This window comes from Anomaloglossus baeobatrachus, chromosome 5 (genome assembly GCF_048569485.1).
Source record: "Anomaloglossus baeobatrachus isolate aAnoBae1 chromosome 5, aAnoBae1.hap1, whole genome shotgun sequence".
Taxonomy (NCBI): Eukaryota; Metazoa; Chordata; class Amphibia; order Anura; family Aromobatidae; genus Anomaloglossus; species Anomaloglossus baeobatrachus.
The window spans coordinates 54,510,138-54,768,954 of NC_134357.1; the positions used below are offsets into that span (position 1 = coordinate 54,510,138).

At 50.0% G+C, this 258,817-nt stretch overlaps 4 protein-coding genes across 6 annotated transcripts; 1 reads left to right on the forward strand and 3 right to left on the reverse strand.

Moving 5' to 3' along the window:
* Positions 1-85,314: 85,314 nt before the first annotated feature.
* ACADSB (acyl-CoA dehydrogenase short/branched chain) lies at positions 85,315-190,579 on the reverse strand. The gene is made up of 11 exons (XM_075348512.1): positions 190,508-190,579; positions 187,027-187,189; positions 163,520-163,620; positions 161,243-161,449; positions 159,630-159,800; positions 142,500-142,625; positions 132,916-133,008; positions 130,430-130,519; positions 116,509-116,646; positions 108,443-108,542; positions 85,315-86,982 (listed from the first exon to the last, which is right to left on the reverse strand). Exons 1-11 carry the CDS (start codon positions 190,535-190,537, stop codon positions 86,912-86,914), a joined length of 1,290 nt encoding a protein of 429 aa, XP_075204627.1. The 5' UTR covers positions 190,538-190,579; the 3' UTR covers positions 85,315-86,911.
* A 269-nt stretch (positions 190,580-190,848) lies between these two features.
* On the forward strand, positions 190,849-220,683 carry IKZF5 (IKAROS family zinc finger 5). Of its 3 annotated transcripts, none has more exons than XM_075348513.1 (4): positions 190,849-191,011; positions 206,604-206,772; positions 209,874-210,113; positions 219,089-220,683. In XM_075348513.1, the coding sequence occupies exons 2-4, from the start codon at positions 206,640-206,642 to the stop codon at positions 220,033-220,035; spliced, it is 1,320 nt and encodes a 439-aa protein (XP_075204628.1). In that variant the 5' UTR covers positions 190,849-191,011; positions 206,604-206,639; the 3' UTR covers positions 220,036-220,683. The 3 variants fall into 3 exon arrangements, with proteins under 3 accessions (XP_075204628.1, XP_075204631.1, XP_075204629.1); XM_075348516.1 differs by having other exon boundaries at positions 209,931-210,113; XM_075348514.1 differs by having other exon boundaries at positions 190,849-191,005.
* On the reverse strand, positions 201,465-203,786 carry LOC142313277 (uncharacterized). Its single transcript, XM_075352269.1, has 5 exons — positions 203,632-203,786; positions 203,321-203,556; positions 203,004-203,217; positions 202,767-202,923; positions 201,465-202,637 (listed from the first exon to the last, which is right to left on the reverse strand). The coding sequence occupies exons 3-5, from the start codon at positions 203,116-203,118 to the stop codon at positions 201,512-201,514; spliced, it is 1,398 nt and encodes a 465-aa protein (XP_075208384.1). The 5' UTR covers positions 203,119-203,217; positions 203,321-203,556; positions 203,632-203,786; the 3' UTR covers positions 201,465-201,511.
* Positions 220,684-223,845: 3,162 nt separating the features above from the next.
* On the reverse strand, positions 223,846-242,712 carry PSTK (phosphoseryl-tRNA kinase). The gene is made up of 6 exons (XM_075352270.1): positions 242,480-242,712; positions 239,941-240,226; positions 238,009-238,207; positions 230,913-230,994; positions 228,107-228,200; positions 223,846-225,111 (listed from the first exon to the last, which is right to left on the reverse strand). Exons 1-6 carry the CDS (start codon positions 242,702-242,704, stop codon positions 224,885-224,887), a joined length of 1,113 nt encoding a protein of 370 aa, XP_075208385.1. The 5' UTR covers positions 242,705-242,712; the 3' UTR covers positions 223,846-224,884.
* Positions 242,713-258,817: the final 16,105 nt, after the last annotated feature.

The following is a 258,817-nucleotide window of genomic DNA, read 5'->3' on the forward strand; positions in this document are numbered from 1 at the left end:
CATTAATAAGTGAAATATACAGTAAAGGCAATAGTTATTTGATCCCTTGCTGATCTTGTAGGTTTGCCCACTGACAAAGACATAAACAATCTTTAATTTTAAGGGTGGGTTAATTTTAACAGTGAAAGATAGAATATCCACAATAAAATCCATAAAATCACATTGTATAAATTATACAAATTTATTTGCATTTTGCAGAGATAAATAAGTATTTAATCCCTCTGGCAAACAAGACTTAATACTTGGTGGCCGTCCCCTTGTTGGCAGCACAGCAGTCAGACTTTTTTTGTAGTTGATGATGAGGTTTGCGCACATGTCATTTTGGTTCACATCTCTTTGCAGACCATCTCTAAATCATTAAGATTCTGAGGATGTTGCTTGGCAACTCGGATCTTCAGCTCCTCAATATGTTTTCTATGGGATTAAGGTCTGGAGACTGGCTAGGCCACTCCATGACCTTAATGTGCTTCTTTTTGATCTGCTTCTTTGTTTCCTTGGCTATATGTTTTGGGTCATTGTCGTGCTGTAAGACCCAGCCACGACCCATTTTTAATGTCCTGGAGGAGGGAAGGAGGTTGTCATTCAGGATTTTACGGTACATGGCTCCATCTATTGTCCCATTAATGTGGTTAAGTAGTCCTGTTCCCTTGGCAGAGAATCACCCTCAAAACATAATGTTTCCACCTCCATGCTTGTGTTGCGGGCGGAGGAGGGGACGCTGCGCTCTCCCACTGCTCGGGTCCGGCTGCCGCTGCTGCTCGGTGGTGGCTCGAGCGGTGGGCCGGATCCCGGGGACTCGAGCGGCGCTCCTCGCCCGTGAGTGAAAAGGGGATGATTGGTTGTGGGGGTTTTGATTATGGATATTGTCCGTGACGCCACCCACGGTTGTGGTGATTTTGGTAACACCACCGCTGCTCTGGACGGGGATCCTGGGAGCGGTGACTGGGAGCAGCTTGGTTGTTAGTTCTCCCCTCCGTGGGTAGGGGGTTGGTTGTCCCGGGGCCCGGTGGTGGGGTAGGGATGGATGGCAGGCAGGTTACGGAGCCTGGAGAGGTGCAGGGTTGCGGGGGCAGCGCTATGCCGCACGGCACGGTGGTACTCACTCAGCCCAATGATGAAGACACAGTTCTCGGTAAAACACACGGCTGGATGGACGGGTCCCACAGACGGCTGCGGTGTTGTTGCTCCCGGCAGGTTGGTGGCAACTGCCTTTCCCTGCACCTACGATGTTTGTACGGTTCCAATGGGTTCCCACCGGTAACCCGCTCCCCGGCTTGGATATGGGCCGGAGGAGCCCCTTTTTGCCCGCAGGCGCTGGCCCTGAGAAATGGTTGCCTTGGCGGTGGCGGTGTCTCACTCACTCGGTTGGACTGTTGCCTTCTGTCGGGACTTGACTGTTTGGAAACCCAGGAGGTCCCCTTCACTAACGGATTCGGCAAATTCACGGCGACTCCTAGCCTTGCCGGGGTCCGAAAAGCCCCTGCCAGATGGTGCTGGCTTCTCTTTGTGTACCGGTCCGGTACCGCCGGGCCACCGCCCGTCCACGGTCCTCACGGTAGACTCCAATCGGCCACTCCTGCAGACGGTCACCACCGTCTGCCAACCTTGCTGATCTGTCTGGGCCACACACCTGGACCAACTTCAGGCTGCTTAGCTGTCACTTTTCTCCTCTCTCAACACTTTTCCTCCTTCCACTTTTGCTGTCAAAACTAGACTGCCTGGTTTTCCCGCCTCCAGGACTGTGAACTCCTCGGTGGGCGGAACCAACCGCCTGGCCCACCCCCTGGTGTGAACATCAGCCCCTGGAGGAAGGCAACAAGGGTTTTATGTACTGGCTATGGTGTGCCTGCTGGGAGTGTGGGGTGTGTGGGTGTTGTGCTCTGTGGCCCCTGGCTTGTCCAGGGCGCCACATTCCCCCTTAGTTAAATGCAGACCGTCCGCGGGCTGCCCGTCCATCACCGGTTTTATTTTCACCAACTGAAAAAGATAGAAAAATGGTAACATACATACAATTATAATAACTTCTTCCCACATCGGGAGGTACTCTTACTTAAATGTTACAGTTGCAAACGGTTACGGCTTCCGCTCTCTCCCACCCAAGCAACCTGGCCCTGATGCTGCCCTTAAGCAAACAGGCAGCACCCCTTGACCCCAGTCCAGCACAAATTGCCCGAGCGGGTTCTCTCCTTTTCAGGGGACCCACGTCCATGGGTAACCCCTGAAACCCCCAGAGGATCGCCACCAGTTCCGGTGGTGGCTGGGCCCCAGCCTACTCCACTGCGGGCCCTTCCTCCAATCTGCCTCTCCGGAGGTGGTAACAGTGGAAGCCACAACAAACATTTTTATTTACATGCCACTAAGTTTGTGGTTGCCCTGCAAGTTCTCGGGCCTGTTCATAAAGAGTTCTTTATGCAACTTTTTGAACGGTCCCCACGGGGACAACGGTGCCGGCAACAACCGGTTTCAATCAGCAGTAAATCAGATGGCAATCAGGTGCAAATCAGATGACTTCATCGGTAGATTATTCACTTATCATTCATTTTCAAACTTTTCAAACTGCATTTTTAACACACACACTGGTGGTCCCAACGGGGACAATTTGCAGCGGTGGACCGCTGCCTTTTGCGGCTCAACAGTCCATTCTCACTCGTGGGGCTCTAGTGCCACCTTCACATGGTGCACCGCTCTGGACCCGATGGTAGCTCGCTGCAGGCGATCTTCCTCCATATACATGCGGGCATGCACATCCGCTCTACACCCCTCTCGGGCATCGATCTCTCTGCGCAGCTGCCGTTGCCGCCGCTCCCAGTCAGGAGCACTTTCTGTTTGCTCCGGTTCAGCGTGTGCGGGGGACGGACCCAGCCAGAGTCCCTCCGTGTCGGCTACGACCGGCACCTTCAGTAATGAGGGACCCCGCTGTGACATGGCCTGCTCTGCCTCCTGGCAGCTGTATCCCCGCCGTGCCTCCGGTGCATCTTTGCTGACGGGCTCAGCCTTCGGCTTCTTCCATGGAAGCGGATCAGGGCGGTCACGAGCTTCTGCTGCAGGTCGGTCCGCCGGGGCGGATTGGCAGGGTACCGCTACCGGTGGTGGTGGTAGCGGGCCTAGTGGCGGGGCAGCAGCAGCCAACACGGGTAGCGGGGGAGGTAGCAGGGCGAGCGGGTATGGACCGGGTCCCTCAGCCGCGATGACCGACCCACTAGGGGTACAGGGGCGTGGGTCACTTACCCTCCCTTCCAAGACTCCCTCCACCTCGCGTCTCCGTATGGCCGCCACCACTTCCGCCATGTCGGCCTCCCACTCCTCCAGGAGGAGCTGCATGCGGACCTGCAGACGGCTGCTTAGCTGGACGGTCCGGACTTCCATCCATGCTGCGGTGCCAGGCGCGGGGACCACGGTGTTGTCGGTCGGACTCAGCATCCTTAGCAGCGGCCTATTCCAGGAACCAGTAAATGGCCGCAGGGTCCTGGCGTCCCTGCTTCCATAGCCGCGCTCACATGCGACCGGCCGCCATTTCGTCCCCCTTAGTTTCTTTCTGGCTCCTCCTCTATCGGGGCGGAGTTTAGGCCTTCGCGCCTCCACTACTCGAGGAGACGCTCGAGCGGGAACTCTTCGCGCCCAAAATGGCGGCTTTTCAAATTTCCGGCCGGACACCTCCGGCGGTCACACAAGGCGCACTTCCACCAGTCGGTAGAACGGTAGGATCCTGTTCGTGACGCTAAGTTGTCACGGGCGGAGGAGGGGACGCTGCGCTCTCCCACTGCTCGGGTCCGGCTGCCGCTGCTGCTGCAGATGCTGCTGCTGCTCGGTGGTGGCTCGAGCGGTGGGCCGGATCCCGGGGACTCGAGCGGCGCTCCTCGCCCGTGAGTGAAAAGGGGATGATTGGTTGTGGGGGTTTTGATTATGGATATGTGACGCCCTGGGCAAGCCAGGGGTCACAGGTCACAACATCACATGCACCCCACATTCCCTGCAGGTACACCAAGCTAACCTAAAATCCTTGTTGCCTTCCTCCAGGGGCTGATGTCCACACCAGGGAATGGGCCAGGCGGTTGGCTCCGCCCACCGAGGAGTACACAGCCCTGGAGGCGGGAGAACCAGGCAGAACAGCTAGGGTAGTTAAGGAGTAAACAGTGAAGTGGAAAAGGAGGACAGTAAGAGTGGTGAAAGAAAAGAAACAGTTAAGAAAGCCTGAAGTTGGTCCGGGAGTGTGCCCCGGACTGAGACAGCAAGATCAGCAGACGGCGGTGATAGTCTGCAGGGGGACTGTTTGGAGGTTGCTGGAAGGACCGCGGACGGGTGGTGACCCGGCGGTACTGGAGCAGTATACGAAGAACAGTCAGCATCAGGGCAGGGGCCTTTCGGATCTCCGCAAGGCTAGGAGTCGCCATAATTTGCCAAATCCGTCAGTGAAGGGGACCTCTGTCTCCTAACAACCAAGTCCCGATTGAAGGCAACAGTCCGACTGTGAAGGGGAGACACCGCCACCGCCAGGGCACCAGTTTCCCAGGGCCAGCGCCTGCGGGCAAAGTAGGGCTCCTTCGGCCCAGATTGAAGCCGAGGAGTGGGTAACCGGTGGGGACCCATCGCTACCAAGAGACTTTACATAGGTGCAGGGAAGAGACCGTCACCGCTAACTGCAGGGAACCGCAGCACCGTAACCGTCCGAGGGACCCGTCCAACCAGCCGTTTGTTTACCGAGAACTGTGTCGTGTTTACTGGCTGAGTGAGTACCTCCGTGCCGTGCGGCACAGCGCTGCCCCTGCGCCCCTGCACCTCCACAGGCCCCATACCCGCCTGTCCACCATACCAACCCCATCACTGGGCCCCGGGAGCACCAAAACCCCTACCCACGGAGGGGCAAATCAACAACTGGCTGCTCCATACCATCACTCCCGGGCTCCCCAGACAGAGCAGCGGTGGTGTCCACTTAATCACCACAACCGTGGGTGGCGTCACGGACAATAAACTATCCCAAATCCCAATCCCCTTTCACTCACGGGCGAGGAGCGCCGCTCGAGTCCCCGGGATCCGGCCCATCGCTCGAGCCACCGAGCAGCGGCAGCAGCAGGCTGCAGCAGCCGCAGCGGCAGCCGGACCCGAGCAGTGGGAGAGCGCGGCATCCCCTCCTCCGCCCATGACAGATATTGTCCGTGACGCCACCCATGGTTGTGGTGATTTTGGTAACACCACCGCTGCTCTGGACGGGGATCCCGGGAGCGGTGACTGGGAGCAGCTTGGTTGTTAGTTCTCCCCTCCGTGGGTAGGGGGTTGGTTGTCCCGGGGCCCGGTGATGGGGTAGGGATGGATGGCAGGCAGGTTATGGGGCCTGGAGAGGTGCAGGGTTGCGGGGGCAGCGCTGTGCCGCACGGCACAGTGGTACTCACTCAGCCCAATGATGAAGACACAGTTCTCGGTAAAACACACGGCTGGATGGACAGGTCCCACAGACGGCTGCGGTGTTGTTGCTCCCGGCAGGTTGGTGGCAACTGCCTTTCCCTGCACCTACGATGTTTGTACGGTTCCAATGGGTTCCCACCGGTAACCCGCTCCCCGTCTTGGATATGGGCCGGAGGAGCCCCTTTTTGCCCGCAGGCGCTGGCCCTGAGAAACGGTTGCCTTGGCGGTGGCGGTGTCTCTCTCACTCGGTTGGACTGTTGCCTTCTGTCGGGACTTGACTGTTTGGAAACCCAGGAGGTCCCCTTCACTAACGGATTCGGCAAATTCACGGCGACTCCTAGCCTTGCCGGGGTCCGAAAAGCCCCTGCCAGATGGTGCTGGCTTCTCTTTGTGTACCGGTCCGGTACCGCCGGGCCACCGCCCGTCCACGGTCCTCATGGTAGACTCCAATCGGCCACTCCTGCAGACGGTCACCACCGTCTGCCAACCTTGCTGATCTGTCCGGGCCACACACCCGGACCAACTTCAGGCTGCTTAGCTGTCACTTTTCTCCTCTCTCAACACTTTTCCTCCTTCCACTTTTGCTGTCAAAACTAGACTGCCTGGTTTTCCCGCCTCCAGGACTGTGAACTCCTCGGTGGGCGGGACCAACCGCCTGGCCCACCCCCTGGTGTGAACATCAGCCCCTGGAGGAAGGCAACAAGGGTTTTATGTACTGGCTTTGGTGTGCCTGCTGGGCGTGTGGGGTGTGTGGGTGTTGTGCTCTGTGGCCCCTGGCTTGTCCAGGGCGCCACACTTGACAGTGGGGACGGTATTATTTGGGTCATAGGTAGCATTTCTCTTCCTCCAAACATGGCGAGTTGAGTTAAGGCCAAAGAGCTCAATTTTTGTCTCCTCTGGCCACAGCACCTTCTCCCAATCACTCTCAGAATCATCCAGGTGCTCATTGGCAAACTTCAGACGGGCCAGCTGCACATGGGCCTTCCTGAGCAGTGGAATATTGCGGGCACTGCAGGATTTTAAGCCATTACAGCATAATGTGTTACCAATGATTTTCTTGGTGACAGTGGTTCCAGCTGCCTTGACATCATTAACAAGTTCCCCCCGTGTAGTTTTAGGCTGATCTCTCACCTTTCTCATGATTCTGGATAGCCCACGAGGTGAGATTTTCCATGCTGCCCCAGATTAATGTCGATTGACACTCATTTTGCATTTCTTCCGTTTTTTTTCTATTGCACCCACAGTTGTCTTCTCTTCACCCAGCGTCTTACTAATGGTTTTGTAGCCCATTCCAGCCTTGTGCAGGTCTATGACTCTTGTCCCTGACATCCTTAGAAGGCTCTTTGGGCTTGCCCATGTTGTAGAGTTTAGAGTCTGACTGATTAATGGACAGGAGTCTTTTATACAGGGAACAATGTAAGATAGCTGTCTGTAATGCAGGTAATGAGTTGATTAAGAGCGTCTAAGTGTCTGTAGGAGCCAGAACTCTTAATGGTTAGTAGGGGATCCAATACTTATTTCTCTCTTCAAAATACAAAAAAATATATAACTTATACAATGTGATTTTCTGGATTTTATTTTGGATATTCTATCTCTCACCGTTAAAATTAACCTACCCTTAAAATTACAGACTGTTCATGTCTTTATCAGTGGGCAAACTTACAAAATCAGCAAGGGATCAAATACTTATTTCCTTCACTGTAAAAGTTATGATTACTTCGGTTAATGCATGACTCTTTCTCCCAATGAAACAATACACATAGTGATGTAAATGAAAGAATAATTAACTCAATATAATTACAGCATAGGAATGGTGTGAACATTGATGTCACAGTACAGAAAAAATAAACAACACAGTGACGTCACAGAACAAGAACAATAAACACAGTGATGTCACAAGAAAGGGATAATACACTAAATGATGTCACAGTACAGGGATAATAAACACAGTGATGTCACAGGACAGGGATAATACACACAGTGATGTCACAGTACAGGGATAATACACACAGTGATGTCACAGGACAGGGATAATACACAGTGATGTCACAGTACAGGGATAATAAACACAGTGATGTCACAGTACAGGGATAATACACACAGTGATGTCACAGTACAGGGATAATACACACAGTGATGTCACAGTACAGGGATAATACACACAGTGATGTCACAGTACAGGGATAATACACACAGTGATGTCACAGGACAGGGATAATACACAGTGATGTCACAGTACAGGGATAATAAACACAGTGATGTCACAGTACAGGGATAATACACACAGTGATGTCACAGTACAGGGATAATACACACAGTGATGTCACAGTACAGAGATAATACACACAGTGATGTCACAGTACATGGATAATACACACAGTGATGTCACAGTACAAGGATAATACACACAGTGATGTCACAGTACAGGGATAATACACACAGTGATGTCACAGTACAAGGATAATACACACAGTGATGTCACAGTACAGGGATAATACACACAGTAATGTCACAGTACAGGGATAATACACACAGTGATGTCACAGTACAGGGATAATACACACAGTGATGTCACAGGACAGGGATAATACACACAGTGATGTCACAGTATAGGGATAATACACACAGTGATGTCACAGGACAGGGATAATACACACAGTGATGTCACAGGACAGGGATAATACACACAGTGATGTCACAGGACAGGGATAATACACACAGTGATGTCACAGTACAGGGATAATACACACAGTGATGTCACAGTACAGGGATAATACACACAGTGATGTCACAGTACAGGGATAATACACACAGTGATGTCACAGTACAGGGATAATAAACATAGTGATGCCACAGTACAGGGATAATACACACAGTGATGTCACAGTACAGGGATAATACACACAGTGATGTCACAGTACAGGGATAATAAACATAGTGATGCCACAGTACAGGGATAATAAACTCAGTGACATCACAGTTCATAGAAAAAAACAGTGATGTCATAGAACTGAAATAATACTGTAAGCACAGCAATATCACAGTACATGTATAATATACACAGTGATGTCACAGTACCAGGATAATAATTACAGCAATGTTACAGAAAGCACAGATGACCAGGAGATCAGAGCTACATGTTATTACATCTCACTCACTAAGAATCCTGCTCTAAGCTATTGTAGGGGCGTATTCTTCTTTACCCTGTTTGTTGCTGCCCGTGTCGCGGGCGGAGGAGGGGACGCCGCGCTCTCCCACTGCTACTCGGGTCCGGCTGCTGCGGCCTGCCGCTGCTCGGTGGCTCGAGCGATGGGCCGGATCCCGGGGACTCGAGCGGCGCTCCTCGCCCGTGAGTGAAAGGGGGTTTTTGGGTGTGGGAATTGTTTATTGTCCGTGACGCCACCCACGGTTGTGGTGATTTGTTGACACCACCGCTGCTCGGTATGGGGATCCCGGGAGGGATGGTATGGAGCAGCCAGTTGTTGTGTTGCCCCTCCGTGGGTAGGGGTTGGTGATCCCGGGGCCCAGTGATGATGTGGGAGATGCAGGGCTTGGTGGGCGCAGGGACGCGGGGGCAGCGCTGTGCCTTGCGGCACTGTGGTACTCACTCAGCCTGAGACGATGACACAGTTCTCGGTAAAACACACGGCTGGAAAGACGGTTCCCACGGACGGCTGCACTTGCTTTCCCCAGTAGGTGACGGTCCCTCTGTCCTGCACCTAAGTTGATAATGGTTGCGATGGGTTCCCACCGGTAACCCGCTCCCCGGCTTGGATATGGGCCGGAGGAGCACTACTTTGCCCGCAGGCGCTGGCCCTGAGAAACTGGTGCCCTGGCGGTGGCGGTGTCTCTCTGTTACGGTTGGACGGTTGCCTTCAATCGGGACTTGGTTGTTAGGAGACAGACGTCCCCTTCACTGACAGATTTGGCAAATTATGGCGACTGCTAGCCTTGCCAGGATCCGAAAGGCCCCTGCCCTGGTGCTGACTGTTCTTCGTATACTGCTCCAGACCGCCGGGCCACTACCCGTCCGCGGTCCTTCCAGCAACCTCCGAGCAGTCCCCCTGCAGACTATCACCGCCGTCTGCTGACCTTGCTGTCACTGTCCGGGGCACACACCCGGACCAAATTCAGGCTCTCTTACTGTCACTTTTACTCTTTTTCTCAAGCTCCTCTACCACTTCCTTCTACTTCCTCCTCCTAAACTCACTCCTCCTCAGACTCTAGTCTGGCTTCAACTGCCTGGTTCTCCCGCCTCCAGGGCTGTGTACTCCTCGGTGGGCGGAGCCAACCGCCTGGCCCACCCCCTGGTGTGAACATCAGCCCCTGGAGGAAGGCAACAAGGATTTTGGTAGCCTTGGTGTTCCTAACTGGGGTGTAGGGTGTGGTGGTGTGATGACCTGTGACCTCTGGCTTGCCCAGGGTGTCACATTCCCCCTTAGCAAAATGCAGACCGTCCGCGGGCTGCCCGTCCAACACTGGTTTTATTTTCTGAAAAATATGTAAAAAGGTAAACGGTAACATTACAACTCATGACAACATCCCACATCAGGAGGCACATTTCTTAAACGTTGCTAACGGTTTACGGTTACGGTCTCCGCTCTCTCCCACCCAAGCAACCTGGCCCTGATGCTGCCCCTAAAACCCAGGCAGCACCCCTTGACCCCAGTCCAGCACAAGTTACCCGAGCGGGATCTGTCCTTCCCCTCCAGAGGGTAGCCACCGGTTCTTGTGGTGGCTGGGCCCCAGCCTGCTCTGCTGAGGGCCCTCCCTCCAACCTGCCTCTACGGAGGCGGCAACTGCGGAAACGGTAACGGTAAAACAACTTATTTACATGCCACTAATGTTTGTGGTTGCCCTGCAAGTTCACGGGCTTGTCCATGGAAAGTTCTCCATGCCAAACTTTTTAAACGGTCCCCACGGGGACAACGGTGCCGGCAACGGCCGGTTTTCTCAATCACGGTTAATCAGATGAAACTTCGGTAATCATTTTTGCTTATCATCTTTAAAACTTTCAAACACAACTCAACGGTGGTCCCAACGGGGACTGCTGCAGCGGGCATCCGCTGCCCTTACTCCGAGTCCTCAACATCACCTGAGGGAGGGGGCGCGGCGCTCACTCGGGACTCCTGGCTGCCCCTTAGCTTAGTGTCCAGCGCAAACCACCCCCTCTCCCCACAGTGCCGGGTGTATTGCACAATGTCGCCCGGCATTAGGTTACGGCCGGGATGCTCCTCAGGCAGGTGGGCATTCACATCCCGCCGGGCTACAAACACTTCGGCCTCCAGGCCCGGTTCGTATATAAACCCATAGCCCCGGCGGACATCAAACCGCCTCACCTGCCCTTCGTACAGCGGGCCCCGGACCCGGAATGTTGCTTGACGGAGGCTCTCTTTCTCTCTAATTGCTCGGGCCACCAGCTCTGCCTTCTTCCTCTCTCTCTCACCGATCTCCAGGCCCAGTGGTACCGGCTCCCTGTCCCAATACGGCGCTGCTGCGAGCTCCGGCGCACGGGTCGGGCCCCGCGGGACATTCTGAACGTTGCCCACTGTCAGGGATCTGGGCGGCAAGTCCCGTGGTGTCTTGGCCTTGGGCGCCACCTTGCAGCGACAACCCGGCGCTACCTCAGCCGAGGTGTGGGGGAGGGGCACAGGGGCTTTCCGCAGCTGGGCCTCCGGCTCGGAACGGTTCATCAGCTCCGGCTCGGGGACTTTCTCTGGAGACGCCTCCGGTGCGGTTTTCGGAGCCTTCCAGGGCAACACCTCCGGTCGACTACGGGCTCCGGCTACAGGTCGGCCCGCCTGGGCGGGGATGCTGGGTATTGCTACCGGTTGCGGTGGTAGCGGGCCTAGTGGCGGGGTCACGGCTTCCGAGACGGGTGGCGAGGGAGGCAGCGGGGGGAGAGGGCTTGGACCGGGTCCCACAGCCGCGATGACCGGCCCTTCAAGGGCATCGGGGCGTGGGTCACTCACCCTCCCTTTCTCCGCCTCCTCCTCGCGTCTCCGCACGGCTGCTATAACGTCTGCCATGTCGGTCTCCCACTCCTCCATGAGGAGCTGCATCCTGACCTGCAGCCGTTGGTAGAGCTGCGCGGTCCGGATCTCCACCCACGCCGCGGTTCCAGGCGCGGGGGCTACGGTGTCGCGGGACGGCATCCACATGCTGCTGGCGGCTTTTCCCAGGAACAAGATGTCTGCAGAGTCCTGGCGTCCCTGCTTTTATAGCTGCGCTCACATGCAGCCAGCCGCCATCGCGTCCCCCTTAGCTTCTTTTCGGCCCCTCCTCTCTTGGGGCGGAGTTTTGGCCTTCGCGCCTCTCCTACTCGAGAAGACGCTCGAGTGGGAACTTTTCGCGCCAAAGATGGCGACTTCTGGAATTTTTCAGCCGGATACCTCCGGCGGTCACAAGGCGCACCTCTACCCAACGGCAGAGCGGTAAGATCCTGTTCGTGACGCCAAGTTGTCGCGGGCGGAGGAGGGGACGCCGCGCTCTCCCACTGCTACTCGGGTCCGGCTGCCGCGGCTGCTGCGGCCTGCCGCTGCTCGGTGGCTCGAGCGATGGGCCGGATCCCGGGGACTCGAGCGGCGCTCCTCGCCCGTGAGTGAAAGGGGGTTTTTGGGTGTGGGAATTGTTTATTGTCCGTGACGCCACCCACGGTTGTGGTGATTTGTTGACACCACCGCTGCTCGGTATGGGGATCCCGGGAGGGATGGTATGGAGCAGCCAGTTGTTGTGTTGCCCCTCCGTGGGTAGGGGTTGGTGATCCCGGGGCCCAGTGATGAGGTGGGAGATGCAGGGCTTGGTGGGCGCAGGGACCACCAGGGGCAGCGCTGTGCCTTGCGGCACTGTGGTACTCACTCAGCCTGAGACGATGACACAGTTCTCGGTAAAACACACGGCTGGAAAGACGGTTCCCACGGACGGCTGCACTTGCTTTCCCCAGTAGGTGACGGTGACGGTCCCTCTGTCCTGCACCTAAGTTGATAATGGTTGCGATGGGTTCCCACCGGTAACCCGCTCCCTGGCTTGGATATGGGCCAGAGGAGCACTACTTTGCCCGCAGGCGCTGGCCCTGAGAAACTGGTGCCCTGGCGGTGGCGGTGTCTCTCTGTTACGGTTGGACGGTTGCCTTCAATCGGGACTTGGTTGTTAGGAGACAGACGTCCCCTTCACTGACGGATTTGGCAAATTATGGCGACTCCTAGCCTTGCCGGGATCCGAAAGGCCCCTGCCCTGGTGCTGACTGTTCTTCGTATACTGCTCCAGACCGCCGGGCCACTACCCGTCCGCGGTCCTTCCAGCAACCTCCGAGCAGTCCCCCTGCAGACTATCACCGCTGTCTGCTGACCTTGCTGTCACTGTCCGGACACACACCCGGACCAAATTCAGGCTCTCTTACTGTCACTTTTACTCCTTTTCTCAAGCTCCTCTACCACTTCCTTCTACTTCCTCCTCCTAAACTCACTCCTCCTCAGACTCTAGTCTGGCTTCAACTGCCTGGTTCTCCCGCCTCCAGGGCTGTGTACTCCTCGGTGGGCGGAGCCAACCGCCTGGCCCACCCCCTGGTGTGAACATCAGCCCCTGGAGGAAGGCAACAAGGATTTTGGTAGCCTTGGTGTTCCTAACTGGGGTGTAGGGTGTGGTGTTGTGATGACCTGTGACCCCTGGCTTGCCCAGGGCGTCACACCCGCTTATGATTGGTCAACATCATATAAGAGACAGAAGTACTAAGAAGTACTAAGACAGAACAGGTGACCACAGGAGGTGGTGAGCTCTTCCTCAATGGAAGTGTAAACTGGAAAAACATATAGCTGGGATGATTTAGGAAAACCTGCACTCGCAGGGGGTTGGACCCGATGGCCCTTGAGGTCTCTTCCAACTCTACCATTCTATGATTTTATGATTCTATGAAGTACACACCCCCAGTGAAAACTATCTGATAACACCCACTTGGACTTAACAAAAATTAACCCATGAGGGGCCAAATACTTTAATTCCTAATATCTCTACAAATGAGAGGCAAAATAAAAACCCCCCAAAACATTTTGTTCTCATTTATATCCCATTTTATTGATGTTTACATTTGGAAGGCATCATCTCGACCCATGTGACTGTCGCGGGCGGAGGGGACGCGCTCGCCACGCTCAGGTCCGGGGCTTCTGCTGCTACTCGGTGGCTCGAGCGGTAGGCCGGACCCGGGGACTCGAGCAGCGCTCCTCGTCCACGAGTGAAAAGGGGGTGGTTTGTTTAGGGAGATAGTTCGTGATGCCACCCACGGGTCGTGGTGATAATGGGCACCACCGCTGCTGGTGACGGGAATCCCGGAAGAGATGGTAGGGAGCAGCTAGGATGTTGTCCCCTCCGTGGGTAGGGGTTGGTGATCCCAGGGCCCGGTGGTGTAACAGGGAGGCTGGATGGCTGGGGTGCAGGGTTGCAGGGGCAGCGCGGCGCGGTGCCAGATGGCACTGGTGTACTCACTCAGGCAGTCAATGACAGAGTCTCTGGTAAACCAAATGGCTGGATAGATGGGACCCGCAGCCGGCTGCTGTGTTTGTGCTCTCCCCGGACAGTGTGATGGTGGCTCTTTCCCTGCACCGTCTTGTACGCTCCTCCTGTGCTCCGGTTTCCAGCTGGCTCCCCGGTTCGGTACTGGACGGGCCACCACCCTGTCCCGGCTACCTACGGTTCCACCAAGACTGTCTTCCCGGCTCCTGCAGATGGCCACTACCATCTGCCAACCTTGCTGTCAGTGCCTGGGCTCCAACCCAGACACCCAAGTGTTTACTCCTCTCACTTTGACCTCCAACACTAAACTGTCACTTTTTCCCGCCTCCAGGCCTGTGAACTCCTCGGTGGGTGGGGCCAACCGCCTGACCCCGCCCCCACCTGGTGTGGACATCAGACACTGGAGGGAGGCAACAAGGGTTTTGTGTTTGACTAATGTTACCGTCCTAGGGGTGGGGGTGTTTGTGTGTTATCTGTGACGACCTGGCTAGTCCAGGGCGCCACATGATCCTTACAGGATTAGCGGTATGGCTTCATTGTGAAAAATATTAGTTTTTAAAGAGGTTCGGAAGTATGAAGATAGAAACAGGGATAATCTAAGCAGTGAGGTACAGGGAAGGAATATTCTGGTGATGCCTCAGTACGATATTATACACAGAGACAGTGTTATCACAGTAATCAATTCTGTGATAATAAACCGCAGGAATATTGCAGTGAAGTCATAATACAGAGGTAGCCGCCATCCATAGCCATTGGTAACTGAATTTAGTGGCTGTGTGGAGATGGGCCCCCATAGTTGTTGGGTCCATGGCCCATGCTATACCTACTAACCTGGTAGTTACGCTCAGACTTCCATACAAGGTCTACGTGAGCAGCTCCATTCACCAAAACTCACATACACCATTTTCCTCCTTAGCTCATAGATCCCTCTTAGCCTAAACAAGGAGAAATGATTGCTACGTCAATTAATCAAGTATGATTCTCCAGCCGAAATATTCACTTATCAGTATACATGTTGAGGTTCTGGTATTTTGGTAGATGTTCTCCAGGCTCTCTTCTTACTCCATCTCTCAGTCACCCTCAGAAGGGTTATTGATGAGGATGACATTGGGGCTTTCAATTTCTCCTCAGCTGACCGGTCTACAGAGCGCAGCTGAGTCCCAGGGCTCCAATCAATAGAGGTCATGGATCAGTCACCGTTCCTCACTATCAATCCCTACATAGAGCCAAAGCGTCAGCACAGCTCATCGTAGACTGTTACTGTACAGACACTAGCGTTTGCACTGTATGGCAAGTATCTTTATGTACTTGTAGCATGAGCACATCATGGATCAGCAGCATGTATATGCAATATGTGTCTATTAGTAGTATTTGTCATGTAGGCTTTATTTTCATAAATACAGCCATGTGGTATTTTTTTTTACACCGGTCTGGTCCTAAAGAGAGGTTCCACCAGCCAAATTAATACACAGAAATACTGTTAAAATTTCCTCTGTAGCCTATATAGATTTACTTATGTCAAAGGAATAGGTTACATCGAAGAACCTGAACTTTTCACCCAATGGACCAAAACATCACAGTCCAGCCATTATAGATCCAGCGGAGGTCATGTTGCAGTGAATATCTGGAAAAAAAAAGAGATTTCTGTTTGTTAGGGGCCCGGCATGAATTTTTGGAGTCTACCAACCAGAACATGAAGCCATAGCAAATGCAGAGACAGCAAGCAAATGTCGAGTTGGATGTGAAAATAAACTGTGCCGAATTATTAGGCAATCGTAATTTTTAATGATTCATTTTATTCACTGGTGGACACAGACAGAAAAGGCCCCTGTGCAAGAACAGTATATGGGCCTGTCACAAACCGGGCCAGAGGGGTCACTCAAACGTCCCTCTGCTCCTTGCGGACCCGCCCTGACATCAGTAATATGCCAGGGCCACACGATATGACCTCGTCACTTCTGCCAACACTCAACGTTCCACGCCTACAAGGGGTATGTAATGTCTGCTTGGCGTAATGTAACACTGACACCTCCTGTTCCCGTGGGCACAGGGAGGCATGGGGAGGGAGACAGAGCAGGCCGTGCGCACTCCAGCACAGTACCCAGCTTTCTCACAACCCCAATCAGCCACCAGAACCTTTTCACTAGCCCCCAGGGAGCCAGGATTCTGCCGGTCCAGTACAGTAGACTGCCATCAGCTCCTCCTTACATATATAGTTGGTCCATTAGCAGGACTATATCGGGCCAGAAACCAGCCCAGGTAGCATGTAATGTTAAACCGAGTTTACGGACATAGGGTTCGGGGATCGAGATAAAAGCAACAGGCTAAGATTAAATTATATATTTAATCGCCTTAAGTGTGCACTAGATAATATACTATATACAAGATGGGATTTACAGATATTATGCAGAAGTGCAATTACAGATAAGTTATGGTTGCAAACAGATACACAGATAGATCAGTTACCTTGTTCCTTTATGATTAGACCTGGTGTTGGGTTGCACAGGAGAGGTTCTGTGTAGCCATGAGTTTTCCTGGGACTCCTCACACGTGTACCACACATGACCTCTCAGAGGAAAACACCCACAAAATGTCCGCTACGATTTTTATGAACCTATGTACCCCCAGGTCCCACCCCACCTTGTGAATTAAGACTGGGCTGGACATGGGTTGTGCTTTTAGTTTCCAGAAAGTTATGGATTGTCAGTCTTCCCCATATCTCTGCCACTGAGTGTCCCACGCGGAAGATATGACCATCATATTTCTATTTATGATTTGATCTTTCCATAGATATGAAACATGAAAGGTCTGTGGGCTTCACTTGGAGAGTTATTAATTTTGAGCTAATTCACACATTGCACAATTAATAAAAAATATGTGTGATGTGTGTCTGATAGTCTATCTTCAACCTAAAAAGGTTGAACTAGCTCATTTTTAATATTAGCATCCCATAGCAGTACCCACCTCCCCTTTGCTGGTGTTTGAGTTAAAGTGGAGGTCTGTGCCCGTTATTGATCAACCTCGGGGCCATCTATCTGCTTCGTCAAGGGTCATGCTCATTTCATCAGTCCATAAAATGTCTTAAAAATTAGTCTTCAGATATTTCTTGGCCCAGTCTAGTCTCTTCTGTGTATTTTTCAGTGGTGCTCAGGTTTCAGCCTTCCTACCTTGAGTTGTGTCTCTGAGCACTGAACTCTTTGTGTGATGCCCTGGACTAGCCAGGTAGTCACAGGTAGGCCCTTGCATAACACCTGTCCTCTAAAAAGGTGTCATCAGCCACCCTTAAAACCCTAGTCACCTCCCTCAGGGTTTGATGTACACACCAGAGGGCGTGCCCAGGTGGTTAGTCACGCCCACCGAGGAGTTCACAGGCCCTGAGGCAGAAAAAAACAGTTAGATTAAGTTGGAGTGTAAAGGAGTGAAGTTCAAGTGCAGAGGCAGACCTGTACCCAGGTCTGCCATAGTCTAACGTCAGGTGTCTGGGTCGGAGCCCAGTCACCTCTGGCTAGGAGGCAGACAGTAGCCTCAGCCTGCAGGAGCCGGGAAGACGGCTTGGTGGAACCATAAGGGACCGGGGCAGGGTAGTGGCCCTCTGGTACCGAACCGGGGAACCGACTAGAAACCGGAGCACAAAAGGGGGGTACTCAGACCATGAAATTCGGTCCAGAAACCAGTGGACCCAGTTAATTAACCGATTGAGGTCTGGACTTTAGGTCCTTTTCCACCCAAGTCCCGACTGAAGACAACAGCCCACCGAGGGGGATAAAAAGCCACCGCTCAGGCAAAGAGATCCCACGGGCCAGCGTCTGCGGGCAAATGGGCTCTCCCAACACACACAACGCCGGGGAGCGGGCTCCCGTTGCTGAAGCACGGGCTGTCCACAGCTACAAAGAAGGTGCAGGAGAAAGGCGGAGACCACCAACCCGAGTGGGGGACCTGAAGCAGCCGGCTGCGGGCACCGACCACCATCATCTTGGTTTACCAGAGACTCTTGAGCATCTGTAATAGTGAGTACAACTGTGCTCTCGGGCCACGCATTGCCCTGCACCGCCATATCACATCTATCGGGTCCCGGGGCCATCACACCCTGCCCACGGAGGGGTTAACACCTTTGCTGTGCAACATCTCCCCTGGGTACCTAGTAAACAGCAGCGGTGGTGTCCACATTCACCACAACCTGTGGGTCATCATGCAGCTTTTGTCCCCACGGAATCACCACTGCAATTGCATACTCAGATCCTCACAGGGGGGCTGTAGATACAGGACTTACAGGATTACTGACGGTGTATTTCCACCGGACCACCACTGCATCTGACCTACCCAGATACTCAAAGAGATATTCCCCAAAGGATCTTTAAAAGTATACCAAGGATTAAATTTCAACACACACAGTGGAACTTGGTCCCATAGTACAGCAGCAACATGAGCATGAGCCCCTTGAGAGGTTAAATGACTGTAATTAAGCGTTATAGCGGACCATATACCACAGCTTGCTAGTGAACATTTGAGTCTCCAAGAGACATGTCACATAGATAATAGCAGAGGTTGATCACTAAGGTACCACTGGCCAACATATGTGAACTTAGTTTCACCAGTCTAACCTCATATACGTTTCTTGTGTACATTTATTTGATAAAGGCCAAAATTGTATGGCCGAAACGTCATATTAATAGCACAAACCTTTGCATGAATAAAAATTGGCATTAATAAGCATCAATACTCTCGTTTTTTCAATTCTTTGAGTGCCCGAGCTGACTTTTTGCATCGTGAACCTGTGGGTGGCGTCACGAACTGAAACAAAAACCATGGCCTCGGTCGTAACCCTAACCCCCCCTCAAAGCGCCAGCCCCTTTCAGAGCAAAGTGACCCCCGGTCCGGAGACGCTCGAGCCACCTACAAACGAGCCCGGATCCGAGCGGCTCGGCTGCAGCCGAGCGCGGGGCGGTACATTTGCACTTCTGGACCCTCCAGGAAGGTCGTAGTTTTGTAATATGACAGCACTGGAGGAAAATGGCTTTGTGGTCACTTCATGTATGATTCTTGTGAAATCTTTGGCAGTTAATGTACGCATTTTTTAACATTTGTTTTGTGACCCTGTTGATTATTTGTGTCATGACTGTAGCTTGGCTCTGACATGGTTAAGTCAGGTGGGAGGGGTCTGTTCTGTTCTGCCTAATTCCAGGACTGACACCACTTTATTATGGTGTGGAGAGCTCGGGAACACCACCAGTAATAGTTCCTGCTCTGCAGCGTGTGCTACTAGTTCTTGTGAGTTAGCCCTGATCTGTCCCGCTACCCAGCTTACCTCTTCCTGATCTCCATTTGCCTTGTACTGTTTGTCTACCCTGTCTCCCAGACCGCAGTCCCATTCTGTGTCTCAGTCCCCTCCCCCTCCTTTGTACTTACTTGCTCTTCCGGCCTCTGACCTCGGTAACGTTTCCTGACCAAGACACAGAACGGGAGTCTGGTAGACTGGTAGACAGAGCGGACAAAAAGTACAAGGGAAAAGGAGGTCAGGGACAGGTAAGCTGGGTAGCGGGACGGATCAGGGTTAACTCACAAGAACCAGTAGCAGACAGTGCAGCGCAGGAGCTATTGCTGGCGGCATTCCGGAGGTCTCCACACCATAATAAAGTGGCGTGAGTCCCGTAACGAGGCACAGCAGATCAGACCCCTCCCACCTGACTTAACCCCATCAGAGCCAAGCTACAGTCAGGACAATTTACAAGAAAACTTTTGGTATTTCTGTGGTCGCACCCCAATTTCTCAGTAATCTCAAGAGTGCTGCATCCCTCTGTAAGACTTGTAACAATTTTTTTTTTTACTTTTCAGTCAATTAGATTTTTTTTTTTTGGCCCATTTTGTCTGAGAAAAATAAGCTGCCTAATAATTCTGCACACCCTGATAAAGGGTGTTGTACCCTAAGGTCACCCCCTCCCTCATTACACAAATACGTAATCTGATTTGCATCATCCAATAAGCATTAAAGGTTCGACAGCTTGGAGGTGGAAAATTTGCATAAAAGTGACATGGTCAAAATACTCAGTAATTTATATTATAAAACAACCTGCAGCGGCACAGTTTAGGAAGAGCCTCAGCAGTGTGTGCTCTTAAGGCCGCTTTACACACTGCGATATCGGTCCCGATATCGCTAGAGTGGGTACCCGCCCCCATCTGTTGTGCAACACGGGAAAATCGCTGCCCGTGCCGCACAACATCGCCCAGACCCGTCACACTACTTACCTGCCCGGCGACGTCGCTGTGACCGGCGAACCGCCCAATAGAAGCGGAGGGGCGGAGATGAAGGGGACGTAACATCCCGCCCACCTCCTTCCTTCCGCATAGCGGCCGGGAGGCAGGTAAGGAGATGTTCCTCGTTCCTGCGGTGTCACATGGAGCAATGTGTGCTGCCGCAGGAACGAGGAACAACCTCGTTACTGCTGCAGTAACGATTTTTGAGAATGGACCCCCATGTCACCGATGAGCGATTTTGCACGTTTTTGCAACGATGCAAAATCGCTCATAGGTGTTGTGGCGCCCCTGACCTGGTCAGGCACCACTGAGTACTGCACCCATGCTGGGGACAGTACAACACAGGTAATCCAGAAGGCTGACCGAGGTGTGACTACACAGGCGCATAGTGATCAGGTCTCACACATGTACCTTTGAGAGGACCCCTGGGGATCCCAGGAGGGGGCAAAGCCTTCACCTCCACTTGAGGAGTGGAGGGGGCGAAGCCTCCATCTCCACTCAAGGGGTGTGGTAGAGAGCCTGGTTGCTAGGTGGCGTAGGCAGGCACAAGGGGAAGAGAGAAGGAGGAGAAAGGAGTCTGAAGCAGAGTGTGGAGGAGTGAGGAGCATGGAAGTGGAGCTCAGACAGGAGCAGCAGTGCAGGTCCCACGAGTGAGCCAGTTTAGTGTGCAGTCCAGGAAGAGCAGAAGCAGACCCTGGAGCTGTTACAGTCTAACAGCGTCCGCGCAGTGACTACCGACGGGGGAGAACGGTCACCTGGTAGTGCTGCCCGAACACCACACACAGCTGGAGAGAGAGCAGTGTAGTGGAAAGTACGGAGACTGTCAGGGAGTACCAGGCCCAAACGGGCGGCAGATCCCGATGCGGGGATAGATCCACCTTTCCTTGCTAAACCTGCCGGTGTGGGGCCCTTAAAGCCCACGCCACAACACCACAAAAGCCGCAGCCACGTAGCCACAGTTAGGGCCCATAGTTCACAGGAGGCAAGCAGCTGGAGTGATCTGGTCCAGGCGACAAGCAAACGGCAAACAAACGAGGGGAGCAGCTACTTCCCTGGGTGACCCCCATAGGGACTAAAAGTCGGGGTTACCACAAACCACAGAAGGGCTAAGGAAGGCGAGTCGGTAGCCACCCTCATCAGTCAGCCTGAAGGATACCTGGTTCCAGCCTGGTTCATCCCAGCTACGCCCGGGTTACTCACTCTGCCACCTTCTGTGAGTAAAACCCCTGAAAGACATTCTGCTTGTGTGGAGTTATTCTGCGCCTTGTGGTTCTACACACCTACACAGGGCCCTGGGGCTTGCCTCACTCTCAGGAGGCTATTACAACTGGCTGCACCCACCATCAGCCCCAGGCATCCCTTAACCTGCAGTGGCGGTCCCCACTGACCGCAATTCTGAGAGTGGCGTCACGACAATCCTAAAAGAAGATCTCCTACCTGTGACAAGATCCAGCTACGTGGAGTCCCTGAAGGTAATGCACCGACACAGCACTTGCGGGGCTTCACATCTGGCGTCACGAACAGGATAAGGACTAGACCTGTTCAGACAGGTGACCATGTGCCTGGGCGGTCCGCTTGAAAAATTGGAAGCGCCGCCATATTGCCACCATGAAAAGAGCGCTGAAAAACAACAGCAGCCCGCGCTGGGAGAAGTTACCGCCCACGAAGAGGTGTGGCTACCCAGAGATCCCCTGCAGAGTTCTGACCTCGCAAGTGAAGAGAGCGGAGGCGTTCAGAGACGTCGGGACAGAAAGGGAGCCAGAAGCCTGCTGCTGGAAGAGGCAGAGCAGAAACTGAAGAGCCTGCAACTGGAGGCAGCGACGAGTCCACTGCTGGGGAATCGTGCAGAAGAAGGCGCAGAGAAAATGGCGTCTGAACGCAGAAACCCAGAACCAGCCTCCGCTGCCTGGTGGTATCGGGAGCTTGCCCAGTTCTGCGACCGACTGGAGACCCGGGTCGTGGAGCAGATCAGAGAGGAACGCATGGAGCTTCTGGAGATGGCTGCCGCGGTGAAGGCCTATGAGGAAAAAGCTGCGCGACGAGTGCCAGACCGAGCGGCGACGACTCCGACCCCGATGATGCTACTGATGGGTGAGTCCGGTGTTGCCCCTGCCAGCGCGAGTGCCCCGACCCCTGCTGCCACGCCCGCGGTCCCTGAAGAGGCGCCCGGCGCGGCGACGCTGAACCAGGCCGCAGAAGCGCCCGGCGCGGCCCGCCAAGCCCAGGCCGCCGCAGCGATGCCCTGCCCGGCCCGCAAAGATCCGGCTGCCGCCGCGACCCTCATCCATGCCGCAGGTGTGACGCTGACCCAGGCCGCCGCCATGCTAGGCCCGGCCCGCCAAGACCCCACCGCAGCAGCGACGCCCGTCCGCGCCGCAAGTGAGGTGCTGGACCAGGCCGCAGCCACGCCAGGTGCGGCCCGCCAAGCTCCGATCGCTGCAGCGACGCCCAGCCCAGCCTGCATAGATCCCATCGCAGCTGCGACGCCAATCCAGGCCGCCGCAGCGATGCCCTGCCCGGCCCGCCAAGAACCGGCCACAGTAGCGATGCCCGCTAAGACTGCAACAGCAACGCTGATCCAGGCCGCCGCCATGTCAGGCGCGGCCCGCCAAGACCAGGCCGCCGCCATGTCAGGCGCGGCCCGCCAAGACCAGGCCGCCGCCATGCAGGGCGCGGCCCGCCAAGACCAGGCCGCCGCCATGTCAGGCGCGGCCCGCCAAGACAAGAATGTACCTCTGTTTACCCCGGCCTGCAAGGCCAGAGCAGACACCGCTCCCCAGTCTAAGGAAGTCCCTGCTAGGAAGTCCCTGATAGGAGAGGACCCCGGATACTGGAAGCTGAAGGCTAACCTAGAGGCCCAGTTCCCACAGGAGATGGTGGACCGGTATCTGCTCCCTCCGCACACCCCCAGGAGGATTCCGGCAATATCCACGCCAAAGAGTCCCCCGCCCGGGCCAGCTGATGAACACCCATCCCCAGCGCTGCCACAACAGGAGTGCTCAGAAGAACTAAGGGGGAGAGGAGGCCAGGAAGCTGAGAAGCTGACCCCGGAGCCATCAGCAGTGGATCCATGCCCCGCGCCAGAGATGCTGCCGTATTCCCGCTGGGATGAAGAGGAAGATTTGTCCAGAAACCTCACCTGGGAGCCTGCAGGCAGTGAAGTAACAACCCAGCAGAACCCAGCCCGTAGGACACGGCGCCGTAGCAGAACCAAGCTTTCCCCTGCACCGCAGTCTCCAGAGCAGAAAGACGAAGTCATGGCCAGAGACTTGGAAGAGAAACGGTTCCTGAGAAGGGCCAAATCCCAGGTTAGAGGTCCACTTTGTCGTGGTGTAGTAGAGGATTTCAGTTTGAAGAGTGGATATGGTTTCATAGTAGCTCCTGGTATAAAAGAAGGCATATTTGTGAATAGAAGAGACGTAAGAGCCCATTTGCCCAGAGGACATCCAGGAAGGAACCTACGAACAGGAGATTCAGTGGAATTCACCATGCACCAAGGAGAAAGAGGATGGTATGCACTTGACGTTACGCCATGTACCAGAGATTCCTATAGCAACCCAGTTGTCTTCATACCACAAGAAAAAGAAACAGATACAGAAGAAGAAAGGAAAGATAAAGGACCCACTGATGAGACTACCTCCGATGATGAGAGAAATGAAGAAAACAACAGGTGCCGCAGCCCTACAGGCCCAAGCCCTGGTAAGGAGGAATCTATGTAAAGTAAAGAAAGAAGTACAGCAAGTTACAGTTTTGACCAGTTTGCAACGTTTATAAGTTTAAGCATGTGCCCACATGAACTAATGTGAGAAACCCATGAACCTTAAGGCTATGAACTGGCTATAGCCACAAACTCTCGCAGTGTAAATAGTTACCCCAGAGGTACCACCACCAGAGCCAGCCTGTTTAGGGGCTTGGCTCGCCTGCAACCAGGGAGCACGTCCGTTTATGGGGCCTTGGCTCGCCTGCAACCAGGGAGCACGCCTGTTTATGGGGCCTGGCTCTCCACCACAAAGAGGGTACCTGGTCAGCACCAACTGTGGAGGCCGCCTCTACATCCTGCCAGAAGAGGCTGAAGGCGCGGCTCCACCAGGCCAGGTATACCCTGAAACCACCAGCCCATGAAAGCCGCCTCTACATCCTGCCAGAAGTGGCTGAAGGCGCGGCCAACGTGAGAGGATTTTGGGTGGGTTAACGGACTTGTGGGTGGAGGGTGGTGATGTATGGTACCTGGTGGTTTTAAAAGTTTTACCATGTTTTACTGTTTTATGCATTTTAAAATGTTGTCTTGCAGCCCGAGGACGTGCTGGTGATAACTAAGGGGGAATGTGGCGCCCCTGACCTGGTCAGGCACCACTGAGTACTGCACCCATGCTGGGGACAGTACAACACAGGTAATCCAGAAGGCTGACCGAGGTGTGACTACACAGGCGCATAGTGATCAGGTCTCACACATGTACCTTTGAGAGGACCCCTGGGGATCCCAGGAGGGGGCAAAGCCTTCACCTCCACTTGAGGAGTGGAGGGGGCGAAGCCTCCATCTCCACTCAAGGGGTGTGGTAGAGAGCCTGGTTGCTAGGTGGCGTAGGCAGGCACAAGGGGAAGAGAGAAGGAGGAGAAAGGAGTCAGAAGCAGAGTGTGGAGGAGTGAGGAGCATGGAAGTGGAGCTCAGACAGGAGCAGCAGTGCAGGTCCCACGAGTGAGCCAGTTTAGTGTGCAGTCCAGGAAGAGCAGAAGCAGACCCTGGAGCTGTTACAGTCTAACAGCGTCCGCGCAGTGACTACCGACGGGGGAGAATAGTCACCTGGTAGTGCTGCCCGAACACCACACACAGCTGGAGAGAGAGCAGTGTAGTGGAAAGTACGGAGACTGTCAGGGAGTACCAGGCCCAAACGGGCGGCAGATCCCGATGCGGGGATAGATCCACCTTTCCTTGCTAAACCTGCCGGTGTGGGGCCCTTAAAGCCCACGCCACAACACCACAAAAGCCGCAGCCACGTAGCCACAGTTAGGGCCCATAGTTCACAGGAGGCAAGCAGCTGGAGTGATCTGGTCCAGGCGACAAGCAAACGGCAAACAAACGAGGGGAGCAGCTACTTCCCTGGGTGACCCCCATAGGGACTAAAAGTCGGGGTTACCACAAACCACAGAAGGGCTAAGGAAGGCGAGTCGGTAGCCACCCTCATCAGTCAGCCTGAAGGATACCTGGTTCCAGCCTGGTTCATCCCAGCTACGCCCGGGTTACTCACTCTGCCACCTTCTGTGAGTAAAACCCCTGAAAGACATTCTGCTTGTGTGGAGTTATTCTGCGCCTTGTGGTTCTACACACCTACACAGGGCCCTGGGGCTTGCCTCACTCTCAGGAGGCTATTACAACTGGCTGCACCCACCATCAGCCCCAGGCATCCCTTAACCTGCAGTGGCGGTCCCCACTGACCGCAATTCTGAGAGTGGCGTCACGACAATCCTAAAAGAAGATCTGCTACCTGTGACAAGATCCAGCTACGTGGAGTCCCTGAAGGTAATGCACCGACACAGCACTTGCGGGGCTTCACATCGTCACACGCAACGGCATCGCTAATGCGGCCGGATGTGCGTCACAAATTCCGTGACCCCAACGACTCAGCATTAGTGATATCGTAGCGTGTAAAGCCCCCTTTAGAGCCAAATTCTATGGGGCGAAACACTTTACTCCTCTTGAGTCGCTTCCTCTCTTGCTTCTTTGAGTGGTGCAGGTGTGCAGTATATGTACACCCTGTGAACTAAATGAGACAAGAGGCTAGGTGTAAGGGTATGTGCGCATGTTGCTTTTTACCTGCTTTTTTGCTGTTTTTTCTTCTGCGCTGTTTAATGCCAAAATGGATGTGTTCTTCTATTCAAGCAAAGTCTATGGGAATTTGGGTTTCTTGTTCACACTATGTTGTTCAAAATGCTGCCTTTTTGTGGCAGAACTTTGGTCAAAAACTCAGCTTTGCAGTGCAAAACCCAAATGGCAAAAACAATTGACATGTTGCTTCTTTGAAAAGCTGAGTTTTTGACCAAAGTTCTGCCACAAAAAGGCAGCATTTTGAACAACATAGTGTGAACAAGAAACCCAAATTCCCATAGACTTTGCTTGAATAGAAGAACACATCCATTTTGGCATTAAACAGCGCAGAAGAAAAAGCAGCAAAAAAGCAGGTAAAAAGCAACGTGCGCACATACCCTTACTCTGATGGTAAGTGCCGCAGGTGCCTATGCAGAGCACAGCAGATTGTCTTCAGCTTCTGCGCTCTACATAGGCAAAATACGGTTTGCCATGTTGCTCACTGCCTATGCAGAGTACAGCGGTCGATGACATACTCATCTTAGGCTACTTTCACACTTGCGTTCAGCGCAGTCCGTCACTATGGAGAATAGCGTAGTCCGTTAACGCACTGCGCTATTCTCCCTAGACTTATATGGACGACGCACTGTAACGCAAGTGTCTGTGTTGCATCCGCTGGACGACGCAGCGTCGTTATTTTGACGCTGCGTCGGGCGGATGAAACGCTGCATGTAGCGTTTTTCTGCGCTTGGCGGAGTGTAAAAAAAAACACAACCTGCAGGAATCCGTTTGGCGTCCGTTGTTTTTATAATGGACGCCTATGGTGGCGGATTCCGTTAGAATGCGTCATTTGACGGATTCCGTTAACGCATCCGTCTTTACACAACTGCGCATGCCCAGATGTGTAAAGTCAAGGAAAAAAACCTATAATGGATTGCGTTATTTTGTACGATCCGTAGCATCCGTTGTGCCACTATATGCAACGCATCCGTTGCATGCGTCACACAACGCAATGCTACGGAAGCCGTTCAACGCAAGTGTGAAACTAGCCTTAGCTACTGTGCATAGGCAGTGACTGAGATGACAAAGGCTGCACTGTGCTCTCCCACCTCTCACTTGTATGGCTAAGACCGCACTTTGCGTTCTTCTACTTGCAGTTCTAAACGCACGTTTTGGGCTTAATTGATTTGACCAAAGTTGCCTTTTTCAGAACTTTAGCGCTGAAAACGCATGCGTATTTACCGCGTTTAAGATGCGTTTTCAGCGCTGTCTACATGCTTTTTTACCTGCGTTTAGACAGATGCGTTTTGAACATCAAGACACTGCTAAGTAAAGATTAAATAGTCAAACATCATGAAAAAAGAGGAAAAAAAAAGAAAACATATTTTTGGAATCAATAAAGAAACTATTTACGGTATATTTCATGAAATTATAGTGATTTTATAATATTTAATGTTAAAATAGCAATAGAATCAAAATTTTCTTTAAATTCATTGTCGGACTATGTGTGTGTGTAAAGGGACATATTATTCCATTATTTTAATGTCAGAAAAGTACGCGTTTTTGAAGTAAAAAACGCATGTTTTCAGCACCTAAAAAGCAGGTAAAACGCAGGAACTTTGACGTTTCTTGGTTTTTGCTATTTCTCATTGACTTCAATGTTAGCAAAACGCACCCAAAATGGCAAAAACAATTGACACGCTGCTTCTTTGAACGCATGTTTTTTGCCACAAAATATGCAAATTAAACGCAGCGTTTCAAAACGCAAAGTGCAGTCTAGAAATCCCCATTTTCCATAGACTTTGCTGTAAAATCAAAACGCATGCCTTTTGGCATGAAAAAGGGGCATCTCAAAACGGACCTAAAAAGCACTTGAAACACTGGTGGAAACGCAAAGTGCGGTCTTAGCCTAATTGTGCAAGAGGGGAGACTTTCGATACGGCTAAATAAAGCATTGCATTGCGGATGCGTATAATTCAGTGGTGGATGTGTACCGCCCCACGGGCTCGGCTGCGACCGCCGAGCTGCTCGGATCCGTGCTCGTACGGTGGGTGGTGGCTCGAGCCTCTCACGGACACGGGGGTCACTTCGTTCTGCAAGGGAGTTGGCGCTACATGCAGGGACTTGATGGGGAGTTCCACAGCCGGGGCCGCGGTGGTTTGATTTGGGGTATAAGTTCGTGACGCCACCCACGGGTTGTGGTGAATGGATGGACACCACCGCTGCCGTTAACTAGGCCTCCCAGGGACGGTGTTGCGCAGCTTGGTGTTGACCCCTCCGTGGGTAGGGGAGCGATGGTCCCGGGGGCCCGAGGGAGGTGCTGAGGCGTGGGAGTGGGTGCGTGCTGGGTGCTGATGCTGTGCGGCTCGGTGTGCGGCCCGAAGGCACTGGTGTACTCACTATGACACAGCACACTGGAGTCTCCGGTAAACCAAACGGGGTGATGAACGGGACCCGCAGCCGGCTGCAGCTTCTCCCAGAATAGGTTGGTGGTTTCCGCCTTTCTCCTGCACCTCTTTGTATGAATGTTTGACTCCTATGCCTAAGCAACGGTAGTCTGCTCCCCGACTTGTATATGCCGTAGGATCCCGTTTGCCCGCAGACGCTGGGCCTTTGGGTCTCTATGCCTTGGCGGTGGCTTTACCCTGTATGGCTGGGCTGTTGTCTTCTAACGGGTCTTGTCTGGGATAGGTCCTAAAGTCCAGTCCGCAATCAGTTGATTTGACTCGGCCCTGTCGGTTCAGGGCTTTGTACTGGGTCTGAGTACCCCTCCTAGTGCTCCGGTTTCCAATTGGTTCCCCGGTTTGGTACCAGCGGGCCACCGCCCGACCCCGGTCCCTACGGTTCCACCGGCTGTAATCCCAGCTCCTGCAGACGGCCACCACTGTCTGCCTCCTTGCCAAAGGTGACTGGGCACCAACCCAGCCACCGGAGTAGTCTGCTGGCAGGCCTGGACACAGGTCTGCCCTTCAACTTGACTTCTCTCTACTCTGCAGTACAACTTGTGTTTCTGTTTTCCCGCATCCAGGCCTGTGAACTCCTCGGTGGGCGGAGCCAACCACCTGGCTCTGCCCCCTATGGTGTGGACATCAAACCTGGAGGGTGGTGACAAGGGTTTCTAGGTTGGCTGCTGTCACCTGGTCGGGGAGGGGGGTGATGTGTGTGTGACTACCTGGGACAGCCTGACTAGTCCAGGGCGTCACATTCCCCCTTGGTTTAATGCAGACCATCCGCGGGCTGCCCGTCCATCACCAGTTTATTTTGTTTCTGAAAAATAGAAAAACGGGAACACAGTACAAGTAAACTAACGGTTGTACAAACTTTAAAATTTTTAGCTTTTCAGATCTTCCCTTATGGGAGGCACATACTTGAACGTTGCAAAATGGTAAAACATTTTTATTGTTACGGGAAACGGGTCCGGGTCCTTCACTCACCCACCCAAACAACCTGTACCTTGATGCTGCCCCTAAGAAGTGGGCAGCACCCCTTTTCCCCAGTCCAGGAACGGGCCCAGGTGTTTGCCAACGGGACGGGTGCAGGTTTCACAATTGCCTGTCTTTTCAGAGGCCCCATGTCCAAAGGGACCCCTGACTCGGAGGATGGCCACCGGATGTAGTGGTAGCGGGCCTCGGCCATCTATTTCCCGCAGGCCCATCCTCCAGTCTGCCTCTCCAGAGGCTCTGAAACCGGAAGGCCGGTTAAGGGAAGGTATTATTTACAAGCCCAAAAGTTTTTGGGTGGCCTGCAAGTTCTCAGCCTTGTCTCTAGGGAAACGGGGGCAAAACAAAGTCCCAACGGGGACGGGCAGTAGGGTCCCAACGGGGACTGTGTCACTTTGGCAGTCGGGTTCCGCTCTCTTTAACTTTGGTCTTCATTCTCCTTGTACTCAGTCTCAATGGTCACTCCAAGGCTGTACGGCGGGTGAGGGGCCTGGGGCCGCTCCGGGGCACTGCGGCCCTCTCTCAGGTGGACATCCAGGGCAAACCAGCCCCTCTCCCCACAATGCCGGGTATACTGGACCAAGTCACCGGGTAGCAGATCACGATCCGGGTGACCATAGGGTAAGTGCGGGTTTACATCTCTGCGGGAGAAGAACACTTCGGCCTCCAGGCCGGGCTCATAAATGAACCCCCATCCGCGGTCACGGTCGAACCTCCGGACCTGGCCCTGGTACTTTTGGCCTCGTACCCGGTAGGTGGCACTCCTCAAATTGTCCTTTTCCCGGATCGTGCGGGTGAGGATCTCCGCTTTTCTCCTCTCACAGGCCTCGATCTCCCGGCCCGTCTGGTTTGGCCGCCGCTCCCAATACGGGGCGTCTGCGTGCCCGGGGTCTGTGCGGGTGGGGTCTGGCCCAGCTGGAGTTCCCCGGTGGTGGCCACGACTGTCACCCTCTGGGGGGAACCCCGCTGTGTCACGGCCGACCCTGCTGCCTTGCAGCGGCCTCCCCTCGGGATAGCAGCCGAGGCCCTAGACCCGGGAACGGCCGGCCTCACCTTCGGGGCCTTCTTTCGGGTAACGCTCTCCCCCTCGGCCGGGCGGACTGCCGGGGCTGGTGCCTCTCTGGGTGGCGCCTTCACCGGGACTGGTGGGATCACGTCCGGGACGGGCACCTTCCATGGTAACGGGGTTGGTGCGGACCGGGTATACGGCCGTCCGCGAGCCGCGTCCACAGGTGGGTCCTCATGGGCAGTTAGGACGGGTTCCACCGCCGGTGTCGGGGGCGGCGGACCAAGCGGGAGGGCAGCCGCAGCCAGAACGGGCTGTGGAGGCGACAGGGGAAGCGGGGGCAGACCGGGTCCCTCAGCCTTAGCGACCGGTCCCTCCAGGACATAAGGGCGTGGGTCGCCCACCCGCTCCTCCAAATTCGTCTCCATCTCACGTGCCCGCACAGCCGAAGCTAGCTGTCCCATCTCAGTAGCCCACTGCTCCATTAAGTACCTCACCTGTACTTGTAGGTGGCAGCACATAAGAGTCGTCCGGGCTTCCATCCACGCCGCTGTTCCAGGCGCAGCCTCCGGGAATTCGGGCTTCTCAGACGGGGCGGACATGTTGCACTTTCGGGATCCAGGAACAAAACGGGTGGCAGAGTCATGGCGTCCCTGCCTTTTATCTCCTCAGTCACATAAGGCTGAATCTTCACCCGCCCCCCCTTGGTCTTTTCCGAGCACTCTCCTTGCTCTCAGCACCACTCTGCTCTCGGGGGGCGGGGTTTTGCTTTTCGCGCCCTTTCTGTTCAGGGAAGACGGCTCGGGCGGGAACTTTTCCCGCCCAAGATGGCGGATTCTGCAATTTTTCAGCGGGACGCCGCTAACAACAATTTCAAGGCGCACTTCCACAGGTAAGTGGATGGTTCTATCCTGTTCGTGCCGCCAGAAGAGTCGATGTGTACCGCCCCGCGAGCTCGGCTGCGACCGCCGAGCCGCTCGGATCCGTGCTCGTACGGTGGGTGGTGGCTCGAGCCTCTCACAGACACGGGGGTCACGTCACTCTGCAAGGGAGTTGGCGCTACACGCAGGGACTTGACGGGGAGTTCCACGGCCGGGGCCGCGATGGTTTGATTTGGGGTATAAGTTCGTGACGCCACCCACGGGTTGTGGTGAATGGATGGACACCACCGCTGCCGTTAACTAGGCCTCCCGGAAGACGGTGTTTTGCAGCTTGGTGTTGACCCCTCCGTGGGTAGGGGAGCGATGGTCCCGGGGGCCCGAGGGAGGTGCTGAGGCGTGGGAGCGGGTGCGTGCTGGGTGCTGATGCTGTGCGGCTCGGTGCGCGGCCCGAAGGCACTGGTGTACTCACTATGACACAGCACACTGGAGTCTCCGGTAAACCAAACGGGGTGATGAACGGGACCCGCAGCCGGCTGCAGCTTCTCCCAGAATAGGTTGGTGGTTTCCGTCTTTCTCCTGCACCTCTTTGTATGAATGTTTGACTCCTATGCCTAAGCAACGGTAGTCCGCTCCCCGACTTGTATATGCCATAGGATCCCGTTTGCCCGCAGACGCTGGGCCTTTGGGTCTCTATGCCTTGGCGGTGGCTTTACCCTGTATGGCTGGGCTGTTGTCTTCTAACGGGTCTTGTCTGGGATAGGTCCTAAAGTCCAGTCCGCAATCAGTTGATTTGACTCGGCCCTGTCGGTTCAGGGCTTTGTACTGGGTCTGAGTACCCCTCCTGGTGCTCCGGTTTCCAATTGGTTCCCCGGTTTGGTACCAGCGGGCCACCGCCCGACCCCGGTCCCTACGGTTCCACCGGCTGTAATCCCAGCTCCTGCAGACGGCCACCACTGTCTGCCTCCTTGCCAAAGGTGACTGGGCACCAACCCAGCCACCAGAGTAGTCTGCTGGCAGGCCTGGACACAGGTCTGCCCTTCAACTTGACTTCTCTCTACTCTGCAGTACAACTTGTGTTTCTGTTTTCCCGCCTCAAGGCCTGTGAACTCCTAAGTGGGCGGAGCCAACCACCTGGCTCCGCCCCCTATGGTGTGGACATCAAACCTGGAGGAAACTGTGTCATGTTGGTGGGTTTTCCCCCCATGAACTGCTCACTTCACGTCTTTCCATAATATTTCTGTAGGATTAAGGTCAGGACTTTGAATTGATTTTTACAAATGTTTAACTTTGGAGTGGTGCGGGATGGTAGTCGGGGCGAGGTCTGTGCCTTCTGAACCCCGACACACTGCAGGGACACCCACGTCATGCTGACTTGTTGACAAACTAGACCTTAGGTCTGCACTAGTCACATGCTGGGCCCTATCTGATGTTCCACGGAAAATCGTCACTAACTATTCTGTTGTAGAATTAATTTTATACTTTAGGTAATTGACTTGCTTGCATAACCCACATTCTCATAAGATTCTACTCATGGACCATGTCATCACTAGTGATGGGCGAGCACTAAAATGTTTAAGTGCTCACTTCTCAAATCGAGCAGGTCGGATGCTCGGCTGGGCTTGGTTCAAGTAACGAGTGTGGAGACACGGAGGTCAGTGGGTGCTCTCGTCCACTGGCCCAGCCGTGTTTAGAAAAACCGCGTGGACCAGGGCTCATGCCAAATGAAAGACAGAAGTCCATACCCGTGAGCAGAATACTACTCAGACAACACAGGGTGTGGAAACCACGATAATTAGACTATTGGATTCCCAACGGTGAAAGGCATATAACACAAAACCGTGCAAACCACACGATGTAACAGGCAACAGAGTCTCACCCTTCCGCTGGCTCACCAGGGAGTAGACTATTTGTGATTTCGGAGCTTCCAGGGCCACATACCCCAAATCAGCAGCACCCTGCTTTTGGCAGGCACCCACCGAGAATAGGACAGTGAAAAGCGTAGCAAGCTTCATGAGCACAGCAAAGTCTGTAGCCAGGTAACTGAATCGTCCCCAACCTGGCTTTCTTCCAGATGAATCCTAGAATCCGTGGCGGTGCTCCTGCACAAGGTAATCCAAGATTCAGATTCCCTAGCTGGCGCCGAAGACTGGGTAATGGACTTCCAACCGGGATCAGATCCCCTAGATTGCAGCCATGTAGCAAAAGAACAAATTGGTAACTCCAACAGTCCCATTTTATATCTCCTAGGGACTCATTCTGGGGAATGTGGTCTCACCGGATTGGTGGAATAAGGCTGTGCTCTGATTGGGTGGCATTACAATCCGCATAGGTAATTCTCATCTCAGTTAGGTAGACAGAGAGGCTAGGGGAAGTTACATTAATTTAGCGATCCACATTCTCAGACAGTGGGAGGCTCCAATAGTCCTGGGGAAAATAATGACTCAACACACCACAGGGATTCATTTCTGCCCAATTAAGAACATTAACCCCTTACAGACATTTTACAGGGCTGTGTCTTCATAACAAGTATAATCAAAGTCAATGGGAAACTGGAGTATTTTTTCCAGAAGAGCCTAACAGGAGGGAAAAGGGAGCAGGAAAATCAATGAAATGGATGGAAACAGCACTCAAATGGAATGGGAACAGCATGGGGAAGATGCCTAGATGCATCTCTAACTTCCAGGTTGCAGCTGGGAATAATGTAGTCAGAGCATTAGGCTGTGTGCACATGCTGCATTTTTATCGTGTTTTTTGTAATGCCTTTTTGAGTGCAGATTTGGCACAAAACCTGATGTCAGCAAATTCAATGAGAACACGTTGCTTATTTTTGACTTGTAGATTTGCAGAAAATAATTTGCAGCATGTCAATTCTTTCAGTGGTTTTTCAGCATATTTTCAACCATTGTTTTCAATACAGTCAGTCAAAAAGGCTATAAAAAAGCAGATGAAACAAGCATGAAAAACCGCATCGAAAACTAAGTAAAAACACACCTTTTTGCCTCTGCTTTTTTCCTGCCAAGCGATGCAGAAATGGTGCAGAAATTTCTGCAATGAAATACCCAACATGTGCACATAACCTTACAGTCCTTTTATTGGTATACTGGTGCTGTAACTAAAAACAAAAGTCGTTTTCAGGGCTATATATTTTCTTTTCCCTATTAATAACATTAATAAAGTTTGCAAGCATATATTACGGTATATTACTTATTTAAAATGCGTGAGTTAAAGGATGGCAAAGTGGGCGTGCTGCTGATGGTGCACGCAGAGGCTGAAGCCATGGGCCAGGTGAAACTGTGCCTGCTGCAGGAGCACAACATGCTCATCCACGAGACCTAGCTTACTGTGCTACTTTGCAAGGGGGCGCAGGACACCAGTTTTGAAGCCTAACAGTGCGAAGAGGTGGTCGGTTGGCTGGCAGATAATGCTTCCAGTACGTTTCTCAGCACCACCCTGCCTTCCACATGGTCCAGTCTCACTTAGGCCTTAACAATCAAACTAAGGATCCGGCATGTCCAATTTTGGACTGCCGTTCCGTGTGTTCCCGGTGAGATAAGCCAAGACCAAAGTTGTTGGAAGCGGCTTTCTCATATAAAACACCGGACAGTTCAATTGAGCAAGTTATCCTGTGTGTGGGAGAGTCTGGGGAGATGACTGGCAGCTGTCATTCTGCCAACAACTACCCTGTTTCCCTGAAAATAAGACCTACCCCAAAAATAAGCCAGGCGCCCCAGCAGACGGATGTGCTGCCAGGTGTCAGAGCAGAGGGGTGCACTGTCAGGCACCGCAGTAGAGGCGTGAGGGGCAAGCCGCCAGGCGCAGTAACAGATGGGCAAGGGGGACTCTGCCTGGTGCAGTTATAAAGAGGCGTGCTGCCAAGCGCAAATAGCAAGAGGGGAAAGGCCAGGCACAATGCCAGGCGCAGTGGCAGAGGGGCAAGAGGCAGAATGCCAGGCACAGTAGCAGAGGGGCAAGTGGAATAATGCCAGGTGCAGTTGCAGAGGGGTGAGGGGCACAATGCCAGGCATTGTTGCAGACGGGCAAAAGACACATTGCCAGGCACAGTTGCTGAGGGGCGCTCTGCCAGGTGTAAGTAGCAGAGGGATGAGGGACACACTGTCAGGCGCAGTAGCAGAGGAGCGGCCTGCTAGTTGTCGCGGGCGGAGGGGCCGCGCTCGCCACGCTCGGGTACGGGGCTTCTGCTGCTGCTGCTCGGTGGCTCGAGCAGTGGGCCGGACCCGGGGACTCGAGCAGCGCTCCTCACCCGTGAGTGAAAAGGGATGGTTTGTTTGGGGAGATTGTTCGTGACGCCACCCATGGGACGTGGTGATGATGGCACCACCGCTGCTGGTAATGGGGATCCCGGGAGAGATGGTAAGGTGCAGTTAGGATGTTGTCCCCTCCGGGGCCCGGTGGTGTGACGGGGAGGCTGGATGGCTGGGGTGCAGGGACTGCGCGGCGCGGTGCCGGACGGTACTGGTGTACTCACTCAGACAATCACTGACAGAGTCGCTGGTAAACCAAAAACGGCCGGATGGATGGGTCCCGCAGCCGGCTGCAGTGTTGTTGTTGTGCTCTCCCCGGACGGCTGATGGTGGCTGTCTTTCCCTGCACCTGTTAGAAAGTTCTGACTCCTGTGGTTGCCCACCGGTAGTCCGCTCCCCGGCGTATAGGTGCCGTAGGAGCCCGTTTTGCCCACAGGCGCGGGCCCTTGGATCTCTAGCCTGTGGCGGTGGCTGTATATCCTCACTGGGTGGACTGTTGCCTTCTGTCGGGACTTGGTTGTTGGGAAACCCCTGGGGTTCCTGTCACATTCGGATTTGACTATTGACGGCGGCTCTAAGCCTGGTCGGGGTCCGATGGCCCTGCCTGTGTGCTTAGCTTCACTCCGCTCCCCGATTCGGTACCGGCGGGCCGACGCCCGACCCCGGTCCTTATGCCTTTGCAGAGTTCCACCAACTCCTGCAGACGGCCACCACTATCTGCCAACCTTGCTGTCAGTGCCTGGGCTCCGACCCAGACACTTGCAGTCTCACTGCTGTCACTTCTCAACTCCCAACTCAATCTGACTGCTTTTCCCGCCTCCAGACCTGTGAACTTCTCGGTGGGTGGGGCCAACTGCCTGGCTCCGCCCCACCTGGTGTGGACATCAGACCCTGGAGGGAGGCAACAAGGGTTTTTGGTTGGCTGCTGTAACTGTCTAGGATGGGGGGTGTGTGTGTTGGTATGTATGTGACTACCTGCCTACTCCAGGGCGTCACATTAGACGTAAGTAGCAGAGGAGTGCGCTGTCAGGCGAAAGAAGCAAAGGGGCACAAGGCCAAATGCAGTTGCAGAGAGCGATGGGCACAATGCCAGGCGCAGTAGCATAGGGCCACATTGCCAAGCACAGTTGCAGAGGGATGAGGGGACACATTGCCAGAGACAGTTGCAGGCGGGAGAGGCACCGCCGGCCGCAGCAGCGGGGGGTGGGGGGTGAGGAGTTTGCTGACCAGGAGGTGTCCCAGGCAGTCACTATACCAAGTGTCCACTTCTATGTTTCCTATGGGCACAGGTAGACTTATCAAACTTTGGAACTACAACTTCCAGACTGCTGTGATTTCATCGCTACGCATCCTATCCGGTCCACCAATGTGCTGTCTGCACTGGGAACAGCTTCTGACTGATCAGAACTCTGTGGTATAAGCCACTCACCTGCTTATTGGGTCCAGAGGCCACTCTGTGTTTATCAGCAGATCACAGAGAAGGTTTTCTTCACTTTTCCGATTGTCATGTCCATATGCTCCGCTACCTTCACTACTGGAAAGTGAACTAACAGCGCAGGAGCTCGGTCATGGCTACAACGATGATGATGTTGCAGGAGGGGGCGAAGCCTCCTGTATCACAGCACCGGGGTCAACTGCTCTGAAGAGGAACTGATAGTGGCACTGTCCTGCACAAGGGGGAGGATTAGGCAGGGGAGCCATGTACTAGAGGAGGAGGCTGTATATAGATGAGAGGAGCCATGTACTAGAGGAGGAGGCTGTATATAGATGAGAGGAGCCATGTACTAGAGGAGGAGGCTGTATATAGATGAGAGGAGCCATGTACTAGAGAAGGAATCTGTATATAGATGAGAGGAGCCATGTACTAGAGGAGGGGACTGTATATAGATGAGAGGAGCCATGTACTAGAGGAGGAGGCTGTATATAGATGAGAGGAGCCATGTACTAGAGGAGGAGGCTGTATATAGATGAGAGGAGCCATGTACTAGAGGAGGGGGCTGTATATAGATGAGAGGAGCCATGTACTGCAGGATGGGGCTGAGAGGAGTGATGTACTGTAGTAAGTGGCTGTATATAACAGATATGAGAGGAGATGACTGTGCAAAGCATGACCGCAGAACCAAAATCACCAAAAGGAGCCTTGTTGTGAGACACTGCACCTATAATATAGTTTATTGGAGCGTACCATTTATATATTTTATGTTTTTCGTACAAGGCTGTATAACACGAGGCCCCCATTACATCTCCAGGGGTCTCTCCCGGATTTCTAAAAATTCTGAGTTTTTATTTACTTTAACATCTGTCACTCAACTTTCCCAGAATCCTTAGTGTCTGATCCCCCGGCTCTAGAGCTGTGAATTCAGGGAACCATTGATCGCACATTTGCCTTTTATAGCACTAAGTCCTCTGCTTTGTAACTAGACAAGAAAACTGAACCCCGACATCTGCGCCGCAGTCATGAATGGTTCAGATGATGATGAAGGCCGGGCCCCGGATGGAATGTTCATGTCTGTCCTCATTGTGGTGACATCAGAGGTTTATGGCATCATGAAATATGCAAATTCCATCCAACTTCATAGAATATGCAAATTGTATCTGACCACAGCCGATGACTAATAAAGATGCCCCGCCCACTTGCCTATTCCATCAGTTTGTGATGTCACAATGATCAAAGGCTCTAAACAAACCGCTCCTGGGAGCTTTACAGCCATTTGCCACTTTTTACTATAGAGGCGGCAGGACGATAGAGCCGAACTATGGCAGCCAGAAAGACGTAAGTGGGGCTCTGGGAATATAAACCTGGAGCCCTGCAACAATGTTTCTTTCTTATATAGGACAAAGGACAAGAACGAGCCTTTGGATTATAAACCGTGGAGAGCTGAACCCTTATTGCCATTTTGGAGAGAAACAGAATAAGAATGAAAAAAGAGCCGATGGAGGACGACCCAGCACCATGATGTGAACCTGGTGACGTATACCCCTCCCCTGCTCTGTATCTGATAATGTCATGTGACCCTTTGGTGGCGTTTAATCAAGGCTGGTGTTTTGCACCAAATTCATTTCCTCTTAATGAATTTGACTCATCTTTTAAAGGGAATCTGTCAGGAGGTTTTTGCCACCTATTCTGTATAATGTACGGGCAGAGATCCTGATTCCAGTGATGTGTCACGTACTGGGCTGCTTAGTGCAGTTTTGATAAAATCACTCTGTAATCAGCAGTAGATTATCATTACAGGACTACTTGGCGTGCTGCCAGTTAGTCCAGCATATTAATGAGCGCTGTATAACTGCTAGATCTGCAGCAGATTAAACATTGATTTTATCAAAATGACAGCAAACAGCTCAGTAAGTGACACATCGCTGGAATCAGGGTCTCTTGTGACTTCTCCCTGTATCTTCAGCTCCTTGTGAGACTCATGCACAGGGTGAAGTGTAAAATATGTAAAACAATTAGCAATTTTTTTTATGAGCTTTCTGGTTATAAGACTTGTGAAAAATCTATGGGTAAATATTTTTTTTTTCAGAATTTTAATTCGGGTTTCTTAAAAGGGTTTTCCAGGCTTGAGGTAACAGTCTGCAGTTACTTTCGGTGTCTGCACCTGAACATATGCAAGTCACATACTTGTGGTCACGGCTGCCCGCTACCGGCACAGGCGAATCCTCACAGCGCACAGTGCAGCTCCTGTCTGTCGTTATCATCAAGTCTGGACATCCCCTTTAAGACAAAAATTACATTTTATTATATAATAAATATTAAAATGATTGTCCAGGACGGGAAATCCCTTTTAAAGTAAATAATTCCCGTTGTAAAATTTCTGGTGCAAACTGCTTGAGGAGTGAACTCTAAAGGGTGCTTTACACGCTTTGTGCGCGATAGCAACCACCCACGTCGCTGTTTCGTCATGGGGGTGATCGCTGCCGTAGCGAACAATATCGCTACGGCAGCGTCACACGCACATACCTGCTTAGCGACGTCGCTGGAGACACCGAACAATCTCTCCTTTAAGTCGGAGGTTCGTTCGGCGTCACAGCGGCGTCACTAAGCGGCCGCCCAATAGCAGAGGAGGGGCGGAGATGAGCGGCCAAACATGCTGCCCACCTCCTTCCTTCCTCATTGCTGGTGGACGCAGGTAAGGAGATGTTCGTCATTCCTGCGGTGTCACACACAGCGATGTGTGATGCCGCAGGAACGACGAACAACCAGCGACATGCACCACCAACGACATTATGATAAGGAGCGACGTGTCAACGATCAACGATTTTTGACGTTTTTGCGATCGTTGATTGTCGCTCCTTTTAGTCACACACAACGATATCGCTAACGGCACCGGATGAGTGTCACGAACACCGTGACCCCGACGATATATCGTTAGCGATATCGTTGTGTGTAAAGTACCCTTTAGGCTGCGTGCCCATGATCAGGGTTAGCGGCATTTTGGATGCAGCATGCTTCAGCTCCGTCCAAAACGCAGCGATGTACAGTACAAGCACAGTGGAAGGGATTTTTAGAGATCCCGTGCCCACTGTGTGTGTATGGCCCACAGTAAAAACTTACCTGCAGTGCGGCTTTCCTGAGCCGCAGCATGTCAACTGTTTGCTGCGGAGTCACAAGTGTCCTTTGTAGGGAGAACACAAGCGAGGGACCGCAGCGCCCTGAACCCTGATTGTGGCCACAGGCCGCTGCGGTCTCCTGCGTTCTCCTACAGAGGAGACTCTCTGTCCCGCAGGTCAGGACACGCTGAGTCCAGGACACAGCGGGTCCTGATCGAGGGCACGTACCCTTATGTTATTACAGTTCAACAGGTGTATATATTATATAACCTGCAGACTAATAATGGGTGATGTCACCTATGTAAACCAAGTAAGCACCTGAATACCTGATTTTAAGAACGGGAACGTCTCTGGATATAAAGAGGCGGTGTCGTTGGACTTTATCTCAGCACTTCAGGTCTAGGGCTATGTGCCCACGCTGCGGATTTACCGCGGATTTTGCCGCGGATTTGCCGCGGATTTACCGCGGATTTGCCGAAAATCTGCAGCAGCAGCACTTCCAAGCCATTTCAATGGCATTTTGGAAATGCTGTGCCCATGCTGCGGATTTTTCCGCGGCGGATTTGCCGCGGATTTTGATGCGGAAAAATCTGCAGCATGTCAATTATTGTTGCGGATTTTGGTGCGGATTTTTCCCATGCAAGTCAATGCAAGGTGTAAAATCCGCAAGAAATCCGCAGGTCTGTTCCCACAGGCTCTTTTTCCTGCGGATTTGGTGCGGATCTCGCAAACAAATCCGCAGGAAGTGATGTAGGATAGTTCAGGAAGAGGAAGTTTCACCATTTTGTAGTGTAGAGTAGTGGCAGTGTAGTCGTGTTGTGTCCGGACTCTGGATTGCCAGCTAAAAGCAGCTAGTTACAGGCTGCTTGCTTTTAGCTGGCAAAACAGGATCCCAGCTCTTTTTTCACAATTCTTTTTAAAAAAAAAAAAAAAAATGTGCTCCGCTGTATTTTCACTGTCCAGCCCGATGCAAGCAAGCAACTGGGGGCTGTGCTTCTCAGCGGGATAAGGCTGAAGCATTCTCTGCCCCTCCCGCTGAGAAAAACAGTCCTCAGCTGCCCCTGAAAATGGCGGCTTCATTGTGAAGCGCCATTCTCAGGTGCTGTACCGAGGCTCATCCAGCCGCCCTGATGCATTTGGCTGACTGGGTAATCTGAAGGGGTTAATGCCAGTTTTCTGCAAACTGGCACTAAGCCCGAGGTTCATAATGTCATGCCTGTGTAGACACGGCCATTATGAACCTCCGTTTGGTAATAAAGAAAAGAAAACACTTTTTGAAAAATTTTATTTGAAATAAAAACACACAAACATCCCTGATTCCCATCTTTATTACTCCCTGAATCCCCCGACGATAATCCATGACAGCTCCGATGTGCACCCGGCTGACCCGGGCACTGGCGTCAGCCGGTCACAGCAGCTGTCAGTGTACGAGATGCTGCACAGCTCTCTTCTGTCTGCTGGGACCGGCTGACGTCCGTGCCCGGGTCACATGAGTGCACATCGGAGCCCGGCACATCAGCTGGTCGGTGTGCAGTCAGCTGACCCGCCCGCGCTCGCGAATTAAGTCAGCTGACGATGTGCAGTCATGTGACCCGGGCACGGACGTCAGCCGGTCCCAGCAGCCGTCAGTGTACGAGATGCTGCAAAGCTCTCTTCCATCTGCTGGGACCGGTTGACGTCCGTGCCTGGGTCAGATGAGTGCACATCGGCCGACTATTCAGCTGTCGATGTGCACTCAGCTGACCCGCCCGCGCTCGCGAATTAAGTCAGCTGACCGGCTGACTTCTGTGCCCGGGTCAGCTGATGCTCTGAAGTCAGCTGACCCGAGCTCAGCTATGAACTGAGCTGACCCGGCCAGTGAGTTCTGCCGCTCCCAGCAGCCGGCAGAGAGCTTTCCTGTGATATTGTCCTGGATTAACCTCTGAGGCTTGGGAGTAATAAAGATGGGAATCAGGGATGTGTGTGTGTTTTTATTTCAAATAAAATTTTTCAAAAAGTGTTTTCTTTTCTTTATTACCAAATGGAGGTTCATAATGGCCGTGTCTACACAGGCATGACATTATGAACCTCGGGCTTAGTGCCAGTTTGCAGAAAACTGGCATTAACCCCTTCAGATTACCCAGCCAGCCAAATGCATCAGGGCGGCTGGATGAGCCTCGGTACAGCACCTGAGAATGGCGCTTCACAATGAAGCCGCCATTTTCGGGGGCAGCTGAGGACTGTTTTTCTCAGCGGGAGGGGCAGAGAATGCTTCAGCCTTATCCCGCTGAGAAGCACAGCCCCCAGTTGCTTGCTTGCATCGGGCTGGACAGTGAAAATACAGCGGAGCACATTTTTTTTTTTTTTTTTTTTTTTTTTTTTAAATAACAGTGAAAGGGAACATGGGACCACATTTTTTGGCTATAAGCTGCGGCCACCACCACTGGGTTATTATATACAGCCTGTTAGAATGTAAGAGCCCAGTGGTGTTGGCCGCAGCTTTTCTGTATAAGCACACTGTGAGACTGCTAACAAAATGGATAATGGAGAAGAAAGGAGGGTTGGGACAGGAAATGACACAAAGAGACTTTTTTTTGCCTTCAAAACAGTCAAAGCTTTATTCAGAAACACATTAGAGTACAATGGACAAAATCCGCATCAAAATCCGCAACGAAATCCGCGTCAAATCCGCGTCAAATCCGCGTCAAATCCGCAGCTATGCTAAGGTGCGGATTCTGGGGGAAAGCTGCGGATTTTGAGACACAAAAATCCGCAGCAACATTCTCTCGTGGACACATAGCCTAGGAGTGCGAGGGAACTTTATCTCATCTTGTCTTGTACATTCTCCTTGTCTGTTGCTGGAGACATTGTCTTAAGTACTGAAGTAAATTACCCTTGAGTGTTATTATCAACAGATATGTTATATCTTATACTAAACTGCAAGGTACCGGATTAAAATATTTCATAAGTTCTAATATTATATTGGCTAAGTGTCTACATGTCAGTTATAATATATTGCATTATGATTGGAGATGAGCGAACCCGAACTGTAAAGTTTGGGGTTCATACCAGACACTGGGTGTTCAAGGCTCGAAATCCAACACAAACTTTAAAAAAAGTCTGTGTCCGAGTTTGAATGCTGATTATTTGCTAATAAAGTTTGTTGAAAGGCTGCAGTGCAACCAATTAACAATTTGGCCCTTCGCAGCCTAAATATAGCCGCTCCCAGCCACTTCAAAAGTGGCACATGCATTAGATGCACCAATTCTGGTGCTTTGCCCAGCTTTTCCTGATTGCCCTTGTGTGGTGGCAATCGGATTAATACTTTTGATGCTGATGTCTGCTGTGAATTGATAGCTGTCATCAACCCCGGGGGTTATCAATGGACAGGTGTCTATCAGACACCTCTATTACTAACCCGGCTGAAAGAAAAAAGTTCATGGATGGCATATGTGCCTTTTGTGAATAATAGAACATTGCAGCTTATTGTTACTAGATTTTGTTATGGGACATTGATCCAGGGAACTAGTCTGATTGCCATATGTGGAGTCGGGAAGGAATTTTTCCCCTAATATGGGGCAATTAGCTTCTGCCTCATGGGGTTTTTGTCTTCCTCTGGATCAGCACATTAGCTTTTAGAATGAACTTGAAGGACTTAGGTCTTTCAACCTTAAAGCTATGAAACTGTCTTTGTATTGAAGCTCAAGGGTGTAGGCTGGGGTTTCTTTGGGACCAGCATTAATGGAGTGTTTTGCTCCAAGTCTATCCCAGGAAGCCTTTTTGAGCTGATGTCCTTAGACAGATCCCAATATTTAGGGGAGAAAAAAATCTTTAGTTAGTTAAAGGGGTTTTCCCATGACCAAACTTAATTTTAAGATAAATTTTAATCCATAGATCTTGGAATATTAATAATTTCCAGAATTGGATGTAATTAAAAAAAATGTTCCTGTGGTGAGATAATCTTATATGTGTGCCCCTGCTATGTACTGTGTAATGGCTGTATCTGACCGTACAGGGACATGGTCTGATCATACTCCTAGGCAGGGGAGGACTTAAAGTATGCAGACATTACAGCACAGGATCGCAAATTATTCTTTCTTTGAGGAAAAAGATTTTTTAAAAGCAAATAGGGAAATGTTTTACCTCACAAAAAGAATGAGCTGTGATCCTGTTGAATTGATTAAGTTTAACTTTATTCATGGGGAATCCCCTTTAAGGGTGAATTAAAAGAAAAACCACAGAAAGATTTAGGGTTTTTTTCTTGCTATATTGAACTTTCGAGGAATTTTTATTCCTTTTTCTGTGGCTTTGCCTTTAATTTTAGGAGGGACTCGCAAGATAATGAGGACCCTTGACGTGGGTTGCGAGCTTGTATATTTTGGCCAAAATATTGACTCATGCCACATAAATTTATTATATATTTTTGCACGTTATATCTCTTTTTATGCAGGATGCAGCCAAGCCCATCTATGTTGGCCTTGTAAACTAGGGTGTCTGTGATTGTGGGGTGCACTGATAGAGTGCCTGGCAGCCCGCCTAATCTAATACTATGGGCGTCACTAATAGGCTGTAAGCCAGGCACTGTGCACTTCATGTGTGACCAGCCCCTATTCAGGCCTTCTCTGTGAGCAATGTTAATACTGAGCAATCACCCCTCCATGATTTGGCAGGTTGTGAGTGGTTGTCTCATCAGTGTTTTGCACCTTTGTTACCTCCATAGTTATCAAGGAGGGCTGTGCCATCCAGTAACTGCATTACATTCTGTGTCCTGGGCAGGTAAATATTGGTGCCCATTTTTTGCTATATTGAACTTATGAAATTTTGGTAAAATTATTTTTTTTGTGGCTTTGCTTATAATTTTAGTATAGGGACTCACAAAACAATGAGGACCCTTGACGTTGGGTTGTGAGCTTGCGAATTTTGGCCAAAATATTAACCAATACCTCATTTATTTATATTTTTATGTACACGATTCTCGATTACAGCCAATCCCATCTATGTTGGTCTTGTAAACTAGGGTGTCTGTCCCATTGGAGTGCAATGATAGAGTGCTGGGTAGGGTGTCTGTCCCGGTGGAGTGCAATGATAGAGTGCTGGGTAGGGTGTCTGTCCCGGATGACTGCAATGATAGAGTGCTGGGTAGGGTGTCTGTCCCGGATGACTGCAATGATAGAGTGCTGGGTAGTCCATTTGATCTTATAGTAGGGGCTTCAGTAATAGGCTGTAAGCCAGGCGCACTGTGCACTAAATTACCCGCCCCGTATACAAGCATAATGCCTGTGCAATTTTAATACTGAGCAATCACCCCCTCCATGAATTGGTAGGTTGTGAGAGGTTGTCTCATCAGTATTTTGCCCAGCAGCTACTCTGTAGATGCAACCCTTTGCCTGTGGTAAGTCTCTATCTATGTACAGGGGTGTAAAAGTGAAGGCCAGGGTTCCTTTGGAACCTGTAGGATAGAGTAACTAGTGTCAAGTCTGTCCTAGGAAGCCTTTTGGAGCCGACGGACTCTAACAGTTCCTAACAAGAGAGTCGCAGTAGAGTTTTTTTCATTTAGGCTTGATTCAGCCTCTCTAGCCTCAATCTCGCTCCTCCGGCCAGCAGCTACTCTGTAGATGCAGCCCTGGGTCTGTGGTACGTCGCAGTAGCAGAGGGGTGTGGGCTGCAGTGTCAGGCTCAAGCAGCAGAGGGAAAGGGGACCATTGCTAGGCGCAAGTAGCAAAAAGGGTTCGAGAAGCAACACAGCAGAGGGGCACACTGACAGTTACTACGAGACAGAGGCATGCTGCCAGGTGCAGTAGGAGAGGGGTAAAGGGCATGCTACCAGGCGCATGCAAAGGGGAGGTGGAAGCGCTGTCAGGTGTACCGCCCCGCGGGCTCGGCTGCGACCGTCGAGCCGCTCGGATCCGTGCTCGTACAGCAGGTGGTGGCTCGAGCCTCTCACGGACCCGGGGGTCACGTCGCTCTGCTAGGGAGTTGGCGCTACACGCAGGGACTTGACGGGGAAGTTCCACGGCTGGAGCCGCGGTGGTTTGGTTTGGGATGTAAGTTCGTGACGCCACCCACGGGTTGTGGTGAGTGGATGGACACCACCGCTGCCATTAACTAGGCCTCCCGGGACACGGTGTTGCGCAGCTTGGTGTTGAGACCAGGGGAAAGGGACACAATGCAATGCGTAGTAGCAAAGGGGTAAGGGGTACAATGCCAGGCACAGTAGCAGAGGGGCAAGGGTCACAATACCAGGCGCAGCAGCAGGGGCACAAGGAGCACAATGCCAGTGACAGTATCAGAGGAGCAAGGGGCACAATGTCAGGCACAGTAGCAAAGGGGTGATAATGACAGGAGTTGTAATCAGGGCCGGACTGGCCATCTAGCAACTCTGGCAAATGCCAGATGCAGGGCCGGCTGCAGGTTTTGTGGGTCCTGGGGGAAAGATTCCCAGTGGGCCCCTTTAACAGATACCCCGAATCATGATAAGAATATAGAGGTAGCTAGGGGTTCAGCTCAGGGGGGGGGTGACACATCAGAGTGGGCCCCTAACCAGGTAACTATGATTACTACAGTAGCACAGCCTAATCGTGGGTATAGTGGAACCTCAGCAGATGACACTGATATTACCGCTATATGGTGACTAAATAGTGGTAGATAGCGGTGCTGCAGCACATACAAGAGATCACAGTGCAGTAATAGATGGTGACTTACAGCTGATGTTCTTTTGGATAGAATTGTTCACTTTTCCCATCTTTTCCATCTGGTCCAGACCGACATGACAACTTCTTCCAGGAACAACTCATCTACAGAGATTACAAAAAAAGACACATTTGACCTCACATTTCCGACCCCGTCCCATTTATTCCCAACCTGCACAAACTCCTCATCCTCCTGATACCCCAATACTGAGCCGCTGCTGCCGTATGTGCCCTAATTACTGCACCAGGTGTGTGGCACAAAACCGTACTCCTATCAGTGCCCCACATACCGTGTTTCCCCGAAACCAAAACACTGTCTTATATTTTTTTTTGCTTCAAAAAAAGCACTAGGTCTTATTTTCGGGGAGACATTGTTTGAGGTAAGTTTACCCCCCAGGAAATGCAGATCCCCCTTCCCAGTTATACAATGTAATGGGCACTTATTCAGTGTAGGGGACACTTACACAGGATGGGAGCTAATGTGGGGGGCTGTCATATACTGTGGGGACTACTTTGGGGGTTCTCATACAGTGTGGGGACTACTGTAGAAGCCATTATACAATGTCATGACTACTGTTGGGACAATCATTGTGTCAGGTAGCTACTGTGGTGGCCATTATACAGTGTGTGGACTATTGTTTTGGGGGGCGCTGTGGACCCATCATACTGTGTATAGGGGAGGTGTAGTTGCATCATACTGTGTATAGGGGAGGTGTAGTTGCATCATACTGTCTATAGGGGAGGTGTAGTTGCATCATACTGTCTATAGGGGAGGTGTAGTTGCATCATACTGTGTATAGGGGAGGTGTAGTTGCATCATACTGTGTATAGGGGAGGTGTAGTTGCATCATACTGTGTATAGGGAAGGTGTAGTTGCATCATACTGTCTATAGGGGAGGTGTAGTTGCATCATACTGTGTATAGGGAAGGTGTAGTTGCATCATACTGTGTATAGGGAAGGTGTAGTTGCATCATACTGTGTATAGGGGAGATGTAGTTGCATCATACTGTGTATAGGGGAGGTGTAGTTGCATCATACTGTGTATAGGGGAGGTGTACATGGGGAGACTTAGGAGACATTATTAAATGTAAAGAAGGCACTTAAGAACCATTACTGTTATAGGGCACTCAGGTTATTGTAACCATCAAAGGAGCATATGGGGCATTATTATTACTTTCCTAGGAGCAAAATGTGGACACTTTTCTTGGACACTTGCTCAGGCCATTAATATTTTCTACCATTAATATTTTTTACCATCTAGAGGGCACAAAGGAGGTATTTTACCATGTAAGGGGCAAAGTGATGGTATTACCGTGTTTCCCTGAACATAAGACTTCCCCCGTAAATAAGACCTTGTAGGAGTTTTTAGCAAGGCCTAAATATAAGACATACACTGAAAATAAGCCCTAGTCGCGGTTCAATAATGAAGTGTCCAGGCAGCTAAAAAAGAGTTAAAGATACCGCAGGACACTTCATTATAGAAAGCGGACATCCTCAAACAAGAGAAGAAAGAAGACAGAAGACCCCGCAATCATACTCACCAGACACCGACTGGGAGCAGTGGAACGCATCAAGTACCTGCGGTGGAACACACAAATCAGATCACACACACACCACATCCAGCGATATTGATTGCTTCTGGGCGGCTTAAGGACCTGTGATGCTGTGCAATGTGCAGTGGAGCTTCCACGACCTGCGGGTGGAACGCATCATGTGACCCTGTGCACTGTGCAGTGGAGCTTCTAGGACCTGCTGGCCGAAAGCAAGTGGTTTCACTGGATGTGGTGAGTGCACTGGAGCGATTGTATGAGCGATATGTGTTGTGTGTGATCTGATGTGTGAGTGTATGCAATCTGATGTGTCACTAGCCCACTCATCCTGGTATATAGCCCCCCACCGCGTTGCACACAGTAAAAAAAAAAGATTGTACTATGTGTTCACTTTCATAATGAGGCATATGGAATTTTGTATAGAAAGATAGGATGGATGTATAGACAGATAGATAGATATACAGACAGTCAGATAGGATGAATAGATAGGATAGATAGAATTTACACAGACAGACAGTATACACAGACAGACAGTATACAGAGACAAAAAAAAAGAAGAAATTCAGCTCACCCAAATATGTATTCGCTCAGTTCAGGTGGGATGCAGGCAGTCCACCAGACAGGCAGGTCTGTGAGGCAATGGGAAGGAGTAAGAAGGGACTCAGCACCAGTTCCACGGTAGAAAAGTATATATTGACGCGTTTTGGACAGTTGAAAAGTAAGTAAAGTCCTTAATCGTGATTAAGGACTTTACTTACATTTCAACTGTCCAAAATGCGTCAAGCCATAATACCTTCATGGAATCGATGATGTTTTTTCTGGATTTTTAACTTTTGAATAAAGTTTCTACATTTTATATATTTTTTTCGTTGGATATATACTTTTCTACCGTGGAACTGGTGCTGAGTCCCTTCTTACTCCTTCCCAGTATACACAGACAGACAGACAGACAGCTACATATTTCACACTATACAGGACACACATATCTTATACATAACACATACAGACAGCACATAACAAGATTAACATTATACTTATCTCCTTCTTGGCCTCCTGGAGTTCAGAGGGTCTTTAGAAGCAGATTCTCCGGCCACAGCAGTGCAGGTGCCCCTCCCCCCGCCCTGGATGGTGAAGACGGGAGCAGACAGGACACAGAGGAGAGGAGGGTGCCCTGTACTGGAGCCTGTTCACTGCAGGAGCAGCAAAAGACAGTAAACTGCTGCTCTCTGTGGCGCCCTATCTGCTGTCTGCCAGAAGGGGCTCTGTGCGACTGGTGGCCATGGGACTCACCTGCCCTGCACTCCCCCGGCGTCCTCCTGTTATGTCGGCATGCCGGCACTGACCGGCGTGTGTCAGTGTCATGCGCAGCCTCCGACACACATCTATCTGGATCAGTGGCGACCTCTACAACCGCGGTCGTTATGCCCCTGGGTGGGTGTAGTTTTATTTTCCCTTCTTATATGTTATCTACTGTAATCACAGGTGAAGGGGAAAAATGCTAAGAGATGGCCCAGCTATTAAGGAGTGTAGGAGGCTTTTTTCCCTTATTTTTATTTTTTTGCTTATATATAAGTCATTATAGAGGAAAGAATTGTTTCCTAACATTTTTTCCTGTAAATTCCATTTAATGTTCGGTTTTGTATGTTTCATTATCAGTCCATAAAAAGAGGAGTAAGACAATAAACCCTGCCTATATGCCTGCTCTATTCCTCTTCCAGCACCTATTTCTACAGTGAATGGACAGGTAACAGCACTTTTAGGCTACTTTCACATCAACGTTTTTTTGCCTTTGCATGTGACCGGATCCTGTGGATTGAATGTGCAGCGTATGCAACCGCAATTGTTATTTTGCCAGATCCTTTTGCAGCGGGACACAGAATTTAACAGTCGGCACTGGAGTCAGCTGATCCCCTGATCTTATAGCCCACTCACGCTGCGATAGATGCAGGTTAACAGCAGTCACTGGCTGCTGCCGATCATGTGTGGGCTGTGTGGTCAGGAGTCAGCTGAGTTCAGATCAGCTGACTCCAGTGTCGGTCGATTACTTGTTCTGTGTCCCCCTGCATCCATCGCAGCGTGTGCGGGCTGTGAGGTCAGCTGAGTTCAGATCAGCGGACTCCTGTGCCGGCCGAACTCAGCTGACCTTACAACCCGCACACGCTGTGATGGATGCAGGTGACACAGAACAAGTAATCGGCCGACACTGGAGTCAGCTGATCTGATTACTTATTCTCCTGCTGTGTGGTCAGGAGTAGGGATGAGTGAGCAGTAAAATGCTCGGGTGCTCGATGGGCGAAGCCCATGTGGGTTTTTTTTTTTTTTAAATTCATTAAAAAATAAAAAAAAATTCCAATCAAAAACCGCAAACATATAACCCTAACCCTAGGGTTTGGGGTAAAAAAAAAAATATGCATGGGCTCCTGCTGCATTTTCTATTGTTAAGGGTAACTCAAGCAGCTACTGGCTGCTAACCTCCACTGCTTGGTGTTACCTTCACTTGCAATGGAAAATCCAGGGAAGCCCCTTTTTTTTGTTTTTTTGCCCAAAAACAAAAAAAAAATCTGACGTGGGCTTTGCCCAATTTTTGTGTCCAGCCAGGTACAACTAGGCAGCTGGGGATTGGAATCCGCAGCGCAGGGTGGTCCAACCTTTCTGGGCTCCCCCGTTGAGAATTGCAGTCTGCAGCCACCCCAGAAAATGGCGCTTTCATAGAAGCGCCATCTTCTGGCGCTGCATCCAACTCTCCAGCGGCCCTGGTGCCAGGTGGCATGCTGGGTAATAAGGGGTTAATACCAGCTTTGTTTTACCAGCTGGTAAAAGCCCGAGATTCTTAATGTCAGGCCAAGTTTAACCCGGCCATTAAGAATCTCCTCCAATAAAGAGTTAAAAAAAGACACCACACAAGAAAAAATACTTTATTAGAAATAAATACACAGACACACTTAGGAACTCCATCTTTATTACTCCTTCTCATCCCTCCATGATCCAGGTCTTCTGTCTGAGAGAGAAAGATTTCTATACTGACCATGCCAGGCTTCTTTCTGGGCATGCTCAATACAAAAAACAGGATCCTGTCTATTAGAATGCGGTGACTTCTGGTAGAGCACGATCCGGCTCATTGAAATACATTGCAGGTACCACTGCAATGTAACGGATCCATTGACATGCAGTATTTTACCTGAAGACAAAAACGTTGCAAGTAGCGTTTTTGAAAAAAGGTAAAATACTGCAAAGCAATGGATCCAGTGTGAGCCACAAGCAACCGCATGTGATCGCATATTGCCGCGATTCCATTGCAAATGTATTGAAATGACAACCAAGCCAAGTGTAAGGCTCTGTGCGCACTGGGAAATGGAATTTTCTTGAGAAAATTCCGCATGCCCTCAAAGATTACCGCACCCGCGGTAAAAAACCGCGGGAAACCGCACCCGAAAACCGCATGCGGTTTGCTGCGGTTTTACCGCGGTATTATTCGCGGTATTGCCGCGGTTTTGCCGCGTGCGGGTTGGGATGTGCTTTATTGCATTCAATGCAATAAAGCACATTGAAGAAAAAAAAAAAAATACATTTAATTCTGATAGTAGATAGACAGAAGAATAGATAGAGGGATAGATAGACAGACAGACAGATAGATAGAGGGATAGATAGAGGACAGATCGCTGCATTTCCCACGGTCGGCAGTGAGTTCACATTACCGGCCGTGGGAAATGACCGGTAATTACCTCTGCTGTCTGCTGCATTCAGCCTGTGTCTGTGACAGTCGCGGCTGGATGTCAGCAGCGCAGGACGCAGGAGCCGGAGCTGTGGATGTCGGAGCGGTGGATTACGCCGGAGTTTTGTTTGGGGGGGTTAATAAAATGGTGAACGAGGCTTGTTGGTTTTATTTAAAATAAAGGATTTTTCGGTGTGTGTGTTTTATTCACTTTACTTACGGGTTGATCATGTCAGCTGTCACATAGACGCTGCCATGATCAAGCCTGGGGTTAATGGCGGTGGTCCCCCATCACCATTAACCCCTTGTATTACCTTGTCACCACTGCTACACGGTGGCAAGAAGAGCCGAGGACACTCCCGGTGCTGCCGCATAATGTATGCGACAGTGCCGGGGCAGCTGCGGCTGATATTCTCGGCTGCCGGAGGGGGAGTGAGGCGGGGGACATTAACCCTGCCCCTCGCCCTCCCCAGCCTGAGAATACCGGGCTGCCGCTGTGTGCTTACCTCGGCTGGATGGTAAATATGCAGCGGAGCCCACGTTCTTTTTTTCCTATATTTCCGTTTTCTTTCTATGTGTGTTCTATGTGTCTGTGTCTATGTGTTCTATGTCTGTGATGTGTGTGTGTCTGTGATGTGTTTGTTTACTCTCTGCACGGCTTCCTCTTCCTGTAATGACATCACTTCCCTGCAAAACCGCAAGCAAGTGATGCACATTACCGGAGGTAAACCGCAAAATACCGCAGGGAATAACGTAGGAAAACGCAGTGAACCGCACAGAATTTGCTGCCTGCGTTATTCCCTGCGGGATTTCATGATTAACATTGAGTCAATGGAGTGAAATCCCGCAGCGATGTGCGGAAAAGAAGTGACATGCACTTGTTTTTGCTGCGGGATTCCCGCAGCAAAACATGCAGCTGTCAAATTCCGCCCAGTGCGCACAGGATTTTTTTTCTCCATAGGATTTGCTGGTGATTCACTGCAGAGATGTTATGAACATTTTCTGCAGCGAAACATGCAGCAAATCCGCGGAAAATCCGCGGCAAAATCCGGTAAGTGCGCACATAGCCTAAAGGAGGAAAAAGTGAGATTTTATCATAAGAAGAATCAGTGCCAGATCCTTCCTTTCTTTTCCTCTGCCTCTTTTGAAATGACAACGGATTTGTAAAGGATCCGGCTTTGTGGCAAAAAATCCATTTGTGACGCAGTTAAAAAACGCTGATGTTAAAGTAGCCTTACTCCAAGAAAGAACAGTAATTACCGCTGAAAAATACTTTTGGTTTTAGATTGCAGCATCATAGCAAAACTGTAAGGCAATAAACCCTGCCTATAAGCCGGCTCTAATCCAAAACTATCCCTTCTCCAGCAGCTATCCCTACACTCCATGCAGGTAACAGTGATTTTACTGGAATTATAGGTAGCAATTAGCCCTGAAAAGGACGTTTACTTTTAGGTAGTATAAGTATAAAAGGACTGTAAGGCAATAAACCCTGCCTTTATGACTGCTATAATATAAGCTCTCCCACCTAGATCAATTCTCCCTGAACTGCAGATTGAGGAGCATCACACCTCCTGGTCTTATGTAAGACCTGATGTGGCCACTGTGATACCCCACCCGTCGCCGGGCCAGTGGTTTGCAGAGGTCGTGGCCTGACCCGGTTCCGTGGCCCCATAGTGCACAGTAAAAGGGGCAAGCAAGGATTGTTCCTGGAGAGGTTGTCACCGGTTACAGTGGTGAATGGAGTCCCGGCCTCCTCCGCTGCGGACCCTTCCTCCGACCTTCCATCCTCCAGGAGTGGAACAGATGATGTCGACTATGCCACCTGTGATGTCGACTACGCCACCTGCCAGGGATAAGGCCGCCGCTACAGGTTACCTCGCCGGGGAACATGTTGGGGTGCAGCCGGGATGATATCGCTCCCCACAGGTGGAGCGACCCCTGGGAGGGAGAACGAGGAACTGTGAATCGCCGCTTCACAAGGCGATGACAAACAGAGTCAGAGGCACTGGGTTGCGAGTTTTAAATTTGTTTGCACACAGGTCTTTATGTCGCACCCAGGATTCTGGTCTTTACTGCGATGACTCCGGTCGTTCCCAGGGAGGGCAGAGGTCAAAGTCTGGTAGGGCAGCCTGTGGGCTTTCTCCTTTTTGTGCGCTTGTGTGGTGGTCCCCTTCTGGTTTCTGAAGCTCTTGGGACCTGCTACGCTGCCACCCGAAGCTGCGCTGGTTCCAAGGGGCAATGAAATCCTCCCCTCTGTAACCCTCTTCTTCTCCATGCCGCATGACTACTGGTCCCAGGCTCTCAATTCCTTCCCGGATGGCCACCTCACCCATTCCAAGTCTCTGCCGGCTAATGGACTGGGAACCTCCTAACTGGCGGCATCCGCTCTCTCAGCTTAGGGCCCTCAGCCATCCACCTACCCGGTCCTAGGTAAGGAAAGGGTGTATGAACCGGTCTGGACCTGGCTGTTCCTCTGCTCTGCCTCTCTGAGAGAGCTCCCTCAGGGAGCTGGTCACTGTGTGTCCAATATGTCTGGTCTCTCAAGCCGTTTTCAGGTAAAATGAAACTAAACTGTCTGTTTTGTAACTCCCTCCTGCACTTGCCCCCACCTGAGGAATTCCCTCTGTCTCTGTGTGAGGCACCTGCTGTCTGTGTTTGCAAGACTGTGTGATGCAGAAAACGAAACTTACCAGACCTTAACCTCTTCCTGCCCAGGATGGACGGACATTATAAAATACATAAAATACAATAACCTGTAGCAACCAGTCTCAGGAGCGCTACAGCCACCAATGACAGTAATGCCAATAGCCAACAAGCAATTCCCGCATATGAAAAGTTGGAGTACCAACTTTTCCAGCCTGATGAATATCAACAACTCTTCTTCTGAGGTTGTCAGAAATAGGTGTTGCCATGATAATATTCTACTGATTGAAAACACAAGACACTAATTTCACCTTCACATTATCTGCTAAACCACATACGTCAAATTGGACCAAAGGCCAAATCTGGCCGCAGGCTGATTTTTATTTGGCCTGCTCAGCTCAGCTCCGACACCATTCCCCCACACCCGGAATCGCACTTTTAACTGTATGGGCATCCTGATGGAAGAGGGAATCTGTCTGCTCTATTCCACATCATTGTGCATCTGGCGTCTCAGCACAGTGGGTGCGATGTTTTCACTATTTTGTGCCCAATGTGCTAAGCAGTGAAGAACTTCAGAATGCTTGCTGCTGAGACCAAGCCTGTAATACTATATGGAGCACATTATTCTGTATGGAGGGCTATGTGGGACACATTATTCTGTATGGAGGGCTATGTGGGGCACATTATTCTGTATGAAGGGCTATGTGGGGCACAATATTCTGTATGGAGAGATATGTTGGGCCAATTATTCTGTATGGAGAACTATATGGGGCCCATTATTCTGTATAGAGGACTTTGTGGGGCCTGTGACTAGGTTGGCCCGTGATTTTGTCCAAGTTTTTAATTTTGGCCCTTTGTATTTTTGAGTTTGACATCTTTGTGCTAAACCTAAAGTTTGACATACTTTTGCCACTCACACACGTTAAACACCTTTGCTTGCCTCACCACTATCCACTGAATCTGTGTTATACTCCGCAGGTAGCCTGGTGTGCTCTCATGTGATCTTCTGCCTTGATTTATATGACCTACCAAGACCCATACCTGGATCTTGGTATTAAGACTTTTAGTGTTCTTGTGTTCTGCCCGCCTGTGGCTTCTAGTGCTTCCACTACCTGCTTAACGGTCTCCTGTCTGCTTGCAGCTTCCAGTACTTCTACTACCTGCTTCCCAGTCTCCTGTCTGACTGCAACCTCCAGTGCTTCTACTATTCCCAGTCACCTGTCTGCCTGCAGTGCAGCCTCCAGTGCTTGCACTACCTGCTTCCCAGTCTCCTGTCTGCCTGCAGCCTCCAGTGCTTGTACTACCTGCTTCCCAGTCTCCTGTCTGCCTGCAGCCTCCAGTGCTTGTACTACCTGCTTCCCAGTCTCCTGTCTGCCTGCAGCCTCCAGTGCTTGTACTACCTGCTTCCCGGGCTCCTGTCTGCCTGCAGCCACCAGTGCTTGTACTACCTGCTTCCTGGGCTCCTGTCTGCCTGAAGACTCCAGTACTTCTGCTACTTGTTTCCTGCATGCTTCACATACCTGCTGTTCTGATGCATCTGGCTCGTTTGCTTACCTGAACCTTGGGCTTGGAGAATCCACCTCCCCAGGTGATCGAAACAACAGACTTGTGATATTAGATCATTTTTTTCCATGACAGCCTAATATTTTTGACTTTTGGTTCTCTTTATCTACTTTAAGGACTTGTGAAAATCTGATGTAGTTTTGGGTAAAATTTATTCGGAAATATGGAAAATTCTGAAGCGTTTACAAACTTTCAAACCCCACAGCACAATCCAGTCGTGCAGGTGTATCAGACTTTTTTTTATGGGAAAGATACACAAGGATTCATCACACAAGACTCAGTAAATGAAGAGTTTGGGCCCGGATTGATACATTTGATACAATGTGGCTAGGAGTGATGTACTCAAGCGCGCGGCCTCTCAGAGCATCACTCACATGCTCTCTCCGCTGTGAGCGCTGACAGCTACGAGAAATACTCCCACTTTTCAAACTGTACAAATGGCACTTGGACACAGTAAGTCAATGCCGGACACCTCATTCAGAGTTTAAAGCGAGCTCGACACTCACAGGCGGCTCCTTAATCTTCTTTATTTGTGGAGCTGGCTTTTGTTCTTCTACAGAATCAAATAAATACTAGCGTAATGGTTGGAAGGTGCCATTCCCATGGAAAATACGGCTAAACTCAGCGATAAGTCTTTCTTTTTCCAACCGGGTGAATTTACGAGCTGGGCAGAGAGCGTGTCTCAGACGGTAACAGGATGTTTTACAGATTCTTGCATTTGTCCTTAATTTGGCCGTCTTCTTTATTTCCATGAAAGCAGTCAATACATTCAGGGAGAAAGGTCACAGCGAGCTCACAAGGACGAGGGATCAGGAACATGACGAGGATCATGTACTAGTACAATGATGGCACAATATGGAAACATAGCAAGGATCTGACTCCATCCGGGGGTAAGGGGTGATCATACACATGAGCTAGAGGCATGTGCTGCATTTTTGGCTTAAAATTAACGAGAGCCAACTTTTTCCCTATAACAGTATCTACAGTGCCTTATGAAAGTATTCGGCCCCCTTGAGTTTTTCAACCTTTTCCCACATTCCAGGCTTCAAACATAAAGATAAAAAAAATTAATGTTTTGGTGAAGAATCAACAAGTGGGACACAATTTTGAAGTTGAAAGAAATTTATTGCTTTTTTTTAAACTTTTTAAAAAAATAAATAGCTGAATAGTGGGGTGTGCAATATTATTCATCCTCTTTAAGTTAATACTTATGTGTCTATCAGTTTTGCACATGGAGAGACTGAAATTCTTGCCCATTCTTCCTTTGCAAACAGCTGGAGCTGAGTGAGGTTGGATGGAGGTGTTTGTGAACAGCAGTTTTCAGCTCTTTCCACAGATTCTCGATTGGGTTCAGGTCTGGACTGTGACTTGGCCATTCTAACACCTGGATATGTTTATTTGTGAACCATTTCATTGTAGATTTTGCTTTATGTTTTGGATCATTGTCTTGTTGGAAGACAAATCTCTGTCCCAGTCTCAGGTCTTTTGCAGACTCCAACAGGTTTTCTTCAAGAATGGTCTGTATTTGGCTCCATCCATCTTCCCATCAATTTTAACCATCTTCCCTGTCCTTGCTGAAGAAAAGCAACCCCAAACCATGATTCTGCCACCACCATGTTTGACAGTGGGGATGGTGTGTTCAGGGTGATAAGCTGTGTTACTTTTACACCAAACATATCTTTTGGCATTGTGCCCAAATAGTTTGATTTTAGTTTCATCTGACCAGAGCACCTTCCTCCACATGTTTGGTGTGTCTCCCAGGTGGCTTGTGGTAAACTTTAAACAACACTTTTTATGGATATCTTTGAGAAATGGCTTTCTTCTTGCCACTCTTGCATAAAGGCCAGATTTGTGCAGTGTACAACTGATTGTTGTCCTATGGACAGACTCTCCCACCTCAGCTGTAGATCTCTGCAGTTCATCCAGAGTGATCATGGACCACTTGGCTGCATCTCTGATCAGTTTTCTCCTTATTTGAGATGAAAGTTAGGATGGACGGCCAGGTCTTAGTAGATTTGCAGTGGTATGATACTCCTTCCATTTCAATATGATCACTTGCACAGTGCTCCTTGGGATGTTTAAAGTTTTGGAAGTCTTTTTGTAACCAAATCGGACTTTAAAGTTCTCCACAACAGTATCACGGACCTGCCTGTTGTGTTCCTTGGTCTTCATGATGCTATCTGCACTTTATACAGAACCCTGAGACTATCACAGAGCAGGTGCATTTATACGGAGACTTGATTACACACAGGGGGCTTATATTTAACATCATCAGTCATTTAGGACAACATTGGATCATTCAGAGATCCTCAATGAACTTTTGGAGTGATTTTGCTGCACTGAAAGTAAAGGGGACGAATAATATTGCACGCCCCAATTTTCAGTTATTTATTTTTTAAAAAGTTTAAAATAAGCAGTACATTTCGTTCAACTTCACAATTGTGTCCCACTTGATGTTAATTCTTCACCAGAACATTAAAATTTTTATCTTTATGTTTTAAGCATGAAATGTGGAAAAAGGTTGAAAAATTCAAGGGGGCCGAATACTTTCGCAAGGCACTGTATATACAGAGGTTGACAATTGGCAAGCAAGCATCCGTAAGAACACGCACTCCGGATCATGAGACGTGGAATCCATATTGACACAAATGAGCAAAAACTTTATCAGTTGACTGGATTGTCTATGCTGGCATAAAATAATTGCGTGAAGCGTTGTTCGGTCCCCATATAGTTTTGTCAGTCCACATTTAAAAGCCATTAAGTGAGCACCATTACCTGGTGTTGGGTGCAGGGGCAAAATGTTCTTCAACTATACAGTAAAGCATGTCAGACTCGACGGTAGTGCTTTTCTATTCAGAGCGCCATCACAAAAAGACAGGTTGTTTTTTTAACAGTAGGACCTTATGGGCAATGTATTCCTAAGTAAGCCTACACATAGGCATAGCTTGATCTAATAGTAGGGGCATCATCAATAGGCTGTAACACAGACACTGCATCATCCATGTGCATTTATAATACTAGGCAACCACCCCAACCATGAATTGGTAGGTTGTGATTGGTTGTTTCATCAGTATTTTGCACCTATGCAGCCCCCACCTTTACAATGGTGGTCTTCTGCATCCTGTAATGCTTTGGTATTGTGAACTGGTGTTGGTAAAGAAGGCTGCTGCTTTTTAAAAAACACTTTTTGTCCTTTTCTGTGAATTGTTTTTAAATTTAGTGTAGGGCCTCGTAAAACAATGAGGAACCCTGACGTGGGTTGTGAGCATGCATATTGTGGCCAAAACATTGACCAATACCTCATGTATTTTATATATCTTTTCATCTTTTTATATCACGTACGGACGGTAGTGACCAAAAATGTTGCATTTGTTTTACGTGCGATTACTTCAGGCTGGTTGTCGTGATGCCATTTTCCTTGAAGTTATCATCATATAAGACCTTCATTTTAACCAAATTGCTTTTGAATATCGGTGTGGTCATTTAATTAAAGAAAACTGATTGGCAAAAGTTTTGCATCTACTATTTATTGATCACGACATAGAGAGTCATTCATTCTTTACAATGCTATATCTTAGTATTTTGTAGTATAACCTCTTGCCTTAACCCCTTCATGACCGGCCGATGTTTCGCTTTCCGTTTTTTTTTTTGCCACTCTTCTTCCGAGAGATGTAATATTTTTTTATTTTTCAGTCAATATGGTCATGTGAGGGCTCATTTTTTGCGTAACGAGCTGTAATTTTAAATGGAACCATAAGTTTTACCATATAGTGTACTAGAAAACGACAAAAAAAATCCAAATGCAGAAAAATTGCAAAAAAAGTGAGATAGCACTATTGTTTTTGAGATATTTTATTCACTGTGTTCACTATATGGTAAAACTGATGTGTGGGTGTGATGCCTGAGGTCAGTGCGAGTTTGTAGACACCAAACATGTATAGGTTTACTTTTATATAAGGGGTTAAAAAAAAAATCGGAAATTTGTCCAACAAGAGGCGCACGTTTTATGCCATATTTTGTGACCTGTAGCGTTCTCATTTTTCGGGATCTATGGCTCAGTGATGGCTTATTTTTTGCGTCTCAAGCTGACGTTTTTAACGGTACCATTTTTATGCAGATGCTACGTATTGATCACCTGTTATTGCATTTTGCGCAAAATTTGTGGCAACCAAAAAATGTAATTTTGGCGTTTGGAATTTTTTTGCTGCTACGCCATTTACTGACCAGATTAATTGATTTTATATTTTCATAGATCGGGCGTTTCTGAACGCAGCGATACCAAATAAGTGTATATTTTTTTTAACCCTTTAATTTTCAATGGGGCAAAAGGGGGGTGATTTGAACTTTTAGGGTTTTTTTTCTTTTTCATTTTTTAAAACGTTTTTTTATTTTATTTTACTAGTCCCCCTAGGGGGCTACATGGATAAACTCCGGGCCGGGTGAAACCGAAAGCAAATCATGTGAGCTACATGAGTCAACACATGACCCTGTGCTACCATGACAACCACCGGAAGTCACGTTATCACGTCACGTGACTTCCGGTATCGGCCGTTAATTAAATATTTACCGCCGATGCCGTTATAATGGCGCTGTCAAATATTGACAGCACCATTTAAGGGGTTAAATGGCACAAGCAGATAACGATTCTGCTCGTGCCTAGCAGGCACACATCTCAGCTGTAAAAATCAGCTGAGATGTGCGCCCATCGCGGAATGCTGCCGGCGGCAGACCGCGGGCAATAACACTATGACCGCTAGGACGTAATATTACTGCCCGCAGTCGTTAAGGGGTTAAATACTGCACCGCACCGACGGGGCATTGAAGCCACTCGGGTATTCAAGACATCTTGAGGGATCTTGCTCCATTCCAAATCTGCAAACAATTCATCTTTATTGTTCTGGGTAACTGAGTAATCTCAAAGGTGCTTTATAGGGTGTAAATCAGGTGATTTTTCTTGGCCACTGCAACCGGCGAACATTTTTCTTTGCTAACCAATTTTTCACTAACTTGGACGTGTGCTTAGGATCATTGTCTTGCTGGAATTTCCAGCCCCAACCTACTGCGGCGTTACCATGTGGCAGCATTACATTCTCCAGTGTATCCTTGTACATGGTAGCATTCAAATTTCCATCAATTCTCTAGGGAAGGTCAATGGCAGATGCAGAAAAGCAGCCCCAAACCATGACATTGCCACCACTGTTTCACTATAGGTGTTTGGTATCTTATTGGGCGGTATATATAGTGCTGCCATCATTTCCAAACAAACTGAACTTGGATTCATCGAACTACAACACCTTAGACCAATCTGTCTCTTTCCATTGCTGTGTTCTTTGCCAAACTCAAGTCTGACCTTCAGGTTCTTTGCGGAGATGAAAGGTTTCTTGACTGGAACTCGCGAATCAGGCCTGCTGCTCTTAGCCATCGATCCACAGTTTGGCGACTCACTTTGACCCCATATACTTCATTCATTTTGTGTGAAATCTGTACAGCATTTTTATGGACATCAGATACAGACTTTTTTCCTAATAATGTGATGAACTTTGGAGGAGGCTTTTGGTGGTCGTCCATTTTTAGGTTTGTCAGTTGTTCCATAACCTTCTTTTTCAGGTCACCACATGACAGCACCACAGGAGTTGTCCTTTGACCTCTAAAGGGACAAGAAAAACGCTCAAGAGGTTAAAAGCCTCTCCCACCCTAACCTCCTCAGTGTTTTTCCTGTCTCTGTACAAGACAGACACAAGAGTATCTTACCGTCAGGATGAAGGGGGTCCAGGTGGATTGGGGGGGCCTTGCTCTCTCCTTCCGGTCTGTCAAGCAGCCCCTGGCTGACACCTCTCAGCCAGGACATGGGCTACAACTGTCACATTCCTTGTGTCAAGCTACTCATGACCAATAGACAACACCAGAAGCGGCTTACCTGGGCCAAGGAGAAAAAGAACTGGCTGTTGCTCAGTGGCCAAAGTGTTATTTTCATATGAAAGTAAATTTTGCATTCCATTTAGAAATCGCGGTCCCAGAGTCTGCAGGAAGAGTGGAGAGGCCACAATCCAAGCTGCTGAGGTCTAGTGTGAAGTGTCCACAATCAGTGATGGTTTGGGGAGCCATGCCATCTGCTGGTGTAGCTCCACTGTGTTTTATCAAGACCAAAGTTAACGCAGCCGTCTACCAGGAAATTTTAGAGCACTTCATGCTTCCCTCTGCCGCCAAGCATTTTGGAGATGGAAATGTCATTTTCCAGCAGAACTTGGCACCTGTCCACACTGACAAAAGTACCAATACCTGGTTTACTAACCACAGTATCACTGTATTTGATTGGCCAGCAAACTCGACTGACCTAAACCCCATAGAGAATCTATGGAATATTGTCAAGATGAAGAAGAAAGACACCAGACCCAACAATGCAGACAAGCTGAAGTCTGCTATCAAAGTAACATGGGCTTCCATAACACCTCAGCAGTGCCACAGGCTGATCGGCTCCATGCCACACCGCATTGATGAAGTAATTCATGCAAAAGCCATCCACAACCTGTCTCCTCCCTACATCTGTGACCTAGTCTCCCAGTACTTACCTGCACGCATCCTCAGATCCTCACAAGATCTCCTTCTCTACTCCTTTCTTATCTCCTCTTCCCACAATCGCGTACAAGATTTCTCCCGTGCTTCCCCCATACTCTGGAAGGCTCTACCTCAGCACATCAGACTCTCCCCTACCGTGGAAAGCTTCAAGAGGAACCTCAAGACCCACCTCTTCCAACAAGCCTACAACCTACTATAGCCCTCAGTCCAGTACACCATTGCACAACTAGCTCTGTCCTCACCTATTGTACCCTCACCCATTCCCTGTAGACTGTGAGTCCTTGCGGGCAGAGTCCTCTCTCCTCCTATACCAGTCTGTTTTGTATTGTTAACGATTATTGTACGTATACCCTCTTTCACTTGTAAAGCGCCATGGAATAAATGGCGCTATAATAATAAAATAAAAAGGAGCCCCGACCAAGTATTGAGGCATTTACTATACAGACTTTTCAGTAGGCGCCAACATTTCTGAGCTTAAAATAATTTTTTCAGTTTGTCTTATATAATATTCTAATTTTCTGAGATAATGACTTTTGGGTTTTCATTGGCTGTAAGCCATAATCATCAACATTAACAGAAATAAACATGTGAAATAGATCCCTCTGTGTATATTGACTCTATATAATATATAGGAATAGATTTCTCTGTGTGTAATGACTCTATATAATATATAGAAATAGATCCCCCTGTGTGTAATGACTCTACATAATATATAGGAATAGACCCCTCTGTGTGTAATGACTCTATATAATATATAGCAATAGATCACTTTGTGTGTAATGATTCTATATAATATATAGAAATAGATCCCTCTGTGTGTAATGACTCTATATAATATATAGAAATAGATCCCTCTGTGTGTAATGACTCTATATAATATATAAAAATAGATCCTTCTGTGTGTAATGACTCTATATAATATATAGAAATAGATCCCTCTGTGTGTAATGACTTTATATAATAAAGAGAAATAGATCCCTCTGTGTATAATGACTCTATATAACATATAGGAATAGATCACTCTGTGTGTAATGACTCTATGTAATATATAGAAATAGATCCCTCTGTGTGTAATGACTCTATATAATATATGGGAATAGATCACTCTGTGTGTAATGACTCTATGTAATATATAGAAATAGATCCCTCTGTGTGTAATGACTATGTAATATATAGGAATAGATCACTCTGTGTGTAATGACTCTCTACTGTATAATATATAGGAATAGATCCCCCTGTGTGTAATGACTCTATACTGTATAATATATAGAAATAGATCACTCTGTGTGTAATGATTCTATATAATATATAGAAATAGATTCCTTTGTGTGTAATGACTCTATATAATATATAGAAATAGATCCCTCTGTGTGTAATGACTCTATATAATATATAAAAATAGATCCTTCTGTGTGTAATGACTCTATATAATATATAGAAATAGATCCCTCTGTGTGTAATGACTCTATATAATATATAGAAATAGATCCCTCTGTGTGTAATGACTTTATATAATAAACAGAAATAGATCCCTCTGTGTATAATGACTCTATATAACATATAGGAATAGATCACTCTGTGTGTAATGACTCTATGTAATATATAGAAATAGATCCCTCTGTGTGTAATGACTCTATATAATATATGGGAATAGATCACTCTGTGTGTAATGACTCTATGTAATATATAGAAATAGATCCCTCTGTGTGTAATGACTATGTAATATATAGGAATAGATCACTCTGTGTGTAATGACTCTCTACTGTATAATATATAGGAATAGATCACTCTGTGTGTAATGACTCTATACTGTATAATATATAGGAATAGATCACTCTGTGTATAATGACTCTATATAATATATAGGAATAGATCCCTTTGTGTGTAATGACTCTATATAATATATAGGAATAGATCACTCTGTGTATAATGACTCTATATAATATATAGGAATAGATCACTCTGTGTGTAACGACTCTATATAATATATGCGTTTCCCTTTTTGTATTGAACTACTGAAATAAAATAACTTGAGAAAATTCCAATTTATTGAGATGCACTTGTACTTATCTTCTGACATACATACGTGATCTTGATGGATGTGGGTCTATGAGCTTGGGTTGGCATCACCTTATTGCTCTTTTAATGTCTAAAGCAACTGAATGGCTTAAAAGATTTGTTGACAACAAACACTTTATGAAATGTGTTTTTATGTCTTAAAGAGAACCTGTCCTCAGGATCATGTATGATAAACTAAAGGCATGGCCATAAAGGGCTCTTCTACTGATTTAATAGAATGTTCACAGTAGAAGTCCCTCAGCCTGGTTATTTTTTAATCACCATCAGTTTTGCCGCAATGAGCTGTTCTCGTATTGTGGTGGGACTGCGAGTAGGGTTTTCATCTCTGCCATGGCCCCTCAGCTGCCTTTGGTGTAATTTTTGCATTTCCCATGGCTCATTAATGGTTTCTTTTGAAGTTAAGGAGGCTTTACACGCAGCGACATCGCTAGCGATCGCACCCGCCCTGTCGTTTGTGCGTCTCGGGCAAATCGCTGCCCGTGGCGAACAATATCGCTGGTACGCGCCACACGAACTTACCTTCCTAACGATGTCGCTGTGGCTGGCGAAGAACCTCTTTTTTTAAGGGGCCGGTTCCGACGGCGTCACACAGCAGCCGTCCAATAGAAGCGGAGGGGCGGAGAGCAGCCGCAGAAAGTCACACCCACCTCGTTGCCGTAGGACGCAGCAATGCTGTTGTTCGTTGTTCCCGGGGTGTCACACGTAGCGATGTGTGCTGCCTCAGGAATGACCAACAACCTGCGTCTAGAACGAGCAACGATATTTTGAAAATGAACGACGTGTCAACAATCAACGATTTTGTGAGTATTTGGGATACTTAGCGGTCGCTCGTAAGTGTCACATGCAACGACGTCGCTAACGAGGCCGGATGTGCGTCACAAATTCCGTGACCCCAGCGATATCTCGTTAGCGATGTCGCTGTGTGTAAAGCGGCTTTATGGACAAATCCATTAACTAGAATATGCACTCCCCATTAAAAACTAACTACTGGATGTAACTGGAAAAAGCTAGGGACCATTTGAAAACTCTTAAAAGACACAACACAGGCTGGTGGGAAGGTGTCATGGCCAAAAGTCAAAATGAGTCTGCTACCTCTATCATAAGGGTATACACCCAAAAACTATTTCTTTTTTATGCAATTCTTGAAGATGGATTTTTTCAGCTCAAAAAATCCATATCTAATAACCACACTTTGAATATTTTTTTTTTCCATCTATGAGGCATTTTTCCTGCATTCATTAATTTTGTGTTTTTTTTCATCAATGGGAAAAAGCAACAAGTCAATTTTTTTTATCTGCAAGAATTGACTTACTTCTTTTTCCCATCCCTGAAAAAAACCCACATGGAAATATTACTATATCCTCTATAGCCTTTATTGAAATTAATAGAAAGTTTTCTCCAACTATATCTGAAGCTTTTTTTTTAGGTGAATTTTGGGGCAGTATCAGCTCCATAAAATTCAGCATGAACATACCCTTATTGGTGCACCTGTCGGATAAGTCTTGGTGTCGGGGCCCCTTGGGACATCAATGTGGTGGGAACTGATGAGCAGATACGGCCATTAGGCATTGGGTTAACCTGCAATACCAGACACAGCCTGAGGCTATGTGCGCACTAGAAAATGGACTTTTCTTAAGAAAAATCCGCACCCTCTGGCAGAATACCACACCCGCGTTTTTGCCATGATTTGACACGTTTTTGCTGCGATTTTTTTCACGGGTTGGTCCCTGCGTTTTTTTTTACCATTATCTATAGAAAAAATCGCAGGTACGTTCAGAAAAGAAGTGACATGCTCATTAATTCCGCGGGTAAATCTGCAGGTATAAAAAAACGCAGTGTGGGCACAGCATTTTTTCATACCCATAGGTTTTGCTAGGGATTGACTGCAGAAATGTTAGACACATTTTCTGCAGCAAATTCGTGGCAAATCCGCGGTAAATCCGCAGCGTGCGAACGTGGCCTAAAGCTGGATTCACCCGATGGTATGGCATCTGGTGCTAGTGCATTGGATGCAATATACTAATCATCCTTGGCACCTGCTGTGCTGCGAGCGTGAGCCAAGTGTCATGCAGCTGTGATCCAATCCTGCGATCGGATCACAGCTGCAGAGGAGGTGGGAGTTGCGGAGGAGAGGGAAGGATTAATCTCCCGCTCTCCGCCGTCAGATAATGCGATTATTGTACTGCACTTGGATGTCATCCAAGTGCAGTCCGATGTTTCACTCGCATCCATAGACTTGTATGGGTGCGAGTGACACGGCTGTCGCTGATAATCGCTGCATGCTGCGTATTTTCTCTTATCCAGAATCTGGATGAGAAAAAAGCTGACCATCTGCTCTCCCTCATCAACCAACATTGGTCCGAGAGCAAATCGAGATTTTCTCGCATTGCACTCATCCAAGTTATACGCTTGTGTGAGCGCGTCCTTAATGCTGGGACCACACGGGGATTACTGCGATCCTCTCGCATGACACTCTGCTCACGCTGGCAGTACAGCAGAGCTGAGTGTCATGCGAGTATCCCTGCGACTGAGGTCCGATCATGCAAGCAGACCTCAGTTGCAGGGGGCGGGCCAGCTTTGAGGAGGGGAGGGCCGGCGCTGCGGAGGGACGGGCCAGCTCTGAGGAGGGGCGGGAGGGATTTATCTCCCTCTCTCCTCCGTAGCCGGCCATTGCCATTCTCGCCCTGCACTCACGGAACCAGTGTACTGCGAGTGCAGTGCGATTTTTCTCTTGCCCCATAGACTTGAATGGGTGCGAGAGAAACAATGATTGCATTCCAGCCGCAGCATGCTGCGATTGTTTTCTCGGTCCGATTAGGGCTGAGAAAATAATCGCTCATGAGTGCTGACACATAGATTAATATTGGTCCGAGTGGAATGCGATTTTTTTTTATCGCATTCCACTTGCAGCGATTTTCATGCAGTGTGACTTAGGCCTTAAGACAAGGGTGGCACTACTTCTGGAAGAAAAGCAAACATAATTTTTCCGTCTCATAAGTACCACTTAATCCTATTGAGATAAATGAAAATTCAGCTCACCGAGTTGCTGTGATCCGCTGTATGTCTGGATCCGCGCACGGAAGGCTAGGCTTCCAGTCACATGGATAAAGAAGAAAAATCCAGCGCAGTCCTCAAGTGGAATTAAAAAAGTTTTCCATTTATTTAATGAATCCGTTAAAAATGAAAAGTGTACAGAGCGGTCAGCTGGGAAAGTATAGGGGACACAGAGAAGGGACCCCACAGAACTACGCGTTTCGACACATAGTCTTAATCATGTTCTCAGAGAACATGATTAAAGCGGGCTTTACAAACTGCGATATCGGTCCCGATATCGCTAGCGTGGGTACCCGCCCCCATCTGTTGCGCGACACGGGCAAATCGCTGCCTGTGCCGCACAACATCGCCCAGACCCGTCACACATACTTACCTGCCCGGCGACGTTGCTGTGACCGGCGAACCGCCTCCTTTCTAAGGGGGCGGTCCGTGCGGCGTCACAGCGATGTCACTGAGCGGCCACCCAATAGCAACGGAGGGGCGGAGCTGAGCGGGACGTAACATCCCGCCCACCTCCTTCCTTCCACATAGCGACTGGGATGCAGGTAAGGAGAGCTTCCTCGTTCCTGTGGTGTCACACGGAGCGATGTGTGCTGCCGCAGGAACAAGGAACAACCTCGTTACTGCTGCAGTAACGATTTTTGAGAATGGACCCCCATGTCACCGATGAGCGATTTTGCACGTTTTTGCAACGATGCAAAATCGCTCATCGGTGTCACACGCAACGGCATCGCTAATGCGGCCGGATGTGCGTCACCAATTCCGTGACCCCAACGAGTTCGCATTAGCGATGTCGTAGCGTGTAAAGCCCCCTTTAGACTATGTGTCGAAACGCGTAGTTCTGTGGGGTCCCTTCTCTGTGTCCCCTATACTTTCCCAGCTGACCGCTCTGTACACTTTTCATTTTTAACGGATTCATTAAATAAATGGAAAACTTTATTAATTGCACTTGAGGACTGCGCTGGATTTTTCTTCTTTATCCACTTAATCCTATTGTTTTCGCACTTTGCACATTCTGAATTTCCAACGATCATTCTCAGGGTGGTATATGCATTATGGACGCCGAATGCCGTGGTGGAATTGGTCTTTAATAGCCATCCTGTAGTACAAGAACCCCTCCATCCACCAAACCAAAAATTAAAGGCAGCTTCTAACAAGTCATCTAAGATCTATCCAAAGACGCGATTACTAGGAAAACTGGAGGAAGTGCGGCATTATCTCCGACAGTCGCTGATCGTGGACCGAGGGAGCAGTGGAGACTTTTTTTTTTCTCCCCCCCCTTCATCTTTTGAAGATAGCAAATTGTTTGAGTTTTCAGCAGGAAATTAATGTGTAATCTGTGCATTGTTCCCTGCTTGCCTGCACTCTCATTCCTCGCTCCTCCTGACACGCTGCTCCATTGTACGGGGGCCACTTGATAGGGGAATAATTAGAGGCGAGAGGCTCGGTGTTTAAAGAGAAAAACGCTTTGCCACTGTAACGTGTGATCAGGATAATAGTATTTTCATGAAAGACGGCAATTACATTTATTAACTGGGACAGGCCTGGCAGTGAGGAAATTAAGTAAAGGGGGAGTTTATAAAAGACACAAAAAAGAGCCCCCTTCCATATACACACGGCTCCCACTGCGCTCCTTTCATCTGCCTCTTACAAGCTGCAAGGCTCCTGCCGAGACGTAACTGGAACATAAATATCTGCAGCTTACCAATAAAGCCATCTTAACCTTTGGAGATGAATGATTTGGATACAGGGTCCATTGTGCTCAAGTAACTGGAGTTCACTTTTTATGCAAAAAAATAAAAAAAATCTCTTTTCTAATGCATTCACCTGAATATTGCTTTCTCCTCGCTGGATTCCTAATTGGCTGTTTAGTGAATTGTCTCATTGGGATTATCACATCTCCCCTCTAAGTAAATTTCAAGGAGGTTTTCAGTATTCAAGTGGATTTAAGATTATTCGCTTCAATAGATCATCAGGAAATTGAGAGAATAAAACCATTTATACTAATTTTTAATTAAAATTTGTTTTTCATTGAGAGCAATACGATGTGGAAAACAATTAAAAGATAGAAAAAACCCTTGGACCACAAAGCACAAATTTAAGAACCCGGCCTAAGTCTGGACCTTGATCTATAGACCAGACCCAAACTCGACCGCCCCATAGAATGTCTGAATCCAGCCTAACCTTCAAAAAGAACAGGTTTTGGATCTAGAAGTTCTCTTTTCCTCTGTCCTGTACCCACTTTGCATTATATCTAGTGATGAGTGAGCACTACCATGCTCGGTTGCTTGTAACTAGTGATGAGTGAGCACTACCATGCTCAGGTGCTCAGTATTTGTAACTAGTGATGATCGGGCACTGCCATGCACAGGTGCTCAGTACTCGTAACTAGTGATGAGCGGGCACTACCATGCTCAGGTGCTCGGTACTCGTAACTAGTGATGAGCGGGCACTGCCATGCACAGGTGCTCAGTACTCGTAACTAGTGATGAGCGGGCACTACCATGCTCAGGTGCTCAGTACTCGTAACTAGTGATGAGCGAGCACTACCATGCTCGGGTGCTCGGTACTCGTAACTAGTGATGAGCGGGCACTGCCATGCACAGGTGCTCAGTACTCGTAACTAGTGATGAGCGGGCACTACCATGCTCAGGTGCTCGGTACTCGTAACTAGTGATGAGCAGGCACTACCATGCTCGGTTGCTTGTAACTAGTAATGAGTGAGCACTACCATGCTCGGTTGCTCGTAACTAGTGATGAGTGGGCACTACCATGCTCGGTACTCGTAATTAATGATGAGTGAGCAGTACCATGCTCGGGTGCTCGGTACTCGTAACTAGTGATGAGCAGGCACTACCATGCTCGGGTACTAAGTACTCGTAACTAGTGATGAGTGGGCACTACCATGCTCAGGTGCTCGGTACTCATAACTAGTGATGAGCAGGCACTACCATGCTCGGGTGCTCTGTACTCGTAACTAGTGATGAGCGGGCACTACCATGCTCGGGTGCTCAGTACTCGTAACTAGTGATGAGCAGGCACTACCATGCTCGGGTACTAAGTTCTCGTAACTAGTGATGAGCAGGCACTACCATGCTCGGGTGCTCAGTACTCGTAACTAGTGATGAGCGGGCACTACCATGCTCGGGTACTAAGTTCTCGTAACTAGTGATGAGCAGGCACTACCATGCTCGGGTACTAAGTTCTCGTAACTAGTGATGAGCGGGCACTACCATGCTCGGGTACTAAGTTCTCGTAACTAGTGATGAGCAGGCACTACCATGCTCGGGTACTAAGTACTCGTAACTAGTGATGAGTGAGCACTACCATGCTCAGGTGCTCGGTACTCGTAACTAGTGATGAGCGGGCACTGCCATGCACAGGTGCTCAGTACTCGTAACTAGTGATGAGCGGGCACTACCATGCTCAGGTGCTCGGTACTCGTAACTAGTGATGAGCAGGCACTACCATGCTCGGTTGCTTGTAACTAGTGATGAGTGAGCACTACCATGCTCGGTTGCTCGTAACTAGTGATGAGTGGGCACTACCATGCTCGGTACTCGTAATTAATGATGAGTGAGCAGTACCATGCTCGGGTGCTCGGTACTCGTAACTAGTGATGAGCAGGCACTACCATGCTCGGGTACTAAGTACTCGTAACTAGTGATGAGTGGGCACTACCATGCTCAGGTGCTCGGTACTCATAACTAGTGATGAGCAGGCACTACCATGCTCGGGTGCTCTGTACTCGTAACTAGTGATGAGCAGGCACTACCATGCTCGGGTACTAAGTACTCGTAACTAGTGATGAGTGGGCACTACCATGCTCAGGTGCTCGGTACTCATAACTAGTGATGAGCAGGCACTACCATGCTCGGGTGCTCAGTACTCGTAACTAGTGATGAGCAGGCACTACCATGCTCGGGTACTAAGTTCTCGTAACTAGTGATGAGCAGGCACTACCATGCTCGGGTGCTCAGTACTTGTAACTAGTGATGAGCGGGCACTACCATGCTCGGGTGCTCAGTACTCGTAACTAGTGATGAGCGGGCACTACCATGCTCGGGTACTAAGTTCTCGTAACTAGTGATGAGCAGGCACTACCATGCTCGGGTACTAAGTTCTCGTAACTAGTGATGAGCGGGCACTACCATGCTCGGGTACTAAGTTCTCGTAACTAGTGATGAGCAGGCACTACCATGCTCGGGTACTAAGTACTCGTAACTAGTGATGAGTGAGCACTACCATGCTCAGGTGCTCGGTACTCGTAACAAGTGATGAGCGAGCACTACCATGCTCGGGTGCTCAGTACTCGTAACGAGCAGATGGATGCTCGGACGATATGACCTAAATACCTGAGTATAATGGAAGTGAATGGGGGACTTTAGCAAAATGTTCAAGTTCCCCATTGACTTCCATTATACTTGGTACTTGAGTTGCGCCCATCCGAGCATCCAATTGCTCGTTAAGAGTATCAAGCATAGTAGTGCCCGCTCATCACTAGTTACGAGTACTGAGCACCCGAGCATGGTAGTGCTCGCTCATCACTAGTTACGAGTACTGAGCACCCGAGCATGGTAGTGCTCGCTCATCACTAGTTACCAGTACTGAGCACCCGAGCACGGTAGTGCTCACTCATCACTAGTTATAACCCCCAACATACACTATATGCAAAAAAGTATTGTGCCCCCTCCGTGTTATACAGAATCTTTTCTGAGCTTCCATTCTATATCCGACATTAATATGGAGTCGGCTCCTTTTGCAGGTATAACAGCTTCTGATCTTCTGGGAAGGTTGTCTACAAGATTTTGGATGTTTGTGTGTGGATTTTTTGCCCTCTCATCCAGAAGAGCATTAGTGAGAGCAGACAGTGATGTTGGAGGAGAGGCCGGCTCACAATCTCCGCTCTAGTTCAGCCAAAGGGTTGTTGGGTGGGGTTTAGGTCAGGCATCTGTGCAGCCGGTCACGTTCTTCCACACGAAACCCAACTATGCCTTAAAGTGTGGAAACTACATTTGTCCAAAATGTGTTGCAGAAGCATTACGATTTCACTTTAGTGGAACTAAGGGACCTGGGATGAACCTTGAAAAACAAGCCAACAGCATTAGTCTTTCACATCCTAACTTTAAAGTGGGCGCAACGCAGTCAGGCGGGAAACATCCTCCTGACACTCACCAAACCCAGACTCGTCCATCAGACAGCAGAGAGAGAAGTGTGATCTGTCACTGCAGAGTCCAGTGTTGGCGGCTTTACAGAACTTAATCCAATGCTTGGCATTGTGCTTGGTGATGTAAGGCTGCATACAGGTGCTTCGCCCATGTAAATCCATGCTATGAAGCCCTTGGCAGGGACATACCTTTTGTGCTGATAGTAAAGGGAATATGTCTCATTCCAGTGAAGGCTTGGTGCAGTTTTGATAGTATCCCAGTTTTGTCTGATGTAGATGTAGCAGAGCTACGTCTTCTGTGCTATGTATAGCCCCACCCAAACCCTGACTCGCAGCTTCTTGTGAAAACTGTGCATTATCAGCAAGCTGCCAATCAGTGGTAGGGGCGGGGTTACACAAATTATCTGGACTGCCTGGCACGCAACATCTAGTCCTGCAGTGATAATCTCCTGCTGATGTAAACTACAACATACATCATAATAAGTGACACATCCCTGGAAAAAGGGTCTCAACACCTACATTATGTTGCTGTCACATTAAGTAGCAAAACCTGCTGACAGATACCCTTTAATTCTAGAGGAGGTTTGGATTCTGCAATTATGGAGTCAGCATAGCGTTAGAGACTTACGCAGTGTGCGTCTCATCACTCAGCGACCCCGCTGTATAACTTTGGTGGCTAGTGTTCCTAACAAGATGCAAAGTGGATGAATAGAAGAGAAATATAAATCCCAATCAATATTTGGGGTGACCGCCCTTTACCTTCTAAGCAGCATCAAGTGTTCTTATAGGTACACTTGCAAAATGTCATGGATTTTGTAGGATTATAGTCCAGGTATATGATTATAATATTCATATATTTAGCGTGTTATACAGTCATTAAAATGAATCTTTCAGTAGGATCAGCCCTCCTAAGCCATCTATATGGGTATGCAGGTCATAGGAAGTTGAATAAAATTATACCTTGATATCTGCGATCTGATGTCTTATTTTAGAGAAATTCAAGTTTTTCTTAATATGTAAATGAGTTGTTAAGATCTATAGGCCAGACCTAGATATCTCGAGAATTGGCTTTCAGATCTTATTTCACATGAAGGGGGCATTACAAGGATGAGATATATAAATCACCGACACTTCGCTCTCGTGCTTTCACTGCAGAGCTGTACCCTGCAACTAAGACCGTGCAGCACAGCTGAGCTTTGTCTCATTACAAACACCTCATTGCAAACACATACAAGTGTCCGCTCACAGTGCTTCAGCTTCGAACTCACAGGCAACCAGTGTGGGGGAAGGGCAGTACAGCAGAGCTGAACTTTGTCTCATTACAAACAGATGCAAGTGTCCGCTCACAGTGCTTCAGCTTACATCTCACAGGCAACCAGTCTGGAGGAAGGGCAGTACAGCAGAGCTGAGCTTTGTCTCATTACAAACAGATGCAAGTGTCCACTCACAGTGCTTCAGCTTCCAACTCACAGGCAGCCAGCATGGGGAGCAAGGGCAGTACAGCAGAGCTGACAGCACTATGAGAAGACAACTGCAAACGTGCTTGTAATGAAACAGTCAGTTGTCATCGCACACAGCTCCACAGTGAGATCAAGAGAGCAACGTGTCAGCCATCACATATCTCACTGGTAACTCCTCCTTTCATTTAAAATAAGCCTTGTGTTACGTCACTGCCGGAGTCTGCTCCAGCGACTTCTGCTCCGATCGCCAGGCGACGCCCTGTTCCTGCCGTGGATGGTGCTGGTAATGGGAGAGTCGATGCCAGCAGCACCGGTGGGCGCAGGCTCCGATCATCCACTGGGATCTTGGGATCTGCAGTACCGCTGGCTGACTGTAGGTGGCGGGTGTCTCCCAGCTGAAGTACCATCATTCAGCTACAGCCAATGGGAAGACACCACACCCTTCTTATTCCCCCTCCTGTCTGCTGGCCTCTGCCAGAGATAGTTCTGATTCTGGCTCATGTGCTGTTTGTTTTGTGATTCCTGTGCGCTGACTTGCTTGTTGTTGACTACCCTTCTGCCTGCTATTTTGTACCTCGCTGCCCGACCCGGATCTGACCACTGCTACGTTTTCTGTTTACGCCTTTGCCTGCCGATTCTGTCCCTGTTCTGCTATTCCTGGTTTGACCCTGCCTGACGACTACTCTCATCGGACTGCAGCCTTCCACGGGTAGAGATCTCCAGGGCCTTGTGTAATTCCAAATCCCTGTATAGGGGTTAAAGGGTTTCAGGGTTCTGGGGGTCCTGCTTGGTGAGGGGCTTCCCTTTAGTCTGTCCATTACATCCTACCTGAGTCTGTTTATCCAGGCAGGTGTTACACCTTGGAGACAGATTCTCAGTAAGATATGTGTTCGGCCCATAGATCTTAACAGCTTATTTCCATACTAACAAAAACGTGGATTTCTCAGGAATAAGACATTGCATTGCAGATCTCAAGGTATTACTATTAAAATATCATTGACCTGCATGCCCATGTAGATGGCTGGTTGATCCTACTAACGGATTCCTTTTAACTAAAACATAAACAGTTGTGTAGGAGGCTTAGTAGTCAAACTCTGCTAAAAGGGTGAGGTTCTGGAAGACAGTCATGTCATGGGACAAACATAGTGTCTAGGCTGAGCACAGCAGCAAGACGCCATTTACAGTACGATGTACGGTGAGAGCCATTGTAAAAGCTTCATCTTGCACCTTTTCAGGTCGTCTATTGTGGATTTTGACGTGTGTTTAGGATCATTATCCATTTGTAGAAGCCATCCTCTTTTCAACTCCACATTTTTTTTTTTTTACAGATGGTGTTATGTTTGCATCAAGAATTTGTTAAAATTTAATTGAATCCATTCTTCTTTGTACCATGAAATGTTCCTAATACCATTGGCTGTAACACATGGAAGCTCCATAGACACAAAAATTCTAATCCCTGGCGGGCCAGCAGAAGGTGAGACTGTCACTTGTACCATCTTGTGTTCTTGCTGGGAATTTACAATATATTTTTTCCTGTTGGTGAACCGATAAGGTCTTACCAGAGTGTGGTTCCATCACCTTTTGTTGTCTGAGTAGTGTTCTGCCCATGAGGAAGGTGTGGAGGCGTTCAGTGGGATGAGTCCTAATCCGTGCGGTCTTTCTATAGACAGCCAGGCTAGCAGACGAGGGCACTGACTGAGAGTACTCACTTCCTCGATCAGGAAGAGGTTGGAGTGAGGCTCACAGACGGCCTCCCCACACCTGTTATTTTGGGGAATGAGCAGCACCCTGATGCGGGTCCTTCTGCTACCTCTTCCGTGGATAACCCACATCACCCGCCTCCATCATCCTCCTTAATACTGTCAACAATACTGCATTCACCTAACCAGACTGTGGCCATTCACTGGGGCGACATAGATTGTAAGGAGTTAAGGGAAGCCCAACGCACTTGCCTGCAGTACGGCTGCCCAACCTGGGGGAGTAAATCAGAGGGACGTGTATAGATGGGAGCCTCTTTTGCTGACCTCACCACTAAAAGGGCAAAAATCATGGAAATGCAGGTGGCCTATCCTGACAAGAGGACAGGGATGATCGGCGGCCTGTCACACCTGGCAGCCCTGTCAACAGCGACCGTTGCCAGGATCCAGCAATTTTCCAGAGCCAATTAAAAAGGAGGATTAATGTGACGACTCACTTGTATGGGGGGGGCAAACTTCCTAATTAGGCCAGACATATCGTTCCTTTGTTTGGTAAAGAGAAGTTAGCCATAGCTTCATGTCAGACTGACCGGAGCCCTGTTGTCTGTTAAATGTGGATTGTCTCAGCCTTTTTGGCTACATAATTCAGAGAAAAAGTATGCAGTATGATTGAATTAGTGGCCAATGAGAGAACAGCTATCTGCTACCAATCCAGTAAGACACAATACCCTGAAATTAAAACTGGGGGGTGTAAAAAGGGGCCTTGCTCCTGTCACCCGATTCATTCATTCTACAGGACTTCAGCATAAGTTTCACGGTTCTAGCTGGAGGATCACAGAACTGCTTCACTGCTCAACACTGAGCCCACAACTTTGCTTGGAGAACTCAGGTTAGGACAATTTGGTCGACTGGCTACATATCTTGCTTTCCTTGGTCAGCTTCAAGTTTCCTGCTATCTTATCTCAGTGGGTGCCTGTTAAAAGTGGGATTCTGCTGACTGGCATAGTTGGCCCTGGAAATCCTGAAGAATCTAATCACTGGTGAGCCAGTGGAAGGGTGAGACTCTGTCATTTGTACCATCTTGTGTTCTTGCTGGGAATGTACAATATGTTTTTGCCTGTTAGTGAACCAATAAATTATTACCCATGCCTGGTTCCCTCATCCGGTGTTGTCTGAGTAGTGTTCTGCCCACGGGGAAGCAGGGCGAGCGTTCAGTGGAATGAGCCCTGGTCCATGTGGTCTTTCTGAAGACAGCCAAGCCAGCAGACTAGAGCACCCACTGACTCATGTCTCCACAACAACCCAAAAGCACAATTGAACCATCGCCATGTTTAATAGTTGGCAAGATGTTCTTTTCCTGAAATTGTCCCCTTTTTTCACACATACCCTTGATCATTGTGTACAGAGTTCTATTTTAAAGGGAACCTGTCATCACTTTTTTACCCTATAAGCTGTGGCCACCACTACTGGGCTCTTATATATAGAATTCTAATATGCTGTATATAAGAGCTCAGGCCGCTGTGTAGAACATAAAAAACACTTTATAATACTTACCTAAACCGGTCGCTGCGCTGAATGTGGCTCAGATGGGCGTATTCGTCATCCGGTGCCTGCGCCGCCTCTTTCGGCCATCTTCATCCTCCTTCTGAAGCCGTGTGCGCGGTGCATGACGCGTCTACGTCATACACACTCGCCGGTCCCGTGCATGCGTACTACAATACTTTGATCTGCCCTGCTCAGGGCAGATCAAAGTGCGCCTGCTCAGGACCTGAATGCTGGCGAGTGTGTATAACGTTGGACGCGTCATGCACCCCGGCTTCAGAAGACAGAGGCGGCAACAAGGATGGCTGAAAGAGGCATCGCCGGCACCGAAGGACGAAGACGCACATCTGAGCCACATCCACCACAGCGACCGGTTTATGTGAGTATTATAAAGTGTTTTTTATGTTGTACACAGCAGCCTGGGCTCTTATATACAGCATGTTAGAATGCTGTATATAAGAGCCCAGTGGTGCTGGCCGCAGCTTATAGGGCAAACAAGTGATGACAGGTTTCCTTTAACCTCATCGGCCCACAGGAATTGGTTGCAAACTGCATCGGGCTTGTTTAGATGATATTGTACATACTTCTGATGTGGAGGACACAATAGGTTTTTTTGATGACTCTTCCGTGAAGGCCATATTTGTGCAGGTGTCTCTGAACAGTAAAACAATGTACCACAACTCCAGAGTCTGCCAAATCTTCCTGAAGGTCTTTTGTAGTCAAGCAGGGGTTCCGATTTGCCGCTCTAGCAATCCTACAAGCAGCTTTCACAGAAATTTTGCTTTGTCTTCCAGACCTTATCTTGACCTCCACTGTTCCTGATAACTGCTATTTCTTAATTACATTTCAAAGTGAGGAAAGGGCAACTTAAAAACGCTTTGCTAACTTCTTATAGCCTTTTCCTGCTTTGTAGGCCTCCACCACTCCTTTTCAGAGTGCTAGGCAGCTGCTTAGAACAAACCATGGCTGCTGTTATTTGGCACAAGATTAGAGGCGGCTAGGTTTTTACAAGCTGTGAAATCTGCATCACTTCGCCTTTCCTAATGATGATGGTAAACAAGTGATAACTGTAAAAGGCTAATTAAGGTTTGATTCCTTGGTCAAAATTATCTGAGCATACAAATCTCCAAGGGTAAGCTAACTTATGCATTGGCCTATTTTCCTTTTTGAATTTTTTCAAATGTAAAAGATGAAAATATATATATTTTTGCCTAAAATATAAAGGAAATGTGTCATCTTTAACTTTATGCCTTATAGAGATAATTTCATATTCAACATTTTTAAAGGGAACCAACCAGCAGAATTTTGCTACATAAAGTAAAGCCAGTGCCACACTGACTGTAGGAAGCTGAATTCAACGATGCCTTTAGTTCACAGATTGCATGCTTGATTGCTGAAAAATCTTTAATCCAAGTTACAGAAATGCACCGCTTGTTTGATTGGTGTGTGCATCGGGCGGGACCATGTGGGTCAGGTCTTGCGTTATTTATCCGCCCCTGTATGCTAACCTGGACTTTATCCCCCCGTCACCCCCTTCTCCCTTAAAGGGAACCTGTCATCAGAAATTTACCTGTAAACCTAAAAGTTTCCCCCTCTGCAGCACCTGGGCTGCATTCTAGCAAGCTTCCTATAGTTTTTGTGGCCCCTTTTATACCAAAATAAATACTTTATAAACTTGTACCTTTTCGTATGTAAATTTTGTAAATCGTCCATGGGGGCGGGCTCTCTGGGATCCGTTGCTGTTCCTCCAGCAGATTTACGCCGCCCCCGAACGCTGAATTTCAAACCTCAGGATGCCGCCCCTGGGCGCCCGTGGTCCCGCGCATGCGCTGTGCGACTGTAGCGGTGCCGAGCACTGTGTGCACGTGCGACCGCTGGTGACTCTTTGCGCAGGCACGAGGTTATGGGTGGCGCTGTGAGTGTCATCAGCAAGTGCCGCCCATAACCTCGTGACCGCACTTTCCCCTTTGCCTCCTGCGTTCTGCGCAAGCGTCCCCTCGTAACCTGTGGTGGCCTGATCCGCTCCTCCCATCTATTTCCTGCTGCAGGGCAAGATGGGAAAGGTGACGTCGGATCATTTGGCCAGCGCTTGCGCAGAACGCAGGAGGCAAAGGGGAGAGCGCGGCCACGGTATTATGGGCGGGCACTTGCAATGCAATCACAGCGCCGCCCATAATATCGTGCCTGCGACCACGTCACCAGCAGTCCTCGCGTGCACGGGACCTCGGGCGCTGTGGGCGGCGTCCTGATCTATGAAATGAAGCAATGGGGGACGGCGTAAACCAGAAGGAGGGACAGTAACCGACACCACACGGCCCGCCCACATGGAGAATTTACAAGAATTGCAGGCAAAAAGGTACAACTTTATAAAGTGTTTTATTTGGTTTAAAAGGGGGCACAAAAAGTACAGGAAGCTTGCTAGAATGCAGCCCAGGAGCTGCAGAGGGGTAATCTTTTAGATTTAAAGCTCAATTTCTGATGACAGGTTTCCTTTAAGTCCGACATGTGCACAGTAGCATTGGGAAGTATTTACACTGTGTTCCAAATTATTATGCAAAAAAAGTTTAGGAGTGATAAGGTCAGAAATGTTTTGTCATTTAAACTCATTGCTGGTGATGGTGTCAGGGCTCTTTATATCACTGAAAGCAATTGCAGACACCTGTGCACATTAGTTTGGCAGTTGTGTCCAAATAAAGGCAAGACTACATAAGAAGGCTGTTCCACATTATTAAGCAGCCTACATTTTTTGCCAAAATGGGAAAGAAAAAGGATGTGTCGGCTGCTGAGAAGCAACAAATTGTGGAGTTTTTAGGTCAAGGCATGACCACAATCAACATTGCCAAGACACTTCATCGTGATCATCGCACAATCCAGAAGTATGTAGCTGATTCACAGCACACGCGTGTGCGTGCTGATAAGGAGAAATTGAGGACTCTTTCCAACAGGCAATTGCGTCAGGTTAAAAGAGCAGCTTCTAAAATGCCTTGTCATACCAGCAGACAAGTTTTTGAAGCTGAAATAAATTTTAAGTGAGATTTTTTTTATCATAAAAAATCCTCAACAAACCAGCGCTGATAAGGTGTTTTTTTTTGTTTATATTTTATTTTATTGCTATCCTTGTTTTAGACACAGATTTATTCAACAATATTATTCACACAATAAGACCGAAAAAACACAAAATAAGAATACACCACATAAAATTAAAATAAAAATAAAATTGATTTATAGTGCAGCAATCAAATACCAGATGTCTGGTTGCAATGCCCCAACCGGTGGCAGAAAACTATTGAGTCTAGTATAATATATTAGATGATGCTTCAAGGCATATGATGTTTATTGCCAATTGATACTATCACTGCAACACGATTTTTCAGATACCTGGAGAGTTTTTTTCCCCCAATCCGTAAGCAAAAAAGTTTGTGATAGGGGCTTAGAATATAAGCAGCAATTTCAGCATTCCAAGTGCCTTTAAATAAATTTGAAAATACTGCACTCCAGGATTATAGCGATAATGAGGTAGAGCCCCAGCTCATCAAAGTGTTCCAATAGGAGTTTACCTGCGATCAAGTTCAGGCATCAAACTTCCATATACTGGGTAACTGTATGATACTTTCTCCTCCTGGAGATATAAAGTCGTTTCCGTGCAGGGGTCTCCTATTTGCGCTCCTAGACCAAGCGGAGCAGAGCCGACAAAGCACTATTTTTGTGCTGGTTCTCAGGGCGGTAGAAACAAGCACGCAGCTTCTCCTGCTCCTTCAGTGACAGCCCGGGCGTTCACCACGTACAAGGCTGGATAATTTCACAAGGGGAAGAGGCTACTAGGTTACACTTCACCTCACAAGGTGAGCTGAGCAAAAGTCCAGATCCGACGCGCGTTTCGGGGGCGTTACCAGTCCCCTTCCTCAAGGATAGCTCAGCTGTTAATTTTGATGCTACTTATACACAGATTTAATAAGATTTAATTGCACAAATGATCACCTTCACTAATTACAAAACACTAGCCTACTTCGGTATAAAGAACCGCATATAATATGGACTAGTGCAAAGGTTTTTTATTATATACGTTCCCCAAACGCACTACATAGTGGTAATGATACATTTAGGGGATCCATAAATATATTATTTATACCTTAATATATATAAAAAAATGTTTAAAAAGTATATATAAATATGCATGAAAAACCGTTATATATAACCATAAGAACAAATTTTAAAATTTACTATAGAGGCAGAAGAATTTTTTGAAATAGTAGTAATTTCTAAAGGAGTTCATTTATCGGTTAATTTATCTTATACATAGAGTCCAATATTTTATATATACTTTTTATGTTTTTGTATATGTATATTTTCATAATTTACATTATTATTTACTCTATTTTTATTTATATTTAATCCTCAGTATATATAATGCCCATATTTTAGTGTTTTAATACATAATTATTTATCTAACTATATTACAAGACAACTGCCTTATAGCTTTTATTTAATTTAATATGACCCATAATCTATATATACAGGGCCATAAATTTTTAATCATTATAAACTTTATAGGATACCATATAAATATAAAAATATATAAAAAATAAAAAATTTATTAAAACATTACCACTAGAAATGTTTATTAAGATCCATAATTTAAATAAAAACCTCTTATCAGCCCTGGTTTGTTGAGGATTTTTTATGATAAAAAAACTCACTTAAAATTTATTTCTGATTCCAGGCAAATTAAAGGGGATATTTTGCCTAAAACCTAGCTGCAGATTTAATGGTTATTGGGGTCAAGCGCTAACAATTGTCTATAGACAACTTGGTATAAAGTTTTTGAAGCTGCTGGTGCCTCCAACGTCCCCCGAACAACAAGATGCAGGGTCCTTCAGAGGTTTGCAGCTGTGCATAAGCCATCCTGTCGCCACCTCTATCCACTGCACACAAGCAGAAACGGCTCTAGTGGCCAAACCATACATGAAGACTGACTTCCAAACTGTTTTGTTCACCGATGAGTGCCGTGCAACGCTCGATGGTCCAGATGGATGGAGTGGAGGATGCCTGGTTGATGGACACCCCATGAAAACACGGCTAAGGCGCCAACAAGGAGGAGGTGGAGTAATGTTTTGGGCTAGAATCATGGGGAGAGAGATTGTCAGCCCCTTTAGGATCCCTGTAGGGGTAAAGATGAACTCCTTAATCTATGTGGAGTTTCTTAAACAGCACTTTCTGCCATGGTTCAGGAGGAAGAACCGTGCATTTCGCAGCAAGATCATTTTCATGCATGATAATGCACCGTCTCATGCTGCAAATAACACATCTGCATCTCTGGCTGCTATGGGCATAAAAGAGGACAAACTTATGGTGTGGCCACCATCTTCCCCTGACCTCAACCCCATTGAGAACCTCTGGAGCATCATCAAAAGGAGTGTCTATGATGGCGGGAGGCCGTTCACATCTAAGCAACAGCTCTGGGAGGGTATTCTGTCCACATGCAAAACAATTGAAGCACAAACCATCCAAAAACTGACAAATTCAATGGATGAGAGAGTTCAGAAGCTTCTTTCAAACAAGGGGTCCTATGTGCAAATGTAACATCACCTAGAATTAAGTTTTGACTTGAAAACTGTTTGATTTCATTTTGTAATAAGCTGATAATGCTTAGAATTTCACAATTCACCATTTTGTTTTTCAAAATAAAAATAAAAAGGTTGAAAACTCTGCTGCGCATAATAATTTGGAACATGCATTTTGAGTGCATTTTGAGTGTTTATTATTTTTAAAAATATACTGTTTTCATAGGCAGTTTGATCAAAAACATTTAATTTATACTCGATTAGTAGATGACTGGAAAATAACAATGACTGCAATTCATATAGTTAATTTAGGAAAATATGAGAAAATATTTTTTGCATAATAATTTGGAACACAGTGTAATCAACTCTTCACTAATATAGCGTCAGAGTCAAAGCCTGCGCATAGCGCTATCTCTGGCGCCATCTTATTGAAGGCAGTCTCCTCCTGCTTCCTAGTCTGTTGCCCATGGTGGCGCATACTCCCTCACATCCTTTTCCCTCTTCAAGACCACAGGAGTGCGCGCGGTCACAATTAGAAGAGGAGTCCGCCTAACAGCAGAAGCTCACCGCGTGCGAAGCAGACGAGATGCTTGGAATCAAACCTCCCTCGGCAACAGCATTGGACACATAGGAAGCAGGAGGAGACAATCTTCAATAAGATGGTGCCGGAGATAGCATTATGCGCAGACGCAGCCTCCGAAGCCATCTTAGTGAAGAGTTGCTGAAATACTTCCCAATGTTACTGCGCATGTGCCGGATATAAAGTAAAGTCATCAATATTGCATTGGTGAGAGTCTGACTATGGACGTCTTCTCCAATCATCTGTATGAAGTGGCTGCAAAGATCTGAATTCAGGGTGCCGACAGTCCGACCACCACAATATAATATTGATGGCTTCTCCTACTGTATGCAAATTCTTACAGATTAAGTTGTATCACCTGTCTCCTCCAGATCAATGAGTGTAAAGGCCACTTCACACAACGAGATCGCTAACGACATCGTTGCTGTGACGAAACAACGACTTCACCAATGATCTTGTTACACGTACCAACGATCCGCCTCCTGCTGTGATATCGTTGGTTGTTGCTGAATGTCCTGGGCCATTTTTAGCTCGTTGGAGTCCTGCTAGGCAGGATGGAGCTGTATGTTTGACATCTACCAACGATCTCGTTAACGACCTAGATGAATGAAAACTTAAAGTGTGACACGTAGGTGTGTAGTTGCGTCACCTTTTCCGCGTCCCCTCTGCACCGATTGGTTTGCGCTGAGAACAGTACTGCGTTCTGATTGGGTACCGCTTCATGCTTTGTTCCTTTTTGAGACTTGCTTTGAGGATAGAACCTGCGACGACACCCGGATTCATTCGTACTTTGTTCCCGGTTGCTTGCTTGCTTTTTGGATCGAAGCTGCATCTGCACCCGGATTCATTCGTACTTTGTTCCCGGTTGCTTGCTTGCTTTTTGGATCAAAGTTGCCTTCTAGGCCGGCCGCCTAATCAGAACGCAGTATTGGCCACCAATCGGAGCGGAGGGGTGTGGAAAAGGCGACGCATATGCACGCCTACGTGGCTTACAGCGTCAAACACTACGCCCCTATTCGAGGTCGGAATCGTTACATAGCTGCTGTGTGACAGGGTCCTAACGACCAATGAGATCGTTATACAGGTCGCTGCATCGTTACTAAAGTCGTTGGGAAAAGGACTGTGTGACATCTCACCAACGATATAACAACGATCTGGAAACTGTGACGTAGTAACGATCTCGTTATGTGTGACTGGACCATAACAGTACAATGTGTGGGGATCCCTGGAATGTTCAAATCTACAAAGAATTATTTACTTTAACTTTGCTCACGTTTGCAAATAATTAATTTAACATGATTTTTTTTGTTATTTTTTTTAAAAGTTTCAACTATAAATCAAAAGAAATCTTAAATCAGACATTTATAAGATTCACCACAATAATTTATTTACAGATACAGACCTCACAGCCGCCATTATTAAACAGTAATTTGATCTGGTTTGAAGGGATATTACAATTCAACAAACACTTGTAACTTCGAGTCCAATTCCTGCTCTTCATTCATTCGTATGCGTGAGGAGGAGGTGTGGCTTATATTACTCCACCCCTCCGCACAGACCGGGTGGTCTAAACCACACCCCAACATTTGGTCCTCAGAAAATAGAAGGGACCCAGAGAATAACAACTTTAGTTTTGATCTGTGGATTTTAGCAAACTTGGCGGAATCTGTGCACACTGACAAACATAGAGACATTTTTTTTTCATTATTATTTGTTAGTGTCCGTATACAAGGGTTCATGAAGACAACCGTGTTGTAAATGGATGCCATCATTCATGACCAAAGGGATCAGCTTTCAGCTCTGGTTCATGTAAGGATAGCATGAGTGGAGGATCCCTCTCCTCTATGTGTCCATGTCCATGGATGTCCATGTGCCCTATTTGGGACTTCATTATTGGGAACCTGTCAGGTGCAATATGCACCCAGAACCATGAGCAGTTCTGGGTGCATATCTCTAATCCCTGCCTAACCGTCCCTGTATCTAGTAGCATAGATAAAGATCTTAAGAAAAAGTATTTCTAAAGATCTTTTATGATATGCAAATAAGCGCAGGGACTAGTCACAAGGGCGTTAGTTGCTGCACTTATTCCGCCCTCTTAGCATGTTCGCACAACCACAGGGCGCCCATTGCCCAGTGTCGACGGGCATACCTGTGCCCGTTGTTACATCAGACGCCGGGTTCAGGTTCAGTGTGCATGATCACAATGCCCCACATTTCTTATCATGAGCACTGACCCTAAACTCTGCATCTGAAGCGGTGACAACGGACACTGTATGCCCGTCACCACTGATGATTATGCACAGCAATGGGTATTGAATAGCATGTTAGCACACTCCTGTGGGAGGGCTGACATGATAAGAGGGCGGAATGAGCCCAGGATGTAACACCCTTGTGACTAGTCCCTGCACTCATTAGCATATCATAAAGGATCTTTAGAAATACTTTTTCTAAAGATCTAGGCTACTAGATACAGAGACAGTTAGGCAGGGATTAGCAATATGCAACCAGAACTGCTGGTGGCTCTGGGTGCATATTGCACCTGACAGGTTCACTTTAAGGTATGGACATTAAAAAGAAAAATCCCATAAGTTCCTTTGTTCCAAAGGCTCGCTGACCAGGAAAATAAAATAAAGAATAATAGTAAAAGAGTGCAAGTCATACCTTAAATTTAAAAAAATCCTCAAACTTCACCCAAATCTTCTATATGGGGTAAAATGTAGATATCCTTGCATGAGATGCACAGCAGTAACTTGATTGTACTTACTATGAGACCTACCTACCATTAACTCATAGAGCAGAATACAGGGTAAATTGCTGAGGTTGTGGCAATGATCGGGGTATTGGTTCAATTAATGAGGATTCTGCATTGATACAGATGTGGACAATCATGGTTGAGAACCCAGTATCTCCTCTTAGGTGATAGACCCGAGGGCAGACATGATGCTGGAACGCGGCTCTTCAGTATTCCTGATCGATGAATTTGGCTATTGTGCTCAGCTGGATGTTGGAGGTTCCCTCGTATATTGTACCTGGACGACACAATTCACAAATATTATAGTTAAGAAAGATATACAAAATGTTTCCAAGTACATAAAAATCAAAGGTATGAAGCAAAGTGTTCGCCTCTGTTCACATGACGTTAGGAGCATTCATTTAGCGCAAACACTATGTGTAGATGCAAAAGACATCTATCATATACAAGTAAAAAAAGAAGGGAATTTTGTTTACTTACCGTAAATTCCTTTTCTTCTAGCTCCAATTGGGAGACCCAGACAATTGGGTGTATAGCTATGCCTCCGGAGGCCACACAAAGTATTACACTAAAAGTGTAAAGCCCCTCCCCTTCAGCCTATACACCCCCCGTGCTGCCACGGGCTCCTCAGTTTTGGTGCAAAAGCAAGAAGGAGGAAAAAATTATAAACTGGTTTAAAGTAAATTCAATCCGAAGGAATATCGGAGAACTGAAACCATTCAACGTGAACAACATGTGTACACAAAAACAGGGGCGGGTGCTGGGTCTCCCAATTGGAGCTAGAAGAAAAGGAATTTACGGTAAGTAAACAAAATTCCCTTCTTCTTTGGCGCTCCATTGGGAGACCCAGACAATTGGGACGTCCAAAAGCAGTCCCTGGGTGGGTAAATAATACCTCAGAATAGAGCCGTAACGGCTCCGTCCTACAGGTGGGCAACCGCCGCCTGAAGGACTTGCCTACCTAGGCTGGCATCTGCCGAAGCATAGGTATGCACCTGATAGTGTTTCGTGAAAGTGTGCAGGCTCGACCAGGTAGCTGCCTGACACACCTGCTGAGCCGTAGCCTGGTGTCGCAAGGCCCAGGACGCTCCCACGGCCCTGGTAGAATGGGCCTTCAGCCCTGAGGGAACCGGAAGCCCCGAGGAACGATAAGCTTCGAGAATTGGTTCCTTGATCCACCGAGCCAGGGTTGATTTGGAAGCTTGTGTCCCTTTACGCTGGCCAGCGACAAGGACAAAGAGTGCATCCGAGCGGCACAGGGGCGCCGTACGAGAAATGTAGACTCTGAGTGCTGTCACCAGATCTAACAAGTGCAAATCATTTTCACACTGGTGAACTGGATGAGGGCAAAAAGAAGGTAAGGAGATATCCTGATTGAGATGAAAGGGGGATACCACCTTAGGGAGGAATTCCGGAACCGGACGCAGAACCACCTTGTCCTGGTGAAACACCAGGAAAGGAGCTTTGCATGACAACGCTGCTAGCTCAGACACTCTCCGAAGTGAAGTGACTGCTACTAGAAAAACCACTTTCTGCGAAAGGCGTGCGAGCGAAATATCCCTCATTGGCTCGAACGGTGGTTTCTGAAGAACCATCAGCACCCTGTTCAGATCCCAGGGTTCTAACGGACGCTTGTAAGGAGGGACGATGTGACAAACCCCTTGCAGGAACGTGCGTACCTGTGGGAGTCTGGCCAGGCGCTTCTGAAAAAACACAGAGAGCGCAGAGACTTGTCCCTTAAGGGAGCCTAGCGACAAACCCTTTTCCAATCCGGATTGAAGAAAGGACAGAAAAGTGGGCAAGGCAAATGGCCAGGGAGAGAAACCCTGAGCAGAGCACCACGACAGGAATATTTTCCACGTCCTGTGGTAGATCTTGGCGGACGTTGGTTTCCTAGCCTGTCTCATGGTGGCAATGACCTCTTGAGATAATCCTGAAGACGCTAAGATCCAGGACTCAATGGCCACACAGTCAGGTTGAGGGCCGCAGAATTCAGATGGAAAAACGGCCCTTGAGACAGCAAGTCTGGTCGGTCTGGCAGTGCCCACGGTTGGCCGACCGTGAGATGCCACAGATCCGGGTACCACGACCTCCTCGGCCAGTCTGGAGCGACGAGGATGGCGCGGCGGCAGTCGGCCCTGATCTTGCGTAACACTCTGGGCAACAGTGCCAGAGGGGGAAACACATAAGGAAGCTGAAACTGCGACCAATCCTGAACTAAGGCGTCTGCCGCCAGAGCTCTGTGATCTTGAGATCGAGCCATGAATGTTGGGACCTTGTTGTTGTGCCGTGACGCCATTAGGTCGACGTCCGGCATCTTCCAGCGGCAACAGATCTCCTGAAACACGTCCGGGTGAAGGGACCATTCCCCTGCGTCCATGCCCTGGCGACTGAGAAAGTCTGCTTCCCAGTTTTCTACGCCCGGGATGTGAACTGCGGAGATGGTGGAGGCCGTGGCTTCCACCCACATCAAAATCCGCCGGACTTCTTGGAAGGCTTGCCGACTGCGTGTTCCACCTTGGTGGTTGATGTAAGCCACCGCTGTGGAGTTGTCCGACTGAATTCGGATCTGCTTGCCTTCCAGCCACTGCTGGAACGCTTTTAGGGCAAGATACACTGCCCTGATCTCCAGAACATTGATCTGAAGTGAGGACTCTTGCTGAGTCCACGTACCCTGAGCCCTGTGGTGGAGAAAAACTGCTCCCCACCCTGACAGACTCGCGTCCGTCGTGACCACCGCCCAGGATGGGGGTAGGAAGGATTTCCCCTTCGATAATGAGGTGGGAAGAAGCCACCACCGAAGGGAAGCTTTGGTTGCCTGAGAGAGGGAGACGTTCCTGTCTAGGGACGTCGGCATCCTGTCCCATTTGCGTAGGATGTCCCATTGAAGAGGACGCAGGTGAAACTGCGCGAAAGGAACTGCCTCCATTGCTGCCACCATCTTCCCCAGGAAGTGCATGAGGCGCCTCAAGGGGTGTGACCGACCTTGAAGGAGAGATTGCACCCCTGTCTGTAGTGAACGCTGTTTGTCCAGCGGAAGCTTCACTATCGCTGGAAGAGTATGAAACTCCATGCCAAGATATGTCAGCGATTGGACCGGTGTCAGATTTGACTTTGGAAAATTGATGATCCACCCGAAACTCTGGAGAGTCTCCAGAGTAACGTTGAGGCTGTGTTGGCATGCCTCTTGAGAGGGTGCCTTGACCAGCAGATCGTCTAAGTAAGGTATCACCGAGTGACCCTGAGAGTGGAGGACCGCAACTACTGTAGCCATGACCTTGGTGAAAACCCTTGGGGCTGTCGCCAGGCCGAACGGCAGTGCCGCGAACTGAAGGTGTTCGTCTCCTATGGCGAAGCGCAGGAAGCGCTGATGCTCTGGAGCAATCGGTACGTGGAGATAAGCATCTTTGATATCGATCGATGCTAGGAAGAAGGGAATTTTGTTACTTACCGTAAATTCCTTTTCTTCTAGCTCTTATTGGGAGACCCAGACGATTGGGTGTATAGCACTGCCTCCGGAGGCCACACAAAGCAATTACACTAAAAAGTGTAAGGCCCCTCCCCTTCTGGCTATACACCCCCAGTGGGATCACTGGCTCACCAGTTTTAGTGCAAAAGCAAGAAGGAGGAAAGCCAATAACTGGTTTAAACAAATTCTCTCCGAGTAACATCGGAGAACTGAAAACCGTTCAACATGAACAACATGTGTACCCGCAAACAAACCAATAATCCCGAAGGACAACAGGGCGGGTGCTGGGTCTCCCAATAAGAGCTAGAAGAAAAGGAATTTACGGTAAGTAACAAAATTCCCTTCTTCTTCAGCGCTCTATTGGGAGACCCAGACGATTGGGACGTCCAAAAGCTGTCCCTGGGTGGGTAAAGAAATACCTCATGTTAGAGCTGCAAGACAGCCCTCCCCTACGGGGAGGCAACTGCCGCCTGCAGGACTCTTCTACCTAGGCTGGCGTCCGCCGAAGCATAGGTATGCACCTGATAATGTTTGGTGAAAGTGTGCAGACTCGACCAGGTAGCTGCCTGGCACACCTGTTGAGCCGTAGCCTGGTGTCGTAATGCCCAGGATGCACCCACGGCTCTGGTAGAATGGGCCTTCAGCCCTGATGGAACCGGAAGCCCAGCAGAACGGTAGGCTTCAAGAATTGGTTCTTTGATCCATCGAGCCAGGGTGGCCTTAGAAGCCTGCGACCCTTTGCGCTTACCAGCGACAAGGACAAAGAGTGCATCCGAACGGCGCAAGGGCGCCGTGCGGGAAATGTAGATTCTGAGTGCTCTCACCAGATCTAACAAATGTAAATCTTTCTCATACCGATGAACTGCATGAGGACAAAACGAAGGCAAAGAGATATCCTGATTAAGATGAAAAGAGGATACCACCTTCGGGAGAAACTCCTGAATGGGGCGCAGCACAACCTTGTCCTGGTGGAAGACCAGGAAGGGAGCCTTGGATGATAGTGCTGCCAGCTCAGACACTCTCCGAAGAGATGTGATCGCTACCAGAAAAGCCACTTTCTGTGATAGTCTAGAAAGTGAAACCTCCCTCAGAGGCTCGAAGGGCGGCTTCTGGAGGGCAACTAGTACCCTGTTCAGATCCCATGGATCTAACGGCCGCTTGTACGGGGGTACGATATGGCAAACCCCCTGTAGGAACGTGCGCACCTTAGGAAGGCGTGCCAAACGCCTCTGAAAAAAGACGGATAGCGCCGAGACCTGACCTTTAAGGGAGCCGAGCGACAAACCTTTTTCTAACCCAGATTGCAGGAAAGAAAGAAAGGTAGGCAATGCAAATGGCCAGGGAGACACTCCCTGAGCAGAAGACCAGGATAAGAATATCCTCCACGTTCTGTGGTAGATCTTAGCGGACGTGGGCTTCCTAGCCTGTCTCATGGTGGCAACGACCCCTTGGGACAATCCTGAAGACGCTAGGATCCAGGACTCAATGGCCACACAGTCAGGTTCAGGGCCGCAGAATTCCGATGGAAAAACGGCCCTTGGGACAGTAAGTCTGGTCGGTCTGGGAGTGCCCACGGTTGGCCGACCGTGAGCTGCCACAGGTCCGGATACCACGCCCTCCTCGGCCAGTCTGGGGCGACAAGTATGACGCGGCTGCAATCGGATCTGATCTTGCGTAGCACTCTGGGCAAGAGTGCCAGAGGTGGAAACACATAAGGGAGCCGGAACTGCGACCAATCTTGCACTAGGGCATCTGCCGCCAGCGCTCTTTGATCGCGAGACCGTGCCATGAAGGTTGGGACCTTGTTGTTGTGCCGTGACGCCATTAGGTCGACGTCCGGCACCCCCCAGCGGCGACAGATTTCCTGAAACACGTCTGGGTGAAGGGACCATTCCCCTGCGTCCATGCCCTGGCGACTGAGGAAGTCTGCTTCCCAGTTTTCTACGCCGGGGATGTGAACTGCGGATATGGTGGAGGCTGTGGCTTCCATCCACATCAGAATCCGCCGGACTTCCTGGAAGGCTTGCCGACTGCGTGTCCCCCCTTGGTGGTTGATGTATGCCACCGCTGTGGAGTTGTCCGACTGAATTCGGATCTGCCTTCCTTCCAGCCACTGCTGGAAGGCTAGTAGGGCAAGATACACTGCTCTGATTTCCAGAACATTGATCTGAAGGGTGGACTCCTGCCGAGTCCACGTACCCTGAGCCCTGTGGTGGAGAAAGACTGCTCCCCACCCTGACAGACTCGCGTCTGTCGTGACCACCGCCCAAGACGGTGGTAGGAAGGATCTTCCCTGTGATAATGAGGTGGGAAGAAGCCACCACTGCAGAGAGTCCTTGGCCGTCTGGGAAAGGGAGACTTTCCTGTCCAGGGATGTTGACTTCCCGTCCCATTGGCGGAGAATGTCCCATTGAAGTGGACGCAGATGAAACTGCGCAAACGGAACCGCCTCTATTGCCGCCACCATCTTCCCGAGGAAGTGCATGAGGCGTCTTAAGGAGTGCGACTGACTTTGAAGGAGAGCCTGCACCCCAGTCTGTAGAGACCGCTGCTTGTCCAGCGGAAGCTTCACTATCGCTGAGAGAGTATGAAACTCCATGCCAAGATACGTTAGTGATTGGGTCGGTGACAGATTTGACTTTGGGAAGTTGATGATCCACCCGAACGCCTGGAGAGTCTCCAGTGCAACATTCAGGCTGAGTTGGCATGCCTCTTGAGAGGGTGCCTTGACCAGTAGATCGTCCAAGTAAGGGATCACAGAGTGTCCGTGAGAGTGCAAGACTGCTACCACTGCCGCCATGATCTTGGTGAACACCCGAGGGGCTGTCGCCAGACCAAATGGCAGAGCTACGAACTGAAGATGGTCGTCTCCTATCACGAAGCGTAGAAAGCGTTGGTGCTCTGTAGCAATCGGCACGTGGAGATAAGCATCTTTGATGTCTATTGATGCTAGGAAATCTCCTTGAGACATTGAGGCAATGACTGAGCGGAGGGATTCCATCCGGAACCGCCTGGCGTTCACATGCTTGTTGAGCAGTTTTAGGTCCAGAACAGGACGGAAGGAGCCGTCCTTTTTTGGAACCACAAAGAGATTGGAGTAAAATCCTCGCCCCCGTTCCTGAGGGGGGACAGGGATCACGACTCCTTCTGCTCTTAGAGAGTCCACCGCCTGCCGCATGGCATCTGCTCGGTTGGTGTGGGGAGGTTCTGAAGAACCGAAGTGGAGGCCGAGAACTGAACTCGATTCTGTACCCGCGAGACAAAATGTCTGTTACCCACCGGTCTTTGACCTGTGACAGCCAAATGTCGCAAAAGCGGGAGAGCCTGCCACCGACCGAGGATGCGGAGGGAGGAGGCCGAAAGTCATGAGGTAGCCGCTTTGGAAGCGGTTCCTCCATTTGCTTTCCTGGGGCGTGAGTGAGCCCGCCAGGAATCTGAGCTCCCTTGTTCTTTCTGAGTCCTTTTGGACGAGGAGAATTGGGCCTTGCCCGAGCCTCGAAAGGACCGAAACCTCGACTGCCACTTTTTCTGTTGAGGTTTACTTGCTCTGGGCTGTGGTAAGGAAGAGTCCTTACCCTTGGACTGTTTTATGATTTCAGCCAATGGCTCACCAAACAGTCTGTCTCTAGATAATGGCAAGCTGGTTAAGCATTTTTTGGAACCAGCATCTGCTTTCCAGTCCTTTAACCACAAGGCTCTGCGCAAAACCACAGAATTGGCGGACGCCATAGCGGTACGGCTCGTAGATTCTAGGACAGCATTGATAGCATAGGTCGCAAACGCAGACATTTGCGAAGTTAGGGACGCCATTTGCGGCACTGCTGGATGTATGATAGCATCCACCTGTGCTAAACCAGCTGAAATAGCTTGGAGTGCCCACACGGCCGCGAATGCTGGAGCAAACGACGCGCCGATAGCTTCATAGACAGATTTCAACCAAAGGTCCATCTGTCTGTCGTTGGCATCTTTAAGTGAAGCGCCATCCTCTACTGCGACTATGGATCTAGCCGCAAGCTTGGAAATTGGGGGATCCACCTTTGGACACTGGGTCCAGCGTTTGGCCACCTCAGAGGGAAAAGGATAACGGGTATCCTTAGAACGTTTAGAGAAACGCTTGTCTGCATGAGCGTCGTGTTTCTGGATCGATTCTCTGAAGTCAGAGTGGTCCAAAAAAGCACTTAATTTACGCTTGGGATACAGGAAATGGAACTTCTCCTGCTGTGCAGCTGCCTCCTCTGCAGAAGGGGCTGGGGGAGAAATATCCAACAGTCTATTAATTGCCGATATAAGGTCATTAACCATGGCGTCACCATCAGGGGCATCCAGATTGAGAGGGGCCTCAGGATTAGAATCCTGATCACCGTCCTCAGTCTCATCACAGAGAGACTCTTCTCGCTGAGACCCTGAGCAGTGTGATGACGTGGAGGGTCTTTCCCAGCGAGCTCGCTTAGGCTGCCTGGGACTGTCATCTGAGTCAGAGACTTCAGCCTGTGATGCTTGAGACCCCCTTGAAGTACGGATTAGTTCCAACTGAGGGGGACCGGAGAGCATAGACACAGCAGTGTCCATGGTCTGAGTAACTGGCCTGGACTGCAAGGTCTCCAGGATTTTTGACATAGTCACAGACATTTTATCAGCAAAAACTGCAAAGTCTGTCCCCGTCACCGGGGCAGGGTTCACAGGCGTCTCTGCCTGGGCCACTACCACCATAGGCTCTGGCTGACGGAGTGCCACTGGGACTGAACATTGCATACAATGTGAGTCTTTGGAGCCTGCCGGTAGATCAGCCCCACATGCAGTACAAACAGTGTACACAGCCTGTGCCTTGGCACCCTTGCGTTTTGCGGATGACATGTTGCTGCCTCCTCAGAGCAGTACAGGGTGTCCAGCCAAGAAGCGACCTTACAGTGCAACTATATATATATATATGGTACTAAGAAAAAAGTACACTAATATAACACTGAGGCACCAGTGGGGCCAGCACTAAAGTGCAGCTTACCGCCCGCTTAGGAGCGGGTGTGTGGTCGCCGAAATCCCTTTAGTCTGGGTCTCCCAGAGCCTGCTGCCTTTCCCCAGCCAGACCGCATGTGTAATGGCTGCCGGCGTCCTTGTGGAGAGGGGGGGCGGGCCCTGGGCGTATACAGACGAAGAGCGGGAAGCCTGCTTCCCACTGTGCCTAGTGAGAGGGCTGGAGCATGTAAATAGAGCTCCAGCCCTCGGCGCTGCCAATTGAGCAGCGTCTCTCCCCTACCCTGATTGACAGGGTGGGGGCGGGAACGAAGCGGCGCTAGGCCGCAGAAGCCGGGGGCTAAAGTTAGAAGCGCCGCCGCCGTAAAAGCGCGGTCGGCGCAAAGTCCCCGGCGCACCACAAGTCGCAGCTGCGCCGCCGCTCCAGTAGCGGTCGGCGCAGTAGTTCCCAACATGTAACGTCACTCAGCAAAGCTGCAGTGACCTAACCCCAGCGCACAGCGCTACTGTCCCCGGCGCACTATAACGCTCAGCAAGCCTTGAGAGTGTCCGTGCCTGCCGGGGACACAGAGTACCTGAAAGTTGCAGGGCCTTGTCCCTGAACGGCACTCCCGCTCCAAATCCAGAAGGTTCTCTGGGTCTGTGGATGGAGCCCGGCCTCAGGGCTTGGGGGCCGGCAAGATCCCACTTCCACAGAGCCCACCAGGGGATGTGGAAGGAAAACAGCATGTGGGCTCCAGCCTCTGTACCAGCAATAGGTACCTCAACCTTACAAGCACCACCGCGGGTGAGAAGGGAGCATGCTGGGGGCCCCATATGGGCCCTCTTTTCTTCCATCCGATATAGCCAGCAGCTACTGCTGACTACAAACAGTGGAGCTATGCGTGGATGTCTGACCTCCTTCGCACAAAGCAGAAAACTGGTGAGCCAGTGATCCCACTGGGGGTGTATAGCCAGAAGGGGAGGGGCCTTACACTTTTTAGTGTAATTGCTTTGTGTGGCCTCCGGAGGCAGTGCTATACACCCAATCGTCTGGGTCTCCCAATAGAGCGCTGAAGAAATCTCCTTGGGACATTGAGGCGATGACGGAGCGGAGGGATTCCATCCGGAACCGCCTGGTCATTACGTGTTTGTTGAGCAGTTTTAGATCCAAAACAGGACGGAAAGACCCGTCCTTCTTTGGAACCACAAACAGGTTGGAGTAGAAACCGTGACCCTGTTGCTGAAGAGGAACCGGGACCACCACTCCTTCTGCCTTCAGAATGCCCACCGCCTGCAGAAGAGCCTCGGCTCGCTCGGGAGGCGGAGATGTTCTGAAGAATCGAGTCGGAGGACGAGAGCTGAACTCTATCCTGTAACCGTGAGACAAAATGTCTCTCACCCAACGGTCTTTTACTTGTGGCAGCCAGGTGTCGCAAAAGCAGGAGAGCCTGCCACCGACCGAGGATGCGGTGTGAGGAGGCCGTAAGTCATGAGGAAGCCGCCTTGGTAGCGGCACCTCCGGCGGTCTTTTTAGGGCGTGATTTGGACCGCCATGCGTCGGAGTTCCTCTGATCCTTCTGAGGCCTTTTGGACGAGGAGAATTGGGACCTGCCCGCCCCCCGAAAGGACCGAAACCTCGACTGTCCCCTCCTCTGTTGGGGTGTTTTTGGTTTGGCCTGGGGTAAGGATGTTTCCTTTCCCTTGGATTGTTTGATGATTTCATCCAATCTCTCACCAAACAAGCGGTCGCCAGAAAATGGCAAACCAGTTAAGCACTTTTTGGAAGCCGAATCTGCCTTCCATTCCCGTAGCCACAAGGCCCTGCGTATTGCCACCGAATTGTCGGCTGCAACCGCCGTACGGCTCGCAGAGTCCAGGACAGCATTAATAGCGTAGGACGCAAATGCCGACGTTTGAGAGGTTATGGACACCACCTGCGGCGCAGACGTACGTGTGAGTGCGTCAATTTGCGCCCGACCAGCTGAGATAGCTTGGAGTGCCCATACGGCTGCGAATGCTGGAGCAAAAGACGCGCCGATAGCTTCATAGATGGATTTCAACCAGAGCTCCATCTGTCTGTCAGTGGCATCCTTGAGTGAAGCTCCATCTTCCACTGCAACTATGGATCTAGCCGCCAGTCTGGAGATTGGAGGATCCACCTTGGGACACTGAGTCCAGCCCTTGACCACGTCAGGGGGGAAGGGGTAACGTGTATCCTTAAGGCGCTTGGAAAAACGCTTATCTGGACAAGCTCGGTGTTTCTGGACTGCCTCTCTGAAGTCAGAGTGGTCCAGAAACATACTCATTGTACGCTTAGGAAACCTGAAACGGAATTTCTCCTGCTGAGAAGCTGACTCCTCCACTGGAGGAGCTGAGGGAGAAATATCCAACATTTGATTGATGGACGCAATAAGATCATTCACTATGGCGTCCCCATCAGGAGTATCAAGGTTGAGAGCGGCTTCAGGATCAGAATCCTGATCAGCTAGCTCCGCTTCATCATACAGAGAATCCTCTCGCTGAGACCCTGAACAATGTGATGATGTCGAGGGGATTTCATAGCGAGCTCGCTTAGTCGGTCTGGGACTGCGTTCCATGTCAGAGACCTCACCCTGGGATCTATGAGACACCCCGGGAGAACATTGTTGTTCCAACTGAGGGGAACCAGGGGGCAATGATTCCACAGTGCCCATGGCTTGAGATGCCGGCCTGGACTGCAAGGCTTCTAATATCATAGCCATAGTCTCAGAAAGTCTTTCAGTAAAAACTGCAAACTCCGTCCCTGTCACCTGGACAGTGTTAACAGGTGGTTCTCCCTCGGCCACCCTTAGCAGAGGCTCCGGCTGAGTAAGTGCCACAGGGGCCGAGCATTGCACACAATGAGGGTCAGTGGAACCTGCCGGCAGTATAGCCGTACATGCTGCACAGGCAGCATAGTAAGTCTGTGCTTTGGCACCCTTGCTATTTGTGGACGACATGCTGTTGTCTCCTCTGAGCAATACAGGAGGGTATATAGCCAAAAACAACCGTGCACCATACAGTGTAATGTGGTCACCAGAATTCCTGCCTGGGTCTCCCTGAGCTTGTCTCCCTTCTCCAGCGTTAGCAGAGCTGACAGGAATGGCTGCCGGCGTCCTGAGGAGAGGAGGGGGCCGTGGGCGTGCCCTAGAAAGTGCGGGAATCTGGTGCCCCACTGTGCACAGTGAGGGGGGTGGAGTATGCAAAGCATGCTCCAGCCTCAGTTGCTGACGTCCTTTACAGCGTCCCGCCCTTCCCCTGACTGGCAGGCCTGGGGGCGGGAAAAGAATGAGACTAGGCCGCAAAAGCCGGGGACTAAAGTTATAAGCGCGGCCGCCGTATAAGCGCGGTCGGCGCGAAAGTCCCCGGCGCACTAACAGTCCCAGCCGCGCCGCAGTGATAACAATGGCAGCGGCGGTCAGCGCGGCAGTCCCCATACACTAACACACTCAGCGACGCTGCAGTGTGTCAAGGCACAAACGCAGTCAGCGCCGCGGTCCCCGGTGCACTAGCACACCCAGCAATGCTGGAGTGTTGCTGTGCGCGGTCCCCACGGGGACACAGAGTACCTCAAAGTAGCAGGGCCATGTCCCTGAACGATACTCGGCTCCTATCCAGCAGAGTCCTCAGGAGCTGTGGATGGAGCACGGTCTCATGTGCCTGGAGACCGATAGGATCCCACTTCACCCAGAGCCCTAAGGGGGATGGGGAAGGAAAACAGCATGTGGGCTCCAGCCTCCGTACCCGCAATGGATACCTCAACCTTAACAACACCGCCGACAAGAGTGGGGTGAGAAGGGAGCATGCTGGGGGCCCTGTTATGGGCCCTCTTTTCTTCCATCCGACATAGTCAGCAGCTGCTGCTGACTAAGCTGTGGAGCTATGCGTGGATGTCTGCCTCCTTCGCACAAAGCATAAAAACTGAGGAGCCCGTGGCAGCACGGGGGGTGTATAGGCTGAAGGGGAGGGGCTTTACACTTTTAGTGTAATACTTTGTGTGGCCTCCGGAGGCATAGCTATACACCCAATTGTCTGGGTCTCCCAATGGAGCTCCAAAGTAATGTAATTTTGGCATAAGCTCGTTCACATTAAAGGGAACCTGTCACCAGATTTGGGGCCTATAAGCTGCGGCCACCACCAGTGGGCTCTTATACAGTATACAGCGTTCTAACATGCTGTATATAAGAGCCCAGGCCGCTGTGTAGAACATAAAAATCACTTTATAATACTTACCTAGAAGGTCGCTGCAGTGCAGACTGATCAGATGGGTGTCTCCGTTCTCCACTCCGATACCGGCGCCTCCCCTTTCGGCCATCTTGCTCTTCCTTATTGTGAAGCCGCGGTGCATGACATGTCTACGTCATACACATGCGCCGGCATTGAGGTCCTGCGCAGGCGCACTTTGATCTGCCCTGCTTAGGGCAGATCTAAGTATTGTAGTGCTCCTACGCAGGACCTCAATGCCGGCTAGTGTGTATGACGTAGACATGTCATGCACCGCGGCTTCACAATAAGGAAGAACAAGATGGCCGAAAGGGGAGGTGCCGGTATCGGAGAACGGAGACGCCCATCTGATCAGTCTGCACTGGAGCGACCTTCTAGGAGAGTATTATAAAGTGATTTTTACGTTCTACAAAGCAGCCTGGGCTCTTATATACAGCATGTTAGAATGCTGTATATAAGAGCCCACTGGTGGTGGCCGCAGCTGATAGGGCAAAAAAAATGGTGACAGGTTCCCTTTAATTTACCTTTCTTGTCTAGAAAGGCATAGATAACTAAGCTTAGACAACCATAGCAGTCAAAAGAAGGGAATTTTGTTACTTACCGTAAATTCCTTTTCTTCTAGCTCTTATTGGGAGACCCAGACGATTGGGTGTATAGCACTGCCTCCGGAGGCCACACAAAGCAATTACACTAAAAAGTGTAAGGCCCCTCCCCTTCTGGCTATACACCCCCAGTGGGATCACTGGCTCACCAGTTTTAGTGCAAAAGCAAGAAGGAGGAAAGCCAATAACTGGTTTAAACAAATCCTCTCCGAGTAACCTCGGAGAACTGAAAACCGTTCAACATGAACAACATGTGTACCCGCAAACAAACCAAAAATCCCGAAGGACAACAGGGCGGGTGCTGGGTCTCCCAATAAGAGCTAGAAGAAAAGGAATTTACGGTAAGTAACAAAATTCCCTTCTTCTTCAGCGCTCTATTGGGAGACCCAGACGATTGGGACGTCCAAAAGCTGTCCCTGGGTGGGTAAAGAAATACCTCATGTTAGAGCTGCAAGACAGCCCTCCCCTATGGGGAGGTAACTGCCGCCTGCAGGACTCTTCTACCTAGGCTGGCGTCCGCCGAAGCATAGGTATGCACCTGATAATGTTTGGTGAAAGTGTGCAAACTCGACCAGGTAGCTGCCTGGCACACCTGTTGAGCCGTAGCCTGGTGTCGTAATGCCCAGGATGCACCCACGGCTCTGGTAGAATGGGCCTTCAGCCCTGATGGAACCGGAAGCCCAGCAGAACGGTAGGCTTCAAGAATTGGTTCTTTGATCCATCGAGCCAGGGTGGCCTTAGAAGCCTGCGACCCTTTGCGCTGACCAGCGACAAGGACAAAGAGTGCATCCGAACGGCGCAAGGGCGCCGTGCGGGAGATGTAGATTCTGAGTGCTCTCACCAGATCTAACAAATGTAAATCTTTCTCATACCGATGAACTGCATGAGGACAAAACGAAGGCAAAGAGATATCCTGATTAAGATGAAAAGAGGATACCACCTTCGGGAGAAACTCCTGAATGGGGCGCAGCACAACCTTGTCCTGGTGGAAGACCAGGAAGGGAGCCTTGGATGATAGTGCTGCCAGCTCAGACACTCTCCGAAGAGATGTGATCGCTACCAGAAAAGCCACTTTCTGTGATAGTCTAGAAAGTGAAACCTCCCTCAGAGGCTCGAAGGGCGGCTTCTGGAGGGCAACTAGTACCCTGTTCAGATCCCATGGATCTAACGGCCGCTTGTACGGGGGTACGATATGGCAAACCCCCTGTAGGAACGTGCGCACCTTAGGAAGGCGTGCCAAACGCCTCTGAAAAAAGACGGATAGCGCCGAGACCTGACCTTTAAGGGAGCTGAGCGACAAACCTTTTTCTAACCCAGATTGCAGGAAAGAAAGAAAGGTAGGCAATGCAAATGGCCAGGGAGACACTCCCTGAGCAGAGGACCAGGATAAGAATATCCTCCACGTTCTGTGGTAGATCTTAGCGGACGTGGGCTTCCTAGCCTGTCTCATGGTGGCAACGACCCCTTGGGACAATCCTGAAGACGCTAGGATCCAGGACTCAATGGCCACACAGTCAGGTTCAGGGCCGCAGAATTCCGATGGAAAAACGGCCCTTGGGACAGTAAGTCTGGTCGGTCTGGGAGTGCCCACGGTTGGCCGACCGTGAGCTGCCACAGATCCGGATACCACGCCCTCCTCGGCCAGTCTGGGGCGACAAGTATGACGCGGCTGCAATCGGATCTGATCTTGCGTAGCACTCTGGGCAAGAGTGCCAGAGGTGGAAACACATAAGGGAGCCGGAACTGCGACCAATCTTGCACTAGGGCGTCTGCCGCCAGTGCTCTTTGATCGCGAGACCGTGCCATGAAGGTTGGGACCTTGTTGTTGTGCCGTGACGCCATTAGGTCGACGTCCGGCACCCCCCAGCGGCGACAGATTTCCTGAAACACGTCTGGGTCCATGCCCTGGCGACTGAGGAAGTCTGCTTCCCAGTTTTCTACGCCGGGGATGTGAACTGCGGATATGGTGGAGGCTGTGGCTTCCACCCACATCAGAATCCGCCGGACTTCCTGGAAGGCTTGCCGACTGCGTGTCCCCCCTTGGTGGTTGATCCCATTGAAGTGGACGCAGATGAAACTGCGCAAACGGAACCGCCTCTATTGCCGCCACCATCTTCCCGAGGAAGTGCATGAGGCGTCTTAAGGAGTGCGACTGACTTTGAAGGAGAGCCTGCACCCCAGTCTGTAGAGACCGCTGCTTGGCCAGCGGAAGCTTCACTATCGCTGAGAGAGTATGAAACTCCATGCCAAGATACGTTAGTGATTGGGTCGGTGACAGATTTGACTTTGGGAAGTTGATGATCCACCCGAACGCCTGGAGAGTCTCCAGTGCAACATTCAGGCTGAGTTGGCATGCCTCTTGAGAGGGTGCCTTGACCAGTAGATCGTCCAAGTAAGGGATCACAGAGTGTCCATGAGAGTGCAAGACTGCTACCACTGCCGCCATGATCTTGGTGAACACCCGAGGGGCTGTCGCCAGACCAAATGGCAGAGCTACGAACTGAAGATGGTCGTCTCCTATCACGAAGCGTAGAAAGCGTTGGTGCTCTGTAGCAATCGGCACGTGGAGATAAGCATCTTTGATGTCTATTGATGCTATGAAATCTCCTTGAGACATTGAGGCAATGACTGAGCGGAGGGATTCCATCCGGAACCGCCTGGCGTTCACATGCTTGTTGAGCAGTTTTAGGTCCAGAACAGGACGGAAGGAGCCGTCCTTTTTTGGAACCACAAAGAGATTGGAGTAAAATCCTCGCCCCCGTTCCTGAGGGGGGACAGGGATCACGACTCCTTCTGCTCTTAGAGAGTCCACCGCCTGCAGCAGGGCATCTGCTCGGTTGGGGTGTGGGGAGGTTCTGAAGAACCGAAGTGGAGGTCGAGAACTGAACTCGATTCTGTACCCGCGAGACAAAATGTCTGTTACCCACCGGTCCTTGACCTGTGACAGCCAAATGTCGCAAAAGCGGGAGAGCCTGCCACCGACCGAGGATGCAGAGGGAGGAGGCCGAAAGTCATGAGGTAGCCGCTTTGGAAGCGGTTCCTCCATTTGCTTTCCTGGGGCGTGAGTGAGCCCGCCAGGAATCTGAGCTCCCTTGTTCTTTCTGAGTCCTTTTGGACGAGGAGAATTGGGCCTTGCCCGAGCCTCGAAAGGACCGAAACCTCGACTGCCACCTTTTCTGTTGAGGTTTACTTGCTCTGGGCTGTGGTAAGGAAGAGTCCTTACCCTTGGACTGTTTTATGATTTCAGCCAATGGCTCACCAAACAGTCTGTCTCTAGATAATGGCAAGCTGGTTAAGCATTTTTTGGAACCAGCATCTGCTTTCCAGTCCTTTAACCACAAGGCTCTGCGCAAAACCACAGAATTGGCGGACGCCATAGCGGTACGGCTCGTAGATTCTAGGACAGCATTGATAGCATAGGTCGCAAACGCAGACATTTGCGAAGTTAGGGACGCCACCTGCGGCACCGCTGGATGTATGATAGCATCCACCTGTGCTAAACCAGCTGAAATAGCTTGGAGTGCCCACACGGCCGCGAATGCTGGAGCAAACGACGCGCCGATAGCTTCATAGACAGATTTCAACCAAAGGTCCATCTGTCTGTCGTTGGCATCCTTAAGTGAAGCTCCATCCTCTACTGCGACTATGGATCTAGCCGCAAGCTTGGAAATTGGGGGATCCACCTTTGGACACTGGGTCCAGCGTTTGGCCACCTCAGAGGGAAAAGGATAACGGGTATCCTTAGAACGTTTAGAGAAACGCTTGTCTGGATGAGCGTCGTGTTTCTGGATCGATTCTCTGAAGTCAGAGTGGTCCAAAAAAGCACTTAATTTACGCTTGGGATACAGGAAATGGAACTTCTCCTGCTGTGCAGCTGCCTCCTCTGCAGAAGGGGCTGGGGGAGAAATATCCAACAGTCTATTAATTGCCGATATAAGGTCATTAACCATGGCGTCACCATCAGGGGCATCCAGATTGAAAGGAGCCTCAGGATTAGAATCCTGATCACCGTCCTCAGTCTCATCACAGAGAGACTCTTCTCGCTGAGACCCTGAGCAGTGTGATGACGTTGAGGGTCTTTCCCAGCGAGCTCGCTTAGGCTGCCTGGGACTGTCATCTGAGTCAGAGACTTCAGCCTGTGATGCTTGAGACCCCCTTGAAGTACGGATTAGTTCCAACTGAGGGGGACCGGAGAGCAGAGACACAGCAGTGTCCATGGTCTGAGTAACTGGCCTGGACTGCAAGGTCTCCAGGATTTTTGACATAGTCACAGACATTTTATCAGCAAAAACTGCAAAGTCTGTCCCCGTCACCGGGGCAGGGTTCACAGGCGTCTCTGCCTGGGCTACCACCACATTAGGCTCTGGCTGACGAAGTGCCACTGGGACTGAACATTGCATACAATGTGAGTCTTTGGAGCCTGCCGGTAGATCAGCCCCACATGCAGTACAAACAGTGTACACAGCCTGTGCCTTGGCACCCTTGCGTTTTGCGGATGACATGTTGCTGCCTCCTCAGAGCAGTACAGGGTGTCCAGCCAAGAAGCGACCTTACAGTGCAACTATATATATATATATGGTACTAAGAAAAAAGTACACTAATATAACACTGAGGCACTAGTGGGGCCAGCACTAAAGTGCAGCTTACCGCCCACCTAGGAGCGGGTGTGTGGTCGCCGAATTCCCTTTAGTCTGGGTCTCCCAGAGCCTGCTGCCTCTCCCCAGCCAGACCGCATGTGTAATGGCTGCCGGCGTCCTTGTGGAGAGGGGGGGCGGGCCCTGGGCGTATACAGACGAAGAGCGGGAAGCCTGCTTCCCACTGTGCCTAGTGAGAGGGCTGGAGCATGTAAATAAGCTCCAGCCCTCGGCGCTGCCAATTGAGCAGCGTCTCTCCCCTACCCTGATTGACAGGGTAGGGGCGGGAACGAAGCGGCGCTAGGCCGCAGAAGCCGGGGGCTAAAGTTAGAAGCGCCGCCGCCGTAAAAGCGCGGTCGGCGCAAAGTCCCCGGCGCACCACAAGTCGCAGCTGCGCCGCCGCTCCAGTAGCGGTCGGCGCAGTAGTTCCCAACATGTAACGTCACTCAGCAAAGCTGCAGTGACCTAACCCCAGCGCACAGCGCTACTGTCCCCGACGCACTATAACGCTCAGCAAGCCTTGAGAGTGTCCGTGCCTGCCGGGGACACAGAGTACCTGAAAGTTGCAGGGCCTTGTCCCTGAACGGCACTCCCGCTCCAAATCCAGCAGGTTCTCTGGGTCTGTGGATGGAGCCCGGCCTCAGGGCTTGGAGGCCGGTAAGATCCCACTTCCACAGAGCCCTCCAGGGGATGTGGAAGGAAAACAGCATGTGGGCTCCAGCCTCCGTACCAGCAATAGGTACCTCAACCTTACAAGCACCACCACGGGTGAGAAGGGAGCATGCTGGGGGCCCCATATGGGCCCTCTTTTCTTCCATCCGATATAGCCAGCAGCTACTGCTGACTACAAACAGTGGAGCTATGCGTGGATGTCTGACCTCCTTCGCACAAAGCAGAAAACTGGTGAGCCAGTGATCCCACTGGGGGTGTATAGCCAGAAGGGGAGGGGCCTTACACTTTTTAGTGTAATTGCTTTGTGTGGCCTCCGGAGGCAGTGCTATACACCCAATCGTCTGGGTCTCCCAATAGAGCGCTGAAGAAAAACCTATATTGCACGGGGATCTACCTGATATGATGAAAATATGGAGATCCATGATAAGGAACACCCATCAGGTGTTCAGAAAATTGCAGCATGCAAAGTATACAGTACCCCAAATAATACCATATATCATAAAACCCTGCAGAGAGTATCATGGAGGGAGGTCGTCAGAAGACCCCACCCATTGCGCATGCGCAGGGTCGCGATTACCGCCATGGTTATTAGGATAAAGACTGATTATTACTGAATTTAGCATATTGCCATTCTATAACCCAGATTTTGTCACCTTATCCTTATTAGCATTGTTGGATCCATGGATTGGTGTATCAAATCTGAGTCAATATTGTGTGGGTATATGTATATAGGTGACGCCATCATATGCTGTTTATTCCACAAGTTTTTTGTCGTTTTATTAACATCTTGTGGGCTATGATAATTAAAGGGAACCAAACATCATGATTTTGGTATATAAGGTGCAGCCAGTGCAGTACTGGCACTATCAGGCACAGGCTGTACATACCATTAGTGGGCAGCTCGGATGTTTAGGCTGTGAAATCCATGTTTATGAAGTTTGAAAATTCATCCACTTTTTGATTGACGTGTGCACCTCTGCTGATAATATCCGGGCGGGTTATGCACATGATTCCCGCCCACCCCTGCTGCCTGTTCCTCCCTCTCTCTGGCTAGATGTAAATTTCTCTCTTCAAAAATACGGCGTCGGAGTTAGCGCCTGCGCATAGCGCTCATCTCCGGCGCCATGATTTTGAAGCCCGCATACAATGTTTGGTGTCTGAGAGGGCGGCGCTTGCGCACTCGCTTCTTCATATCTTGCTGTGACCGCGCGTGGTGTCACAACAGGACTGGAGAACAGCTGATCTTACCGATTAGCTGCAGCAGACGTCTGCTACGATATCATCTGCTGCAGCTAATCGGGGTAAGATCAGCTGTTCTCCAGTCCTTTTGTGATACCGTGTGCACTTCCGCTGTCACGAGATATGAAGAAGCGAGGGCGCATGCGCCGCCATCTCAGACACGAAACACTGCATGCAGGCTTCAAACTCATGGCGCCGGAGATGAGCGCTATGCGCAGGCGCAAACTCCGATGCCGTGTACCTGAAGATTAGAAATTTGCATACAGCCAGAGAGAGGAAGGAACAGGCGGGTGGGTGGGGGGGGGGCGGTAATCATGTGCATAACCCGCCCGGATATTATCTGGAGAGGTGCACACGTCAGTCGAAAGGTGGATGAATTTTCAAACTTCATAAACTTGGATCTCACAGCCTAAACATCCGAGCTGCCCACTAATGGTATGTACAGCCTGTGCCTGATAGTGCCAGTACTGCACTGGCTGCACCTTATATTCCAAAATCCTGATGTTTGGTTCCCTTTAAGTGATACAGCTGGATGCTAGCCCCACTATTGGGCTAAATAATTATTAATTATCGTAGTTCTGCATCTATTACCCAGTATTTGGCATTTCAACAGTGTGATTTTGACTTGTTTGTATATTGCCTCCTACACTCATTAGTGTTCTAACCCCATACAGCCCTGTATTTTATCATCGATTATACAACGTTGTCATCTATTCTATTATATATGCATTATACATAAGAGTATACATATTCTATCTTGTGGAGGTCGTCATTATGATGTATCGTGGTTTTAAATGATTTTATGGTGTGTTTTTTGGTGTCAATGGATTTAAATAAAATTGTATTTGTAATTGTATATTTCTGCTGTGCGCATCTACTATGTGTGAGCTGTCTTCTTCACACATGATGCTGCACTGGGACTAACTTATTCACTTATTATTTGTGGCTGTGCACCCCTCCCTGTATATCTCTAAATATAAGTTGTGCCCAAAGTGTGCAGATCACTCCCTAATCCGACTTTCTAGCAAAAGTTGGCACGAAGTTCCAAAACCCTCCATGGGCTCCTCTCAAAGTCAAAGTAGAAGATCTTGCTCTTTGCACTAACCCAGTGCTCCCGAATCGTTCACCAATCAGTTACCGAACTGTAAGGACTCTAATAATGTTACCATTTGGACACTGCTTAAAGGGGTTGTTCACTACTAGGACAACCCCTTCTGATTCCATGTTTCCCCCAGATAAAATGCTAAGGCCCATACTCATCTCTTGTACCGACGACATTCTAGCGGTGTCCAGGCTCATGTAGGCTTATTACGCCACAGGAGCCCCGCATCCAATCAGCGCCGGCTTCCTTATCCCCGCCTTCGGACCAAACAAGCAGTCAACAGGAAGTGACCACAGCCGCTGCTCCACTCACTTCCTGTTGATTAACTCGTTTGGTCCAAAGGCGGGGATAAGGAAGCCGGTGTTGATTGGACACTGGCTCATGTGATGTCACAGCCCCATGTGAGCCCTGGCACCGCTGGAAGGGCATCAGTACGGGAAGTGAGTATAGGCTTTATTATTTTACCTGGGGGAAACATGTGGAATCAGAAGGGGTTGTCCTAGTGGTGCACAACGCCATTAAAAAATAATACGGTAGAGCTTGGCTAGTGCAAAGAGTGAGATCTCGCAATTTTGTACTTTCTCAGCGAGAGGACCTTTGGAGGGTTGTGGGATCCTGCCATGCATCCTGCGATCCAACAAGTCACATGTCGTTGAACAAGTCAGGCCCTTTCCGGAGGCATTAGAGAGTGTTCTGTGCACTATGGACAATAAACTGTTGATAGGTGCTCTTTAAAGGTTTTGTGAGGTCTGGGGAAGAAAAAGAGGAAAGACATACTGCGATCCCAAATACATCCCAGTGTATATACAAATTGCAAGACATCTTACCTATCTTTGCATCCCTGTAATATTTTTCAATAGGATAATCCTTGGTAAATCCGACACCTCCCATCCACTCCACACATTTACTAGTTGTCAATCCAGCCAACTTAGGAAAAAAAATATGGAAAATTATTTTTCTAGTTTATAAGTTGTTTGTGTAGAGAAAAATATAAAAAGTTATAGTATAAAATAAGTCAAAGATTTAAAGGGACTTATAGTAAGGTACGTGGAAACTGTCAGCAAGCAGGCTCGTGGATTAAAGGGAACCTGTCACCAGGATTTTGCCTTATGAGCTGTGGCCACTACCAGCGAGCCCTTATATATATATACAGTATTCTGGAATACTGTATAAGAGCCCAGGCCGCTTTATATAACGTAGAAGAAGGGAATTTTGTTTACTTACCGTAAATTCCTTTTCTTCTAGCTCCAATTGGGAGACCCAGACAATTGGGGTGTATAGCTTATGCCTCCGGAGGTCACACAAAGCATTACACTTAAAAGTGTAAACCCCTCCCCTCTGCCTATACACCCTCCCGTGCATCACGGGCTCCTCAGTTTTGGTGCAAAAGCAGGAAGGAGGAAACTTATAAATTGGTCTAAGGTAAATTCAATCCGAAGGATGTTCGGAGAACTTAAACCATGAACCAAGAACAATTCAACATGAACAACATGTGTACACAAAAGAACAACAGCCCGAAGGGAACAGGGGCGGGTGCTGGGTCTCCCAATTGGAGCTAGAAGAAAAGGAATTTACGGTAAGTAAACAAAATTCCCTTCTTCTTTGTCGCTCCATTGGGAGACCCAGACAATTGGGACGTCCAAAAGCAGTCCCTGGGTGGGTAAAGAATACCCCGGTAATAGAGCCGAAAGACGGCCCCTTCTTACAGGTGGGCAACCGCCGCCTGGAGGACTCGCCTACCTAAGCTGGCATCTGCCGAAGCGTAGGTATGCACCTGATAGTGCTTCGTGAAAGTGTGCAGACTCGACCAGGTAGCCGCCTGACACACCTGCTGAGCCGTAGCCTGGTGCCGCAATGCCCAGGACGCACCCACGGCTCTGGTAGAATGGGCTTTCAGTCCTGAAGGAACCGGAAGGCCAGAAGAACGGTAGGCTTCAAGAATTGGTTCCTTGATCCACCGAGCCAAGGTTGACTTGGAAGCCTGCGACCCTTTACGCTGGCCAGCGACAAGGACAAAGAGCGCATCCGAGCGGCGCAGGGGTGCCGTACGAGAAATGTAGAGCCGGAGTGCTCTCACAAGATCTAACAAGTGCAAATCCTTTTCACATTGGTGAACTGGATGAGGACAAAAAGAAGGTAAGGAGATATCCTGATTGAGATGAAAAGGGGATACCACCTTCGGGAGAAATTCCGGAACCGGACGCAGAACCACCTTGTCCTGGTGAAACACCAGGAAGGGAGCTTTGCATGACAGTGCAGCTAGCTCAGACACTCTGCGAAGTGATGTGACTGCCACTAGGAAGACCACCTTCTGCGAGAGGCGAGAAAGAGAAATATCTCTCATTGGCTCGAAAGGTGGTTTCTGAAGAGCCATTAGCACCCTGTTCAGATCCCAGGGTTCTAGCGGGCGCTTGTAAGGGGGCACTATGTGGCAAACCCCCTGCAGGAACGTGCGTACTTGCGGAAGCCTTGCTAGACGCTTTTGAAAAAATACAGAGAGCGCCGAGACCTGTCCCTTAAGAGAGCCGAGAGACAGCCCCTTTTCCATTCCGGATTGAAGGAAAGACAGAAAAGTGGGCAAGGCAAATGGCCATGGAATAAAACCCTGATCAGAGCACCAGGATAAGAAGATCCTCCACGTCCTGTGGTAGATCTTGGCTGACGTTGGTTTCCTGGCCTGTCTCATAGTGGCAATGACCTCTTGAGATAACCCTGAAGACGCTAGGATCCAGGACTCAATGGCCACACAGTCAGGTTGAGGGCCGCAGAATTCAGATGGAAAAATGGCCCTTGAGACAGCAAGTCTGGTCGGTCTGGTAGTGCCCACGGTTGACCCACCGTGAGATGCCACAGATCCGGGTACCACGACCTCCTTGGCCAGTCTGGGGCGACGAGGAGGGCGCGGCGGCAGTCGGACCTGATCTTGCGTAACACTCTGGGCAGCAGTGCCAGAGGAGGAAAGACATAAGGCAGTTGAAACTGCGACCAATCCTGAACTAAGGCGTCTGCCGCCAGAGCTCTGTGATCTTGAGACCGTGCCATGAATGCCGGGACCTTGTTGTTGTGCCGGGACGCCATTAGGTCGACGTCCGGCTTCCCCCAGCGGCAACAGATCTCTTGAAACACGTCCGGGTGAAGAGACCATTCCCCTGCGTCCATGCCCTGGCGACTGAGAAAGTCCGCTTCCCAGTTTTCCACGCCCGGGATGTGTACTGCGGAGATGGTGGAGGCTGTGGCTTCCACCCACAGCAGAATCCGCCGAACTTCCTGGAAGGCTTGCCGACTGCGCGTGCCGCCTTGGTGGTTGATGTATGCCACCGCCGTGGCGTTGTCCGACTGAATTCGGATCTGCCTGCCTTCCAGCCACGGCTGGAACGCCTTCAGGGCTAGATACACTGCCCTTATCTCCAGAACATTGATCTGAAGGGAGGACTCTGGCTGAGTCCAGGTACCCTGAGCCCTGTGGTGGAGGAAGACCGCTCCCCACCCTGACAGACTCGCGTCCGTCGTGACCACAGCCCAGGATGGGGGCAGGAAGGATTTCCCCTTCGACAAAGAAGTGGGAAGAAGCCACCACTGAAGGGATGCCTTGGCTGCCCGAGAAAGGGAGACGTTCCTGTCGAGGGACGTCGATTTCCTGTCCCATTTGCGGAGAATGTCCCATTGAAGAGAACGCAGATGAAACTGTGCAAATGGAACTGCCTCCATTGCTGCCACCATCTTCCCTAGGAAGTGCATGAGGCGTCTCAAGGGGTGCGACTGGGCTCGGAGGAGAGATCGCACCCCTGTCTGTAGTGATCGTTGTTTGTCCAGCGGAAGTTTCACTATCGCTGGGAGAGTGTGAAACTCCATCCCGAGATATGTCAGCGATTGTGTCGGTGTCAGTTTTGACTTTGGGAAATTGATGATCCACCCGAACCTCTGGAGTGTCTCCAGAGCAATGTTCAGGCTGTGTTGGCATGCCACCCGAGAGGGGGCCTTGACAAGAAGATCGTCCAAGTAAGGGATCACGGAGTGTCCCTGAGAGTGAAGGACTGCAACCACTGTTGCCATGACCTTGGTGAAGACCCGTGGGGCTGTTGCCAGGCCGAAAGGCAATGCCACGAACTGAAGGTGTTCGTCCCCGATGGCGAAACGCAGGAAGCGCTGATGCTCTGGTGCAATCGGCACGTGGAGATAAGCATCCCTGATGTCTATTGATGCCAGGAAGTCTCCTTGGGACATCGAGGCGATGACGGAGCGGAGAGATTCCATCCGGAATCGTCTGGTTTTCACGTGTTTGTTGAGCAGTTTGAGGTCCAGGACGGGACGGAAAGATCCGTCCTTTTTTGGTACGACAAACAAGTTGGAGTAAAAACCGTGACCCCATTGCTGAAGGGGAACGGGGATAACTACTCCTTCTGCCTTCAGAGAGTTCACCGCCTGCAGAAGAGCATCGGCTCGCTCGGGGGGCGGAGATGTTCTGAAGAAACGAATCGGAGGACGAGAATTGAACTCTATCCTGTAACCGTGAGACAGAATGTCTCTCACCCATCGGTCTTGGACATGTGGGAACCAGGCGTCGCAAAAGCGGGAGAGCCTGCCACCGACCGAGGATGCGGTTTGGGGAGTCCGCAAGTCATGAGGAGGCCGCTTTGGGAGCGGTTCCTCCGGCGGTCTTTTTAGGACGTGCTTTAGACCGCCATGAATCAGAGTTCCTCTGATCCTTTTGAGGCCTGTTGGACGAGGAGAATTGAGACCTGCCTGAGGGCCGAAAGGACCGAAACCTCGATTGTACCTTCCGTTGTTGAGGTCTGTTAGGTTTGGGGTAAGGACGAGTCCTTACCCTTGGATTGTTTAATGATTTCATCCAATTGCTCGCCAAACAGGCGGTCGCCAGAAAACGGCAAACCGGTTAAAAATTTCTTGGAAGCAGAGTCTGCCTTCCATTCACGTAGCCACATGGCCCTGCGGACTGCCACTGAATTGGCGGATGCTACCGCTGTACGGCTCGCAGAGTCTAGTACCGCATTCATGGCGTAGGACGCAAACGCCGACGCCTGAGAGGTTAATGACACAACCTGCGGAGTCGCGGCTCGTGTGAGTGCATTAATCTCAGACTGACAAGCTGAGATAGCTTGTAGTGCCCATACGGCAGCAAATGCCGGAGCAAAGGACGCGCCGATAGCCTCATAGATGGATTTCATCAGGAGCTCTATCTGCCTGTCAGTGGCATCCTTTAGTGATGCACCATCTGCCACTGCAACTATGGATCTGGCCGCCAGTCTAGAGACTGGAGGATCCACCTTGGGACACTGGGCCCAACCCTTGACTACGTCAGGGGGGAAGGGATAACGTGTGTCATGAAGTCGCTTAGTAAAGCGCTTATCCGGAAAAGCTCGGTGCTTCTGGACTGCGTCTTTGAAGTCGGAGTGATCAAGAAACGCACTCCGTGTACGTTTGGGAAACCTAAAATGAAATTTCTCCTGCTGAGAAGCTGACTCCTCAATCGGAAGGGGTGGAGGAGAAAGATCTAACACCTGATTGATTGACGCTATAAGGTCGTTTACTATGGCGTCCCCTTCAGGCGTATCAAGGTTGAGCGCGGCGTCAGGATCAGAGTCCTGATCTGCCGCATCTGCTTCATCCTCCAGAGAGTCCTCATGCTGAGACCCTGAACAGTGTGATGAAGTCGAGGGACGCTCCCAGCGAGCCCGCTTCGTCGGTCTGGGACTGCGGTCCGTGTCGGAGTCCTCCCCTTGGGACCTATGAGTTGACCCAGGAGCTCTTTGCTGCTCCGACCGAGGGGGGCATGGGGGCAATGAATCAACAGTGCCCGGGGCCTGTGTTACAGGTCTGGACTGCAAAGCTTCCAGTATCTTAGCAGACCATCTATCCATAGACTCAGAAAGTTTGTCAGCAAATACTGCAAACTCTGTCCCTGTCACCTGGACAGTGGGGGCCGGAGGTTCCACCTGGGCCGGGGGTCCCACCAGTGACTGAGACTCCGGCTGAGTGAGTGTCACAGGGGCCGAGCATTGCACACAATGAGGGTAGGTGGAACCTGCAGGAAGCATAGCCACACATGAGGTACAGGTTGCAAAGTAAGCCTGTGCTTTGGTACCCTTGCTTTTTGCAGATGACATGCTGTTTCTCCTCTTAGAATAATTAGTGAGGGTATATAGCCAAACGCTAACAGTGAGGCCGTACAGAGTAAATGTATACACTATAAGCATATAAATATACAATTCGGCACCCAGGGGGACCAGCACCTAGTAACAGGTGCGGCTTACCGACCGCTCCCAGCGGTTGTGTGACCACCAGATCCCTGCCTGGGCCTCCCAGAGCTGTGGAGCTCAGTTGTCTCCCCTCTGAAGTTCTCCAGCGTCTTGTAGCAATGGCTGCCGGCGTTCAGAGAGGAGGAGGGGGCCGTGGGCGTGCCTGTAAAAGTGCGGGAATCTGGTGCCCCACGGTGCTCAGTGAGGGGGGAGGAGGATACAAAGTATGCTCCTGCCCTCAGCGCTGACGTCCAGTGCAGCGTCCCGCCCTTACCCCTGACTGGCAGGCCCGGGGGCGGGAATATGCGCACTAGGCCGCAAAAGCCGGGGACTAAAGTTATAAGCGCGGCCGGCAAACAAGCGCGGCCAGCGCGGTAGTCCCGGCGCACTAACACACCCAGCAGCTGCTGCAGTGTCCATTACCCAGGCGCACTATGCGCCGTCCCCAAGGGGACACAGAGTACCTCAGAGTCGCAGGGCCTTGTCCCTGATGATACCCGGCTCCTGTCCAGCAGATTCCCCCAGGGGCTGCGGAGGGAGCGCGGTCCCAGCGCCTGGTGACCGGTCAGGATCCCACTTCACCCAGAGCCCCTAAGGGATGGGGAAGGAAAACAGCATGTGGCTCCTGCCTATGTACCCACAATGGGTACCTCAACCTTAACAGCACCGCCGATCCGAGTGGGGTGAGAAGGGAGCATGCTGGGGGCCCTGTATGGGCCCACTTTTCTTCCATCCGATATAGTCAGCAGCTGCTGCTGACTAAAATGTGGAGCTTGCGTGGATGTGTGCCTCCTTCCACAAAGCAATAAAACTGAGGAGCCCGTGATGCACGGGAGGGTGTATAGGCAGAGGGGAGGGGTTTACACTTTTAAGTGTAATGCTTTGTGTGACCTCCGGAGGCATAAGCTATACACCCCAATTGTCTGGGTCTCCCAATGGAGCGACAAAGAAAACACCTTTATTATACTCACCTAGGGGCGGTGCGGTCCGATGGGTGTCGCTGCCATCAGTCCGGCGCCTTCTCTTTTCTTGCAATCGCTGTCCTCCTGCCCAGCCCCGTGTGCATGATGCGTCCTGTGTCATTCACAGAGAGGCCTCCATTGTGCTCCACCGCACTTTGATCTGCCCGGCTGAAGGCGGCGCAAAGTAATGTAATGTGCAGGTATGAGGAAAGGTCAAAGACCGTCTGCGCATGCGCACTATAATACTTTGATTTGCCTTCAGCAGAACAGATCAAAGGGCGCATGCGAAGGACGCGTCATGCATACAGAGCTGGGCAGGAGGCCGGCTATCACAGAAGATGGAGGAGGCACCGGACCAGAGAGCAGTGACACCCATCGGACTGGACCAACCCTAGGTGAGTATTATAAAATGTTTTTACGTTATACAGCGCGGTCTGGGCTCTTATATACAGTATTCTGGAATGCTGTATATAAGAGCTTAGTGGTGGTGGCCGCAGCTCATAAGGGAACAATCTGGTAACAGGTTCCCTTTAATATTGATCCTTCTTCTCTATTTAGTACATGAGTGTAAAATGCTGTGCAGATGTGAACGGCCAGGGGTCTCATAATACCATATTCCATAAACACACATATTATTATTATTCTTATTAAGATAATAAGAATAATAATAATATTTATTCATTTATATAGCGCTATTAATTCCACAGCGCTTTACATCCATCAGCATCACTGTCCCCATTGGGGCTCACAATCTAAATTCCCTATCAGTATGTGTTTGGAGTGTGGGAGATATCCGGAGAACCCGAAGGAAACTCATGCAAACACGGGGAGAACATACAAGCTCCTTGCAGATGGTATCCTTGGTGGGAATTGAACCTAGGACCCCAGCACTAACCACTGAGCCACAGTGCCACCATGGTGGTAATAGGCCTAATGCATGTGGCTCACAGGCCATATAGCACAAGTGCTGTGCCATCAGGTGCCGTATGTGTAGTGCCATCCTCAGTCACAATACTTCTAGGTGAGAATGTATCCGCAATGTGGCATTTTATGGAGCGGAGGGGTCCATTAATAGCTCCACGCAGCTCTATGAGTGCCTTGCTCATACCAAGCAGATCTGTAATCCGGTCATGTGCATAAAGCCTACAGCAATGATGAATTAGCCCATGTGGATATGTATACGTAAATTAGCCAAACGACCTATTCAGGATTTTTTAATAACGTTATATAAAATTGTTTATTATATCCATTTTCCAGCATAATTTTGGGCGGGAGAAAGTAAGATCGAGTACAACGTAATATTCCACTTCCATCCCTGTAGCGCCACCTGGTGGTGACCAAATATAATACAGTCAAAGAGTTAGAGCGTTCTTTTTAATATTTCTAAAAGGAATAATCTGGGCGAGACCGATGCACCCTGTGTAATGCCCCCTGCAGGGCCCGAGGGGATGGTGCATGACCCCGAGGTACAAGACATGACCCAATTAGGCCTGACCGTATCGTAGCGTAGTTGGGTAATTTGCTCCGAAGTTTCCAGAATTCATATAAACTAAGGATATTTCTCCATCTTCGACTAGTAAAACAAAATACTAGGAATAATTCCTAATCTGCTCTGCTCTGTGCGCAAAGTCAGACAGAAAAGGAAAGTATTTGGCAACTGAATGATGTTATTACCTCCGATGCAAAGTATTTTGCCATGCAGGCCTCCTTCTTGAACGGTCTTCCAGCTTCCTTCAGCCTGGCTGCGTTATAAGTTAGTAGTCGAGCTGCTTCCAGCTGAGTGGCCACATGTGAGATCTGGTGCTGCATCCCCTGCGCAGACAAGATCAGGGTCATATTACTATATGGCGGGGTTATATGCTTCAACTGACTTAGGAGAACATCTGAATGAGGTCAGCGCATTCTCCTCTAAAAGCTTCAAACCTTTAAGGCCTCATTCAGATGACCGTTTTGTCACACAAGTATTGAATCTGGAAATTTCACCGATAGAACATTGCTTGGCAGCACTCAATGTCAGGCAGCAGCTGCAACAGCAAACAATATTTTAGGGTGTATAAAAAGAGAGATTAGATCCTGTGATCCCAATGTATTGTAAGGCCACATCTAGGATATGGGATCCAGTTTTGGGCTCCACATTTTAAAAAGGACATGAAGAAGTTAAGGCCGCTTTACACGCAACGACGTATCTAACAATATGTCGTCGGGGTCACGGAATTCGTGATGCACATCCGGCGTCGTTAGCAACATTGTTGCGTGTGATACTTACGAACGACCGCTAACGATCAGAAATACTCACCTAATCGATGATTGTTGACACGTCGTTCATTTTCAAAATATCGTTGCCGGTGCTGGATGCAGGTTGTTCGTCGTTCCTGAGGCAGCTCACATCGCTACGTGTGACACCCCGGGAACGACGAACAACAGCGTTCCTGCGTCCTCCGGCAATGAGGTGGGCGTGTCGTTAATGCGGCTGGTCTCCACCCCTCCGCTTCTATTGGTTGGCCGCTGTGTGACATCACTGTGACGCCGCACGAACCTCCCCCTTAAAAAAGAGGTTGTTCGCCGGCCACAGCGACGTCGCTAGGAAGGTAAGTACGTGTGATGTGTACTACCGATATTGTTCGCCACAGGCAGCGATTTGCCCGTGATGCACAAACGACGGGGGCGGGTGCGAACACTAGCGATGTCGCAGTGTATAAAGCAGCCTTTAGAGTCAGTTCAAGGGTGGGTAACTAGACTACTACAAGGAATGGAGGCGCCCGTATGATGAGTAATGGAGGCCGCCCGTATGATGAGTAATGGAGGCCGCCCGTATGATGAGTAATGGAGGCCGCCCGTATGATGAGAGGTTGAAAAAGTTAGATATGTTTAGCTTAGAAAAAAGACGTCTCAGAGGAGATCTCATTTATATGTATAAATACATGTGTGGTCAATATAAAGGACTGGCACATGACTTATTCCTTCCAAAGACAATACTAAGGACCAGGGGGCACTCACTGCGAGTGGAAGAAAAGCGATTCCGGCAGCTAAATAGGAAAGGGTTCTTTACAGTTAGAGCAGTCAGACTGTGGAATGCCGACCACAAGAGGTAGTAATGGCAGATACTAGAACAGCTTTTATATCAGGGCTGGATGGTTTCCTCAGTGCACAACACTGTCTGCTATAAATGATTTAATGACAAAATGTATAATTGGTGGAGGAAGGTGGAACTAGGTGGACCGAGGGCTTTTTACAACCTAAGTAACATGTGCCCATCATAATCTATGGGGCTGTTCACATGTCCGTGATCTTATAGAAAAGCGGATAATCCAGCATCCAGGGAGCTTTTCATAAAAATATCAGACTTTATTCAACCCATTATAAAATCCATTACAAGCCCGTGTGTGCATGGCTTCGAGACTCTACAAAGGGGCTCCACATAGATTATATTATGATTTGAATGAAGCCGGATGTTTTTATGAAGAGCTCCCTGGATGCCGGATTATCCGCTTTTCAGTTTGCTGTCGCCCTGTGTGGGGGCTTCAGTGTAATGGAGGGACTCTACTATCAAGAGTGGTATGGTATTGGTATTTAAAGGGAACCTGTCAGGTCCAATATGCACCCAGAACCACGGGCAGTTCTGGGTGCATATTGCTAATCCCTGCCTAACTGTCCCTGTATCTGGTAGCATAGAAAAGAAGGGAATTTTGTTTACTTACCGTAAATTCCTTTTCTTCTAGCTCCTATTGGGAGACCCAGACAATTGGGTGTATAGCTTCTGCCTCCGGAGGCCACACAAAGTATTACACTTTAAAAAGTGTAACCCCTCCCCTCTGCCTATACACCCTCCCGTGGATCACGGGCTCCTCAGTTTTGGTGCAAAAGCAGGAAGGAGAAAACTTATAAATTGGTCTAGGGTAAATTCAATCCGAAGGATGTTCGGAGAACTGAAAACCAGGAACCAAAAGAACAATTCAACATGAACAACATGTGTACACAAAAGAACAACCAGCCCGAAGGGAACAGGGGCGGGTGCTGGGTCTCCCAATAGGAGCTAGAAGAAAAGGAATTTACGGTAAGTAAACAAAATTCCCTTCTTCTTTGTCGCTCCATTGGGAGACCCAGACAATTGGGACGTCCAAAAGCAGTTCCTGGGTGGGTAAAAGAATACCTCAATAAAAAGAGCTGAAACGGCCCCCTCTTACAGGTGGGCCACCGCCGCCTGAAGGACTCGCCTACCTAGACTGGCGTCTGCCGAAGCATAGGTATGCATTTGATAGTGCTTCGTGAAAGTGTGCAGACTAGACCACGTAGCTGCCTGACACACCTGCTGAGCCGTAGCCCGGTGCCGCAATGCCCAGGACGCACCCACGGCTCTGGTAGAATGGGCTTTCAGCCCTGAAGGAAGCGGAAGCCCAGAAGAACGGTAGGCTTCGAGAATCGGTTCCTTGATCCACCGAGCCAAGGTTGACTTGGAAGCCTGCGAACCCTTATGCTGGCCAGCGACAAGGACAAAGAGCGCATCTGAACGACGCAGGGGCGCCGTACGAGACACGTAGAGTCGGAGTGCTCTCACCAGATCCAAAGAGTGCAAATCCTTTTCACATTGGTGAATTGGATTAAGGCAAAATGAAGGCAAGGAGATATCCTGATTGAGATGAAAAGGAGATACCACCTTAGGGAGAAAATCCGGGACCGGACGCAGAACCACCTTATCCTGGTGAAACACCAGGAAGGGGGCTTTGCATGACAGCGCTGCAAGCTCAGACACTCTCCGGAGTGATGTAACTGCCACTAGAAAGGCCACCTTCTGCGAAAGACGTGATAAAGAGACATCCCGCAGCGGCTCGAAAGGTGGTTTCTGAAGAGCCGTTAGTACCCTGTTAAGATCCCAGGGTTCCAGCGGACGCTTGTAAGGTGGGACTATGTGGCAAACTCCCTGCAGGAACGTGCGGACCTGCGGAAGCCTGGCTAGGCGCTTTTGAAAAAATACGGAGAGCGCCGATACTTGGCCCTTGAGAGAGCCGAGTGACAAACCCTTGTCCATTCCGGATTGAAGGAATGAAAGAAAAGTGGGTAAGGCAAACGGCCATGGAAGAAAACCGTTATCAGAGCACCAGGATAAGAAGATTTGCCAAGACCTGTAATAGATCTTGGCGGACGTTGGCTTCCTGGCCTGTCTCATGGTGGCTATGACATCCTGAGATAACCCTGAAGATGCTAGGAGCCAGGACTCAATGGCCACACAGTCAGGTTGAGGGCCACGGAATTCAGATGGAAAAACGGGCCTTGTGACAGCAAGTCTGGGCGGTCTGGAAGCGCCCACGGTTGACCCACCGTGAGATGCCACAGATCCGGGTACCACGACCGCCTCGGCCAGTCTGGAGCGACGAGAATGGCGCGACGGCAGTCGGACCTGATCTTGCGTAACACTCTGGGCAGCATCGCCAGAGGAGGAAACACATAAGGCAGTCGAAACTGCGACCAATCCTGAACTAACGCGTCCGCCGCCAGAGCTCTGTGATCCTGAGACCGTGCCATGAATGCCGGGACTTTGTTGTTGTGCCGTGACGCCATGAGATCGACGTCCGGCGTTCCCCAGCGGCGACAGATCTCTCGAAACACTTCTGGGTGCAGAGACCATTCCCCCGCATCCATGCCCTGACGACTGAGAAAATCTGCTTCCCAGTTTTCTACGCCCGGGATGTGAACTGCGGAGATGGTGGAGGCTGTGGCTTCCACCCACAGCAGAATCCGCCGGACTTCCTGGAAGGCTTGACAACTGCGAGTGCTGCCTTGGTGGTTGATGTATGCGACGGCAGTGGCGTTGTCCGACTGGATACGGATCTGCCTGCCCTCCAGCCACTGATGGAAAGCCAATAGGGCTAGATACACTGCCCTTATCTCCAGAACATTGATCTGAAGTGAAGACTCTATCGGAGTCCAGGTTCCCTGAGCCCTGTGGTGGAGAAAAACCGCTCCCCACCCTGACAGGCTCGCGTCCGTGGTGACCACAGCCCAGGTTGGGGGTAGGAAGGATTTTCCCTGCGATAGAGAATTGGGAAGGAGCCACCACTGAAGTGACGTCTTGGTTGCAAGGGAAAGAGAGACGTTCCTGTCGAGGGAAGCCGACCTCCTGTCCCATTTGCGGAGAATGTCCCATTGGAGTGGCCGCAGATGGAATTGCGCGAACGGCACTGCCTCCATTTCTGCCACCATCTTCCCCAGGAAGTGCATGAGGCGCCTTAAGGGGTGTGACTGACCCCGAAGAAGTGATTGCACCCCTGCCTGCAGAGAAAGCTGTTTGTCCCGCGGTAGCTTGACTACCGCTGACTGTGTATGAAACTCCATCCCGAGGTAAGTCAGTGATTGGGTCGGTGTCAACTTGGATTTCGGGAAGTTGATGATCCACCCGAACTGCTGGAGAGTCGCCAGAGCGACTGTAAGGCTGTGTTGACACGCCACCCGAGAAGGGGCCCTGACTAGGAGATCGTCTAAGTAGGGAATCACCGAGTGGCCCTGAGAGTGTAGGACCGCCACAACGGATGCCATGACTTTGGTGAAAACCCGTGGGGCTGTCGCCAGGCCGAAACGCAATGCCACGAACTGAAGGTGTTCGTCCCCGATGGCGAAACGCAAGAAGCGTTGATGTTCGGGTGCGATCGGCACGTGGAGATAAGCATCCTTGATGTCGATCGATGCTAGGAAGTCTCCTTGTGACATCGAGGCGATGACCGATCGGAGAGATTCCATCCGAAACCGTCTGGTTCCCACATGTCTGTTGAGTAGCTTGAGGTCCAGAACGGGACGGAATGATCCGTCCTTTTTTGGCACCACGAACAAGTTGGAGTAAAAGCCGTGACCACGTTCCTGAAGGGGAATGGGGATCACAACTTCTTCTGTCTTCAGAGCGTCCACTGCCTGAAAAAGTGCGTCGGCCTGAGCGGGGGGCGGAGAGGTTCTGAAGAAACGAGCCGCAGGACGAGAGCTGAACTCTATCCTGTAACCGTGAGACAGAATGTCTCTCACCCATCGGTCTTGAACATGTGGCCACCAGGCGTCTCCAAAGCGGGAGAGCCTGCCACCGACCGAGGATGCGGCTAGGGGATGCCGAGAGTCAGGAGGAGGCCGCCTTGGAGGCAGTGCCTCCTGCGGCCTTTTGGGGGCGTGACTTGGACCGCCACGCATAGGAGTTCCTATGGCCTTTCTCCGGCCTGCTGTACGAAGAGGATTGGGCCTTGGCGGAGGGACGAAAGGACCGAAACCTCGATTGTATTTTCCGTTGCTGAGGTCTCTTAGGTTTGGACTGGGGTAAGGAGGAGTCCTTTCCCTTGGATTCCTTAATAATCTCATCCAATCGTTCGCCAAACAAGCGGTCGCCAGAAAACGGCAAACCGGTTAAGAACCTCTTGGAGGCCGAGTCTGCCTTCCATTCGCGCAGCCACATGGCCCTGCGGACTGCCACAGAGTTAGCGGATGCCACAGCTGTACGGCTAGCAGAGTCTAGGACTGCGTTCATAGGGCCCAACCTGGGAGCGTGCTGCGGCGCGGACCGAGAGGGGCCTGGGGGCGACGATCCAACAGGGGCCGGGGCCTGTGTAAGGACCGGTCTGGACTGCAAAGCTTCTAGCAGCTTGGCAGACCATTTGTCCATAGACTGAGCCATGGATTGTGAAAGTGACTCAGAGAGTTTCTCAGCAAAAGAGGCGAACTCTGTCCCTGCCGCCTGGACAGGGGGAGCAGGGGGGTCTACATGAGCCGAGGGGCCCACTAGTGACCGAGGCTCCGGCTGAGCAAGCGAAACAGGGGTCGAGCATTGCTCACAGTGAGGGTAGGTGGAACCCGCAGGTAACATAACCCCACAAGAGGTACAGGCCGCAAAAAAACCCTGTGCCTTAACAGCTTTGCTCCTTGTGGACGACATGCTGTTGTCTCCTAGGAGAATGATCACTGAGGGTATATGGACAAAAAAGGGTATACAGCCCGACCGAACAGAAATATATATATAAATACGCATCTATTCCGGCAACCTAGGGGGACCAGCACCGGGTGACCGGTGTGGCTTACCGACCGCCAACAAGCGGAGTGTGTGTCCTCCAGATTCCCTGCCTCAGGTCCCCCGGAGCTGCAGAGCTCTTCACTGAGAATCCTCCACCGGCAGAATGCCAAAAAATGGCTGCCGGAGCTCTCAGGGGAGGAGTGGAGCCGTGGGCGGCGCCAGGAAAGTGCGGGAATCTGGGGTCCCCACAGTGATCAGTGAGGGAGGAGGAAACATGCAGGATGCTCCAGCTCTCACATCCGACGTCAGGTCGGCAGTCCCGCCCTAACCCCTGACAGGCAGGCCCGGGGGCGGGATTTTTGCGACTAGGCCGCGATGAAGCCGGGGACTAAATTTGAGACCGCGCCCGACAAGCAGGCACGGTCGGCGCGGAAGTCCGCCGGCCTTCTCAATTCAGCAGCTGCCGCAGCGTCCGGGAAGAAGGTGCGCTCCCTGCACAGTCCCCAATGGGGACACAGAGTACCTTTGAGATGCAGGGCCCGGTCCCTGAGGTTGAATAGACTCCGGTCCGGCAGATTCCCACAGGGGCTGCGGAGGGAGCACGGTCCCAGTAAATGGATGACCGCTCAGGATCCCACTTCTCCCAGAGCCGCTAAGGGATGGTGAAGGAGACGGCATGAGGCTCCGGCCTTTGAACCCGCAATGGGTACCTCAACCTTAACAACACCGCCGACGTAGTGGGGTGAGAAGGGAACATGCCGGGGGCCCCGTGGGGGCCCTCTTTTCTTCCAACCGACATAACTAATATGAGAATGCATGAGTGGATGTGTGCCTCCTTCCACACAAAGCATAAAACTGAGGAGCCCGTGATCCACGGGAGGGTGTATAGGCAGAGGGGAGGGGTTACACTTTTTAAAGTGTAATACTTTGTGTGGCCTCCGGAGGCAGAAGCTATACACCCAATTGTCTGGGTCTCCCAATGGAGCGACAAAGAAAGAGATCTTTAGAAAAAAGAGAATTTTGTTTACTTACCGTAAATTCTTTTTCTTATAGTTCCGACATGGGAGACCCAGACCATGGGTGTATAGCTTCTGCCTCCGGAGGACACACAAAGTACTACACTCAAACGTGTAGCTCCTCCCTCCGGGCTATATACACCCCCTGGATGACAATCTAACCAGTTCAGTGCAAAAGCTGAAGGAGGACATCCACCCATAAGTAGAGATAGAGTAAAACTCGGAAAAACCGGAACTCTGTCTACAACAACAGCCGGTGAAAACACACGGAACAACAACTGCCAACAGGCAACAGGGAGGGTGCTGGGTCTCCCATGTCAGAACTATAAGAAAAAGAATTTACGGTAAGTAAACAAAATTCTCTTTTTCTTCATCGTTCCTTATGGGAGACCCAGACCATGGGACGTCTCAAAGCAGTCCATGGGTGGGAAATAAACTAAACTGAGAAGTAGGCAAAACCTAACTTCACAAATGGGCGACAGCCGCCTGAAGGATGCGTCTGCCCAAGCTCACATCTGCCGAAGCATGAGCATGCACTTGGTAGTGCTTCGAAAAAGTGTGCAGACTGGACCAAGTGGCAGCCTGACAAACCTGCTGAGCCGTAGCCTGGTGCCTGAAAGCCCAGGAGGCACCGACAGCTCTGGTCGAGTGCGCCTTAATCCCTGGCGGTGGGGGCACCTGAGAACACTGGTAGGCATCGGCGATAGCCGACCTAATATAACGAGCTAGGGTCGGTTTAGAAGCAGAGAGACCCTTGCGCTGACCCGTGGTTAGCACAAAAAGTGAGGTGCACTGCCTAAAAAAAAACAGCGGTGCGTGACACATAGATCCGGAGCGTCCGCACCAAATCTAAAGCATGCAACGCTTTCTCAAAGCAATGCACAGGGGCCGAACAAAGGGAAGACAATGAAATGTCCTGGTTAAGGTGGAACGGAGACACCACCTTAGGGAGAAGGCCCGGAGTTGGATGGAGAACCACCTTGTCTTGGTGAAAAAAACCAAAAAGGGTGACTCCGAAGAGAGCACAGTCAAATAAGAGACTCTCCTGAGAGAAATTATGGCCACCAGAAAAACCACTTTCTGTGAAAGACTAAACAACGAAACCTCCCTAAGAGGCTCAAAGGGGGGTTTCTGTAAGGCCGTGAGGACCAGATTAAGGTCCCAGGGATCCAAGGGCCGCCGGTAAGGCGGAATGATGTGAGATGCGCCCTGCATGAAGGTGCGCACCTGAGCCAGTCGGGCGATACGCCGCTGGAATAATACCGACAGAGCCGACACCTGTCCCTTGAGGGAATTGAGGGACAGTCCTAGCTGTAGACCGGACTGTAGAAAAGACAGGATGGTCGGCAAGGAGAACGGCCAAGGAGCATGGTCGGAAGAGCGACACCAGGACAGGAAAATCCTCCAAGTCCTGTGGTAAATCTTGGCCGAAGAAGACTTCCGAGCCTGAGTCATAGTGGAGATGACCTCAGAGGGAATGCCTGAAGCCGTCAGGATCCAGGACTCAAGAGCCACGCCGTCAATCTGAGAGCCGCAGAATTCTGGCGGAAAAACGGACCTTGAGAGAGAAGGTCTGGGCGGTCCGGGAGATGCCACGGCACCTCTACGAACAGACGGAGCAGGTCTGGGTACCAAGCTCGCCTGGGCCAGTCCGGAGCAATGATTATGACTCGACGGCCCTCCATTCTGATCTTGCGCAGAACTCTGGGCAAGAGAGCTAGAGGGGGAAACACATAGGCCAGACGGAACTGGGACCAATTCTGAACCAGCGCGTCCGCTGCGAAGGCCTGAGGATCGTGGGAGCGAGCCACGTAAACCGGAACCTTGTTGTTGTGCCGGGATGCCATTAGATCCACTTCCGGAGTGCCCCACTTGCGGCAGATTGACCTGAACACTGCCGGATGCAGGGCCCACTCGCCGCTGTCCACGGTTTGACGGCTGAGATAATCGGCCTCACAGTTTTCTACGCCTGGGATGTGGACTGCTGATATGGTGGACTTGGAGTCCTCCGTCCACTGGAGGATTCGTTGAACTTCCAACATCGCCAGGCGGCTGCGAGTCCCGCCCTGGTGATTGATGTAGGCAACCGCTGTCGCGTTGTCCGACTGGACTCGAATGTGCCTGCCCGCCAACAGGTGGTGAAAGGCTAGGAGAGCTAGAAACACAGCTCTGATTTCCAGCACATTGATCGAGAGGGCTGATTCGGACGGAGTCCAAGTGCCCTGTGCTCGGTGATGGAGAAATACTGCTCCCCAACCGGAGAGGCTGGCATCCGTGGTGAGAATCACCCAGGACGGAGTCAGGAAGGAGCGTCCCTGTGACAGAGAGAGGGGCCGAAGCCACCACTGAAGAGAGCTCCTGGTCTGTGGCGACAGAGCCACCAGCCTGTGCAAGGAAGAGGTCCGCTTGTCCCAACAGCGGAGAATGTCCAGCTGCAGGGGACGCAGATGGAACTGGGCAAAGGGAACCGCTTCCATTGACGCCACCATCTGACCCAACACCTGCATAAGGTGCCTGATGGAATGACGGCGGTGCCTCAGCAGAGCGCGCACCGCCAGATGAAGGGACTGCTGTTTGACCAAGAGCAACTTCACAAGTGCCGGCAGAGTCTCGAATTGCATCCCTAGGTACAGAAGTCCCTGGGTCGGGGTCAGAGTGGACTTGGGCAGGTTGACAAGCCACCCGAACTGAACGAGCGTGGCGAGAGTGAGCGAGACACTCCGCTGGCAGTCTGCACTGGATGAGGCCTTGACTAGAAGGTCGTCCAGGTAGGGGATCACTGCCAACCCCTGGAGGTGCAAGACCGCAACCACTGCTGCCATGACCTTGGTGAAAACACGAGGGGCCGTGGCTAACCCGAAGGGGAGAGCCACGAATTGGAAATGTTCCTCTCCGACTGCAAAGCGTAGCCAACGCTGGTGTGAAACCGCAATAGGCACATGCAGATAGGCATCTCTGATGTCTATGGATGCTAGAAAATCTCCTTGGGTCATTGAGGCAATGACCGATCTCAGAGATTCCATGCGAAAGCGCCGCACCTGAACATGCTTGTTGAGAAGCTTGAGATCCAGGATGGGCCGGAAGGAACCGTCCTTCTTGGGGACTAGAAAGAGGTTTGAGTAGAAACCTCTGAACCGTTCCCGGGCGGGAACCGGAACAATTACACCGTTGGCCTGCAGGGATGCCACGGCCTGAGAGAAGGCGGCGGCTTTGGAGCAGGGGGGGGTGGACAGAAAAAATCTGTTTGGCGGGCTGGAAGAAAATTCTATCCTGTAGCCGTGGGAGATGATATCCCGCACCCACTGATCGGAGACGTGTTGAAACCACACGTCGCCAAAGTGGGAGAGCCTGCCACCGACCAAGGACGTTGCTGGCGCAGCCAGATTGTCAAGAGGGGGCTGCCTTAGTGGCAGCGGCTCCTCCGGGCTTCTGAGGACGCGGCCTCGCGCGCCAGTTGGGTTTACGATCCTTGGCTGCGGTAGTGAACGAGGCTGAGGGCTTAGAGGATGACCAGTTAGAGGAACGAAAGGAACGAAACCTCGATTGGTTCCTGCCCTGAACAGGTTTCCTGGTTTTAGTTTGTGGCAAGGAAGTACTCTTCCCGCCAGTAGCTTCTTTAATTATTTCATCCAGTTGTTCACCAAACAGCCGGGTCCCTGAAAAAGGGAGCCCCGCAAGGTACTTCTTAGAAGAAGCGTCTGCTTTCCACTCTCGAAGCCACAAGATCCTGCGGATCGCGAGAGAGTTAGCGGAGGCCACCGCGGTGCGGTGAGAAGCCTCCAGAATGGCAGACATGGCGTAGGATGAAAAAGCCGAAGCTTGGGAAGTTAAGGCATCCATCTCAGGTATAGAGTCCCTGGCGAGGGAATGTATCTCCGCCAGAGAGGCAGAGACTGCCTTAAGAGCCCACACTGCCGCAAAAGACGGGGAGAACGAGGCTCCTGCCGCCTCATATACAGACTTGGCCAGAAGGTCAACCTGGCGGTCAGTGGGATCCTTAAGAGAGGTGCCATCGGCCACAGCTACGACAGTCCGGGCTGAGATTCTAGACACCGGAGGGTCTACCTTTGGGGACTGAGCCCAGTCCTTAACCACCTCTGGTGGAAAGGGAAAACGGTCATCAGAACTACGCTTCGGAAAGCGTTTGTCAGGACAGGCCCTGGGCTTGGTGACAGTGGCCTGAAAACTGGAGTGGTTAAAAAACGTACTCCTAGCTTTCTTAGGTGAGGCAAACTGGTGTATTTCTACCAGAGAGGCTTGTTCCTCTGACACTGGTGGATTGAGGTTTAGTACGGAGTTAATGGACGCAATCAAGTCACTAACATCCGCATCACCCTCAGACAAGTCAATGGGGTACATAGAGGTAGCGTCTGAGCCCACAGTAAAAGCATCCTCCTCGCCCTGCACCTCGGCTCGTGAATCAGAGCCGTGGGACGAGGAAGGAGAAGGGTCCCTGCGTCTCCGTTTAGGAGGACGGGGTCCTAGAACATGCTCTGAGAGCTCTGCAGAGCTCGGAGCAACAGAGGCGCCCTGAGAAGGGGGCTGATGCATGGTCAGCAAAGTCCGGGACAGCTGTCCCATGGAGTCGGCAAAAGACTGGGAAATAGCTCTGGAAAAAGATGCTACCCAAGCCGGGGGATCAGCCACCTGGGCTGGAGCGGCCGGAGGAGCCCCTGAGGAGGCTCCAGGCTGAGACACAACCATATTAGAGCAGGCATCACAATGTGGGTATGTGCTTGGCTCTGGCAGAATGAGCTTACATGCAGTGCATATAGCGTACAGCTTTGCAGCCTTGCTCCTAGTGAGAGACATGCTGCTGAGGTGGAAGCTCTGCAGTAAGAATACACTCCTATAGAATGTCCCCTGAGAGTGTATAATAAAGCCCACAACCAGAGGTTGTGGCTTACCAGACCGCTCTCTGTGTGCCCTCCGGATTCCACAGCTCGGACCCCCAGTGAAGCGTCAGCCTTCCTAGAATGCAGCAGCTGCAGCAGCCAGCGCCGATCAGTGAGAACGCTGAGAAAATGGCGCTGGAAGGAGGAGGGGGGGCGGGGACTAGCCCAAGAGCGGGAAACCGGAGGGCCAAGGAGAGATACAGGGGAGGGAAACATCTCCTCAGAGAGGAGTGTCCTCCCCACTGCTGGACGGCCGGTGGGCGGCGCCACACTGTTCCCCTGTGTGAATGACATGCAGGGGAAGCTGAAACCGAAACTAGGCCCAAACTGAAGCCGGGGCCTAGATTTTAACATGCGGCCGACGAGCAGGCACCCTCGGCGCGGTTCTCAGGAAAAACCCCGAGAACCGGCCGGAATTTACAGTAAAGTCAAAAGACACACTCCCCTCTTAATAAAAGTACCCGGGACCCCTGAGAAACGTCTCAATACTTAGCTTTTGAGACGCAGGGCCAGTCCCTGAGGTGAGGGTTAAACGCTCCGTCCAGCAGGAACCTGACAGGGCTGCGGATGGAGACCGGTCTCCTGCAAGCAGAGAGGACCGTGACGGCTCCCACTTCAAACCAGAGCCTCTCAGAGGATGTTGAAGGAGCGCGGCATGTGAAGGCTCCAGCCTTATAAAGTCAACCTTAACAGTACCGCCGACACAGTGGGGTGAGAAGGGACATGCCGGGAGTCCAGACTGGACCCGCTTTTCTTCCATATCTTTAAAATCAAAATCTTAAAAATGAAAAAATCAGAGAATGCATGTGTGTGTGTGACCTCCTGAAACACAAAGCATTGAACTGGTTAGATTGTCATCCAGGGGGTGTATATAGCCCGGAGGGAGGAGCTACACGTTTGAGTGTAGTACTTTGTGTGTCCTCCGGAGGCAGAAGCTATACACCCATGGTCTGGGTCTCCCATAAGGAACGATGAAGAAAGGTATTTCTAAAGATCTTTTATTGTATGCTAATGAGCATGGGGACTAGTCCCAAGGGCATTACTCTTCTTGCTTCCCTTGTAAGTATGCTCCTGTGGGCGTGCTAACATGCTAATGAATGTGCAGCGTCAGAGGTTGGTCGCTCTCATCTCTCTGCTGCCATCGCCGCCAGACGCTGGATTTCAGCTCAGTGCGCATGACCCTGGAGTTTCGGTCATGCGCATTATGAAGCCGGGGCACGTACTGAACTAGTGAACTGAAGTAGTGCGCATGAGCGAAAGTGGTGGTCGAGCAGGGTTACAGGAGGCAGGGGTGGTGGTGGAATAGGGCGATGCTGCGGGCATCCGAGATGCTCACTGTGGGCGCTGTGACGCAGGCAACATGCACAAACTGTCGGCGGTGCGGGCCTCAAAGAAATGGCCTCAAAGAAATGGCACTCGGGAGTGGCGCGTGCGCAGATAAGAGCTCCATGTGCGCATGCGCTGACTCCAGGCACCATTATTTGTAGCTCGCACTGCCAACATTTTCAGGATGGCCCTTGCCGCAGCCCTCAGCACAGCAGCGTCCCCAGCATTGTCCCTGCCTCCTGTGACCCCTCTCCACCACCTCCCGGTACGCTACATTTGGATTTTAAGACGCACCCCTCATTTTCCTCCCAAATTTTTGGGATGAAAAGTGTGTCTTATAATCCGAAAAATACGGTAAGTTAATAAAGACCGACACAAACCTGAAAGTCGAATATTCTCTTTCCAAACTGGATCCTTTGCTTTGTGTATGGGATTGTGTTATCAAAGCAGCCCTGAGCCAGGCCCAGCATCTACAAATCAGTGAGAAGGAGGAGATATTACTATCAAATAATATTCATAACAATAAAAAAAATCTTTTATTGCAGGGAGAAGCAGCCTGGCCTCTCAAAGGAGTCATTTGATCATATGATATTGATGACCTATGCTTTGGATAGATCATCAACATCAGATTGTGGGGGTCCGACATCTGACACTCCAGTGACCGGCTGTTAGCTCTTGCACTGGCTGTAAATACTGAACAGAACTGAAATTCTTAGCTTACTTCAATGGCTGCTGACAATCACTGCAGATTGCCTCCTAAACAACAGAATAAGAGCTGATCTGAAGTTACTAATGTTCACATCAGAATATCTAAGAACAACTAATTGGGGGGTGCTGAGTGTCGGACCCTCATCATTCTGATATTGTTGACTAAAGGGTGATTTACACACTACGACATCGCTATCGATCTCATTAGCGATGTGAAATTCTAGATCGCAAGTGCGATCTTTTGAGATCGCACATAGGTCATTTTACGCATGTGCGATCTCGAAAGATCGCACTTGTGATCTAGAATTTTACATCGCTAACAAGATCGATAGCGATGTCGCAGTGTGTAAAGTACCCTTTATTCTAAGCATAGCTCATCAAATCTTGCTGTCAGTGTATATTTGGTTTAGTTTTTCTTTACAGAATTCACACAAATCTGCAAAACACATATAGAAGACATTTTCATAGTTTAAGGGAGCCTGTCACTAAGTTTTTCCCATATAAAGTAGGGCCGGGGGGGGGTTCTTTGGCCTCTCCCAGCGCATGCGCGTTACAGTGTCAAGGGAGAAATTTATTCAGGGTACCAGAGGCATGGGGCCAAATTAGGTATCTGCGCAGATATAATGAGACTCAATAATGAACACAGGACATGTTCTCTGATTGAGCTCAGGCTTGTGTCTGAACTCGTGTATTCTAAAGCTCAGATTTTAGTATTATGTTTCAACTTTCAGACATGTACAAAAGTATCAAAATCTGTCTTTTCTCATACATCGAAACAGTACAGGGAGGTGCGTAGGGACGTAGAAACCCACATTTCATCCCACAGATGACATATTCCTCCTTTGTGTGAAACTACTGATAAGCATAAATACTTTCTTTATTCATTGTTTGTACATCTGTTCACTCATCCTTGGTTTAACCCTTTTTTGACTATACAGCTTAAGCTGGGTTCACACTAAACGACAGCGACAACGACGTCGCTGTTACGTCACCATTTTCGGTGACGTAACAGCGACCTTGTAAGTCGCTGTTATGATCGCTGCTTAGCTGTCAAACACAGCAGAAGCAGCGATCATAACGTCGCTGTGTTACATGTTCAGAGAGCAGGGAGCCGCGCTTAGCGCTGTCTCCTTGCTCTCCTAGGTACAGTACACATCGGGTTAATTAACCCGATGTGTGCTGCAGCTACATGTCAGTGCAGAGAGCAGGGAGCCGCGCGCACTGCTTAGCGCTGGCTCCTTGCTCTCTTTGCTACAGTATACATCGGGTTAATTACCCGATGCATACTGCAGCCACATGTCACAGTGCAGGAGCCGGCACTGGCAGCAAGAGCGGAGGCTGGTAACCAGCGTAAACATCGGGTAACCAGGGAAAGGACTTCCCTTGGTTACCCGATGTTTACGCTGGTTACAGCTTACCGCAGCTGCCAGTGCCGGCTCCTGCTCGCTTCATTTCGTCGCTCTCTCGCTGTCACACACAGCGATGTGTGTGTCACAGCGGGAGAGTGACGACGAAAAAATGAAGCTGGACATTCAGCAACGACCGGCGACCTCACAGCAGGGGCCAGGTCGTTGCTGGATGTCACACACAGCGACAGCGACGGGACGTCGCTGCAACGTCACAGAAAATGGTGACGTAGCAGCGACGTCGTTGTCGTTGTCGCTGTGTGTGACACCAGCTTTAGAATCGTATTATGGCGTCTGTGCGATTGTCATATAGACACACAGATAATTATGCAACTACATCTACATTTTGATTATTTACATACACAGATAATCTAATTACATTTGAACAAACAATTTATAGCCCAGGCTACCTCCACAACAATACTTTGCTCTGTCCTCAGCAGGGCGGAGATCGTTGTGCGTGAGCAGGAGCGCGATGGTGGACGTTGTATGGATGACGTAGGACGGGTCATCACATGAAGCAATAAGAGAGAAGGTGGCGGACAAGACCAGTGGCGCCCATTGGACTGGATTGCCCCATAGTTGAGTACAATAAAAGGTCTGTGTTTGCTTTCTAGAGCGGATTGGAGACATGTATATAGCATTCTAGCATGCTTTGATAGAAGGCTTAAAGGGGGTGGCCTTACTTAATATGGTAAAAACCTAGTGACAGGTTCCCTTTAATACAGGCGCGTGTATCCCGGCCCCATCACCTGGGCTGCAATTCCAATCCGGCCTTCATTCAGCATTCCTATGGCGTATTTATACCCATGTCCTAGTTTGCCGAGCACATTGCTTTCAGGAACCTGCAAATACAAATTAAAAATGAGATCAATCAAGAGCGTTTACATTTTACTTTGTGTTTTTCTGCAGATACCAAAGACTGTAAGGCTATGTTCACACTGGGCGTTTTTGCTGCATTTTTTAGCTGCAGATTTGCCTTGGTTTTATCCAAATCCATGCTAAAAAAAACACTTTTTTTTTTATAGTCCCAGCAAAGTCTATGAGTTTTCTGAAATCTCATGCACACATGCAAACATGTCAGGATTTTTTCCTGACAGTTTTGTGAACCACCTCTGGTTTTGCTGCGTTCTGAAAAGAATGAGCATTGTGACAACATGGACTCTGTCAGTGCCTAGCATGGGTTAAGTTTCTTAAAATTCAGCCAGACATGATGATAGTTTGTTTATAAACGGGGGATAAGCCCCTCATTGTTTCTACAAGACTCTTAAGGCCCAGTCACACACAACGACTTACCAGCGATCCCAAAGAAGGGAATTTTGTTTACTTACCGTAAATTCCTTTTCTTCTAGCTCCAATTGGGAGACCCAGACAATTGGGTGTATAGCTATTGCCTCTGGAGGCCACACAAAGTATTACACTTAAAAGTGTAAGGCCCCTCCCCTTCTGGCTATACACCCCCAGTGGGATCACTGGCTCACCAGTTTTAGTGCCAAAGCAAGAAGGAGGAAAGCCAATAACTGGTTTAAAGACCAATTCAATCCGAGGAAACATCGGAGAACTGAACCATACCACATGAACAACATGTGTACCCGAAAAAACAGAAAAACCCCGAGAAAACAGGGCGGGTGCTGGGTCTCCCAATTGGAGCTAGAAGAAAAGGAATTTACGGTAAGTAAACAAAATTCCCTTCTTCTTTTTCGCTCCTAATTGGGAGACCCAGACAATTGGGACGTCCAAAAGCAGTCCCTGGGTGGGTAAAAGAATACCTCGTGATAGGGCCGTCAAACAGCCCTTTCCTACAGGTGGGCAATCGCCGCCTGAAGGACTTATCTACCTAGGCTGGCGTCTGCCGAAGCGTAGGTATGCACCTGAAAATGCTTGGTAAAAGTATGCAGACTCAATCAGGTAGGTGCCTGACACACCTGCTGAGCCGTAGCCTGGTGCCGTAATGCCCAGGATGCACCCACGGCTCTGGTAGAATGGGCCTTCAGCCTTGAGAGAACCAGAAGCCCAGTAGAACTGTAGGTTTCAAGAATTGGTTCCTCGATCCCCCGAGCCAGGGTGGATTCAGAAGCTTGCGACTGTTTACGCCGACCAGCGACAAGGACAAAGAGTGCATCCGGGTGGCGCAGGAGCGCCATGCGGGAAGTAGAACCTGAGTGCTCTCACCAGAACCAACAGATGCAAATCCTTCTGAAATTGATGGACTGGACGAGGACACAAAGAAGGTGAGGTGATATCCTGATTGATATGAAAGTGGGATACCACCTTAGGGAGAAATTCCGGAATCGGACGCAGAACTACCCTGTCCTGGTGAAGGACCAGGAAGGGAGATTTGTATGAGAGCGTTGCTAGCTCGGAAACTCTCCTAAGAGACGAGACCGTTACTAGAAGGCCACTTCCCGAGAAAAGCGGGAAGGGAGACCTCCTTCAAAGGCTCGAAAGGCGGCATCCGGAGCGCAATTAGAACCTTGTTCAGATCCCAGGGCTCTAACGGCCGCTTGTACGGAGTGCTGAGACGACAAACTCCCCGTAGGAACGTGCGTACCTGAGGAAGTCGTTTCTGAAAAAATACAGATAGCGCTGAGACTTGTCCCTAAAGGGAACTGAGCGACAACCCTTTTTCCAACCTAGATTGCAGGAAGGAAGGAACCATAGACGATGCAACCGGCCAGGGAGAAACACCCTGCGCCGAGCACCGAGATAAGAATATCTTCCACGTCCTGTGGTCAATCTTGGCGGACGTTGGTATGCTAGCCTGTCTCATGGTGGCAACCACGTCCTGAGGTAATCCTGACGACACTAGGTTCCAGGACTCAATGCCACACCATCAGGTTGAGGGCCGTAGAATTCAAATGGAAGAATGGCCCTTGAGACAGCCAGTCTAATTGGTCTGGTAGTGCCCCCGGTTAGCCTACCGTGAGGCACCACAGAACCGGGAACCACAACATCCTCGGCCAATCTGTAGCGACGAGGATGGCGCGGCCGCAGTCGGTCCTGATCTAGCGCAGCACTCTGGGCAACAATGCCAGAGGTGGCACATAAGGTAGCTGGAACTGCGACCAATGCTGAACTAAGGCGTCTGCCGCCAGAGCTCGATGATTGTGAAACCGTGCCATGAAGCTGGCACATTGTTGTTGTGCCGTGACGCCATTAGATCGACGTCCGGCCTCTGTCAGCGGCGCCAGATCTCCTGAAACCCGTCCGGGTGAAGAGACCATACCCTTTCGGCCACACCCCGGCGACTTAGGAAGTCAGCTTCCTAGTTTTCCACGCCTGGGATGTGAACTGTGGATATGGTGGATGCCGTGTCTTCCACCCACATCAGAACCTGCCGGACTTCCTGGAAGGCTTGCCGGTTGCGCGTTCTTCCTTGGTGGTTGATGTATGCCACCGCTGTGGAGTTGTCCGACTGAAGTCGGATTTGCTTGCTGTCCAGCTGCTGTTGGAAGGTTTGTAGGGCAAGATACACTGCTCTGTGTTCAAGAACATTGATCTGAAGGGTGGACTCTTGCTGAGTCCACGTACCCTGAGCGCTGTGGTGGAGAAAAACTGCTCCCCACCCTGATAGATTCGCGTCTGTCGTAACTATCGCCCAGGATGGGGATAGGAAGGACCTTCTCTTTGACCATGAGGTGGGAAGAAGCCACCACCGTAGAGATTCCTTGGCCGCCTGAGAAAGAAAGACGACTCTGTTGAGGGAGGTCGACTCCCCGTCCCATTGGCGGAGAATGTCACATTGTAGTGGACGCAGATGAAACTGCGCGAAAAGAACTGCCTCCATTGCTACCATCTTACGTAGGAAGTGCATGAGGCGTCTCAATGTGTGCGACTGGTTCTTAAAGAAGAGATTGCAGCCTGTAGTGAATGCTGTTTGTCTAGCGGAAGCTTCACTATCGCTGAGAGAGTATGAAACTCCATGCCTAGATATGTTAGCGATAGGGTCGGGGTCGGATCTGACTTCAAAAAGTTGATGATCCACCCAAAACTCTAGAGAGTCTCCAGCGCAACGTTCGGGCAGTGTCGGCATGTTTCCTAAGAGAGTGCCTTGACAAGTAGATCGTCTAAATATGGGATCACAGAGTGACCCTGAGAGTGCAGGACTGTGACTACTGCTGCCCTGACCTTGGCGAAGACCAGTGGGACTGTCGCTAGCCGGAAGGTAGAGCTACGAACAGAAGGTGTTCGTCTCCTATAACGAAGCGTAGAAACGCTAGTGCTCTGGATCAATCGGCACGTGTGGATAAGCATCCTTGATGCCTAATGATGCTAGGAAATCTCCTTGGGACATTGAGGCGATGACATGGCGGAGGGATTCCATCCGGAACCGCCTGGTGTCCACGAGCTTGCTGAGCAGTTTTAGATCCAGAACGGGACGGAACGGCCCGTTCTTATAGGCACCGCAAATAATTTGGGGTAAAAACCGTGACCTTGTTCCTGAAGAGGAACGGGGGTCATCACTCTTTCTGCCTATAGAGTGCACCCTGTTTGCAGAAGAGCAGCGGCTCGGCCGGGAGGTGGAGAAGTTCTGAAGAATCGAGTTGGAGGACGAGAAGTGAGCTCTATCCTGTACCCGTGAGACAGAATGTCTCACACCCAACGGTCATTGACCTATGGCAGCTAAATATCGCCAAGGCGGGTGAGTCTGCTACCGACCGAGGATGCGGAGAGAGGAGGCCGCAAGTCATGAGGAAGCCGCCTTGGAAGCGGGTTTTCAGACTGTCTCTTTTTTGGGCGTGACTGAGCCCGCCAAGAATCTGAGCTCCTCTGATCCTTTTGAGTCCACATTGGACGAGGAAAAATGGGACCTGCCCGAGCCTCGAAAAGACCGAAACCACGACTGCCTCCTGCTCTGTTGGGGTTTGTTGTGTCCGGGCTGAGGAAAGGATGAATCGTTACCCCTGGACTGTTTAATGGTTACATCCAAACGCTCACCAAACAGTCGGTCAGCAGAAAAAGGCAACTGGTTAAGCACCCTTTTTTGGAAGCAGAATCTGCCTTCCATTCACTTAACGAGCAGACCAGGCTCTGCTTAAAAACACGGAGCAGCGGAGGCTACTGCCGTACGGTTCGCAGAGTCTAGGGCAACCTGAATCGCGTAAGAAACAAATGCAGACATTTGAGAGGTTAAGGATGCCACCTGCGGCACAGATGTACGTGTAACCGTGTCAATCTGTGTAAGACAAGCTGAAATAGCTTGGAGTGCCCCAAGGGTGAGAATGCTGGAGCCAACGGTGCGCCGACAGTCTCATAGATGGATTTAGACCAGAGATCCATCTGTCTGTCAGTGGCATCTTTAAGTGCAGCTCCATCTCCCACTGTAACTATGGATCTAGCTACAAGCCTGGAGATTGGAGGATGCCGCTTGGGACACTGGGTCCAGTCCTTGACCACGTCAGGGGGCAGGGATAACGTGTATCCTAAGCCGTTTGGAGAAGCGCATATCTGGATAAGTGTGGTGTTCCTGGACTGCCTCTCTGAAGGCAGAGTGGTCCAGAAAAATACGTGAAGCTGACTCCTCCACTGGAGGAGCTGGGTGAGAAATAACCAACATTCTATTGATGGACGCTATAAGATTATTCACTATGGCGTCACCATTAGGTGTATCCAGATTGAGAGCGGTCTCAGGATCAGAATCCTGAGCCGCTACTTCCGCCTCATTACACAGAGAGTCCTTCTGCTAGGACCCTGATGAAACCGAGGGCCGCTCATAGTGAGCCCGCTTAGGCTGTCTGGGACTGACGTCTGTGCAGAGCCGTGACTCTGGGATGCGTGTGACATTCCCGGAGCTGTTAGTTGTTCACACTGAGGGGGGCCATGGATCAATGATTCAACAGTGCCCATGTTGTGAGAGACATGTCCGGACTGCTAGGCTTCTAGTATCATAGCCATAGTCTCAGAAAATCTGTCAGTAAATACTGCAGACACCGTCCTCATCCTCTGGCCATTAGCAGAGACTCCGGCTGAGTTGGATATAATGGGGGTCTATGTAACCTGCCGGCCGTATAGCCGTACATGCTGTACCGGCTGCATAGAAAAACATGTGGTTCTGCACCTTTGTTTTACACAGAGAATATGCTGATAACTCCTCCGCACAATCCAGGAGGGTATATACAACGTGCGACCAAACAGTGCAATGTATATAGTACAAGCATATCTATAAGTGCACTTCTGCACTAGTGGGGTTAGCACCACAGGTGCTGCTTAACGCCTGTTGCAGCGATTGTGTGACTATCAGAATGCCAGGGTCTTCCACACTTGTCTTTGTATCGTACAGAAACTGACACTAATGGCTGCCGGCGTCCTGTGCAGAGAAGGAAGCCGTGGGCGTGCTTGAGAAAGTGCGGGAATCCGGTTTCACAGTGCACACAGTGAGAGGGGTGGAGTATGCAAAACATACTCCAGCTCTCAGCGCTGCTGTGCTATGCAGCGTCACGCCCCTACCCTGACTGTCAGGCCTGTGGGCGGTAACGAAGGGAGACTAGGCCCAGAAGCCGGGGACTCGAGTTAATAAGCGCGGCCGGCATATCAGTGCTGGCCGGCGCGGAAGTCCCCGGCGCACCACAAATCCCAGCGGCGCCTTAAATAAAAATGGCAGCGGCGGTTAGCGCAGTAGTCACCCAATACACTAACACACCCAGCAACGCTGTGGTGTGCGATGGCACAAGTGCGGACAGCGCCGCTGTCCCTGGCGCACTAACACACCCAGCAGTGCTGCCGTGTGTCTGCGCGGTCCCCACAGGGACACAGAGTACCTCCATGTAGCAGGGCCATGTCCCTGAAGATACTCCGCTCCATGTCCAGCAGATACCAGGGGCTGTGGATGGAGCACGGTCTCAGTGCCTGGAGACCGATAGAATCCCACTTCACCCAGAGCCCTGTAAAAAGGGATGGGGAAGGAAGCAGCATGTGGGCTCCAGCCTCCGTACCCGCAATGGGTACCTCAACCTTAACAAACACCTCCGACATGAAGTGGGGTGAGAAGGGAGCATGCTGGGAGCCCTGTATGGGCCCTCTTTTCTTCCATCCGACATAGTCAGCAGCTGCTGCTGACTAAACAGTGGAGCTATGCGTGGATGTGTTGCCTCCTTCGCACAAAGCACAAAACTGGTGAGCCAGTGATCCCACTGGGGGTGTATAGCCAGAAGGGGAGGGGCCTTACACTTTTAAGTGTAATACTTTGTGTGGCCTCCAGAGGCAATAGCTATACACCCAATTGTCTGGGTCTCCCAATTAGGAGCGAAAAAGAAAACGATGCAACCTGATAGGGATCGCAGGTAAGTCGCTGGTGAATTGTCACACAGTCAGACCTTACCAGCGATGCAGGAATGATACAGGTCGCAGTAGCGACCTGTATAACGATCTCCGCAGTCACTGTGACCCTGTCACACAGTGTCAAACACAGCAATGTATCCTGCCCAGCAGGACATCGCCTTTGAAGAAAATGGCCTGGACCATTCTGCAACGACTAGAGATCTCACAGCAGGGGCCTGATCGCTGGTAGGTGTCACACATAACAAGATCGCTAACGGGATCGCTACTGCGTCACGGAAACCGTGACTCAGCTGCAATCTCGCTAGCGATCTCGTTATGTGTGACGGTACCTTTAGGAGTCTAGCGTTAAAGTTCTTGTTGACTCAGGTAATTGCCTTGGCCAGTGAAGGTCAGATACCCAGACAAATCAATTATGTGAACCTCCCATTGTATTACTATGTGTATTGCTAGATGCGAAGTAACTTAGCTGTCTCACCCTCATCTCTGTCAGAGACCATTACTACTAGAGATATTTTGTATATGGCTTGAAATCTAGCCAATGAGAGCTCAGTCTTATCCACCAATCGTGAAGACCCCAATGGTCTGAATGGAGAGCTCAGGGGTATAAAAAGGAGGACTGTCCATTGCCCGGCTAGACTCTTGCTACATGATACCAATCTAGGATCTGTGGATCTGTTTGGAAAGCCATAACCGAACCTGGATTATAATACGATATGGACTTCAGCATCGAATGCAAGGATTCGGCTGAGATATCAAGGACTACCTAAGGAAGGAATCCAGTTTGGGACAATCCAGTCACCTGACTACAGGCTTTGCGGTCCTCAGACAGCTTCCTAAATCTGGCTTTATTCCATTCTCGGTGGGTGCCCGCCGAAAGCGGGGTGCTGCTGGTTTGAAGTAAGAAGCCCTGGAAGCTCTGAGGCACGGACATTCTAATCCCTGGTGAGCCAGCGGAAGGGTGAGAAACTGTTACTGGTTACATTCTGTGGTTTTGCTGGTTATGTGCTATGTGCTGTTAATTATTTGGGGATCCAATAAAGTCATAATATTGTGATTCCCTCACCCTGTGTTGTCTGAGTAGTGTTTCGCCCACGGTTAAGGAGGTCAAGCTTTCAGTTGCGATGAGCCCTGGGCCATGCTGTCTTTCTAAAGGCAGCCGGGTCAGCGGACGAGAGCACCCACGGACCCCCGTGTCTCCACAAGCATGTCCATTCTTTTCAGCGCTTTTGCTTCGGTTTTTTACCCTAGTGACAGGTGGACTCGCAGATACCCTGGATCGGCGGGTCTAACCGGGTTAATAAAAAACCCAGTTAGGCCTGGAATTGATCCATGGTATCTGGTCGGCACTTAAATGGTGGTGGGGATAGAGGGCATTGGAGCAGGCGCGGTATATTTACCGAATCACCAGCGCGGCTGTACACTCAGCTTATCTCCGTCTACAAACATTAAACTAAGGCTGGGTTCACACATAGCGACAGCGATAACGATGTCGCTGTTACGTCACCATTTTCTGTGACGTAACAGCGACCTAGCTGTTATGATCGCTGCTTAGCTGTCAAACACAGCGACGCAGCAGTGATCATAACATCGCTACATGTGCAGAGAGCAGGGAGCTACGCACACTGCTTAGCGCTGGCTCCCTGCTCTCCTAGCTACAGTACACATCGGGTTAATTACCCGATGTGTACTGCAGCTACATGTGCAGAGAGCAGGGAGCCGCGCACACCGCTTAGCGCTGGCTACCTACTCTCCTACCTATAGTACACATCGGGTTAATTAACCCGATGTGTACTGCAGCTACATGTGCAGAGAGCAGCGCACACTGCTTAGCGCTGGCTCCCTGCACTCCTAGCTACAGTACACATCGGGTTAATTAACACGATGTGTACTGCAGCTACATGTGCAGAGAGCAGGAGCCGGCACTGGCAGCGTGTGACCGGCGGAGGCTGATAACTGGTAACGAAGGTAAATAGCGGGTAACCACCTTGGTTACCTGATGTTTACCCTGGTTACAGCTTACCGCAGCTGCCAGATGACGGCTCCTGCTCTCTGCTCGCTTCATTTTGTCGCTCTCTCGCTGTCACACACAGCGATCTGTGCGTCACAGCGGGAAAGCGACAATAAAAAAACGAACCAGGGCTGTGTGTAACGAGCAGCGATCTCACAGCAGGGGCCAGATCGCTGCTCAGTGTCACACACAGCGAGATTGCTAATGAGGTCACTGTTGCGTCACCAAAACCGTGACGTAGCAGCAATTTCGGTAGCGATCCCGCTATGTGTGAAGCACCCCTAATAGGGATTGTGCAAGGTTATCTGATTATGTAATGTCTGTAGTGACCACACATCGCTGGACTGCAGCTGCCAATCACTAGAAGAATTCCTATGAACAAAACATCCCAGTGCTCGGCCTTCATGGTCACAGTATGTTTTAACCCTTAAAAGTGCTTTACACGCTGCGACATTGCTAATGATATATTGTCGGGGTCACGGTGTTAGTGATGCACATCCGGCGCCGTTAGCGACATCGCAGCGTGTGACAGCTAGGAGCGACGATCAACGTTCTCAAAAACGGCAAAAATCGTTCATCGTTGACACGTCGCTCCTTTTCATAATGTCGTTTGTGGAGCATGCCACTGGTTGTTCGTCGTCCCTGCGGCACCACACATCGCTGTGTGTGACACCGCAGGAACGACGAACATCATCCTACCTGCGTCCACCGGAAAAGAGGAAGGAAGGAGGTGTGAGGCATGTTCCGGCAGCTCATCTCCGCCCCTCCTCTGCTATTGGATGGCCGTTTAGTGACGCCGCTGTGACGCCGCACGCACCTCCCCCTTGAAGGAGGGATTGTTTGGTGGCCACAGCGACGTCGCTGCACAGGTATGTGCGTTTGACGCTGCCATAGCGATATTGTTCGCTACGGCAGCGATCACCACATGTCGCACGAACGACGGGGGCGGGTGCTATCGCTCGCGACATCGCAGCGTGTAAAGCACCCTTATCACCCGTATTAAATAAACCATTTCTCCATTCTCCCGGGTCACATTTGCACACTCAATACCTTAACATTGTCAAAAGTCAGCGCACAAGTTGAAGACGCTCGGAGTCCTAGTTTATCCTCCTTTTTTCCTATGTGGAATCCTTCGGTTTCCTTTGGAACAATGAAGCAGGTGATTCCTCGGTATCCCTGACAAATGTAATAAAAAAGTCATCAATCCAGAGGGGAATCCATATCCGGGCACTGCAAACAGCTGATCATGATGCGCCATGTGCCGGACCCCACTGGTCCGATACTGATAAATTTTCATCACTGTAGTGGGAAATCCCTGTAATGATTGAACCACCATTGACGTCTTTAACAATTATTGTACAATGATAACATTGACTGTCCAGTCATTATGACATCTCATGTCAGTATGCGACAAAAAACTGATCAGCAGCTCTAAACAAAAAAAAAAAGCAAGTATGAACAGGTGCACGCTGCTATGACTGCATCCTTCTTGCCCTTTACATTTGTAGCTTTTAGTCTAGGAGAGGCATGTTTCATAAATATTAGGTTTAGGGTCCCAACCTTATTGTGGTTGCTGGGCTCTTATTAATAGGCCAATTTGTGAGCTATGTACCTTCCTTTTCTAAGTAGTAATGTTGTCTAAATGTCATATACTCAATGTTTGGAAATTTTAGCGCTCATAGTTACATAGGTTGAAAAGAAGGGAATTTTGTTTACTTACCGTAAATTCCTTTTCTTCTAGCTCCTATTGGGAGACCCAGACAATTGGGTGTATAGCTTCTGCCTCCGGAGGCCACACAAAGTATTACACTTTAAAAAGTGTAACCCCTCCCCTCTGCCTATACACCCTCCCGTGGACCACGGGCTCCTCAGTTTTGGTGCAAAAGCAGGAAGGAGAAAACTTATAAATTGGTCTAAGGTAAATTCAATTCGAAGGATGTTCGGAGAACTGAAGACCAAGAACCACAAGAACAATTCAACAACATGTGTACACAAAAGAACAACCAGCCCGAAGGGCACAGGGACGGGTGCTGGGTCTCCCAATAGGAGCTAGAAGAAGAAGGGAATTTTGTTTACTTACCGTAAATTCCTTTTCTTCTAGCTCCTATTGGGAGACCCAGACAATTGGGTGTATAGCTTCTGCCTCCGGAGGCCACACAAAGTATTACACTTTAAAAAGTGTAACCCCTCCCCTCTGCCTATACACCCTCCCGTGCATCACGGGCTCCTCAGTTTTGGTGCAAAAGCAGGAAGGAGAAAACTTATAAATTGGTCTAAGGTAAATTCAATCCGAAGGATGTTCGGAGAACTGAAACCATGAACCAAAAGAACAATTCAACATGAACAACATGTGTACACAAAAGAACAACAGCCCGAAGGGAACAGGGGCGGGTGCTGGGTCTCCCAATAGGAGCTAGAAGAAAAGGCATTTACGGTAAGTAAACAAAATTCCCTTCTTCTTTGTCGCTCCATTGGGAGACCCAGACAATTGGGATGTCCAAAAGCAATCCCTGGGTGGGTAACAGAATACCTCGATAAAAAGAGCCGAAAAACGGCCCCCTCTTACAGGTGGGCAACTGCCGCCTGAAGGACTCGCCTACCTAGGCTGGCATCTGCCGAATCATCGGCATGCACCTGATAGTGTTTCGTGAAAGTGTGCAGACTCGACCAGGTAGCCGCCTGACACACCTGCCGAGCCGTAGCCTGGTGTCGCAATGCTCAGGACACCAACGGCTCTGGTAGAATGGGCCTTCAGCCCTGCAGGAATCGGAAGCCCAAAAGAACGGTATGCTTCAAGAATCGGTTTCTTGATTCACCGAGCCAAGGTTGACTTGAAAACCTGAAATCCCTTACTCTGGTCCGCGATAAGAACAAGAGTGCATCAGACCGGCGCAGAGGCGCCGTGCGAGAAATGTAGAGCCGGAGTGCTCTCACCAGATCTAATAAATGCAAATCCTTTTCACATTGGTGAACTGGATGCGGACCCAAAGAGGGTAAGACGAAACGGGGATACCTTAGGGAGAAAAGCCGGGACCGGACGTAGAACCACCCTATCCTGGTGAAACACCAGGAAGGGGGCTTTGCATGACAGCGCTGCCAGCTGAGATACTCTTCTGAGTGATGTGACTGCCACTAGGAAGGCCACCCTTTGCGAAAGAAAGTGGGCAAGGCAAACGGCCAGGGAGTAAAACCCTGATCAGAGCACCAGGATAAGAAGATCCTCCAAGTCCTGTGATAGATCTTGGCGGACGTTGGTTTCCTGGTCTGTCTCATGGTGGCAATGACATCTGGAGATATCCCTGATGACGCTAGGAGCCACCACACAGTGAGGATTAGAGCCGTAGAATTCCGAAGGAATTATGGCCCTTGAGGCAGCAAGTCTGGTCGGTCTGGGAGTGCCCACGGTTGACCCACCGTGAGGTGCCACAGATCCGGGTACCACGATCACCTTGGCCAGTCTGGAGCAACGAGGATGGTGCGGCGACAGTCTGACCTGATCTTGCGTAACACTCTGGGCAGTAGTGCCAGAGGAGGAAATACATAAGGCAGTCGAAACTGCGACCAGTCGTGAACTAGCGCGTCTGCCGCCAGAGCTGTGTGATCCCTGGACCGAGCCATGAATGCCGGGACTTTGTTGTAGTGCTGAGACGCCATTAGATCGACGTCCGGCGTTCCCCAACGGCAACAGATCTCTAGAAACACGTGCGGGTGAAGACCATTCCCCTGCGTCCCTGCCCTGGCAACTGAGAAAAATCTGCTTCCCAGTTTTCTACGCCCGGGATGTGAACTGTGGAGATGTTGGAGGCTGTGGCTTCCGCCCACAGCCGAATCCGCCGAACTGCTCGGAAGGCTTGACGACTGCGTGTGCCACCCTGGTGGTTGATGTACGCAACTGCCTTGGCGTTGTCCGACTGAATTCGGATCTGCCTGCCGTCCAGCTACCGCTGGAACACCTTTAGGGCTAGATCCACTGCCCTTATCTCCAGAACATTGAACCGAGGGGAGGACTCTGTCGGAGTCCAGGTTCCCTGAGCCGAGTGGTGAAGGAAGACCGCTCCCCACCCTGACAGACTCGCGTCCGTCGTGACCCCAGCCCCGGCTGGGGGCCGGAAGGATTTTTCCTTCGCCCAGGAAGTGGAAAGGAGACACCACTGAAGAGAGGTTTTGCTGCAAGGGAAAGAGAGACGTTCTTGTCTAGGGACGTCGACCTCCTGTCCCATTTGCGGTGTCCGATAGAATCGGACGCAGACGAAACTGCGCAAGGGAACTGGCTCCCTTGCTGTCACCATCTTCCTGGGACAGTGCATGAGGCGCCTCAAGGGGTGACTGGGCCCGAAAGAGAGATTGCGCCCCTGTCTGTAGTGAACGCTGACTATGCAGCGGAAGCTTCACTATCGCTGAGAGAGTATAAAACTCCATCCCGAGATAAGTCAGTGATTGGGTCGGTGTCAGTTTTGACCTTGGAATTTTGATGATCCACCCGAACCCCTGGAGAGTCTCCAGAGCAATGGTCAGGTTGTGTTGACATGCCACCCAGGAGGGTGTCTTGACTAGAGGATCGTCTAGGTAAGTGATCACCTAGTGGCCCTGTAGGACCGCCACCACTGCTGCCATGACCTTGGTGAAGACCCGTGGGGCTGTCGCCCGGCCGAATGGCAGTGCCACGAACTGAAGGTGTTCATCCCTGATGGCGAAACGCAGAAAGCGTTGAAGCTCGGGTGTGATCGGCACATGGAGATAAGCATCCTTGATGTCAATTGATGCTAGGAAGTCTCCTTGTGACATCGAGACTTCAGAGTGTTCATCTGAAAAAGTGCATCGGCTCGCTCGGGGAGCGGAGATGTTCTGAAGAAACGAGTCGGAGGACGAGAGCAGAGCTGTATCCTGTAACCGTGAGACAGGATGTCTCTCACCCATCGGTCTTGGACTGCGGCAAGGACGAGACTGTCTAGTAACTTCATCCAATTGCTCGCCAAACAAACGGTCGCCATAAAATGGCAAACCGGTTAAGAACTTCTTGGAAGCAGAGCCTGCCTTCCATTCACGTAGCCACATGGCCCTGCAGACTGCCACTGAATTGGTGGATGCTACCGCTGTACGGCTCGCAGAGTCCAGGAACGGCGTTCATGGCGTAGAACGAAAAAACCTACGCCTGAGAAGTGAAGGACACAACCTGCGTGGCAGAGTTATGTGCAACCGCAATAATCTCAGCCGGAGAAGCTGAGATAGCTTGGAGTGCCCTCACGGCTGCGAAGGCTGGAGCAAAAGATGCGACTATGGCTTCATAGATGGATTTCATCATAAGCGTTATTTGCCTGTCAGTGGCATTCGTGAGAGATGGACATCTGCCCCTACTACGGATCTAGCCGCCAGCCTAGAGACTGGAGGATCCACTCTGTGACACTGAGCCCAACCGTTAAGCACGTCAGGGGGGAAAAGGGTAACGCGTGTCAATAAGGCGCTTAGTAAGCGCTTGTCCGTCAAGTTCTGTGCTACTGGACGGCCCCTCTGGAGTTAGAGTGATCGAAACACGCACTCCTGATGAAGTCGGGGAAGGTTCCCAGCGGGCCCGCTTAGCCTATCATAGGCCGCGGTCCGTGACGGAGTTCTCACCGTGGGATCTGGGTGTTACCCCAGGATGTTGTACCGACTCAGAGGGACCCGGGAGCGATGAACTCACAGCTCCCTGGCCCTGTGGTATCGGTCTGGACTGCAAAGCTTCCAGTATCTTAGCGGACCCCCTGTCCATAGACAGAGTCCTGTGATGTGAAAGCTATTCAGAGATTTGCTGATTTCATCATGCAAACTCTGTCGCTGTCATCTGTGCAGTGCCCGTAATATAGCCGCACAAGAGGTACCGGTTGTAAAATAAGCCAGTGCCTTGGCACCCTTACTCTTTAAGAGCAGACAACAGCATGTCGTCCGCAGAGTAATCAGTGAGGGTATACAGCCAAAAACAAATAATGCTGCCGAACAGTGAGATCATATACCATATAAATAAACATATAGATATATATACACTGCGGCACCAAGGGGGGGACAGCACCTGAAAAACTGGTGCCCCCCAGTGCTCAGTGAGGGGGAAGGAGGATACCAACGTATGCTCCAGCCCTCCCTGCCGACGTCCAGTCGGCCGTCCCGTCGTTACCCCTGACTGGCAGGCCCGAGAACGGGAGTATATGGCACTAGGCCGTAAGAGCCAGGGACTAAATTTAAAAACGCGGCCGGCAGACATGGCGCGGTCGGCGCGGTAGTCCCAGTCTCACAAACCAGTCAGCAACCGCTGCGGCGTTTGTAACACAGATGCTGCATGCACCGTCCCTCAGGGGACACAGAGTACGTTATGATGCAGGGCTCTGTCCCTGTAGTCACAAAAGTGCGGGAACTGGTGGCCTATAGTGATCAGTGAGGGGGGGCGGAGGACAGCGAGGTGTGCTCCAGCCCTCACTGTCGGCATCATACCGACCGTCCCGCCCTTCTCCCTGACTGGCAGGCTCAGGGGCGGGAGTTTAACACACTAGGCCGCAAAAGCCGGGGACTAAAGTAAAAACCGCGGCCGGCAAACAGGCACGGTCGGCGCGGTAGTCCCGGACAAAAAATCCACACCGCAGTCGCAGCTGCGTCTGAGCCAAGGTGCTTCATGCACCATCCCAACGGGGACACAGAGTACCTGTAGATGCAGGGCCATGTCCCTGACGATACTCCGTCTCCTGTCCGGCAGATTCCCCCAGGGGCTGCGGATGTGGCTTGTGGCCACCAGATTCTCTGCCCCGGGTCTCCCTCAGCTGCAGCCAGAAGTTGCTGAAAAACATGGCTGACGGCGTTCTCTGAGGAGGAGGGAGGCGTGGGCGTAGTCACAAAAACGTGCGGGAATCTGGTGCCCCAGCGTGGGTAGTGAGGGGGGCGGAGGGCAGCTCAGTGTACTCCAGCCCTCACTGTCGGCGTCATACCGACCGTCCCGCCCTTTTCCCTGACTGGCAGGCCTGGGGGCGGGAGAATCCCATACTAGGCCGCAAAAGCCGGGGACTAAAGTTAAAATCGCGGCCGGCCGGCAGTGCACGGTCGGCGCGGTATTCCCGGACCCATACGCATGCCGCAGTCGCTGCAGCGTCTGGGTCCAAGGTGCTTTATGCGCCGTCCCAACGGGGACACAGAGCACATTGCCCTTGCAGCGTCCCTCCCTTCCCCTGACTGGCAGGCCCGGGGGTGGGAATATGCGGTACTAGGCCGCAGAAGCCGGGGACTAGAGTTATAAGCGCGGCCGGCAAACAAGCGCGGTCAGCGCGGTAGTCCCGGCGCACTAACACGCCCAGCAGTGCTGCAGCGTGTTATGACACAAGCGCTCCATGCGCCGTCCACAAGGGGACACAGAGTACCTCACAGTAGCAGGGCCATGTCCCTGACGATACCCAGCTCCTGTCCAGCAGATTCCCCAGGGGCTGCGGAGGGAGCACGGTCCCAGTGTCTGGAGACCGATTATGGATCCCACTTCACCCAGAGCCCTGCAGGGATGAAGAAGGAAAACAGCATGTTGGCTCCTGCCTATGTACCCGCAATGGGTACCTCAACCTTAACAGCACCGCCGACCAGAGTGGGGTGAGAAGGGAGCATGCCGGGGGCCCTATATGGGCCCACTTTTCTTCCATCCGATATAGTCAGCAGCTGCTGCTGACTAAATTGTGGAGCTATGCGTGCATGTGTGCCTCCTTCGCACAAAGCATAAAAACTGAGGAGCCCGTGATGCACGGGAGGGTGTATAGCAGAGGGGAGGGGTTACACTTTTTAAAGTGTAATACTTTGTGTGGCCTCCGGAGGCAGAAGCTATACACCCAATTGTCTGGGTCTCCCAATGGAGCGACAAAGAAAAGGAATTTACGGTAAGTAAACAAAATTCCCTTCTTCTTTGTCGCTCCATTGGGAGACCCAGACAATTGGGACGTCCAAAAGCAGTCCCTGGGTGGGTAAAAGAATACCTCGATAAAAAGAGCCGAAAACGACCCCCTCTTACAGGTGGGCAACCGCCGCCTGAAGGACTCGCCTACCTAGACTGGCATCTGCCGAAGCATAGGTATGCACCTGATAGTGTTTCGTGAAAGTGTGCAGACTAGACCACGTAGCTGCCTGACACACCTGCTGAGCCGTAGCCCGGTGCCGCAATGCCCAGGACACACCCACGGCTCTGGTAGAATGGGCTTTCAGCCCCAAAGGAAGCGGAAGCCCAGAAGAACGGTAGGCTTCAAGAATCGGTTCCTTGATCCACCGAGCCAAGGTTGACTTGGAAGCCTGCGAACCCTTACGCTGGCCAGCGACAAGGACAAAGAGCGCATCTGAACGGCGCAGGGGCGCCGTGCGAGACACGTAGAGCCGGAGTGCTCTCACCAGATCTAATGAGTGCAAATCCTTTTCACATTGGTGAATTGGATTAGGGCAAAATGAAGGTAAGGAGATATCCTGATTGAGATGAAAAGGAGATACCACCTTAGGGAGAAATTCCGGAACAGGACGCAGAACCACCTTATCCTGGTGAAAAACCAGGAAGGGGGCTTTGCATGACAGCGCTGCCAGCTCAGACACTCTACGGAGTGATGTAACTGCCACTAAAAATGCCACCTTCTGCGAAAGACGTGATAAGGAGACATCCCGCAGCGGCTCGAAAGGTGGTTTCTGAAGAGCCGTTAGCACCCTGTTAAGGTCCCAGGGTTCCAGCGGACGCTTGTAAGGTGGCACTATGTGGCAAACTCCCTGCAGGAACGTGCGGACCTGCGGAAGCCTGGCTAGACGCTTTTGAAAAAATACGGATAGCGCCGATACTTGTCCCTTGAGAGAGCCGAGAGACAACCCCTTGTCCATTCCGGATTGAAGGAATGAAAGAAAAGTGGGTAAGGCAAAAGGCCAGGGAGTAAAACCCTTATCAGAGCACCAGGATAAGAAAATCCTCCAAGACCTGTGATAGATCTTGGCGGACGTTGGTTTCCTGGCCTGTCTCATGGTGGCAATGACATCTTGAGATAACCCTGAGGACGCTAGGAGCCAGGACTCAATGGCCACACAGTCAGGTTGAGGGCCACAGAGTTCAGATGGAAAAATGGCCCTTGTGACAGCAAGTCTGGGCGGTCTGGGAGCGCCCACGGTTGACCCACCGTGAGATGCCACAGATCCGGGTACCACGACCGCCTCGGCCAATCTGGAGCGACGAGAATGGCGCGACGACAGTCGGACCTGATTTTGCGCAGCACTCTGGGCAGCATCGCCAGAGGAGGAAATACATAAGGCAGTCGAAACTGCGACCAATCCTGAACTAATGCGTCCGCCGCCAGAGCTCTGTGATCTTGAGACCGGGCCATGAATGCCGGGACTTTGTTGTTGTGCCGTGACGCCATGAGATCGACGTCCGGCGTTCCCCAGCGGCGACAGATCTCTCGAAACACGTCTGGGTGAAGAGACCATTCCCCCGCGTCCATGCCCTGACGACTGAGAAAATCTGCTTCCCAGTTTTCTACGCCCGGGATGTGAACTGCGGAGATGGTGGAAGCTGTGGCTTCCACCCACTGCAGAATCCGTCGGACTTCCTGGAAGGCTTGACGACTGCGAGTGCCGCCTTGGTGGTTGATGTATGCGACGGCAGTGGCGTTGTCCGACTGGATACGGATCTGCCTGCCCTCCAGCCACCGATGAAAGGCCAATAGGGCTAGATACACTGCCCTTATCTCCAGAATATTGATCTGAAGGGATGACTCTATCGGAGTCCAGGTTCCCTGAGCCCTGTGGTGGAGAAAAACCGCCCCCCACCCTGACAGGCTCGCGTCCGTGGTGACCACAGCCCAGGTTGGGGGTAGGAAGGATTTTCCCTGCGACAGAGAGTTGGGAAAGAGCCACCACTGAAGTGACGTCTTGGTTGCAAGGGAAAGAGAGACGTTCCTGTCGAGGGAAGTCGACCTCCTGTCCCATTTGCGGAGAATGTCCCACTGGAGTGGCCGCAGATGGAATTGCGCGAAGGGCACTGCCTCCATCGCTGCCACCATCTTCCCCAGGAAGTGCATGAGGCGCCTCAAGGGGTGTGACTGACCCCGAAGAAGAGATTGCACCCCTGCCTGCAGCGAAAGCTGTTTCTCCAGCGGTAGCATGACTACCGCTGACTGAGTATGAAACTCCATCCCAAGGTACGTCAGTGATTGGGTCGGTGTCAACTTGGATTTTGGGAAGTTGATGATCCACCCGAACTGCTGGAGAGTCGCCAGAGCGACGGAAAGGCTGTTTTGACACGCCATCTGAGAGGGTGCCCTGACCAGAAGATCGTCTAAGTAGGGAATCACCGAGAGAGTGTAGGACCGCCACAACAGATGCCATGACCTTGGTGAACACCCGTGGGGCTGTCACCAGGCCGAAAGGCAATGCCACGAACTGAAGGTGTTCGTCCCCGATGGCGAAACGCAAAAAGCGTTGATGTTCGGGTGCGATCGGCACATGGAGATAAGCATCCTTGATGTCGATCGATGCTAGGAACTCTCCTTGTGACATCGATGCGATGACCGAGCGGAGAGATTCCATCCGAAACCGTCTGGTGCTCACATGTCTGTTGAGTAGTTTGAGGTCCAGAACGGGCCAGAACGAGCCGTCCTTCTTTGGCACCACGAACAAGTTGGAGTAAAAGCCGCGACCATGTTCCTGGGGGGGAACAGGGATCACAACTCCTTCTGTCTTCAGAGCGTCCACCGCCTGAAAAAGTGCATCGGCCCGCACGGGGGGCGGAGAGGTTCTGAAGAAACGAGTCGGGGGACGAGAGCTGAACTCTATCCTGTAACCGTGAGACAGAATGTCTCTCACCCATCGGTCTTGAACATGTGGCCACCAGGCGTCGCAAAAGCGGGAGAGCCTGCCACCGACCGAGGATGCGGTTCGGGGATGCCGAGAGTCATGAAGAGGCCGCCTTGGAGGCATTGCCTCCGGCGGGTTTTTGGGGACGTAGCTTAGCCCGCCACGCATAGGAGTTCCTCTGGCCTTTCTCCGGCCTGCTGGACGAAGAGGATTGGGGCTTGGCGGAGGGACGAAAGGACCGAAACCTTGATTGTATTTTCCGTTGCTGAGGTCTCTTCGGTTTGGACTGGGGTAAGGAGGAGTCCTTTCCCTTGGATTCCTTAATAATCTCATCCAATCGTTCGCCAAACAATCGGTCGCCAGAAAACGGCAAACCGGTTAAGAACCTCTTGGAAGCCGAATCTGCCTTCCATTCGCGCAGCCACATGGCCCTGCGGACTGCCACAGAATTAGCGGATGCCACCGCTGTACGGCTAGCAGAGTCAAGAACTGCGTTCATGGCGTAGGAAGAAAAAGCTGACGCCTGAGAAGTCAAAGACGCAACCTGCGGAGCAGAATTACGTGTGACCGCATTAATCTCAGCCAGACAAGCTGAGATAGCTTCGAGTGCCCACACGGCTGCAAAAGCCGGGGCAAAAGACGCGCCCGTGGCTTCATAGATGGATTTCACCAGGAGCTCTATCTGCCTGTCAGTGGCATCCTTTAGCGATGAGCCATCTGCAACCGATACCACAGATCTAGCCGCCAATCTAGAGACTGGGGGATCCACCTTGGGACATTGAGCCCAACCCTTAACTACGTCAGAGGGGAAGGGGTAACGTGTGTCAGTAAGGCGCTTAGTAAAGCGCTTGTCCGGAACCACTCTGGGCTTCTGGACAGCATCTCTGAAGTTAGAGTGATCGAAAAACGCACTCCGTGTACGTTTAGGGAACCGAAACTGGTGTTTCTCCTGCTGAGAAGTCGACTCCTCTACAGGTGGCGGCGGGGGAGATATATCTAACACCTGGTTGATGGACGAGATAAGGTCATTTACTATGGCGTCCCCTTCAGGTGTATCAAGATTGAGAGCAACGTCAGGGTCAGAGCCCTGAGCTGCGACGTCCGCCTCGTCCTCCAGAGAGTCCTCAAGCTGGGAACCCGAGCAGCGTGAAGAAGTCGGGGAAGATTCCCAGCGGACCCGCTTAGCCGGTCTGGGACTGTGGTCCGGGCAGGAGTCCTCCACGTGAGACCTAGGGCCCCCCCTGGGAACGCGCTGCGGCGCGGACAGAGAGGGGCCTGGAGGCGACGAACCAACAGGGCCCGGGGCCTGTGTAAGGACCGGTCTGGACTGCAAAGGTTCAAGCAGCTTGGCAGACCATTTGTCCATAGACTGAGCCATGGATTGTGAGAGTGACTCAGAGAGTTTTTCAGCAAAAACGGCAAACTCTGTCCCTGCCGCCTGGACAGGGGGAGCAGGGGGGTCTACCTGAGCCGAGGGGCCCACTAGTGACCGAGGCTCCGGCTGAGCAAGCAAAACAGGGGTTGAGCATTGCTCACAGTGAGGGTAGGTGGAACCCGCAGGTAACATAGCCGCACAAGAGGTACAGGTCGCAAAATAACCCTGTGCCTTGGCACCCTTGCTCCTTGTGGACGACATGCTGTTGTCTCCTAGGAGAGTGATCACTGAGGGTATATGGGAAAGGGTATACAGCCCGACCGAACAGAAATATATAAATATATAGCATCTATTCCGGCACCCTAAGGGGACCAGCACCGGGTGACCGGTGTGGCTTACCGACCGCTAAAAAGCGGAGCGTGTGTCCTCCAGATTCCCTGCCTTAGGTCTCCCAGCGTTGCAGAGCTCTTTCCTGGAAATCCTTCACCGGCAGAATGCCAAAAAAATGGCTGCCGGAGCTCTCTGGGGAGGAGTGGGGCCGTGGGCAGCGCTAGAAAAGTGCGGGAATCTGGAGTCCCCACAGTGATCAGTGAGGGGGGAGGAAACATACAGGATGCTCCGGCTCTCACATCCGACGTCAGGTCGGCAGTCCCGCCCTTACCCCTGACAGACAGGCCCGGGGGCGGGAGTTTTGCTACTAGGCCGCAATTGAAGCCAGGGACTAAATTTAAGACCGCGGCCGACAAGCAGGCGCGGTCGGCGCGGAAGTCCGCCGGCCTTCACAAATAAGCAGCTGCTGCAGCGTCCGGGATGAAGGCGCTCCATGCACAGCCCCCATGGGGACACAGAGTACCTTAGTGATGCAGGGCCCGGTCCCTGAGGATAAATAGACTCCTGTCCGACAGATTCCCACAGGGGCTGCGGAGGGAGCACGGTCCCAGTGAATGGATGACCGCTCAGGATCCCACTTCTCCCAGAGCCGCTAAGGGATGGTGAAGGAGACGGCATGAGGCTCCGGCCTTTGTACCCGCAATGGGTACCTCAACCTTAACAGCACCGCCGACGTAGTGGGGTGAGAAGGGAACATGCCGGGGGCCCCGTGGGGGCCCACTTTTCTTCCAACCGATTTAACTAAAATGAGAATGCATGAGTGGATGTGTGCCTCCTTCCACACAAAGCATAAAACTGAGGAGCCCGTGATGCACGGGAGGGTGTATAGGCAGAGGGGAGGGGTTACACTTTTTAAAGTGTAATACTTTGTGTGGCCTCCGGAGGCAGAAGCTATACACCCAATTGTCTGGGTCTCCCAATGGAGCGACAAAGAAAAGGAATTTACGGTAAGTAAACAAAATTCCCTTCTTCTTTGTCGCTCCATTGGGAGACCCAGACAATTGGGACTTCCAAGAGCAGTCCCTGGGTGGGTAAAAGAATACCTCGATAAAAAGAGCCGAAAACGGCCCCCTCTTACAGGTGGGCAACCGCCGCCTGGAGGACTCGCCTACCTAGACTGGCGTCTGCCGAAGCATAGGCATGCACTTGATAGTGCTTCGTGAAAGTGTGCAGACTAGACCACGTAGCTGCCTGACACACCTGCTGAGCCGTCGCCCGGTGCCGCAATGCCCAGGACGCACCTACGGCTCTGGGAGAATGGGCTTTCAGCCCTGAAAGGAGCGGAACCCCAGAAGAACGGTAGGCCTCAAGAATCGGTTCCTTGATCCACCGAGCCAAGGTTGACCTGGAGGCCTGAGAGCCCTTACGCTGGCCAGCGACAAGGACAAAGAGCGCATCTGAACGGCGCAGGGGCGCCGTGCGAGACACGTAGATCCGGAGTGCTCTCACTAGATCCAAAGTGTGCAAATCCTTTTCACACTGGTGAATTGGATTAGGGCAAAAGGAAGGCAAGGAGATATCCTGATTTAGATGAAAAGAGGATACCACCTTAGGGAGAAATTCCGGGACAGGACGCAGAACCACCTTATCCTGGTGAAAAACCAGGAAGGGGGCTTTGCATGACAGCGCTGCAAGCTCAGACACTCTCCGAAGTGATGTGACTGCCACCAGGAAGGCCACCTTCTGCGAAAGACGGGAGAGAGAGACATCCCACAGCGGCTCAAAAGGCGGCTTTTGAAGAGCCGTCAGGACCTTGTTAAGATCCCAAGGTTCCAACGGACGTTTGTAAGGTGGGACCATGTGACAGACCCCCTGCAGGAACGTGCGGACCTGTGGAAGCCTGGCTAGACGCTTTTGAAAAAATACGGAGAGTGCCGATACTTGGCCCTTGAGAGAGCCGAGGGACAAACCCTTGTCCATTCCAGATTGTAGGAATGAAAGGAATGTGGGTAAGGCAAACGGCCATGGAGGAAAACCGTTATCAGCGCACCAGGATAGGAAGATTTGCCAAGACCTGTAATAGATCTTGGCGGACGTTGGCTTCCTGGCTTGTCTCATGGTGGCAATGACATCCTGAGATAACCCTGAAGACGCTAGGAGCCAGGACTCAATGGCCACACAGTCAGGTTGAGGGCCACAGAATTCAGATGGAAAAACGGGCCTTGTGACAGCAAGTCTGGGCGGGCTGGAAGTGCCCACGGTTGACCCACCGGGAGATGCCACAGATCCGAATACCACGACCGCCTCGGCCAGTCTGGAGCGACGAGAATGGCGCGACGGCAGTCGGACCTGATCTTGCGTAGTACCCTGGGCAGCATCACCAGAGGGGGAAACACATAAGGCAGTCGAAACTGCGACCAATCCTGGACTAAATCGTCCGCTGCCAGAGCTCTATGATCCCGAGACCGTGCCATGAAGGCCGGGACCTTGTTGTTGTGTCGTGACGCCATGAGATCGACGTCCGGTGTTCCCCAGTGGCGACAGATCTCTCGAAACACGTCTGGGTGCAGAGACCATTCCCCCGCGTCCATGCCCTGACGACTGAGAAAATCTGCTTCCCAGTTTTCTACGCCCGGGATGTGAACTGCGGAGATGGTGGAGGCTGTGGCTTCCACCCACTGCAGAATTCGCTGGACTTCCTGGAAGGCTTGACGACTGCGAGTGCCGCCTTGGTGGTTGATGTAGGCGACGGCAGTGGCGTTGTCCGACTGGATTCGGATCTGCCTGCCCTCCAGCCACCGATGGAAAGCCAATAGGGCTAGATATACTGCCCTTATCTCCAGGATATTGATCTGAAGGGAAATTCTATCGGAGTCCAGGTTCCTTGAGCCCTGTGGAGGAGAAAAACCGCTCCCCAACCTGACAGGCTCGCGTCTGTGGTGACCACGGCCCAGGTTGGAGGTAGGAAGGATTTTCCCCGAGACAGAGATGTGGGTAGGAGCCACCACTGAAGTGATGTTTTGGTTGCAAGGGAAAGAGAGATGTTCTTGTCGAGGGAAGCCGCACTCTTGTCCCATTTGCGAAGAATGTCCCATTGGAGTGGCCGTAGATGGAATTGCGCGAACGGCACTGCCTCTATAGCTGCCACCATCTTCCCCAGGAAGTGCATGAGGCGCCTTAAGGGGTGTGACTGACTCCGAAGAAGTGATTGCACCCCTGCCTGCAGAGAAAGCAGTTTGTCCCGCGGCAGCTTGACTAACGCTTGCTGGGTATGAAACTGCATCCCGAGATAAGTCATGGATGTGTGCCTCCTTCCACACAAAGCATAAAACTGAGGAGCCCGTGGTCCACGGGAGGGTGTATAGGCAGAGGGGAGGGGTTACACTTTTTAAAGTGTAATACTTTGTGTGGCCTCCAGAGGCAGAAGCTATACACCCAATTGTCTGGGTCTCCCAATGGAGCGACAAAGAAAAGCGCTCGGTCCATCTAGTTCCCCCTTCCTCCACCAGTTCTACATTTGGTCACTAAGTCACTTATAACCAACAATGTTGTGTAGTGAGGAAATCATCCAGCCCTGATATAAAAGCTGTTATAGTATCTGCCATTACTACCTCTTGTGGTCGGCATTCCACAGTCTGACTGCTCTAACTGTAAAGAACCCTTTCCTATTTAGCTGTTGGAATCGCTTTTCTTCCACTCGCAGTGAGTGCCCCCTGGTCCTTAGTATTGTCTTTGGAAGGAATAAGTCATGTGCCAGTCCTTTATATGGACCACACATGTATTTATACATATAAATGAGATCTCCTCTGAGACGTCTTTTTTCTAAGCTAAACAAATCTAACTTTTTTAACCTCTCATCATACGGGCGGCCTCCATTACTCATCATACGGGCGGCCTCCATTACTCATCATACCGGCGGTCTCCATTCCTTGTAGTAATCTAGTTACCGCCTTTGAACTGACTCTAACTTCTGAATGTCCCTTTTAAAATGTGGAGCCCAAAATTGGATCCCATATTCCAGATGTGACCTTACAAGTGATTTATAGAGGGGTAACAATACGTTGGGATCACGGGATCTAATCTTTTTATAGAGCCCAAAATGTTGTTTGCTTTAGCAGCTGCTGCCTGACATGGAGTGCTGCTGCTCAGCTTATTTGTAACCAGAATCCCCCGGTCCTTCTCCTGTTCTGTAGTCCCGAGTTTACTTCCATTTAATGTATATGCAGCTATAGGATTACTCCGTTCTAGGTGCATTACTTTACATTACTTCATAGAGTCTGCTGTATGATTTTTTTGCATAAGCCCAATTGAGGCATAATGGTGTCATCAAGCTCCAATCCTTGGGGTGACCCTTTAGTCTCCAGATCAGAGATTCTGGCCGGGCTCATACATTTATAACATGGACGGCCTTTTATTTGAAAGACCAACAGTTGATGGCCAAAAGCAGATCTGCAGCAATCACCTGATCTCCAGTTCAATATTAACAGTGTTGTCATAATGAGACAACCCCATATGAATACACTGATTGAAGTCTAGGACAACTGCAGAGGTCACAGTCTGGACCTCCTGTGCATTCATTGTCTATGGGACTGATGGAAACTGCCAGCACAACGCTCTGCTATCTCCAGCAGTACCTTAGACAATGAATGGAACAGAAGTGCAGATGCTCGATGTCGCCCGCACTACGGACTGCAGCAGCTCCCCAATGAATAGTAGATTCTTCACTATCTCACATTAAACTTTCATTCTTGAGAAAACTCCTTTAAAGGGAACCTGTCAGCTAGAATATGCACCCAGAACCACAAGCAGTTCTGGGTGTATATTGCTAATCCTGCCTAACCGTCCCAGGCTACAGTAGCATAGATAAAGAGATCTTTAGAAAAAGAATTTCTAAAGATCCTTTATGATATGCTAATGAGGCCAGGGACTAGCCCCAAGGACGTTAGCTCCCCCAACTAGTCTGCTTTATTAGCATGTTAGCACAGTCAGAGGGACATGCTAACACACTATTCAATGCTCAGCGTCATCAGCGGTGACGTGTATACCTGTGTCCTTTGTCACCGCTTCAGATTGCCAGGTTTAGGGTCAGTGCTCATGTTCAGAAGTCCCAGCAGTTCCGATCATGCGCACTAGACCTCTCTGAAGCCACGACGCATACACCCAGCCTCATAGTGCGCATGACCGGAAATGCTAGGACTTCTGATCATGTGCACTGACCCTAAACCTGCCATCTGACGAGGTGACAACAGACACAGGTGCGCACATCACCACTGATGACGCTGGGTAATGGGCATTGAGTAGCATATTAGCACGCACCTGTGGGTGCGCTAACATGCTAAGAGGGCGGACTAGTCGAGGGAACTGACTAGTCCCTGCGCTCATTTGCATATCAAAGGATCTTTAGAAATACTTTTTCTAAAGAGGTTTTTACGTATGTTACTAGATACAGGGACAGTTAGGCAGGGATCAGTAATACACACCCAGAACTGCTCGTGGTCCTGGGTGCATATTGCACCTGACAGGTTCCCTTTACAGAATGCTATTGACAAGTAATTAAAGAGAAACTGTCACAAAAGTAGATAAGTAATCGTGATATCGATAATCAGAAACAAACCAACAGAAATGAAGAAGATGTCTCAGCACAGAGGAGGGGAACCTACAGCTGACACGTCTGCGTTTGCCATCACAAGGAAGACCCCCGCCTGTTCGGAGTTACTGATCCACATCTTGGAGCCGTTGATCACGTAATAGTCCTTGTGCTTCTGGGCTGTGGTTTTCAGGGAGAAGGCATCGCTGCCGGCACCGGCCTCCGAAAGACAGAAGCTGCCCACCTGCACAGAGGGAAGAAACGTCAGCTCCGCAGTCACAGGTGTGCAGATATCGTGTACCCGCTATTACAGCTCAGCCCCCCATGGAATAAGGTGATGGGGCTTCTAGCCTAGAACCATGAAGGACGGATCTGCAAAGTGGCTTTATTTATTACCATTTTTCCTGGTGCAATGCAAACTGGTACCAATGCTGGACACAATTCTAGGTGCAGTTATATATTGGCATGTGTATTTTTGGAAAAGCAGATTTGCAGCTGATTAAAATTGAGGACCACGAATCTCACTGTGCATGGTCATGTGACACTCCTGGCCTATCAGGTCGTCACAGGGTACTGCACAAACTGCCCTCCCGTGCAGTATCCACCTCCCTCTTGGTTCTGGGTCCCTATCTTAATGGTGCTGCCTCCAACAGCAAATCAAATCCTAGATACACCCTGCACCACACCCACCAGTGGACGGCTTGAGTGGAATAGAGTCGCCCACCTGGGGGGGTCAGGGAGGGGAGGTGAGGAGTGTAGAGAGGGTGAGTGGAAGTCGGGAGCGGTGGCTCCTGGAGAAGCTGTCTAGGTGGCAGATGGTTGTCTGGACCTAGAGGAGTCAGACCCCCGGTCGCAGGGGATTGTGGCCAGGGGCTTGGACCTGTTGAGGAGGACAGCCGCCAGAGCCTAGCACTGTCACCGGTTCGAGAATGAAGGCACGACAGGGTACACGGACCCTAGGTCGGGGAGTAGCTTCAGGCAAAACGACAATTCACCTGAGGAGAACAGAGCCTTTATGAATCCGTTTCCACCTGCTACAGAATTGGAGCATTAGCGCAACGAGGGGGATAGGACTTTCCAAATCCAAAACGGTCCAGACAATCCCAAGCGTGAGCCCTGAGAGCAAGCTCCCACACTTAGCCGTAGTGGGGAGCGGTGCCCAACAAGTTCCATACTACTGGGCCACCAAGTTGAAATTAAACTTAGTGCCAGGAGGCAGATCACCAGGCAAAACTATAGGGGTTGGGACCCGGACGAGCTCCCCTCTGCGGCAGCTGTACCCAGAGAATTGGTTTACCCGGTTGTCAGCGTCTGCTTATGAACTGAGTGAGTACGAGAGTGACACCTGCATCCCACGGCACCCCTGCACTGAGTCCCGGGGCATCCCCCTACCAGTGGAGGGCTACGACACCTTGCTGCCCCACTTCAACACCCCGGGTACTCCCAATGGCAGTGGCGGTACTCCCAAATTACTATACACCACGAACTATACATCAACTCTCCTGTAAATACCCCCTTTTCTTTGAGTTGCCGCACGACCCCGGGTCCGGAGACCCTCGAGCAACAGTGAACCCGGATCCGAGCAGCTCGGCTGCTTCCACGGGGGCAGCACAGTCACATATGCTTACAAGTCGTTATCGGTATTATTGGACCTCCAACCTATTCCGACAAGTGTCTATTCCTCACCGTGTCTTTGCACAGCCTGGTTAGGTACGTCTCCTTCTGTTCTTCTGTACCTAATCCCTGGAACAAGGCGGTGATGAGGGTATTCTGGATGTCACAGAGCACGGACACCGACGCGTCCACCTTGGCTAACTCTTCGATCACAAGAATCGAGGAGAAAAATGAGGCTCCAGTGCCACCGTACTTGGGGTCCACCTCTACACCCATCAGCTGAATAAGAGAGGGGAGAAAGGTAAAGACAAACTCCAAAACACAGATTATTACAGAGGTAACAGCTGGCCAGCAAAAGTGATCATCTGAAAAGTATGAGGGACGGTGGAAAGGTACCTTAATTTTAACTGCAGGAGACCCACGCACCCTCAAAGGATGAAGTTGCGAAAGTTGAGTTTCAATGTAAAATAGATGTGTTGCTCACGGAGGTGTCCGACAGCGGTGGCTAACCCCCCTCCCCCTGCTCACAACACATACACGCTTATATGTCCAAAAGGGCTATCCGCTAGATAAAGAGGGATTGCAGAATAAGCCCCCATGTATCGCAGTGTATCACAGCTTCATCAGGGGTTTTTGTATATGGGGTGATAGTGACCCTTATTCTGAATATACATCTATATGGTACTGCTTTGATTGTTTTTAATGCTATGGTCTTGTCTTTTATCTAATATTCCCAGGAATATGACAATAAAGGGATCATAAGTAAAGAAATATTATATCACAGGCCAATACTGGAAGCATTGCTATAAAAAGCTTGCAATTGTAGTTCCCAATTCCCCAGATGGATGACTATTATATAGGGATACTTTAGACATCTAGCACACCACATACTGGACTTTGATTATGCCTCCACATATTGTCTTTATGGGATTTTACCTATAAAGCTTTGTACCAGTCTGAATTTCTGCTACAGAAAAGCTTGCTGACCACTGCAATAATGGAATTGTAGATGTTTTAGCAGATTCACGGTGATGCACAAAATAAAGTAACAAAGGAAATTAAAAAAATATGCGATGTTCAGCTCTGCACACGCCTGCTTCCAGGCTTCTGGATTGTTCGGCCTGAGCCGGGTGTCGGCTGGTTCAGGATCACTTGTCTGCAGCTCTGCAGGACCTAAATGTTCAGGTTGCTACTTGCCTCGTGCAGCTGTCTCCTCCCTATTTAAGGCCTCCTCCACACGTCCGTTTCCTCACGTTCCGGAGACACGGGCACACATAGACCCATTAAAATCAATGGGTCTGCGCACACGTGCATGTTTTGCCATGGACCGTGTGTACGTGTGGAGCATACGTGTGCCCGTGTGCTCCACAAGTAGACATGTCCATTTTTCTCCAGCATCACGGGTGTCACACGGACCGCACACAGACCGCACGGATGTGATCCGTGTGACACGCACCGGAGAAAACACACGTGTCTGTGAAATAAAAAGAATTTCTATACTCACCTTCTACAGCCCTGCTGTCTCTGCCGCTGCTGTCACTTGCTTCCGACCCCCGCTCATTATGCTCATTGCATATTCACTCCACTGCGGCCTGAAGCAGCAGCAGCAGCAGCGAGGAGTTGACTGAAGATCAGCACCACGAACAGCAACGGCAGGGACAGGTGAGCAGAAAGTTCCCGTTCTCCGTGCATTATAACGGATAACACACGGAGAACACACGTGTTCCATAAACACGGCTCACGGAGGGCAATATGCACCTCTGACACGTCCAAGAAAAACGTACGTGATTTTCACATACATGTGAAGGAGGCCTAAGGCACGGCTTCCTCCCTGTATGTGCCGATGATAGCTTCAGTTTTAGCTCCAGTGATTCCGGTCTTGGTAATTTTCCTGTGTATGGTGATCCCTGCTGCACTTCTGAGTAGAGTGAGCGTTCCACTGTTGTGCGTTACGTCTCCCCCTTTTTCGTTGTTTCCCAGTACACATATTGTCTATCCTGTGTGTTTTGAGTGCTGCGTTAACAAGTTTCCATTTTCCCTTGCCTGTGTCGTTTTGTGGGTTTTTAGCCTTTGTGTATTATGGCCCGCCCCAAGGGTGTGGGAGAGGGGGAGTAAGATCAGGGCTCGGACAGGAGTTAAGGTCACGCTGGGAGCTCGGACCTGGCTACCAACAAAACTACCTCCGAGATAAAGAACAGAACAGGTACTCAAGTCTGAAGAACAGCGTAGAGGAGACTGTCCTGCCATTTTACACCTCATAACACCTGTGACATTGCCTAAAAACACACTTATTTTCTTTCAGCCCTTGCTGTAGAGGGCAAATTTTAAGATTACAGTAAAAATACCAACCCCGAGCTCAAACATTCCTTGAATGACTGAATTGTCCATTTTTGACTCAGCGTCCATGGTTTTCACAAGTGGGCCGATCCGCTCCTGGGCAAATTTTCGTACTGAGTAGAAGTAATAAAAAAAGAAGAAGATGTCAGAAAAGACAATGAAGCATTAACAGCGATAAGATACCAGTATCTCTGTGGGGCCGGGGTCACACGAGAGCATAAGAAAATTGGATTGACGTTCATCCAGAAGAGTTGGATGAGTGAAATTCATTTGGTATTCCGTATGTCATGCGAGTGCGCAGTTTTTTTCTCACCTAGTATCTGTATGACATCCATATGCCATGCGTTTTTTTTTTCTCAGCAGATATTATTCTACAATCATTTACAGGTCCATTTACAGTGTTCTCTGCTACAGAGTGGTAATGTACGCTAAAAACTGGACGATATATACGGATGGTTCATGTGCTGTCCGTTTTTTCTCGCACCCACAGAGTCTCATCTGATTTACGCGACCATACACAGCATGCTATGAGATTTTTCTCATCCCGAATAAAAAAAAAAAATAAAAAATCACAGATCTGCTCTGCCTCTTTGAATAACATCGGTACGAGTCCAATGTGGTTTTTTTTCTCACATTGCACTGGTCTGATTTATACGCTCATGTTATTGAGCCCTTAAAGTGTTGCCACACGGTGCAGCTGTCACTAAGGTGGAAACTCTGCCCCCATGTCGAGCTAATGGCCGCTGCAGGGTCTTAAGCGGGCTTTACATGCTACGATATCGTTAATGTTTTGTCGTCGGGGTCACGTTGTTAGTGACGCACATCCGGCGTCATTAACGATATCGCAGCGTGTGACACTGACCAGCGACCTTAAGAGACCTCAAAAATGGTGAAAATCGTTCACCATGGAGAGGTCGTCCCAAAACCAAAAATCGGTAATGGTTGATTATTGATGTTGTTCGTCGCTCCTGCGGCAGCACACAATACCTGCCGCCGGCCACAATAAGGAAGGAAGGAGGTGGGTGGGATGTTACGTCCCGCTCCTCTCCGCCCCTCCGCTTTGATTGGCCGGCCGCTTAGTGACTTGCGGTGACGTCGCTGTGATGCCGAACACACCTCCCTCTCCAAGGAGGGATTGTTCGGCGGTCACAGCGATGTCGCCGACCACGTAAGTGCGTGTGACGCTTGCGTAGCGATAATGTTCGCTACGGCAGCGAACACACGATATCGCACACACAACGGGGGCGGGTACTTACACGCTCGATATCGCTAGCAATATCGTAGCTTGTAAAGTCCGCTTTAGATTCAGACGTGCACCAGCCGCACCGTGTGCAGCTCCCTTAGGTACATCTGATAGAGGAGGCACAGAGAGTTTATTAGCTTGGCAAATAATTGTACACTCTTAGCCGTTCTCCAAATCCTTCTGCCAATCCCTGTACAGCCAATTTCATGTTTTCCTCCCCGTTTCCAAGAGATATAACTTTTTTGTTTATCTGTCAACATGGCGGTATGATGGCTTCACTTTTTGCAGAACAAGTTAGGGTTTTGCGTATCATCATTTACTAAAAATAGTAAGAGATTCTTTGTGGAAAAGAATGGAGCAAGAAAAATTGCATATGCTCGAGTTCAGTTTTTACCTTCTTCGCTGTGCTTTAAAATATCGACTTTGTTATGCAGATAAGTAAAATTATGGTGATAGAAAAGAAGGGAATTTTGTTTACTTACCGTAAATTCCTTTTCTTCTAGCTCCTATTGGGAGACCCAGACAATTGGGTGTATAACTTCTGCCTCCGGAGGCCACACAAAGTATTACACTTTAAAAAGTGTAACCCCTCCCCTCTGCCTATACACCCTCACGTGGATCACGGGCTCCTCAGTTTTGGTGCAAAAGCAGGAAGGAGAAAACTTATAAATTGGTCTAGGGTAAATTCAATCCGAAGGATGTTCGGAGAACTGAAAACCATAAACCAAAAAAACAATTCAACATGAACAACATGTGTACACAAAAGAACAACCAGCCCGAAGGGAACAGGGGCGGGTGCTGGGTCTCCCAATAGGAGCTAGAAGAAAAGGAATTTACGGTAAGTAAACAAAATTCCCTTCTTCTTTGTCGCTCCATTGGGAGACCCAGACAATTGGGACGTCCAAAAGCAGTTCCTGGGTGGGTAAAAGAATACCTCAATAAAAAGAGCCGAAACGGCCCCCTCTTACAGGTGGGCAACCGCCGCCTGAAGGACTCGCCTACCTAGACTGGCGTCTGCCGAAGCATAGGTATGCACTTGATAGTGTTTCGTGAAAGTGTGCAGACTAGACCACGTAGCTGCCTGACACACCTGCTGAGCCGTAGCCCGGTGCCGCAATGCCCAGGACGCACCCACGGCTCTGGTAGAATGGGCTTTCAGCTCTGAAGGAAGCGGAAGCCCAGAAGAACGGTAGGCTTCGAGAATCGGTTCCTTGATCCACCGAGCCAAGGTTGACTTGGAAGCCTGCGAACCCTTACGCTGGCCAGCGACAAGGACAAAGAGCGCATCTGAACAACGCAGGGGCGCCGTGCGAGACACGTAGAGCCGGAGTGCTCTCACTAGATCCAAGGAGTCCAAATCCTTTTCACATTGGTGAATTGGATTAGGAAAAGACCAAAAGAAAACTTATATGTAGGGGAGGGATCAAGTGTATAGACCAAAGGACCAAAAAACCCCTTTAAAAATACTTTATATTTTATTTAATGCTTGTTAAAACATACCCCAAACAAACACAAAACACATGTAGACGGGACATAAATTCCAATAACCGCCAGGACAGTAAAGGACCCCTTCATTCAGGAGGTCACGCTGGCTAGCACCAGAAAGAAGGGAATTTTGTTTACTTACCGTAAATTCCTTTTCTTCTAGCTCCAATTGGGAGACCCAGACAGTGGGTGTATAGCTACTGCCCTCTGGAGGCCGCACAAAGAACTACACTTAAAAGTGTAAGGCCCCTCCCCTTCTGGCTATACACCCTCCCGTAGGAGTACAGATTCCTCAGTTTTAGTACCAAAGCAAGAAGGAGGAAAGCCAATAACAGTTTCAAAAACAAATTCAATCCGATAACATGATCGGAGAACTTAAGAAACAACATGAACAACATGTGCACCCGAAAAACGAAACCCTAAGAACAAATAGGGCGGGTGCTGGGTCTCCCAATTGGAGCTAGAAGAAAAGGAATTTACGGTAAGTAAACAAAATTCCCTTCTTCTTTTTCGCTCCTAATTGGGAGACCCAGACAGTGGGACGTCCAAAAGCAGTCCCTGGGTGGGTAAAAAGATACCACATGAACGGGCTGTCAGACAGCCTCTTCCTACAGGTGGGCCACCGCCGCCTGAAGGACCTGTCTACCTAGGCTGGCATCTGCCGAAGCGTAGGTATGCACTTGATAGTGTTTGGTAAACGTGTGCAGACTCGACCAGGTAGCCGCCTGGCACACTTGCTGAGCCGTAGCCTGATGCCGCAATGCCCAGGACGCACCCACGGCTCTGGTAGAATGGGCCTTCAGTCCAGATGGAATCGGAAGCCCAGCAGAACGGTATGTGTGAAGAATTGGTTCCTTGATCCACCGCGCCAGGGTGGATTTGGAAGCTTGCGATCCCTTATGCTGACCAGCGACTAGGACAAAGAGCGCATCAGAACGGCGTAGAGCCGCCGTGCGAGAAATGTAAATCCTGAGTGCTCTCACCAGGTCCAACAGATGTAAACCCTTTTCAAATTGGTGAACTGGATGCGGACACAAAGATGGTAAAGTGATATCCTGATTGAGATGAAAGGAAGAAACCACCTTGGGAGAAAACTCTGGAATTGGACGCAGTACTACCTTGTCTTGGTGAAACACCAGGAAGGGAGATTTGCAAGATAACGCCGCTAGCTCGGACACTCTTCGAAGAGACGTGACCGCCACAAGAAAAACTACCTTTTGTGAAAGCCGAGAAAGGGGAACCTCTTTCAAAGGCTCGAAAGGCGGCTTCTGGAGAGCAATGAGAACCTTGTTCAGATCCCAGGGTTCCAATGGCCGTCTGTAAGGAGGAACGATATGACAAACTCCTTGGAGAAAAGTGCGTACTTTAGAAAGCTGTGCCAAGCGCTTCTGAAAGAATACGGATAGCGCGGAGACTTGACCCTTAAGAGAGCTAAGCGACAAGCCTTTTTCCAACCCAGACTGCAGGAAGGAAAGAAAAGTTGGCAATGCAAATGGCCAGGGAGAAAACCCTTGAGCCACGCACCACGCTAAGAATATCTTCCACGTTCTGTGATAGATCTTAGCTGAGGATGGTTTTCTAGCCTGTCTCATTGTGGCAACAACTTCATGAGATAAACCTGAGGCCGCTAGGATCCAGGACTCAATGGCCACACAGTCAGGTTCAGGGCCGCAGAATTCAGATGGAAAAACGGCCCTTGAGACAGCAAATCTGGACGGTCTGGTAGTGTCCACGGTTGGCCTACCGTGAGATGCCACAGATCCGGGTACCACGACCTTCTTGGCCAATCTGGAGCGACGAGTATGGCTCGATGGCAGTCGGACCTGATTTTCCGGAGAACTCTGGGTAACAATGCTAGAGGTGGGAACACATAGGGGAGTCGGAATTGCGACCAATCCTGAACCAAGGCGTCTGCCGCCAGTGCTCGGTGATCGTGAGACCGTGCCATGAAAACTGGGACCTTGTTGTTGTGTCGTGACGCCATCAGATCGACGTCCGGCGTCCCCCAGCGGCAACAGATCTGCTGAAACACGTCCGGGTGAAGAGACCATTCTCCTGCGTCCATGCCCTGGCGACTGAGAAAGTCTGCTTCCCAGTTTTCCACGCCTGGGATGTGAACTGCGGATATGGTGGACGCTCTGCTTTCCACCCACGTCAAAATCCGTTGGACTTCTTGAAAGGCTTGGCGACTGCGTGTTCCCCCTTGGTGGTTGATGTACGCCACCGCCGTGGAATTGTCCGACTGAATCCGAATCTGTTTGCCTTCCAGCCATTGTTGGAAGGCTCGCAGGGCAAGATAGATTGCTCTGATTTCCAGAACATTGATCTGCAGGGTGGACTCTTCCAGAGTCCACATCCCCTGAGCCCTGTGGTGGAGATACACCGCTCCCCACCCTGATAGGCTCGCATCCGTCGTGACCACTGCCCAGGACGGGGGAAGGAACGACTTTCCCTGTGACAATGAGGCGGGGAGAAGCCACCAACGCAGAGAGTCCTTGGCAGTCTGAGAGAGGGAGACAGTCCTGTCGAGGGACGTCGATTTCCCGTCCCATTGGCGTAGAATGTCCCATTGTAGAGGGCGCAGATGAAACTGCGCGAACGGGACTGCCTCCATTGCTGCTACCATCTTTCCTAGGAAATGCATGAGGCGCCTCAGTGAGTGCGACTGGCTCTGAAGGAGAGATTGCACTCCAGTCCGCAGCGAGCACTGCTTGTCCAGTGGAAGCTTCACTATCGCTGAGAGAGTATGAAACTCCATGCCAAGATAAGTCAGAGATTGGGTCGGGGTTAGATGAGACTTTGGAAAGTTGATAATCCACCCGAAACTCTGGAGAGTGTCTAGTGCCACTTTCAGACTGTGTTGGCATGCCTCTTGAGAGGGTGCCTTTATAAGCAGGTCGTCTAGATACGGGATGACCGAGTGACCCTGCGAGTGCAGAACAGCTACTACTGCTGCCATGACCTTGGTGAAGACCCGGGGGGCTGTTGCCAGACCGAAAGGTAACGCTACGAACTGCAGGTGTTCGTCGTGTATGACGAAGCGTAGGAAACGCTGATGCTCTGGTGCGATCGGCACGTGGAGATACGCATCTTTGATATCTATTGATGCTAGAAAATCTCCTTGAGACATTGAGGCTATGACGGAGCGTAGGGATTCCATCCGGAACCTCCTGACTTTTACGTGTCTGTTGAGCAACTTTAGATCCAGGACGGGCCGATACGATCCGTCCTTTTTTGGGACCACAAACAGATTGGAGTAAAAACCGTGACCTTGTTCCTGAAGAGGGACAGAGGTCACCACTCCTTCCGCTTTTAGAGCGGCCACCGCCTGCAACAGAGCATCGGCTCGGTCTGGTGGGGGAGAAGTTCTGAAGAAACGAGTTGGCGGACGAGAACTGAACTCTATCCTGTACCCGTGAGACAGAATATCCCTCACCCAACGGTCTTTGACGTGTGACAGCCAGATGTCGCCAAAGTGGGAAAGCCTCCCACCGACCGCGGGTGTGGGAATCGGAGACCTCAAGTCAGGAGGACGCCGTTTTGGCAACGGTTCCTCCGGCTGCCCTTTTTGGGCGTGACTGAGACCTCCAAGAATCTGAGCGTCTCTGGTCCTTTTGAGTCTTTTTTGACGATGCGAATTGGGACCTGCCCGGTCCTCGAAAGGACCGATAACCAGACTGACCCTTCCTCTGTTGGGGTCTGTTTTGTCTGTGTTGCGGTAAGGATGAGTCCTTACCCTTGGAGTGTTTGATGATTTCATCCAAACGCTCTCCAAACAATCGGTCACGAGAAAAAGGCAAATTGGTTAAGCACTTCTTGGAATGAGAATCTGCTTTCCAATGTCTCAACCACAGGGCCCTACGCAAAACAACGGAGTTGGCTGACGCCACTGCCGTGCGGCTTGTAGCGTCAAGAACAGCATTAATCGCGTACGACGCGAATGCCGCCATTTGCGAGGTCAATGGTGCTACCTGCGGGGCAAATGCACGTGTGACGGAGTCAACTCGCGCAAGCCCGGCTGAGATAGCCTGGAGTGCCCATACGGCTGCAAAAGAAGGCGCTAATGACGCTCCAATCGCTTCATAGATGGATTTCAGCCAGAGCTCCATCTGCCTGTCAGTGGCATCTTTAAGTGCCGCTCCATCTTCAACTGCAACCAAGGATCTAGCTGCAAGCCTGGAAATTGGAGGATCCACTTTTGGACACTGGGTCCAACCTTTGACCACCTCAGGGGGAAAAGGATAGCGTGTATCTTTAAGCCGTTTAGGAAAACGCCTTTCAGGATAAGCGTGGGGTTTCTGGATTGCGTCTCTAAAGTCAGCGTGGTCCAGAAAAGTGCTTAAAGTACGCTTAGGGTATCTGAAATGGATTCTCTCGTGCTGCGAAGCTGACTCCTCCACAAGAGGAGCTGGTGGGGAAATATTTAACATCTTATTGATGTTAAATATAAGATCATTAACTATGGCGTCACCATCTGGTGTATCTAGATTGAGAGCGGTTCCAGGATCAGAATCCTGATCAGTTACGTCCGCCTCATCACCCATAGATTCATCTCGCTGGGATCCTGACCATTGGGATGAATGTGAAGGCCCGTCATAGCGAGCCCGCTTAGGCTGCCCGGGGCCATCGTCCGAGTCAGAGTCTTCACCCTGAGGTGTATATGCCCGCCCCGGAGCTTGGAGCTGAGGGGGACCAGGGGGCAATGATTGCACAGTGTCCGTGGCCTGAAGTACAGGCCTAGCTCGCAATGTGTCAAGAATTTGTGACATAGTGAGAGACATTCTGTCAGCAAAAGCTGCAAACTCAGTGCCTGTCACCTGGACAGCATTCACAGGTGGTACACCCTGGGTCACGTCCAGCAGAGGCCCCGGCTGTGCAAGCGCCGCAGGGGCCGAGCACTGCACACAATGGGGGTCTGTGGAGCCTGCCGGTAGAAAAGTCCCACATGCGGTGCAGGAAGCATATAATGTCTGTGCTTTGGCACCCTTGCGTTTTGCGGACGACATGCTGCTGGCTCTCTGAATGTGAGAGAGTCTATAGCCAAAGGGCGACCAGCGCTATGTAATACCAAGTATTTGTAGCAACAAAATACTAAGGATACTACTGGCACAAGAGGGGTGAGCCCTGAGGGCTGCTTACCGCCCGCTGAATAGCGGGTAAGAGGCTGCAGAAATCCTTGTCTGGGTCTCCCCGGCTTCCCTCTGCAGCTCAGCGTGTCAGCAGGAATGGCTGCCGGCGTCTGTGGAGAGGGGCGGTCCGTGGGAGTTCCCAAACAAAAGTGCGGGAAACAGTGTCCCCTCTGTGCCGATTGTGAGGGCTGGAGTATGTAAAAACGACTCCAGCCCTCAGCGCTGATGCACTGGCCAGCGTCCCGCCCCTCTCCTGACTGGCAGGTCTGGGGGCGGGAACGAACGGGAGCAGGCCGCAAAAGCCGGGGACTCGAGTTATCAGCGCGGCCGCCGTAAAAGCGCGGGCCGCGCTGAAGTCCCCGGCGCACCACAAGTGCCAGCCGCGCCGCAGTCCCAGCGGCCGGCATGACCGATCTCTAGATGTGGCCAGCGTCCCGCCCCTCTCCTGACTGGCAGGTCCGGGGGCGGGAACGAACGGAAGCAGGCCGCAAAAGCCGGGGACTCGAGTTATCAGCGCGGCCGCCGTAAAAGCGCGGGCCGCGCTGGAGTCCCCGGCGCACCACAAGTGCCAGCCGCGCCGCAGTCCCAGCGGCCGGCGCGACCGATTCCTGGAAGTGTGCCTGCTTCAGCTAAGCTGAATGAGGCCATGGCACAAGCGCCGTAGCGCTGATGTCCCCCGGCGCACTACAACACCCAGCATGCTGCGGTGTGAGCGCCTGCACGGGGACACAGAGTACCTTGAGGATGCAGGGCCATGTCCCTGATGTACTCCGCTCCATCCAGCATCTTGTCCAGGGGCTGTAGATGGAGCCCGGTCTCAGTGCCTGGAGACCAGCAAATCCCACTTCACCCAGAGCCCTGTAAAAAGGGATGGGGAAGGAATCAGCATGTGGGCTCCTGCCGCCGTACCCGCAATGGGTACCTCAACCTTACAAACACCTCCGACATACAGTGGGGTGAGAAGGGAGCATGCTGGGGACACTATATGTGTCCTCTTTTCTTCCATCCGACATAGTCAGCAGCTGCTGCTGACTAAAAACAATGGAGCTATGCGTGCGTGTCTGACCTCCTTGCGCACAAAGCTAAAACTGAGGAATCTGTACTCCTACGGGAGGGTGTATAGCCAGAAGGGGAGGGGCCTTACACTTTTAAGTGTAGTTCTTTGTGCGGCCTCCAGAGGGCAGTAGCTATACACCCACTGTCTGGGTCTCCCAATTAGGAGCGAAAAAGAAAAGGGAAAATGCACGTCCCTAGTACATAACAATTAATACTGCCTATTGTAACAGTCAGATTGTATATAAATATCCAATCTAGATTGGTTTGAAACAGTCAAATAGTGTATGAATAACCAATCCGGATTTAGAAGGTGCAACCAGGGTATGGCCAAACGAACCCTATGAAGGCCCTGCCTTGCCGCGGAGGTTGGCACCCTAAACCTAAGCGCTGTGGCGCCCCCACTCAACGAAGACTCACCCTGCTTTCCCTTCGCTGGTCTTATTGTGCAGCTAGTCTGGGAAGGAGGAAGTGAGGGACGGTTGCACTTTGCAGAAAATACTCAGGGGAGCTCTCATACAATCATAACAATAGAACAGTCTTAAATTAAATAGTATAGAGTGTTACAAGTGGACCATACCTACAGTATTTATAAAGCTTCAAAAATTGGCACACCAATAGTTACTGTGGTGCCTACATATACCACTCACGTATCTCTACACATGCACAAGACAAAGGTGGTAAGTCAAATGTGCCTACAATATAAAGAACCCTTGGAAAGACCTCCTAGGTTCCATAAACTACTCAAATGAGCACCCTCAATTCCAGAAAAAAGGAGATAGTCACAATTTCGCATGACAAGACAAAGGCAATGCCTAAAATGTCCTAAATAGAATCTCCTAATGATCCATTGATCACGTACCAAAAGCTCCCTCCACAAAAAGTTTTTTGGGAGACAACAGTCCGTATAGTTAAATAGACATAGGGTGCACACTTCACAGAAGGCAAATAAGATATTGTAGACACTTTCATAGAAGGCAAAATGAACTTCACAGAAGATGATACATGCAGTGGATTATAAGCTAGTTACTAAGGTCCACATAACCATAACAGACATTGTAAGATGTAAGCATAGTACTTAGCTTAATCATAGAAGTCCTATGACGGATGTAAATACATCAGGGTCCAAATTGACACCACCAAAGCACTGCCCAACGCGTTTCCCCCCGATCGCAAGTCACATCGGGGTTCATCAGGGGCTCCCTATTAGGGTAGAAAATCTGGCTGCAGTTTGCCACGTGTAGGACTTGTAATCCGGCGTCTCATGCTATACTGGCAGCGCCTTCTATGAAAGTGTCTACAATATCTTATCATTTGAGTAGTTTATGGAACCTAGGAGGTCTTTCCAAGGGTTCTTTATATTGTAGGCACATTTGACTTACCACCTTTGTCTTGTGCATGTGTAGAGATACGTGAGTGGTATATGTAGGCACCACAGTAACTATTGGTGTGCCAATTTTTGAAGCTTTATAAATACTGTTGGTATGGTCCACTTGTAACACTCTATACTATTTAATTTAAGACTGTTCTATTGTTATGATTGTATGAGAGCTCCCCTGAGTATTTTCTGCAAAGTGCAACCGTCCCTCACTTCCTCCTTCCCAGACTAGCTGCACAATAAGACCAGCGAAGGGAAAGCAGGGTGAGTCTTCGTTGAGTGGGGGCGCCACAGCGCTTAGGTTTAGGGTGCCAACCTCCGCGGCAAGGCAGGGCCTTCATAGGGTTCGTTTGGCCATACCCTGGTTGCACCTTCTAAATCCGGATTGGTTATTCATACACTATTTGACTGTTTCAAACCAATCTAGATTGGATATTTATATACAATCTGACTGTTACAATAGGCAGTATTAATTGTTATGTACTAGGGACGTGCATTTTCCCTTTTTCTGGTGCTAGCCAGCGTGACCTCCTGAATGAAGGGGTCCTTTACTGTCCTGGCGGTTATTGGAATTTATGTCCCGTCTACATGTGTTTTGTGTTTGTTTGGGGTATGTTTTAACAAGCATTAAATAAAATATAAAGTATTTTTAAAGGGGTTTTTTGATGAATTGGATTAGGGCAAAATGAAGGCAAGGAGATATCCTGATTGATATGAAAAGGAGATACCACCTTAGGGAGAAATTCCGGGACAGGACGCAGAACCACCTTATCCTGGTGAAACACCAGGAAGGGGGCTTTGCATGACAGCGCTGCAAGCTCAGACACTCTCCGGAGTGATGTGACTGCCACTAGAAAGGCCACCTTCTGCGAAAGACGTGATAGAGAGACATCCCGCAGCGGCTCGAAAGGTGGTTTCTGAAGAGCCGTTAGCACCCTGTTAAGATCCCAGGGTTCCAGCGGACGCTTGTAAGGTGGGACTATGTGGCAAACTCCCTGCAGGAACGTGCGGACCTGCGGAAGCCTGGCTAGGCGCTTTTAAAAAAATACGGAGAGCGCCGATACTTGGCCCTTGAGAGAGACGAGTGACAAACCCTTGTCCATTCCGGATTGAAAGAATGAAAGAAAAGTGGGTAATGCAAACGGCCATGGAGGAAAACCATTATCAGAGCACCAGGATAAGAAGATTTGCCAAGACCTGTAATAGATCTTGGCGGACGTTGGTTTCCTGGCCATTCTCATGGTGGCAATGACATCCTGAGATAACCCTGAAGACGCTAGGAGCCAGGACTCAATGGCCACACAGTCAGGTTGAGGGCCACAGAATTCAGATGGAAAAACGGGCCTTGTGACAGCAAGTCTGGGCGGTCTGGAAGCGCCCACGGTTGACCCACCGTGAGATGCCACAGATCCGGGTACCACGACCGCCTCGGCCAGTCTGGAGCGACGAGAATGGCGCGACGGCAGTCGGACCTGATCTTGCGTAACACTCTGGGCAGCATCGCCAGAGGAGGAAACACATAAGGCAGTCGAAACTGCGACCAATCCTGAACTAACGCGTCCGCCGCCAGAGCTCTGTGATCCTGAGACCGAGCCATGAATGCCGGGACTTTGTTGTTGTGCCGTGACGCCATGAGATCGACGTCCGGCGTTCCCCAGCGGCGACAGATCTCTCGAAACACTTCTGGGTGTAGAGACCATTCCCCCGCATCCATGCCCTGACGACTGAGAAAATCTGCTTCCCAGTTTTCTACGCCCGGGATGTGAACTGCGGAGATGGTGGAGGCTGTGGCTTCCACCCACTGCAGAATCCGCCGGACTTCCTGGAAGGCTTGACGACTGCGAGTGCCGCCTTGGTGGTTGATGTATGCGACGGCAGTGGCGTTGTCCGACTGGCTACGGATCTGCCTGCCCTCCAGCCACCGATGGAAAGCCAATAGGGCTAGATACACTGCCCTTATCTCCAGAACATTGATCTGAAGTGAAGACTCTATCGGAGTCCAGGTTCCCTGAGCCCTGTGGTGGAGAAAAACCGCCCCCCACCCTGACAGGCTCGCGTCCGTGGTGACCACAGCCCAGGTTGGGGGTAGGAAGGATTTTCCCTGCGATAGAGAATTGGGAAGGAGCCACCACTGAAGTGACGTCTTGGTTGCAAGGGAAAGAGAGACGTTCCTGTCGAGGGAAGCCGACCTCCTGTCCCATTTGCGGAGAATGTCCCATTGGAGTGGCCGCAGATGGAATTGCGCGAACGGCACTGCCTCCATCGCTGCCACCATCTTCCCCAGGAAGTGCATGAGGCGCCTTAAGGGGTGTGACTGACCCCGAAGAAGTGATTGCACCCCTGCCTGCAGAGAAAGCTGTTTGTCCCGCGGTAGCTTGACTACCTCTGACTGTGTATGAAACTCCATCCCGAGGTAAGTCAGTGATTGGGTCGGTGTCAACTTGGATTTCGGGAAGTTGATGATCCACCCAAACTGCTGGAGAGTCGCCAGAGCGACGGTAAGGCTGTGTTGACACGCCACCCGAGAAGGTGCCCTGACTAGGAGATCGTCTAAGTAGGGAATCACCGAGTGGCCCTGAGAGTGTAGGACCGCCACAACGGATGCCATGACTTTGGTGAAAACCCGTGGGGCTGTTGCCAGGCCGAAAGGCAATGCCACGAACTGAAGGTGTTCGTCCCCGATGGCGAAACGCAAGAAGCGTTGATGTTCGGGTGCGATCGGCACGTGGAGATAAGCATCCTTGATGTCGATCGATGCTAGGAAGTCTCCTTGTGACATCGAGGCGATGACCGAGCGGAGAGATTCCATCCGAAACCGTCTGGTTCTCACATGTCTGTTGAGTAGTTTGAGGTCCAGAACGGGACGGAATGATCCGTCCTTTTTTGGCACCACGAACAAGTTGGAGTAAAAGCCGCGACCACGTTCCTGAAGGGGAACGGGGATCACAACTCCTTCTGTCTTCAGAGCATCCACTGCCTGAAAAAGTGCGTCGGCCTGAGCGGGGGGCGGAGAGGTTCTGAAGAAACGAGCCGGAGGACGAGAGCTGAACTCTATTCTGTAACCGTGAGACAGAATGTCTCTCACCCATCGGTCTTGAACATGTGGCCACCAGGCGTCGCCAAAGCGGGAGAGCCTGCCACCGACCGAGGATGCGGCTCGGGGATGCCGAGAGTCATGAGGAGGCCGCCTTGGAGGCAGTGCCTCCTGTGGCCTTTTGGGGGCGTGACTTGGACCGCCACGCATAGGAGTTCCTCTGGCCTTTCTCCGGCCTGCTGGACGAAGAGGATTGGGGCTTGGTGGAGGGACGAAAGGACCGAAACCTCGATAGTATTTTCCGTTGCTGCGGTCTCTTAGGTTTGGACTGGGGTAAGGAGGAGTCCTTTCCCTTGGATTCCTTAATAATCTCATCCAATCGTTCGCCAAACAAGCGGTCTCCAGAAAACGGCAAACCGGTTAAGAACCTCTTGGAGGCCGAGTCTGCCTTCCATTCGCGCAGCCACATGGCCCTGCGGACTGCCACAGAGTTAGCGGATGCCACCGCTGTACGGCTAGCAGAGTCTAGGACTGCGTTCATGGCGTAGGAAGAAAAAGCTGACGCTTGAGAAGTCAAAGACGCAACTTGCGGAGCAGAATTACGTGTGACAGCATTAATCTCAGCCAGACAAGCTGAGATAGCTTGGAGTGCCCACACGGCTGCAAAGGCCGGGGCAAAAGACGCGCCCGTGGCTTCATAGATGGACTTCACCAGGAGCTCTATCTGCCTGTCAGTGGCATCCTTTAGCGATGAGCCATCTGCAACCGATACCACAGATCTAGCCGCCAATCTAGAGACTGGAGGATCCACCTTGGGACATTGAGCCCAACCCTTAACGACTTCAGAGGGGAAGGGATAACGCGTGTCAGTGAGGCGCTTAGTAAAGCGCTTGTCCGGAACCGCTCTGGGCTTCTGGACAGCATCTCTGAAGTTAGAGTGATCGAAAAACGCACTACGTGTACGTTTGGGGAACCGAAACTGGTGTTTCTCCTGCTGAGACGCCGACTCCTCTACAGTAGGAGGCGGGGGAGAGAGATCCAACACCTGGTTGATGGACGAGATAAGATCATTCACTAAGGCGTCCCCTTCAGGTGTATCAAGGTTGAGGGCGACGTCAGGGTCAGAGCCCTGAGCTGCGACGTCCGCCTCGTCCTCCAGCGAGTCCTCAAGCTGGGAACCCGAGCAGCGTGAAGAAGTCGGGGAAGATTCCCAGCGAGCCCGCTTAGCCTGTCTAGGACTGTGGTCCGGGCAGGAGTCCTCCACGTGAGACCTAGGGCCCAACCTGGGAGTGCGCTGCGGCGCGGACCGAGAGGGGCCTGGAGGCGACGATCCAACAGGGGCCGGGGCCTGTGTAAGGACCGGTCTGGACTGCAAAGCTTCTAGCAGCTTGGCAGACCATTTGTCCATAGACTGAGCCATGGATTGTGAAAGTGACTCAGAGAGTTTCTCAGCAAAAGAGGCGAACTCTGTCCCTGCCGCCTGGACAGGGGGAGCAGGGGGGTCTACATGAGCCGAGGGGCCCACTAGTGACCGAGGCTCCGGCTGAGCAAGCGAAACAGGGGTCGAGCATTGCTCACAGTGAGGGTAGGTGGAACCCGCAGGTAACATAGCCCCACAAGAGGTACAGGCCGCAAAAAAACCCTGTGCCTTAACAGATTTGCTCCTTGTGGACGACATGCTGTTGTCTCCTAGGAGAATGATCACTGAGGGTATATGGGCAAAAAAGGGTATACAGCCCGACCGAACAGAAATATATATATAAATACGTATCTATTCCGGCACCCTAGGGTGACCGGTGTGGCTTACCGACCGCTAAAAAGCGGAGTGTGTGTCCTCCAGATTCCCTGCCTTAGGTCCCCCGGAGCTGCAGAGCTCTTCACTGAGAATCCTCCACCGGCAGAATGCCAAAAAATGGCTGCCGGAGCTCTCAGGGGAGGAGTGGAGCCGTGGGCGGCGCCAGGAAAGTGCGGGAATCTGGGGTCCCCACAGTGATCAGTAAGGGGGGAGGAAACATACAGGATGCTCCGGCCCTCACATCCGACGTCAGGTCGGCAGTCCCGCCCTTACCCCTGACAGGCAGGCCCGGGGGCGGGATTTTTGCGACTAGGTCGCGATGAAGCCGGGGACTAAATTTGAGACCGCGCCCGACAAGTAGGCACGGTCGGCGCGGAAGTCCGCCGGCCTTCTCAATTCAGCAGTTGCCGCAGCGTCCGGGAAGAAGGTGCGCTCCCTGCACAGTCCCCAATGGGGACACAGAGTACCTTAGAGTTGCAGGGCCCGGTCCCTGAGGTTGAATAGACTCCGGTCCGGCAGATTCCCACAGGGGCTGCGGAGGTAGCACGGTCCCAGTAAATGGATGACCGCTCAGGATCTCACTTCTCCCAGAGCCGCTAAGGGATGGTGAAGGAGACGGCATGAGGCTCCGGCCTTTGTACCCGCAATGGGTACCTCAACCTTAACACCGCCGACGTAGTGGGGTGAGAAGGGAACATGCCGGGGGCCCCGTGGGGGCCCTCTTTTCTTCCAACCGATATAACTAATATGAGAATGCATGAGTGGATGTGTGCCTCCTTCCACACAAAGCATAAAAACTGAGGAGCCCGTGATCCACGGGAGGGTATATAGGCAGAGGGGAGGGGTTACACTTTTTAAAGTGTAATACTTTGTGTGGCCTCCGGAGGCAGAAGCTATACACCCAATTGTCTGGGTCTCCCAATGGAGCGACAAAGAAATGTAAAAAAAAAAAATCTAAATTTTACAGCTTTTAAAAAAATAAACTTTTTTGTGGGTGTTTGTTTCACCTTATTTTAAATAACCTAACGGAGTGGACTAAGCTCATGAAGCAGCTCCATTCACTCCCACGCAACATGTAAATCAAGGGGTTAAAAATTACAGCCAACATTGCACCGTAGGCACATACAAATGGCAGACATGGAGGACTAGGCTAGCTCGAGTAGCAGGGACTCCAACAACAGGATGAGAGGAAACTCTCCCTTTGTCCAACTCCTTAGGAGCCGCACCGGCTACTGACTGCTGCATTTAAAGGTCCCCTGTATATTACATAAGTGTCAGAAAACAACTCTCTCCCCCGACTCCCCCAGACACATGAACGCTCGGGGCGGCCAAATGCTCAGTGTGAGAGGGGAGTAAAGGCCGCTTTACACGCTGCGATATCGTGACCGATATCACCAGTGTGGGTACCCGCCCCCATCGGTTGTGTGACATGGGCAAATCGCTGCCCGTGCCGCACAACATCGCCCAGACCCGTCACACTACTTACCTGCCTAGCGACGTCGCTGTGACCGGCGAACCGCCTCCTTTCTATGGGGTCGGTTCGTTATGCGTCACAGCTGCGTCACTGAACCGCCGCCCAATAGAAGCGGAGGGGCGGAAATGAGCGGGACGTAACATCCCGCCCACCTTCTTCCTTCCGCATTGCGGCCGGGAGGCAGGTAAGGAGAGGTTCCTCGTTCCTGCGGTGTCACACGGAGCGATGTGTGCTGCCGCAGGAACGAGGAACAACATCGTTACTGCTGCAGCAACGATATTCGAGAATGGACCCCCATGTCACCGATGAGCAACTTTGCACGTTTTTGCAACGATGCAAAATCGCTCAAAGGTGTCACACGCAACGACACCGCTAATGCGACCGAATGTGCGTCACAAATTCTGTGACCCCCCAACGAAATCGCTTGAGCGATGTTGCAGCGTGTAAAGCGGCCTTTAGTCAAGGTAAGACTTATCTGGTGGCATCTCATCTGTCTGAAGTGTCTCTTACTACATGGTGACCAGATCTTACCAAAATCTGCAGCTTTGGATGACTTCTCTCACTTGTATGGGGACCTTTAAGGGGAACCTGTCACCAGATTTTTGCCCTATAAGCTGCGGCCACCACCAGTGGGCTCTTATATACAGGATTCTAACATACTGTATATAAGAGCCCAGGCCGCTGTGTAGAACGTAAAAAACACTTTTAATACTCACCTAAAAGGTTGCTGCGGTGGAGTTGGGTCATATGGGTGTCTCCTTTCTCCGGTACCAGCGCCTCCACTTTCGGCCATCTTCATCCTCCTTCTTAAGCCGGGGTGCATGACGCATCCTACATCATCCATGCTCGCCGGCATAGAGGTCCTGCGCAGGTGCGCTTTGATCTTCCCTGAGCAGGGCAGATCAAAGTATTAAAAAATTGCGCAAACCAACATTGAAGCAAATATATACATTTTATTAACAAAAATTCATTAGTACATATATGGTTGCAAGATAACAGCTAGAGAGTGGGAACAGAGGGCGACTGCTGCACAAGGAGTAAAAAAGTTTTTTTCCACCAAAAAACCAATGAAGTGGAGAAATGGGACCATATAATAAGAGGAATCACGCAACATACAAAGTGGATACAAAGAGTAAAGGCCGGGGCTCCTCCTAAGCGGAATCAACAGACATGGAGGATATACATATTAACCCCATCATGGCAAAAATAAGCCACAATTGACCACTTAAGGTTACACGAACGGACCCATGAAAAAGTTGTTATACCAACATTAAGTGGATTGTGGAAATGATATTACCTAGGCAGAAGAACACCCAGTCTGGAAACCTCCTACGTACGTTTCGACCGGTAGTCTTTTTCCAGGGAGAGAAGTAATGTGAACCTGTTGGTTCGCCGCTCTTAAATATTATGCACTGTTTGCTGATAGGACCTGCGATCATGTGATCACAACTCCGACGTCACTTAAAGGATTGCTTGGTAAAAAGTTATTATACACCCAATAACCAGAAGCTCATTGCCATTAGCAATACTCCACAAATATGGGGTTGCAAGAAGTGTGGTACGTGTGTGGCCTGTCCTAATATTGAAAATTCTAAAACCTTTTTGTCATCTCAAGGGAGGGAATTTATGATTACACAGACCATCACGTGTACAACCAAATTGGTTATTTACCATGCCACTTGTCCCTGTTTAAAGATTTATGTGGGATTAACTACGCGAGCCCTCAAAATTAGAGCCAGAGAACACGTTCGCAACATCATGGCAGCTGTGAATGAAGATAATGTCGACTTGTTGAAAACTCTCCCAAAACATTTTAAGTTATACCACTCCTGTGATCCAACTGGTCTCCGCATCAAAGGGATTGATTATATACATACGGATCTTCGGGGGGGGTAACTTGAGTCAAGCACTGGCACAAAGGGAAGCGAAATGGATCTGGACTTTGGGAACCCTGCAACCTGCTGGATTGAATGAAAATTTGAGTTTCTCATCCTTTCTCTGATCATTATTTTGGTTTTTAAATTCTTGGTTTTAATGTGCTTTTATTGTTGTGGTTAATTTTTTTCTCTTTATTTATTTTTTTAGTTTTATATCAATATGTACATTAAGCCAGGATGGACTGTTGTTGGTGTGTGCACCGTTTTTTCGTACACGTCCCTGCTGATGGATCATCATTGGTGCAAGGAATAAAATACAAGTCAAGATGGAACATTTTGTGGAGATTCAGTCCACTTTATGAATGCATTATTGTTTATTATTTATTTATGGACATGGATATTTAATAAATTGGATATTAATATTTAATTTTATTGTGGGTATATACATAATCTTGCTATAAAGTTTTAATATGGGTATGATTTATATGGGTTGGTGTTTTTTCACTAATGTTTTCTTTCCTCACATTTTTTCACAGTTTTACTCATTTTTATATATGTCCGGTTGTGGACTAGTACTTATATCGCATCTTTGCACATTTTTTACAATCTTTATATATATTTTATGATACACGGTACATCATGTTTCTGCATGACCTGTTTTTTAACCGTGTCGCACATTTATCACTGCATTATATATGTCAACAATACACTTGCACATTCATCACTGCATTATATATGTTAATAACACATGTGCATTTGGGGTTTTCATTCAATTTCTATTTATTGAGCACTATTGCACTTTATGGCATGGTATTATATATATTTTTATATTTTTATATTGTTAGTGTTGTTGTTATTTATATATGTATCCGTTGTACCTCATGTCTATATATTTAATATTCATATGCACCCTGAACTTTGTTCTGAATCATGGCATTCCATCTGTTATTTAAACGCATGCTAATGTTTTACTTCTATATGGTATTGTTGACGCCACTCGTGCGCATGCGCGCTGCGGCTCCCCTCGTCTCCGCGGCAACAGGCGTCTTTACTGGGTTGGTGACGTACCTGGGTGGGCGTCACTGCTTCCTGGTGACGCCTGTTCCTGTGATGACGACGGCAGCATCAGCGTTGCTATGCGCCGCCAGGAAGTGACGTCGGAGTTGTGATCACATGATCGCAGGTCCTATCAGCAAACAGTGCATAATATTTAAGAGCGGCGAACCAACAGGTTCACATTACTTCTCTCCCTGGAAAAAGACTACCGGTCGAAACGTACGTAGGAGGTTTCCAGACTGGGTGTTCTTCTGCCTAGGTAATATCATTTCCACAATCCACTTAATGTTGGTATAACAACTTTTTCATGGGTCCGTTCGTGTAACCTTAAGTGGTCAATTGTGGCTTATTTTTGCCATGATGGGGTTAATATTTATATCCTCCATGTCTGTTGATTCCGCTTAGGAGGAGCCCCGGCCTTTACTCTTTGTATCCACTTTGTATGTTGCGTGATTCCTCTTATTATATGGTCCCATTTCTCCACGTCATTGGTTTTTTGGTGGAAAAAAAACTTTTTTACTCCTTGTGCAGCAGTCGCCCTCTGTTCCCACTCTCTAGCTGTTATCTTGCAACCATATATGTACTAATGAATTTTTGTTAATAAAATGTATATATTTGCTTCAATGTTGGTTTGCGCAATTTTTTTATATGATTTATGATATTTTGCGCTGACAGATAGGTCTGAAGGTTGTTTGCACCTGTTTCTGACCTATGCTTCTAGCTAATTTGCTGATCAGATCAAAGTATTGTAGTGCGCCTGCGCGGGACCGGCGAGTGTGTATGACGTAGGACACATCATGCACCCCGGCTTCAGAAGGAGGACAAAGATGGCCGAAAGAGGAGGCACCGGAGAACGGAGACGCCCATCTGGCCAGTCTGCATCGCAGCGACAGTTTTAGGTGACTATTATAAAGTGATTTTTACATTCTACATGTTAGAATGCTGTATATAAGATATTTGATAGTGCCTTCTTCCTGTGTGATGCCTGATTGATGTTATTACAGCATAGTCTGTGACCAGGGATTATCTGCTCTCCCTGCTGGTGCACACTATGGGATTCTGCATCTGGACACTCAGTGTTCACTTTTGTCTATTTTGGGCCTCCTGAAGAACCGTATAACGGGGAAACGCATCGAGGCGGGCATTTATTGGCTATAATCCCATAAAGAGGACTTCATCCATACAGCAAGTGGACTACCAATAGTGGAGATATCCACAGAGACATTGAATATTGGATTGCAGCGGTTTGCCTAGTGTATAGACGATATATGTAAAGGATTTTCTATAACATATGAAGCTAAGTATTGCTTAAGGCCGCTTTACACGCTACGATTTATCGTGCGATCCCACCCGCCCCCATCGTTTGTGCGTCACGGGCAATTTGTTGCCCGTGGCGCACAAAGTCGTTTACCCCTGTCACACGTACTTACCTCCCGAACGACCTCGCTGTGGGCGGTGAACATCCTCTTCCTGAAGGGAGAGGGACGTTTGGCATCACAGCGACGTCACACAGCGGCCGCCCAATAGAAGCGGAGGGGCGGAGATGAGCGGGACGTAACATCCCGCCCACCTCCTTCCTCATTGCCGACGGGACGCAGGTAAGCTGTGATCGTCGTTCCTGGGGTGTCACACGGAGCGATGTGTGCTGCCTCAGGAACAATGAACAACCTGTATCCAGGAATTTGACCGATATTTTGAAACTGAGCGACGTGTCAACGAGTAACGATAAGGTATTTTTGCTCATTCACAGTCGCTCGTAGCTGTCATACGCTACGATATCACTAATGATGCCGGATGTGCGTCACTAACGACGTGACCCCGACGACATATCTTTAGATATATCGTAGCGTGTAACGCCGCCTTTATGGAGGATCTCCTTATTAATAATGTATACACTTTTATGTCCTTTTGTGAACATTGCCGATATGGTGTAAATCCGGTTTTCTGTTCAACCCTGCCTTCTGTAATATATCTGGGACCACTGGATAACCAGTATATATACAGTTAGGTCCAGAAATATTTGGACAGTGACACAATTTTCGCGAGTTGGGCTCTGCATGCCACCACATTGGATTTGAAATGAAATCTCTACAACAGAATTCAAGTGCAGATTGTAACGTTTAATTTGAAGGTTTGAACAAAAATATCTGATAGAAATTGTAGGAATTGTACACATTTCTTTACAAACACTCCACATTTTAGGAGGTCAAAAGTAATTGGACAAATAAACCAAACCCAAACAAAATATTTTTATTTTCAATATTTTGTTGCAAATCCTTTGGAGGCAATCACTGCCTTAAGTCTGGAACCCATGGACATCACCAAACGCTGGGTTTCCTCCTTCTTAATGCTTTGCCAGGCCTTTACAGCCGCAGCCTTCAGGTCTTGCTTGTTTGTGGGTCTTTCCGTCTTAAGTCTGGATTTGAGCAAGTGAAATGCATGCTCAATTGGGTTAAGATCTGGTGATTGACTTGGCCATTGCAGAATGTTCCACTTTTTTGCACTCATGAACTCCTGGGTAGCTTTGGCTGTATGCTTGGGGTCATTGTCCATCTGTACTATGAAGCGCCGTCCGATCAACTTTGCGGCATTTGTCTGAATCTGGGCTGAAAGAATATCCCGGTACACTTCAGAATTCATCCGGCTACTCGTCTGCTGTTATGTCATCAATAAACACAAGTGACCCAGTGCCATTGAAAGCCATGCTTGCCCATTCCATCACGTTGCCTCCACCATGTTTTACAGAGGATGTGGTGTGCCTTGGATCATGTGCCGTTCCCTTTCTTCTCCAAACTTTTTTCTTCCCATCATTCTGGTACAGGTTGATCTTTGTCTCATCTGTCCATAGAATACTTTTCCAGAACTGAGCTGGCTTCATGAGGTGTTTTTCAGCAAATTTAACTCTGGCCTGTCTATTTTTGGAATTGATGAATGGTTTGCATCTAGATGTGAACCCTTTGTATTTACTTTCATGGAGTCTTCTCTTTACTGTTGACTTAGAGACAGATACACCTACTTCACTGAGAGTGTTCTGGACTTCAGTTGATGTTGTGAACAGGTTCTTCTTCACCAAAGAAAGTATGCGGCGATCATCCACCACTGTTGTCATCCGTGGACGCCCAGGCCTTTTTGAGTTCCCAAGCTCACCAGTCAATTCCTTTTTTCTCAGAATGTACCCGACTGTTGATTTTGCTACTCCAAGCATGTCTGCTATCTCTCTGATGGATTTTTTTCTTTTTTTTCAGCCTAAGGATGTTCTGCTTCACCTCAATTGAGAGTTCCTTAGACCGCATGTTGTCTGGTCACAGCAACAGCTTCCAAATGCAAAACCACACACCTGTAATCAACCCCAGACCTTTTAACTACTTCATTGATTACAGGTTAACGAGGGAGACGCCTTCAGAGTTAATTGCAGCCCTTAGAGTCCCTTGTTGAAAATAAAAATATTTTGTTTGGGTTTGGTTTATTTGTCCAATTACTTTTGACCTCCTAAAATGTGGAGTGTTTGTAAAGAAATGTGTACAATTCCTACAATTTCTATCAGATATTTTTGTTCAAACCTTCAAATTAAACGTTACAATCTGCACTTGAATTCTGTTGTCGAGATTTCATTTCAAATCCAATGTGGTGGCATGCAGAGCCCAACTCGCGAAAATTGTGTCGCTGTCCAAAGATTTCTGGACCTAACTGTATTATAAGCTTATAACTGTTTCTCTATACATGTTTTAGTGTGTTTTTTAATGATTTTTGATATAATAAAATTTTGTATGGGAAACTTTGTGAATTTATGCTGTATATAAGACACCGCTGGTGGTGGCCGCAGCTTATAGGTCCCAAATCTGGTGACAGGTTCCCTTTAAAACATCCTGTGAATAATCCATATATATCTGATTTAAGGTACCCTCTTTAAAGAATCTGCTAAATATAGAGAATAAATCTTGCAGCTCTGTAAATATAAATTGGTAATTAGAGGGGAGCATTTCTCCTAAATGTACCCATGTCTCGCAGCATGCTTTCCTCTTCTGTGAACGTCTCCAGCGGGGCAAACATGGCCCCTTCCTTGGGATCTGCAGCCAAAACATCGGCTTGAGAACATTTTAAGCGACAGTGCAGATTATGGGATGTAACCAAAGAGGAACGCAATCCTCTGCCCAGTACCTGAAACAGAAGAGCAACAATATCAGGAGGAAAGCAGGACCAATATAAAAGAGCAACAAAGCGCATAGGTTATCAATAAGTAACGTAGACCCCCTTCACCACGGACAGATCTATCGGCTCACCGGAACCCCCTGTTACTGAGAGACGCTTTCCGCCGTTATATTGAGAATTGCAGCGATTTCCCCCCAAAATTCTATAAAATGCAGCAATCGAGTACCGTAGTTGCAATATTTGCTAGATGCCAACTTTAAGGTTATATGGGCCCTTGGGGGTCGTCCTCACCTTCCATTTTTCCTCCGAGCCCTCTAAGAGGTAACACTTTTACTTTTTGGTTGATAAAGTTGTATCAGGGCTGGGTCTTTTTTTTTTTTTTGGGGGGGGGGGGGGGGGGGGACAGTACGAGCTGTCGTTTTTAGCATTACCATTTTGGGGTACATGCAGTGTTCTCATCTCCGTCTTTAAGAGAAGTGACCATAAAATAAAGCCATTTTTGTGTGTGTGTTTTTCAATATTCACCTTATGGGTTAAATATATTTTATTAGTTTATTAGGCGGTAATGGCAAATATTTTTCCTCTTATTCTGTTGATTTTATTTACATATTTTTTTTTTAACTTTAATTTACATTTTTTTTTTTTATTTACATTGTGAGTATAAAGGAGCGATTTTTAATTTTTTTTATTTCACATTTTCTTTATTATTCTCCCCTTTTGTTATGATGGCCGGCTATTGACGGAGCTGTACAGACACGTCACCAGCACCCAGAAATTAAGTTGAGCGGTGGGAGGGGGCGTGAGAGGCGGAAGGCAATTCCCCAATTCCATTCTATTAAATGCGTCTCAGGCTACGTTCCCACAATTGATTTTCGGTGAGTTTCTGACGCTGTGTATTCTTACAGTTCCAGTACAGTGGATGGGATTTATAGAAATCTCCGGCCACTGGGTTTCTTATTTATTCCACATAATCTGACCTGCGGTGCGAGTTTCAAATCTGCAGCATGGCAATGTCTCTTGTGGGTACGCTGAGGTTTATGTGCTGATATTTCCCATAGAAATGCCATTTGTGTGTGTGTCCGAGGGGAAAACACATAAAATAACGCACGTAATTCGCACATAAGTATATCAATAAAGTTTTGTCAAAGCCAAATACCAGGAACATTTCAGGAAAAAAGGTTACTTTGAAGATTCGTTTGGAGTTCAGATTAGTCAATTAATTTTCCAGAGGGTCCACATGAGAGACCGCGACTGGTGTGGAGGCCGAACCGATAGGCTGATATTTACGGTATTCTGCTCAATATTAATTAGAATTATTTATTAATATTAATTGTATTACTTAATATTGAGCAGAATTAATTATGTTGATATCCTCCTATTTGCAGTATATGCCCCCACACAGCCCCTCTATACAGTGTGAGCCTTATATACAGTATGAGCCCCCATATAACTCTATATTCAGTGAGCCCCCACATAGCCTCTTATATATAGTGTGAGCCTGAACATAGCCTCCTATATACACTGTGAGCCCCCACATAGCCTCCTATATACAGTGTCAGGCTCCACATAGCCTCCTATATAGTGTTAGCCTCCTACATACAGTGTGAGCCTCTACATAGCCCTATATAGTGTGAGCCTCCACAAAGCACCCTATATTCAGTGTGAGCCTCCACATAGCCCCCTATATACACTGTGAGCCCCCACATAGCCTCCTATATACAGTGTCAGCCTCCACATAGCCTCCTATATAGTGTTAGCCTCCTACATACAGTGTGAGCCTCTACATAGCCCTATATAGTGTGAGCCTCCACATAGCCCCCTATATACAGTGTGAGCCTCCACATAGCCCCCTATATACACTGTGAGCCCCCACATAGCCTCCTATTCAGTGTGATTCTTCACATAGCCCCCCTATATACAGTGTGAGCCGCCACAGTCTCCTATATACAGTGTGAGCCTCCACATAGCCTCCTTTACAGTGTGAACCTCCTATATACAGTGAGCGTCCACATAGCCACCTATATAGTGTGAGCCTCCACAAAGCCCCCTATATTCAGTGTGAGCCCCCATATAACCTCCTATATACAGTATGAGCCTCCACATAGCCCCTCTATATACAGTGTGAGCCCCCACATAGCCTCCTATATACAATGTGAGCCTCCACATAGCCTCCTATATACAGTGTGAGCCTCCACGTAGCCCCTCTATATACAGTGTGAGCCTCCACATAACCCCTCTATATACAGTGTTAGCCCCCACATAGCCTCCTATATACAATGTGAGCCTCCACATAGTCCCTCTATATACAGTGTGAGCCCCCACATAACCTCCTATACAGTGTGAGCCTCTATATAGCCTCCTATATAGTGTGAGCCTCCATATAGCCTCCTATATACAATGTGAGCCTCCACATAGCCTCCTATACAGTGTGAGCCCCCACATAGCCTCCTATACAGTGTGAGCCTCCATATAGCCTCCTATATACAGTGTGAGCCCCCACATAGCCTCCAATACAGTGTGAGCCTCCATATAGCCTCCTATATACAGTGTGAGCCCCCACATAGCCTCCAATACAGTGTGAGCCCCCACATAGCCTCCTATACAGTGTGAGCCTCCATATAGCCTCCTATATACAGTGTGAGCCCCCACATAGCCTCCTATACAGTGTGAGCCTCCATATAGCCTCCTATATACAGTGTGAGCCCCCACATAGCCTCCAATACAGTGTGAGCCTCCATATAGCCTCCTATATACAGTGTGAGCCCTCACATAGCCCCTCTATATAAAGTAATCTTGGCTTCCCGACCCCCAATACAATCTCGGCATTTCGGCCCCATCTTGGCGTCCTGGCCCCCGCTTCAATGCTGGTGTCCCGGCCACACACATTGCTGTGGTTCGGGTGTACAGATGCCATCACACACGCACACAATTTCCAATGCAACTTTTCCGCAAACCATTCACAAATTCACCATCAAAATCAGCTACAAAATCAGCTTTTGTTGGGAGCAGATTTGTGGCAAATTTCAGAGCAGATTTGATGGTAAAATATTTCTCGGGTGAATTTCCTCCAGATTTTATGTAGATATTTTCCAATGCAAAAACTAGACTATAATTAAAAAAAAAAAAAAGCTGAGGCTGGAGATTTACTAAAACTGGTGCAAAAAAAAAAAAAGGAGCTGTCACCCATAGCAACCGGATTGCTGTAATTAGGTTGCTATGGCAGCTGCTCCACTTTTTGCCCCCCCTCGATACACCTTGGTGACATACTGTTATGTGCAGTCAGTGGTGTCGGCGCTGACAGATGGAGACAGTCCTTGTCCTTCTCACCTGGGCGCTACGACACAGAACTCCAGCCATTTGTCCCTTCAAAAACACAGTTCGACTCTCGCGAGAACTGAACCGAACGCACAGCCAATAGCGCGGCAGATCTCGCGAGAAGTAATCGCGGAAGTAATGATGTGTTTTTGCGTTTCAAGCCTCACTCTGCATTACATATTTCTGCACACGTTTTATTTTAAAGAAATGAGAAATAACCATGAACGACATCTCGGTCTGTTACTGAGATCGTTATATCCGGACGTGTTATCTATTACGAGAAATTAAATGGTAATGAGAGGACCGGAAACTACAACTACCGGCATGCAACAGGGCAAACCGCGTCATGACAGGCGCACACGTGACCATGGAGGTGGACTCCGGTGTGCGCTTGCGTACATTGTCCTGCCTGGGCCCGGACAACAGAATTGGTCTGTAGGAAGGGGCAGTGATCCGCACCGGCAACCGAGTGTACGCTGGAGGCGGAATGTGGTGCCCGGTTGTAAGGAGGTAACGGTAAGAGGGTGTGTGCTACCTGCAGAGGGGGCGGGGCCGGGAGGTGTGACGTCAGAGCAGACGGTCCACAACAATAATACTGTGTTCTGTCTGCTCTGTGTAGTGTGTGATTACAACACTGTGTCTGTGCGTACTAATATGTGTGATCACAGCGGGGCTTATGTGGGAAGACATCACTACATAGTATTCTGTACAGAGTGATGACATCACTACATAGTATCCTGTAGAGTGATGACATCACTACATAGTATTCTGTACAGAGTGATGACATCACTACATAGTATCCTGTAGAGTGCTGACATCACTACATAGTATCCTGTAGAGTGCTGACATCACTACATAGTATCCTGTAGAGTGATGACATCACTACATAGTATTCTGTACACAGTGATGACATCACTACATAATATTCTGTACACAGTGATGACATCACTACCTAATACTCTGAACAGAGTGATGACATCACTACCTAATACTCTGTACAGAGTGATGACATCACTACCTAATACTCTGTACAGAGTGATGACATCACTACCTAATACTCTGTACAGAGTGATGACATCACTACCTAATACTCTGTACAGAGTGATGACATCACTACCTAATATTCTGTACAGAGTGATGACATCACTACCTAATATTCTGTACAGAGTGATGACATCACTACCTAATATTCTGTACAGAGTGATGACATCACTACCTAATACTCTGTACAGAGAGATGACATCACTACCTAATACTCTGTACAGAGCGATGACATCACTACCTAATACTCTGTACAGAGCGATGACATCACTACCTAATACTCTGTACAGAGCGATGACATCACTACCTAATACTCTGTACAGAGTGATGACATCACTACCTAATACTCTGTACAGAGTGATGACATCACTACCTAATACTCTGTACAGAGAGATGACATCACTACCTAATACTCTGTACAGAGCGATGACATCACTACCTAATACTCTGTACAGAGCGATGACATCACTACCTAATACTCTGTACAGAGCGATGACATCACTACCTAATACTCTGTACAGAGTGATGACATCACTACCTAATACTCTGTACAGAGTGATGACATCACTACCTAATACTCTGTACAGAGTGATGACATCACTACCTAATACTCTGTACAGAGTGATGACATCACTACCTAATACTCTGTACAGAGTGATGACATCACTACCTAATACTCTGTACAGAGTGATGACATCACTACCTAATACTCTGTACAGAGTGATGACATCACTACCTAATACTCTGTACAGAGTGATGACATCACTACATAATATTCTGTACAGAGTGATGACATCACTACCTAATACTCTGTACAGAGCGATGACATCACTGTATATTATTTTGTACAGTGTAATTACATCACTATACAATATTCTGTGCACTTGTGTGATGACATGTAATATTCTGTACATGGGTATGATGACATCCCCATACAATATCCTGTATAGATGTGTGATGTGATGACTTCAGTGTATAATGTTCTGGAGCACTGAGTGCTGCTTATAGGGCACCATGATATATGAAGGCAGAGCTATGACTGTTGTACAGTGACTCTGGGGTTTATCATGTATCAGCCGCTGGTTTTGCTGTAATGGCCCCACAGTTGTTAGCACAGACCCCGGCCGCTGGATCTGAGCTCGCTGAGCACACTGCGCCCTGTGTCCGTGCCCGTGGGTGGTACAGCAGGCACACTGCAGGCCTTGTGTAAGGAGGCATAAAGGAGCAGTGTCCTGCCGGCCCCACTGAGCATCTCCTCTTCCCCAGTTCCGTCTGTGCCTGTCCGGCTGATGCTTTGGGTTTCATCATGGGCTGGGCCTGATGCTGTGTGCGACATGTGATGATTCCTGTCACTTGTAGCCGAATTCTGACACTTCTGGCCTCCACGGAGGTCGCCTTCAAAACCTCTCAGCCTTGTTTGTACAATCACTTAGTCCCCGATTCATCACTTGCGGTTTTTTAATTTTTTTATTAAGTTTTCTGTCCTGTCTGTCACCAAATTCATCAAAGTTCTGTATGGTGGTTGATGCGTTTGGGCGCAGTTTTAATTCCAGTGTCCAAAATGTATTTAATTTTTTTAATATTTTTTTTTGTAATACATTTTGGACACTGGAATAAAAACGTAGTGACATTTTCTAAAAGTATCAAATGACTTTTAGCCAAAAACTTACTATTGAGAAAACCCTTAAATGAAAAAGATGGATAAAAACCGAACGTATAACATCACAAAAGCCACAAAAAATAAAAAAATATCGAGTTTTTTAAGCAATCCTTACGCCACCAAAGTCAATGAGAATCCTGAAGTGCTGTGCACATGTTGCTTTTTTCCCCCTTGCACATTTGGTGCAGACAATAATCTTAGGCCCCTTTAACAACCTGTCGAATTGTTAAAAAAACGGATATAGCGCCGGATCCGTTTTTTCCTCATTGACTTGTATTAGCAATGGATTGCGATGAATGGCCTCACGTTTCATCCGACGGATCCGTCGAAAAATGTGTATCCGTCGAAAGGAGACGACGTCCATAGTAATGTTTTTTGTGTGTGTCGAAAAAAGACAGTGACGGATCTGTCCCCGTCGGTCGTTTGGTGGAATGGAAGCCTATGAGCACAGGATCCGACAAATGACGGAATGCGGCAACGGATGCGTTTTTTTAACCGAGGAGGCTCAGATGGGGTGTAAATTCACTGCTGGTCACAAAACAAATTCTCTTTCTCTCTACAGGGGTCTAATCTGCAGCATGCCAATTCTTTCTGTGTTTTTGCATAATTTCTCAACCCCAGAATGCATAGAAAACGCATCCAAAAATCGTTGCAAACACACGCTTTTTTTTTCTATGAAAAGATGCAGAATTGGTGAAGAATTTCTGCACCAAATACTCCGTGTGCTCACAAAGCCTAAGGCTATGTGCCCACGTGACAACGTACCCACGGATATTTCCACAGGTTTCCCACAGCTGTTGCCCGGAATCCGTAGCTATCCATTGATGCGGGTTCCTAGCATCTTTGTTGCGGTAAACCTGCGGGACAAGAGCGGAAATACCTGCAGAATTCCCGCCCTTTATCTCCATAGTGGAGGAGCGGGAATTCCGCAGATATTTCCGCATGAATAATTGACATGCAGTTACGTGCGGCTGCGGGACATCCGCAGCATATTCCGCAGCTGCACATACCACACCTTTGATATAGCACTCCCCAAATCCCATAGGATAACATGGGGAGTGTCTGTACTTGCTTAAACCTGCGGATATATCTGGAAAATCCAGATAAATCTGCAAGTTTTCTGTGGCAAAATCCGCGGGTACAGAGTCCCGTGGGCACATGGCCTTAGGGTGTGCGCACTCAGGAGGGGTTTTGGAGCAGGTCTGGTAAAGAGTTAAAAAAAAAAAGTTGGCTGACAAATCACTAATACAAAGCTTAAAAGATTTTTTTCTTTTTCATTTCCGTTGTGAAACCTCTGTGCTGTTCATAAATTCAATATTTAGAGCATTTTCTTTTCTGTATCAGGTTTTGGTTGGGGAAAAAAAAGTCAATGATATTTGTTTGAAGTGGCGCCTAATGGAAAACGGGACAAACTAGGCCGTGTCCAATCTAAGGCCGGTGTCACACTTGTGAGTGACTCTCATCACATCACTCGGCGCGGCCACGCGCTCTCCGGACAGGAGTGTCTCCGCTGCAATACATGCAACCGACCGCTCCTGTCCGGAGAGTGTGCGCCGTGCCAGGTGATGCGATGCGAGTCACACGTGTGTCACTTGCAAGTGTGACTCCGGCCTAAAGGCTAAAATAAAAATTAAAAAAAAAAAAAAAAATCAGGAAAAAAAAAACCTGATTACAACTAATTCAGGAAACGAGAAACTCCTCCAAAACCGTTACACAAAGGAGCGTTTTCTGAAGCCGCTTACCCTAAAAAAACTTGTTTTTTTACCACGTCTGTGTGCACAGTGCCGTGCTGCAAAAAAGAAATACTGCGAAATAAAGCGATGAATCAGGGCTGTGTAGTATTTCAGGAGCGTTAGTCACAGACACCGGATGGAACTTGCAATAATTCAATTTAAATCTATTAGTAAATAAATATCCGAAACATTCTGCCCGTATCCTGCGTGTATGAGATGTATATAACATTCTGCCCGTATCCTGCGTGTATGAGATGTATATAACATTCTGCCCGTATCCTGCGTGTATGAGATGTATATAACATTCTGCTCGTATCCTGCGTGTATGAGATGTATATAACATTCTGCTCGTATCCTGCGTGTATGAGATGTATATAGCATTCTGTCCGTATCCTGCGTGTATGAGATGTATATAACATTCTGCCCGTATCCTGCGTGTATGAGATGTATATAACATTCTGCCCGTATCCTGCGTGTATGAGATGTATATAACATTCTGCCCGTATCCTGCGTGTATGAGATGTATATAACATTCTGCCCGTATCCTGCGTGTATGAGATGTATATAGCATTCTGCCCGTATCCTGCGTGTATGAGATGTATATAGCATTCTGCCCGTATCCTGCGTGTATGAGATGTATATAGCATTCTGCCCGTATCCTGCGTGTATGAGATGTATATAGCATTCTGCCCGTATCCTGCGTGTATGAGATGTATATAACATTCTGCCCGTATCCTGCGTGTATGAGATGTATATAGCATTCTGCCCGTATCCTGCGTGTATGAGATGTATATAGCATTCTGCCCGTATCCTGCATGTATGAGATGTATATAGCATTCTGCCCGTATCCTGCGTGTATGAGATGTATATAGCATTCTGCCCGTATCCTGCATGTATGAGATGTATATAACATTCTGCCTGTATCCTGCGTGTATGAGATGTATATAACATTCTGCCCGTATCCTGCGTGTATGAGATGTATATAACATTCTGCCCGTATCCTGCGTGTATGAGATGTATATAACATTCTGCCCGTATCCTGCGTGTATGAGATGTATATAACATTCTGCTCGTATCCTGCGTGTATGAGATGTATATAACATTCTGCCCGTATCCTGCGTGTATGAGATGTATATAACATTCTGCCCGTATCCTGCGTGTATGAGATGTATATAACATTCTGCCCGTATCCTGCGTGTATGAGATGTATATAGCATTCTGCCCGTATCCTGCGTGTATGAGATGTATATAACATTCTGCCCGTATCCTGCGTGTATGAGATGTATATAGCATTCTGCCCGTATCCTGCGTGTATGAGATGTATATAACATTCTGCCCGTATCCTGCGTGTATGAGATGTATATAGCATTCTGCCCGTATCCTGCGTGTATGAGATGTATATAACATTCTGCCCGTATCCTGCGTGTATGAGATGTATATAACATTCTGCCCGTATCCTGCGTGTATGAGATGTATATAACATTCTGCCCGTATCCTGCGTGTATGAGATGTATATAACATTCTGCCCGTATCCTGCGTGTATGAGATGTATATAGCATTCTGCCCGTATCCTGCGTGTATGAGATGTATATAACATTCTGCCCGTATCCTGCGTGTATGAGATGTATATAGCATTCTGCCCGTATCCTGCGTGTATGAGATGTATATGACATTCTGCCCGTATCCTGCGTGTATGAGATGTATATAGCATTCTGCCCGTATCCTGCGTGTATGAGATGTATATAGCATTCTGCCCGTATCCTGCGTGTATGAGATGTATATAGCATTCTGCCCGTATCCTGCGTGTATGAGATGTATATAACATTCTGCCCGTATCCTGCGTGTATGAGATGTATATGACATTCTGCCCGTATCCTGCGTGTATGAGATGTATATAACATTCTGCCCGTATCCTGCGTGTATGAGATGTATATAGCATTCTGCCCGTATCCTGCGTGTATGAGATGTATATAGCATTCTGCCCGTATCCTGCGTGTATGAGATGTATATGACATTCTGCCCGTATCCTGCGTGTATGAGATGTATATCACATTCTGCCCGTATCCTGCGTGTATGAGATGTATATAATACACACCACACACAGTGACAGTGTCTGTGCTCAGTCTCTTCTCAGCAGAGGGCTTGTTCCATAAATATATACAGGAGACGCCTAGCGGCCACATTTATAATGCAGTGTATACATTAGCTTCATCCGCAGCGGCGATCACCCGTCCATTTACTCTCCTTTATTGGATTATCGGCACATACAGATCATAGACGTCCGACAAACGATGCAATGGGCATTTTGCTTCATTTGACACTTGTTCGGGCCTCACACTGCTTCCATATGGATAAATTGATGATCCGCAGAGATGACCCAGACCAGGTTAAGGCTACTTTCACACATCCGGTTTTTGCTCTGCGGCACAGAACGGCGCTCTGCAGAAAAAACGCAACCGTTTTTTTTTGCTGCCGGTTGCGGTTTTTTTTTGCATAGACTTACATTAGTGCCGTATTGTGCCGCATGGGCTTACGTTCGGTCCGTTTTTTTGCCGCATACGGCAGATTTAGCCGATGCCGCGGCCGGATGGAACTTTGCCTGCAAGGCTTTTTGCTCCGGCAAAAAAAAAAAACCGCATCCGGCCGCTGCGGCGCATTTTTCAATGTGGTTTATTCCACTGCGCATGCTCAGTAGCCTGCCGCAACCGGAAAAAAACGGACGGGCCACATGTAAAAACTTATGCAAAGGATGCGGTGTTTTCGCCGTATCCGTTGCATAGGTTTCACAGCCGGATTGAGCCGCACTGCAAAAACTGGATGTGTGAAAGTAGCCTAATCCGGTTTGAGCACTGCGGCTCAATCCGGCTGTGAAAACTATGCAACGGATGCGGCGAAAACACCGCATCCTTTGCATAAGTTTTTACATGCGGCCCGTCCGTTTTTTTCCGGTTGCGGCATGCTACTGAGCATGCGCAGTGGAAAAAACCGCATGCGGCGACCTGATGCGTTTTTTTCCGCATCGCGCCGCATCCGGCCTCCATAGGTATGCATTGAAAAATGCGCCGCAGCGGCACGATGCAGTGTTTTTTGCCGGAGCAAAAAACGTTGCAGGGAACGTTCGATCCGGCCGCGGCATCGGCTAAATCTGCCGCATGCGGCAAAAACCGGACCGAACGCAAGCCCCTGCGGCACAATACGGCACTAATGTAAGTCTATGCAAAAAAACCCGCAACCGGCGTTACAAAAGCCGGTTGCGGTTTTTCTGCAGAACGCCGTATTGTGCCGCAGAGCAAAAATCCGGATGTGTGAAAGTAGCCTAAGGCTAAGTTCACATTTCCGTTGATTTGTATCAGTCACATGCGTCGCTTGACGCATGTGACTGATGCGCTGTTCAACGCTGTACAACGGATGACAAAGAACAGAATTCTTTGTCGGATTCCGTTGTGTGCGGGGGGCGGAGTTCGGGGGGGAGGGGAGGAGCCGAGCGGGGCCGTGGCACTGAGGACGTCAGTGCCGCAGTGACTGCAGGACAGGTGAGTGTGTGTGTGTGTGTGAGTGTGTGAGTGTGTGTGTGTATACACATGCTGAATGCGGGAGGGGGCGGAGCCGAGCGGGGGGCGGGGCCAGGCGCTGAGGATGTCAGTGGAAGTGCTGCGGTCTGCATGGCTGGGGACAGGTGAGTGTATCTGTGAGTGAGTGAGTGTGTGTATGTGCATGTATGTATGTATGTGTGTGCACATGCAAAGTGCGGGAGGGGGCGGAGCCGAGCGGGGGGCGGGGCCAGGCGCTGAGGATGTCAGTGGAAGTGCTGCGGTCTGCATGGCTGGGGACAGGTGAGTGTATCTGTGAGTGAGTGAGTGTGTGTATGTGCATGTATGTATGTATGTGTGTGCACATGCAAAGTGCGGGAGGGGGCGGAGCCGAGCGGGGGGCGGGGCCAGGCGCTGAGGATGTCAGTGGAAGTGCTGCGGTCTGCATGGCTGGGGACAGGTGAGTGTATGTGTGAGTGAGTGTGTGTATGTGCATGTATGTATGTATGTATGTGCATGTATGTATGTATGTGTGTGCACATGCAAAGTGCGGGAGGGGGCGGAGCCGAGCAGGGGGCGGGGCCAGACGAGGGTGTCAGTGGCAGTGCTTGTCTGCATGGCTGGGGACAGGTGTGTGTGTGTGTGTACATACATGTGCGGAGTGCGGGAGGGGGCGGGGCCGAGCGGGAAGTGTCGGCCTCCCTGCACACGTAACCAGCCTAAATATCGGGTAACAGCAAAGCACCCGATGTTTACCTTGGTTACCCGATATTTACCTTGGTTACGGGCCTACACCGCTTAGCGCTGGCTCCTTGCACCGTAACCAGGGTAAATATCGGGTAACCAACCAAAGCTGGTGACGTGTGCAGGGAGCCAGAGAGCATGCGCAGCGAAATCCGACGGATCTCGCTGCTCAAAAAACGTTACATGCTGCGTTCCTCCCGCCCGGCGGTCAGTCGTTCCACGACTGATCAGTCGGGCGGAGGGTGCAACGCAGCATCATCAGTCACAATCCGCTGCTCATACAAGTCTATGGGAGCAGCGGAATCCGCTAAACGGATTCCGCTGTTTACAAGAGCAGCGGATTGTGACTGATACATTTTAGCGGAAATGTGAACTTAGCCTTAGGCTACTTTCACACATCAGTTTTCTGTATTCAGGCACAGTCCTTTTTTTTGCCGTATCCAACGTTTCCGTTTTTGTTGTGCAAACCGGAGCCAACCGGACCCACCGGATCCGTTTTTTTGCGGATCCGTTTAAGACGGATCCGTTAAAAAACGGATCCGGTGGGTCCGGTTTGCATCCGTTTTGCATCCGTTATGTCCGTTTTTTGACGGATCCGTTTTTTAAACACTAAACAAACAATTAACGAGTTCCGTATTCTGATTGGCTATTGGGAACATATAGTATATATACAGTATTTTGAAGCATATATGACAGAATGAAGACAGAGACAAGCAGAAACCATGGATGCTATTCTTGCAAATTACACAAAGATCACTGCAGATTTTATATTTGAGGCAAATCGCTTGGCTATCATCGTCAGAGAAAAGGAGCGACAGCGACTGAGGCGTCAGCGACATCGACGCTTTTGGATCCATCCCCTGACTGCCCAGAGACTGACACGTGGGGTGTTTTCAACCCTATACCTGGAGCTCCGTGGAAACCATGAAAAATTCACAAGCTATGTCCGGATGGCAGTGAATAATTTTGACGTCCTCCTTGGCCTTGTTGCGGACAACATCCGTAAAACGGACACCTACAGCCGGTTCTCTATAACACCCGAGGAGCGTTTGCTGGTTACGCTTAGGTAAGTTTTTTTTTTTTTAAATTGTATCCTCCTGTAAATTGACTTTTAACTGTAATGTGTTTGCTATTATTTTTTTATAATTATTGTCTTTCCTTTACAGATTCCTTGCAACTGGAGAGTCGCTTTCATCCCTCCACTACCAGTTTCGACTAGGAATTTCCACCATCTCGGGAATCATTAGAGACACTTGCCAAGCCTTGTGGGATTGCCTCCATGAGGATTTCATCCCCCAGCCCACCAGGGAAAGATGGCTTGCAATTGCTGAACAATACTATAACATTTGTCAGTTTCCAAATTGCCTTGGCTCAGTGGACGGCAAACATATCAGAATTGTGAAACCAGCTGCTTCGGGGTCAGAATACTACAATTATAAAAAGTATTTTTCAATTGTCCTAATGGCAATAACGGATGCGGAATACAAATTCATCTCAGTGGACATTGGCGCATATGGGAGATCCAATGACTCTCAGGTCTTTAAAATGTCCCCAATGGGGCGGCGAATCTATGGGAATACTTTTGATTTCCCTCCTGCAAGACCTCTTCCTGGCACATGTGAGCCCCCAATGCCCTTTGTTTTTGTGGCCGACGAAGCCTTTCAACTATCCCAACATCTATTGAAGCCATATGCAAGCCGTGGATTGACGCAAACACAAAAAATATATAATTACAGATTATCCAGAGCCAGAAGAATGGTGGAATGCTCCTTTGGGATACTAACCAGCAAATGGCGAGTCTTGTTAACAGCCATTAATTTAAACATTGAAACTGTTGATGAAATAGTGAAAGCATGTGTGGTACTGCACAATTTTGTTTTAACAAAGGAACCTTTGTCGTTGGATGACCAGAGTTTGGAATCCACCTCTTTGTCAGACTACACCAGTCCTGGATTTAGGAGTAGTGTTGCCTGTTCAACAATCCGTGACATATATGCTAACTATTTTGTGTCCCCAGAAGGTAGAGTAGATTGGCAAGATCAAATGGTGTAAGATTTTTCTTCAGTTTTATAACAAATAAAAATAATTATAAATAAATTAAATAATATCTTGTTAACCTTGTTAATTTTAATCTTTCACTCGCTTTAAAAATTTGTAATTTTTACCCCGTCAAATTACAACATGTTATGTTTTTGTATTACCTTATTATTAACTTAACTTGCTAAATAATATTCACACCAAAAAAAACAAGAACAAATAAATACTTTTCAACCAAAAACGTTTATTTTTTATTACATAGATAAATAAATTATAAATTTGTAAATCTTGGGCTTGGGGTGGAGATAGTACTGGAGGGGCTGACAGGTGGGAACACACGCACAGTTGGAGTATTGAGGGTGGAAAGTGGTGTTGGTGGTGGTGGTGGGGAAGTAACAGAAGATGAAGGTGTGGTAGAGAAACCAAGAGGGAAACCAGGAGATGGGATGGGATTTGGTAAGGATTGAGGGGTGGAGTGGAGGGATTGGGAGACAGAAGAGGTGGCGGGTGAATTAGTGGTTTGAGTTGGGGTCATGATGGTTGTGGAAGGCGAGATGTGGTAGTGGGTAGGAAGTGTAGGGGCAGATGTGGTTGGGAGCTGGTACTGGCCCGCAGGCTGGTACTGGCCCGCAGGCTGGTACTGGGCCGCAGGCTGGTACTGGGCCGCAGGCTGGTACTGGGCATCAGGCTGGTACTGGGCAGCAGGCTGGTACTGGGCAGCAGGCTGGTACTGGGCTGCAGGCTGGTACTGGGCAGCAGGCTGGTAATGGGCAGCAGGGGGAGTAGGGACAATGGCTGGAGGGGGGGCAGGTGGTCTTGTAGGGGTGGGTGGAGGTGGTTGGGAGTCAACCTGCCCCAGAGCCTTCCGTGTGGCTTGCATTACATGCATCTGATGGTCAAGAGATAGCTTTTCCATGCGCTCTAGTACGGCTTGAAAAAAACAATGATTGGGAGATTTACTTGCATCTAAATGCAGCCTGTCCAGACGCGTGCACAATTCGTGTGTATTTTTTTCCATATTTGCATTTAGGAAGCTAAAAGATGCACGATTTTGTTCTGATAATAATTGAATGGCGTTCTGGAAGGCTGCATTTAGATGCAAGAACTCTGGCGCATAGCTCTTTTCCTGACCCCTATGACGCTGACGCCCAGAACCCAAAGGTGTTCTACTGAGGGCAGCAGTGTCAGAGGGGTGGGGTAGGGGAAAAGCTATCTCATCACCAGCAGCTTCAGGTAATGAAGTCTCACGGGAAGCTCCAGCGCAGGTGGATGGGACAGATGTAGATGGAAGGGAAGGTTCAGATGGGTGGGGTCTGTGCGTGTGTTCACCAGTGGCGGACTGTTCAGGGATCGCTCCTGTCGGGTTCGATGCAGGCTCCTGAGTGCTGCAGACGGTGCTGTTAAAAAGAGGAAAAACAAAACAATAATTAATTTAATTGCTATACATTGGCCCTGACTAAAAAAAAAAAGCAAAAAAAAACAGACATAAAATATTATACTTTGTACATATTGTGTGGAATATTTACCTTCTGCACACCATAGTTGTCCGGAGGAACGACAACGCTCTAAAGTAACGGTACTTCGATCTGCGTCCTCCGGATCCACTCGGGGCCTGCATCTCTTGATTTAACTCCTTTTTGAAGCGATCCCTGATAGACCGCCACCGCTTCTGAAGTTTGTCACCTGAAAGTGGAAAGCAGAAAGTGGTTATTATACAACACATTACATCAGGCAGCATAACCTACTGAACTGTGAATACTTACGCTGTTTCTTCTGGCCACGAGAATTGAGCTCCCCCCAACCTTCTACCGCTGCGTGGCATACCTCGTCCCAGAGTCGACGGGTTACGATCGAATCAGCGTGGCGGCGGTCAGCCATGTTCCACAGCGGCTCCCTCTCTCTAACTTCATCGATGAGGAGGTCGATGTTGATAAATCCGGCCTCCTCACCGTCAGAATCGGGAGCACGCTGGGATGCCTGTTCAAAGAAAGAAAAAAGAAATTAAAAAAAAAAATAGACAAAAATTCACACTGACATGAAAAAAAAAAAAAAAAAAAAAAAAAAAAAAAAAAAACCTTACACTATGACCACCGCCACCTCGACGACGACCCTGGGACGGTCTTGGGGGAGCTCTATCATGAGCCCTAGAAGTTGAAGCCTTTAGTGAAGAAAACAAAAAAAAATTATTTACTTATATGTTTGGTGTGCTGTGGTAAACAATTCCTGTATGAAACTTACACTATGACCGCCCGCTCCGTGTCTTTCTCCACCCCTTCCGTCCTCTTCTGGCAGCATCTCCTGTGATGTTTCGGCCACCTGTGTAAATGTCGTTGATTTAAAAAAATGTTTTTTTTTGTATTTTTTAAAAAAAAACCAAAAAAAAAAAAATACCTCAGTTTGTGAACCGAAGGGCGGGCTACCAGAAGACGACATTTTTTTGATTACAGGCCACGCACAACAGGACCTCAACCTCAGGAACACTCTTGCACTGCCACGGAAGATAAAAGGACCCAGCAACAGGCTGCCCAGAAATGTACCGCAACACTGCACCTGCAAAAAAAGAAAAAAAAATGTCTAAGTACATGTACGCAGCTCACAGCAGTGATCTGTGGACAGTACTGTGGACATTACCTCAGGAACACTCTTGCACTGCCACGGAAGCTAAAAGGACCCAGCAACAGGATGCCCAGAAATGTACCGCAACACTGCACCTGCAAAAAAAGAAAAAAAAATGTCTAAGTACATGTACGCAGCTCACAGCAGTGATCTGTGGACAGTACTGTGGACATACCTCTTCCCTGGAGCACTGGACTGGAGGACAGCAGAAGTTGAAGTCAGGAGCCGGCAGGAAGTGTGTAGAATGTGCTGGATCCTTTTATAAGTTTTGTGATGAGGAAAAAAAAAAATTTGCGCATGCTCTGTTTAACAAACCGGATGCGGTCACCGCATCCGGTTTAAACCGCATTGCGCCGGATCCGGCATGCATAGACACCCATTGTATACAATGCCGTATTGCGCCGGATCCGGCAGAATGCGGTTTTTTTAAGGGGACAAAAAACGTTACATGATACGTTCTATCCGGCCGCCGCATTCAATTATTTTGCCGCATCCGGAAAAAAACGGATGCAACGCAAAGCCATCAGGTACAATCCGGCAACAATGCAAGTCTATGGGGGATAAACGGATGCGGTACCGGATCCGTTTTACCCGTTTTTTTCCGGATTGAACCTGATGGCAAAAAACTGATGTGTGAAAGTAGCCTAAGTGACACGTTCTTTTGGCCTTTGGTAATCGGGGGCCGGTGTAAATGTAACGTGTGCACTGGGAGCTTAGATATTTGGATGAGTGCAGACAGTGTGTGCACAGTTTGTTTTTTTTTTTGTTTGTTTTTAGCAGAAACTTTGCAAATTTTGAGTTTCTGCCCCTAAACCTATGGGCGCACCCTGCGTTTATGGTTGCAGAAATTTCTGGATCAAATCTGCATCTCTTGGCTGGAAAAACATTGCATTTTTGTCGTGCGCTTGTAAGGGGCGTTATTTGCAAGTGTTTAGCAATGCTTTTCATGCATTTGGGGAGTAAAAACGCTGAAAGAATTAGTATGCTGCAGTTTATATTCTGCTGCAAATCTGCAAAGGGGGAAAAAAAAGCAACATGTGCACAAAGCTTCAGAATTGACTTTGCTGGCATCAGGGTTTGCATGTAGTGCTGTGACAAATGTGCACCCAAAAACATCAGAAAACGTGATAAAAAGGCACTATGTGCACACAGCCTAAAATACAGCGAAAAAAAACTGTGTGTGCCTAAGGCTGCTTTCACACATCCGATTTTTGCCGTGCGGCACAATCCGGTAAAAAACGGAAAGAACGGATCCAGCAAGTGTTGCCGCCGGCTCCGTTCTTTCCCCCATAGACTTGTATTATCGCCAGATTGTGCCACATGGCCTTGCGTTGCTTTCGGCTTTCGACGGATCTGGCATAAATAGCTGATCCAGCGGCCGGATGGAACACTGCTTGCAGCGTCTTTTGTCTCCGGCGAAAAAACATATGGTGCCGGATCCGGCGGCATGAGTTACAATGAAAGCCTATGGGCGCCGGATCAGTCATCATCCGGCATATGACGGAATCCAACGATGAATCCGTTTTTTTGAACTGCGCATACTCAGTAGCACAACGGATCTGTCAAAAAACGGAAGGAACGCATGGAAAAAAAACTGATGCAACGGATTCGTTTTTTCGCTGGATCCGTTGCATCAGTTTTTTTTTGCCGGATTGTGCGTGACGGCAAAAAAACGGATGTGTGAAAGCAGCCTAAAACTCGCATTGGGATAGGAATTGGTGTTCTAATGAGGCCACAGATATACATAGATTGAATAGATTTCTAATTAAACAACGCCACACTGTCATTTCAAGGCAGGGTAATACTTAAAAGGGATGTCCAGTCTAAATCCACAAGTCTGCAGTCTCTCTATGTGGCTGCACACTTGTGAATCCTTACATTGTGCACACTGCACACTGTGAGGATTCTCCAGTTTCAGAGCCGGGAACGGCGGTCACATGGTTGCCAGTATGTGATGTGCAGACTCCTGGCTAGATTCGGACTAGATGGCCGCAGCCTCCCTCAATACACTTGTGACCACATGCCCGCTCTGACATTGGAGAATCCTCACAGCGCACAGTGTATGTAATGTGAAGATTCAGAAGGCTGCAGCCACCTAGAGGGACACACAGAGGGAACTGCAGACTTGTGGATTTAGACCTCTTGAACTGTGTTTTTTAGAAATCCAACCTTTTTAAATGTGGCTCCACTCACATTCCACGTCAGCTGTCCTATGTATGTGGCAGATCTCAGCATTTTAGTGCTTGCCATTTGGTCAAAGAAAAATGTGGTCACTGAGCCCATTTCTTTATCGTGTGGTGCCACATTGGGATTATATATATCAAGATCAGTGTAAAAAGAAAATTGAAGTGGCAATGAGAAGTCGCAGGTTGGAGCCGCTCTCCCTCTTGACATCTTACAGGCCTGATACTCCATTGGTGAGACGCCACTCTAGCTAGGAGGGGGCTGGTTGGCTTTTTGGCACTGGTATTACCTACTTTTACTGTAGGACACCATATTGCAGTCAAAGTAGTAGTAAATAGAGGAACATTATAAGAGTAACAACATCATTACCTAACATCGGAGTGAATGGGGCGTGGTTGCAGTTCCTACTCTGTGCACTGGGTTACTAGTGGTGCGGTTTCAGAGTAAAAGCCAAAATGTTGGTTGCACCACCAGCCCCTTCATTGTAGGCATTGGTCACTCGGACCCTGGAGTGGCGCCATCAGTGGTTACTTCTGCTCAGTGAATATTTTCTCTCCTTTCAGGCAGGAGGCCACCGCAGGCACACACCAAAACTGAATATGGGTGAGAAAAAGCCGGAGGCGCTGGACTTTGTCAAAGATTTCCAGGAATACCTCACCCAGCAAACGCACCACGTCAATATGATCTCTGGCTCTGTGAGTGGAGATAAGGAGGCAGACACTTTACAAGGAGGTATGTACCTGCCCGCCATCAAAGACCCCCTTGCCGTGGGGGGGTGCACAGATCATTATTCCAGAATAATCAATGTTTTTTTAAATGTAAATGAGCTGTTAAGATTTCTGGGCCGGACACATCTCATTTCAGAATTTCTTTTACCAGTGAGACATGTAATGACTGACAGTCTGCTCTCCGGATCTACATGTCTCATACTGGTAACACCTCCCTTCATTTACAGTAGACTCTGGAGGCAGATTCTCAGGGAGACTTCTGTCCGGCACACAGATCCTAGCAGCTCATTTACATTTAAGAACAACATGGATGTCTCTGGAATAAGAAATCGGATCATAGATATCAAGGTATTATTCTATTCGGCTTCCTATGACCTACACCCATATAGATGGCTTGGGAGGGTTTCCCCTCTACTGGCAGGTGCCTTTAACATTAGTAGCATTAGCTGGAAGTTTTCTACAGTTGTATACAACCTAGGTAGCTAGATCCTGGGGTGATACACGGTCAGTGGTGGTATCATGGTATGAGAGAGGTCTACTGCTGATATATTAAAGGGAACCTGCCATCGGAGTCATTCTGTCCAGACCTCGGGCAGTGTGAATGGCAGCCTGGGTGCATGATGGTGGCCAGGTGTGTCTTTCTCTGAAATACTTCAGCGTTTCAGAAATAAATATACTTTGAAGATCCATCCGAAGCTAAGGCTCATCCAGCGCCATTCCCGGCCAGCTTTCCCCCCACGTCACTCTAATTCAAGGGTGGGAAATTAATTTTCCTGAGGGGCCACATGAGAGACCGTGACTGGTGTGGAGGCCGAGCTAATAGGCTGAAGTTAATTCTGCTCAATATTAATATGAACTATAATTGTTTTCTATTAATTGTATCACTTAATTCTCCTCAAAAGTGAGTATGCTGATATCCCCTATATACAGCATGATCCTTCACATAGCCTCCTATATACAGCATGATCCCTCCCATAGCCCCCTATATACAGTATGAGCCCTCACAGCTCCCTATATACAGCATGACCCTCACATAGCCCCCTATATACAGCATGATCCCTCCCATAGCCCCCTATATACAGTATGAGCCCTCACAGCTCCCTATATACAGCATGACCCTCACATAGCCCCCTATATACAGCATGAGCCCTCACATAGCTTTCTATATACAGCATGATCCCTCCCATAGCCCCCTATATACAGTATGAGCCCTCACAGCTCCCTATATACAGCATGATTCTTCACATTGCCCCCTATATACAGCATGATCCCTCACATAGCTTCCTATATACAACATGACCCTCACATAGCCCCTTATATACAGTATGAGCCCGCATATAGCCTCCTATATACAGTATGAGCCTGCATATAGCCTCCTATATACCATATAGGCCCACACTAAGCCCTCCCTATATACAGCATGAACCCTCACATAGCCCCTTATATACAGTATGAGCCCGCATATAGCCTCCTATATACAGTATGAGCCTGCATATAGCCTCCTATATACCATATAGGCCCACACTAAGCCCTCCCTATATACAGTATGAGCATTTCACATAGCCTTTCTATATACAGTACGAGTCCCCACATAGCCTCCTATTTACATTAAGAGCCCTACATAGCCTCCAATATACAGTATGAACCCCAATATACAGTTTGAGCCCCCACATAACCTCCAATATACAGTAACCGCAAAATAGCCTCATACACAGTGAGCCCTCACGTAGCCCCCTATATACAGTATGAGCCCCCACATAGCCTCCTATAAACAGTATAAGCCACCCCACACAGCCCACCTATCTATAGTATGAGCCCCCACATAGCCCCTCCTTATACAGGCAAACATTTCATACACATGAAAAACACACCAAATATTCCCCTTATTCCGGTTCCCCTGTGCTCTAGTCAGGTCTCGGTGCACGGATGCTCCGCACAGCACACGCAATGATGTGATCTCATAGTATCTGCTGAGCCAAATGCTGAATAGTGGAAGATGGAGACAGCGGCACCATCATTCACCAATGTATTCACCGCTGTCTGCATCCTGAGGATGCAGATAGCAGGGATATTGGGAAGCGGGTAATGGCAGATGGGCAGCGAAGGGAAGGCACAGTGCAGCCCGTGGTCCACTATTTTCAGACCTTCGGCTGTCTTGGTCCATGGGCCGGACTGTAACAGCCAGAGGCCCGGATGTGGCCGGTGGGCCGCACTTCGCCCTGTCCTGCTCTAGTTGATTGACAGGTCTCTTGCTCTGAGAAAGGCTCCAGTGTTTTAGAAAATAATATACCCGGGCGGCACAGTGACTCAGTGGTTAGCATTGCAAGGTGGCTCAGTGGTTAGCACTGCAGTCTTGCGGTGCTGGGGTCCTGGGTTCAAATCCCACTAAGGACACCATCTGTCGGGGTCTCATGCATGTGGTCTGTGGTTTGGCCATTATGACTCAAGTGATATAGTCCCTTTAAAGGGATTGTCTAGGATATTATTTTTTTTTCTTTTCAAAGGGTTTTAGATGTTAAAAATAACAATCTCTACTTTACTTGCCTTTTTGCATCTTACACTGCCTTTTTCCCGCTAACCCAATCTTTTTTGACAAGCTGCAATAGTGACATGACCGCTGCAGCCAATCACTGGTCTCATTGGTTTTGCTGATGTGGATAGGACGAGTAGCTGAGCCCAGTGATTGGCTGCAGTGGTCATGACCTTACCACTGCAGCTGGTCAAGAAAGCACAGCATTGTTAAAGCAGAGTATAGCGGCGTGCAACAGCAGAAAGGAGTGTAACCCTAGGAAAGGAAAAAAAAAAATATCCCTGAAAACCCCTTTTATGCTCATAGATGGGGTACATAGGATTAGGGCTTTAAGGGTTTCAGCCATGAGGAAGATTGTTTTCATTCAGGCAAGGTAAGCAGAGATCTTGAGAATGATGCTGTATTGAAATGTTATGTTAGACAATTAAAGGGAGTGTGTCATGTACTTAAACGCTGTGCCATGTATGTTACGTCATTCGCCCGGTCACTGTGCATCCTCTATCTGTGCTGCTGACCCTTTCCCCATGACAGATGGCGGCGTGGTGCTATTCATTGACTCACTTTCTATGAATCAGGGCCACGAAACCACGACGTGTTCACCGCTAACTCTCCGTGCCTTGCTCTACCGGCAGCTGGGACTGACAGCGATCAGAACGGGCTGGACCACCCGTCTGTGGAGGTGTCTCTGGATGACAGCGCGGGGATGCTGGTGGATGGCTTTGAGCGGACATATGATGGGAAACTAAAGTGTCGCTACTGTAACTACGCCAGCAAAGGCACCGCTCGCCTCATAGAGCACATCCGCATACACACAGGTAGGACCCAGACTATATGCATGGGGGTGGCACCATGCACGTTTATATATAACTGGGTACTTATTGGAGCCACAAACATTAAAGCTGCTGAAGTTTTGCAAACTATTTCTTTTTCCATGGAACCACAAATGACTTAGGGTCTCAGGGTCAACTCCAACATGGAAGTCTATGGGCAACATATGCAACTGTATGGTACCAGGTTGATCCTTGTGTTTAAAGGGGAACTTGTCATGTCGTATTTTTTTTTTTTTGTATTTAAACCGCCCCCCCCCCACCCAATTAGTTTTAAATGATGTAATGTGCATCGCTAACATGGGTTAAAAAAAAAAAAAATTAGATCCATGTATTTTTCTTCAAATGACTTGATATGGTTGGGTGAATGCAGTAAATACCTTGGCTTTCAGTCATAGGGGCGGAGCTTTTGCTGGGATCAGTCACTGTCACTCAAGTTCAGGCATGATTGTTTTAATAGTGTCACGCCCCCAGCATTGTAACTGATTACACCACAGGTCCTTCACCAGCACTTCTCTGCTCAGCTCCGCCCATTACAATCACATGATCATGACATCAGCACAGGTCCTGCAGAACCGCTTCTCTTTTGCTGATTACCACAAGTTCTTCAACATCACTTCTCTGCTCATCTCCGCCCATCAGCAAAGGTCCTGCAGAGCCACTTCTCTTCCGCTGATGACCACAGGTCCTTCAGCATCACTCATCTGCTGAGCTCCGCCCATTAGTCACATGATCATGACATTAGCACAGGTCCTGCAGAACCATTTCTCTTCCGCTGATTACCACAGGTCCTTCAGCATCACTCATCTGCTCAGCTCCGCCCATTACGATCACATGAGCATGACATAAGCACAGGTCCTGTACCACTACTTCTCCAATATTACGCTCCAGAACTCAGCATTAGAAAAGTGGTGGTGACGGACCTGTGCTAATGTCACAATCATGTGACCGTAATGGGCGGAGCTCAGCAGAGAAGTGATGTTGAAGGACTTGTGGTGTAGTCAATTACAATACTGGAGGATTGACGAAGTTATAAAGTGACTAATCCCAGCAAAAGCTGCACCTGAAACAAAAAGATTGATACCTAAAAGGTAAATACCTAAAGTATTTACTATATTTACCTGAGCATATACATGGAATTTTTCTTTGTCGCTCCATTGGGAGACCCAGACAATTGGGTGTATAGCTTCTGCCTCCGGAGGCCACACAAAGTTATTACACTTTAAAAAGTGTAACCCCTCCCCTGTGCTATACACCCTCCCGTGCATCACGGGCCCATCAGTTTTATGCTTTGTGTTGAAGGAGGCACACATTCACGCAAGCTCCACATTTTAGTCAGCAGCAGCTGCTGACTTTATCGGATGGAAGAAAAGAGGGCTCCTCACAGGGCCCCCGGCATGCTCCCTTCTCACCCCACTTTGGTCGGCGGTGCTGTTAAGGTTGAGGTACCCATTGCGGGTACAAAGGCTGGAGCCACATGCCGTTTTCCTTCCCCATCCCTTAGGGGCTCTGGGAGAAGTGGGATCCTAGCCGGTCACCAGGCACTGGGACCGGGCTCCCTCCGCAGCCCCTGTGGGAACCTGACGGACAGGAGACTGGATGTCATCAGGGACAGGCCCTGCTTCTTTGAGGTACTCTGTGTCCCCTTGGGGACGGCGCATAGAGCGCCTGTGGATCGGACACTGCAGCAGCTGCGCTGTGTTTGGGGCCGCCGGGACTACCGCGCCGACCGTGCCTGTTTGCCGGCCGCGCTTATAACTCGAGTCCCCGGCTTTTGCGGCCTAGTACCGCATATTCCCGCCCCCGGGCCTGCCAGTCAGGGGCAAGGGCGGGACGCTAGACTGAATGTCAGCGGTGAGGGCTGGAGCATACTTAGTATCCTCCTCCCCCCTCACTGAGCACCGTGGGGCACCAGATTCCCGCACTTTAAGGCACGCCCACGGCTCCCTCCTCCTCACAGAACGCTGGCAGCCATTATTATCATCGCTGCTGCCGGAGGAGAACTTCAGATAGAGCTCCATAACTCTGGGAGGCCCAGGCAGGGAATCTGGTGGACACACAACCGCTGAGCGCGGTCGGTAAGCCGCACCTGTTACAGGTGCTGGCCCCCCTGGGTGCCGCAGTGTATATATATATATATATATATATCCATATTGGGTATACATTTGCTCTGCTCGGCTGCAGTATTTGCTTAGCTATATACCCTCACTGTTTGCTAAGAGGAGATAACAGCATGTCGTCTGCAAAAAGCAAGGGTGCCAAGGCACAGGCTTATTTTGCAACTTGTACCTCTTGTGCGGCTATGTTACCTGCAGGTTCCACCTACCCTCATTGTGTGCAATGCTCGGCCTCTGTGACACTCACTCAGCCGGAGCCTCAGGCACTGGTGGGACCCTCGGCTCAGGTAGAACCACCGGCTGTTACTGTCCAGGTGGCAGGGACAGAGTTTGCAGTGTTGGCTGAGAAACTTTCTGACTCCCTTTCACAATCCATGGCTCAGTCTATGGATAAATGGTCTGCTAAGATACTTGAAGCTTTGCAGTCCAGACCGGTAACACAGGCCCCGGGCACTGTTGAATCATTGACCCCAGGCCCCCCTCGGTTAGAGCAGCAAACTGCTCCTGAGGTGACACATAGGTCCCACGGGGAGGACTCCGACTCGGACTGTAGTCACAGACCGTCTAAGCGGGCTCGCTGGGGACCTTCATCCACTTCATCACGCTGCTCAGGGTCTCAGCATGAGGACTCTCTGGAGGATGAGGCGGACGTTGCAGCTCAGGGCTCTGATCCGGACGGTGCTCTCAATCTTGATACACCTGAAGGAGACGCCATTGTAAATGACCTTATAGCGTCCATTAACCAGGTGCTAGAACTTCCTCCTCCAACTCCACCTGTTGAGGAGTCAGCTTCACAACAGGAGAAACACCAGTTTAGGTTTCCCAAACGTACAAGGAGTGCTTTTTTCGATCACTCTAACTTCAGGGATGCTGTCCGGAAGCACAGAGCATATCCGGACAAGCGCTTTACTAAGCGCCTTAATGACACACGTTACCCCTTCCCACCTGATGTAGTTAAGGGTTGGGCTCAGTGTCCCAAGGTGGATCCCTCCAGTCTCTAGGCTGGCGGCTAGATCCGTGGTATCAGTGGCAGATGGCTCATCGCTCAAAGATGCCACTGACAGGCAAATAGAGCTCCTGAAGAAATTCATCTATGAAGCCATAGGTGCGTCTTTTGCTCCAGCATTTGCAGCCGTGTGGGCGCTCCAAGCTATCTCAGCTTGTTTGTCTGAGATTAAGGCGGTCACACGCACCGCTACTCCGCAGGTCGTGTCTTTGACTTCTCAGGCGTCGGCTTTTTCGTCCTACGCCATGAACGCGGTCCTCGACTCGGTGAGCCGTACAGCGGTAGCATCCGCCAATTCGGTGGCAGTCCGCAGGGCCATGTGGCTACGCGAATGGAAGGCAGACTCTGCTTCCAAGAAGTTCTTAACCGGTTTGCCATTTTCCGGCGACCGCTTCTTTGGCGAGCAATTGGACGAAATTATCAAGCAATCCAAGGGAAAGGACTCGTCCTTACCCCAGTCTAAACCGAACAGACCTCAGCAGCGAAAGATTCAATCGAGGTTTCGGTCCTTTCGGCCCTCAGCCAGGTCCCAATCCTCCACGTCCAACAGGTCACAGAAGGGCCAGAGCAACTCTTCGGCATGGCGGTCTAAGTCACGTCCTAAAAAGACCGCCGGAGGAGCCGCCCCCAAGGCGGCCTCCTCATGACTTTCGGTCTCCACAAACCGCATCCTCGGTCGGTGGCAGGCTCTTCCGCTTTTGCGACGCCTGGTGGCCACATGTCCAAGACCGATGGGTGAGAGACATTCTGTCTCACGGTTACAGGATAGAGCTCAGTTCTCGTCCTCCGACTCGTTTCTTCAGAACATCTCCGCCCCCCGAGCGAGCCGATGCACTTTTTCAGGCGGTAAACACTCTGAAGGCAGAAGGAGTGGTGATTCCCGTTCCACCTCAGGAACATGGTCACGGATTCTACTCCAACTTGTTCGTGGTGCCAAAAAAGGACGGATCATTCCGTCCCGTTCTAGACCTCAAGCTGCTCAACAAGCATGTGAGCACCAGAAGGTTTCGGATGGAATCTCTCCGCTCTGTCATCGCCTCGATGTCACAAGAAGACTTCCTAGCATCAGTCGACATCAAAGATGCTTATCTCCATGTGCCAATCGCTCCCGAGCATCACCGCTTCCTGCGTTTCGCCATCGAGGACGAACACCTTCAGTTCGTGGCACTGCCTTTCGGCCTGGCGACAGCCCCACGGGTCTTCACCAAGGTCATGGCAGCAGTGGTGGCGGTCTTACACTCTCAGGGCCACTCGGTGATCCCTTACTTAGACGATCTTCTAGTCAAGGCACCCTCCAGGGTGGCATGCCAACACAGCCTGACCGTCACTCTGGAGACTCTCCAGAGGTTCGGGTGGATCATCAATTTCCCAAAGTCAAATTTGACACCGACCCAATCGCTGACTTACCTCGGGATGGTTTTTCATACCCTTTCAGCGATAGTGAAGCTCCCGCTGGACAAACAGCGTTCACTACAGACAGGGGTACAATCTCTTCTTCGGGGTCAGTCACACCCCTTGAGGCGCCTCATGCACTTCCTAGGGAAGATGGTGGCAGTTCCCTTTGCGCAGTTTCATCTGCGTCCACTTCAATGGGATATCCTCCGCAAATGGGACAAGAAGCCGACGTCCCTAGACAGGAACGTTTCGCTGTCACGGACAGCCAAGACCTCTCTTCAGTGGTGGCTTCTTCCCACTTCCTTGTCAAAAGGAAAATCCTTCCTGCCCCCATCCTGGGCTGTGGTCACGACGGACGCGAGTCTGTCAGGGTGGGGAGCGGTCTTCCTCCACCACAGGGCTCAGGGAACCTGGACTCCGACAGAGTCCTCCCTTCAGATCAACGTTCTGGAGATAAGGGCAGTGTATCTGGCCCTAAAGGCGTTCCAGCGGTGGCTGGAGGGACGGCAGATCCGAATACAGTCGGACAACGCCACGGCGGTTGCGTACATCAACCACCAGGGCGGCACTCGCAGTCTTCAAGCCTTCCGAGAAGTTCAGCGGATTCTGCTGTGGGCGGAAGCCACAGCCTCCACCATCTCCGCAGTTCACATCCCGGGCGTAGAAAACTGGGAAGCAGATTTTCTCAGTCGCCAGGGCATGGATGCAGGGGAATGGTCTCTTCACCCGGACGTGTTTCGGGAGATCTGTTGCCGCTGGGGTACGCCGGACGTCGATCTAATGGCGTCTCGGCACAACAACAAAGTCCCGGCATTCATGGCTCGGTCCAAGGATCACAGAGCTCTGGCGGCAGACGCGTTAGTTCAGGACTGGTCGCAGTTTCAACTGCCTTATGTATTTCCTCCTCTGGCACTGCTGCGCAGAGTATTACGCAAGATCAGGTCCGACTGCAGTCGCGCCATCCTCGTCGCTCCAGACTGGCCGAGGAGATCGTGGTACCCGGATCTGTGGCACCTCACGGTGGGTCAACCGTGGGCACTCCCAGACCGACCAGACTTGCTGTCTCAAGGGCCATTTTTCCATCTGAATTCCGCGGCCCTCAACCTGACTGTGTGGCCATTGAGTCCTGGCTCCTAGCGTCATCAGGGTTATCTCAAGATGTCATTGCCACCATGAGACAGGCCAGGAAACCAACGTCCGCCAAGATCTACCACAGGACTTGGAGGATCTTCTTATCCTGGTGCTCTGATCAGGGTTTCACTCCCTGGCCGTTTGCCTTGCCCACTTTTCTTTCTTTCCTTCAATCCGGATTGGACAAGGGCTTGTCTCTCGACTCTCTCAAGGGACAAGTCTCGGCGCTTTCCGTGTTTTTTCAAAAGCGTCTAGCCAGGCTTCCGCAGGTCCGTACGTTCCTGCAGGGAGTTTGCCACATAGTCCCACCTTACAAGCGTCCGCTAGAACCCTGGGATCTTAACAGAGTGCTGACGGCTCTCCAGAAGCCACCTTTCGAGCCGATGCGGGATGTCTCTCTATCTCGCCTTTCGCAGAAGGTGGCCTTCCTAGTGGCAGTCACATCACTTCGGAGAGTGTCTGAGCTAGCAGCGCTGTCATGCAAAGCCCCCTTCCTGGTGTTTCACCAGGATAAGGTGGTTCTGCGTCCGGTCCCGGAATTTCTCCCTAAGGTGGTATCCCCGTTTCATCTCAATCAGGATATCGCCTTACCTTCTTTTTGCCCTCATCCAGTTCACCAATGTGAAAAGGATTTGCACTTGTTAGATCTTGTGAGAGCACTCAGGCTCTACATTTCACGCACGGCGCCTTTGCGCCGTTCTGATGCGCTCTTTGTCCTTGTCGCTGGACAGCGTAAGGGGTCGCAAGCTTCCAAGTCAACCTTGGCTAGGTGGATCAAGGAACCGATTCTTGAAGCCTACCGTTCGTCTGGGCTTCCGATTCCTTCAGGGCTGAAAGCCCATTCTACCAGAGCTGTAGGTGCGTCCTGGGCATTGCGGCACCAGGCTACGGCTCAGCAGGTGTGTCAGGCGGCTACCTGGTCGAGTCTGCACACTTTTACAAAACACTATCAGGTGCATGCCTATGCTTCGGCAGACGCCAGCCTAGGTAGGCAAGTCCTTCAGGCGGCAGTGGCCCACCTGTAAGAAGGGACCGTTGTTTCGGCTCTTTTTTATCGAGGTATTCTTTTACCCACCCAGGGATTGCTTTTGGACATCCCAATTGTCTGGGTCTCCCAATGGAGCGACAAAGAAGAAGGGAATTTTGTTTACTTACCGTAAATTCCTTTTCTTCTAGCTCCTATTGGGAGACCCAGCTCCCGCCCCTGTTCCCTTCGGGCTGTTGTTCTTTTGTGTACACATGTTGTTCATGTTCAATTGTTCTTTGGTTCATGGTTTCAGTTCTCCGAATATTCTTCGGATTGAATTTACCTTAGACCAATTTATAAGTTTCCTCCTTCCTGCTTTGGCACCAAAACTGATGGGCCCGTGATGCACGGGAGGGTGTATAGCAGAGGGGAGGGGTTACACTTTTTAAAGTGTAATAACTTTGTGTGGCCTCCGGAGGCAGAAGCTATACACCCAATTGGCTGGGTCTCCCAATAGGAGCTAGAAGAAAAGGAATTTACGGTAAGTAAACAAAATTCCCTTCTTTTTATTTATTTTTTAAACCATGGTAGTGATTCATATTGCATCATTTAAAACACATTGGGGGTGGTTTAATATAAAAACAGATATGACAGGTATCCTTTGATGCACACGATGAATATGGAGATATTGACTGCACAGTATTACAAACAGAAAAAAAACCCCATCCATGTTGCCCATACACTCTGTTCATTTCGTAGGCCACTTTCACATTGTGTTGTGATCTCCATTCAGTGGTCCCGTCAAGGCTTCCATCTGAACTCCCCTACAAAACAGGTTTTGGACGCATGCGCCTACGGGGCCATTGAGTATAACGGTGCAGATTGAGTCACCGTGTGCTCTGTCGTGCACCATTTTTTGTACACTTTCTGGAGGCGGACACCCAGACGTAGTAGACTGCATCTGAGTGTCCGCTTCCAATAGGAGCATACTCCCAAAAATGGTTCACGACAGAGCACATGGTCACTCCGCCTGCACCATTATAGTCAATGGCCCTGTTGGCGCATGCGTCCGAACCCAATTTTACAGGGGAGGTTCAGAAGGAAGCCCCGACGGGACCACTGAATGGAGATCAGAACGTAGTGAAAGGGGCCTTACAGGGGTTGTAAAAAAACAAAAACATGAAAAACCTCAATTTATCTATTTAAAAAAAAAACATTCTGAAATTATTTTTTTTTTTTTTTACATACACACTTAAATATTATTTTTTGTTTTTTTTTTTTAAATTTATAAACTCAAAATTAGTTAAAAGCAATATTTATATAAAATCATTTAGATTGTATCTATAAAATCACATATTCCTTTTTGTTTTAAACTTATTAACTTATTTAGATATATAAATCTCAATTAAACTACCTACAGGACGGCTTCTTCAATCATATATAAATATCAGTTGATTCTATATAACATATCAATAATAAAATGCTAAGTGCAAAATTATATGTAGTTATATATAATATTAGATGAAAGGTATAAAAAATATAGCCTAATAATATAAAGTGCTTGTGAAGTGCAAATTTGATTAGGAATTTTGTACGGTGGCTCAGTGGTTAGCACTGCAGTCTTGCAGCGCTGGGGTCCTGGGTTCTAGACCCACTAAGGACAACATCTGCAAGGAGTTTGTATATTCTCCCCGTGTTTGCGTGGGTTTCCTCCGGGTTCTCCGGTTTCCTCCCACACTCCAAAAACATACTGATTGGGGCTCACAATCTAGAGTCCCTATGGGGACAGTGTTGCCAATGTATATAAAGCGCTATGGAATTAATAGTGCTATATAAATGAATATTTATTATTTTTATTATTATTATACCTTTGAATTGGTCCTGTGTGCCGCTATGCCCCAACGCGCGTTTCAAGCGTTCTTTTCCCCGTTTTGGTTTTTATTTTAAAGGTTTTTTGATATTTATGACTATTTAATGGTGGTTTTATACGGAATATTTTGATTATTTATGTGCACACATTGCAGAAAAAAGCATGTTTTTATGCTTCTTTTCATGCTTTTTTTTTCCATCTATCTATGGAGATATGGAAAACGCAGGTAAAAAAAAAAAAAAAGCAGAATTAACAAGCTACTTCTTTTTTCTGCAACAAAATCTGTAAGGAAGAAAGAAGCAGCGTCAGGATTCTCAGACTTTACTGGAGTGCTTTTTTCTTTGTAGTATTGATTAAAATCCGCAAGGAAAAAAAAGCAACATGTGCACAGAGCCTTATGGCTAATTGCAGAGCATTAGTCTGCTTCAGCAGAAAGCAAAATTAAACTGTATATGATTTCCTTTTCTCTCCCCACAGGTGAGAAGCCGCACCGCTGTCACCTGTGTCCCTTTGCTTCAGCCTATGAGCGCCACCTGGAGGCTCACATGCGCTCTCACACCGGGGAGAAGCCGTACAAGTGTGAGCTGTGTTCCTTCCGATGCAGTGACCGCAGTAACCTTTCCCACCATCGGCGCCGCAAGCACAAGATGCTGCCCATAAAGGGCACACGTCCTACACTCGGCAACAAGAAAATGTGGGGCGTGCTTCAGAAAAAAGTCAGCAGCTTGGGGTACAGCCGGCGAACGCTTATTAACCTCAGCCCGCCATCCATGGTGGTGCACAAGTCGGACTACCTGACTGACTTCTCTCATGAGATCCCCAACATCCAGAGCGAGGCCTATGAGAACCTAGCCAAGGCCACACATGGGTCCGTTGGAATGTCTCGGGATCCACAGGAGCTCATGGTTGACAACCCCTTAAACCAGCTATCCACTCTGGCTGGGCAGCTCTCCAGCCTTCCTCCAGATACCCAAAACCCTGCGTCCCCAGACACAGGGCCTTGTCCTGACGAGAAACCATTCATGATCCAGCAGCCTCCAGCACCAGCCTGCGCCCCAACTGTCTCCACCAGTGTTCCTCAGAGCTCGTCCCCGGCCAGCCCCGAGGTCCGTCAAGGACACCATCACAGGAACTGTAGCCCCATGGCCGGCCCCAGCAGCGAGCGTAGCGGGCGAACCAGCACCCCCAGCATTAGCAATAGCCAACCAAGTACACCAGCCCCCACCCTGCCGGTGCAGGACCCCCAACTTCTGCACCACTGCCAGCACTGTGACATGTACTTTGCAGATAACATACTCTATACGATCCACATGGGATGTCATGGATTCGAAAACCCCTTCCAATGCAACATCTGCGGTTGCAAATGCAAAAACAAGTATGACTTTGCTTGCCACTTTGCTCGAGGTCAACATAGCCAACACTGACTTCTAGTAGCCTTTTTTTTTTCATTTTATCTCACTCTGCTCCTCGGGAGACAGTCGGTCTATACAGTGCCTGTCATTTGAGGATTATGTATAGGATGTACGTATATATTTGTGTCTCTCATTTGGTCCTATGGTCTGACGGGTAAGACGGCCACGACGTGTCAAAGGGCTGATGCCCATAGAAATGAATATTTATGAACTGGAGGCACCTAATGTTTAGTTGTCTTCCAAGATATCTGTTGCCCCCCCCGAGAAGAGTATTTGGGGGGTCTCGTCTGCGTTGTGGGAACCTCACAGTTATCGCACTTACGAATGGTAACGAGACAGATTGTCGGGATCTCCATGAATGTCGTAAACTCTGTCTGTACTTTTATTGTCCATTGTCTGGATACTACATATTACTTTACTAGCGGCCTCGTGCCCTGTGTGGGAAGGGCTGGAATGAGGAAGGCTTTTTAAGTTTAATTATCATGGTTTCCAATTGATAAAGGAAAAAAAAAATATCTTTTTTTTATAAATTAGTTAATTTATCTTCACAAGCTGTTAAATATGTTTGTACAGATCTATTCACGGTGCGTTTAGTGTTACTCCAAAGAGTCAAACTTCTTTGTAAACCACGCTGTGTAATAAATGTATGATGTCTGTCCACTTCTCTCGCGTCCTCCGACTGTTACCTCCAATTTCGGCAGCTCTGGTAGACCAGGGAATGGTAACAATCCGGGCAGGAGAGGTACAGATAGGCCAGAGTCACACTTGCGAGTGCCACGCGTCTAACTCACGCGAGTGTCACATCGCATCACCCGGCACGGCTTAACACTCTCCGGACAGGAGCGTCTCAGCGGCATAGAGATACATGCAACCGACCTGCTCCTGTCAGGAGAGTGTGTGGCCGTGCCGGGTGATGTAACGTGAGACTCGCACGAGTTATATGCGAGGCACTCGCAAGTGTGACTCTGGCCATACAATAATACTGAGACCGAAAAAAGCTTGATGTAGCGCCAGTGTGCTATTTCCAGGAAATGCCTCTCAGACTGTGGCTGACAAGCACCGTGTATTTAAGGCACCTTCCCATTACGAGAGGTGCCTGCGCATCACAGATAGGCCCGTTTCACACGTCAGTGAAAAACACAGATGTTCTTCACTGACGTGTAAAACACGCACATGTCCCTCCGTGTGCCGTGATTCACGGCAAATGTGAGTTGTCTATGTGCAATCCGGGCTCCGTTCTCCGTAGTCCGTGATTGCACATAGAGATCAACTCACCTGTGCCCGCTCCCGCGGTGCAGCATCCTGCCGGCGCTGACCCCCACAGCAGCTGCTTCCGGGTCGGCTGTGTCGTGCATTCATGAATATGCACGACAGTAATGCGCCGGTTCAGAAGCAGCAGACAGCAGAGGCTGCACAGAGCGCCGCTGGAGCTGGGCGAGTAAAAATGATTTTTATTTTATATGCACGTTTTTTTTCTGGTATGTATTTCACGGATCACACCATAGTGTGGTCCATGGGACATCAGTGATGCCAGAAAAAAAACGGACATGTCTCCATGCGGAAATCGCAGACACGCGTGTACACCGCATGGAGACAAGGTCAGTGAAAAATCACTGATGTGTGAGCAGACCCATTGATTATAATGGGTCTGCATATGTCAGTGATTCTGGTACGTATAAAAAAAAAAAAAAAAAAAAAAAGCACAAACGTAACAGAATCACTGACGTGTGAAACAGGCCTTAGTCAGTATACCAGTCTGCTAGCTAGTTGTCAGGTCCCATTACCTCTGTGTCAGTCTCCAGTACCTGACTACCCCTGCCGTGTCCACCATCTGTACTCGCCTGTCCATCCTGCCTCAATCATCCTATCTGTACTAGTCTATACCCAAGTCCGTCATCTGTCCTTGGGGTCAGCTGTCACAGTCCCGGTCACTGCCCTGATAATGGTATCTAGCGTCCACCTCGTGGTGGACGCTTAGTTAAGCCCCTCCCTCTAAGAGGTAAGCCCGGGTCCCCCTGTGGTCCAGTGTCCAGGTCCAATACTCCCGCCCAGCTGCGAGTATTACACTTTACGGTAAAAATTCCTAAATTCACTTATCCTTATCCCAGCTGTTCACTGGTTGCTTCCTTCTCTGGCTCCAGCGCTGCTCCGGGCCTTCTCTGGATCACTTGACCTCAGAGCAGACTACCTGGATCACGCAGGGGTTGATGTGTGAACCGGAAGTCACTTTCTCACTGTGAGCCTGTGGAGTCTTGGTGTGACAGATTAGAAAAGCAGCTACCGGCTGGCACCGTAGACCCTGAGTGATCCAGCAATGCCGAGGAGCAGTGACGTGGGCCAGAGCAGAACCAGACACTGCACCATAGACCCTGTGTGAGCCGGCAATGCTGAGGAGCGGTCACGTGGGCCAGAGCAGGATCAGAGATGGCACTTTAAACCCTGTGTGATCCAGCAATGCTGAGGAGCGGTCACATGGGCCAGAGCAGGACTAGAGAGAGCACCGCAGACCCTGTGTGATCCAGCAATGCTGAGGAGTGGTCACGTGGGCCAGAGCAGGATCAGAGATGGCACTGTAAACCCTGTGTGAGCCGGCAATGCTGAGGAGCGGTCATGTGGGCCAGAGCAGGATCAGAGATGGCACTGTAAACCCTGTGTGAGCCGGCAATGCTGAGGAGCGGTCATGTGGGCCAGAGCAGGACTAGAGATAGCACCGCAGACCCTGTGTGATCCAGCAATGCTGAGGAGCGGTCACATGGGCCAGTGGAGGACTAGAGATAGCACCGCAGACCCTGTGTGATCCAGCAATGCTGAGGAGCGGTCACATGGGCCAGTGGAGGACTAGCGATGGCACCGCAGACCCTGTGTGATCCAGCAATGCTGAGGAGCCGTCGCGTAGGCAAGAGACGGCACAAATCGGTAAGTATTTTAATACACTTACCTTCCAAACATGATTGTAATGTACAAGGAAATAAAAAAAATGTGGTTGGGAGATTTACTTTAAACTTTGTTGTTGTTTTTTTTTTTTTTTAAATAAATATGAAAATAAGTTATTTTAATTACTTAAAGAGGACAAATCAGCAGGATTTTGCTATATGAGGTGCAGGCAGTGCCATACAGGCAGTAAGATGCTGATTGCAGACATACCTGTTGTAGAAAGATCGGATGCTTGGTCGATGAAATATCTTTAATCAAAGTTACAGAAATTCACTGCACTTTGATGTGTACAACATGGGCAGGCCTTTGTGAGTCGGGTCTTCGGTGTTTATTCCTCCTCCGGCGTCCTCCTGACTTGCCCCCTTTTCTTTATTTGAATATCGCGCCGCCATTGCTGTTGTTGGGGGCACGTGTGCTTTGCCACAGTTATTATGCCTTCATTAAAATGGTGCCAGAGCGTGAACCACAATCTCTGGCGCCATTTTATTGACGACACTGTGGTGAATACTATGAAAGGCGCGTGCTCAGATTTTTATTTTTACTTTTGCTCACACTCCCCCGCAGGGTCTTTAATAAAATGGAGTCGGGGATCACAGTTTGCGCATGCGCAGACTCCTGCGCAATTTTCATAGACAGAGTTACTGTGTCAATGTGCATGCGCCGCCAACAGCAATGGTGGTGCAATATTCAAATAAAGAAAAGGGGTCACATCATAGAGGACGCAGGAGCAGGAATTTACAGCGAGGACCCAACCCACAAAGGCCTGTTCCCATTGCACCTGTCAAAGTGCAGTGCATTTTTCTGAACTTTGAGTAAAGATATTTCTGCAACCAAGCATCGGAACTTTCTATGACCGGTATGCCTGGATTCAGCATTTTACTGCCTGCATGGCACTGCCTTTACATTGTATAGCACAATCCTGGTGGTTAGTCCTCTTTAAGAGACTTGAGGCTTCAATCATTTGATCACTTGCACTACATACTGCCACATTTTAATACTACAGTGTAGATAGTGAAATAAATATTCTCCAGTGAAGCCCAGCCTTATGTTTCGCTGGGTGAGCTTGATATACCACTTAATAGTTTTGGCAAATAGTGCAACTTGCTGGATCCTACCCGTATGTGTAATGAACACACTGTTGGGATTCGGCTGGACTTGTCAGTACCAGAGCTCATTACATGACCGCAGATATGTGATTTGCTTAGCTGTGTCACTTGCCAAACAGTCTCGGACGCTTCTTTCAGTAGTTGCGATAATGTGCCAACTAGAAGCAGTTCTTTTAAATGCATACATACAGTCCTGTAGCAACCACTGGAACCAACATGCAAAGCCGAATCCTAACTGTGTGTACATTACACACTACTAGGATTCGACAAGCTGCAGAGCTTGTTGAAAATTTTCTTGGGGTTGAACAACTTTAAAAGGGAACCTATCGCCTTGGAAAACGCTACTTTGTTACTGAAAGTGCAGCTACTGGGAGGAAATTAACTTACTTCCTCTCAGGACCCGCTGACTTTCAGTCATGCATGGAGTGACTACTATCACTGCTCAATACACAGTGAGCAGCGACTGTAAGCATACCCCAGGAATATGACTTGCAGTTAAATATGCAGCGCACTTGTGCAGAGAGGTACGCTTACGGCCATTCCCAGTGTAGTGAGTGGCGATTGCAGCCGATCCACGCATGCATATGGCCATGACTGAAATGTGGCGGCTCCTGGGAGGAAATAAGTTTTCTCCCAGTAGCCACATTTTCGGTAAGGCGGGCAGGCAGCATTGTAATGCTTGTAATCTGTAGATTAACCCTTTATCTGCAGATGAACACAGAGCAAAAGGCAATTTTTCCATAACTGCAGACCATAAGAAGAGTGCGGGTGGCTCGTCATAGTGGATTATTTAGAGGACCCAGTCTATAGCTAATTCATAGCTATGTACAATCAGATGGAGGACAATCAGCCTGTACTTTGTGCAAGTATCTTTGCAAAATACAGTCTACTTCTTCTCTAAAGGAGGATTGTACACCGGAGGTACTCTCAGAGCTGGGAGTGAGAACGCTCTGTCCCGTTATACTTTGCCTTAGCCGATCCAGGGCTTTAGACTTCGCCTGCTGCACTTCTTGTGCAATCTGCTTGATATCCTTTGCGGAGACCAATCCTAATGAGGGAAAAAAAGGCAAAAACTATATATATTCTGCTGATATTACATAAAAAGCATCTAAAGCTCATGTGACATCAAATCTTACTGATAAAAAGCTAAACCCGGCGGGCCCAGGGATGAGGAAAGTCACTTGTTGTTATCTAATTCTCAGGATGTTGCCTTAGGGTATGTGCGCACGTTGCTTTTTACCTGCTTTTTACCTGCTTTTTTGCTGCTTTTTCTTCTGCGCTGTTTAATGCCAAAATGGATGTGTTCTTCTATTCAAGCAAAGTCTATGGGAATTTGGGTTTCTTGTTCACACTATGTTGTTCAAAATGCTGCCTTTTTGAGGCAGAACTTTGGTCAAAAACTCAGCTTTTCAAAGAAGCAACATGTCAATTGTTTTTGCCATTTGGGTTTTGCACTGCAAAGCTGAGTTTTTGACCAAAGTTCTGCCTCAAAAAGGCAGCATTTTGAACAACATAGTGTGAACAAGAAACCCAAATTCCCATAGACTTTGCTTGAATAGAAGAACACATCCATTTTGGCATTAAACAGCGCAGAAGAAAAAGCAGCAAAAAAGCAGGTAAAAAGCAGGTAAAAAGCAATGTGCGCACATACCCTCAGGCCGGATTTAAGGGCTTTAAAGACTTTTTATTTTTCTCGTTTGATTACTCGAATATGTTTTGGCCTCTTTTTCTGATACATTTTATATCTTACTATATTTGCATTTTTTTGCAGATGTCAGGGAAAAATGTAAAAAAAGGAAATACCGTATTTTTTGGATGATAAGACGCACTTTTCCTTCCAAAAATTTGGGAGGAAAATGAGGGGTGCGTCTTAAAATCCAAATATAGCTTACCGGGGGGAGAAGGGGGGAGGCAGGTGGTGAGGGGTCACTGGGGGCAGGACAATATTGTGCTGCTCTGTGCGGCACCCGGCGCGGCTTTGTGCAGTGGCTAACACCGCTCTGTGCAGCGGCCGGTGATGCCCGGCGAGGTTCTGTGCGGTGACTGGCGCTGCCTGGCAAACCTCTGAGCAGCCGCTGGGTGCTGCCTGTAAAGGCTATGTGCGTCGGCCTGCGCTGCTGTGTGCTGGTGCTCCAGATATCAGCAGTAAATTCTTCAAATAATGGCGCCCAGAGTCGGCGCATGCGCAGATTGAGCTCTTGGCTCAAGCTCCCATCTGCGCAAGCGCCGACTGCGGCCGCCATTTCTTTGAAGCCCGCACCACCGACATCTTCAGAATGGCCAGTGCCCGCAGCGAGCACTAGCACACAGCAGCGCCGGCTGCCCCAGCACACAGCAGCGCACCGCACACAGCAGCACCGGCTGCCCCAGCACAGCTCCGCAATGAGCATCTGGGCCCCCCCTCCTACACTGCCCGTAGCATGGACCTGCTCCACCACCGCCGCCGCTGCCTCCTGTGACCCCCGCCCCACCACTGCTGCCGCCCCCCCCACCGGTAAGACACTACTGGATTATAAAACGGACCCCAGATTTTTAATTTTTTTTTTTTTTTTATAGCTCTAAATTTGTAGTGCGTCTTATAAAAACGAAAAACACAGTAGGTGTTTGTTTTTCACACTATTTTTCCTTTTATTTTTTGTTTTAAAGGCTATAAAGTGTCACTATAAGGTTTAGACTGTTCCACCTTCTGTTACAATTATTTTTATATATTGGAATATACGGTTTGTTTGTAATTTTGTCAGCTAAGCTGTTCGGATGGCCGGTGACTTTCTTCTCTTTTGCTGTAAAGTTGTTTTATATTTTTTTTTAGTTGCTTTGTTTTTATTTATTTGTGTTACTTTCACACACTGAGGTCATTATGACCTTTCAACATTAAAGTCATGCTCACTCAGGGCTATGTATACAGCGATCAGGAAGGCAAGGCTGGCAATTAACCACTTCTGTCTCCCATTCTCCTCGCTCCTGCAGCTGCTGACTCTTTCTATAACGGTCCTTTGAAAATGATCCGTAAAGTAATCAACAATTAACGACACTGTCCTATTACAAGCGCTTAAAGGGGTGGTTCACTACTCTGCAATAGTGGCCACATCCCTGTAAAACTGATGGGGAAGACTTTTTCCAAATAACTTATTCAGCCTCTGAGCGGCGCTATTGCGATCTGCTCATCCCCATGAAGTAACCTCTGAGATCTGTACTATTGTGATCCGCTCATCCCCATGAAGTGACACCCCACCTCCCCCCCGGGATCCGTGACCTCTGAGATTCGATGATGTCACATCAACTTCCTGTTGACCCGACATCATCGTGGCCGGCCCCAGTCTTCCTGAGTGACTGAGCTGTGGGCGGCGTTTCACCGCTCGTCATAGCCCAGCATTGCTCCTGCTTGCGATGCTCTGCAGTGAAGGAGAGAGCGCGCGCCATGCTGGACTGTGACGCTAGACTACAATGAGCGGCAAAACACCACCCACGGCCCAGTCACTCTGGGAGACTGGGTCTCACTGCGGTGATGTTGGGTCAACTGGAAGTTGATGTGACGTCACCGGATCCCCGAGGTCACAAAGCCCGGGGGTCACTTCATGGACCGCAATAGCACCAGTCAGTCAGAATTGGCTGAACAAAGTATTTGATAAAAGCCTTCACTATCAGTTTTACAGAGATGTGGTCACTATTGCAGAGTAGTGAACTACCCCTTTAATGAGCAGTATATGTGTTGTGCAGGAAACAAAGCAAGTGCCACTTTTAGTCCCTGCACCGATCACTATGAACAGTACCCGGCTGCCGTCAAGGAGCAGCTCTCCCTCCTCTGCCGCAGAATCATCTGTAAGCACTATTGCTGCTTAGGTTTGAGGGTACCGTCATGGGCCTCCATTGGAGGGACGGAAGCCGCCCCCATTATTGTTCCAACCTTGCCTATGTTTATTTGATAAAGGAATATGTTGGTGACAGGTGTTTTGCAAAAAAGTCAAGACGCTGCTGTCAGAAGTTGCCAGAAATCACATTTTTATATGGCGCCCAGTTGTTATATAACTACTAACGTCACTCACCCTTCACTGTCTGCATGGTCTCAGATATGACCCGTCGGAGATTTTGATCTTCTTGATGGATGACATTGGTTGCACAGATATCACGATCCCTCTCCTGCGAACACACATGGTGGGAAATTACAATGGCAAATTGTCAGGAATGGGAATGGATGAGAACCATCTATGGGGCTCCTAAAATGAAAACACAATCCTTTATCTCCTAATACAAGTTTCTCAGTTGCTTCATTGGGGACTCGGGAGATCATGTGTGAGCTCTGCTGCCACCATGAGGCTGACATTAGGAAATACAACCACCTACTGATAACCAAGCTTTCCAGTTTAGCTTAGTGTCACTAGGAAGCAGACTTTGGAGCTACAGACCAGTTTCTGGCAAAATCCTGTATTTTTTAACTTTCTAATTTTATTGCGGCCAATGTGAACAGTGGTCACAATCTGGATTGGTGCCTGCATATCTGTGCACTGTAAGGGCCCATTGCAAGAACATATGTTGCATCAATGCATATGTGGACAATGGTTGACCGGCACCAGTCCAAGAGACAAGTATAGATGTTTTTGTAAGTTTCCAAAGCACTCTGGGGCCAGTAATGGATCCACCTTAAAGTGTAACTGGAAAGGCTACGTATACTTTCAGCTAAATGCAGAAACGGGCTTATCTTTAAAGGGATTGTCCACTACTTTGACAACCCCTACTCATTCCCCTTGAAACCCCCATAAAAATAAACCTATACTCACCTCCGGTGCCGTCGCAGTTCCAGCGATGTCTGAAGCCGCGTTCCCAGGGCCCCACGTGACTTTAAGACATGCGGGCCCTGCAACCAAGCAGCACCTGGCATCTGACTCTTGGCCTTCGGACATTTGAGCAGGATGTGACCGCAGCGCTTACTTCCTGCTTAAAGAGAACCAATCACCAGGATTTTTGTATATAACCTAAAGCCAGTGCTATACTGGCACTATCAGGCTGATTCTATACATACTTGTAGTGGTCAGCTTGGATGTTTAGGTTTTGAAATCCAAGACCGTAAAGTTTATAAAATTAGCAGCTTCTTGAGTGACAGCAGCTGAGGATCAGATAATAGCTGGGGGGGTATTCATAATTAGCATAACTATAACAGGGGGAGGGGATAAGTATTATACAATCGACCCAGCAGGACCTGTGTGAGGTCATACCCATGTGACCAGAAGGGGCGGGGCCTCAGCCAACAAAGCTGATACCAGCTGGTCACATGGGTATGACCTCACAGGTCCTGCAAGTAAACGGAAATTGATGGTACAGTATCATACTTATGCTAATTCTAACAGGGGGAGGGGATAACTATGAATACCCCCAGATATTATCTTCTCCTCAGCTGCTGTCACTCAAGAATCTGATGATTTTATAAACTTTACTTTCTTGGATTTCAAAATCTAAACATCCGAGCTGACAGGTATGTATAGAATCAGCCCGATAGCGCCAGTATAGCACTGTATTTAGGTTATATAGGAAAATCTTGGTCATTGGTTCCCTTTAACTGTCTGAAGGCAGGGAGACAGAGGCCGGGCGCCGATTAGACTTTGGGCTTGCATGTCATAATATCATGTGGACCCCAGGAATGTGGCTTCAGACGTCGCTGGAACTGCGCCTACACCGAAGGGGAGTATAGGCTTTGTTTTTTTTTGGGGGGGTGAACAAGGGGAATGAGAGGGGGTTGTCCAAGTAGTGGACAATCCCTTTAAATGTATTGGGCATCCTTGCAGTATAAAAATAACAGACTCCTCCTGCATTGGCGCTGTTTAAATGATGCCAATTCTGCCAGGGTTCACGTGGTAGTGTTAGGCCACAAAATTCCTGCAGCCAACCAATAGGGCTGGTGGCTTCAACGTCTGCATTTGTGTAAGGGATACATGATTTTTTTTCTTCACAAGGAGACTATTTCATTTTTAAAAGGGCTGTCCTGCCAGTGGAATAAAGGAAAGGGGTGGACTTTTGTCTATTAAAAGAACTTCTCTCCCTCTGTGAAGGCTGTAGGACATCTGAGGACCCTGCACTCTGATGAAATGCTTGACATCAGAAGCTTTAGATTGCTAGAATCTGGGGGATTGATACATTTGAGAGCTATTCATGTGAATGGGGCTGTACTTCTTTTATGAAAACTCCATTCAAATAAATGAGAAAGTCTCAGAAATTTCTGCAACAAATCTGAGCGTGTGAATTGACCCCAATCTTTGCTGACCCTGTTCTTATAGAGGCGACAGTTTATCTCTAAGGGTTCCACCTTGTGATAGGCTGATTTTACAAACATACATTTTCCTAAACAGAGAACCACTTCAACTGCAGAAGATCATCGGCTGAACGTTCCTGCAGAATGATTAGGGTGGGAGTCACGAGGCCAGGACTCCACCAAAACCACGGTCGCGCAACAAGAAGATGGCAGACCTGCATCGAAGCATTGCGATGTGGCGATTATCGCTCCTGGTCTCACACAATAATATGGGTGCTTACATGTTACTGCTGGCTTCAGTGATGTGTTGAGGTAATTGATTACAACGACCTAGGTTATTATGTCATGACATGGCTGAGGACAAGGGCAAAAAAAGACGGTAGGGGGACTACGGAATCATCAGTCTGGGAGCAAAAATTGATCAGCAAGGTCCAGTATTACTCTTTCCTTCTTATAATTTTACACCATGGTAAACAATAAAAACATGCATTTAGAAAACCATTTTAAAGCCAAGATCCATTGGCCAGAACCAAGACCGGGTGCCTGCACAGTGCTTGGTCCATAGCAGCTCTATATATCTCCTGTACGGTGCATATATTGCCTCCTACCTTCTCCTCACTGTCATCCTCCATCGGCAGGACAGGATTCTCCAAGGCTTGCTTCATTAAATTTGTGATTCTTACACTGAATCTGTCAAAAAAAAAAAAAAAGTGATGGCAGGCAGAGGCATCGGGACGACTACCCTCGCGGGCTGAGGCATCGGGACAGCTATCCCCACGGGCCGAGGCATCGGGACAACTATCCCCGCGGGCCGAGGCATCGGGACAGCTATCCCCGCGGGCCGAGGCATCGGGACAGCTATCCCCGCGGGCCGAGGCATCGGGACAGCTATCCCCGCGGGCCGAGGCATCGGGACAGCTATCCCCGCGGGCCGAGGCATCGGGACAGCTATCCCCGCGGGCCGAGGCATCGGGACGACAATCCCCGCGGGCAGAGGCATCGGGACGACAATCCCCGCGGGCAGAGGCATCGGGACGACAATCCCCGCGGGCAGAGGCATCGGGACAGCTATCCCCGCGGGCAGAGGCATCGGGACGACTATCCCCGCGGGCAGAGGCATCGGGACAGCTATCCCCGCGGGCAGAGGCATCGGGACGACTATCCCCGCGGGCAGAGGCATCGGGACGACAATCCCCGAGGGCAGAGGCATCGGGACGACTATCCCCGCGGGCAGAGGCATCGGGACGACTATCCCCGCGGGCAGAGGCATCGGGACGACAATCCCCGAGGGCAGAGGCATCGGGATGACAATCCCCGAGGGCACAGATATTAATTCATCAATTCCAAAATGTTTCTGGAGAAAATATAATTTCTTCGGCGCTCCATTGGGAGACCCAGACGATTGGTATATAGCTACTGCCTCCGGAGGCCACACAAAGCATTACACTAAAAAGTGTAAGGCCCCTCCCCTTCTGGCTATACACCCCCCGTGGGATCACGGCTGCTCAGTTTTCAAGCTTTGTGCGAAGGAGGTCAGACATCCACGCATAGCTCCACTGTTTAGTCAGCAGTAGCTGCTGACTATATCGGATGGAAGAAAAGAGGGCCCATACTAAAGGGCCCCCAGCATGCTCCCTTCTCACCCCACTTTTGTCGGGTGTTTGTTAAGGTTGAGGTACCCATTGCGGGTACGGAGGCTGGAGCCCACATGCTGTTTTCCTTCCCCATCCCCCTGAAGGGCTCTGGGGAAGTGGGATCTTACCGGCCTCCAGACTCTGAGGCCGGGCTCCATCCACAGACCCGGAGATCCTGCTGGATATGGAGCTGGGTACCATCAGGGACAAGGCCCTGCAACATTCAGGTACTCTGTGTCCCCGTGCAGACAGGCACAGACACACTCCAGCGTTGCTGGGTGTTCTAGTGCGCCGGGGACAGTAGCGCTGTGCGCCTGGGTTATACTCACTGCAGCTTAGCTGAGTGAGTTTATATGGGGAACTACCGCGCCGGCCGCCATGGAGGCAGCGGCGCGGCTGAGACTTGTGGTGCGCCGGGGACTTCGCGCCGACCGTGCTTTTACGACGGCAGCGCTGATTAATCTAGTCCCCGGCTTCTGCGGCCTAGTTACGTTCGTTCCCGCCCCCAGCCCTGTCAGTCAGGGCAGGGGAGAGACGCTGTACAGTAGTCAGCGCCGAGGGCTGGAGTCTTATTTACATACTCCAGCCCTCTCACTTGGCACAGTGGGACGCCAGTTCCCGCTCTTTGTCTGCAGTACGCCCACGGCCCGCCCCTCTTCACAGGACGCCGGCAGCCATTCCTGCACGCAGTCTGAGCTGGAGAACGGACATAGCCCTGGGAGACCCAGACAGGGGGATTCTGGCGACCACACAACCGCTAATAAGCGGGTGGTAAGCAGCACCTAGGTGCTGACCCCACTAGTGCCACAGTGTTGTTTTGTGTACTTTTGTTTGTACACATATATATATATATATATATATATTGCACTGTACGGTCGCTTCTTGGCTTATACCCCTATATTGCTCTGAGGAGACAACAGCATGTCATCCGCAAAAAGCAAGGGTGCCAAGGCACGGGCTTTGTATACTGCCTGTACCGCATGTGGGGCTGATCTACCGGCAGGTTCCACCGACCCCCATTGTGTGCAATGTTCGGTCCCTGTGCCACTTCGTCAGCCGGAGTCTATGCTAGTAGTGGCCCAGGCAGAGACGCCTGTGAACCCTGCCCCGGTGACGGGGACAGAGTTTGCAGTTTTTGCTGATAAGATGTCTGTGACTATGACAAAAATTCTAGAAACCTTGCAGTCCAGGCCGGTCACTCAGACCATGGGCACTGCTGATTCCAGGTTTCCCGGTCCCCCTCAGTTGGAACTAATACGTGCTCCAAGGGGGTCCCAGGCATCACAGGCTGAAGGCTCTGACTCGGACGACAGTCCCAGGCAGCCTAAGCGAGCTCGCTGGGAGAGACACTCGGTGTCATCACGCTGGTCAGGGTCTCAGCGAGAGGATTCTCTGTATGATGAGACAGAGTTAGGTGATCAGGAGTCTAATCCTGAGACTGCTCTCAACCTGGATACCCCTGATGGTGACGCCATGGTGAATGATCTTATAGCGGCCATCAATAGACTGCTGGATATTTCTCCTCCAGCGGAGGAGGCAGCAGCACAGCAGGAGAAATTCCATTTTAGGTATCCCAAACGTAAATTGAGCTCTTTTCTGGACCACGCGGACTTCAGAGAAGCAGTCCAGAAACACCATGCTTCTCCAGATAAGCGTTTCTCCAAACGTCTTAAGGATACACGTTATCCCTTTCCCCCTGACGTGGTCAAACGCTGGACCCAGTGTCCAAAGGTGGACCCCCCAATCTCCAGGCTTGCGGCTAGATCCATAGTTGCAGTGGAAGATGGGGCTTCTCTTAAAGATGCCAATGACAGACAGATGGACCTTTGGTTGAAATCTGTCTATGAAGCTATCGGTGCGTCGTTTGCTCCAGCATTCGCAGCCGTGTGGGCACTCCAAGCTATTTCAGCTGGTCTAGCGCAGGTGGACTCGATCATACGTCCATCAGTGCCGCAAGTGGCGTCCTTGACCTCGCAAATGTCTGCGTTTGCGACTTACGCTATCAATGCGGTCTTGGACTCTACCAGCCGTACGTCAATGGCGTCCGCCAACTCGGTGGTTTTACGCAGAGCCTTATGGTTAAAAGAATGGAAAGCAGATTCTGCTTCCAAAAAATGCTTAACCAGTTTGCCATTATCTCAAGACAGGCTGTTTGGTGAGCAATTGGCGGAAATCATTAAACAGTCCAAGGGTAAGGACTCTTCCTTACCCCAGCCCAGATCAAACAAACCTCAGCAGTGGAAGGGACAGTCGAGGTTTCGGTCCTTTCGAGGTTCGGGCAGGACCCAATTCTCCTCATCCAAAAGGACTCAGAAGGAGCAGAGGAGCTCAGATTCCTGGCGGACTCACTCACGTCCAAAGAAAGCAGCCGGAGGAACCGCTCCCAAGCCGGCTGCCTCATGACTTTCGGCCTCCTCTCTCCGCATCCTCGGTCGGTGGCAGGCTCTCCCGCTTTTGCGGCATTTGGCTGCCACAGGTCAAAGACCGGTGGGTAACAGACATTTTGTCTCACGGGTACCGGATAGAGTTCAGTTCTCGTCCTCCGCCTCGATTCTTCAGAACTTCCCCACATCCCGACCGAGCCGATGCTCTTCTGCAAGCGGTGTGCTCTCTAAGGGCAGAGGGAGTGGTAATCCCTGTTCCTCTTCTAGAAAGAGGTCAGGGTTTTTACTCCAATCTATTTGTAGTGCCAAAAAAGGATGGCTCTTTCCGTCCTGTTCTGGACCTAAAACTGCTCAACAAGCACGTGAAAACCAGGCGGTTCCGGATGGAATCCCTCCGCTCCGTCATTGCCTCGATGTCTCAAGGAGATTTCCTAGCATCAATAGACATCAAAGATGCTTATCTCCACGTGCCGATTGCCCCAGAGCACCAGCGTTTTCTACGCTTCGTTATAGGAGACGAACACTTTCAGTTCATAGCCCTGCCGTTTGGTCTGGCGACAGCCCCACGGGTTTTCACCAAGGTCATGGCAGCAGTGGTAGCAGTCTTGCACGCTCAGGGACACTCGGTGATCCCTTACTTGGACGATCTACTTGTCAAGGCACCCTCTCAAGAGGCATGCCAACACAGCCTGAACGTTGCGCTGGAGACTCTCCAGACTTTCGGGTGGATCATCAACTTTTCCAAGTCAAATCTGTCACCGACCCAATCACTAACATATCTTGGCATGGAGTTTCATACTCTCTCAGCGATAGTGAAGCTTCCGCTGGACAAACAGCGTTCACTACAGACAGGGGTGCACTCTCTCCTTCAGGGCCAGTCGCATCCCTTAAGACGCCTCATGCACTTCCTGGGGAAGATGGTGGCAGCAATGGAGGCAGTTCCGTTTGCGCAGTTTCATCTGCGCCCACTTCAATGGGACATTCTCCGCCAATGGGACGGAAAGTCGACGTCCTTGGACAGGAAAGTCTCCCTTTCCCAGACGGCCAAGGACTCTCTTCAATGGTGGCTTCTTCCCACCTCATTATCACAGGGACGGTCCTTCCTACCCCCATCCTGGGCGATGGTCACAACAGACGCGAGTCTGTCAGGGTGGGGAGCAGTTTTTCTCCACCACAGGGCTCAGGGTACGTGGACTCAGCAGGAGTCCACCCTTCAGATCAATGTTCTGGAAATCAGAGCAGTGTATCTTGCCCTACAAGCCTTTCAGCAGTGGCTGGAAGGAAAGCAGATCCGAATTCAGTCGGACAACTCCACAGCGGTGGCATACATCAACCACCAAGGCGGGACACGCAGTCGGCAAGCCTTCCAGGAAGTCCGGCGGATTCTGATGTGGGTGGAAGCCACGGCCTCCACCATATCCGCAGTTCACATTCCCGGCGTAGAAAACTGGGAAGCGGACTTCCTCAGTCGCCAGGGTATGGACGCAGGGGAATGGTCCCTTCACCCGGACGTGTTTCAGGAAATCTGTCGCCGCTGGGGAAGGCCGGACGTCGATCTAATGGCGTCCCGGCACAACAACAAGGTCCCAACTTTCATGGCACGGTCTCGCGATCACAGAGCTCTGGCGGCAGACGCCTTAGTGCAAGATTGGTCGCAGTTCCAACTGCCCTATGTGTTTCCCCCTCTGGCACTCTTGCCCAGAGTGCTACGCAAGATCAGGTCCGATTGCCGCCGCGCCCTGCTCGTCGCCCCAGACTGGCCGAGAAGGTCGTGGTATCCGGATCTGTGGCATCTCACGGTCGGCCAACCGTGGGCGCTACCAGACCGGCCAGACTTACTGTCACAAGGGCCGTTTTTCCATCTGAATTCTGCGGCCCTGAACCTGACTGTGTGGCCATTGAGTCCTGGATACTAGCATCTTCAGGATTATCTCAAGGGGTCGTGGCCACCATGAGACAGGCTAGGAAGCCCACGTCTGCTAAGATCTACCACAGAACGTGGAAGATTTTCTTATCCTGGTGCTCGGCACAGGGAGTGTCCCCCTGGCCATTTGCATTGCCTACTTTTCTTTCCTTCCTGCAATCTGGTTTGGAAAAAGGCTTATCGCTCGGCTCCCTTAAAGGGCAAGTCTCAGCGCTATCGGTATTTTTTCAAAAGCGTCTAGCACGACTTCCTCAGGTGCGCACGTTCCTGCAGGGGGTTTGTCACATCGTCCCTCCGTACAAACGGCCGTTAGATCCATGGGATCTGAACAGGGTACTAGTTACTCTCCAGAAGCCGCCCTTCGAGCCTCTGAAAGATGTTTCACTTTCCCGGCTCTCACAGAAAGTGGCCTTTCTGGTAGCGGTCACGTCTCTTCGGAGGGTATCCGAGCTGGCAGCGCTGTCATCCAAAGCTCCCTTCCTGGTTTTTCACCAGGACAAGGTAGTGCTGCGCCCGATTCAGGAGTTTCTCCCTAAGGTGGTATCCTCTTTTCATCTCAATCAGGATATCTCCTTGCCTTCCTTTTGCCCTCATCCAGTTCATAGGTATGAAAAGGATTTGCATTTGTTGGATCTCGTGAGAGAACTCAGAATCTACATTTCCCGCACGGCGCCCCTGCGCCGCTCGGATGCACTCTTTGTCCTTGTCGCTGGTAAGCGCAAAGGATCGCAGGCTTCCAAATCCACCCTGGCTCGATGGATCAAGGAACCAATTCTTGAAGCCTACCGTTCTGCCGGGCTTCCGGTTCCATCAGGGCTGAAGGCCCATTCTACCAGAGCCGTGGGTGCGTCCTGGGCATTACGACACCAGGCTACGGCTCAACAGGTGTGCCAGGCAGCTACCTGGTCGAGTCTGCACACTTTCACCAAACATTATCAGGTGCATACCTACGCTTCGGCGGACGCCAGCCTAGGTAGAAGAGTCCTGCAGGCGGCGGTTGCCTCCTCGTAGGAGAGGGCTGTTTTGCAGCTCTCACTTGAGGTATTACTTTACCCACCCAGGGACTGCTTTTGGACGTCCCAATCGTCTGGGTCTCCCAATGGAGCGCCGAAGAAGAAGGGAATTTTGTTACTTACCGTAAATTCCTTTTCTTCTAGCTCCAATTGGGAGACCCAGCACCCGCCCTGTTTCCTTCGGGATTTTTGGTTTTTTCGGGTACACATGTTGTTCATGTTGAACGGTTTCAGTTCTCCGATGTTACTTCGGGTTGAATTTGTTTAAACCAGTTATTGGCTTTCCTCCTTCTTGCTTTAGCACTAAAACTGAGCAGCCGAGATCCCACGGGGGGTGTATAGCCAGAAGGGGAGGGGCCTTACACTTTTTAGTGTAATGCTTTGTGTGGCCTCCGGAGGCAGTAGCTATACACCAATCGTCTGGGTCTCCCAATAGGAGCTAGAAGAAAAGGAATTTACGGTAAGTAACAAAATTCCCTTCTTCCTTCTCTTATCCGCTTACTTGGTCAAAGCCTGGAATAAATGTATGGGAGAAGGAATACACGGCCTTACAATCCAGGGCTGTGTCCACTCTGCAGTAGTGATAGCCCTTAACCCCGTGTTAATGGATCTTTATAGGGGCAAATGAAAATCTATTATGCAAAATGCTGCCATCCTAATTTTTCCAAAGAACAGAAAATGTGGGGTGGGGGTTGGTGGATTGGGAGACAAGGTGGATTCTTCTATATTACGATTCATCCATTTCTTACTTGTCCATATCGATGCCCGCGGAGCCGTCCAGGAATAAGCTGCTTTTTTCCCATGTGTTTTTCTCCGGATTTGGCTTCTCTGTTTTGGAGTCCATCAGGATTATTGTTCTGTCCGTCACCCGATCTGTCCTCCTGTTGTTCCGTAGTAAACAGCAGTCCACGGAACAATGCAAATATATCTGGCAGAATCCTAGAGAATCTGGAAAATAAAACGATGATGATATTCATATTTTTGCTTTCCAGGGCATCGGTTGTTATTTCCATGGGAAGATTTGCTCGGTCCTACATTTTTATGGAGTTATATGGTATTACAGTCAGGTGTTTGATAACTGTTTCACCTTCACGCACGTGTCTGTTTCATGTTTCACCTCCACGCACGTGTCTGTTTCGTGTTTCACCTCCACGCACGTGTCTGTTTCGTGTTTCACCTCCACGCACGTGTCTGTTTCGTGTTTCTATTGTAGCGGGGAGAGCAGCAGATGGTGCTTTCCTATACAGTGGGTGGCCACAAAATAATGTATAGAAATCTGTATTTTTAGACTGTGGTCAGTGTGTTGTTGTGTGGCTGCATAGAAGTCTGTGTAAGCTACCTCCGACGTAAGGTTTAGAAGAGATTATTGGGACCTAAAGCTGGTATAGTGTGTTATGTCTAGTGTAGGGATGTGACTAATGCATTCATGGGGAGAAAAAAAAAAAAGGAGTCAAGCACAGTCCTCTAGGACCTCACACCGGGCATAACACTATCAGCTCTAGCCATCTCCCTTATGCTGCGCTTGATCTACTGATCAACCACCTGTCAATCATTTACAAATGTCATCCTATTATTCTGTTATGCATGTGATGGTGTAATTTAAAAGGTTGCGCTCATGATTAATCTGCAATGGCGCACCGCTCCTCTGCCTTCCAGCTGCCAAAACGCCAGGGAGTGGTGTGCTCCAGAAGACTGGCAGCTCAATCATGGTTGCACCGCTGGCTCGAGCTGTATGCTTTACTACACTAGCAGAGGAAGATTTCTCTCTGCAGCATCAGGGAAGCACAGGAGGACTGAAGCTTCAAGTAATCCAGACAAATGAGAGCAAGCAAGAGCTCCTTGCCTAAGAAACCGACCACCTCTGATTGACTGCATAGGTGGCCGGTAGCCTAAGCAATAAGCAGTAGACCATAGAATTAAAAATCCCTCCATTCTTGAGAATGGAATGGACTTACAATCTAATATATGAAGCTGAGTGTATGTAGGTATGTGTGTACGTCCGCTAAAGGAATCCGCACCGTCGTATTTACAATCCCAAAATGTTGCACAAACACCTCATTTGACTCAGGAAACATCATAGACTATGTTTTGAGGGGAAAATTTAACCCCGCGTTTTACAGTTATTCACCAAAAAACCTGCTTACATGAAAGTCAATGGAGCTGGGAGCTACAGGTCATTAATAGGAGTTGTGATTGATTGCTATAGGCAACAAAGGACATTCATAGTATAAGAAGCTTATGTGTGAGGTAATATGAGTTCACTGGAGAGACAGAGAGATAAAGAGACAGACAGGGACAGGCACGGAGAGACAGACAGACAGAGAGAAACAGAGAGATAGAGCGGCAGATGGGGAGTAAGAGACAGAGAGAGAAACAGAGAGAGGCAGACAAAGAGACAGATAAAGAGGCAGACAGGGAGGTAGACACAGAGATGGACAGACAGAGAGAGAGGCAGACGGGGATATATAGAGAGACAGAAAGCGAGACAGAGCGAGAACAAGAGAGAGACAGTCAGGGAGAGAGAGAGAGGTAGGCATAGAAAAAGACAGAGAGAGACAGAGACTGACAGAGAAACAGAGAGAGAGACAGAGCGACACTTAGTTACTATCCCGTGCAACGCCGGGTACTACAGCTAGTAAGAGACAACCCGGTATAGTATGGACAGTACAGGAGACACTCACACTTCCGGGCGAGCTGGAATACGGCGTGGCGCATGCTCTGATAGTAGAAGTTGTCATCCAGGATAATACAGACAGGACGGGACTTCACGGCTGGAGACAAATGGACACACTCTGAGTCTTCTCCAGCAGAGATGAGGCCTTGACTTTCCAAGCATTGGACAAATCGCTTCCAGATTCCTTCATTCTTACCACTTGGGGGACTCAAAGCCGAATGACCGAGTAGAGATCTAATAAATCGCTCCAGACAGTGCAGGAGCCGCTGCCGGTGAAGCTTCCACAGGGACGTCTGCAGACGGGGAAAGAGGAGACGATGAGAAGAGGTCGGATAATGCAGCAGTCTGCAGATCGGGGGTCTCCTCCCCAAACCTACAATCCGGCCATTCATCATAAAAGATCAGTGACATTGAATCCTGACTGGTGAGCAGGAGTCTGCGGCCCACAACCAGCAGCGATGGCGTCAGTCAGTGTTCGGCTGCAGTGGTGGAAACAAAAACTGCCAGGGGACCAGAGAACTGTTAGGCTATGTTCACACGTGGCATTTCTGCAGCATTTGTTTCCCCACGTTTTTTGTACAGAAAAAACCTCGCTATGTTTTATAGTACCAGAAAAGTAAGAGATTTTTTTTTGTAAAAATGTCATTCACACAATCCTTGCGTTTTTTGAGCTGCTGGGCGTTTTATGAAATTTGCAGTGTATAATAATAATAATAATAATAATTTTATTAATTTATATAGCGCTATTAATTCCACAGCGCTTTACATACATTGGTAACACTGTCCCCATTGGGGCTCACAATCTAGAGTCCCTATCTGTATGTGTTTGGAGTGTGGGAGGAAACCGGAGAACTCGGAGGAAACACACGCAAACACGGGGAGAACATACAAACTCCTTGTATCAATTCTTTCACTATTGTTTGCCCATTTGAATCAATAAGAAAATAAACGCTGCAAAAACGGACATAAAATGGACGTACTGTACAGCGTTTTTCCTGCCAACACTCATGCACACCTCCCATTACTAATCTAGGGCTTAGTGGCAGTTGTGAGCTGCCATTAACCCCTTATTACCCCTAATGCCACCGCATCAGTGCAATCAGGATGAGCTGTGTAATATGCCGGGGTTGTCAGATCTAATGGATACGACAATCCTGGGCAGCTGCAGGCTGCTATTTTTAGGTTGGGGGCCCAATAAGCATGGGTTTCCTCCCCAGCCTGGGTATACTAGCCTCCAGCTGTCAGGTATTTATTTTGGCTAGGTATCAGAATTGGGGGGGACCGCATGCCGGTTTTTAAAGTTATTTTTTTAAATAATAAGAAAAAAAAAAGCCGCATGCGTTTCCTCTTATTTTGATACACAGCCAAGATAAGCACACAGCTGGGGGCTGCAGCCTGTAGCCATGGGCTTTATCTGTGCTGGTATCATAATATGGGGGGACATTACGCCAATTTATTTTTTTTTATTTATTTTTACTAATATAGACCCGCCCACCGGCATCTGTGATTGGAAACAGTCAGACACGCTGTCACTCAGTGTGCGGGCATGTCAGACTGCAACCAATGACAGATGCCGGTGGGCGGGGAAAGCAGTGAATATGCATGGATGATAATGAGCTATCCCGGAAGTAGAGTGAGCGGCCAGGAAGCAGTTACAGCCACGCCTGAGACTTTGATAAGTATAACATCACTTACACAAGTACCTTTGAACTTGCGCAGGTCCGGACTTTTACAGTCCGGGTCCGCTCATCACTATTTTACATTATGTGGTCATCATAATTGTGAGAAACTGTGTGCGAACCTTCTAATTAAAAAAAAAAAAATAGTATAAAAATAACATTTGGGATTGGAATGCCGTATGAAAATATAATGTTTTTAACCCTTACATTAAATACCAAAAAGAAAAACTTGAAACACCAGAATTGCCGTTTTCGCTGTCACCGCACGTCTCATAAAAAAACATAAAAAAAAAAAAAAAAGAAAATTTATTGAAATGATGTATGAAACAATGAAAAGTAAAGCTCCTTCTATGAAAAAAAACAGCGACAAAAAAACATTTATTGTTAAACATTTTGATTTTTTTCGTACCATTAACCATGAACGCCAAAAAAACGGCACCCAAAAAATAATAGTGGAATTGCAATTTATTTATTTATTTTTTTTTTTACTGCACTTGGATTTTTTTTTTTTTCAGTTGTCCAGTACATTGTATGGGAAAATGAATGGTGTCATTCAAAAGTACAACTGCATCCAGCAAAAAAAAAAAAATAAATAAAATAAATGCCCTCATATGACTATGTAGATGAAAGAAAAAAAAAAAGTGAGCAAGGCAGGAAAAAAACAAAAAAGTGAAAAAAAAAACAAACATTGCTGACATGAAGGGGTTAAACACATAAAAACCACTGCTTCCTAGATCCATTATACCATAACAAAGATGGCTGCCAAGGACTGTCAGGAAAGAAAGAATACCATGTATCACAGGATGTGATTGGCTAACCTAAACAGCATTAATCTAAGAATGCCTCTGATTGGTTAGCTCAACTTACTCCTTTTCCGCCCTCATTCTCGGACTTGCACGAATCATCGCGATACTCGTGCACTGCATCTTCTTTAAAGGAGCCGTCTCCCATCACGTCATCGTAGGATATCACAACACATAGAAGGTCGCTGTGCCTATTTTGCAGCTGCCGAGCTAAGGTGGATTTCCCCGCTCCGGGAAGGCCGCACAGGAGGCACAGTCCGATATGACAGTTTTTGCCAGCCTCTTCCATAATATCGCTCGTGATGTGCGCATGCGTGGTGAATGATTGACAGTCCTCTGCTCCAATTAAAACTTCGAGGCCGCAGGATAAAAAGTTGTTCACTACTGAGGGATTGTGGGAGTTGTAGTTTTTAGCTGCAAATGGCATATTTTCTAATAATGACATTATTGTGAGTGTGCGCGGCTTCATTACTAGTTATAAGGTCCTTTATTATAGGGTCTCCCCGAGTGACGGACAACAGAAAGTAATGGGGTCCTCACTGCTCCCAATATCACTACTTTATGGCCAAATCCTGCAGCCTATAGCTGGGAACATGGCCTGCACAGCACCTGCTCAACTTGTGCCTGGGGAAAGCTTTCCTTTTAACTCCTTAAGGACCAGGCAATTTTTAGTTTTTGATTTTCTTCCCCTTCTTCCAAGAAACATAACTTTTTTTACTTTTCCATCCATATAGCCATATGAGGACATGTTTTTTGCGGGACGAGTTATACTTTAGAACAACACCATTAATTTTACCATATAGTGTACTGGAAAACAGGAAAAAAAATCCAACTGCAGTGAAATTACAAAAAAAAGTGCAAATGCACGATTGTTTTTGTTTTCTTTATTTACCATGTTCAGTATTTTGGGAAAACTGACCTAACATTATGATTCTCCAGGTCGGTACGAGTTCGTAGATACCAAACATGTATAGTTTTACATTATATGTGGTGAAAAAAAATTCAGAAGTTTGTTAAAAAAAAAAAAAAAAGAATTGTGCTTTTGTCGCTATTTTCCGAGGCCTGTAGCGTTCTTATTTTTCAGGATCTATGGCTCAGTGACTGCTTATTTTTTGCATCTTGTGTATTTTTCAGATTATAAGACACACTTTTCCTCCCAAAAATTTAGGAGGTAAATAGGGGGTGTGAGGTAAATCCGGAGATATGACGATAAATCATGACATTCAAGTCATGTCAGGAAGCCCTCTCCTGGTGTCACTACCCCCTTCCCTTCACACAACTGGTTTAGCAACAAATCCATGGCCATGTCCTGTGATATGGAAATTAGGTGGCTTTAGGACAATGGACACAGGATGACTCCCTGCCGTCACCCTGTAGTAGGAGCTGCTAGCTAGTTAGCAAGGCTATGGAAATAGCCAGACAGAACGACTCCAGTAAAAAATGGTTCATATCTCGCAAGCCATATTTCCGATAAATATGGCAACCATAAAAATGGTGTCTCCGCATGTGGACGATGCCGGCACCCCCTTTTTATGGGAACAGGACATTGGGAAATGCCCCAGGCGTGATATCAGCCAATGGGGAACTGGCAGACAGGTCATGAGTCCCCTCGTTCTGTAGCTAAATTCATAACTGTCACAATGAGAGCATTGGCGTCTGCCTACGACGCTCCCAGGCAAAGTTATAGCCAAAATCCCCTTTGCTGGATAATTCTGATCCATGCAGGGGGAGTGGCAGTGCTTCCCTGTGAGGTCACTAAGGTAGGAGGGGACCTGGATCTGCCCAGGTTGATAACCCTCCTTCGGCCATTTTCCAGCGTTCTTCTGCTCGGGGGCCTGGTTGGGACAGACCTGTGAGAGAGTTCCTGGAAACCTGGTCTACAGCGCCCCCCTGTGGCCAGACGCACAAGGTAACTGATTGAACTGTGTATGCCTGTTTGTAACCCATGCTTTGATTGTAACTGTACTCTGACATATGTATATTCTGTAGATTCCCTATTGTATATATTGTAGTTTCTAGTGTGCTTTAGGCGATTAAATTATATAATTAATCTTGGGCTGTTCTGTTATCTCGATCTTGAATCCCACGTCTGTGTGTTCGGCTAATAGTTACCGTAAATCGGTTGGTGGCAGCGAGTTGTGCCAAGGATTATTGTGGGGAGGCCAGTGAGATCCGGGAAGATATTATATATTCCGCCCGCGGAGGTCGGGGGAATATATACCCTACTCTCACCGGGGACCCTTCAATAATCGGCATAAGTAGTATAGCGGCCTCCTTGCTTATTGTCGGGCAATTCCATAATTGGCCTGACTATAAGAGGGGCGCTAGAGAGCGCGTCACGTGCTCTGTCTGTCGGTCGGGAGGTATAAAGGAGGGTTGACTCCTGCTTGTTACCCCCCGATTGTGACGTACTGGTAGCCAGCGCGGGGGATTTCTGAGTGACCCCCCCGGTGGTTTGTGACATATTGGTGGCAAGCGGTGGGATCGAGATAGTAGTGTGTGTGAGTGTGAGACCCATACTCCCAGACACTAAAGACTGCCTGCAGCAGCTGTGGCTGCTGGGGTCTTCAGACTAGCTCAACACTAGAGTGTCAGAGTGCAGATACTGTAAGGTGTGTGGAGGCATCAGGTGTCAGTTCTGTGTCAGTGACCAAAGTCTGCAACAATGGCTGATAGCACCAGGAGCAAAGCCAAAGGAATGGCCGATGCTCAGGCCAGAGACGATGAGGAGGTTGTCCACGAGTCCTCCAGGAGCTCGACGCCAGAAAACAGCTCTGCAGAGGACATTGCACAACCGGGCACTGCTGGACAAGATGAGGAGCAGCTCGCCCAAGGGTCCTCAACGAGCCAGACGCCAGCCCTCCGCTCTGCAATGGACAGTGAAGCACCAGGCTCCGCAGCGGGCCGCAGATCACCACGTGCCATTCCACCGAGCCTGGGAGGCTCGGATAGCCTTCTTCAAATGGCTATGGCCCTACGCCAGGCTGGAGACCGGGAGGGCTACAAGGAACTCATGGCCGAGCGTGAGCGGCAAGCAGCGCGTGAAGAGCGCCAGGCAGAGCGTAACTACCAGCTGCAGCTAGCTCAGCTCCGGCCCTCATCAGCCACACGTGACCTTCAAGACACCAAACTTCCAAAGGTCCGTGTTGAGGACTTCCCAGTGCTGGAGAAGGATGGAGACTTGGACTCTTTCTTGACTGCTTTTGAACGGACTTGCTTGCAGCATCATCTGAACAAGGACCAGTGGGCCAAATACCTGACCCCCCGTTTAAGGGGTAAGGCCCTGGATATCCTTGGGGACTTGCCTGCTGAGGCGGATCAGGGCTACGACACCATCAAGCGGGCCCTGATCCAACAGTACAACCTCACCCCGGAGTCCTACCGCAAGAAGTTCCGGACGCTGCAGAAGGGACCAAAGGACTCCTGGGCTGACCACCGGCGGGCACTTGCCCGAGCTGCCGACCACTGGACCCAAGGCCTGCAGCTTTCCACCGGACCGGAGATCCTGGACTTGTTCATCACGGAGCAACTCTTGTGGAACTGCCCTGAGGATCTCCGCCAGTTCATCCGAGACCAGAAGCCAAAGGGATCCACGGCTACAGCTGCCCTGGCAGATGACTACACCAACAATCGGGCTCCTGAAGCCAGGAGAGCAGCCACCAGCAGCACCTGGAGAGGGGGTAAGATGAACTCTGCGACTGCCCCACCTGCCCCTAGACTGCAGGGGGTGTCCCCCTCAACTCCCCTCTCCAGGCCCGGGGCAGAACCAAGACGGTGCCACCAGTGCAACCTACCTGGACACTTCAAGGCCATGTGCCCTCAGCGTCCCAAGGCCCCGGCTCCGTCCCCGTCCCAAGGGCCGCCCAAGGTGTATTGTGTGGGTGGGGGTGGTGGTAGGTCCCTGGACAGCTTCCAACCTGTCACCGTCGGCCAGTCTGTGACCATAGGACTGCGAGACAGCGCCTCGGAGGTGACTCTGGTGCGGCCTGAGATGGTGTCCCCCCAAGACTTGATCCCTGGAAAAACCCTCGCTGTCTCCGGGATTGGAGGCACTGACCCGGCGCTGCCTGTTGCTGACATTTATGTGGACTGGGGCGCAGGGCGGGGGGTGAGGGAGGTGGGGGTAACTGATCGGATCCCTGCAAACGTGCTACTTGGGACAGATTTGGGGCAGATAACCTCCCAGTTTGGGCCCCAACCAAGGGCTGAACCTTCAGCCCGTACTGACATGCCTCCGGACAATGTTAATGTGTTATCTATGAATGATGTAAGGGAGGAGGGAGTGAACTCTGATATTTCTGCTTGCACAGACACCATAGACACACACACAGCTGCAGCTGTGACAGGGGAGGGGGTCAGAGAAAGGTGTGACAATGCCTCTACAAGTAACCAGCCTGTGAGCTGGGATCTGCTGCCCTCTGCAGGGATAAGCAGAGAGCAGGGTGCTGCAGGGGGAGGACCAGTGTGTGGGGTGGGGGCTACCACAGCAAATGTGGGGTCCCCAGAGATTTCACAGCGGGGTTCTGTTGCTGCAGGGGGGGAACAGGCAGGTGAGATTGGGGCCGGTCCAGGAGCGGAAGTGCTCCCAGGTAAGATCTCGGTGCAGGGTTCCCCCACAACCGGGGTGTCAGGAAGCCAGGTAGGTCTGCCTGAACCGGCGACTTGGTCAGGAACGGAGGAGGAGCAGGCACGACCCACGGTCGCAGCGGCTGTGGCCGCTGTCACCCGCAGTGGGAGTGCTGGAAGCCAAGGGGCCTCCCGGAGGTCCGATAGCTCTTCCCCTTCTGACCAAGTGGCAGCCGAGTCAGGTGGAGGCCAGGACACAGGTCCCGGGGTACTGACTGAAGATGTGACAGTCTCGTCGATTCTGGCCACATCTAGTCAGGAGTTTCAGGCAGCGTTAGAAGCTGACGACAGCCTGAAAGCTCTAAAGGAGCAGGCGGCACAGCCTCCCTCGGACTCGGACCCGGAGCGAGTGGTCTGGGACCAAGGACGGCTGTACCGGGCCACGGTCCAGCAGGGTTCACCGGAGGCGTGGCCCAGGGACCGACAGTTGGTGGCCACCGCATTGCTGGAGATTTTCTCCCGAGTGGGTTTTCCCCAGGAAATGCTCACCGACCGGGGGACCCAATTCATGTCCCAGCTGATGGAGACCCTCTGTAAGCAAGTCCAGGTGCGACATCTGGTGGCCAGCCCGTACCATCCACAGACTAATGGCCTGTGCGAGCGGTTCAATGGCACCTTAAAGCAGATGCTTAAGATGTTGGTCGACTCCCATGGGCGTGACTGGGAGCGGTATCTCCCACACCTGTTATTTGCTTACCGGGAGGTTCCACAGGCCTCAACAGGATTCTCACCGTTTGAGCTCCTGTACGGGCGACGTGTGCGGGGCCCCCTGGCTCTGGTGAAAGAGGCTTGGGAAGGGGATTTGGCCACCCCTGGAGTGTCGGTTATCGAGTATGTCATGCGCTTCCGGGACAAAATGCAGGCCTTGACGCAACTGGTACACGACAATATGGCTCAAGCCCAGGCCGATCAGAAGCGTTGGTACGACCAGAACGCTTGTGAGAGGACCTACCAAGTGGGTCAAAGGGTGTGGGTACTGGTCCCCGTACCACAGGACAAGCTTCAGGCAGCCTGGGAAGGCCCATACCTCGTGTACCAGCAGCTCAACCCTGTGACGTACCTGGTCACCCTGGACCCTGCCCGTGGAAGGCGGAAGCCCTTCCATGTGAACATGATGAAGGCACATCATGAGCGGGAGGCATGTGCGCTCCCCGTGTGCAACCTGCCCGAGGAGGGAGAAGCGGAAACCCTCTTGGATATGCTAGCCCAGGTTAGGGCAGGCGGATCCATTGAGGATGTGGAGGTTGGCCACCAGCTCTTGGAGGACCAACGGTCCCAGCTGTGGGCCACCCTACACCCCTTCCGGGGGTTGTTTACCAACCAGCCCGGAAGGACTGACTTGGCTGTCCATCACGTGGACACTGGGGATCATCCCCCGATCCGGCGTTCAGCATATCGGGTCTCCCTGGAGGTGCAGCAACACATGCGCCAGGAGATTGACGAGATGCTGAACCTGGGGGTGATCCAGGCATCCAACAGCGCTTGGGCCTCGCCTGTAGTCCTCGTCCCTAAGAAGGACCGAACCACTCGGTTCTGCGTGGACTACAGGGGGCTCAATGCGGTCACGGTCGCCGATGCGTACCCAATGCCACGCATCGATGACCTGCTCGATCAGTTGGCCGGGGCTCAGTACCTGACCATCATGGATCTGAGCCGGGGATATTGGCAGATCCCCCTGACTCGCAAGGCCAGGGAACGCTCTGCCTTTATTACCCCATTTGGACTGTACGAGTCCACGGTGATGCCATTCGGGATGAGGAATGCCCCTGCCACTTTCCAGCGGATGGTCAACACCCTGCTCAAGGGACTTGAAGGGTACGCGGCCGCGTACCTGGATGACATTGCCGTCTTCAGTCCCACCTGGGAGGACCACCTAGAGCATCTAGCACAGGTGCTCAGGCGGATCCACCGGGCAGGTTTGACCATCAAGCCGGGAAAGTGTCAGCTGGCCATGAGCGAGGTCCAGTACCTCGGTCACCGGGTAGGTGGGAGAACCCTGAAGCCCGAGCCTGAGAAGGTGGAAGCCATCGCATCCTGGCCCACCCCCAGGACCAAGAAGCAGGTGATGTCCTTCTTGGGGACCGCTGAGTACTATAGGAGGTTTGTTCCATGCTATAGTAGCCTGGCAAAGCCCTTGACGGACCTCACCAAGAAGAAGCTGCCCTCTGCAGTCGATTGGACAATGGACTGCGAGACAGCCTTCCGGGCCCTAAAGGACGCCCTGTCCAGCCCGCCCGTGCTACAGGCAGCCGTTTGTAGTACAGACCGACGCCAGTGACTTCGGCCTCGGTGCGGTGCTCAGCCAGGTGGACTCTGCGAGCCAAGAGCACCCAGTCTTGTACCTGAGCAGGAAGCTGTTACCAAGGGAAGTTGCCTATTCCACGATGGAGAAGGAGTGCCTGGCCATAGTGTGGGCCCTGCAGCGTCTGCAACCCTATCTATACGGGCGCCACTTCATCGTGGAGACGGACCACAATCCCCTCAGCTGGTTGCACACCGTCTCTGGGACGAATGGGCGATTGTTGCGATGGAGCCTTGCGCTCCAGCAATACAACTTCACCATTCGCCACAAAAGGGGCCGTGACCACGGTAACGCAGACGGGCTGTCCCGACAAGGAGAGGTCGCGGACGGGCGCACGGGGGAACACCGGAGTGTGCTGCCCCCTAGCGCCCTCAAAAGGGGGGAGGTGTGAGGTAAATCCGGAGATATGACGATAAATCATGACATTCAAGTCATGTCAGGAAGCCCTCTCCTGGTGTCACTACCCCCTTCCCTTCACACAACTGGTTTAGCAACAAATCCATGGCCATGTCCTGTGATATGGAAATTAGGTGGCTTTAGGACAATGGACACAGGATGACTCCCTGCCGTCACCCTGTAGTAGGAGCTGCTAGCTAGTTAGCAAGGCTATGGAAATAGCCAGACAGAACGACTCCAGTAAAAAATGGTTCATATCTCGCAAGCCATATTTCCGATAAATATGGCAACCATAAAAATGGTGTCTCCGCATGTGGACGATGCCGGCACCCCCTTTTTATGGGAACAGGACATTGGGAAATGCCCCAGGCGTGATATCAGCCAATGGGGAACTGGCAGACAGGTCATGAGTCCCCTCGTTCTGTAGCTAAATTCATAACTGTCACAATGAGAGCATTGGCGTCTGCCTACGACGCTCCCAGGCAAAGTTATAGCCAAAATCCCCTTTGCTGGATAATTCTGATCCATGCAGGGGGAGTGGCAGTGCTTCCCTGTGAGGTCACTAAGGTAGGAGGGGACCTGGATCTGCCCAGGTTGATAACCCTCCTTCGGCCATTTTCCAGCGTTCTTCTGCTCGGGGGCCTGGTTGGGACAGACCTGTGAGAGAGTTCCTGGAAACCTGGTCTACAGCGCCCCCCTGTGGCCAGACGCACAAGGTAACTGATTGAACTGTGTATGCCTGTTTGTAACCCATGCTTTGATTGTAACTGTACTCTGACATATGTATATTCTGTAGATTCCCTATTGTATATATTGTAGTTTCTAGTGTGCTTTAGGCGATTAAATTATATAATTAATCTTGGGCTGTTCTGTTATCTCGATCTTGAATCCCACGTCTGTGTGTTCGGCTAATAGTTACCGTAAATCGGTTGGTGGCAGCGAGTTGTGCCAAGGATTATTGTGGGGAGGCCAGTGAGATCCGGGAAGATATTATATATTCCGCCCGCGGAGGTCGGGGGAATATATACCCTACTCTCACCGGGGACCCTTCAATAATCGGCATAAGTAGTATAGCGGCCTCCTTGCTTATTGTCGGGCAATTCCATAATTGGCCTGACTATAAGAGGGGCGCTAGAGAGCGCGTCACGTGCTCTGTCTGTCGGTCGGGAGGTATAAAGGAGGGTTGACTCCTGCTTGTTACCCCCCGATTGTGACGTACTGGTAGCCAGCGCGGGGGATTTCTGAGTGACCCCCCCGGTGGTTTGTGACAGGGGGTGCATCTTAAAATCCGAATTTAGCTTTACCTGGGGGTCCGGTCTGTGCGGCGATCGGGCGGCCGGGTGCCTGTGGCTGCGTGCAAGCGGCCGGGTGCCTGTGCTTGCGTGCGGGTGGCAGCCGGGTACCTGTGGCTGCGTGTGGGTGGCAGCCGGGTACCTGTGGCTGCGTGTGGGTGGCAGCCGGGTACCTGTGGCTGCGTGTGGGTGGCAGCCGGGTACCTGTGGCTGCGTGTGGGTGGCAGCCGGGTACCTGTGGCTGTGTGCGGGCAGCAGCCGGGTGCCTGTGCGGGAGGCAGCCGGGTGCCTGTCTGCGGGAGGCAGCCAGCACCGACAGGCACCCGGCTGCCGCCCTCACACAGGCACCCGGCTGCTGCCCTCACAAAGGCACCTGGCTGCCTCCCGCACACAGCCACAGGTACCCGGCTGCCACCCGTACATACGCAAGCACAGGTACCCGGCCGCTTGCACGCAGGGTGGGCGGGCAGCCTGCTGGCTGCCACTCTGTGCGTGCGGGGCGGGCGGCTGTGCAGCAGGTTACCCAGTTTGTCCGCGGTCCCAGTTTAAAATGATGGCGCCGGGAGCGGGCGCGTGCGTAGATTGAGCTCTCGGATGGAGCTCTCTGGGAGCCAGTGCGTGCGCAGATGGAGCCCTTGGATGAGAGCTCCATCTGCTCATGCGCCGCTCCAGGCGCCATCATTTGAACTGGGACCGCAGACACTGGGACACTCAGTGCACCGGCCTGCTTGTACGACTCACCCGCCGCCGCTGCTGACGCCACCGCGCCTGCTACCATGGACGCGACGCCACCGCGCCTGCCACCACGGACGCCACCGCACCTGCCACCACGGACCCTGCTGCCACTGCCCTGCCGCACCTGCCAGCACAACCTCTCCCTCCTGTGACCCCGCTTCACCACCACTGCTGCCCCCCTCCGTTAAGAGAACACCAGAGTATAAGACGGACCCCATTTTTCTATTTTTACCTTTTTCTAAATTTGGTGTGCGTCTTATAATCCGGTGCGTCTTATAAAGCGAAAAATACGGTATACCATTATTGGGTAGATGTGATGTTTTGATTTCCTGTTATTGCATTTTAATGCAACAAAAAACCCATCATTTTGGTGTTTGGAATTTTTTTTTCTCGCCACGCCATGTACCGATCAGATTAATTGATTTTATATTTTGATAGATTGGGTATTTCTGGAAACGGAGACACCAAATATGTGTATTTTTTATTATTATTGTTGTTTTATTTTTAATGATGTGTTCAAAGTGTTGAAGTTGTATCTTGGTGATCCTTGATTTGAGTGACATGTCTGGCTTGATTTGTTCCAAATTGATTTATTTGTTCTTCTTGCTATCCATGGCATTGATAACCTCCTTCTTCAGCACCACATTTCTAAGGCGTTGATTCTTCTTCTGTCTTGTCCCTTTATTGTACAGATTTTGCATCCATATGTTACTATAGAAAAGACAAGACTATATGTCGCAGGCGGAGGAGGGGACGCTGCGCTCTCCCACTGCTCGGGTCCGGCCGCTGCTGCTGCTGCTCGGTGGTGGCTCGAGCGGTGGGCCGGATCCCGGGGACTCGAGCGGCGTTCCTCGCCCGTGAGTGAAAAGGGGATTGATTGTGGGGATTTATTGTCCGTGACGCCACCCACGGTTGTGATATTGGTGACACCACTGCTGCTCTAAACGGGGATCCCGGGAGCGGTGACAGGGAGCAGCTTTGTTGTTAGTTCTCCCCTCCGTGGGTAGGGGGTTGGTTGTCCCGGGGCCTGGTGATGGGGTAGGGATGGATGGCAGGCGGGTTACGGGGCCTGGTGAGGTGCAGAGTCGCGGGGGCAGCGCGTGCCGCACGGCACGGTGGTACTCACTCAGCCAATGATGAAGACACAGTTCTCGGTAAAACACTCGGCTGGATGGACGGGTCCCACAGACGGCTGCGGTGTTGTTTCTCCCGGCAGGTTGATGGTGACTGCCTTTCCCTGCACCTATGTACGGTTGATGGTTCCGATGGGTTCCCACCGGTAACCCGCTCCCCAGCTTGGATATGGGCTGGAGGAGCCCCTCTTTGCCCGCAGGCTCTGGCCCTGAGAAACGGTTGCCTTGGTGGTGGCGGTGTCTCCCTCTGTTGGTTGGACTGTTGCCTTCTGTCGGGACTTGGCTGTTTGGAAACCCAGGAGGTCCCCTTCACTAACGGATTCGGCAAATTCACGGCGACTCCTAGCCTTGCCGGGGTCCGTAAGCCCCTGCCAGATGGTGCTGACTTCTCTTCGTGTACCAGTCCGGTACCGCCGGGCCACCGCCCGTCCACGGTCCTTACAGTAACTCTGAGAGGCCACTCCTGCAGACGGTCACCACCGTCTGCCAACCTTGCTGTACCGCCCGGGCCACACACCCGGACGCTGTCAGTTAGTTGTTCCACTACTACACTTTCCTCCTTCCACTTTCACTGTCCAAACTCAACTGCTCCTTTCCCGCCTCCAGGACTGTGAACTCCTCGGTGGGCGGGACCAACCGCCTGGCCCACCCCCTGGTGTGAACATCAGCCCCTGGAGGAAGGCAACAAGGGTTTTGTGTGTGACTTCGGTGTGCCTGACCGGGAGTGTGGGGTGTGGTGGTGTTGGTATCTGTGTCCCCTGGCTTGTCCAGGGCGCCACATTCCCCCTTAGTTAAATGCAGACCGTCCGCAGGCTGCCCATCCATCACCGGTTTTATTTTCACAACTGAAAAATATGAAAATAGTTAAACGGTAACACACATACAAGTATAATAACATCTTCCCACATCGGGAGGTACTCTTACTTAAACGGTTGCAAACGGTTACGGCTTCCGCTCTCTCCCACCCAAGCAATTTGGCCCTGATGCTGCCCCTAAGCAAACAGGCAGCACCCCTTGACCCCAGTCCTGCACAAGTTGCCCGAGCGGGTTCTGTCCTTTTCAGGGGACCCACGTCCATGGGGAACCCCTGAAACCCCCAGAGGATCGCCACCGTTCCGGTGGTGGCTGGGCCCCAGCCTGCTCCACTGCAGGCCCTTCCTCCAATCTGCCTCTCCGGAGGCGGTAACGGTAGAAGCCACAACATAACATTATTTACATGCCACTAGTTTGTGGTTGCCCTGCAAGTTCTCGGGCTTGTTCATAAGGAGTTCCTTATGCAAAACTTTTCAAACGGTCCCCACGGGGACAACGGTGCCGGCAACGACCGGTTTCAATCAGCAGCAAATCAGGTGAATCTTTACGGTGTCATTTACTTATCATTCATTTCAACTTTAAACAGTACTGTTAACACACTGGTGGTCCCAACGGGGACAACTGCAACGGGACTCCGCTGCCCTTAGGGTGCACTTTCGTCCTCCCCACCCGGCTGTGGGTGGAAGAACACGGGCACCAGCCCCTCCAGCGCATAGCAGGCGCGGCGAGGAAGGGCCGCCCGATACCCGTTATTTCCACTCCGGGGGATGTAAGTGGCCTCCATGTCATGCAGAGCAACGACTCCTTCATCTTCTTCCGAAACGGGCTCGGTGTCAGGCCCGGAATCACTATCGTCCGTCCCTGCGCCAGGCGGGTTGCCGCCAGCTGCCGCAGCTTCCAGGCTCGCCACTCTCTCGGCCACTGTTACGAAGGGGTGTACGCCCGACGGGCCAGACGTAGCGCGGTGCACGGGCAAGGAGGACGGAGGCGGTATGGGGGCCAGGGGCAGACTGGGTCCCTCAGCCGCAACGGCCGGTCCCTCGGGGACACAGGGGCGTGGGTCACTCACCAGCTCCTCCATCATGGCCTCCATTCCATACACTCGTGCGACTGCAGCTACCTCATCTACCTCCGCGGTCCACTGCTCCATCAGCCTACAGATCTGGCTCCGGTAGTGTCGGCAGATCCCTGCCATTCAGGCCCTCAGCCATGCCGCTGTCCCGGGCACCGACTCGGTAGCCTCTGCATAGCTAGGTGGAGCGGACATTCTTTGCAGGGGTCAGCGGATCGTGGGGTCCCCGCGTCCCTACTTGTGGAGCCGCGAGCTACATGCGGCCAGACGCCATCAGTCCCCCTTAGTCTCTTTCCGGCAGCTCCTCTATAGGGGCGGGGTTTTGGCCTTCGCGCCTCCACTACTCGAGGAGACGCTCAAGCGGGAACTCTTCGCGCCCAAGATGGCGGCTTCGGCAAATTTTCTGCCGGACACCTCCGGCAATAACAAGGCGCACCTCTACCAGACGGCAGAGCGGTAGGATCCTGTTTGTGACGCCAAGTTGTCGCGGGCGGAGGAGGAGACGCTGCGCTCTCCCACTGCTCAGGTCCAGCTGCTGCCGCGGCTGCTGCTGCTCGGTGGTGGCTCAAGCGGTGGGCCGGATCCCGGGGACTCGAGCGGCGTTCCTCGCCCGTGAGTGAAAAGGGGATTTTGATTGTGGGGGTTTTGATTATTGTCTGTGACGCCACCCACGGTTGTTTTGATATTGGTGACACCACCGCTGCTCTAGACGGGGATCCCGGGAGTGGTGACAGGGAGCAGCTTAGTTGTTAGTTTTCCCCTCCGTGGGTAGGGGGGTTGGTTGTCCCGGGGCCCGATGATGGGGTAGGGATGGATGGCAGGCGGGTTACGGGGCCTGGTGAGGTGCAGGGTCGAGGGGGCAGCGCTGTGCCGCACAGCATGGTGGTACTCACTCAGCCAATGATGAGGACACAGTTCTCGGTAAAACACACGGCTGGATGGACGGGTCCCACAGACGGCTGCGGTGTTGTTTCTCCCGGCAGGTTGATGGTGACTGCCTTTCCCTGCACCTAAGTACGGTAGATGGTTCCGATGGGTTCCCACCGGTAACCCGCTCCCCAGCTTGGATATGGGCTGGAGGAGCCCCTTTTTGCCCGCAGGCTCTGGCCCTGAGAAACGGTTGCCTTGGCGGTGGCGGTGTCTCCCTCTGTTGGTTGGACTGTTGCCTTCTGTCGGGACTTGGCTGTTTGGAAACCCAGGAGGTCCCCTTCACTAACGGATTCGGCAAATTCACGGCGACTCCTAGCCTTGCCGGGGTCCGTAAGCCCCTGCCAGATGGTGCTGACTTCTCTTCGTGTACCGGTCCGGTACCGCCGGGCCACCGCCCGTCCACGGTCTTTACAGTAACTCTGATAGGCCACTCCTGCAGACGGTCACCACCGTCTGCCAACCTTGCTGTACCGCCCGGGCCACACACCCAGACGCTGTCAGTTAGTTGTTCCACTACTACACTTTCCTCCTTCCACTTTCACTGTCCAAACTCAACTGCTCCTTTCCCGCCTCCAGGACTGTGAACTCCTCGGTGGGCGGGACCAACCGCCTGGCCCACCCCCTGGTGTGAACATCAGCCACTGGAGGAAGGCAACAAGGGTTTTGTGTCTGACTTCGGTGTGCCTGACCGGGAGTGTGGGGTGTGGTGGTGTTGGTATCTGTGGCCCCTGGCTTGTCCAGGGCGCCACATATATATGAGCCGTGTCTTCATCTCCAGTGAAATGTTCTTCGATTTGAGGACCTTGTCCAGTGTTTCATTGATTTGCTCTCTTCAGTCTTTTACTGATGTTGTCTGCGTCCTGCTTGTTCCCTTTTCCTTTTGCTATGTGCCTTTCTCCTTAATATTTAGGGTGTGTTCTGTTAATCATGGTTGAGGCTTTCTCTTGTGCCTCTGGTTTTATTGTCCTTCTGGCCTCTTCAATAATAATAGTCCTTATATGTGTCCAGAATTCCTCAGTATTTCTTTCATCCGTGTCCAGTTATATAAATTGGTTGTGCAGACTGTTCCAAAAAACTTCAGATATGTAGTTCAAATGGAAGTTGGAAATGACCTGTTGTCTACTTCATTTGCGCTGCTTGACTTTTATTCGGACTCTAATCTCCTGGTCTTGTTTTCACAGTAAGATGTCCATGTATAGAGTCTCAGTTTGGGATTTTGGGAGAAGGTGTTCATGAAGGACAGTTGATTTGTCATGCATGTTCCTCCATCCCAGTTTCATTCACCAAGTCCAAAGTTTTCAACAACGGTTCCATATTTGTTGTGGCTCACTTGTGCATTCAAGTCTCCCAAGATAAGTAAGTAAGTCTTGTTTGGCCATCTTGTCAATTTCTTCTTGAACATTATCACAGAATAGTTCAACATCCTCCTCCTTGGCATCTGTTATAGTAGAGTACACTTGTGACGTGTGTCACTGTGACATCGATTGGCGCTCCTTGTAGTCATATCGAGATGACTGTCACTGACTGCATTGTACTTCAGGACGGTGCTGGCCAATTTTTGGTTGAGAATAAAAGCAACACAGTATCTTCTTTTGTTATTATTGCAAGAATAATAGATCCAATATTCGATTGACTGGAAATGTCCGGATTGAGTTTATCTAAATTCACTAATTCCGAAAAAGTAGAGTCCTATTCTGTCCATTTCAGCTTTGAAGATGTTGAGTTTCTCTTGGTTCATGGTTTGGACCTTCCACGTTCCGAACTTTATGGTATCTCTGCAGCTTTTGTGTCATATGGAGTTTAAACACAATGCTCGCCTACTGTCATGGCGGCATCAGAGGCTGTTCACATTACAGATTCGGACACTCTCTGCTGTTCTGATCTACACAGACAGACTTGGGCGTTCACCAGCTGTGTATTCATTCATAGACAGGCTATCAAGAGTTAACCTCTGCTAGCCTGCTTTTAGGCTTCTGGGATCACATGTTGTAAGGAAGCCTATCACATCTGCTCCTCTCATACTTGGGTTGGAGGAGATCTTCCACCCACGCCAACTATAGTTTCTGCTATGTTTGTCTGTGTGCTCTGGTGTCCCAGATTTGCTGGAGAGAGAGTAGCCTGTGCTTGTTGTAGTTGTGGAGTTTACCCATCATCTTGTTGTTTCTAACCTGTTCTTGTTTTCCTCCTAATCTCTTATTATCTTATACCTCTGTGTGACAGAGTTTTCGTTTCCCCTGTATGTCTCTGTGGATTAAATCACACTCCTGTTCTGGCCCCCATGGGGGAGGTGAAGGCGGTATAAGATACGATACGATACGATACACTTTATTGATCCCGTGGGAAATTATGGGCTGGTCAGGAGCAGGACAAACAAGGAGACTCAGACATCCCCACTATTAGGGATATCTCTGAGAATAGGAATAGCACAGGGCCCCCTAGTCTGAGGGTCAGCTTGTGAGGCCCCGGTTTCCAGCTATCCCCATAATCCCTCATGACATTTTGATCTTCCCTTTCGACTTCGCAATATCAGCACCGAAACATCCTTGTGGCTTTGAACCTGAAGTGTCATGAGTCTTGATCAGGTCAACTATCGACTCTTTCCCAGTTGCTTGTTGACTGCTTTCCAACCTAGGGGTGCATCTACCAGCACTATATCGAATTCCTTTAGTTGTAGTCTTCATCAAGTTTTCTTGGCATAATATGGAAGTAGATTGACAGGCCTTTCTTCCGCGCAGTAATGTGGTTCCTGTGAAGGAGCCACGCTGATTTAGAGCTGTATGATGCCATTGTAAACTGCCTTATCGCTCAACATCCTGGCAATGGGATTTATGCTTAGATTGGTACTTCAGTTGAAACCTATCTGCTTTTTGTGTACCTAATGGCAAAATACTTTGCTGATAGCACAGTTTTTAACATCACTGATCTACACAAATACACACAACAAATATACAAATTTTATAAGTATATTTACACACAACAAATACAGTTTTATGATTACATATATTTTTCACATTGCCTATATATACTGTATATATAGTAGTAACATATTCTTCACCTCTATACACAGATTGTAAACAGTAACATGGCTCCCTTCTGTGTCCCA

Excerpts from the sequence above, each read along its gene's own strand:
- ACADSB (XM_075348512.1), bottom strand. The coding sequence starts at position 190,537 with ATGGCTGGAGTTCTGTGTCGTAGCGCCCAG. Across the intron at positions 187,190-190,507 it reads TTCTGTGTCGTAGCGCCCAG|GTACTGGGCAGAGGATTGCG; the intron begins GTGAGAAGGACA and ends CTTCTGTTTCAG. Across the intron at positions 133,009-142,499 it reads TGACTTTTGACAATGTTAAG|GTTCCTGAAAGCAATGTGCT; the intron begins GTATTGAGTGTG and ends TTGTATTTGCAG.
- LOC142313277 (XM_075352269.1), bottom strand. The coding sequence starts at position 203,118 with ATGGCTGACCGCCGCCACGCTGATTCGATCGTAACCCGTCGACTCTGG. Across the intron at positions 202,924-203,003 it reads TCGTGGCCAGAAGAAACAGC|GTGACAAACTTCAGAAGCGG; the intron begins GTAAGTATTCAC and ends TTCCACTTTCAG. Across the intron at positions 202,638-202,766 it reads ACAACTATGGTGTGCAGAAG|CACCGTCTGCAGCACTCAGG; the intron begins GTAAATATTCCA and ends TCTTTTTAACAG.
- IKZF5 (XM_075348513.1), top strand. The coding sequence starts at position 206,640 with ATGGGTGAGAAAAAGCCGGAGGCGCTGGACTTTGTCAAAGATTTCCAG. Across the intron at positions 206,773-209,873 it reads GGCAGACACTTTACAAGGAG|GGCCACGAAACCACGACGTG; the intron begins GTATGTACCTGC and ends TCTATGAATCAG. Across the intron at positions 210,114-219,088 it reads GCACATCCGCATACACACAG|GTGAGAAGCCGCACCGCTGT; the intron begins GTAGGACCCAGA and ends CTCTCCCCACAG.
- PSTK (XM_075352270.1), bottom strand. The coding sequence starts at position 242,704 with ATGGAAGAGGCTGGCAAAAACTGTCATATCGGACTGTGCCTCCTGTGC. Across the intron at positions 238,208-239,940 it reads ATTCCAGCTCGCCCGGAAGT|ATTCTCTAGGATTCTGCCAG; the intron begins GTGAGTGTCTCC and ends TTTATTTTCCAG. Across the intron at positions 228,201-230,912 it reads AGGATGACAGTGAGGAGAAG|GAGAGGGATCGTGATATCTG; the intron begins GTAGGAGGCAAT and ends GTGTGTTCGCAG.